General features: G+C 38.7%; 21 protein-coding genes, 1 long non-coding RNA gene, 1 other non-coding gene and 1 pseudogene across 30 annotated transcripts in view; 14 read left to right on the top strand and 10 right to left on the bottom strand.

The window, feature by feature from the left end:
• LOC131307061 (uncharacterized) overlaps positions 1-110 on the top strand; it is a 755-nt gene extending 645 nt beyond the window's left edge. The window contains exon 2 of the mRNA XM_058333476.1: positions 1-110. This exon is cut by the window's left edge and continues 229 nt beyond it. Coding sequence (XP_058189459.1) covers positions 1-110 — 110 coding nt within the window.
• A 5,028-nt stretch (positions 111-5,138) lies between these two features.
• LOC131307060 (uncharacterized) lies at positions 5,139-6,937 on the top strand. Its single transcript, XM_058333475.1, has 2 exons — positions 5,139-5,276; positions 6,683-6,937. Exons 1-2 carry the CDS (start codon positions 5,139-5,141, stop codon positions 6,935-6,937), a joined length of 393 nt encoding a protein of 130 aa, XP_058189458.1.
• Positions 6,938-18,172: 11,235 nt separating this feature from the next.
• LOC131306567 (uncharacterized) lies at positions 18,173-23,621 on the top strand. Its single transcript, XR_009193933.1, has 4 exons — positions 18,173-18,694; positions 19,250-19,542; positions 19,675-19,727; positions 19,824-23,621. It is a non-coding gene; the product is annotated as an uncharacterized LOC131306567 (long non-coding RNA).
• Positions 23,622-25,909: 2,288 nt separating this feature from the next.
• LOC131307059 (laccase-14-like) lies at positions 25,910-26,476 on the top strand. The gene has a single exon (XM_058333474.1). It carries the CDS (start codon positions 25,910-25,912, stop codon positions 26,474-26,476), a length of 567 nt encoding a protein of 188 aa, XP_058189457.1.
• Positions 26,477-55,770: 29,294 nt separating this feature from the next.
• On the top strand, positions 55,771-62,443 carry LOC131306565 (laccase-15-like). The gene is made up of 6 exons (XM_058332885.1): positions 55,771-55,971; positions 57,926-58,077; positions 58,181-58,425; positions 59,064-59,192; positions 60,746-61,690; positions 62,162-62,443. Exons 1-6 carry the CDS (start codon positions 55,864-55,866, stop codon positions 62,290-62,292), a joined length of 1,710 nt encoding a protein of 569 aa, XP_058188868.1. The 5' UTR covers positions 55,771-55,863; the 3' UTR covers positions 62,293-62,443.
• Positions 62,444-66,182: 3,739 nt separating this feature from the next.
• LOC131307057 (laccase-15-like) lies at positions 66,183-73,678 on the top strand (annotated as a pseudogene).
• A 9,446-nt stretch (positions 73,679-83,124) lies between these two features.
• On the bottom strand, positions 83,125-87,415 carry LOC131306564 (cytochrome P450 78A7-like). Its single transcript, XM_058332884.1, has 3 exons — positions 86,699-87,415; positions 84,997-85,322; positions 83,125-84,111 (listed from the first exon to the last, which is right to left on the bottom strand). The coding sequence occupies exons 1-3, from the start codon at positions 87,369-87,371 to the stop codon at positions 83,506-83,508; spliced, it is 1,605 nt and encodes a 534-aa protein (XP_058188867.1). The 5' UTR covers positions 87,372-87,415; the 3' UTR covers positions 83,125-83,505.
• A 12,566-nt stretch (positions 87,416-99,981) lies between these two features.
• Positions 99,982-103,909, bottom strand: LOC131306563 (uncharacterized oxidoreductase At4g09670-like). Its single transcript, XM_058332882.1, has 3 exons — positions 103,369-103,909; positions 100,715-100,954; positions 99,982-100,602 (listed from the first exon to the last, which is right to left on the bottom strand). The coding sequence occupies exons 1-3, from the start codon at positions 103,834-103,836 to the stop codon at positions 100,240-100,242; spliced, it is 1,071 nt and encodes a 356-aa protein (XP_058188865.1). The 5' UTR covers positions 103,837-103,909; the 3' UTR covers positions 99,982-100,239.
• A 5,090-nt stretch (positions 103,910-108,999) lies between these two features.
• LOC131306561 (uncharacterized oxidoreductase At4g09670-like) lies at positions 109,000-116,075 on the bottom strand. The gene is made up of 3 exons (XM_058332880.1): positions 115,596-116,075; positions 109,616-110,068; positions 109,000-109,488 (listed from the first exon to the last, which is right to left on the bottom strand). The coding sequence occupies exons 1-3, from the start codon at positions 116,055-116,057 to the stop codon at positions 109,321-109,323; spliced, it is 1,083 nt and encodes a 360-aa protein (XP_058188863.1). The 5' UTR covers positions 116,058-116,075; the 3' UTR covers positions 109,000-109,320.
• Positions 116,076-125,585: 9,510 nt separating this feature from the next.
• On the bottom strand, positions 125,586-127,764 carry LOC131306562 (uncharacterized oxidoreductase At4g09670-like). The gene has a single exon (XM_058332881.1). The coding sequence runs from the start codon at positions 127,735-127,737 to the stop codon at positions 127,075-127,077; it is 663 nt and encodes a 220-aa protein (XP_058188864.1). The 5' UTR covers positions 127,738-127,764; the 3' UTR covers positions 125,586-127,074.
• A 13,101-nt stretch (positions 127,765-140,865) lies between these two features.
• On the top strand, positions 140,866-153,377 carry LOC131306559 (uncharacterized aarF domain-containing protein kinase At1g71810, chloroplastic). 3 transcript variants are annotated; one of them, XM_058332877.1, is made up of 21 exons: positions 140,866-141,380; positions 141,943-141,987; positions 143,501-143,539; positions 144,195-144,365; positions 144,457-144,609; positions 144,996-145,031; positions 145,864-145,907; positions 146,773-146,863; positions 147,437-147,478; positions 147,585-147,693; positions 147,873-147,987; positions 148,077-148,126; positions 148,259-148,337; positions 149,323-149,373; positions 149,559-149,700; positions 149,828-149,872; positions 150,858-150,962; positions 151,048-151,089; positions 151,665-151,847; positions 152,517-152,609; positions 152,981-153,377. In XM_058332877.1, the coding sequence occupies exons 1-21, from the start codon at positions 141,012-141,014 to the stop codon at positions 153,083-153,085; spliced, it is 2,109 nt and encodes a 702-aa protein (XP_058188860.1). In that variant the 5' UTR covers positions 140,866-141,011; the 3' UTR covers positions 153,086-153,377. The 3 variants fall into 3 exon arrangements, with proteins under 3 accessions (XP_058188860.1, XP_058188861.1, XP_058188862.1); XM_058332878.1 differs by lacking the exon at positions 149,323-149,373; XM_058332879.1 differs by lacking the exons at positions 144,195-144,365; positions 144,457-144,609.
• Positions 153,378-154,955: 1,578 nt separating this feature from the next.
• On the bottom strand, positions 154,956-162,410 carry LOC131306558 (shikimate kinase 2, chloroplastic-like). Of its 3 annotated transcripts, none has more exons than XM_058332874.1 (10): positions 161,856-162,410; positions 159,882-159,940; positions 159,701-159,755; positions 159,545-159,617; positions 159,316-159,403; positions 158,023-158,105; positions 157,780-157,909; positions 157,555-157,633; positions 156,866-156,930; positions 154,956-155,296 (listed from the first exon to the last, which is right to left on the bottom strand). In XM_058332874.1, the coding sequence occupies exons 1-10, from the start codon at positions 162,070-162,072 to the stop codon at positions 155,237-155,239; spliced, it is 909 nt and encodes a 302-aa protein (XP_058188857.1). In that variant the 5' UTR covers positions 162,073-162,410; the 3' UTR covers positions 154,956-155,236. The 3 variants fall into 3 exon arrangements, with proteins under 3 accessions (XP_058188857.1, XP_058188858.1, XP_058188859.1); XM_058332875.1 differs by lacking the exon at positions 161,856-162,410 and adding an exon at positions 160,060-160,289; XM_058332876.1 differs by lacking the exon at positions 161,856-162,410 and adding an exon at positions 160,081-160,289.
• An 8,739-nt stretch (positions 162,411-171,149) lies between these two features.
• LOC131306557 (cleavage stimulating factor 64) lies at positions 171,150-179,743 on the bottom strand. Of its 3 annotated transcripts, none has more exons than XM_058332872.1 (10): positions 179,475-179,743; positions 179,051-179,129; positions 175,705-175,879; positions 175,302-175,335; positions 174,964-175,208; positions 174,783-174,860; positions 174,338-174,373; positions 173,712-174,227; positions 172,860-173,096; positions 171,150-171,937 (listed from the first exon to the last, which is right to left on the bottom strand). In XM_058332872.1, exons 1-10 carry the CDS (start codon positions 179,503-179,505, stop codon positions 171,809-171,811), a joined length of 1,560 nt encoding a protein of 519 aa, XP_058188855.1. In that variant the 5' UTR covers positions 179,506-179,743; the 3' UTR covers positions 171,150-171,808. The 3 variants fall into 3 exon arrangements, with proteins under 3 accessions (XP_058188855.1, XP_058188854.1, XP_058188856.1); XM_058332871.1 differs by having other exon boundaries at positions 171,150-171,958; positions 179,475-179,725; XM_058332873.1 differs by having other exon boundaries at positions 171,150-171,931; positions 179,475-179,725.
• A 7,522-nt stretch (positions 179,744-187,265) lies between these two features.
• Positions 187,266-193,002, top strand: LOC131306556 (very-long-chain aldehyde decarbonylase GL1-9-like). Of its 2 annotated transcripts, XM_058332868.1 has the most exons (3): positions 187,276-187,541; positions 187,635-187,967; positions 192,163-193,002. In XM_058332868.1, the coding sequence occupies exons 2-3, from the start codon at positions 187,737-187,739 to the stop codon at positions 192,703-192,705; spliced, it is 774 nt and encodes a 257-aa protein (XP_058188851.1). In that variant the 5' UTR covers positions 187,276-187,541; positions 187,635-187,736; the 3' UTR covers positions 192,706-193,002. The 2 variants fall into 2 exon arrangements, with proteins under 2 accessions (XP_058188852.1, XP_058188851.1); XM_058332869.1 differs by having other exon boundaries at positions 187,266-187,967.
• A 13,704-nt stretch (positions 193,003-206,706) lies between these two features.
• LOC131307056 (uncharacterized) lies at positions 206,707-211,392 on the bottom strand. Its single transcript, XM_058333473.1, has one exon. It carries the CDS (start codon positions 211,390-211,392, stop codon positions 206,707-206,709), a length of 4,686 nt encoding a protein of 1,561 aa, XP_058189456.1.
• LOC131309008 (small nucleolar RNA R71) lies at positions 210,752-210,854 on the top strand. The gene has a single exon (XR_009194682.1). It is a non-coding gene; the product is annotated as a small nucleolar RNA R71 (small nucleolar RNA).
• A 2,015-nt stretch (positions 211,393-213,407) lies between the features above and the next one.
• On the top strand, positions 213,408-215,509 carry LOC131306555 (very-long-chain aldehyde decarbonylase GL1-9-like). Its single transcript, XM_058332867.1, has 2 exons — positions 213,408-214,404; positions 214,660-215,509. Exons 1-2 carry the CDS (start codon positions 214,174-214,176, stop codon positions 215,197-215,199), a joined length of 771 nt encoding a protein of 256 aa, XP_058188850.1. The 5' UTR covers positions 213,408-214,173; the 3' UTR covers positions 215,200-215,509.
• Positions 215,510-215,815: 306 nt separating this feature from the next.
• Positions 215,816-217,813, bottom strand: LOC131306553 (pentatricopeptide repeat-containing protein At1g34160). The gene has a single exon (XM_058332866.1). The coding sequence runs from the start codon at positions 217,683-217,685 to the stop codon at positions 215,949-215,951; it is 1,737 nt and encodes a 578-aa protein (XP_058188849.1). The 5' UTR covers positions 217,686-217,813; the 3' UTR covers positions 215,816-215,948.
• Positions 217,814-220,056: 2,243 nt separating this feature from the next.
• LOC131306552 (co-chaperone protein p23-1-like) lies at positions 220,057-223,364 on the top strand. The gene is made up of 6 exons (XM_058332865.1): positions 220,057-220,246; positions 222,105-222,291; positions 222,365-222,527; positions 222,653-222,690; positions 222,780-222,834; positions 222,964-223,364. Exons 1-6 carry the CDS (start codon positions 220,242-220,244, stop codon positions 223,068-223,070), a joined length of 555 nt encoding a protein of 184 aa, XP_058188848.1. The 5' UTR covers positions 220,057-220,241; the 3' UTR covers positions 223,071-223,364.
• Positions 223,365-224,259: 895 nt separating this feature from the next.
• Positions 224,260-233,394, bottom strand: LOC131306551 (cysteine desulfurase 1, chloroplastic). Its single transcript, XM_058332864.1, has 10 exons — positions 233,038-233,394; positions 232,010-232,143; positions 231,732-231,891; positions 231,195-231,381; positions 229,184-229,329; positions 229,030-229,102; positions 228,806-228,869; positions 226,790-226,889; positions 225,085-225,243; positions 224,260-224,747 (listed from the first exon to the last, which is right to left on the bottom strand). The coding sequence occupies exons 1-10, from the start codon at positions 233,275-233,277 to the stop codon at positions 224,577-224,579; spliced, it is 1,434 nt and encodes a 477-aa protein (XP_058188847.1). The 5' UTR covers positions 233,278-233,394; the 3' UTR covers positions 224,260-224,576.
• Positions 233,395-235,324: 1,930 nt separating this feature from the next.
• LOC131306550 (ras-related protein Rab7) lies at positions 235,325-243,408 on the top strand. Its single transcript, XM_058332863.1, has 7 exons — positions 235,325-235,535; positions 235,659-235,685; positions 236,468-236,567; positions 236,671-236,817; positions 241,987-242,067; positions 242,140-242,285; positions 243,041-243,408. Exons 1-7 carry the CDS (start codon positions 235,483-235,485, stop codon positions 243,102-243,104), a joined length of 618 nt encoding a protein of 205 aa, XP_058188846.1. The 5' UTR covers positions 235,325-235,482; the 3' UTR covers positions 243,105-243,408.
• A 3,613-nt stretch (positions 243,409-247,021) lies between these two features.
• LOC131306549 (polyadenylate-binding protein 3-like) lies at positions 247,022-251,962 on the top strand. The gene is made up of 7 exons (XM_058332862.1): positions 247,022-247,517; positions 248,635-249,413; positions 249,524-249,601; positions 249,706-249,795; positions 250,248-250,547; positions 251,038-251,262; positions 251,454-251,962. Exons 1-7 carry the CDS (start codon positions 247,274-247,276, stop codon positions 251,676-251,678), a joined length of 1,941 nt encoding a protein of 646 aa, XP_058188845.1. The 5' UTR covers positions 247,022-247,273; the 3' UTR covers positions 251,679-251,962.
• An 877-nt stretch (positions 251,963-252,839) lies between these two features.
• LOC131306548 (protein PIGMENT DEFECTIVE 338, chloroplastic) lies at positions 252,840-259,445 on the bottom strand. The gene is made up of 8 exons (XM_058332861.1): positions 258,468-259,445; positions 257,098-257,172; positions 256,939-257,010; positions 255,988-256,068; positions 255,768-255,865; positions 254,691-254,816; positions 253,569-253,617; positions 252,840-253,229 (listed from the first exon to the last, which is right to left on the bottom strand). Exons 1-8 carry the CDS (start codon positions 259,341-259,343, stop codon positions 253,071-253,073), a joined length of 1,536 nt encoding a protein of 511 aa, XP_058188844.1. The 5' UTR covers positions 259,344-259,445; the 3' UTR covers positions 252,840-253,070.
• A 5,800-nt stretch (positions 259,446-265,245) lies between these two features.
• On the top strand, positions 265,246-266,970 carry LOC131306547 (3-ketoacyl-CoA synthase 17-like). The gene has a single exon (XM_058332860.1). It carries the CDS (start codon positions 265,304-265,306, stop codon positions 266,717-266,719), a length of 1,416 nt encoding a protein of 471 aa, XP_058188843.1. The 5' UTR covers positions 265,246-265,303; the 3' UTR covers positions 266,720-266,970.
• Positions 266,971-287,249: the final 20,279 nt, after the last annotated feature.

Raw genomic sequence — 287,249 nt, 5'->3', positions numbered from 1 at the left:
CCTATACTTTTGATGTTGGCAGGGCTGAGGCTATCTTTGATCAACTCCTGGCCTACAAGCTGCTCAAACTACCCTCTTTGGCCACAAGATTCCAGCTCTGGAAGAACTGAAGGGCAAAAAGTATTATTATAAGTACCACAACTCTTGAAGTCATACAACTAATAACTGCATAGTATTTAGAAATGATATCCAGGAAAAAATTGAAGGGGGGTGTTCAAATTTCCCGAGAAGGATAAGCAGCCCATAGGGGTGGATGACAATCCCTTTTCCTCAGGGTTGAGTACAAATATGGTCTTTGTCAACATGGGAGGCATGCCTAGGACTGCTCCTAGGCAAAAGATAAATTTGGAAGCCCCTTCTAGAGAAGTATACAAGTCCAACTCAGGTAGGTACTGGGATCTTTATTATGATGATAGGGATTTTAGGACTGAGTGGGTCAAGAGGTTTGAAAAACAGAATTCATGGTGGTCCAGACCTACAGGGGTGAAGAAACTAGAAAGGCCAACTTGTTCCATGATATGCACAGAGTGTGGACATCATGCCAGTCCTAGTAAACCAGCCCTGAAGAGCATTATTGTGGGAAGGGTTGAACCTAGTCCTGAGGAGCCACGCAGATCTAAGGGGAAGAGGGTTGCACGTGAATCTGTCTTCAACCGAATCCAGCCAGGTTTGGTTGAAGTTAAGGATGAGCTGGAGAATTTCAGGATATCTACTCATTCCAAGGGCTGTAAGACTTCCAGTCACTCCTCCGGATGAATGGTACAGGGTCGAGCATCCCAAGTTTCCTTCTGAACCTCCGACTTTGTCTAAATCTTAGAAGAGGCGCCGCCAACGATTCAGGTAGTCAGCTAGAAGGGTTGAGGAAGAGACAAATCTACTGGACAACCCAATGATTGAAAATAATCCCAAGGGGAAGATGAAGAAGGAGGTCCCAGTTAAAGAGCCTATGCTTGAAAAACCTAAGGCTAAAAGAGTATACAAACCCTTGGAAAAGACTGTGGAAAAGGTTATCACTAAGCCTCCTCCAAGGACTTTACCTAAGAAACAAGTCCCTTCGGAGGAGACATACAAGGAGGCTGTTACCCAACCACCTGCAAAGCAAGCCACTGTATTCAAGAAACAACCTCTCTTGGAAAGAACTCTTAAGAAGGCTAGAATTGAGCCTCTTCCAAGGCAAGACTTTACTCAAGAAGACAGTCCTTGAACCAAGGAAGCAATACTCGGGAGGCAAGTCGAATCTGAATCCATAGGCCAAGGAGTTCAGGCCTGGACAGGGTTCTAATATGCAATGCAACGTGGTTGTGATCCTACCAGTAGATCTAGAAGCCAAAGACAATACTCCAACAACCATGGAGGGAAATGTTATGGAGATGGGGCAGACAGCTGAAATTCTAAACGACTCCTTCCCTGTAGGACTGAACGGGCCTTCAGTGATTGTGCTAAAGGATGAGACTAAAGGAAAGACTGAGGATCAAGCAGCTAGCGTGATCTTTGAGAGGCTAAGTCTCAAAAGGAACAAACACATCAAGCCCTTGTACATCACGGGTTGTCTCGATGGGATGCCAATCAACCGTCTCCTAGTGGATAATGGGTCAGCAACCAATCTCATTTCTAGGTTTATGATGCAGAAGCTTGGAAAGACTAATCAAGACCTAGTCTCATGCACTTCAACCTTAACTGATTTCACTAGAAAGGAAACAGCTTATCAAGGTATTCTTATCATGAACCTAACAGTAGGATCCAAGATCTTAACAACACCTTTCTTTGTTGTTAATTCATACTCTTCCTTTAATTTTCTATTGGGGAGAGATTGGATTCACTCCTATTTACCAGTTCCCTCAACCCTTCACCAATGTCTTATCTTCTAGAATCAAGAAGATGTGGAGGTAATAAGGGCTAACCGCAGATCTTTCCAAGCCTCTACTAATCATGCTGAGGCCCATTTGTATGATGAAGGGATTGGTCCAATGAAGGTGGCAGGTCTTGATAAGTATGGCCGTCACAAGATAGCCCCTATTCATAATAACAAGTCAACAGAAGAAGTGAAGATACTTTTTCAAGAGTTAATCGATCCAATGATCACATAGTCAAGTAGGCCAATTACAGCTTTATTTAAACGTTGTTCTCAATGTCAGTAAACCCTTCAGAAGAAGAGAAAAGTGTGGCCATTCACGCTACACTGTCAAAGTTCGAAGGCTACTTGCTTGAAATGAGGCTGATGGATATTCAAGAATCAGAGGAAGATCATTCAGCCTGTGCGGCCGAAGTTATCAATGAAGATGAAAATCTGGTTAAAGATCTGGACGAAATCCGGTTGGAAGACCTTGAAACAGCCTCAGCCAAGTTGGATGATCTAATGGCTGACGTGCAAGATCCCTTGGAAGAAGTTAATCTGGAAGACTCAGAGAATCTCAGACCTGTATATATTAGCTAACTTCTCTCAGAGGATGTGAAGGAAAAGTTTATCCAGTTCTTAAGGGAGTTCAAGTCCTGTTTTACTTGGACTTATGAAGAGCTCCCAGGTCTGTCTAGAGACCTAGTGGAGCACAAGCTGCCCATTCAACCAGAATTCAGACCTTTCAAGCAACCACCAAGGAGGATGTCTAATAAAGTCTATTTGCAGGTCAAAGATGAGATCGAACGACTCTTCAATGCTGGGTTCATACGCACAGCTAGGTATGTTACTTGGCTCTCTAATATTGTGCCAGTCCTTAAGAAGAACGGCAAGGTTAGAGTATGTGTGGACTTCAGAAACCTAAATTTAGCATCTCCAAAAGACGAGTATCCAATGGCAGTCGTAGATCAGTTAGTAGATGGAGTTTCTGGTCATAAGGTTCTGTCCTTCATGGATGGACATTCTGGCTACAATCAGATCTTCATCGACGAGGCCGATACGGCTAAGACTACTTTTAAGTGTCCCAAAGCCTTGAGAACCTTTGAGTGGGTTGTAATGCCCTTCGGCCTAAAAAAATGCAGGTGCTTCATTCCAATAAGCAATGAACGCCATATTTCATGATTTCATTGGCCATTTCATGGAGATTTACATTGACGATATCGTGGTCAAGTCTTAGTCATATGATAAACATTTGGAACACTTGAGGAGATCATTCTTAAGGATGCAACAATTTGATTTGAAAGTAAACCCCTTAAAGTGTGACTTCGGAGTTTCTGCAGGCAAGTTTCTTGGATTTTTGGCCCACAACAGAGGGATTGAAGTTGACAAGAACAAGGCCAAAGCAATCATGGAAGCTAAACCTCCTACCACCAAGAAGGAGTTATAAAAGCTCTTAGGTTCATTCAACTTCTTGAGAAGGTTCATCTCAAACCTAACAGGAAGGATTTAGGTCTTTTATCAACTCTTGAAGCTGAAGGACCATGACATTTTTGTTTAGGAGGCAAGCCATCAGAAGGCCTTTGACGAGATCAAAGGCTATTTAGCAACGACTCCAGTCCTTATGCCTCCCATCAAGAACAAGCCTTTGAAACTCTACATTTCAGCAGTTGAAGGCTCTATTGGAGGCCTTTTAGCTCAAGACAATGCTCAAGGAAAGGAACAGGCAGTTTATTATTTAAGTAGATTGTTGACTCCTTATGAAAGGAGATACACTCTTATTGAAAAGATTTGTCTTACCTTATACTTTTTAGCAATAAAGTTAAGGCACTACATGCTTCCTGTTTTGGTTTATATTATGAATAAAACAGACCTAGTTAAATACTTGCTTTCTCGGCCAATCATGAGAGGCTGAATTGACATATGGTTTTTAGCTCTAATGGAATTCAGTTTTCTCTCAAAAAGCTGTGAAGGGCCAGGCCTTAGCAGATTTTCTTACTGATCATCCATGTGTGGATATCGGTGATGAATTTGAGATAGGACTGAGTACACTTGAAATATCACCTACTCCTTGGACACTGCTCTTTGACGGATCAAGGACTCAAGAGGTCTCAAACTGTAGAGTAATTATCATTTCTCCCCGAGGCCTGAGGACTGAATTGTCCTTTCAATTTGATTTCCCATGTACTAATAATCAAGCTGAATATGAAGCAGTTGTTATAGGCCTTGAAATCCTTAGGGATCTAGAGGCCAGAGAAGTGAAAATTATTGGAGATTCAAACCTTGTTATCAATCACTTGGCAATGACATTCAAATGATATAGTGAGGACTTAGCTCCATATTACATGGCAGCCGTGCAATTAATTCAAAATTTTGATAATGTAATTGTTAAGCACGTTTCAAGGAGTATGAACACTGAAGCCAACAGCTTGGCTCAGGCCTCAACAGGTCTGAAGTTAGCGCCAGAAACAATTCATAAGATCATCATAGTCCAAAAGAGATTGTTACCTTCAGTAAGGAGAAGGAGTCTAGGACTGAAGGTATTTACTTCTGACTTCACAGGAGAAGAATTAGATGACAAACCCGAGAACGATTGGCGTACACCTATTATTTCTTTCCTAAAGAGGCCTCATCATAAGGCCTCTAGGAAGGTAAAGAGGAGAGTCATGAGCTATATCTTCATGGGAGACGAATTATACAATAAAAGCCCTGAAGATGACTTACTTTTAAGGTGTTTAGGGCGCCCTGATGCCATGAGTGAAGTCCATAAAGGAGTCTACGGAGCCCATTAATCAGGAATAAAGATGAGATGGCTAATCAAAAGGTATGGATACTATTGGCTAACTATTTTAGAGGATTATATTCGTTTTTCCAAAGGATGTTAGCCCCTGTCAAGCCCATGGCCCAATTCAGCGTGTTCTTGCCATTGATTATCATGCTGTGGTCAAATCTTGGCCATTTAGAGGTTGGGCCCTTAACGTAATCGGAAAAATTTATCCTCTTTCTTCTGGAAATCATATTTACATCTTGGTAGCCACAGACTATTTTACTAAATGGGCAGAGGCAGTGCCATTAAAGTCCGTGGATCAACAAGAAGTAATCAAAGGTGATCAATGAAAGAATCATCTATAGGTTTGGATTGCCCGAGCACTTGGTTACAGATAGGAGTACAATATTCATGGGAGAACAAGTGGTTAATTTTGTTGCACAGCAAAACATTATTTTCTCCAATTCCACTCCTTATTATGCACAAGGGAATTGTCAGGCCGAGTCCACTAATAGGACTTTAGTCAATATTATAGAAAAAATGGTGGAAAATAATCCAAGGGCCTGGCACGAATTGCTTTCTGAGGCCTTATGGGCCAACAAAATCTTAAATAAGGAAGCCACCAATATAACTCCTTATATATTGGTATATGGACATGATCCAGTCCTGCCCATGGAGGTAGTGATAAAATCAGCAAGGATAGCATATCAACATGGCCTCATACTTCGTTAGCTCCGATATAAGGAATAACGCCCCAAACGTAAGGCTTAATACGTCATTTGAAGCATAATAATCCAGAAGACCGGGATCGTATCCACGAGAATAATTAGTACGGCTTTGCTGGATTTGTAGAAGTAAGCAATGTTTTCGGCTTTTAGGCAGCCAACTTTGTTTTACGTTTGCAGTGGAAAGTAAAAAGGCTAAATTAAAAGCGAATAAATTAGGATAAAAAGCAGGTTAGGTCTAGGAATTACTAACACCCACGACTCGAGTTAAATCACATTTTCACCCAATTACGCGGTTTAAGATACTCAACTAAGGTTCCTAAATCGGAAGATAAAATGGTTTAATTACCAAGCTAGCTCTAGAATTTATTTAGCAAACACCTCGAGCGACAGAGCTCCAAGCATCATGTGTGGTAAGTAAGCGATACTCTTACCTACACATGATCAAGGAGGTTAACACCTTGGCAATTTGACAAACAAACCCAAACTACACATCGATTTTTGAACCAAAGATTTAAACTTTCGAGTGAAAAATGCAATTTTACTCGAGCCATGAGGTGTTAATCACCCCATGACCTAACCCTAGAAAACTACTCACACATATTTATGAAGATAAGAGCAAGCAAAAATCTACTAAGCATAATGAAATAACAACACTTGAAGAAAACTAGATTAAACGATAGATCGGAATAGCGGCTACAACTTTAAAGAATACAAAAATAGCAAAAACTAATTAACTAAAGTAGAAAATTAGAATTAAAATGCTAAAAATTGAAGAACAATTCAAAAAACAAGTAAATCTAGGCTAGATTTAAATTATGCTATACAAAAAGTTGTTTGTACAATGACATCACTCCTATTTATCTCTCAAAGATTCGCGCATAGAATATTCTTAAAATGCTCTAGAAATCCCCTCCTGAAACCCTCGGTATCGATGGCAAAGGCCTTGAGCTGTTGACGAAGGACGTCGGTACCGATTGATACTAAAGATTCCCATCGATGCTGAGCTAGGTAGTGAGCTGGTGCAAAAGCCTTTAGGTACTTCGGTACCGATTGAAGCGAATCATCTCCATCGATGCCGAGTTGAACTAGAGTTGTCGCTGGCTCTATGATGCTCTCGGTACCGATGGGTTAGGAAACTAGGTACTGATGGCGAGGGCTTTAAGTTGCTGTCCATCTTCAGTTCTTGGCTTGCCTTGTTTAGGCCATCGGGTTGCATTCGGGTCCCTGAACGACTTGACATGCCTTGGGCCTCAAAGCTCTTGTTTTGAACAATTTCTCTACAAAACGAAACTAAACTACCTTACGAGCAAAAGAAATTAAAAACAACTAATTATAGAATTAACTTAAACTAAGTAGAGATTTAGCGCACTCTTCATTGCATTATCGGGTGTTTATCACCTCACTCCTGCAGAAGATACTCAAGCCATGCTGATAGAGCTTGAGGACTTGGATGAAGTTAGGCTCGCAGCCCTTGACCATATGTTGGTCCAGAAGAGAAGAATTGCTAGAGCTTATGACAAACGTGTAAGGAAGAAAATTTTTTCTGAAGGAGACTTGGTTTCAAAGGCTATCTTTCCCCTAGGAGAAAAGAATTCAAGATACGACAAGTGATCTCCAACATGGGAAGGACCTTACTAGATTGCTCAAGTCCTTAGAGGTAACGTCTATCTTCTAATGGACTTGGATGGTGGTTTACATAAACATTTAACAAATGGAAAATACCTTAAAAAATCATTATCCTACTATGTGGGAAATGAGGGATTTTGGAGAAAACCTACCAAGAAAGCCATAGAAGATTGGATAAAAAAGGGCTGAACTGAGGCCATGCTATTCATTCATACATAAAAGCCTCGAGTTTAGGTCACCTTTAACAAAGTTCTTAGGCTAAGATAGAGCTTAACAAACTTTTTGAAGATTTGATAAAGATCAGAGGCTTGTTTGCGTTGCCAAAAACTTGGTTCTGTTCTAATAAACACGCCTTGATCCTAAAAGTAAAGAATCAAGGCAATGGGGCATTGTTTATACTCGTTTTTGGTACCAAATCTTGGACTAGAACTGGAAGGCTATTTAATTATTATTTGATTAAATTGGGCCAAAAATAGAGATGTATTGGGTTAAAATTAATGGGCCAAGACACTATTTATTGGGCCCAATTAATTTTAATTTAATTTGGCCACAGACAACAGATATTTTAGGCCTTAAATATAAGGGCCCATGATTAAATATGGTTTTTTGAGATATTCTGGAAGCATCTCATACAAATAGGAGAGTGGGTTCAGGAAGGTTGAGCATTACTCGGCCATTTGACTATTTGACCAAGTCAAAATGGCCCATTGCTCTTTGATTTTCACAAGAAAAGATGATGGAAAGGGCCCACTATCTTTAGTAGCCTCCACTACATTACCAAAGAAAATACATGTTTTATTTAGCCAACTTCCAAATAACCGCCCACTACTCCATGATCTCATGAAGTGGAAGTTATAAGAGACATATGGCGCCACGAGAAGAAGCTAGCAAATCCTCTTGCATGCAAAGCCGTGGCCTATAAATACAAGTTCACAAGAAGAAAAAATGGTTCACACACTAATTAAACTCAACGCTTAAAACAAAACCCTTCCCAGTGAAGCAATTATCTCACTTCTCTCACACTCACTCAATTACTTCTTCAAGTAATTCGGGTTTCTATCTCTCTTGTACCTCAAACTTTATTATTATGACATAATAAAGTTATTTCATCTCTCTTGTACCCACAACTTTATTATTACAACATAATAAAATTATTCTATGTTGTTACTTCTTTTCCTACACGGTTAAGAAATTATTAAGTTCTCACTCGTAGAGGCAAAATCACGAACCAACACTACAATTCAACCCTTAGGTTTGCATGGCACAATCGCTCTTACAGATTCTAAGTCAGAAAAGTGACGGTTAGCCCTTACGTTAGACGCGACAAGTCTTGGCACGCCCCTGCTCAGCCCTTTAGCAATCTCGGAGCCGAACAGGCCGCCTAATTATTGTGTTCTAGATTGTGCATTTTTTATTTCTTCGAACTCATTCTGCCAACATACATGATCAAGAATCGATTAGTTCGATTATGTAGAATCCAAAAATTGCCGTCGAATGAGAGCATTTGAATTTTGATTATACTTCCACACACAAAATGGGTATCTCGTATATAAAATTAATCAATCTATTGCACACATATCATTCAGGCATGCCAAATTCTATATATGCAACTACTGATTACAATCCAACAGCATATTAATCTCCAATCCACAATCAACAATCTAGCCAAAAAATAATTGCCTCGCCCAAACACCCTTATGTACCAACAACTTTGATAGGAGCTAGCGACTAGGCAATTTCAAAATTGTGCAGGTATTTCATCCATTATAACAGATGCATGCATGTTAGGTCTCGTTCCGCTAAAAGAAATAAGAATTTATTGGAATTAAACGTGACGTATTATGAAAAAATGATTTGTCTTATAACAAAAGAAATAATTAAGCACTTAAAAAATAGGAACTTTAGCGGAACGGGGCCTAAGTTGATGCGAAAATGGCTTTCTTAATTTTTTTAATGGCAAATAAGAAAATTTTATTATGAGAAGGAAGGAAGTACAAAGATAGAGCAAGTAAAACACGGCATCACAAGGCCAATTATACATCATGTTAACATAATACAGAGTATTAGCTATACAATGTTAAGAAAAACAACAATAATGTATGTATTATTAATTGTGTATAAACCGCAACCCTAACATGCCTTTATATAGGCTACAAGACTTGGTGACTAAGAAACTAACCAATAAGAAAACATAAATATTAACCTAGCCTAAATAGGAAATATATAATATTGCAACCTAAAAAATATGCTCACATAATATTTTCTAATATTATGTTAACACATTCCAACAAAGTTAGCACCTAACCTAGCGCATATCACATATGAAGGAGCCAAAAAAATTGATAAGTAATCAATAGAACAAGTAACAAAACAGAAAACCCCATCACCAAGGAAAATGTGTTTCTTATGATAGGAAAAAATAGGACAACAATTGACGAACAGACGCAAAACCACGTTTTGTACTAGCTAGGATACTGAGGCCCTGTTCCAGAACGATAAAATAAGTACTTATTTTTTAAGAAGGTAATTTCAAGCTCAAAAATTATGTATTTACGCAGATAATTTTTCTATCACTATGTATCTTGTTTGATAAATACAGTGCAAAATAAATTAAAATTTTATTTTTTATTTACATTATTTTTAAATTTAAAAATATAAAATAAACTACTTATTTTTTAAAAAAATTTCTGAAACAGGCCTGAAAAGTTTGCATCTATAGGGAAGGATCATGAATGCAAACATAATGATGCAGAGTAAGTTGTCATATCTGACAGCTACCTAGCAAATGTATCTGGCAATGATGGCCTTCATCACTTGGGTGGGGTGGACGGGAGTACAGAGTACTAGATAGGGAAACAAGAAAAAAATAATGAGAAACATGTTACATAGTAGTACTAAGTTGACACCTAAACCTTGGACAATCCCACACCAACCTAATACCCAAGAGAAACAGTTGGCCAGGTGTTTGATTTTAAATTCCTCAATTGATTGAAATCAATGGAGATGATTGAAATGAGTGCTGGAATGTAAATATGGAAAGGTGGAGTTTGGTTTCTTTCCGTTTTCAAGACTTCTTTGGAAGCAAACTGAATGAAGTGAGTGAGGTATAGAAGAAGAATAATAAATGGACTTTATTAATCTTCAAAATAGAAGTACAATCGACTGAGATAGTCGAGTGGACGATTACAAGTTACAACTACTCCTAGGAAAGAAAATACAAATACAAATAAAAAAAATAAGTTGTTAGGTGATTGGGTGTGTGTCTTACACTGAGGCCTAGAAAGGCTATTTATAGGAAAATAAAAATGTGCATGAAATAACTTTCTAACTTCTTCAATACTCTTCATTTTTCTTTGCTTCTACTTGTCCAAATAACTTTCCACTAACATCAAAGTGTGTAGGAGCATGCCAAGTGTTCTTTTCAACCTCTAAGTGTGTAGGACAATGTCATATGTCATTTAAATTTCCAAATGTGAAGGAATAAGCCAAGTGACCTACAATTCATTAAAATACAAGCAAATAAAGAAAATACTAAAATTAGTTATATTATTAATACGAATTAATAAAATAAAATAAAAAGCATTCTCATAATCGCCACTTTCTGGTCGATTATCGCCAGGCGGTGAATATATAGTGTAAACACTAGGAGCCAATTAACCGAACCAACGGAAGAAAAAAAACAGATCACGTGACAGAAAGCTAACAAAATACTAGAAAACAACATAAGTAGATCGGGACCATTCCTCAAACATTTCCAAACTTTATTCTCTCCAGAGCAGAACGGCAATTCGCTCAATTGTCAATTACTCCACAAGTACAACAGTAAGAATATTAAGCTGTAGCATCCAAGCAGAACAGCATATAGCACCTGCAGAACTATGCCCCAATACTGCCAAGTAAAAGAATGCAGAGACCCAGTGTCTCATCTCATGTAAGGATTGACCTAGTTCGAAACGTCTTAAGTACGTACCATCGTCTTTGAAGGTGCCAAATCACACGGCCGGGCTTTAATCTGATCGACTTTAATTAGACCAATCTCACTAGAAGATGACAAGATTGGACCCGAAAGATTAGTATGTGCAAGCTGGCCCCGAATGCTATGGGTTATCAAAATAAGAAAAGGAGGGAAAGAAGGATACCCATTGACTAATCCACAAATAAGTCATAGTTAATTGCCAGCCTCCGTTCAACCTAATTTTTTGCACGGATGATAAGTATAGCGATGACTATAAAATGAACAATTTAGATCGTTTAATAAGACTATGATAAATCTCATTTTACGTCACATGAGGGTTTATCACATGATTTTGAATTGGTGTCTATTGAAATCCTTTTTTTTTTAAGGAGAGATAATTATTTTGGATTTTTTGGGGGGTAAAAATTTGGTTTTGAAAATTTAACAACTGCCTTAATGGATTTGCTATTTATGTTTAGGGGTCAATCAAATGTGTCTCTTAAAAGTCGATCGTGATACCAGCCTGAATGATAATGAAATGCACATTATTCCATTTTTGGTTGTATTAGTATGTTTTATGTAAATTGACTACCTTCATCACAAACTTCAACCCCCATTTCTTTGCGAATTGACAGCCAAAAATGATTGCAATGGCCACAGTACCTCATCACAACTCCTATGGCACCAAATAAAATGAGCCGTTTATGAACTGTTCGCGGTTCGACACAATAAAAACTCGTTCGGATTTGATTCATCCATTAAAAGCTCGTTTTGGAACTTTGGATGATAGGCGGCTGTGGTTGCCCCCATTTTTTAAAAAAAAATATTTTCTTTCTGTGGCGAATATTTTCTGATAATTATTAGTGGGCTAGTTCTTCAACGAGATTTCTTTTTGAGGAAGTATATACTTTGAAAAGAAATACTATGTTTAACATATATTCAACATCATGCATTAAACTATACTCCCGACGGAGTCTTGTTTAAAAATGTAGTTACCTTACAAAATAATTGTGGAAGGGGATTGTTCTCAAGTTGTCCAGGCACTTACTCAAGGAGGACGGTCTTTTTCTAATTGTAGCTCGATTATCTCAGATTGTTCGCATTTGGCAGAGTCGGGTGTGTTTCAGAATGCAAAATAAATACTTAATTTTGCGTGAAGGCTTACCAGTCTTGTCCTTAATTTGTGATATTGGATCCTCGGACCGGCTGTGGTCAGTGCTCGAGTAGGTTTGTAATTAAAATCTTGCCAATCAGGTACCTCCAATTTACGATTGTTATTAAAGTGATAATTAATGTCATTAAACTCCTGAACTACCATAATTACGTTGAAAGGACGACAATAAGTAAAGCCTTCACAGGGGAATGCCCCTTTGATTTTGTATCCTGTTTATTGTGAATAAAAACTTGGGCAAATTATAGTTACCCCCCTCTAACTAATCCTCGCGTACACTTACCCCCCTCTAACTTTTTTTTTGACACTTAACCCCTTCAAACTAACTGAAATTCAAACGGTCATAACTTCTTCGTCCAAAATCGAAAATATGCAAATTATATATCGATTTAGAGGTCTTGAAGTCAGCTTTCTAATGACACCAAAATCACATCAAGATTCAAAGCACACAGAAAGTTATGATCAAAAGAGTAAGGGCTGGTAGACAGAAAGACCATTTTGATCATAACTTTCTGTGTGTTTTGAATCGTGATGTGATTTTGGTGTCATTAGAAAGCTGACTTCAAGACCTCGAAATCGATATATAATTTGCATACTTTCGATTTTGGACGAAGAAGTTATGACCGTTTGAAGTTATGACCGTTTGAATTTCAGTTAGTTTGAGGGGGTTAAGTGCCAAAAAAAAAGTTAGAGGAGGGTAAGTGTACGCAAGGGTTAGTTAGAGGGGAGTAACTGTAATTTGCCCTAAAAACTTTAATTACCCAAAAAAAAAAAAAGAAAAGTACGGCCTAAAATTTTCAGTGCCCAAATTTGATTTGCATGTTTGTTAGTCCAATCGAAGCTTTTGAGCTAATCACAAGCCGAAGTCAAGTAACTTATCAAAAATGTTACACTTATAACATTTTTCTACAACATGTTTATAACATGGTGACGTGGCCAGGGGACCCACTCATTTTTTTGTTTTTTGGCTAGGTAAAGTGAGTGGGTCCACTGGCCACGTCACCATGTTGTAAACATGTTGTAGAAAAATATTGTAAGTGTAGCATTTCTCGTAACTTATTGACTGGGAAGGGCTTCATTACAAACCGAAGCCGGTTGTATTTCTACATACTTCAAATTTTCATACTTATTGCTTGACGGATTTCTAGACCTAAAATAATGGGTTGTCTCAAGCGTAGGGCTGAGATCGACGTAGCATAATATCCGGTAAGTCCGGAGTCGAATCCACAGAGACGGTGATGTGTGCTGACTAAAAATTCGGATTTAACTAATTTAACGTGCTCTTAGGTAGCCACCCCTTGTCGTTTTGATTGAGATTAATTAAAACCTAAAAAATTGATTGTACTTTTCAAAAAAATTAAAAAGGAGGTACGGTCGTAGGGTTCATAGCACTCGTAACCAGTCTGGATTAGCCTGCTCCATTCAGTGTTCTTAAAACGTTCGATTTTAGTGAGAAAAAGATACCCCGCAAGATGCGAGACCCTATAGTCGCCGTATACCCATGCGCAACGAAGAATGAGTTTTGAACCCCCATTCCCCTGTTCACATGGGCTCCGACGATGCCCGGTTTTGTCCGCGGGAAGTATTTTATTAACCTCAAATTACTTGTTTGAAAATAGGAGCAGTGGACGGACTGGCCACGGTGTACTAATCATCCCACGACCCTACCTATACGACTACTCACTAATCATTGCGCAAGAAACGAAGGAAACCCTAATTTGAATCATACTTCTAAATATGGGATAGAAAATAAACAAAAGATCTAGGCTAAACAAGAACCAACAAATAACTTCTATAAAGAACAGAAATTAAAACAAATTATTGGAATGCGAGTAATTAAACAAGACTTTAAATAACTTGATGAAAAGAAAAAATATTCGAAAGAAACTAAACAATATTCGAACCAAAGAATGGCAGCTCCGTCCGTCGTACGCTAGTGCCGAACCAATTCCTGAATCGCCTCCCATCCTCCTTTACGGCAATAGAAGCCTTTTTTTCCTTTTTTTTCAAGGGAGCCCTCGTCAGTAGGTATTAAGTTCCCTTTATTTTCTCTCATAGCCCGTTAAAAATTTCTAATTATACTCGACAGTTAGTTACCGAAATTGAGATATATTTTCAGCATCCAATTACCGAAATATAATATTTTTTTCAACAGCTATTTACCGAAAATATATGTTCGGAAGTTGTTTACCGAAAGTTGAACATATATTCGACACGTAGTTACCGAAATATAATCTTGTTTTCAACAGCAATTTACCGAAATGTTATTTATGATTTTCAACAACCATTTATCGAAATGTAATAGGCTATGGGAGAAAATAAAGGGCTGCGAATAGCAGCATCCTAAGTTTTGATTTTATAGGAACTGCATGCATTAATTACATAATAGTCTCTTAGGATTTTGTCTAATATTAAATTGACCACCAAAATTCTAATGCATTTCGCACTTCAATCCAAAACTTTTGTTAACTTCCATCTTTACCCAAAAATCATGAAAATCGAGCTCGAGCAACCTGTAAACATAAAAACTCAAAATAAATACCAATTAACAAATATAAAAGACTAGCTAGTAAGTATAGATTGGAGGGCTAACATATGTATATTTTGGTACTTATAACACTTCCCAACTTACACTTTGCTAGTCCCGAGCAAAGAAAATAAAATACAACTAAAGAAAACAAATTAAACCAATAGTTCTTTTAAATTCCCAGGTGGCCCCGGTAGGACGAGTGAAGTCTCGTGGGGGTTTTCAGGAGTGATCACCCACAAAACACTGTGAATCCTCTCCACATGAAACCCAAAAACCTGTAAGACAGCTCAATGATATCTCAAGTAAAGAATATGAAGTCATCGCAAAGAGATAATAGACATAAGTAGTTCTAGATACTATCAAGTCATAAAAATTTGCCATGGTACCTATACTCAGCGTGTGTGAATAAGGGTTTCAGTCACAAGTGAAAAATAACCAAAAGTTCTTTCCGGACCGAGTCTCGACTTCAAATCTCACCGTGTCATGCACTCAACAAATGAAATCACTCGAAACAATGTGCATATTACTCTCAATATGTGCAGTCGAAAATATGTAACTGAAATTAAAATACTCTGCACAAGTTGACACAAAAGAAAGCTCTACAAAGTGGATATACGATCTCATGAACGGAATGCCAAGTATTGAAAACTCTCTTTATCCACCAATTCACAGCTCATTGCCCCAAGGATCAAATAGAACTTTCATTTCAGTTATAACATTAAGTAAGGGTAAGTATTTCAAGGTTAGGTAAAAATTCAAGTGTCCGAGAATAGGTTAACCACAACTTACATCGGGCAAATATAACGATGCGTACCCTCGTTTTCTTCTTCTTCTTTTTTCAACTCCGCCACATCTCTCTTTCCTACATTTCTTTCTCATATTTAGAACAAGAATTTCTCCTTTCCACAATAATATAGTGTCTTCCCTTTTTACTTTTTTTTTCTTCTTTTTTTTTTTATGTTTTTTTTTTCCTATGAGAAAGATCATCAATCAGTAAAACTCAATTCTCACTACATTTACTCTTTCTTCTGAAAAATATACCTCCACACAATTATCTAAGCATTCTCAAGACACAATATAGATAGAGGAGCTCAACAAGAAAAGGGTATCATGCGAGAGGCTCAAATGGGCTTACAAGAGATAAATGTATGAAAGAAAGAAATGAACCGGCTCTAAATAGCAAAGATGGCCTATAATCCTCTCCAATGGACAACACAACCATGCAACTTTCCAAATCCAAGAGATAAGTAGGCAATTCAAAACATTTTCAACACTCGACGACAAAAATAATGAGATCAACAACGAATTTGCTTTTTTTTTTGTGACAAACAAGAGTTTATTTGACACCACTCCAAGAAAAGATAAGGCTCTAAACTCACATGGGACATAAGTCTCCACTACACTAGCCATCAAGAATAATCAAATCACAGCTCACAAGCAACCAAAGCCCAAACAGATGTGAAGTGCAAATGTGCTAAAAATAAATGTCATGACCAATTCTTCGCGACAAGCTAGCAAAAAGAACTACAATGCCACCACAATATTAAAAGAATGACTATCATATCTCAAACTCAATCAATCACGAGCCAATCTCAACAGCTTTCAGGTCTCATGCAAAAGATTTTCACCATTTTTTAATTTTTTTTAAATTTTTTTTAAAACAAAAAAAAGAACAAAGTGATCTCTCCCCCCAACTTGAACTATTCAATATCCGCATTAAAAGCATAAAAAATAAAAATAGGACAGAAACATAAAAGAGAGGAGAGATATCACTTCAAAAAGGAGGGGCTAAGCAGAGTAAACTATAGAGAGAGGGAGACCCCCCCAACATGGATCGAACAATCTGTAAAATGTTAGCCTCCAAAACAGCAAGAAAAATAACTAAAATAAACAAATAAAGCAAGAAATAAAAGGAAAAAAAAATCATCCACTTTCTTCACGCGAAAGACACGGGTACTACTTTTCTCCCTAATTTGAATCATACTTCTAAATACGGGATAGAAAATAAACAAAAGATCTAGGCTAAACAAAAACCAACAAATAACTTTTATAAAGAACAGAAATTAAAACAAATTACTGGAGTGCGAGTAATTAAACAAGACTTTAAATAACTTGATGAAAAGAAAAAAAACTCGAAAGAAACTAAACAATATTCGAACCAAAGAATGACAGCCCCGTCCGTCGTATGTTAGTGCCGAACCAATTCCTGGATCGCCTCCCATCCTCATTTACGGCAGCAGAAGCCTTTTTTTTCCAGGGAGCCCTCGTCAGTATGTATTAAGTTTTGATTTTATAGGAACTGCATGCATTAATTACATAATAGTCCCTTAGGATTTTGTCTAATATTAAATTGACCATCAAAATTCTAACGCATTTTGCACTTCAATCCAAAACTTTTGTTAACTTCCATCTTTACCCAAAAATCATGAAAATCGAGCTCGAGCAACCTGTAAACATAAAAACCAAAATAAATACCAATTAACAAATATAAAAGACTAGTAAGTATAGATTGGAGGGCCAAAATATGTATATTTTGGCACTTATCACTTACTGAACTGAGTAATACTACAATGTTTTGTTTAAGTCAGGACGTTCGGATTTTGCTTCGGTCCACACCTTTCCTTTTCCGATCGAATTTCGATGATTCAAGGCACTCAATGTGATCAGAACATGATTTTAAGAGTATTCACAAAAAATCAACAAAAAAAATGACAGTGAATGGCTTCATCTAAACAGTTTTTTATCGAACAGTTCAATAAAAAAATTACTCAAATCAAGCCATTTCCAGTCATTTTTTTTTGCTGATTTCTCACGGGTACTCTTAAAATCATGTTCTGATCATATTGAGCAGTTCGGATCATCGAAATTCGATCGGGACGCTATTTAACGGAGCCTTTTACGAAATCCGTTAGTCATTCGGACGAAAGGGGGCATTTTGGTTAATGAAAGATAACGTTGGGAGTAAAATTGATTTCTTTAAAAGGTTGGGAGTCTAATTAAAATTTAGAATTAAGATTGTAGGGTATTTTGAAATTTTCTCTAATATTTATTTTCAAGGTTGGTCCGTTACCGGTCACAGTCTACCACATAAATGGCCTCTCTTTAGAGGCTAAAATCATCTCTGTCTTGCTGTTTTAATATTTTGACGGATGCATGATCAGTGTCTTGGGATTTATTTGTTTCGAGATTTAAGAAAATTAAGAGCAAGTACATTAGATGAGCTTAAATATATTTTTTGTTATTTTACCTAAGAGAATTATAAAAAAAATAGTCTACACCAGATGAGCTAAAATGCATTTATGAATAGTTGTTCTCTATTTTTACCTATGCACTATTCATACTCGTTTCTTTTTTTATTATTTCTTTCTCTCTCTCCTTCCTCCTTTCTCCTCTCTTTAAACAATAAAGATAATAAAAAATTAGTGAAAAATATATTTTTTAATTGAAGTTTGGTAAAATAGATAGTATTGATGTAGTGTTGAGAGAGATGTAAGTAAGTAAAATGAAAAAAATGCACTGTTGATCAACATTTTTACATTTTCATTCGTGTACATGCTCTAATAGTGATGCTGCAAATGCATTACAAAACATAGAGATAGAGATATTTAGAGACAGATGGCACGGGAGCCTCTGTCTCTATTATTTCTGTCGCTTTGGCTCACTGTATTATTGCCATCTACACCACCGTGTCTTGAGATTTGTGTTTCATGAGATTCGTAACGTACCAACTCTCAACTGTTTTCCTCCTCCTATATAAAAAGGAGGAGTTTTTCGGAGGTTTTTGGCCAATTTGGGACGAGTTTGCCCCTCGATTGCAAACAGTGCTGCTTTGGGCACTTGGGCAGTTCGGTCTTTTCCGCTGGTGTGCTAGGTGGCGTGCTGCGGGGACTCCATGGGATGTGCGCTGCATCTGCGCCGTTCGTTTGCTCCCGAGGTTCTGGTGCCTTTATTATCTGGTGTGTATTAGATAGAGATAAGAGGTTCTGGTGCCTTTATTATCTGGTGTGTATTAGATAGAGATAGACAACATACCAGCAGGTTGAGCTTCGGTTTTGGGCTTCGAGACTCTTCTGCACTGTGCTTCAGGTACTGTTTCTTCTCTCTCTCTCCTCCTCCCTGCCCCTCCCACCCCCCAGGGTTAGATGTGTTTTTTTTCCTGGTGTACGATTGGTTGCAGTTTGGTCAATTAGAGTTTCTCTTGCCGTCGCGAGTTTTTCCCGTTCTTGCTTGAGAGTTCATTTTGTTGGTTTTTCTCGATAGGGGGTTGTGTCTGGACGCTCTTTTGCGGTGTGCTTGATCGTGGTTTCGTCGATTATAGTTTTGCCTCTGTTTGCGAGTTTGTTTTTTGCGGTTGCTTGAGGTTTCCTTTTGTTCTTTTTGGATAGTGGGTTTGTGGGGTATGCAGGTTGCTTCTCATTGTTGGTGTTGGTTGTGCCCGTAACCCATTTCTGTTTTCTGTTTTTAGGGTTGATAGTGGGTTTGTGGGGTTTTGCCCTTATCTTGACTGCAAAGATGTGTTTCTTTTTTTCCTTTTTTCGTTTTTTTTTTTTTTTTTTTTTTTTTTGGGGGGGGGGGGGGGTTGGGTTTGCTTTTTGTCATTTGTTGTGTTTTGGTGTCTGTTGATTTTGGTTTTGTCTGCAGAATGGTGGTCCGTGCTCCGGTCCTCCGCTGGGATATTATTAGGAACCCTTCTGTCATATCTAAAAGAAGGGCGCTTTATTATCTGGAAACTGCTAAAGGTGAACAAGTGGTTGCTGCTCTTCAAGTACGTGATGAAAACAATTGATTGGTTTATGAACCATTTCCCCAGTTTCTCGAGTACTATCAGGGCCTTTTGAATTTGGGTGATGTTGCTGTGTGGAGTTATGGTTTCCAGCTGAATGCACGGTTAGATGATATTGTGTACCATTCGTTTGTGCGGTATAGTGAGGAAGGTATTCCCACAAATTACTGCATTAATCTGTCTGTTTGGCTATTTTATGCATTTAACTGCTTCTCTTATTTGGCTTGCTGCTGTTTACATTATGCTAAATTTAGGTGTGTAATACTACTTAATTTTTGTACAGCTGATGACCAGTGTTGGCATATGAAATTTTTTTCCTTGCCTGTTATTCCTAAGGTTAGTTATTGCATTGTCCTGCGATTTCGTCCTTCACTTTGTTTCTGTAAAAATAGTTCTGCAGGATAGCTGATTGCTTTCTCTTCTTTGATATAGAGGTTGCCCTGTTCTCTTCGCCACCACTTCAAGGTAGATGGTTCCAGACTTGGGTTATCCTCAGGCATGGATTGAAAGCATGGTCAGTTGAAATTGTTAATGATGAGTTCCGCAATGGTTGGGATGTTTTCCGTGAGGCACATGGCTTAAAAGGAGACCGCAAGGTTGTTTTGCATGTGAGCGTAAGTGGGTCTTTCACACTATTATGTTTGATACACATGGTCGTGAGCTTATGTTTGATTGGTCAGGTCCAAATGCTCGCTGGCAAGATTTGCCACCTCTGATAGGGTAGCACTGCAGTATTTCTAGCTAAATATATTATTCGATCAAATATTGTTCCCTTTTCCTTTTGTTTGTTCCTATTCTCAAATTTTTCTGTAGCTTTGTGCGTTGTTTCATCTTTATGGCAGCCACAGTTGCTGCCATAGTGCCATTACAAACCAAATTTAAATGAAAATAGTTTCAGACAAACAAGAGCAGTAGAGTATTGGGAACTCTAAAAAACAGAGCACATACTATGGTAAATAAATGAAACCCGTACTTCTTAATTCTTATGTATATATATAACAGGGATTCGGGGTGGGGTGGGCTGGGGATCGGGGCGGGGACTTACACATATCCACCCTTGCCCGTTCCTCACTTTTTGACCAAAAAAATTTCACGTGCACAATCTCCTTCTTCAGTACTTTTTGTCCATATGTGTATAACCATCGATAACTTCCTTCCAGTTGTGCCAAACAGCATCTGTAAATAACCCTTTTCCTAGCCAAAAAGTAATGGCATATGTAAATAGCACTTTTGCTGGCCAAAAATGTAGACTCTTTTGCTAGCCAAAAACTATTGGCATCTGTAAGTAATCCTTTTGCTAGCCAAAAATCTAAAGTAATAGTTGAATGACATATATTGTTGGCTATGTTGCAATTTTCATATATTGTTGCTTATCATGTTTAAAAAACTTAACCAAAAGACACATAATCCAGTTTTAGTGTGGTTTCAATACAGTTTGTGGTGCAATTTCAATGCAGGTTTTCGTACAGTTCGAACACTATTTTAGTACACATTGCTATAAAAGTCCCACTCTTGCTATGTCTGTGGGGCTGTGTGTGTCCAAATTTCGGTTTTAGTTGAGATTGGAGGCTGTTTTAGTACACTTTTTCTTTGTAATTTTACTGCAGTTTATGTGCAAACAATGATTGTCTCAGCCCACAAATAGCCTACTTCCAGTTTTCTGCTCTGTAGTTGCATAAATATTGCTTTGACAAGTTGTCAATAACTGCATTTATTAACAATAGTGCAATGATCATTCTCTGAACTGACAAATGGCCTACTTCCAAATTTCAGCTGTGTTTTCTGTGTATGTGTGTGTTGAGCCTCCTAACCGTGTGCAATGTTGGACACAGTTTAACACTTCACAAAATGAACTTGACAAGTTATATGTATACTATGTGCTATACAGAGCTATTCTTGCCTTGCATTATCTGTTATTACTGCTCCTGTCCAAGTCCAAGATCAGATCCTTACAATTGTGTTTTTCAGCCTCGGGATTTCTTCTTTCTTGTTTGATATCAAAATGGCGCCACGGTCGGTTTGTGATTCAAATACCTTAACCATGTAGCTACTTGACTTTAGTGCTGCTATGAAAGAGCTTAATCCAAGAAAAGCTGTTAGATCATAAGAAGGCAGGTAGGTAAGAATAAGAAGTTTAGAGGACTGAAAGGGTTTAGGAGGGACTAAAGCACAGCTAGCTAACTATATTGTATTCCAATATAACAATCTAACTAGGGTTGTCAAATCTTTGACTTCTGCAAGAGTAATGTGACATCTCTAACTTCGTCTATAAGAGAAGAGTACAGAGTAGCTGCAAAGTTTAACTCAACTGAAGGCATTGCCGAGACTAAAAGCACTAAAAGTAAGGTAACCGAGGTTGCTAGCTTAACTTCACCTCCACGGCACGGAGGTCATCCAGTTAGTTTAGGAGACAAGCTCTTGGGGTGGCGAGGAATAGGAAATGAAAATGAATCAGTCCTGTAGAAAACTATGTAACTGGTACCAAGACTTTACTTCTAATGCAGGTAAGCAGAATCTAACTCGAAAATCTTTGTGGAGCTAACATTGGCCCAATGGCTACAAGTTCCATTTCAAATGGATTGACTAAGAGGATACTTGCTGTAGCTGGATTGGTTTAACTCCTTCCTGCCTTGGCCTGGCCAGTTTAGTTTATTAGTTCGTACTGCTAGGCCACGTTCTCTTTCTTTTCTTCTCCTTTTCCTGCTTAGGAGTTCTTATTCTAATACATACCCACCAGGCTTAGCTGACTAAAGAATGAACATTTAACATTCCACAGACGAAGTGAATGGACAACTGCTTAATAACCAACTGCTTAGTCGTATGATGAATGAACAACTTTCTTTCAACTTGGTCCATTTTTTTTTTTTTTGATCCGAAGCTTGGTCCATTTTTTTTTTTTTTGATCCGAAGCTTGGCCCATTTTTTTTCCAAAGAAAGAGTCTCTTCCCAAAGAGCTCCATAAATAACTCTTTTCCTAGCCAAAAATCTAGACTCTTTTGCTATCCAAAAACTATTAGCATCTGTAAATAACCCTTTTCCTAGCCAAAAATGTAGAGTAATAGTTGAATGACATATATTGTTGGCTATGTTGCAAATTTCATATATTGTTGCTTATCATGTTTAAAAAATTGAGCCAAAAGGCACATAGTGCAGTTTAAGTCCACTTTCAATACAGTTTCTGGTGCAATTTCAATGCAGTTTTTGATACAGTTCAAATGCAATTTTAGTGCACATTGCTATAAAAGTACAACTCTTGCTATGTCTGTGTGGCTGTGTGTGTCCAAACTTCAGTTTTAGTCAAGATTAGAGACTGTTTTAGTGCACTTTTTCGTTCTAATTTTGCTGCAATTTATGTGCCAACAATGATTGTCTCAGCCCACAAATAGCCTACTTCCAGTTTTTCACATCTGTAGTTGTATAAATATTGCTTTGGCAGGTTTTAAATAACTACATTCATTAACGATGGGGCATTGATCATTCTCTCAATCCACAAATAGACTACTTCCAGATTTCAGCTCTATTTCTGTATGTGTGTATTGACCCTCCTAACCGTGTGCAATGTTGGACACAATTTAGCACTTCACAAAATGAACTTGGGAAGTTAAATGTATGCTATGTGCTACAAGAGCTATTCTTGCCTCGCATTGTCTGTTGTTACTGCTCCTGTCCAAATCCAATATTAGATCTTTAAAATTGTATTTTTCAGCCTTGTGAATGTCCAGATTTTCTATTTTTCATGTGCTATATCCTGCTGCTCCTCTTGGTGTCCAACCTAGCATCCAATCGGCCACTTTTGCAGAATTATTTGGCTATGGTGACTATTGCCCAAAAAAACTATTGCCCCCAAACATAACTTTTTTCCTTCAACGGGCATGGCATTCGTGCCTTGCACGAATGGAAAACCTAGTAGAGACAAACAAAGAAATCTTTTCGGAAATATTTTGATGCGGTGAATATTGATTGGTGATCATAAGCAAAGTCAATCTTTCGAGAAATACAATAAAACATTTTTCTTGGTTTCCAGTTAGAGCCTGAGATTTTATTTGTTTAACGTTAGTTAATTTGGTGAGTGCAGCTGAAGGAAACAAAATATACAAGGTTGTGTAGCTCAAAGAAGATCTTGACAGTCAATGGATTGTTTCCAGGGCCTACTTTGTATGTCCGAAGAGGTGATAGGTTGATTGTTAACGTTCAAAACCAAAGGAAATACAATGTCATCATTCATTGATATTCCTCTCTCTCTCTCTCTCTCTCTCTCTCTCTCTCTCTCTCTCTAATGGTAGAAAATGCAAGAGAAAAAAAATCATACTCCCTCCGTTCATTTTTAAGTGTTCTGCTTCGTAACTCTAACTTATTAAGGAGACGTAATTATTATACATTTCACATTAACTTTTCTCTCCATTTTCCTTATTTACTCTCTATGGAAATATTATCATTACACTTTTACTTACTAACTTTTCAAAATGGAATATACTTTTAGGGGCAAAATTAAAAATGCACTAATTTTTACCTACTAATTTTACAAAATGGACACTTATTATAGGACAGCCCAAAATGGAATAGTGAACTCTAAAAAAGGAACGGAGGGAGTAATTTTTTGTGTTCACTTAGCAAAAATATCCTAAAAAGTGGTAGAAAGTGAACTTTTTTATACAACATTCTAAAACTTGAGAGCTTGTTTCATTTTTTCTCACAAAATTTGTAGGAAAATTTTATTTTCTCAAGAAAATCATCAATAACTACTCTAACTTTCCTCTTTACCCTCTTTCCTCCACCTTTTCTCTTATAATTTGGGCAACTTTCCTCCTCTTCAAACAAAGATATTTTATTTTCTTGCAAAACTTTCGTTCTAATTAAACGGACATGAGAAAAAAAATTAAATTTTTTTTTTCTTTTCTTTCACTTCACTTTCTATAATTTTCACTTTCTATTTTTATTTTTCTTGCTAATCAAACAGACCCTTAGAAAAATAACAAACTTAATCAAGAATACCCATGCAGCGACATCTTTAAAATTATGAATGATATTTTGGGGTATTTTGGTCTAAAGATAAATTGATAAAACAGTAAAAAGATCCCGTCACGGGCTGCACAGAAAAAGTGTGACGGGAGGGAAAAAAGGAAAGAAAATAATACCAGGAGGAGAAATATTGAGGTTTCTTGTTTCTATTGCTACAGTGCGTATAGTGACTCCTTTTGGATGAGAGTAAAAGGGAGGGACAGAAAACCCCACAGCGGAAAGTACAAACTAAAATGTTGTGAATTTTGAAACCCAAGGATCAGCCCAGTGGTCAAGGGTATGGGATTTTGAGGTTAACTCCCGAACCGGTTCTCACGTGTTAACAATTTTTTTCAGGTCAGTTCATAGAGAGCTCTGTATGCTTTAATTGGGACCCCCACATGTAGGTGATGAAATTGATCTTTTAGAATTAGTAGAGGTGCGTGCAAACTGGCTTGAAGATTCACTTATTTATACAAACAAAACTAACTAGTTAAGTTTCATTACCCACCACGTTTCCGGTTCTATTTTGATGATCAAAACAATTCATCTCTTACACCATGATAGTTTAACTAATCCTGCAAAAAATTAACACAATCGAATAACGGTAACCGCTGATTTAAATCGTACAAATTTCAGTTCAGATCTGTGTCAAACTTCTAGATTGAAAATTGGCGGCACTTACTGATATCAAATTGAGCTAATATTTCAGAGGAGGAGTTAAAATATAATATCTTAAGAGATTAATTGTTCTAATCATAGAAATAAGATCGGAAACATGGTGGGTATGTTCATCCACTTTTAAAGATCGATGAGTCAAAAAAAAGGAACTCTAAAAAAAAGTACTACAAACTAATATTGTGGTTTTGGGAAACATGTGATGTGTATAGGCACGGAGTGAAACAGCCAAGAAATCCATGGTCAGATGGGCCAGAGTACGTGACACAGTGTCCAATCAGACCGGGTGCAAATTTCAGTTATGAGATCATATTCTCAATCGAAGAAGACACACTTTGGTGGCACGCTCATAGTGATTGGTCTCGAGCCACGGTCCATGGTCCTATTATTGTATACCCTTCAAATGGAACAACCTACCCTTTTCCCAAGCCTCATGCAGAGTTTCCTATTGTTTTGGGTATGTACCATCTCTCTCTCTCTCCAATGCCACAGACATGGAAAAGCTTCATAGAAAAGATTTATATATTCTTATACTTTTGTTGTCATAGCATCGTGGTTTAAGGAAGATGTAATGGAAATAATTCAAAGTGCACTTGAAGGCGGAGACGAAACAAACAAGTCAGATGCTCTCACCATTAATGGCTAACCAGGTGATCTATACAATTGTTCCAAACCCGGTATGCACACATCATTTTAATCTCAATCAGTACGGCAAGCAACAGCTGAATGTAGTGTCAACGCAATATTATTCTGAATAATAGCACTTCTCTGTAAGCCGTTATTGAGTTTGCATGCTTATCCAAACAAAACACAATCCAAATGTTTCAGGGACGTTCAGAGTGATGGTAAATTATGGAAAGAGGTATCTTCTTCGTGTCATCAACTCAATTATGAACGAAGAGGTGTTCTTTGCGGTGGCTCAGCATAATTTCGCAGTCGTTGGAACGGATGGAGCATACATCAAACCCATAAAAACTAATTACATCTTCATAACCCCTGGACAAACCATGGACATCTTAATGACTGCAGATAAGTCCCCAAGCCACTATTATATGGCAGCAAGAGCTTATGAAGGTGTTGTATTTGATAACACTACTACAACTGCGATCGTGAAATACATTGGGAATTATACAGCGCCATCAACGCCAGCATTTCCTAGTAACCTTCCAAATTACACTGACATCGATGCTGTAACAAGTTTCACCAACCGGATTAAGGCCCTGGCTAGCGAGGAGTACCTGATTAATGTCCCCCAAAAAGTTGATACCCGACTTTTCATAACTATTTCGGTGGGCTCGATTCCGTGCCCTAATGATTCATGCGACGGACCAAATGGTTCCAGGCTCGCTGCAAGCTTGGACAACGTAAGTTTTGAGGAGCCTGATAGGCGCATGATATCTTGGATATGAGCGCCTAAGTAGGGTGATTTAGCGCATTAGGGGCGCGTTTTATTCTATTTTCCACTTGATGCCGTGCTTTGCTTTGGTTTTGTGTTTCTGATATTTTCACAGGTAATAAGGCGGATTTAGCGCAAAGGTTGGAATGAGTGGCCTCGAGGCTGGTCCATACGTTGTTGGGATGCTAAAGAGGAGGCGTAGACGTCGGGTGACGTCGTTTGTATGTCGGGTGGTCAAAACCCACGCAAGGATGGAAAGCTAGCAGTTATGCTTAGCGGTATCGATACACGTATCCCCCGTATCGATACAAAGTGGTGCAAAATTTGGTCAAAAACTGAACAGACATATTTGTATCGATACCCCAATTTTCAGTATCGATACCAACGGCCACAACGAAAATAATCATTGTTTAATCGACGGCCGTAACGAAAATAATGATTGTTTAATCGTTTTTTACGTCCGTTATAGGGGGTTTTTCTATAAATACCCCGGAGAACTTTGTTTTTAGGTTAGATTTTTTTTAGTAGCAGCTTTCTTTTTACGTTCTTAATTTTTCAGAGTTCTTCCCTTCGAAATCTTCAAGTTTTGTTCAAGAACACATCTTCCGATAACTTATTTTACGTTTCGTTCTTAATTAAAGTTGCTCGTGGATCTTAACTTAGTTTTAATATCTTGTTTAAATTAGATTTCAAACATGATGCAAGTTAAGGTTTATTTTTCTTTCTTTTTATTTTTAATAATGAGTGAGTAATTTTTCTGAGGTATGATCGCTGGGTAAAGGCGCACCACGACCCAATTAGGATTCGTCTTGCAATTTTTCTGCACATTAATTTAATTAAATAATTTAGTTGGTGAAAACTACGTCCGTTGGACGAATCCAAAGCATTGCCAGGGCTCATGTGAGGGGGAACGGAGGACCAAAACCTGTTCGCCACTGTGTACGGGACCGGCAACCTTAGGATTCGCATTCTTCGGGGTATCCAATTCTCCCTAAATTTAACAGTTTTTTTAGAACTTTGAAAAGCGAGCGGATTCTGATTGGGTAGCAATCGCCGGATTCCCTACGACCATGCCTCTCTTTTTAATCTTTTAAGCAATTTATCAGTAGCATTAGTTAATTAATCAACTAAAAGACAAATGGTGGCTACCTAAGAGCTATTTTAATACTACAACCTGAGGTTCCACAGCATACATTTCACCGTCCTTAGTGGATTCGACTCTGGTCTTACCTGGTATTGTGCTACATCGGTCTTAGCCCTACGCTTGGGGCAACCCATTATTTTAGGTCTAGGAATCAGTGCAAGCAGAGCCCGCGGTGGATTTATTACAAGCATATTATAGGCATGCAAATTGGAGGGATTTTCACAACCGATTTTCCGAACGTGCTGCCGTACTTCTTCAATTTTACAGCTGATGAGATGCCTGATAACGTTTTAATACCATCGACGGGGACGAAAGTGAAAGTCCTGGAGTTTAATTCAAGTGCGGAGATAGTGTTTCAGGGGACTAATGTACTAAATGCATATGAGAACCATCCAATGCATTTACATGGCTTCAGCTTTTATCACGTTGGATCTGGTTTTGGAAACTTTGATAATAAGACTGATCCATAAGGGTACAATTTGGTTGACCCACCTGAGATAAACACTGTCGGGGTGCCCAAGAATGGATGGGCTACAATCAGATTCAGAGCTGATAATCCAGGTAATACTAGACTCCATTATTGTAAATTTATTTTTCGTCTTCATTTTGTGTGTTTTGTTCATTTTTTCTAAATTTTTGTTAGATTCGCGTGATATTTTTTGAATTAATCATCCGTCTCGACGAGAGGAGCCAAAAAAGTGCAAAATTATGGCCCCAAAAAAAAAAGTGCAAAATCCCAATTTTTGCAAATTGGGATTTTTCCTTCCAATAGAGATATTCTACACACACAAACATTTGAAAATCTTTGGTTAATTTCTCCAAATTTTGAGGCTCTAGACATTGCCAGCCTATTATATGCGTTGAGCTCGGACTAGGTCACTTTTAACAAAAGGCATCTCTACTTTGGTACTGTGCAATTTTAGCTGCAGGACTGCACAATATATGTGTATCTAATCGGAAATATACCTTTGTGTAATCTTGTAGCTGAAATTACACTAGAACAAAGGTATAGACATTTTTTTTATTCAGGTGATTCAACTTCCCTTGGGCTGCCCATAAACAGTGGCCCTTTATTTTATTTTTATTTTTGCTTATAGAGGGTGTCCAAGGGATTTTGCCTCGATTAATCCCTTGGGTCCATGCAATCCCCCGTCCCACATGCTGCATAATAACTAAGCCTAAGCCCTGAGCGTAAGTCAGAGGCGTAAGCCTTGGGGTGTCCGAACCTGAGACCTTTCGTTTGCAAATTCTATGTTCTGGCCCAAGGGAGTTGGCAAAGAGAATTGAATATGAGAGATCTTAAGAAAAAGTAAACTTCTACGTCACAGGCGAAGACCTGTTCGCCAACCCCTTTGGGTTCATAAAACGCGGGCTTGAAACTGCATTAAAAACCAACCAAACCTTTTACTTTAGGTGATGAGTGGTAATGGGGGTGGGTAAAATCCAACTCGTATGCATGCCCGTAATTATTAGTTGATTCGAAGAATTTCTAGGCATTCGTATTTCAGACTTTTCCGTGGCACCTTGGGCTACTTTAGACTCAAATTAGGGCCCATAGAGTATCATGATCATACCGAGAAAATTTGCCAGCTTGAGGATAAAATAACTAAGCAGAGGCTCATTTACTTACGTTTTGTCTCGGGGATCGATTCCATTCTGTACCTACTCAAGACGTGATGCAATGTAATTGATTTAGATGAAATAAATGTTTACACCGACGGTGTAAATAATTTAATCTCACTTATAAGACTCAATATATTAGCGGGCCGGAAATAGCCAAGATATTTGAGACGAGAAGATAATTTTTTGGGGCACCTAAATCAGGCCGGACCGTTTGTTGGACTATATTAATCGCTGTTGTGGTCCACTGTTTCATTTAGATAGTATACATAACAAAATAAAATCTTCTAACTACTAATTAACACACTCAAACGCAGATCAAAAAAAAAAAAAAAAAACTAACACACTCTAACAAGGAACTGAATTTGCTCCGGTCCTTCATTTGATCTGGATGATCTAATTTAACGAGTCGGCCGGATTAGTTTTGAGTAGATATAATATGAGAGAAAATATGATAAAAGAGAGGATATAAAATCATATAAATGATTTGTTTGAATAATTTATAGAAGACTAGATATGTATATTCTAGGCTTGTTTTGGGGTGGATAACTGGATATGAGTAGATGAATATATACTTAAAAGAGGACAATGACATATTTGTAATTAAGAGGACGTATATAATAACACGATCTCTCCCCATTCTTATTATTATATCTGTACGTATGTGGGCGGATATAATATCCATGGTGATAATATATCTATCTCTTCTATTCCGTCGACAAACGGGCCGTGGAACTTGCTTTACTTGTTCTAGCGTGTGAGACTGTTCATGTAGTTGAAAGTTCCGATCACGAGCTATTAAATGGACGTCTATTTCAAACAGAGGACCGGGGAGAATCGGTCACTCTCAGCAAAGCATATACAAGATTCCATGCCATCAATACTCCGATCTACGCGTTACGTGCAAGCTTTACCTATGAACCAAATAAGGCAATAAATGCTCATAGGGCCCTTCTGTCTCCTTTTGAAAAGCAAGGTTGGTTCAAATACAATCACTTCTTATTCTTTTTTTAAATAACTCAGCTGTTCGGGTTAACTTACATGCATTTCGATTAATTTTGGGAATTAATCTACCATCCATTTGCGGGGGTTCCAATTAGATTAAGAAGAAAGCTCTGTCTGGACCGGCTTTGGGCATATATTGAGAATGCGGCCTCATTGGGCCCTAATTTTTGCCTATTTTTGGGGGCCCTCAATTTATATGCCATGTATTATGTATATAGATATAAAATTAGTACAAAAGACCCAATAAATAATGGTAAAAGATGTAATTTTTAAAGTTTGTGGGTTAGATTTAGTAAGAAGAATAGTATTTTTGTCTTAACCTCTTTAAAGAATACAAACCCTACCTCCGGAGAAAGAAAGCTTTTCGAGTTGATAAATCTTACCTTCAGTCAACTATACCGCAAGAAAGATTAAATGGACTAGCTGCTCTCCATTGAAAAAGATATGATGGCTAAACTTGATATATTATAAGAGCTTAATTACTACTTTTGCCACAAAAAATGCGAGAAGAGTGATGTTTATGTAATGCATTTCGAATTAATGGAATGATTATCTAGCTTTTTGTTATTTTGGCTTTGAATACTTGTAGCATTTTCTTTAATTTTTTTTTTATTTGTAATTTATATAAAAGGCCTCATTTGAAAAGATCGTGCTGGGCCCCGAAAAACTCATAGCCGACCTTGAGCTCTGTATGAACTAGTCTCAAAAGAATTTGATAACAACTAAGACTGACAGAGAGTTTTTGAACCCCGAGACACCCCAAAGGAAAAGGCCATAAGCAAGAAGACAGTCTCCTTGAAAGCCCAATATGTCCAACAAACATAACTCGCTCCCCTCGAAGACCTTATCAGATTTTGGGCTGCATTCCATGGGTTTATGGCCTTCAAAGTTTGCTTGTTCCAACAAAAGGTTTCTAAAAGAGTGTTATTAGCATGTCACGTTAAGATCCTGTTCCACTAACATTTTTTGTACTTTCAGAAAAAGTGCAAGTTTTATTATTATTCAATTTTATTTACGTTTGTTAGTTTTACGCCAAATTGTTGTAGATTATTGATTCATCTCGACGAGATGAATCGGAAAAGTAAAAAAAATTATTTTTACCCAAATATTTTGGAAAATAACCTTTTTTTTTTTTTTGGCTTAAAAGTCGTTATTTCTTAAAATTTACTTTTGCATAAAAAGTTATACTAGCAGTTTTTAATATATATTATTATAGGAATGAGCCACATGGATGTGTTTTCCTTCTTTTTTTTCCCCTTTATTTTCTGGAAGATTTGTTTATTTTCTTGAAGTTAAATACAAACTGTACCCTTTTGTGTTTAGATTTTTCTGCTTAGTTTGCTTTACTTTTTTTTTTTTACGGTCAATATTGTCTGAGCCATCTTACATGCACCTATATTTTTTCTGACTGTCAACGTTTTAGGGTAAGGAAGTGAATTAGCTTCAATGAGGACGAATTGCCTGAATGAGTGTTTCTTTTTGGATTTTTTTGAGAATGTTGAGGAAAAAATTGCTTCAAATAGGTAAGGAAGTCAATTCATTCATGTTGTTGGAACAGGCACTGTCCACATAGAGGACTATATGTTGAAAAAACCAATTTGATTTCACTTTGTTTGCTATATGAATGAATCACGTTTGTGCTAACAAAAAAAAGAAAAAAAATGAGAAAGCCAAATATTGTTTGAAACTTCAATAGTCTAAGTTTTTTTTGTTCTTTTCTCGAACCAACACGATTCATTCATATAGCAAATGAAGTCCGGTCAAACTAATTTTCGGTATGGATATTCTTCTCTACGAGTTCTATAAAATGAACGATTCAGTTTTGTTTTGTTTTTTTTAGTCCGGCATAGACCTAAAAAACTTAAAACTAGAGGAAACTTAATTACTTAACCAATGCTACTGGACTGGAACTCAGTTTCGTTTGTCTCTGCCTCACTCGTGCCGATAAATCATATGCTAATCCCGACCTGGAAATCTTCAAGCCATATATGGTCTACGTGGATGCCGTGTTTTTGTAGTTATTATTATTTTTATTTTTTTCAGGTTCATGGTTTGCTTGCTAAACTTGTAAATCGAGCATATAATTTGCTGGAATCAAAATTAGCTTTGAAAAATTAAGAACCCGCCAAAAAAAAAAAAACGAATTGAATAACGTGACGCATGGAACTGCAAGAGAATTTGTTTACAATTAAAAGAGATCATCCACGAACATTCAATTATCATGTTGGTGCAGAGTCGTTATCATCTCTGTTTCTGTTGCTGGGAAAAACGTAATTCTGATAAGTCAAAAGACTGACCCAGTGACTAAGGCCTGAGGCTTAGAGATTTATACTCCCGTAAGTTTCGGTTTCAAAACCTCCTATGTGCCATGTGACCTTGCTAGGTCATTCAATAGGCCCACGGAAAAACCAAAGGAGAGTCCAATACGGAAAGCAAGAAATAGGCCCACCAAAAAACCAAGGGAAAGTCTAATACACAAGGGCGGCATGAACGATCGTTTGCTTACGGAAGAGGAGAAAATGTTCGGCAATAAACCTCTTGAGAGTCAAGACTCAGCCAGTCTTATTCATGAATTATTTGTTTCCAAAATTTTCTGAGACATGAAGCTTCCATATTATGATAATAATAATATTATCTATACAACCATCCAGAAAGAGAAACGCATTGACACGCATGAGTCATGACCGGCCTTCTAATAGTAGGTCGAGTAAGAAGGTGCTCTTAGAGTATGATGTGATATTTTTACGTAATATTTTTGGCAAAGTGTTATTCCAACGCATGCATACAATGGGACCATTTGTTATCTCTAACATAACCAAACAAACATCTGCGCGCTCACAAAATTTGTCTAAGACTAATACATCGAGTACTGCAACATTCATTATTTTTTTTTATCGGCAAAAGATGTAGTTTTATTAAAAAAGGGGAAAAAGGGAAGGGAATCCAACAAAAAGTTGAATGAGCACCACAAGTGCAAAACCCAAAACACCCAAAGGTCTACAGGGTCCACAACAAAGCCCAACCCACACCCAAAATAAACAAGGAAAAGCCCCCAAACACCCAAGCCTGGGCCGGCCCACCCAAACCAGTCCCAAACCTCAACCACTTCGGCCACCACCGCCGTACAAAACACCGAAGACTAGCCTCGCCGTTAAGCCAAGCCGACCTCTCCCAAATGTAGAGGCCGACGGTTGGTGAGAACCAGAGCAATTAGAGTCAAGGGAGACCAAAACCTCCACCACAACTGCCAAATCCAGCTAATCCCCAGTAGTCACGATCTTCACCAGCTGCAGTAGCACTCCAACGCGACGAAATGACAACCCCACGCCTGGCTGAGAACTCCAAACAGGTGCCGGCTGGACTTCGGCATACAAAGACGGCAAGAGATCCCAGCCATGAGAGCCGCATCCACCTCACCAACACCAGAATGAAACCATCACCGATCAACACCACCATCATCTCCGATCGTTTTCTGGAAGAATAAAAAAAAAAAAACCTGAAAAACAAAATGTTAGACAAATAGCTACCAAAACACCACCCAAGCCGCCGCACCACCACCCACAACCTATAGATCCAAATCCAGATCCAGACCACCGCCCCGACACACGTCAGTTTATCAATTCAACACTGGACACACGTCAGTTTATCAATTCAACACTGGACACTCGCCAGTTTCAATCTCATCACAAATCTCATCATATCTCAAAATCACGCCTGCAGGCAATCTAAAAATAAAACTTTTCAATTCATCCATTATCTAGCATCGTCTAGGTAAATTCTATTCGCATACCACCCCATGTCTTTAGGGTCCAATCTAACATATCAAGCAAGAGTTTGAACAATATGCATTTACCAAAATAATAATTGAAATAAACAAACAACAAGCGAGGCAATCACGTAACTTTTTATGAACGGGCTATTGCCCCTAGTCTTGTATGGTCAAAAGTTAATAACAATACAAGAAACTTTTATCAAAAATAAATAAATAAATAAATAATAATTTTATTCAAATATTAGTAAGTCTATGCTTTTATTAGTCGATTTATGAAGTTAGATTACCATATTAGTGATAATATAACAGTGGGTCAAAACTGTACAGTTAACCATCTCGAGTTTAAAACTGCAATTTGTAAATAACGTATCATTAAATTTTGGACCAAAACAATACATTCAATAGCCTAAAGGGGTTAACTGTATTTTTAGTGTTAATTTTCAAAAACAATATGTCCAAAAACAGTGGGTTTTCGAAAAACAGGGGAAAAACGTCGGACTATATGATTTCGATTCGTGGGTTCGATTTTAGCAATTGAAACTTGTTAAAAATCCTCATGTAAAGAGTACATATACTTAGGGAGAAGTAGGAGAAGGATTAATCTACCTTTAATCCGAACAAAATGATTCGGTGGAGTCCGGTGGGTTTTCGTTTGGCGGCGAAAGATCGGTATTCTAGCAACAACTTTGGACTGGAATAACATGACCAAACCTCTACCGTTTTGGACGATTCTTGTGTCTAACGCGAAGATCTTGAAACGTCCTACAACTTTTGTGAAGAAGTCGAAGCCCGAAAACCATTTGAACTAGGAGAAAAGTTGGGGTTTTCATAAGTCCTGTTTGTTGTTTGGGAACAGAAATCCGAGAATTTCACTAATCTTTGGACAGCGACAACTCTATCAATCCTTGATCGTTTTGGGTGATTCCTAGGTCGAAATCGAAGCTCTCGACGCCCTCTACAACATTTGTGAAGAAACTTAGGCCTAAAAACAACAGCAACTAAGAAGAAACAGGCCGTGAACAGAGGAACGTGACATGGACGAAAATTAAAAAGGTGTGATCCCTCTTTTCTTGTTTCTGTTTATGTAGTGAACTAGGAGTGTTGTATTGTGAGAGAGGAGTGGGGATAAGTATGGACGTGGTGGAATGTGGAAGGAGAGAGAGATATAGTTTAAGGAGAGTTTGAAGGAGAGTGGAAGATTGGTTTTAATAAAATTTTGGTTAGATAGGATAAAAGATGAGTATGAATACTTATATATCTAAAGTATAAATATATATCCTATATAAGTGTGAAAATAATATCAATTATACACATAATAATGTATAATTAATAATTCAATCTAATTAGTTATTGAATTAAGAATTTAACATTATAAATTTGTAAAAAAAAAAAAAATACGGGTCGTTACAAGAGCGTTGAATAATTACCTAAAATTTGTAATTACTAGATTTTTTTAATGCAAAATATGGATCGTATTTGGTCGATCTCAATTAGTTCAATTAGTAATTTTAAAATTACATAAAATATATAACAAATAAAAGGTATAACTAATTTAAAAAACATGAAGTGCAAAAAAAACTAACAAATTGGGACAGAGAGTTACCGCTACTATTTTGAGATGTTCCAAATTGTTAGTCCCCTTTGATCAGTCGAAACAAGATGTATTCAATCTAGCTTCCAAAATAATCCCTCCACCAATAACAATGATTTAGTTCAAAAGTTGAAACGCAACGGCGCTGTTGGAAATCAATGTATTTCTTAAATGCGAATGCGCATTTATTGCACATTTGCTTAGAAAGTTGGAATTCCCATAAAGGACCGGTACTAATTAGGAACCAAGGGAGTACTGAAAAAGAAAAGAAGAGTAAAACCCAAAAAAGCCCCTGAGACATACAGACGAGGACATGCACTTCCTTTTCGAGGGAAGTCCACAACACACACGCATGCATGCACGACAGAAGAACTAGAAGGGTCTTTTATTATTGCTTCATTTTGGTTGTTAATTGGATGATTTGGTTAAATTTGGAAACTTTTCATAAAGAAGACAACACAACGAAAACAACAGGTCAACCCAGCCATTAATTCCACAACGTGTTATATTTATTATAAAAGAAAAGAAAAGGAAGTCGTTAACCGTCAAAATTCTTTTTAGAAATATATAGTTGCGTGTGATGCACATACCGGATTGGGGATGCTGCTGTCAAGCAGCACCCTGCAGAGCGGGCTGTACCCGTTCTATACGAGGACATGTGATATACGAGGGTCCGTACCCATGCTATATATTCACGGTAGCAAGGGCAAGAGATTCGTATGTTTAATCATATTTATCCTTCGTCAATTTGAAAACTTTTTGTAGGGGTTCGATTTAGGAGGAGGGATCTTCGCCTGAGCTAGTACTTCACTTCCGCTACTCCGTTCCTCCGCCGCTGGCCCTGCAACAAGTCACTAAGGCTGGAATAGCCTTGTGACCCTCCGACGATCAAGTTAGATGTAAGGAGAGATGCTTTTAGGTCTAGGGTTAGGGTAAGATGGCATACCTCTCAAAGATGAATATCCCTTTGTATTTATAGACCTAGGTTAACTTGGGCTCCAAGCCAGTGCGTGGAGGTCACGCTTAGGTAACCGCCCTCGGTGACATCATAGATGACGCACGAAATAAGACGGTTACGAAGCACATGGGCAGGCCTGGCCCAGATGATCCTTTTCGCCACGTGTCGCTCATGGTCCCCTCCTGCTATGCTGCATTCTGCCAAGAGGCCCAAACGGAATGCACACCTCGGTAATTAACCGAAGTGTCAACAGGAGACCTGACGCCGAGCGAGTAAACAGAAAGGTATACACAGGCCCGTGTTAATATGAGGCCTCGGTTGATGGTGGTCCGGTTAGATTACCGAGACCATGACCGAAGCCTCCACAATAGCCCCTTAAGTCCCTGGAGCTTTGCACCTCTGCTTCAGGGTCTTGATCCCATCATATGAGATATCAGGCCTTGATCTTTTTAGAGAATAACCGAAGAGTGAAATTGCTTCGGTAGATTCCGTTCAACCCGCGCCAGAGAAGAGCCACGTGTCAGCTGTTGCCGAGGTCTCAGAATCAAAAAGCTGCCTCGGCACGTGCCATGTCAGTTGATTGGTACGAAACGTCGCTTCGGTGACACGCGTCAACATGCCTAAGGTCTGAATATCCGGCGCCTGTCCTCGGTGCAGAGTCCTTGATACTAGCCGTCCGATGATAACACATGTCGATGATCTAACGGCTCGATGCACGACGCTTCGTTTCCCGCGCAGCTTTCCATCTCTACCATTATAAATAGGAGAGACAGAGGTGAGATCGTCACCTTTTCTTCCGCTTCTGAAGTCGAACCGCCGCCGCCGTATACTTCCAGCTTTCAATCGAGATTTCGATCGTTTTGGTTGGGAGATCTTGCACGAACTTGAGGTATGTCGACCTCCTTGCTTTATTCTTCATGTTTTGATCATTGTTTTCGAGTTTTTCGCCGTTTTCTTGCGCTTGTTCTGGCTGAGCAACCGCTCGCCGCTGTCTGGTTCAAGGCGGCGCTGGGCTTTTCCAGCGTTGTTCACGCTATTACCGAGGTCTAAACTCATCCCGAGACCTAGATTCATCCTGAGGCCAAAACTTATCCAGAGACCTAGATTCATCCCGAGGCCAAAACTCATCCCGAGGCCAAGACTCATCCCGAGACCTAGATTCATCTTGATCCCAAGGGAGAGGACTTCTGATCTTTAGAAATTCTTCTAAGAGGGAAGCGCCTTCATAGGGAACGATTGCCCGAAGACTCCGAGGAGCGATGACCATTCCACACCGAGCGTTAAACCTTGATTTTTCCCTGAGCATATAGCTAACGGGTTTTTTGTATTCCTTTCCTTGGTTAGGCAGAAGCGAATGGTCATCGAGCTCTCTTCGGACAGTTCCAGTAGTTCAGGCTCTTCTCCTATCGAAATTCCCGAGGACATTCGCCAGACACTTCGGGAGAGGGCATTCTTTCGGACTCCAATTGACTGCGTTGAACCATTTGAACCCTCGAGAGCTCCTCGTGAGGTGACGACGTTTGACTCCCAAGAGATAGAAGCCCCAAGTACCTCGAACCAAGGTCCGGGTCCATTCGCGGATGCCCCCGAGGAGGTACGGGGACGCAAGAGGGCGATGAGGCCATGCCCATACCGAAACCAGTACTTTGACGGCTCCTCGGCTTCTTATGCTGAATTCAAGAGGGTATACAGCGTTCCTCATGACGTTGACGTTCGGATTTTACCGAACAGCGACCCCAAGGACCTTCCTCACCGGGAGGGAGCTCTCATCTTCCCCTTAATGGCTATCACAGAGGGGGGCGTTAGATTCCCCCTTCATCAGTTTGTCCGAAGGGTTCTCCGAGCCCTCTCCCTCACGTCTTCTCAGCTTACGGTGAACTCCTACCGGATCATCACGAGCATTATAGAGCTGAGGAGGCAATACAACCTCACATTCGGACTCGAGGAGCTCTTCGGTGTATACCTCGTTGGAGTTAACCGGGAGAGCAACCGTCACTACCTCTCCTGTAGGACGGGATACGACACCTTCCTTATCGACCATCTTCCCGACTCGGAAGAGTGGGCGAGTATTTATGTATCGGTCACCGGGAATTTTATGTTTGGGCCCGGGGAGAGCGCGGACACAGCCACCACAGTTCAATTCGAAACCGGGGCTCCTGGTCGGTAGAAGTATCTTTTTAGCTTTATTATGTTTGCACATTTTTCTTTCCTCATTGTATACTGATTCTTCCATTGCCGATCTTTCAGCCGAGGGCATCGTTGCAGAGCTTCGGGCAAGGGCTAACCGAGCGCAAATAACAGCTGCTTACGCCATTCCTATTACGAGTCGGTATGCACCTGATCTGCTCGGAAACAAACCGACCTATACCGGCTATTTGAAAAAGAAGCCGAGGCAGCAAGGAGTTTCTCGAGCGGGACGAGGACGTGGCCGAGGGAGAAGCCAAGGAAGAGGAGAAGGTAGGAGAGGAGCTGGGGCGACAGAAGACGCAGTTGGTGATTCTAGTCCCCGAGGCGTGATCCGAGAAGAAATCGACCGGGAGACCCCAGAAAGGACGGGACTTAGTGGCGAGATGAGCGGTCGCGGAAGAGAAGTGCTCAACCTTCGGCGCCAGAGGCCACGAGGACGGGGTGCTGGCGTCAGGATTGGCTCACCGGGGGCCGGAACCTCGAGGGTGATCCCTGTTTCTCCTCGGGAGCCTCCGGAGAAGAGGGCTCGGACCGAGGAAGAAGGCTTCGGACAAGGAAGGAGCGGGGAGCCGATCCTCATAGAAGAAACAGGAACCAGAGGAGACGAGGGAGATGTGGAGAGCCGGGGGGGAACCGAAACGGGGACTCGCGTTCCGGCGAGGGAGGTCCCCTGGGCCCCTGAGGTACATCACTACTCGGGACGCCTGATTCATCACGCCGATAGTGCGTCTTCTAACATTGGGACGGCATTTGGGCTGCTTCGGTCGTGTATTCTTCCGAAGGACGCCCGAGCTGTTGAGGGGTGCACCGTAGATCTGACAGGAGAGATAGCGCAGGCACTTTTGAAAGTAAGTTACTTCTGAAAGTTTCTTTTCTTACCCCCTTGATCGATTGTTGGAATTTTGATCAATTTTAATTATGTTGGTAGGCCGGTGCTCGGGTGCTCGCTGTGAACGAACAATGGAAGGCACGAGAGCAGGAAATGGAGCTGCTGAGGAAACCCCTTGCTCAGAGAGAGGACGACCTGAAAGTGGCGAGGGAGACTTGTGACCTCTACCTGGCCGACTTTCAGAGGTGCGACCGGGAGCGGGTAGTTGCTGAAGGAAGGGCCACAAAAGCTGAGGAGGACGCTGACACATTGAGGGTTGCTGGGGCCCGGGAGGTCGAGTTTGCAAAGAACAAGGGCTACGATGAAGGCTGGGATGCTGCCGGAGTAGAATATAAGAAGCAGGTCCGGGAAATAGAAGCCGAGCTCTTCAGAGATCGGTTCTTGGACGGACTTCGGTACGGGCACGAGGCCTTGATAAGCAAGCTTACTCTGCCAGAGGGTTCGGAGCTTCGAACCGTGCCTGAGCCCCCTCTTGAAGAGCCCGTGCTACCAGAGGAGGAAAGCGAGCAGGTGCCGAACCAAGAGCCCCAAGCAACCGAGGAGCCAGCTGACCTTAGCGCCCCTGTTTCCTGATGAAGCATAGGAACTTTATATTTCGCAGCTCTGAAAAGTACTTTAACTTTTTGCTTAAATGGTCGGTTTACTGGGCGGCTCCGGACATTTGGAGTTTGCCGTTCCAGGGATTGTAATTGTTTGATACTGAAGCAGTACCCTTTTGTTTATTGTTCGTGAATGAATGCTCTTCTTTTCTTGAATGTTTTTATCTTTGAAATGCTTGTTTGATTGGTTTGCTCCTTAGGTTATGATGCCCCTGCTTCGGTGGGACTTGAAAAGTTTGTAGAAACAAGTTTAACCGAAGCGTTAACCGAATCGTTTTGCCAAGCATAAAAAAGATGATTAATCAAGAAAAGGTGACTCGTTTCGAAGCCCCAGCTAGTTTGAGGGCCGGTAGGGACCGAATCAGAAGCACCTGCTTTAATGAATTTTTGACATTGCACGCCCCTGCTTATTAATAGAAATGAGCTTATCGAGCAGACGCGGGATGGTATTACTGCTAAGGACGTAGGCCGGGGTCACGAAGTGGTATGGTTTTTGCCATAGGTTCGTGACGCAGCGAGTCCGAACAGTGAGAAATTTCTGGTGGGTCGGTGTAAGGGGCTCGGAGAGAGAGGCCGAATATCCTTGCAGCGAGTGACCAGAAATTCAGACGACCGAAGAGGCCTGGGCGACTTGGTGGGAATTTTGTCCGAGGGTATCACCTATGGGAGAACAATATCCCTGAAGTCGGTATAAAATGGTCCGGGCAAGAATAGACCAAGTATAAGTAATTTAAACAATCAGTGTACGAACAGTGCCAAAGAGAATTCTCATTAAAACTCGAAGTATTGTCAATACATAAGCAGATTGCCTTCAAAACTTTCTCAAAAGAAAATGCAACGTAATAAGGACCAAACGGGCTTCGGTAACCGAGCACTATCCGTAGAACTTCTTCAAGTTGTTTGCATTCCATGACTTAGCAATGGGGGAACCATCCAGTTTCTCTAATTTGTAATTACCCGAACCGAGGTGCTTGAGAACTCAGTAAGGACCCTCCCAATTGGGCATTAGCTTTTGCTTTTTGGACTTCTCCACCACCCTTTTCCAAACAAGATCGTCAGGCTTGAATGACCTGAGGCGCACGCTCCGGTTGTAACCCTTTGCAATCTCCTGTTGGTATGAAGCGAGCTTGATCCTTGCGTTGTCCCGTTCTTCTTCGGTTAAATCGAGGTCCGAAGAAATGGTGTTATTGTTGACCGACTCATCAAAATTTTCTGTTCTCATTGTTGGGAGTCCGACTTGGAGTGGGATGACCGCCTCCATTCCGAATGCCAAGGAGAAAGGTGTGCGACCGGTTGATCGCCGAGGCGTCGTACGGTAGCCCCAGAGTACCCTGGGCAGCTCTTCGGCCCACTTTCCTCGCCGTGATTCGAGTCGTCGCTTTAGTCCGGATGAAATTGCTTTGTTTGCCGCCTCGGCTTGTCCGTTGCCCTGGGGGTAAGCCGGGGTGGATGTATCCCATTTGATACCGTATTCGTCAAGCAAGGCCCAGTACTTCTGCCCTATAAACTGCCTTCCATTGTCTGTAATTATGGCGAACGGCACACCGAAGCGAGAGATTAAGTTTCGCCATGCGAAGCGGATGACGTCTGTTTCTTCAATGGTGACCAGGGGCTCGGCTTCGACCCATTTTGAGAAATAATCGGTTGCGGTCAAGAGGAACTTGAATCCACCCGGAGCGACAGGGAGCTTTCCAACGATATCCATGCCCCATTGGGAGAAGGGCCAGGGGCTGGTAAGAGGGCTAAGGTCCCGGGCCGGCTGATGGATAATGGGAGCGAACATCTGGCACTTCTTGCAACGCTTGACGAACTCTTCAGAATCCTTTTTCATTGTCGGCCACCAATACCCCTGAGTGAGGGCTCGGTGGGCGAGCGATCGTCCACCGGAGTGACAACCGCTGTCACCGGCATGAAGCTCTTCGATGATGCCCGGAACTTGATGTGGGTGCGCAACCAATAAGTACGGCCCGGTAAATGATCTTCGGTAAAGCTTGCCGTTGGGATTGAGCCAGAAGAGAGCAGCTTTGTTTCGGAGTCGGTGAGCCTCCTTTTTGTCAGTGGGAAGGGAGTCTTCCCTCAAGTAAAGGACGATTTCATCCATCCAGCTCGGACCGAGCTCTATGTTGAGTACTTCCTTCTGTAGGTCTTCGAGCTCAAAACTGGGCTTGTCAATAGAATTGAAGGAAATGGATCGGTGCCCAGTACATGAGAATGCCGAAGCGAGCCCTGCCAGGGCGTCGGCGTGGGCGTTCTGTTCCCTTGAAATATGCTCGACTCTGATTGCTTTAAAGCGCTGAATGAGCTGGACTGCGGCGCTGAGGTAGGTACGCATGCGGTCATCCCGAGCTTCGTATTCTTCAGAGAGTTGGTTAACCACCAACTGGGAGTTGCTGTAAACGACGAGCTCTTTGATGCCAATGGCTTCGGCAGTCTTGGGGTCAAATTTTTACAACTTTTTTTTTTTTTTTCTACGAGATGATCAATGGAAAAAACATAACATATACTATATTGAAGTTGGAAAAAGTTTATATAAGACGAAGAAAAACACCAAAAATATGAATTATGTATAGCTTTGGTCTGTGTTTTTATTTGTTTCCGATTTTGTCCAAAGGTTTTTGCTAGTATGCGGGTATTAATTGAAGTAGTGTTGTACCTCAACAAATAATTATTTCAAAATGGTAGAGTTGGAGGATGTAGTCAAAACTAGAGCTGCGATGTGGATGAAGGCGAAATTCGACATCAAGATCTACATCGTTGAGGAGTTCAAGATTTTTTTAGACGATGTCCGAAAATTGAGATTGTAACCTAGTTTTCAAGAGTGCTTCCAAGTGTCAGTTGGAAGTCATTGTAAATTTGGGCTCAACCAAGATCTATCTTTGGTTGTTTTTTTTTCTTTTCCCCAATGTACCCTATTGAGTTTTATAAAATGTTTTGCTTTTCCGAGAAAAAAAAAATTATTTCAAAATGCTACAATAACTCATGTACACTGTTTATGTAACAATCCTAATTTATATAAATAAATAAGTAGTATATAAAAAAAATTGAAATGTTAAATTCAAATTCAATGATTAATTAAATTAATAAAAAAAACTTATGATTATGTTAGTACATGATAATTTACACTTACTGTACATACATTCATAATTCTATTTACCTTTCTAAAATAAAAAAAAATGTATAGATTGGTAGTTGCTATCAATATGCCTACAGAAGGTTATTATATTAAAGGTTATTATATTATGTGTACAGTAACATTAGGATTCCTAACGGACCTTCGGTTAAAAAAAAAAAAATTTCTAAGGATTACAAACGGAGATCCTCAGAGTTAATAAGAGTAACATTTTTGTTCAATAAAATTTAAATGATTCAAAAGTCATCGGCCAATCCGAACTTTTACGTGTTTAATTATTCGCACTTATAAATTGTTTTGCCTGTGTTCACACTGAAATGTACAATGTTATTAATTGAGTTGTTATTGGAATTACCATGCTATGCTTGCTAGTCGGATTTAGGTTCACTGGGTGATTACGAGTAGTAATTCACGTAGGCGATATTAAGTAATGGGAAAATGGTAATTGATAAAGTATTGAGGTGCGAGATTGTGAATTTTGATTTGAGCCATGGCTATGGCAAGGGTAACCAATGGGGCCCAGTGTTGAAATGGGTAACCAATGGGGCCCAGTATTGAGAGATGTTGTGACGCTAATGTATAATGCGTCATGGAGAAATTTGCTTCTTTTGTTCAAGAGGGAATAGGTCCCATGAGACGGTTATAGTTAGTGGTAGGGATGTCCGACCCTAATGTACGATGCGTCATGGGATGACTCGATCCTCCTGTTATGGTCTTAAGTGAGAACATGCTAGATATATAATTTAGGTGAACTCACCTAGGATCCTGGTACAGGATAAACAAGAGGAATGGTGGACCCATGAGACGATTGTAGTTAGTGGATGTGGGAGGAAAAGGATCTCGTGGAGAGAATCCTTAGATATCATGTAAGTTGATGGATAGTAAAGAAAAAGGATGATGTGCTATTATTCTGTACCTTCTGTATGTTGTCAATTTTTATATCGTCGAACTGCTAACTGTAGAATAAGGGGTTAGTAGGGTTGGGATTATCTACTGAGTTTCAAAACTCATTATGGTGCCGTTGGGCTGGCGTTTTATGCCAAGTAATCAAGAGACCGAAGAGCAGAATCATCTTCAAGATGATCAGTATCAGGGTGAGGGCCTCCCAGCTGAGGAAGGGGAGTTTGTCGAGCCTTGGATACCCTACCCTTAGAAGCTCTGTTAATTTAAAGTATTGTTATTTGAATTTTCAAAAGTGTTATCACATTTGTCAAACTTTGTTTTTATTTCATTGGGTTGTAAGACAGTTAAGTTGTTTTGAATTCGGTATTTGAGACTTTCGCTGCTAAACTCTGTTTGATAAAATTTTATTTCTTAAATCAGTTTTATGAATTATTAAATCAATTAGAAATGATTTAATTAACATGTCCGAAAATCAGGGCATTACAACTTGGTATCAGAGCTTTGGTTCAAACCCTCCGACCTTGGGTAGATTGGGTAGAACGTCATACTAAGAGAATAACTTGAAGTGTTAATCAAAACTATTTAAAATTTGTAATATGTGCTACTTAACCCTAAATCTAATTATAGCTATTCTTTGTAGATGGACCCAGTATACTGTGCACAACTAACTGATGAGTAGACGAGGCTGCGAGACCTTCTAGGACGCAAAGGGCCTGACTTTTCATTCGAGGATCCGTATGTTCCAACAAATTTCCTTCTCCTGTTTGCTCAGTACCAATGGTGTACAACTAATTTGTTTTGCCGAAGGAGGGTACATCACTCACAAGATTGGGGTCCTCAAAGGGTAGCCGCTAATGAGAAAGAGATTCAGAGGGTCTTGAGATCAATACCAGGATTTCGTATGGAGGACGATCCTTACTATTCATATTACACCAATCCTAACAATACCCCTTTTCAAGTCACTGCCGCCCCGACCCCTGTTAGCCATGAAATTCAAAGGACACCCCCAGAATATGTTAGTGAAGAAGAAGAAGACCCTGAGGAACCACCATTCCTGGAGGAAGATCAGAACCAGATTAGCTATGCTGAGGAAGATGAGGTTGACGAGGAAATGGAAGAGGAAGCGGACAATGAGGGTTGGTTGTCTCCCAATGAGGAGGACGATGACAGTTGGTTGGTCCCAATCAATGCACCAGTCAATTGGGAAGGTGAACTACAATGGAGGCTAATGCATCCGGAGCCAATAGTACCGATACTGCCACCACCACCACCAGCCCCAGAGGAAGAAGATCTGGAGAGTGAAGTTGATGATCTTGAGCCCCCAGTTTTTGCCACTAACACTTATGTGTTTGTGGAATTAGCTCCGCTGTACCCTTGTCCCTGGAAACGCAAAGCACAACCATTTTACTTAGGACCAATACGAGTCTTATCTCCTCGCCAACAGAATTACTATCGAGTAGCAGTACCACCGGGATTTGCAGAGCATTACTCAGAGTATTTCCTACACACACTTATCACCAATCGTCGTCCGAGAGATGACAGTCGCATCATACCTGCAGGGGTGGATTATAATGATCACCGAGAATACGTCGAAACACCAATCCACATGTAGAATGTAGTTGGTCCCAATGAACATCAGAATGACCCGCAGTGGACTGTGACTTGGGAGTGCCACGATGTTACCGAGTAAACTTTGGAGCCTGAGAGTATGATAAGAAGGCACTATTAGAATTTTTTCGATGACTAGATGAGTAGAAATTAGGGTAGTTTTGAGGGTTAGTAAGGAGAATGTAGTCTTGAACTATTGAGTAGGGTGACATAGTAGTCTGACTTTCTTTATTTGTTTATTGTTCTTTCTAGACAGTAATATTGTTTCCTTTTCGTCATATTTTAATTTTTTTTATTCTAGCTGGTAGTAGGACCCATGTACTTCATTTCAGTATTATAAATAATTTAAAAAATTGACTTTTGTCACATTGGTGTTATTACATTCGTCGCTTTATAATGCTCACTAAGTATGAAAACGGAAAACCCCCTAACAAAAAAAAATTCATATATATATTTATATATAGATGGTGGAAACACGACACGAGACCCACATAAACGATGGACAAAATGGCGGACCACAACCAAATGGGCAAGGAGGACAGCCAGACTTAATTCAACTGATGCAAGCATTTGTTGCTGCTGCCGCTGCCAACCCTCAATAGCCACAACAACAACAACGTGGACCTCTAATCAGGAGTAGAGATCAACTTCTGGATGCATTCTGCAAACGTCGCCCTCCGATCTTTTATGGGGAAGCAAACCCTAGTGCTGCAGAAGCATGGATCAAACAAATCTCCAGATATCTGGAAGTACTTAATGTAACCAATGCGGGTGATCGCATTGCCTTACCAACATTTCAGATGCAAGGAGAAGCAAATCATTGGTGTGATTTGATTAAGACCACTCATAATTTGACAACTATCACCTAGCGAATGTTTGAAAACCTTTTCCTTGAAAAATACTTCCCAGCACCTGTGAAGCAAGCCATGGCCCAGGAATTTATGGACTTGAAGTAGTGTACTCTGACAGTAACCCAGTATGCTGCCCGTTTTAAAGAACTCGCACGTCATGCTACTACTATAGTACCCACCGATGATGCAAAGGCAAGGAAGTTCGAATGGGGTCTATCCCACTCTATTCGTACTAGTGTGGTTTCTCATGAGTACCCCACCTATGCACAAGTGGTGAGATGTGCACTGATGATGGAACGTGAGAAATCTGATTCAAAGTCAACATGGGAGGCGCAAAAGAAGAATGGTCCATCAGTTGGAGAACCAATCCGAACAAACCACAACAAGACTGTTGTTGCTCAAACACCTTATTACCAAAACAACCCTCGCCCTCTATAGCAAATCCCTCAAACCTGGAAAAACTCCAATTCTAACCCAAATCAAAGCCAAAACTCACTTCAGGCATCGTATAACCGTAGGTATTTCAACTGCAACCAAGAAGGCCATTTTAGGAACAATTGCCCAAAGCTTGTGGGATCTGGAAATTTTGGGCAAGCGGCACAGCAGCAATTTCAGGCTCGGCTGTCAGGGTTTGGGAACCAGAATCTGGTTAATCCGAACCAACAAAAGATCGGATGGAATCAGCAACAATCTCGTCCTTCTCAGAACAATGCAGGCGGACAGAACAAGCCTACAGGAGGTAAAGTCTTTGCTCTGCAAGGCACCGAGCAAGATACTGAGGAGGCGTATAACCCGTCAGTGATACAATGTACCCTTATACTATATAGCACTTGTATTCAAGCACTATTCGATTCAGGAGCTTCGCACTCTTTCTTATCTGCTGCATGTGTCTCTACTCTTGGACTAGAAACAGAACCTCTAGGGATGACGATGCATGTAACCTCATCATTAGGCGGTAAAATTTATGTGGGGTTAATTTGTAAGGGGTGTGAATTAGAAGTATCTAACCTGAGATTAACTGTTGACCTACGAGTAATCGACATGACAGACTTTGATGTCATACTTGGAATGGATTGGTTATCCGCGCATCACGTTGTCATAGATTGCCATCGGAAAATGGTGACAGCGTATTCACCAGACGGTACGTGTTTCAAATTTAAGGGGGATAGACAAGACCCCTCTGCTATAACCACACACCGATTGAGGTGGCATGATAAGCTTTCTGGCTGGCTAGCAAGCCTCAAGCTCGAGGAGACAGATCGTATGGAACTTGGTCTTCCTCACATTGTGTGTGAGTACGAGGACGTGTTTCCCGAGGAATTACCTGGACTACCGCCACATCGAGACTTGGATTTCACGATCGAGTTACAACCAGGTACGGCACCAATATCCATGGCACCATATAGGATGGCACCAGCGGAACTACGAGAGTTGAAGACTCAGCTACAAGAATTGATGGACAAAAGTTTTATCCGACCCAGTACATCACCATGGGGAGCCCCTGCTTTATTCGTCAAAAAGAAAGAAGGAACACTCAGTCTCTGCATCGATTATCGCCAACTCAATAGAGTCACAATCAAGAATTGTTAACCCTTACCTAGAATCGATGACTTATTTGATCAACTGAGAGGATCAACTTGCTTTTCAAAGATCGATCTACGGTCTGGATACCATCAGCTGCGAGTTAGAAAAAGCGACATACCCAAGACGGCTTTTCGAACCCGTTATGGCCACTATGAATTTGTGGTGATGCCATTTGGGCTAACCAACGCTCCTGCCGTTTTCATGTGTCTGATGAAAAAAATTTTCACACCATATTTGGACAAATTTGTGGTAGTGTTCATTAACGATATTTTGGTGTACTCGCCAACTGAAAAAGAACACGATGAGCATTTGAGAATCGTACCGCAAGTACTTCGGGATAATCAATTATACGCAAAGGCAAGCAAATGCGAATTTTGGATGACAAAAGTCAAATTCCTAGGACACGCGATGTCAGAGAAATGAATCTCTTTGGATAACAGCAAAGTAGAAGCTGTCATGGACTGGAAACGACCATCAACAGTGTTTGAGATTAGGAGTTTCTTAGGATTAGCTGGCTACTATAGAAGGTTCATTCAAGATTTCTCAATTTTGGGGAAACCAATGACGCGACTGACCCAGAAAGGGGTCAAGTTTGAATGGAACGAAGCATGTGAGAAATCGTTCCAAGAGCTCAAAAAGAGATTAACCAGCGCCCACATATTAATCATTCCCGAGTGGAACGTGGGATATGTAGTGTACTGTGACGCATCCAAAGCTGGATTGGGAGCTGTGCTCATGCAAAATGGAAAGGTCATCGCTTATGGATCCCGACAACTAAGGCCGCATGAGAAGAATTATCCGACTCACAATTTGGAATTGGCAGTAGTAGTATTTGCCCTTAAGACCTGGCGTTACTATCTCTACAGAGAACAGTTCGAGGTGTTCACTGATCACAAAAGTTTGAAGTATCTATTTACTCAAAAGGAGCTGAACATGAGGCAAAGAAGGTGGATGGAATACATGGAGGACTACAGTTTCACATTGTCTTATCACCCTGGGAAGGCCAATGTAGTCGCTGACGCTCTTAGTCGCAAAACTCGAGGACAAGTGGCAAGTATGGCCATCAGGGAATGCAAAATGATGGAAGCCATTAATGAATTCAGATTTCAACCTACCGTAAGAGCAGAATGAGCCTACCTTTTTGCTTTGTTTGCCACGCCCGTTTTACATCAAGAAATTTTGTTGGCCCAAACCTTTAACCAATAATGTGATTTCATCAGATACCAACTGTCAACTGGAAAAGCATCAGCCGGATGGGCAATTCACTCCCACAAGAGTCTCTGTTTCCAGGAACGAATTTTTGTACCTGTCATTGGTACACTTCGAGAAGCAGTACTGAAGGAGTTTCACCATTCCAATTTCGCCGTACATCCAGGAAGTACGAAGATGTACCAAGGTCTTCGTCGTCAATATTGGTGGAGCGGAATCAAGAAGGATGTGGCAACTTATGTGTCCACGTGTCTCACTTGTCAGCAAGTTAAAGTTGAACACCAGAAACCTAGAGGAACACTTCAGCCATTACCTATACCTGATTGGAAGTGGGAGCACATCACTATTGACTTCGTCACAGGATTACCTCGATCACCAAAATCCAACACTGCCATCTGGGTAATTGTTGACCGATTGACCAAATCAGCGCACTTCCTCCCTGTGCACATGACAGATACCATGGAATCGTTCAGCAGACTCTACATTCAGGAGATTGTACGACTGTATGGGGTACCAGTATCAATTGTATCCGACCGCGACCCGCGTTTCACGTCAAAATTCTGGCAGAGTTTGCAGAAAGCATTGGGAACAAACCTTCGTTTGAGTACAGCCTTCCACCCACAAACGGACGGACAAACTGAAAGGACAATTCAGACCCTAGAGGATATGCTCCGTGCCTGTACCTTAGATTTAGGTGGAAATTGGGAACGTCACTTGTCGTTGGTCGAATTCGTTTACAACAATAGCTATCAAGCCAGTATCGAGATGGCTCCGTACGAAGCCCTATATGGACGACCATGCCGATCCCCTATCTGTTGGACCGAGCTGGGAGAGTCAAGCCTTTTGGGACCAGAACTTGTTAGGGAGACAATAGAAAAAGTCAAAATCATCCGCCAACGACTTTTGACTACTCAGAGCCGACAGAAAAGCTACACCGACAAGAGGACCAGACCATTGTCCTTTCAAGCTGGAGAGCATGTATTTGTCAAAATCAAGCCACGACGAGGAGTTATCCGATTTGGAAAGAATGGAAAACTATCACCCCGGTACATCGGACCATTTGAGATTTTGGAGAAAATTGGAGAAGTCGCCTACCGCCTAGCCCTGCCACCACAGATTGACAGAGTTCATAACGTTTTTCATGTGTCTATGCTTTGCAAATACATGTCACACCCCTCCCACATACTCTACTGGGAGGAGATCACACTTAACGAAGACACGGCTTTTGATGAACAACCAGTCGAGATCCAAGATTATAGTGAGAACAATATCTGTGGTAAGACGATCAAACTTGTCAGGATTTTATGGCGACATCAGGGTATAGAAGAGTCAACTTGGGAACGAGCCGATACTATGCGCACCAAATACCCGCATCTGTTTTCATCGGGAGGTATACTTTAATTTCGAGGACGAAATTTTCGTTAAGGGGGATAAGTTGTAACAATCCTAATTTAAATAAATAAATAAGTAGTATATAAAAAAAATTGAAATGTTAAATTCAAATTCAATGATTAATTAAATTAATTAGTTAAAACTTATGATTATGTTAGTACATGATAATTTACACTTACTGTACATACATTCATAATTCTATTTACCTTTCTAAAATAAAATAAAATAAAAACTCCTAATCAACTACTCTTTTCCCCCATCCCAGCCGAGAATATGGCTACCCATCACCCCATGGTCAGATTTTAACCTCCCCACTTCTTCCTCTATGCCCTGAACCCATTACAAGTCTACAACACCCCACCCCCCACTATCTCATTCTCTTTCATTATACACACCCATATATTCCGAAAATCAAAATAAAAAAAAACAAAGTTACTCATTTCCATTTTCCTACTCAGTCCAGAGAAAGAAAAATAGAGAAAGGGAGAGAACTTGAGTTCTCATTCATGGAGTTTTAAGAGAGAGAGAGAGAGAGAGAGAGAGAGAGAGAGAGAGAGAGAAACGGGTTTCTACATAACACTACTACATACATCAAATTCAGGTTTCCAATCAACCACTACATCACCAAGCATCCACAGCCCACCTTCCATTCATTCCGAGGCAACCCCGAAGTCCTCCGATTCCGTCATCTTCTCAAATCGCTAAAAATCGACCGAACCCATTAATCGGTTTTTCGGCCGAATTCGAGGTAGAATAATCGCTCCTCTACTTCCTCCTAAGTATATTTGTTCCGTTTATGTGGATTTCAACAAGTTATGATTGGGGAAATAGTAGCCACGCATCAGAATTTTGGAAACACTCATATGCTCTGTTTTGCAAAAAGAACCGAAAGGCTACTGTACATGCACGGGTTAATTCTTAAGTCTTGATATGGTTATAACACTTTAACCCTTAGTCTTATGATTCTTTATATTTCGGCCCTAGAATTTGTTATTAATGGATTAACTGATTTTCCATCTTATAAAATTTACCACTGGCTTATGGAACAAGTTACTAGAAATTACTATTACTATGGAAAATGTTCATGTGATATTATGTGTTTCCTAGTAAATTAGTAATTAATCTACATCAAGGATTAAGACTAAGCTCGGCATTATTGGAAACTAAAATTTCTATAACATAAGAAGTTCAACTTTTTTATTAGTTGAGTAACAAATAGTCAAAGATTAAGAAAACTATTTTAGTTCATCACTGATAGCTTAAGAGCATCCGCAATGGGAATAATCAAAATCGATAACCAAAATGTGCCACGTCAGCATTTGATTATCCATTTAGTTCATAATCAAACCTAACAAACTTGATCTTCACATTGGTTATTTTTGTATCCCTATAAAAAAACTCCCCTACAATACGCAATGCATCTATGTCCAATTGCAAACAAGTTCCAATCACGCACCCGACCACACCAAATTATTCGTCTCGATGAGACGATTCTAATGTGAGGTGTTTTTTAATTTTTTAGTTTTGAATTTGGTTATTGGGTTTGGTTATTGAGTTTTGGTTATTGGTAAAAGTTGTTAAGTTTGGTTATTCAAAGGTCAAAATTTCATGAGTTGCTAAGAGGTTGCTAAGTTTGGTTATTACAATGTGAGCACTTTTTTGAACAAATATTGCTAACTTTAGCAACCTTTTAGTTTTGATTATTACATTGTGGATGCTCTAATGGACGGGAAAAAAAATGTATAGATTGGTAGTTGCTATCAATATGCCTACAGAAGGTTATTATATTAAAGGTTATTATATTATGTGTACAGTAACATTAGGATTCCTAACGGACCTTCGGTTTAAAAAAAAAAAATTTCTAAGGATTACAAATGGAGATCCTCAGAGTTAATAAGAGTAACATTTTTGTTCAATAAAATTTAAATGATTCAAAAGTCATCGGCCAATCCGAACTTTTACTTGTTTAATTATTCGCACTTATAAATTGTTTTGCCTGTGTTCACACTGAAATGTACAATGTTATTAATTGAGTTGTTATTGGAATTACCATGCTATGCTTGCTAGTCGGATTTAGGTTCACTGGGTGGTTACGAGTATTAATTCACGTAGGCGATATTAAGTAATGGGAAAATGGTAATTGATAAAGTATTGAGGTGCGAGATTGTGAATTTTGATTTGAGCCATGGCTATGGCAAGGGTAACCAATGGGGCCCAGTGTTGAAATGGGTAACCAATGGGGCCCAGTGTTGAGAGATGTTGTGACGCTAATGTATAATGCGTCATGGAAAAATTCGCTTTTTTTGTTCAAGAGGGAATAGGTCCCATGAGACGGTTATAGTTAGTGGTAGGGATGTCCGACCCTAATGTACGATGCGCCATGGGATGACTCGATCTTCCTGTTATGGTCTTAAGTGAGAACATGCTAGATATATAATTTAGGTGAACTCACCTAGGATCCTGGTACATGATAAGCAAGCGGAATGGTGGACCCATAAGACGGTTGTAGTTAGTGGATGTGGGAGGAAAAGGATCTCATGAAGAGAATCCTTAGATATCATGTAAGTTGATGGATAGTAAAGAAAAAGGATGATGTGCTATTATTCTGTACCTTCTGTATGTTGTCAATTTTTATATCGTCGAACTGTTAACTGTAGAATAAGGGGTTAGTAGGGTTGAGATTATCTACTGAGTTTCAAACCTCATTATGGTGCCGTTGGGCTGGCATTTTATGCCAGGTAATCAAGAGACCGAAGAGCAGAATCATCTTCAAGATGATCAGTATCAGGGTGAGGACCTCCCAGCTAAGGAAGGGGAGTTTGTCGAGCCTTGGATACCCTACCCTTAGAAGCTCTGTTAATTTAAAGTATTGTTATTTGAATTTCCAAAAGTGTTATCACATTTGTCAAACTCTGTTTTTATTTCATTGGGTTGTAAGACAGTTAAGTTGTTTTGAATTCGGTATTTGAGATTTTCACTGCTAAACTCTGTTTAATAAAATTTTATTTCTTAAATCAGTTTTATGGATTATTAATTCAATTAGAAATGATTTAATTAACGTGTCCGAAAATCGGGGCGTTACAGTTTACAATGCCTATTTAAGTGCATTGGAGACCCATAATCTATTCTAATATATAAAGGGAGAGCACCAGTTTGGTGTCTCCCTGTCATGTATTTTCCTTTTTCATAAATACCATCCTAAGAGAAAAAAAATGTAATACAATTGTGAGGATATATTGGACATTTTAACACATAAAAACCACCTAAAAACAGTTATATCACCCCACCACGTGCACAATTTTCTCTGCTCCCCTCCCCAATTGCTACCAGAAGTTTTCCCCTACTACGTCTCCTCTCCATCTCCACCGAATACCTTTCTCTCTTTTTTGGAACAAGAATACCTTTCTCAAAATCTGTGAACTCCTTTTTTACTCAGGTACAAAACAGTCCACTTTTGGTACTTCTTTCACTTTATCTAATTCATTGGTGTAATCTAATTCTATTGCGTGTAGGTGATTCCACTACTAATTCAACTTCCACTGCCATCAAAGTCGTCTAATTTGGCGTACAAACCACTGGTTAGTTTTCTACTTTATAGGATGTCATTGCTTCTTACATTTCAGTTTACTACATTAGGAACACTGCCCACGGAATTTGGCATTTCTTGATTAGTCTACAATTATTTTATTCTGCTATTCCGTGTTTGTTTTCCTACAAACTAATGTCTACTTTCTCTGTTTATTTCATTCTTAATTTTTCCTTTCTTTATGGGTAATTGAAGTATAGAAGTTGGAATGAAAAAAAAAACTTGTAATCTCTTCAACCAGCTTTAATTTCAAATTAGAGGTCGGGAAACACGCGATGCATATGCAAGTCGGATTTTGTTTATGAAAATTTGATCAAACATCAAAAGGGAAGCTATTGTGCAAATTTTTACAAAATCTAACTTATGCGTGTGTCCCTTCCTCTAGTTTTTTTTGTTTGCTAAGCAAAAAGAATTTATTAATCTTTATAAAGAATTACAAAGATTAAAAGGATCAAGGGCACACCGACAAAAACCACCCGAGACCTAAAAGAAGGCAAGACGCCAACTGAACACCAAAGAAATCCACATCCACAGAACCTCAACAGCCAAAAACCCAAAACGAGCCTCACACCTTATACCTAAGCCCCCATCCATGCACAACAAGCCGAAAAGCCAAACAAAAAAAATAGCCAAAACTAAACCAAATAAACAGCCAAACCAAAACTACATAGCCACTAAGCAAAACAAAATAAGCCAACACCTCAAGTTATAATAAAGCGACTATCAATTAATCACAAAATCGAATCAAATCTGCCTTTTTTACAAATGGCAAGGTTAATCAATTATAAGAAAGAGTTTCATCAAGTGAGCATAAGAAAGCTAGTAAGCGTATAATTTCAGTTACGATCATGCATGTTCGAATCCTAGGAGGCCAAACACTCAAATCTTGGGACCATTGGAAGGCGTGTCCGGTCGTTATCTTCAGCGCACCGAAATTAGTCGAGCTGCGCCCAAACTGACCCGAGCATCCGGTTAAAAACAGAGAAAGACAAGTTAAAACCACCGAAGCTTATTAAGGAACTTGTTTTTATTCCAATTACATACAAAAACACAAATCCATACGACTGGGAACGGTTCAATTGCTGATGTTAGAAAATTCAAACCAAGTGAAAATTAGAAAGCCAAGACTGGTCAATCATATCGGTTCAACACAAGGAGGGAATTGGTACAAGTTATTAAAATACCCACTTTCATTTTTGATAGTGACTCCTCACTTTCTTATTGGCTTCCATTTTGCCACTTCAGTGCCCCTATAAATAGATGTAACTCCATGCAAACAAGTCAAGAAAGCCAAAAAGGGAAAGCAAAAAAAAAAAAAAGTAGACCAATTTTTTTTTGATAGTTCCATTAAATTTGCCAAGAGATCGATTTGATGTGGTTTCCTGTCATGAAGGTGTTCAACTTGCAATTTTTATGGTTTCTAGTATTGCTTAATGGGCTCTTCTTCCATTGCCATTCCTTGGCTCGTCATAAGTTTGTGGTAAGCGTAATGGTTATGGGTCGTTTTATACCCTTCAAATCCTCTGCAATTGAAAATGTCTGCACCGGCATTCCATTGCATTTTCAGGCCATTGGATCAATCGAGAATCTTGATGCATATATTGCAGCCCATGCACATTGGCTCAAACTCACCTAGGAGCTTGCATAAAACTATCATGTTCAACATGCAGCGCACCCATTTTAGGAAGGGACAAACATGCATTTGTCTGATTTATAGTACAAGTCAAAGTCTTGTTCGGTTTGGTTCTTGGTAGTTTTAGCTAGGCCTCTAGTTTTGATTGTGTTCTGTTGCAGGTTGGGTGTTTCTTTTTATAGGCAACAAAAGTTTTATTAAAAATACTTGACAAATGGTACATTAAATGAGGGAAAGAGGGGGAGGAGAATCCAACGAAATGTTGAATGAAAAAAGAGCAGGTCGGGCGTTTGTTTTGTTGTTCTAGGATAGGGTTGGTTTTTCTCGATCGGTTGATATAGGTGCTTTTTGGTTGTGTTTTAATTTGGAAGTGTTCGGTTATTAGGTTTGGGTATCTTCTTTCCAGTGGTCCTTTTTCTTTTGGCTAGTGTCTTGCTTTTCTATTTTGGGTATTGGGTGATGATTGTCGTTGTACCCATGGTTCGTTTAATCTTTATATACTTCATCCGTCCCATTTTTATTGTTCATTTTCGTTTTTCGTGCCATTCTTTCAACGCTTATATCTCCCAATCTACAATATTTTTTATAATTTTGAAAACTTTGTATTATAGATCTAATCGAGAACTATCAAACAAGATCCATATTGCATATTTTTGAAGATACATATTGGAAGATATAAGCGTTGAAAGAACGGAACGAAAAACGAAAATAGACAATAAAAATGGGATGGAGGGAGTACTTCTTTTCGCCAAGGGAAAAAAGTTTTTTTATTTTCTGTTAAAGATGAATAACAGCAATAATTTTTTGAAAACAACTTTAATTTGCTCACCTCACCTAAATCAACTGTGCTACTTGTACAGATAATTTCACATATCTTGCACATATATTTTTGTGGGGCCCATATCAAGGTCCTACAAAATGATTTGAACCGCTCATATTTTTTAAAATATTTTTTTGAGGGTTCCTGTAAAAAATCAGCTCCAACAAATATCGGTAAGAACTTTCTTAGAATTCATAAGGCAAAACAGAATGATTCGCCCTACGATTTCTGAGAAAGCTCTTACCGATATCCGTTGGAGCTGATTTTTTACAGGAACCCTCCAAAAAATATTTTTAAAAAGATGAACGATTCGGATCATTTTGTGAAACCCCGATATGGACCTCACAAAAATGTATGTGCAAAATATGTGCAAAATTCTCTGTGTGAGAATCATTTCTGCCTAATATATGGACGAACACAGCAACCATGTACTGAGGTGTCAAGTCTATTTACAGAGCCCGTCTTTCATTTTTTGGAATTGATTTTCAAAGTTTTCTTTTTACCATCAACACTTCTCTTTATGTTCGTATTCATGTAAATTGTACTATTTTTGTTCTTATTCATGTACTCTTACTAAATTAACCCTTGATGCATGAAAAAGTGAGCTAATAAAAGGGCAAAATGGTAATTTCAAGTGAATAAAAAAAAAAAAAAGTAGTGTGGATGGTAGAAAGAGGTGGAAAAATCACTACCCTTGTTTTTTTACCCGAGTTACTTATTTGACAAGTAAGTAAATAGATTTGAATTCTCAATTCCAATGCGGAACAAATGGTTGATAATCTTCATTCACATATCCCTCTATCGAAGATCGTATGTACTTGCAAAGCTATATGTTTCAGTATATTGTTTTCTCACTATGTTATGGTTTTTCATTTTGAAATAAAGCAATTTTTTAAGGTAAAAATGAGAGAGATTTGGAATACTATGTCCAAAATAAATGAATAGAAATGTAAACCATGTGTGAATTGTTTCCTTCGGCAGGTGAAGGAAACTCCATACACAAGGCTCTGCAGCACAAAGAAAATATTGACAGTAAATGGAAAATTTCCTGGACCAACTCTCTATGTTCACAAAGGTGATACCGTAATCGTCGACGTCTACAACAAAGGCAAAGAAAACATCACCATTCACTGGTATATATATGTTCATTTGTTTCTGGGGAGAGAGAGAGAGAGAGAGAGAGAGAGAGAGAGAGAGAGATGCACATAATAATCCATTTGTTGATTGTTTTTGTAGGCATGGAGTAAAACAACCCAAGTACCCTTGGACAGATGGTCCAGAGTATATTACACAGTGCCCTATTCAACCCGGAGCAAAGTTTAGCCAGAAAATTGTATTGTCAGCAGAAGAAGGAACCTTGTGGTGGCACGCTCATAGCGATTGGTCACGTGCCACAGTTCACGGGGCGATTGTCGTCCATCCCAAGAAAGGCTCTGGCTATCCTTTTCCTAAGCCTCATGCTGAAGTGCCCATAATTCTAGGTATAAAACTCAAACTCGGGCCCATGATGATTATTCAACAGTACTCTTGGAGTACCTCGATGACATGTGCAAATGGTACTATCAACCAACGAGCATGAGCATAAAAAAAACTTGTATCTTGAGCTCAACTCGTCTTCTATCACACATACCCCGACTAAATAAGCTAATTGGCTTCTTCTTTTTTTCTTTATTCAAATTTTTTTCTTATTTGTTAGTTTTTCGTCAATTTTTTAGGGATTATTGCATCGTCATGACAAGAGGAATCTAAAAAGTAAAAAATTACGATCGAAACCTAATTTTTTTGAATAAAGACAAAAATAAGCCAATAAACTAATTTTTTCGTCTTTATTCAAAAAAAATTGGATTTCAATCATAATTTTTTACTTTTTAGATTTCTCTCGTCATGAGAATGCAATAATCTCCAAAAAAAATTGACGAAAAACTAACAAATATGAAAAAAAATTGAATAAAGACAAAAAAATAAATCAGTTGACTTATTTAGCCGAACGGGGCAAGTCGAGTATTGTGGGAAGCACCATTATAGGAGTCTAACTATGAATTATCAAAACAAAAGAAATAATTTTTCCTTGATCAGATCGTGTTTATTGTAGCTGTTGATGAATTATTTATATTTGCAGGAGAGTGGTGGAAGAAAGATGTGGAGGAAGTTTTGAATATGCTCCATCGGACAGGAGGAGACCCGAACGTATCTGATGCTCTCACTATCAATGGTCAACCAGGAGATCTCTATCCCTGCTCCAAATCAGGTCTCACTCACTCTACTTAATTTCATTCAAATAATTCAAATAATTTATAGATTTAATGACATGTTAAAATATATGTATGTCAATCTTGTAAAATACTAATATATATATATATATATATATATATATATATATATATATATATATATATATATATATGTCAATCTTGTAAAGTTTAGCCCCATTGAGATGAAATATAACCTTACGTGTATATTTTCACCCGGCTAACTAAAATTAGCTCTGTTCCTGGGTGTGGTTCCAACTTCCTATCATGGATCAGAGGCGGAGCTATCTTGGAGTGAGGGGTGGCCCCGGCCCCTTTTCGAGTCCCCGAGTTTTAAAATCTAGGCTCCGCCACTGCCATGGATTGATCTCACTCTGACAGTAAACTATTTTTTTGTATAACTTAATACTTTTTTGTATAACTTAATACTTTTCGTATACATAATATTATTGGTCGAATCTTCCATCTTGTACCTTTTTTTGTTCTCTAGACTCTCGTCACCTCCGTTCACGCTAATTATTAACTTGTACACTACAATTTTTTGGTTTTATCCTTATTCAATTTTTTTAAAGTTTGTTAGTTTTATATCAACTTTTATGTCATATGGGAGAGTAAGAATGAAAAGAAATAGAAAAGTAAAAAATTATGACTTTTACACAAATATTTTGAAAAATAACGAAGAAATTGTCTAAAAATTGACTTTTCAAGCTTTTATTTAGATATTTCTCAAAATACTTGCATAAAAGTCATAATTTTCTACTATTCCTGTTCCTCTCATCATTACTCACCCAGAGAGAGAGCGAGAGAGAGAGAGAGAGTAGGCCCAAAAGAGGTATCAGTTCAGCAGACTAGGAGCACTAGACTTTGAAACAAATGCATGGTCCAAAGGGCCCAAATCTCATTTGGGCCGATTTTAGCTTCAAACCTTCGTAAGGAATTTTCAGCATTCAGCAAACCCTTTCACAAGCTCCATGGTTAGTTTTTCATAATTAAATACATCACCATAAATTTGTTATCACCCAAGTGACCCAATCAAACGTGTTAAAATGTATACCTATTTCATATGCAAAATTCTATTTTTGAAGCCTAAAAAGGAAAGCTTTGGTTTGATATTCAATGTTACTTTTTCTTTAATTTCTCCACAAATTAAAGGGAAAATGACTGTCCAGAATGTGTTTTGATAATTAATATCCGTCAAAGACAAATTAAGAACATTTGTTAATGCTGAAAATGTCTTTGACGGGTCTTAATTATCAACACACGTCCTTAACCGTCATTTTTCCCCAAATTAAAGGACAGATGTTGGTTTGGCGTCCAGGCTTAGCCCATTTGGTATTTGGGCTTGGCCCTTTTAGGTGTTTCATCTTCTATTAGACGTTCAACGTGCGTACTCTTATCGAGATTCATAAAATTTCTCTTTTGCTGCTCAAAAAAAATAAAGGAAAGATTTTGAGAATCTACCTTTTTCTTTTTGCGCATAGTTTCAAGCCTATAGTCTTTTCGTTCAACCAAGTCTACTTCGTTACATACGTAATTGAATTTTTTGTTACAGATACATTCAAGCTGATGGTGGATCATGGAAAAACATACCTACTCCGTCTAATCAACGCTGGCATGACTGACATTATGTTCTTCACTGTCGCAAAACACCAACTCACGGTCGTTGGAACGGACGCTAGCTACACCAAACCACTAAAAGCAAATTACATAGCCATATCCCCTGGACAAACCATCGACGCCTTATTGCAAACCAACCAACCACTTGGTCGTTATTACATGGCCGCTAGGGTTTATTCTAGCACAGCTGGAGTTGAGTACGACAACACCACCACCACGGCAATTATCCAGTACAAAGGAAACTACTCTTCATCTTTGCCCCCGCCGCTACCTTCCCTTCCACACTACAACGATACGAACGCTTCCGTTAGCTTCACTGGCCGTCTTAGAAGCCTGGGAAGCGAAGAACATCCGGTCCACGTCCCGCTAAACATTTCAACGAAATTACTTTTCACAATTTCTGTTAATACCCTCCCTTGTGCTAACAATTCGTGCGAGGGTCCTAATGGGACGCGACTCTCTGCTAGCGTGAACAACATAAGCTTCGTTTCCCCATTGATCGATATTCTTCAAGCTTACTATAAACACATCAGTGGCGTTTATGGAGCTAACTTTCCCAGCTACCCACCGTTGGTTTTCGATTATACGGCTGATTATCTTCCGTTGGAGCTAGAGTTGCCACAAAACGGGACGGAAGTAAAAGTACTGGAGTACAACTCGACGGTGGAGATTGTTTTGCAAGGGACGAACTTGGTTGCGGGCACAGATCACCCCATGCATCTGCACGGATACAGCTTTTACGTGGTTGGGTGGGGATTTGGAAATTTTGACAAAGATAACGACCCATTGGGTTATAATCTTGTAGATCCTCCTCTACAAAATACCATTGCTGTCCCTAAGAATGGTTGGGCAGCCATAAGATTCAAGGCCAACAATCCCGGTATGTTTTTTCAACGAAAACAGAACTTTGCGGAAGATAAATACTCACTCCATCTCATTTTATTTGCTCGTGTTACAATTTTTAGCCTTCCTAAAATGTATGCTTTGTTTTTAAAAATAACCACCAAAACATGACAAACTTTCAATTTTACCCCTCCAATTTTGACTTAAGGTAAATACTCAAGTTAAATTATGGGGCAATTGTGAAAATTTGAACTTTTAACTTTGACTCCTTAAAAAGTTGGATTTTCCATAACAAGCAAGCAAATGGGACGAAAGGAGTATTAATATTACATATGTCCTGCCAGTGGTATTTTCTTAAAATTCTAAGGCGATAGAGTGTTTTATTTCAAATTGGAAGACCAATTAGATATGATAGATACGATAAAAGTAATTACATCCGTATTGCTATGTGCATGCCTAGTTAGTTTTATTTCAAGTTGCAATATTTGACTCACCATGTTTGTCACAGGAGTTTGGTTCATGCATTGCCATCTTGAGCGTCACTTAACTTGGGGAATGGAGATGGCCTTCATTGTAAAAAATGGCGATCGCCCGGAAGACCGATTGTTGCCTCCACCACAAGACATGCCACCATGTTGAAGCTGCAACTTCAACTGTCCATGTTGAAGCATTAAATTTGTCCTTGAATGCAAATAAACTGTTGTTGTTCTTGGTGTGATCGATCATTGATTTGTTTCGGTTCAAAATATGTTCCTTCTAAATAAAAATAATAAGCATGCGTTGGAAAGTTTGCAAGGCTGGTGATCAATTTTTTTTGATATCCCCTCAATTTGTGCATTTTGAATTTAGCCCCTTTACTTTCAACTATGTCAATTAATCCTACACTTCCTGTGTGCATTTTGATATCACATTTTGTGTATATTTGGCATGTGAGCTGCAGTCAAAGTTTTCTTGCCATATCTGGATTTGTTCCGCTAACTAAAATTAATACTTATTTTTCAAATAAATACTTATTTTTCAAATAATACTTATTTTTTGAATTAAAGGTGATGTATTGCGAGAGAATGGCATGTCTCGTAAAACGAAATTTGTTCTGCATGTCAGTGTTTTCAAGGCCGAGCCAGGTACATTCTTGTTGTTCTTGTATGATTGGATAAATTGCCCAATTAAAAGGCCATAAGCAAGAAGACAGGCTCCTTAAAAGCCCAATATGTCCAACTAACATAACTCGCTCGAAGACCTTGTCAGATTTTGGGCTGCATTCCATGGGTTTATGGGCTTCAAAGTTTGCGTTTGTGCTAGAAAAAAAAAAAAGAAAAAAGAAAATATATAAAGGATTGAAACTTCAATTGTCTAGTTTTTTTTTTTCTTGAAACAACACGATTTGTTCATATATCAAACGAAGTCCAATCAAACTAATTTTTGGCGTGTATATTCTTCTCCACGAATTCTACAAAATGAACGATTCCGGTCTCTCTTTTTGTTCGACATAAATCCAAAAAACTTAAAACTAGAGGGAACTTAACCACTGCTACTTGATTGGAACACAGTTTCAGTAGTCTGTGTCTCTCGCATCCCGATTCATATGCTAATCTGTAATCCCGACTTGGAAATCTTCAAAGGCTATATATGGTCTATGTGGATCCTGTGTTTTTGCAATTATATATTGTTTTTTGAGAAAATGACGGCTAATGACGTGTTTTGATAATTAATACCCGCTAAGGACATTTTTATCATTAACAAATATTCTCAGCATGTCTTTGGCGGATATTAATTACCAAAACACGTCTTGGGCCGTCATTTTCCCTAGTTTTTTTTTTTTTTTTTGGGGTTCATGGTTTGCTTGCTAAACTTGCGTAATTTGCTGGAATCAAAATTAGTTTTGAAAAAGAACCCCCCCCCAAAAAAAAGAGTGACGCAATGAAACTGCAAGAGAATGTGATTATAATTAAAGAGATCATCCACGAACATTCAATTATCATGCTAGTTGCAGAGTCGTTATCATCTTTGTTTTGTTGCGGAAAAAAGGTAGTTCTGAGAACTCGTGGCCTTTGATTAAGGCCTGAAACTTAGAAATTTATACCCTCTGTAATTTCGGTTTCAAAACCTCCTACGTGCTATCAGACCTTGCGAGCTCATTAATTAGGCCCACCAAAAAACCAATGGAAAGTCTAATACACAAGGTAAGTACGATCGTTTCCTTGTGGAAGAGGAGAAAAAGTTTGGCAACAAACCACTTTTTGGAGAAATAATTAGAAATTCATTTAGGGGTGCATACGGTCCGAATTGGTCCGGTTCTCTAGAAAATCGGTAATCGGACCATTTCAAACTGTTCTAGAAAATTAAGAACCAAGACCTAACCAATATATGCATGGAACCTAACCAGAACCAAACCACAAGACCGGTCCGGTTTTTGTTCGGTTTCGATTCTATAAAATTAGCATTCAAACACTTATTCACAAAATATGAACTCATAAAATTAGAGAAATAGAAAGGTAATCTGCTGAAATAGGAAATGAAGGAAGAAAATAAAAGTTTTCCTAACAAATGAGATTTCATCTCTAAATAAATTAAGTTTAGTAAGGAAGTGTCCTACCAAATTCAAATACATATTTAATTACACAAACATATGTATTTTTATATTTATCTTAGTTTCAAACAGTCCGGTTCGATTCTAATCACGGTTTTTTAATTGAGAACCAGTAATTGAACCAAAATTAATGGTTCTTATTTTTTTTGGAACCATAACCTGATCGTAGAACCGCAGAACCAGACCAAACAAGATGGTTCAGTCCGGATCGGACCGATTTTATGGTTCGGACGGTTTTTTTTAGCACCCCTATATAAATTCATTGATGAATAAGATTATTACAACTTACCATGTTCAACTAATGCAACTATTACAGAGACCTATTATACACAATGAGACAAATAACACATCTAATTCAAATGAAGAAATCGAGTCCAGCGATAAATTGATGGCAAGAAACCTCTTGAGAGTCAACATTAATTAGAAGCCTCAGCCAGTCTTATTCATGATTTATTTGCTTCCGAAATTTTCAAAGACATGAAGCTTCCATATTATCCGTAAAACTATTCAGTAGTTGGCCGAGTATAAGGTGTCGTTTGATAATTGTGATACATGGGATGAGATTCGTAATGAAATGAGATTATGGTGGGATTTGTAATGAAAAGGGATTAGTTCATATTTGTTTTGCCCGGGATTGGATGGCGGAATTATTAATTTCATGTTTGTTTAGATCTGGCAGAATTATTAAGAAATTAATGATTTTTTTTGGGTCCATTATGGGTCCCACAAAGATGATTCATTCTGCAAGTTATTCTTAAAATAATTTTTATGGATTCCTAAAAAAAATTAACACAATTTGATATTGGTAAGGTCTGTTTTTAGAATTTGTAGGTTTTATAATTCATAGGGCGCGCTACGAATTTAGAAATAATCTTACCGATATTGGATTGTGCTAATTTTTAAGAACCGATAAAAAAGTGTTACTCTTATAAGAATAACTTGCTATTTGAATTATCTTTGTGGGACCCGTACAGTAGGAGTGCACACGGTCCGGATTGGTCTAGTTATCTAGAAAATCAGTAACCGGATCATTTCAAACGGTTCTTAAAAATTGAAAACTAAAACCTAACCAAAATATACATGGAACCTAATCAAAATCAAACCGCAAGACCGGTCCGATTTTGTTTCGGTTCTAGTTCCATCCAATTAGCATCCAAACACTTATTCACAATCTTGAAGGGATGAAACTTGATGAAACCTATCACTTGTGTGTGAGAAAGAGAGACGTGAAATTGAAATTAAGACTATTACCTATTAAATAAGGTTACAAAGAATTGAAAGAATATGAATGTAATCAGCTAGAATAGGAAAGGAAGAAAGAAAATAAAAACTTTCCTAATAAATGAGATTTCATCTCTAAATAAAGTAAGTTTAGCAAGGAAAAGATTAACCTACTAAATTCAAATACATACTTAATTAAACACATATGTATTTATATATATATATATATATATATATATATATATATATATATATATATATATATATATATATATATATATATATATTAGTTCTAAACAGCCCGGTCTGGTTCTAACCACAATTCTTTAATTGAAAATCAGTAACCAAACCAAAATTAATAGTTCTTATTTTTTGAAACCATAACCTGACCGCAGAATGGAAGAACCACACCAAATCGGACGGTTCGGTCCAGATCGGACCAGTTTTGCGGTTCGGACAATTTTCTTGAGCACTCCTACCATAAAGGGCCCACAAAATCAAAAAAAAAAAATTCATTAATTTCTTGCCCATTAAAACTTGTTTGGTTGGTACCCATTTATTGGGCAAGAAATTAAATGTTTTTTTATTTTAATTTTGTTAGAGCCCATTACGAATCCTACAAACATGATTCAATGCAACAACGAATTACAACCAACACAGCAGCAATTTTGTTTTGATATTTCCATTATTTACCAAGAGATTGATGTGGTATCCTATCATGAAGGTGTTCAACTTGCAATGTTTATGGTTTCTAGTACTGCTTAATGGGCTCTTCTTCCATGGCCGTTCCCTCGTCGTCATAAGTTTGTGGTAAGCGTAATAATATGAATGTAGCTTTAATTAAATGGTTATAGATCGTATCATACCCTTCAAATCCTCTGCACTTGAAAATGTCTGCAACGGCATTCCATTGCTTTTTCAGGCCATCGGTGCATCAAGATTCTTGATTCCGGTGGGAAAACAAGAATCTGATGCCAGATTCTTGATTTCCCACCGGAATCAAGAATCTTGATGCATATATATATTGCACCCCATGCACATTTGCTCAAACTCGCCTAGAAGCTTGCATAAAACTATTGTGTTCAACGGCACCCATTTTAGGAAGGGACAAACATGCATTTGTCTGATTTATACTAGTCAAAGTCTTGATCGGTTTGGTTCTGGATAGTTTTAGCTAGGGCTCTGGTTTTGATTGTGCATGTTTTGTTGCAGGTTGGGCTTGTAGTTTGTTTTTTATTTTCATATTGAGTTGGTTTTTCTCATCTGATATATAGGTGATTTTTTGGTTGTGTTTTGAAGTTTTGTTCGGTAGTTAGGTTTGGATATCTTCCTTCCAGTGGTCATTTTCTTTTTGATTAGCGTCTCGCCTTCCTATTTTGAGTCTTGGGTGACGATTGTCGTTGTGCCTTGGTTCATTTAATCTCCGTATACTTCTTTTTGCTGAGAGAAAAAAGTTTTTTGGTTTCTGTTAAAGATTAATAACATCAATAATTTGTCAAATAATTTGCTCACCTCACCTAATAGATGGATGAGCAAAACAATGATAAGTTGAAACCATGTCTTGAGGGGTCAAGTCTATTTACAGCAGCTGGCCCGTCTTTCGTTTTCGGGAACTGATTTTCGAAGTTCTCTTTTTTCCATCAACACTCATTTTGTTCTTATTTAAGTAAATTTTACTACATTAACCCTTGATGCGTGAAAAAATGAGCTAATGAAATGGTAAAATGATAATTTCAAGTAAATAAAAGCAAAAAAAAGTAGAAAGAGGAGTGGAAAAATAACTACCCTTGTTTTTTACCCGAGTTCCATATTTGACAAGTAGTAAGTAAATAGATTTGAATTCTCAATTCGAGTGTGGAACAAATGGTTGATAATCTTCATTCACATATCCTTCTATCGTACGTCATATGTACTTGCAAAGCTATATGTTGCAGTGGATTTTTTTCTCACTATGTTATGGTTTTTTATTTTGAAATAAAGCAATTTTTAAAGGTAAAAATGAGAGATTTGGAATACTATGTCCAAAATAAATGAATAGAAATGTAAAGCATGTGTGAATTGTTTCCTTTGGCAGGTGAAGGAAACTCCATACACAAGGCTCTGCAGCACAAAGAAAATATTGACAGTAAATGGAAAATTTCCTGGACCAACTCTCTATGTCCTCAAAGGAGATACCGTAATCGTCGACGTCTACAACAAAGGCAAAGAAAACATCACCATTCACTGGTATATATATGTTCATTTGTTTCTGGAGAGAGAGAGAGAGAGAGAGATGCACATAATAATCCATTTGTTGCTTGTTTTTTTAGGCATGGAGTAAACCAACCCAAGTACCCTTGGACAGATGGTCCAGAGTATATTACACAGTGTCTTATTAAACACGGAGCAAAGTTTAGCCAGAAGATTGTATTGTCAACAGAAGAAGGAACCCTGTGGTGGCACGCTCATAGCGATTGGTCACGTGCCACGGTTCATGGGGCGATCATCATCTATCCCAAGAAAGGCTCTGGCTATCCTTTTCCAAAGCCTCATGCTGAAGTGCCCATAATTCTAGGTATAAAACTCAAACTCAGGCCCATAATGATCATTCAACAGTCTCAAAGTACCCCAGTGACATGTGAAAATGGTGCCATCAACCAACGAGTGAGCATAAAAAAACTTGCAGCTTGATTATCTCAACTCGTCTCATACCACACATAACCATCTCATGACGGCTATTAATTTAGTCGCGATTTGGGGAGCACCGTTACGCACACACACAGATAATTGCATTTTGAATCATGTAATACTTTTATAGGAGTTCAACAATGAATAATCAGAACAAAAGGAAATAATTTTTCCAATAGATACTAAAATAACAATTGAAATTTTTGGTATTTAGGTGTTGATGAATTAATAATAATTTTTGCGCGCATGCAGGAGAGTGGTGGAAAAAAGATGTGGGGAGAGCTTTGAATCGGTTCCGTCAGACCGGAGGAGACCCAAACGTATCTGATGCTCTCGCTATCGATGGTCAACCTGGACATCTCTATCCCTGCTCCTAATCAGGTCTCGTGCAGTGGGTTGTTATAAATTTAACTTATTTTTTTGTTTTGTGTAGTTTATTCGTCTTTTCTGAATTTTGGTTAGATTTGTGTGATATTTTTTGGATTAATCATCTGTCTCGACGAGAACTGTCCAAAAAATATAAAAATATGACCAAAAGCAAAAAAAAATGTTCACTAAAGACGAAAAAAATATCAAACAGCTGTCTTATTTGTCTAAAGTGTCGTTTTATTTGATTTTTTTCAACATCCGTTTATACTTTTTCGGTTCGTCTCATCGACGAAATATTAATCCCAAAAATTACGACGAAAAGATAAATAAAATGTTACGAAAAGTTTTTAAAAACCCGAAATAAGTTTCAGATTTATAAATTTATAAGAACGCAACCTAAATTGTATTAAAAAATCAGTAAGATGGAATATTACCCTATTTGTATATTTTCACAGAAAACTGCTTTTTTGTATAACTTCATAATTTTCGTGTACATAATATTATTGATCGAATTTTCCATCTTGTATTTTTTTGTTCTACACTTATTCTAGTAGAGAGAGAGAGAGAGAGAGAGAGAGAGAGAGAGAGAGCAGGCCCAAATTGGTAAGTTCAGCAGACTAGGAGCACTGGAATCTGAATACCAATGCAGGGCCCAAAGGCCCCAAAATAGTTTGTTTAGAGTTCTGTGCGGCTCATTTTTTTTAGGGTAAATTTCACTGACCTCCCCTGAGGTTTCTGGTACAAACAGATACCTCCCCTGAGGTTTCTGAAATAACACTGCCCTCCCCTGCTTTAACTAATATTGTCAATAGACCCCCTTGCTGTTAATTTGTTATGGATGGCGTTAAGATTTGCGAGAAAAGTACCAAAATACCCTTAAAGTAAATAGATTGCACAAACTTGCTTCTTGGAATTACACCTCATCTCTCATTTTGTGAAATGAATCCACTTGAAAAGCATTAGGCGTATTATTATTATTATTATTATTATCATTATTTTTTTACAAATGTTTTTGTTTTTTTTATTTTTCTCAAACAAAATGATCAATGAATTTTAAAAAAATAGAGTGAATCAAGTTTATATTAAAGCCAAAATTATGCAGCAAAAAATATTGCATTGCTTGGTTTGTTTGGGCATTTGAGGATTTTACTTTTGATGATTATAATAAATTTGTTTCCTTTATTTTTTCCCAATTTCATTTTTAAACAAAAAAAATGCAAAGATAGTTTGTGCTCGGGGATTTATTTTATCATTGTTTACAAAAAGGCATGAAGGCACTCCATATGTTGTGATTTAATTTTTTTCAATGTTTTTGTTGCTCTTATGCTGGCACCCACCTAATACCACAATGATTTTTTTGCCACTTAATCTCCACCACAACTAGCCCATTCACTAAGACATGGTTTGGCTTAATAATCTTTTTTCAATTATTTTTATATCTCCATTGAAAAAAATGCCCTTGTTAATTCTGTGCAATTTTTTTTCGGATGATTGGTTCACTAATGACAAAATATTCCAAATAGGCAGATATTGTGAATTTTTTTCGTCTTTTCTAACTTTTTCTAATTTTGGTTCATGTGTGTTTTTTTGAAAGTTTTTTTTTTTTTTAATCAAAATGAACCTCAGTGTTCTTTCAACGTGTTTTTTCTATCAAAATAATTTACCGATACAATGAAACTCATAATATCCTGGACTTCGTGATTTTATTTTTTAAAATTGATTGCATTTTTTTACTTTTTATAAGTGTATGGAGTTTTTTTTTTAATTTTAGAACATGTCAATCACAGACCCGGGGATCCTGTAAGGAGGAGCGCCCTACAGGGATTATAGTACACCAAATCTTACATTGAACTTTAACTAAATTTGGTTCAATTTTAATGTTACTCCATCAGTCCCATAATATTTGTCCAGTCCACAAAACGAGGACTCAAAAATATTGCATTTCTTTTAAGAAAAAATCAAACTTTTTTTATAAGTTAAAAAAACTCATCTATATCTAGTAAGTTGTTGAATTTTGTAAACTTTTCTTGCAAAAATTGTATATTATTTTTACGTTCCGTTTTGCGGACCGGACAAACATTATGACGTGCAAAAACACTACAAATATTAGAGAAAAGAGTTACTTTTGATGTGCTCTACCCAAGTGGTTAGAAAATACATGAATTACTGTTGCAAGTAAATTTTTTTTAACGGCACTGTTGCAAGTATTTTTGCTTATAAGAATGAAGACTACTGAAGGGTTGAGGACATTGTTGGTATATTCTATGTAAGGACACCATGACATCAGCATGTCTTGGAACTTTCCGTCAATTTTCTAACGTTACTTGGACGGAGGGAGGAATATGTACAATGTCAGTTAAAGCAGGGGAGGGCAGCGTTATTTCAGAAACCTCAAGGGAGGTATCTGTTTGTGTCAGAAACCTCAGGGGAGGTCAGTGAAATTTACCCTTTTTTTTAGCGTTATCCCGTGCAATCCCTTTTAAAATATACTTTTATTAGTTTGCTCTTCTTTTGAAATTTTGGGGATGTGAATTTGACCCTCAATATATCCCTTTTATAGAATTCACATCCTATCTGCACAATTCACACCACTAAATGCATAATTCACACCCCCCCAAATCACACAATTCACATTTCTAGATGCAGAATTCACACTTCCATCTGCATAATTCACATCTCCAAATTACACAATTCTCTTGTTTCAACACTCAATCAAACGTGTTGAAATGAATACCTTAAATATCCAAAATTCTGGGAGTATATTTGAAGCCTGAAAAGGAAGGTTTCGGTTGGATATTCAACGATGAGAGAGAGAGATATATATTTTAAATCTTGTTTCTAACTTGATCGATAATCCGGATAAAAAAAATAACATAAAAAAACTTGACTAATAATCGAAAGAAAATAACAGAAAAACGACTGCACAACATTATGTTACTGACAAGTTACATGTCATTACACTTTCAAATTACTTTTCGGGAAAATCACGGCCAATGACGTATTTTGATAATTAATACCTGTCAAGAATATTTTCAACATTAACAAATATTCTCAACATGTCCTTTATCAAAATACGTCATAGGCCGTCATTTTCCCTTACTTTTCCTTTTCTCCACAAATTAAAGGACAAATGTTTGTTTGGCGTTCAGACTTGGCCCATTTGGTGTTTGGGCTTAGCTATTTTGGTGTTTCATCCAATTTTCTACTAGCTAGATGCTCAACGTATCCTTATTGAGTTTAATAAAAAATTTCTTTTGCCGGTGAAGAGAAATTAAAAGAAAGATTCTAAGAATCTAACTTTTTCTTTTTGCAAATTGTTTCAAGTCTATAGTCTTTTCGTTCAATCAAGTCTATATTCTTATCCTTCAAAAGCAATCATTATATGTATGTATTTGAATTTTTTGTTGCAGATACATTCAAGCTGATGGTGGATCACGGAAAAACCTACTTACTCCGTCTAATCAACGCTGCCATGAGTGAAATTATGTTCTTCGCCATTGCGAAACACCAACTCACGGTCGTTGGAACCGATGCTAGCTACACCAAACCACTAAAAGCAAATTACATAGCCATATCCCCTGGACAAACCATCGATGCCTTATTACAAGCCAACCAACCACGTGGTCGTTATTACATGGCCGCTAGGGTTTATTTTAGTGTAGCCGGAGTTCCGTACGACAACACCACCACCACAGCAATTATCCAGTACAAAGGAAACTACACTTCATCTTTGTCCTCGCCGCTACCTTCCCTTCCACGCTACAACGATACGAACGCTTCCGTTAGCTTCACGGGCCATCTTAGAAGCTTGAGAAGCGAAGAACATCCGGTCAATGTCCCACTAAACATTTCAACGAAATTAATTTTCACAATTTCTGTTAATAGCCTCCCTTGTGCTTATAATTCGTGCAAGGGTCCTAATGGGACACGATTCTCTGCCAGCGTGAACCTAAGTTTTGTGACCCCATCGATTGATATTCTTCAAGCTTACTATAAACATATCAACGGTGTTTATGGAGCTAACTTTCCTAGTTACCCAGCGTTGGTTTTCGATTATACGGCGGATTATCTTCCATTGGAGCTAGAGTTGCCACAAAACGCGACGGAAGTAAAAGTACTAGAGTATAACTCGACAGTGGAGATTGTTCTGCAAGGGACGAACTTGGTTGCGGGATCAGATCACCCCATGCATTTGCACGGATACAGCTTTTACGTTGTTGGGTGGGGATTTGGTAATTTTGACAAAGATAAGGATCCATTGGGTTATAATCTCGTGGACCCTCCTCTGCAAAATACCATTGCTGTCCCTAAGAGTGGTTGGGCAGCCATAAGATTCAAGGCCAACAACCCTGGTATGTTTCTTCAAAGACGGTACTTTTAGGAAGATAAATACTCCCTTTATCTCATTTTGTTTGCTCGTGTTTTCATTTTGAGCCTTCCTAAAATGATTGCTTTATTTCTAAAAATAACCACAAAACATGACAAATTTTCAATTTTACCCCTCCAGTTTTGAATTGAGGTAAATATTCAAGTTAAATTATGGGGCAGTTGTGAAAATCTGCAACTTTTAACTTTGACTCTTAAACAGTCGGATTTTCCATAACAAGCGAACAAATGGGATGAAGGGAGTATTAACATTACAAACTGATGTGTCTTGCCAGTGGCATTTTCTTAAAATTCTGAGGCCAGAGTGCGTTTTATTTCAAATTGGAAGACCAATTATATATGATAGTTACATTAAAAGTAATTACATCTGTATTGCTACGTGCCTAGCTAGTTTTATCAAGTTGCAAAATTTGACTCACCATGTTAGTTGTAATAAAGCTATACGTATATGTTTGTCACAGGAGTTTGATTTATGCATTGCCATATTGAGCGTCACTTAACTTGGGGAATGGAGATGGCCTTCATTGTCAAGAACGGCGATCGCCTGGAAGACCGATTGTTGCCTCCACCACAAGACATGCCACCATGTTGAAGCTGCAAACTAATTTAGTTATCAACGTTGAAGCATTAAATTTCTCCTTGAATGCAAATAAATTGTTGTTCTTCTCGGTGTGATCGATCATTGATTTGTTTCGAATTCAAAATATGTTCCTTTTAAATAAATAATAAGCGTGCGGTGGAAAGTTTGCAAGGCTGGTGATCAATTTTTTTGATATCCCTTCAATTTGTGTACTTTGAATTTTGCCCCTTTACTTTCAATTATGTCGATTAATCCTACACTTTATTTGTGCATTTTGACATCACATTTTCTGTATATTTCTTGCCATATTGGGTTGGTCTTCTTATTCACTATCAGTAGTGCTTTTGCTGTTGCTGTTTGTGGGTGGTTTACATCTGTTTTGGTGCTAATCTTGGCATTTTGGCTCGAGGTAGGGGCTGTTGGTGCTGGTATAATTGCGTAGGCAAGGGATTCGTAGTTGGGGTTTTGGTTCTTCTTCTGGGTTTTGTTTGTCCCTGGCTATGTTTGTTGATCTCTTGTCATCCTTGTAGCCTCTTGGTACTCGAATTACAGATTTTGTCGTGCTCTCGCTCCTTTAGTCTCTATATCCTTTACATCTGATTTATATAATCGTTTTCGCTGTTTCTAAAAAATCTGCGGCACCACTACTAGCTATGCTCCACAATTCAGCTTTTCAAATCAACAATCTGCAGCACCACCACTTCTCCGCCAAGACGCACCTAACAAATTTTATGTTCTTATTCTAATGTTGCGTGTTTCTAATTTAAGAACAAACATAAGTTTGTAGCAGGTAAAAAATGTCATTTTCCACAATCAGGAAAATGTTTCCTTATAAATGTCAAAGTTAATTGGGTTGTTTAACGAAACATTGCACCTTAAATTTGGAGGTCTTGTTCTCTCTCTTACAAGCAATATCTTAAATTATCCGATACTTCACGAGTGGTAGTGGTAGTGGTTGATATTCGTATTAGCATTCGTTTAACCTATGTGGAATATCACGGAGAGACCCATATAGATATTGACATAGGCGGAGCCTGAAAAGAGAGCTGCCCAAAAACAAAATCATCTATGTACCCAAAATCCCAAAAATAACAACAAATATTTTGTAGGCGATAAATACATGGTATGCACTAACTGCCTTGGCTTTTCTTTGATAATTTAGGTGTCTGAGTTAGCTTACGTGTATCTCGACTAATTCTGGAGAACCAATAAGGTCAGTTCCACACCAACTTTGCATAAAGTCTTCTAGCTAGCATGATCAAATTGAATTTGTCAGCTAATAAATAATGTTTTGTTTCGTTGTCCCTCCTATATTTTCGTGTGTGTTTTAATATCATCTCACTGGTTTGTTTACTGCATGTTTATAGGATTCTTGCCTCCAGACAAATCAAGAATCTTAATTTCTTATTTCAAATCAAGACAAATCAAGTTGTTGAGTCAAAAAGGTGTCTCAGGTCAAGAAACACGTTCGAAGAAGACACCAATGTCTCTTTGTGTAGTTGAACAAGCAACATGCATGTCCTGGCTCAATACGTTAAAACTTTTCTTGTTCGAAAAACATGTTTGCAATTTTGTTAATTACTATTTCGAATGGATCGATTTCGTAAGATTTGCCCTACGAAATATGATGTTTTTAAAAAATTAATATACGAGCTTCTGCAACCTTCTGACATAACTCATTTTTCTATTCGGTGGAGACTTCAAGTCGGAGAAACTAACATGGTACGAGATCTCAGCTTTAGAAGGTTTTGAACTATATTCTCTATTCGCTTGGGATTTCTTCCCCCTGTCTTGTGCCAAAAAGTGTCCGATTTCATATTGCGATCACATGTTCGATCAGGGAAAAATATTGTGGTATGAATTGAACCAATATAACACTTTCAGGGAGAGTCAGGGGATCGCACGTGTTGGAGTGTTACAGCTTCTTCTCATCTTCTTTTTTTGTCATGTAGTTACTTCTGAAACCTATATAAAATACTTTGATTTTGATCGGATGCCTAAACGTGTTGACTTTTGTCTAAATCAAAGGGTCCATGTGAGCAAATGAAGGAGCGTGTTCGAGAATTTGACGTCGTCTAGAATTAAATTGCTATGACTAAGTAAATTTTGAACCTCGTTACGTGACCGCTTACACCTTTGAGCTGAATAGGAAGCTTCAGTATCTTCTATATCTATGCTTTTATTCTTTTTACATCATCACGTACGCCATAAAATTGATAGCATTAGACAAACATACACTCCTTTTCAATCTCTTTTTCTTCTTTATATAAAAACAATTGGTAATATAAATTATACTTTCATCCATGAATCCTTTTCTTTAGTCTCTTCGGTTGGCTCCTCGACAACTTCTGTCGGGTCCAAAGAGGCATATGATTGTTGACAGTTGGAGTTCTGCCAACATAGTTAGCATGTAAGTTTTTTCTCATTGTGATACCATCTCTCTTCAAATCTTTTTAATCATTGTAACTTGTTTCAATAATTAATAATGTCTTTTTTTCTGCCGATAAAGGAAAAATGTCATACTTGGGCGATAACCGACAAGTAAACAAACTTTTCAGGCTTCCTTCAGCCTTGTTTCAATGAATAATAAAAGAGAATAAATTCTTTACATCGCCGGTGTTAACATTTGTTTCTTCCAAATCAATTGCATTGCGACACGTGTCAAAATAGTGGTCCCAATTAATAAAATATGGCGACGTGGCGCAATGCAATTGATTTGGAGAAAACAAATATTTACACCGGTGGTGTAAAGAATTTATTAAAATCATTTTTTCTTGCCGATAAAGGGAAAAAAGTCCTACTTGGGCGACAAGTATACAAACTTTTCAGGGTTCAGCCTTGTATATTTTATTGTTCAATCAATATTGCCTCCACAAAGGGTGACAAGCCTCCCTCCAACAAAACAAAAGCAAATAATATTTAACCCGTCAATGCATCTATGTAAAACGTTGAAAGGGTCTATTCTTCCAAATTTTAAAGAATATCGAATTAATTTTTTTTTCACGTCCCAGTTCAGCCACATGACTTCACTACAAGAAATTTAGAATCTCTCAACGGTTTTTTTCGTAACAGTTGAAAAAACCGTCGGTATAGATGGTGTATATATAGTAATGGTTTGCAAAACATTACTAGAAAAATAGGACTTCGTAACAGTTGAAAAAACCGTCGGTATAGATGGTGTATATATAGTAATGGTTTGCAAAACATTACTAGAAAAATAGGACTATAGCGACTGTTTTCATGTGATAGTTAGTAGATTACAACAACGGTTTTCATTAACCGTTACTAAAAACTGGACTATAGCGACGGTTTTCATTAACCGTTAGTAGAATTTTACTCCACCAAAATCAATTTTCTTTCATGCAATCGGTTTTTCAAACCCGGACTAACGATCGAGACCGTTGATTTTTTTTTATTGATTAAATTGTTCTCGTACAAATTTAGCTCGATCGGGTTTAGAAAATTTCTTTATCGATACACAGTTTCATTAATAAAATGAGTTTTTCTATCCGATAAGTGTGTAGCGATACCCGATTAACTTCATTCTTGGTACTAATGATGTACTCCTTAATATGTAAAAGATAGACGATTCCGATCGAAAAAAAAGACTTGGGTGGGGGTCAAGTCTTGTAATATTCTAATACATTAATGCCTCGGGAGGCATCAAATGTGGTCTGATCATGCATGTGGCCGGTCGCTGAAATCTGACGATTCTCGATTTTGTTGATAGTGATGGAATTAGTGAGAAGTGAAATCCCAACGGTTCAGATCGACGATTGTAAAATTTGAGTTTGTAATTACATTTAAAATCTATACGTTCAATGTAATTCATAACAAACTAAGTCTTGTGTTGTATTTGAACGTACTATAGCCACTCAACCGCGACACAATCATGATGATCAAGGCCGTTGCTTTTGTTAGGGCTATTTTTCTTAAATTTTTGTTGTGGTATTTTTTCCGGTACTGTTTATTTAACGTATTTTTTTTAGCATTTTGTGGTAATTTTTGAAACTAATCATTCATTTTGGGATTAATCATTCATCTTAACAAGAATAAGAAAAGTATAAAATTGTGGACCGAAGATGAAAAAAAATATCATATAAGACGACATTAAAGACAACAAATGTTAGTTGTTTGATATTTTTTCGTCTATAGTGATTTTTTATGCTTTTAATTGCATTTTGTTTTATATTTTAGACTCATCTCATTGAAACGATTGACCAATCAAAAATTTTAATGTGAATCTAACAAAAATTTAGAAAAGGCAAAATTAATATTGAAAAAAAAATTAGGAAAACAGAGTTTTTTTTTTTTTTTGGTACATGGTGCATGTCAATTATTTGAAGATAAGTGAATAATGGAACTATTTTTCTCACACGAGATATCATTTTTTTGTAAATGAATATTACAAAATAATACTCCTATCAAAATTATTATCTTACTCTGCATCAATCTAAACAATTATAATTAAATATAGTGTCATATATGATTATAATGCGTACAGTCTTGCGCATTTATACCAATTTTAAAAGGTAATTATTGAACCTAGCATTAAATTCTATGTAATATTAATTTCATTCTTCGTACGAATATTGTACTCCTTATTATGTAAAAAATAGACGGTTTCGATCGGAAAAAAAATGATATTAGTAGGTGTTTGTATAGTATAAATCAGATTAAAAAAAAGGATTAAAAAAACCCAATTAGTATAGTATAAATATTAAAAGGTGTATGAATTTACACAATATATGAGCTAGTACAATTGGTTCAAGCATGCGCGCGCACACGTGAGGTCTGCGGTTCAATTCCCAAGAGGAGCAAAATTATTTTGCTGCCATGTAGGCCGCTACGCAGGTGACACGTCAGCGCCACGTGGGCACCACCAGGGCGACATGTGGCTGGCACATCGTGGAGGCTTACGTCACACAGTGGTTGGTTTTTCAAAAAAAGAAAATTTGCCTTTAGCAACAGTTATACGTGTCGCTAAAGAAACCGTTACTAAAAAATAAATCTATACTAAGGCTCATCAAAACCGTCGCTATATCTCTACAACGACTGGGGGTGATCGTGGTCCGGATTGATTCGGTTTTATAGTAAACCAAAAATCAAACTAATACATACGGATTGTGAATTTAGACAATCAAACCAATCCATAGAATGCATAGAACCAAACCAATCCAAACCATAAAAATACGGTTCGGTTCAAATTTTGACCACGGATCGCAAGAAATTGAGATATCTATCTTCATAAACTTTTAAATTGAGTAGTGAGAGACATTAAATCAATCATTATTAGTATTAAAACTAATTCTTTTCTTATGTTAGGAATATAGTAAAGAAAGAAATATTAAGAAATAAAATAGTGGCTAACAAAGAATGTCTATTATTGACCGAGAAAGAAAGAGATGAATGCAATTTGCCAATTTATGTTTATTACGTTAGGTTTAGATAGAATATGAATATATTTTCATCAAACAAATTTAGAGTATTAGATTAGGAAATTAATTGACTATGGCTTAGGCTAATTTTATTTGGTGTATCTAAATCGTGTATATATCAATTCATATACATACTAGCGAATGCCCGTGCCTAAAGGCACGGCTCAAACGATCAGCACATGCAACTAAATTATGAACTCACATGCAATATATCAACTCCTATTCAACGAATCCAACTATGCAAAAAACAATAACCTAAGCATATACATTGACCTGTTTACCTTAAATCAGCAAATAAAGAACAAATAATTTTCTAATCCCTTTTGCTAAAACTTTAGTATTTCTGTTTAAGAATAGAAGAAGAAAAATAAAAATTGGTCAACCATATAAACCATCCACCCATTAGAGTAACACAACATAAAGAACTAACAAACATACCTATAACATCAACATAGAGAACTAACCAATTGTACTCCACAGTATAGTTGAATCCATAAGTTGTAGAAACCCAACTGCATAATAATAGTTATATTTTTTTTAATAAACAACTACATTCACTATGAAGCTTTGTCTATCTTCAAAACTCCTACAAAGCTGCTTTCAACGGTAAAATAACTCCAGCCTTTCCATCCGTGAAATTTCATCTTATCAGAGTCAAACCAAAGCTTTGTAAGAAAGCTACAGACATATTAGCTTCCAACGCAAATAGCATCTTATTAGAGCAAATAGTACACCCAATTTTTAAAAAATAGAAGTGGAAGCATACCCTCGAAAAGTATTCAAGGCCAGACCTCTACCACTTAATCATGCCTGGAAGTGATTCAAATAAAATTATGAGAGAACTCGAATTAACATGAATTCCTAGAACTTGAAATCAAATCTCACCATCAAAAGAGTATTCGGTTCACACCTAAAAGAAATAGACACAGAGGCACATTGATTTAACCAAGAACGTGTAAACTTTTGAAGCTGAATTTTATCCTTCTATATTTTCAAGACACAAAACTCTAAAGCAAAATTTTCCTCAAATTGTGCCCAAAAGAGAGTAGAGAATAGAATCATTTATCGAGTTGTACTCAAAGCTAAAACAATAAAGTAATGATCGATGCCATATAAAAGTCAATATAGCACTTGATTTCAATGGCGTCCATAGCTTTCCCATTCACAACTTCGGGAATTATGTTCGATGGTGTCCATAGATTTTTCAATTCTTCATCAGTTGATTTCATAATAATTTCTATACTTTTGGGAAATAAGGTCAAATTCTATTTTATTTTTTATTTTTATTTTTTTAGACAAATAGATATATTTAAGAGGAAAACCAATGGTAAAGGACAAAAGAAACCAAAGCAAACTATCAAAAATTAGAAGTAAAATTCACATCTACCTCTCAAACAAATTAACTGAATGACTTACCTATTCAGTGGTGTCCACAACATTTCTTTCTCCATTTCCTACTACCTGTGTATCGATTATAGACTCAATAAATGCCACATCTTCTCAACTTTTGTTCCTTTTCCACAGGGTCATAAAAACAGGAGACGATATAATGAGATTTAAGGAGAGGTACCTGCAACCGAACAATGAGAAATTTGGACGTTGAAAACTACTTTTCCCTAATTAATGCTCCACCAATTCCTTAAGGATCTAAAAAAGATAAAACAAAATGAAGTTTAAAGGAACCATGTATATATCTTGTTGTTTGTGTGTGTTTCAAGGATCTTATACGTACAGTCAAACTTCCATGAGAAAAATGGTGTGCACTCCCCTTTAATCATGCGAAATGGTGACAAAAAGAAATATTTCAGTTTCTGACAAATACTTGGATGCCCCACCTGTTGTTACCACTTACCCGTTGTTGCTATAAAACACAGAGTCATGTGAATTCCTCTGACCTAATTAAGCAAGATACCAATGACAAATTAACTAATTTATCCCGACAAAAGTGTACGTGCTGATGAGTTACCTGCTTAATGCCAGAATCATATGCTAGAGACATCTCTAGTTTTTGCTAAAATAAAACACATCAAGCTACAACATAAATTGGATTTTGTTAAGAGTAGAAGAACCCAATATAATTAAATTATTGTGTTACCAAAATATAATTGTGTTGATGTCTTATAAATTTGTTGCGTGAATTTGGTTGGGCTTGGTCCTCAAAAGAATAATTTTCTCTAGAATATTGGTTATTACATACAGTACATGTTAGGGCCCTTGTAAGAAGGTATAAGGAGTAATACAGATTTATCTATTGAAACAATACCATAGGTTATTAGATGGGTTAGTAATATGATTTTTTTATGTACTCAATCCAAGACCCACAAATGAAGAAACCCATAAATGTTGTCCATTGTAATCCAACAAAAGGGGATAAGGTAGCATCATTCCTTCTACATAGCATGATTAAAGTGTAGCAATCGACAAAGCAAAAATAGTAGAAAAGGAGCATAAGAAAAACTCAGCGGTTCTAAAAGGAAAAAAAAAAATCAGCTAGATCAAACCATCAAAATACACGAAACTCAGCAAACCACCATGAGCATTGACACTACAATGCGATAAACAAAACCCACCAATCTTCCTTACAAACTCATGTCAAGAAACCTAGAATGAAGCATAAATCATGATAAAAGGAAAAGAAAAACTAAGGGAATAAGATCGGTAATAAAAAGAACAAATATGTAGTTTCCACATCATTGTTATTTCTCACACACTAAAGAAAAAAAAAAACTAATTCGTATTTAATTTTTTTATTGTTCATATTTTCACACTCTCCCTGCATATATAGCACGGGTTGTATATACTCGTGATTAAGATTAAATAATCATGATTTTAAACTTTCGATTGCGTCGGGCAATGTTAGGATTAATATTCTCACTATTCATCTTGTAAATGGGACACAATAAAACGAAGATACTTGCCGGAAACAAACAAACAAACGAAGAAGAATAGAATCGGAAGCAGTAGTGTAAATAACCAACTAACCTGAAATGGGTTGAAGTAGTGGCGTTGGTGGTAGACATGTCGAGGAGAGAGAGCAAGAGGAGGGGTGAAATACTTTTGGTTCTATAATTTTAGTAGAGAGGTAACTTCCAAAAATTTCCCATCCTTTTGGCGATTTCCGATTGTCGAATTGCTTCAATTGGTTTAAAAAAGAAATGTATGTAATTTGTGTATTGGTCAGCCTGTGCTATCCCACAAATTGAGATAGGTATACGGTCAAATTGATTTGAAAACGGAAATGTTTTTGTATATATGCCTTATACTTAAAACGTGAGTATAAATTATGCCTTAATTAATAGGATCCCACAAATTATGCCTTAATTAATAGGATCCCACAAATTACGTTGTTTGGAAAGTTATCCCTCAATTTAAAGAGTTAGCTAACATACGAAAAATTAAGAAAAGGGAGAGGAAGAGAGAATGGGTTATTCATAATTCTACCCGTATAAGCCAACGGTCTAGATTTATGCAGAGGGATAAATCTGGAGCGTTAGTTGTCTTTTGGATTCAAACACAGCTCTGTTTTATTATATAGATATACACACATATGCACACATACAAACGGTTTGGATCAGATTGGAATTGGAACCGTTGACATAAATGCACAGACCAAACCATTGAGCACAGTTTATAATTTTTGAAACCAGAGTCAAACCACACTACAAAAAAACCAAACCAAACTATGCGGTTTGGATTGGTTTGGATCGGATAAGCGGATCAACGGTTTTTTTGCTCACCCCTAATAGCGACGGATATATTGCAACGGTTTGGCCGACGGTTCGATCTCCAACCGTTGATATAGCCTAAACGGGTCTCTACCGACGGTTTTTGGGTTTTTTGGCGACGCTTTCGACCGTTGTTATAGAATGATTTTCTTGTAGTGCTTGTTTACGAAATCTATTGAAGAAAAAAAAAATCTACTGCGAGAAAAAATTATGAAAATGCGACTAATTACACGTCATTTCAAGGAGATTAAGAGTCGTCTAGTTTCGGTCACAATTTCGTTACGGGACCCTTTCGTTGGGACTCTTCCATCATATGTTATTGTACGTTAACGAAAGCTTCTCGTAATGAGCGTTGCAACGAACGCATACTTTAGGTTATGTTGCCGGAACATGAGGTGTAGGATATGTTGCAGAAGGATTGTCCATCTCCATGTCAACGCGTATGTTATACTAGAAAATACGAACTTGGCACTCTATCTAGCATCACACATGGTCTATTCAATAATACAGTACAACAATATGATTACTTGTATGAAAAGTCTTACAAACACTCTATCTAGCATCACACATGGACTCTCCTCCTCTTTTCGTCTCTTAGCTAGATAGGAAAGTCTGAGAAAATCTTACATAGAGTACAATACCAAATTAAAAAAATAAAAAAAAAGATAACATACTCGTGCGAATTTATTTATATATTATGGGAGTCTAAATGCAAATCTATCGGATATATTTGCTTCCAGACTCCCATAATGGGTGGATCCCGGCCATTGCATATAGACATCCTTCTGGACCCACTCACTTATGAGAGAGAATTTCTCAAATTTGTGTCAAGTAGATGTGCCTAAAAGCCCTCGCCAAAAATTGGAAGCATTGATATTAATTCCTTGGGACAGCCACAACGGAGAGAGGGTTCTTCATCTCACAAGACAACTTCAACATCTCAACAAGATCAACACCTCTCGATCCATCTTCTACCCACTTGAAATGGTGCACCAACTTAGCCACCCAAAGGCTCACGGTCGCAAGCGCTAGATTTTTACCCGGGCAGACTCTGCGCCCGGCCCCAAACGGTGCAAGCCTTAGATCATTACCCCTCACATCCACGTCCTCGCCCCCTTCCGATAGCAAAAACCGCTCTGGCTTGAACAGAAAAGGGTCCACCCACACATTAGGGTCATGTGTGATTGCCCACATGTTGACCATGGTTGTCGTGTTGGCGGGGACCACCATGCCATTGCTGAGGCGGACATCTGATGTGGAGAGGCGAGACCAGGAGAGGAGGGGGCCAGGTGGATGCACACGTAGGGTTTCCTTGACCACTGCTTGGAGGTAGGGTAGGTTAGCCACGTCAGCGTCTCTCGCATTTTTGAGGGGCTTGAGCTCATGGTGAAGCTTGGCTTGCACATCAGGATTCAGGACCAGTTCTGCCATGACCCATTCGGTTAAGAGTGCGGTTGTATCGGTACCACGAAAGATCATTTCCTACAATAGAAGATGATATCTCATTAAGCGAAATAGCTAGCTAGGGAAATTATATTATCACTGGTACGAACAATAACAAATCCAAGAATTTAATACAGATGGGGCACTGATCCAGGAATTTAGTAGAGAGGGGACACTGATCATGACTTTTAAAGAAAATCAACGGTCAAACTCAATAAAACTATTTAAACTCAGATATTGACCACTAAACAACAAGATGTATATCATGTGTTCAAAAGATGTTTTCGAAAAGATGCCAAAATATCAGATAAATACCTAAAGTTTTTCATGAATGTTCTCATCCATCAGTGTGAGCAACGTTGTGGCGGTGTTATATCTGAGTGTTTGTATAATGTCTGTTGCATATATATTGTTTTACAGAAATATATGATGTCAGAATATGTTATTCTAGTACTTATGAAAATGATATAACAGCTTAGTTTCAAATAGAAATACCCACTTGGACCTATATACTAACTTCAAAAATACAATAGACACGTCTTTCCAGGTAAATTTTTCTGAATATTTTATTTGTTAAATGTTTAATCACATGAACATAGAGGTGAACAATCCAGTAGAAATGGTGCAGTGATCCTAGACTTTAATGCTTGAATTAATAGTGGAATGAAGATAGCATGGAGGACTACAAGCTCGTTTCTGGGATGATTCTTGTTGGGGAAAATCTAGGAGGACATATCTCAAATTTTATTTCGCAGGACCTCCAAAGTTTTCCGTTCTTTGCGTGGGCTACACGACTAAATAAATATGTGACGCTGGAGTGATCCGGAACTCCACGTGCACGTGCTCGTGCTTCAGGCTGGATTATTGAGTAATTACTCCAAAGAAAATTCTAAACAAGGGTAAACGAGAGAGGTTTAGACTAACCCATAAAACAGCAACCATATCATCCTCGTGGAGCTTCTCTTCACCCTCCAAAGACAGCAGAACATCCACGAAAGCAGAATTATCAGAGACCTTGACCACTGATCCAGAGAGTTTATGCTCCTCAATGATGCGATGGAGGAGCCTTTTCACCCGGGGAACAAGAGCCAAGCAACGTTGGTTGATGTGCGAAGGGTCATAAAAGTAAGTCAACCATGGCAAATGATCAGACCAGTTGAAAGCTCCCAGTAGCTCGAACCCTTCTCTCACAATCTCATGCACTTCTTGAGCCTCGTTTGAAGTTTGTTCCGACGTATCGTACCTTTTGCCTGAGGATGCGTGTAGAGGGAGAGTGAGAGAGTGGATCGAAGAAAGAGTAGCGAGAGAAAATGTACGTACGTGTGTTTAATAAACTTTTAGGGAAAATATGTGTGGTACGACCATCGATGTCCACTTGTAGCACTTTTAATCAGCGCGTAAGCTGGTTCGGATTCCCACACAAAAAATAAAAAAGAAAAAAGGACTGATACGAGTTTCTTCAATTGTATGTAATATTTGAGAAAATACTAAGGTGATCATCATGTTTATGTATTTGTGTGAGTACCATTTGGAATGTTGTTGGTGCATATGATATGTTTATTTAGCAAAAGATACTCAGACGTCCTACACATACAGCTATGAAGTCGTATTTAAGGCCCTCATTTTAAGGTATTTATTAAAAACTCAATATTATTATTATTATTATTATTATTATTATTATTATTATTATTATTATTATTATTACACACACTCAATAGGCATCATAATTAATAGGTTTATTATATTGTTTCACAAGCGTATAACTGAACTAACACAATGGAGTATAATATTACAGAGTGAATGTTTTGTCTGGGCTATTTTTAGCTTTGCTGTACCACTAGTGGAGTAGGGTAAGATGGTAGTATATAGTAAAAGGAGACATTTTTGGGTGCCGAGTCAGCACCACATGGTGACCACGCAGTTCATCCGAACCGTCTATTTCGGTTTTGGACGGTTCGGATTTCGAAAAAGAAAAAGGAGAGAGAGAAGAGAGAGAGTGGTGGGGTTAGTGGAGGGAGAGAGTTTCAATCTGGACCATCCAACACATTTTGGACAGCTCGAATGCGCTGTTCGGGCAACACGTGGGCATGGTCACGTGGTACTCACCCGGCACCCAAAAATTTCTCCAACAAAAGACTCCATTCATGTTCTAACTTCATTAATATAGTACTCCAAAAACTGTAAGAATAGATTTTGAAATTTTAGCTTTTAAAAACTTAATGCAAGTGTTCGTCAAAAAATTTTATTCGTAAATTTTGAAAAATGCTTTTGGTAACATTTTCAGTTTTTTTTTTTTTGTTTTTAAAAAACTAGAAGTAGAAACAGATTTATGTTTTCATAAAAACAAAAACAAGAAATACGTTTGGTAATATTTGTGTTTCTAAAAAAAAATGGAGAAAAGACCTTTTTTGTAATTTCCATAATTTACAAAAACTCTAAAAAAATTGAAAAACAAAAATGTAAAAACATGTTACTAAACAAGTTTTCTTCATTAGTTTTCAAAAAAATAAAAATAAAAATAAAAAATTGAAAACAAAAAAGTTACCAAACGCTATATTTCTAGACTTTAAAAAATAGTTTAAAATCTGATTATAGAAAAACTGATGTAATTAACATGGTGACTTACCAAACACAATTCCCATTATATTGTTCAAAGAAGCATCTTGTAGGTGCTTTCTTAGAACTACAAATCCGCGAAGAGATTGTTCCTTAGCGATGGCACTCAACATCGCGGCGCAATCAAGCTGGCGTCCGGCCTCGTGAGCTGATATGCGCTTGGGCGCGAAAAGGTGAGAAGCGGAAATCCTTCTCAGGAGCCGCCAATATGTCGCGTTCGGGGCAAACCCGATGGCTCGGCTAAACATGAGCTGCTTAGCCGAGAGCTTGATTGGACGATCAGAAAAATCGGGAGACGTCAAGATCTTGCGAGCTATGTGTGGGTCCGAGGTCACAACCGCGGGGGTCGAGCCCAAGCTAAAGGCCATCAGCTGGGACGCGGCTTGGCTTGAAGCCATAGACGCCAGAGTGCGGTGAGCCAAGCCGTGGCTCAGGCTGAGTAAGCTTCCAACTACGGGAAGGCCCTTGGGTCCGGGAATTGAGACCCTGCCCATTTGGTTCCGGCCCTTTTGCCAGGCCGGGCCGCCGGCAGAAAAGGCCCTTGTCAAAAGCCCAACAGCTAAGGTGGCCAAGAGGATAGAGAGCACAACCCAAGTGTTGGACAGGTTTTGGGTTTCAAGAAGTATTGCAGGGAGGGTATAGATCCACCAATTTTTGTCTTCTGAAATTAAAGTGAATTCCATGGAAGTTTGGTTGTGTGTGTATGAGAGAGAGAGAGAGAGAGAAAGAGAGATGCTGGGGATGCTGGGAGCGATTTGAGGGTGGTGATTGGTGAAGAAAGAGGGGTAGAGGTGGTGTTTAAATAGGTGGAAATCCATAGATTTTGGAGGAGTTTAATTGGGCGCTTTCTAGACTTTCGAAATAAAGTTCGCGGGTTTACGTGTGTGTTTACCGGAGCGTAAATGTTGGTGCAGATCACATTTGCACAGATTCAACTATACCTCTTTTACATATATGTGGATCCTATCATATGGATTTTTATGAGGAGCCACATGAATATGAGAGGAGTGTGGTCAGAGGTGTGCAAACGTGGTGTGTATGTAGTATTACCGGAAAGAGAGAGAGATGTAATACCGGGCTCTATTTTTTTAAAGTAATGCTACTGACACATATATGTATCTGCATAATGATCCGGTATAAATGTGTTCAAAACCATTCGATGTAAATTGTCTTCGCTCATCAGGTGGGACATGCACGCATAGGACAACGGCTAACACACATGTGCTGCATTAACCAAAAGGCTTGTAACCCAGCGGTTACCTCCTGGTACTCCCACAAGAGAAGCCAGAGTTCGAGCCTCGGCAGAAGCATTTGGGATTCGAGATAATAGACAGTTTCTGGACCCTCTTGTCTTGCTAACCCTCACTAATGTATATAATATTGGAAGGGAAAAAAAAAAACAAATGTGTTGGGATATGTGTATGCACATCTGGCTAGGACCAAGTCATTTATGATTTTCTTAGTGTTTTAATGTACCGATTAATCGAATATTCTATATAGATTTCACATTCAAGAAGTGTGTGTATGTGGACGCAGAATGAGATAAATTAACATGTACGGAAGTTACCCAAAATGGTAGTAATGATATTACAAGAGTTTTCTTTAAAGTGACCCGAAATGGTAGTAATGATACTACAAGAGTTTTTTTTAAGAGTAAAATATGTACCTGTCCTTTGAACTATTCAAATTTTGTTTACTTTGTCCTTTAACTATCAATTGCACACACTTGCCCCTTAAACTACCAAACCGTTTCTTACTAAGGTCAAATCTCACATTTCATCCACTTCTCGGATAGAAACCGTTTGTCTCCTGGACGGAAATCGTGACCTAACATTACTCCCCTTCTTTTTTTTTTTGCCCTTTTGACTTACAAGAAGAGAATGAGATAAACAAGTTCGAAAAAAAGTGAACCAGTACTTCTTCCAAATCCTTGAGATTTTGAAAACACTCAACTAACAATAAAAGATTTGAAGTTGCGGGTTGACGATTGAAGCATCATCTCCTCTGGCACCGACCGTAATCCACTTGTCACCATTTTCCCTCTTGCCACTAGTCGTCACTCCGTCCCGATCCACTCTTGTCCGGTTGATTCTGTTGTCGTTTGTTGTTTATTTGTTGATTTGATTTCTTCCCCTTTCAGTTTTTTGGTCTAAGAGAAAAAGATGAGTGGGTATTTTGTAGAACAAAAGGAAGTGCTCTGTTTGTTTGTTTTTTGGAAATTGCAGAAGATTTTTCAAGAGTTCAACCACTACCCAAAATGAATAGTTCTGCCATGGAATGGGTATGTTTTTTTAAAAAAAGAAAAGGGTATGTTAAAAAGGGGGGCAATATTTAGGATATTGTTATGTTTAGGGTTCTATTTGGGTTTCCCTAGTATGACAACTGTGGGTCTATTTAGTTTTTAGTTTAGGCTCTGTTTGAAACTTATAGAAAAGAAAAGAAAGGAAAGGAAAGGAAAAGAAAAAGATAGGAAAATATGAGAGAAAATTTATTATTCATTGAACTTAAAACTTTTAGGCGAAAGTACATAAACACCCCCTCAATTATCACTTTTTTTTATGGAGACCCCCTCACATTTAAAAGCGCCCATACAGACCCCCTCAACTATTGAAATCGAAAAAAATGCTAACTCCGTTAACGGAATGGAGTAAATGACTAAGATACCCTTTTTTTATAAGGCGAAAGTACATAAACACCCCCTCAATGATCACTTTGTTCCACGAAAACCCCCTAACAGTTATATTATACCCTTATTCTATCAGTCGTTGTTTTAATCATTTTTTTCGTTTTATACAATTTCTTTTTTCCTTACATCAATCATTTTAAAGAGAACCTTCTGTATATAACCATAAAAAATAACATGAAAACCGTGGTGCAACGGCGACAGGTGCCGCGGTGGTTCTTTTGCTGATAAGAAATGAGAAGGGAAGAAGACGAGGGAAAGGAGAGAGGTGAGGAGAAGAAGAGAAGTGGAGGAGAATAGTGGTGGCAATCGACAGCAGCTGCTGCGTTGCTTTTTCCATCTCTATTTTTTTAACTTTTCTTTAGAGAGCGTGTGTGTATGTATTAGAGGAGAGAGAAAAAAAAAAGGTCACCGGAACCAATGGTTAGTCGGTTAGGGTATAGAGGGAGAGTAGCTTAGATGGAGAGGGAGAGATTACTTGTGATTAAGAGAAGGGAGGAGAATACAGTCCTTTTAAGTTTTAATCCAACCATTGGTTTTAATGGTTGAGATAGAGTGTTTTTAAAAAAAAATTGTGCGAGTATAACCGGCCCCTATACACACGTGCGCGCGCGCGCGCACACACACACACACACACACACATATATATATATATATGAACCAAAATTTCAAATCTGTTTGCTAATTTTGGATTTTAATTGGAGGCTGTTTGTAGAGGGAAGATATAGATGGGTTAGAGGGGGTGTATATATGTAATGCAACAAGGGTATTTTTGTCCGATTTAAGGATGAGGGGGTTCCTCACAAACAGTTTAGAGACGGAAGGGTGTCACTTGGGTAACGGAGATTAGTTGAGGGGGTCTGTATGGGTGCTTTTAAATGTGAGGGGGTCTTTGTGAGAAAAAGAGATAGTTGAGGGGGTGTTTATGTATTTTTGCCAAACTTTTATTTTCTTCTCTCTTTCTCTCCCAACAAAAAAATAGAAGGGAAAATTTTTTTTTTTTTTTCCTTTCCTTTCATTTCCATAAGTTCCAAACAGAGCCTTAGTCTACCAAGTAATAGCAATTAGAGTGAATTTGATTCAGTAGGGTGTAATAGAAGGTGCAAAAAATAAACGATAAGAGTGCAGAAGATAAATCTGAAGGTGGGATTTGAGGCATCATTGCCTTTTACTGGTATTTGATTTATCTTGAGAGAGTGGCAATTAGTTTGAGAACTAGTTCAAGAATGGGAGTTGGGATGAGGGTGAAGGGATCTAGATATAGATATGAGTCATATTGTTAGGAAAAAGACTTTACTACCCTCATCTGTGGATTTTCCATCCATATCTTGGATGGAATTGGATGGAATGTGTTGATAGTTGAAGGATGAAGTAAATAAAAGCAAAATGGTTTAATAGGCAAGTACATATTTGATCTTTTCTTTAAATAATCAAAGTGTGTGAGCCAGAGTGACTGTCAGAGTGAGAGCTAATTAATGCTTTCCACTAATAAGTTGCTCCCAAGTACTACTCTCTCCGTCCGGATTTAATAATTTTTTTTTAGAGTTCGTGTCATTTTTTAATCAATTATATTTTCCAATTTATAATGTTTTACGTGATTTTAAAAATATAGTATTATAGAACTAATCAAGATCTATCAAATAAAATCCATATTCGATATGAAATTCATTACGGATTCAAAGAAATAACTCATTTTTTAGCCGGTTAGAATAGAATTAGGGACAATTAAATCCAGATGAAGAGAGTACATTCTAATCTTCAAGTATTTAAAAAGGAAAATGCTACGTACTCGGAATTGAGAGCCATAAATTACCCAGAATAATAACACCTTGTCCTCCACCCGTAAATGGTTGTGGCCCCACCCACTAACTCATTAAGGCTTGATTTCGCGTTAAAAGTATAACAGTAACTTATTTTGTATTTTGTCTTTATTTAAATTTTTTTTTGCATTTGTTAATTTTGCGTTAAAATTTTGTGACTTATTGATTCTTTTCGATGAGCGGAATTGAAAAGGCATAAAATTTTGATCAAAATTCATAATTTTTTTAAAAAAGACAAAAATAGGTACAAAAAGTTGTCCTATTGACATATTTTTGTCTTTATTCAAAAAATTATGAGTTTCAATAAATAAAAAAATTACTTTTCCGATCCTTCTCATCGAGACTAATCAATAAGTCACAAAAGTTTTATGCAAAAAAATTCAAATAAAGACAAAAAAAAATAAGTTACTTAACTTTTCAATCAAAACCCATCCTGAATGTGTTTCTCTTCTTCTTCTTTTTTTCTAGCCTTTGGGCCAAAAGTCATCTGCTGTCACCCAGCCATCTGCTTGACCCACAGTCACCTCAGCCTTACCAAACAATTCTACCGCACATTTCTACCGAATGCATGTGGGGTTCACTCTGGATCCCAAAAAATATATAAAATATTTATAAATTCTAAAATAATTTTTTATAGGGCCCTATAAAAAATCAACTCCAACAAAATCGATAAGTATTTCTTTCAGATTCGTAGGCGCGAACTGCTCAACTACTCACTTTCACCCTACGAATTCGGAAGAAATACTCACCGATATCTATTAGACATGATTTTTTTACATGACCCCATAAAAAATTATTTTAGAATTTATGAATATTTTTCTGTATTTTTATGAAATCCGGAATGAGCCGCACACGCATGCGGTAGAATTGTTCGATAGGTGTAGACCGACGGTCACCCACCTGTTGGCACCAAAATGAGACGCTAAATCTCTTTGACACCATTAATGGGTGGGGCCACGACCTTTTATGGGTGAAGGACTAATATGTTATTATTCTGGACTAAAGTGTTATTATTCCGGATAATTTATGGGTCTCAATTCCGGTTACACAGCATTTCCCATTTAAAAACCACAACTAGTGACCCAAAATGGCAAGTAATGATACTACAAGAGTTTTTCTGGACTAAAGTGTTATTATTCCGGATAATTTACGGGTCTCAATTCCACGCAGCATTTCCCATTTAAAAACCACAACTAGTGACCCAAAATGGTAAGTAATGATACTACAATAGTTTTCTTTAAAGTGACCCAAAATTGTAGTAATGATACTACAAGAGTTTTCTTTAAATATATTTATAATAGAAGCGTGTGAGCCAGATTGACTGTACGTCAGAGTGAGAGGCTAATTAATTAATGCTCTCCACTAATAAGTTGCTCCCAAGCAGGAGTGCTACATTCTAGTAATCTTCAAGTAGGAGTATTTAAAAACCACAAGTTACCCAAAATGGTAGTAATGACACTACGAGAGTTTTCTTTAAAGTGACCCAAAATGGTAGTAATGATAACCGAAATGTTTTTGGCTGATGATGTGTATGGAGATGTTATTATACTATATACGTACCTAGCTAAATGTCGAGTAATCCTTCGGGCTCCCTAAAGATCGGTAAAAAGTCGACGTGGAGGAGCCAGGTTTCAACATTCGAGGTGGCACTCAAATTTATTACTGTTATAATATAAAAATATATACACATATATGTTTTGGATTACGTATTCCTAATACTAGAAAATAACCATTTTTATTGGTTAATCGTTCACCAAATTATTAAGTATCCAAAAAACATACGTGTTTAATTAAGTATCCATAACTATATCCTATTTTGATACCTATATATCGATGTCCAATCAAGATAATTTTTTTTATTAAAATACTCTTCTCAACAAGTCCTATAATATCGACGATTCCGATCAGAGGGATACCGAGCATACAATTGTTAAACTTTTCTTCAAAGTTCATTAAGAATTTAGGATCCTTAAATTTGATTGGATACTTACAATTATCTAATTGAGCTGGGTTTTTTTATAGGTGACCGGGGGTGGCACATACCACCCCGTTTTTCTCAATAGCTCTACCCCTGTTAAAGTCAGTGCATTAGAGAGAGAGAGAGAGAGAGAGGGAGAGAATTTGGTGAACAAAAATAATTCTAGAACCACACAAAATGCACAAATGCTCACGTACGTCAATGTGGTCGCACAAATTTATGTGAGTGTTTGTGCATTTGGGTATGCATTATGGGTGTGGTTGTAGACTTGTTTTGAGAATTCATATTTAAATTTAGTTTCTCTTACCGACTTTAGTATTTAAGTTCTGGGGCTCATAGTGTTAGCTTTGGGCTTAAATATTAATGTCAGAAACTCAATTTAAATATTAATGTTGGTTAGAGAAATTCAATTTAAACCATCTTCCAATAACTATCTTCTTAAATGTGGAGTATTAAAGATGCTCTTTGTATATATGCGTGTGTTTTGGCGGGAAACCAGGGGATGATGTGTTCACTCTAATCTCCATACATAATTTAAGATCCCCCAAGTAATTAATCTCACTGCTAATCCAAGTTGTTTCTACTCTACGATCTTGAGCACCAAGAAAGGAAGCCTTGAAGCACCCACCCTATTGCATGAGTGTTTGCCTCACATGCATCCACATATTCCTTTGCGTGCTTAATTATTTAACTTTAAAAAAGTTGAGATTAATTAATTTAAACCATCTTCCAATAACCTTCTTCTTCTTAAATATATACTATTAAAGATGCTCTTTGTATATATGCGTGTGTTTTGCCGGGAAGCCAGGGGGATGATGTGTTCACTCTAATCTCCATACATAATTTACGATCCCCCCAAGTAATCTCACCGCTAATCCAAGTTGGTTCTACTCTACGATCTTGAGCACCAAGAAAGGAAGCCTTGAAGCACCCACCCCAACTTGCACGAGTGTTTGCCTCGCATGCATCCACGTAGTCCTTTGCATGCTTAATTACTTAACTTTATAAAAAAAAAATGAGATTAATTAGTAAACTAATCTTGTCCCCGGCCTTTCCGGTTTCTGTTCGCTGTAAGCGGCTTTGGACACAAAATTAACAAATGCTAGATATTGATTTTCATTTCCTAGCTAGCTACCTTGATTTTGTCAAAGAGTACCTTTTTATCTTAAGGAATGTATTACACGCCCACCCATATCACCTTTTCAAGATGGTTTGCCAAGTATAGAAGCAATGTGGCTTATTAAGCCTGATTTTTTTAGCTTATCTTTATCTTTATTGTAAAAGATTGAGTTTTGATAATAACTTGCTTATCCTTTTTCTATTTTATTTGTCAAGACGCATTAATAATCCACAAGAATTTGACACGAAACTACAAAGGGAAAAAAAAAAAAAACAAGTCAGGTAGCTTATTAAACCAAATGAGATCACAAGGTTTAAATTAGTTGCTCAATGTAGCCAAAAACTTAGGCTGCATTCTTGTAAACTTATAAATCTGAAATTTATTTCGATATTTTTTACTTTTCGTAACTTTTTGTATAGCTTTTCTTCGTAACTTGTGAGATTAATCGCTCAATTGAAAAAGTATAAAAATATGAACCGACATTGAAAAAATTCAAATAAAATAGCACTTTAGACAAATAAGACAGTTGTTCCAGGAGTCACAAGTTATGAATTTGCCTAGTTTAATTTACTCTAGGTAACTGTCACCTGGCACAAATCAAGATTTCTCAATCAAATTTTTTTTAATCACCAAAACAAATTTTATTAACAACTCAATCAACTGTGCGTACAAGTTGGAAGTTTCTACCTTACCATCTGGTGTTGGTTGACTATTCTAAAGCATGAGCTTGTTGGTAATCCTCAAATTCACTACTTAAAAAATTAACTTTATGCATTTAAATCTCTGCACTTGTTCCTAACACGTACATTAATTATCAACCACATAATTCATATTTATTGTGGATTTCAAATCTCGAATCACACAATGTTAAACCATCTTCTTAAATACTATCAGAGATGCTCTTTGTATGCGTGTGCTTTGGCGGGAAGCCAGGGAGATGATGTGTTCACTCTAATCGACATACATAATTTGAGCCCCCCCAAGTAATCTCACCACTAATCCAAATGCTTTCTACGATGTGGAGCACTAAGAAAAGAATCCTTGAAGCACTCACTTGCACGAGTGTTTGCTTCACGTCCGTGTATTCTTTTGCGTGCTTCCAAGCCTTCACTTTGTACGATTTCAAAGGTTCAGTGCAATGACATTAACCACGTCCACCGTATAACAAAGAGGACTCTGTAAACTTTTATACAGCATCCACTTACACAAGAAGGCAACGTCTTTTTCGATAGAAATAGCGTTCACTTATCTACTCATTTGTAGCTCTTGTTTTGTGGTTGGGGGGGAAAAAAATTGTTCACACATTACTTAACTTTAAAAACTAACATTAGTTCCTAATTAAACTAATCTTGTTCACCTTACTGTTTCTGTTTTGTATAACCGGTTTTCTGCCCTAGCTATTGGGCAGCCCAATCAAGTAATGAAATTAGTTGTTTGGGACTGAAACCTATGCTGGATATATTGACTCTCACTTTCCCTCCTTTGACTCTGTCCAACTGTGATGAATGAGTACCTTTTTATCTTCGTTGGATTAAAGATTGTGTACGACGTGTAGTCATCCGTTGACACAATTCCATAAAAAAGAAGGTAGAGCCTCAAAAGTCTGAGAGCTGAGAAGTATTTGGGTGCCGGGCGGATGTCGCTGATCTCAACCATTCAAATGTTTTTTGGATGGTCCGAATTTTAGAGAGTAAAAGGAGAGGAGAGAGAGAGAGAGAGAAAGAATAAATTGATATGCGCCGTCCAATTAACGTTTGGAAGACTGAGAGAACCGACGGATACCGTCACGTGGTACTCACTCGACATCCAACAAATTCCTCCTCAAAAGTCTATACTTATATACTTGCAAAATGTACTAAATAGCACCGGGAGATTCCTAAGCAATCAGCTAGAGATGGAAGGACAGGGGGCGGCCCGCGTAGGGGGAGGTTGACGCCAAAAATAATGATCAGTCGCTGACGGCCGGAGTATAGGGGAGCATGCAAATTCGAATCTTTGCATTGGTAAACGTAAGTAATAATAACGTGTATCGATCGCTGTATGGTGCAAAGGATTCCTCTTCTAGTCATGGAGAGAGAGAGAGAGAGCGCCTTCTGGTGATGTGGCATTAATAGAGAATATTTTTGTCTTTTTTGGTGTTGCAATTGTAAATTATGGGGTGTCATTAGAAATGTTGTGCTAGCATTAGTAGTTTTGGAGGTGACATTAGTAACTACTAATTAGAAAGGAATGACGGAATGGAGTATATAAATCCTTTAGTTTTTCTAATTGAAAATTTATCCATGTGAATTGCGATTTTATTTAGAATGAACAATTAATCCTTCATTTGTAGATGAAACAAATATTGGAATAAAGATTCAATTGAAATGGCCATTTCATTCTAATGTTTCATTCCATCGAACAAAACATAGTCTACAAGTTGAAGTGTCTGTCTTTGAACACAATGGGTTAAGCTCCTCTCCATATCTCTATTCCTTAATTCGAACCTCTAAAGGGTCATTATTTTCTTGACCCAGTGAATAATCCGAAAAGCACACCCAAGTAAAAAAAAAGCTCGACGGAATATCTATAATTGCGTGCATATATTTAATATTATGATAACCAGGTATAATTTTAAACTTGAACTGTCTATTGCATCCGAACTTTTCATGTATTTATTTAACGGTATCTAATAAGCACAGATCAAGTTGATTTTTTGCAATGATGTTGATTACTCCATATGCGAGATGAACAATTCAAAATCCCATTGGGGCTGTGTGAGCCAAAAATAATACTAATAATTACTGACGGGTACGGGTGATTGAAGTAGGGGGAGCATGCAACCCCTTAGCATGATTTTCGAATCTTTGCATTGGTATACACGTAATAATAACGTGTATCCGTATCGGTGTATGGTGCAAAGGATTCCTCTAGTCATGGGAGAGGGAGAAAGAGAGAGAGAGAGAACGCCTTCTGGGAGAATGTTATGCAAAGCTCTCCTCCCTATAATCACCCACACCCCCAATGAAACATGAATCTTGCATACGAAACTTCATAGAATCCACAATGGATTAGAGGAGCTGTCAATTTTAATGTAAAAAAATTAGCAGGTGTTTTGTAGCGTACTAGCTACTCTGTTTGCTAATGGTAGTTATGTTAGAAATGTAGTAACATGTTGCCAGAATATATGAAGGTGTGCGTAAATTGGCCCGAACATCGGAGCTATGATCAAAAGAAAATTAAAGAAGAAGTTTAAACATACTCTCAAGGCCCTCCTTAGTTTGCAGTGGCGGAGCCATAATTTTGGCCTAAGTGGGGCCGACATAAAAGAAGTATTTCTAGGCAAAAATGTATTCAATATATTGTGTAGCTTTGTGGTACATTAATAGATTAAATATATTATCTTTTGCATTATTGTCGACAATTGCAATGCACATGCATGTGTGGTTATTTTCGCCTATGAAAGAATTAGAGAAAATTTGACCGGACAAGGTAAAATAACTTTAATTTTTGGCTAGATCCAATCAAAATAATTCATAACTTTAGAGATTGTTATACTAATTATATACTCCATAATAACCATATTACATGTAATATTAGTCAAATACTTTAAATGTCGGGAGGGGCCGGGGCCACTCCGGGGGCCTTTATATATACCTCCGCATTTGTTAGTTTGGAATCAAACATGCCCCAAGGTTAAGACGGTACTATTATGTGGATGGTACGGTAAACACATTCGAGCATCATTTAGTACTGATAGAAAGAGTACCCTTCACTGGGATTTTCACACACTTGCATGTATCAGTATGTGTACCTATGTACGTATGGGCTTTGATTACCTTGAAAAAATTTGTACAAATAATTGTGCAACTGTAGATGGACTCAGTGACCCAAGCCAACCATATATGTCGGGTAGTTCCAAAAAAAAATTTATATATATATATGAGGAGCCCATTACAAAAGAAGGCCCAAATTGCTTGTACAACATTACAATTATGAATTACATATTTACATGCAAGGAAAAAAAAAAAGGGTGTGCCAGATCTATTAATTTTTGGGCCCATCTACTATGATCATTTCATTCATTTCGGTGTTATATGTTCCTAGGTTCTTTTCTCTTCTCAACTTCTCGTTCGAAATCTTTCCCCTCCGCCCTCTTAGAGATGGCAACAGGGCGGATCGGAGGCGGATATTGCAATATTCGAATCCGAACTTTCCACCCGCTCCCTGAATCCGCCCCGAACTCCGAACGGATATTATCTTGGTCCTCCATCCCCGCTCCGAACGGGAAACGGACATTCGATCGGATATCAGAATCAGAATTTGAAAAGAAAAAAAAAAAAAGAAATTTTGTAGGACATTCAAGCTTGGAAGGGTACTGGAAGATGGTTTAAGGAGGTGAGATGCTCCCCATCGGCCATCACCGTTTCCGGTGGCTGATTACCTAGGAAACGCCTTTACCACTAAAAAACACCCAAATCATCAAAACCCCCCCTTTACTTATGGAGAATGCTAGGTACAAAGAAAACTTGTCCCGAAAGTACTCCGAAAACAGCAATCAATAGTTGAGAATCACTTTGATGATTATGTCATACACATCAAAGTGAATCTCAACCACTAGTTGATCTTTTCGGAATACTTTCGAGGTAAATTTTCTTTGTTCCTAGCATTTCTGTTTACTTATTATAATGCTTGACTGTTTTTGTACATGGCTAATGGAATTGGACAAGCGACTAGACTAGAGCTCTCAGTTTGACACTCGGTACACTACTGTAAGTAAAAGAAGGGCCTGAGATTCAAGAGAGAAAAAGAGAGAGAGAACGAGAGAGAGGGTCAACACTCGACGTCGACTGGGGATGGAAATCGATTGGGGGGGAGTGGTGGACGGTTGAAGTCTGCAGTAGAGCTGTAGAGCTAGGCTGCTGGGTGTGTTTTGTTTTTGTGTTAGAACCCTAATAGGTAAAACTAAGAGGTATTTATAGTCGGGCATTCGGAGCAGATCGGATCGGATGTCGGATTCAGATTGGAGGCAAACTTACCTCCGAATTCGATCCGATTTCTGAATTTTTTTTATAAAAAAAATCTGAATCCATTCCAATGTCCGAAAAAAATCCCCGAATATCCAATCCGTTCGGAGCGGATAACAGATCGGATTCAGACGGGTCGGCCGAGATGGCCATCCCTACGCCCTCTCTTATTTCTTTCTTTTCCCCTCTTCTTTCTCCCTCGATGGCCATTATCGAGTTTCTTTAGTAAATTTTTTGCCATTTCAAAAACAAAAAACAAGGCAGAATAATGTTGCAAACTATAGACCCCGCATTTGACAGGTCCCATTCCAAGAGGACTACAGTATTAGACTACTCTGTGAGGCCAGAAAATGCTCTTGGAGTACATGACCAATGTTAAGCGTCACTAACTCGTTAAAAGTTCGCTTATTTACTCGTTGATCAAATAAACAATCAATTTTCAGTTTTGAAGCTTGATAGGAATAGGATTTGGAGTCGTGTGATTTAAACAAGCACTTCCCAATATCTAATTGCATTGATTTTTTTTAGGTTTAGTTCAAATATCATATTTTAAAAGACGAACGTTTTTATTATCGAAATAGGATCAGAAATATGGTGGGTATGTTCAAATCAACCACTTTTAAAAGGTGACCGAACAAAATTGAACTCATTTAACTAATAATGTTGACTTTTGCTCGGGGACAAAATTTGAAACTAACCCGATTTATTTATAACACCCAAATTTGGCATGCATTATCCCGCAAAAAAAATAAAAGCAGCTGTAGCTGACAGTACCTAAATGTATAACTTGAAACAAACAAAACAGCTAATCCATAACATATGGCGACAAAAATTCCAATCCAACCGTTTTTCGTAACGTTCTCTCAGATATGCGGGCCACATGCATATGTGGATCTCACCTATGCGAAAAATGTGTTACAAATAACCATTGTATTAAAAATTTCTCACGTGACAATCTCAACCGGCTCAAAACCGCGATCAATGGAAGCCTTAACCGCATCCAAAACCACCTGCGTCTTCCAACTCAGAACACCCCACTCCTTCTCCGGCTTACACCCGTTCCGCTTTATCCCCGCAACCAAACGAGCAAACTCCCCAACCATACCGGCCTCCTGCGGCAACTCGCACGCCACCCACTCCTCCTTCACCAACGGCTTCCCAAACCCGAACTGCGTCGTTACGTGGAACGACGCCGCTTTCTCATCCAACGGGCCGGCATAGTCGTTAACGCGCAGGCTGGACTTGGTGCCGAGCACGGTGAGGTCCAGGCTGAGGCTGGTGAGGAACGAGCAGTGGAACGTGGCGACCTTGTTGGAAATATTCGTAGAATTTCAGTAAACTCTAATAACAGGAGACACCAAGACAAAAATAAAATATTGAGATTACATTGAAATTTAAATCGCAAAATATCCAACAGACCTTGCCGTCAGGCCAGTAGAGGGAGGCGCCGCAGGAGAGGATGATGCCGGCGTCGTTGAGGACAGGGTTGCGCGAGGCGACAGCGGTCTGGGGGAGGTGGTACGAGGCAGCCCAGAGGATGGAGCGGATGCAGTACCAGCCGACGTCGCCGAGGGCACCGAGGGCGTCGAGGTGGGGGCTTACGCGGATGTTGTTTGTGAGGAAGTCCGGGCCGCCGGCGAAGGTGAAGGTGCTGTGGATCTGATGAAAGGATTTTGAGTGAGAGAGGTCATTCAAGAGCGATAGACTACAAGAAGCAATTACGCTGCAGGTGTTTGGACTTTGACAAAAAATGAGTATTAATCTTCCAACGTAAAAGAAATACAAGCTTTATTACAAACATGGTGGGGACCCGGGGTCTTGTAGTGCACCCGGTATTTAATGCGGCATCGGCATCCTACCGTTCGTTTTCGTAATTAATGATTCAGATTCGTTGAAGCACTCTTATAAGTCAGAGTTAGCTCTTACCAACATTCTGAACCATTAATTGTCAAAATGGATGACTCAAATGTCACGCTTTACTACCAAGTGCACTACAAAATCCCATTTCCAATGTATTGTAGTACTAATAACTTACCAAAAGAAATCCATATAGTGTTCATTAATATTGACATTTGTGCCTATTATTGGAGATGAGCCCATTTTAGAGCAAAAATCATTTTTGGGCTTCAAAACCCAAATTCTCTCCTCCAATGCGAACCATTTTGGGAGCCAAAAAAGGCTTGGCCATGAAAACAGCATGGGCCATTTTCTTGCAAGGGTTTTGGTCTTATGACTTTTCGGAGCAACCCAATGGTTGTGTTGTTGTGGTATGTGGGTGTGATCCAGCGACGGCTGCAAGTGGTAGTGCCAAATAATGGATTTAGCACCACTAGATCAGTTTTGACAAAGCCTGACCAAATAACACTGTAGCAACCCAAACAAATGGATTTGGCTCTTAAAAAATGCCAAAACCATTAGAGATGCTCTTATAGAGTTTCTCAAATAGAAAATATTTAATCTGTTAATCGACTTTCATTTGCGTGATATTATAACAGTCCGGGCTTTAATTCGAGCCCCTACTAATAGATGGTTGGATTGATTTCCGAGTTAGTCGAGATGTTAAAAAATTAGATATCGAAGTAGCTCATCAAATAGAGAACATCTATTGTAATATAGATCTGTCACAAAAGTAATTTCCACAAAAATTCCTCCAAATAATAAGTTTCACCACTACTTTAAATGGGGCACTACATAACTGTTGTGGGAAAAAATAGTAATCCAAATTATCATAACCACTACCCCCACTATCCACAACCATCCTAGAATTTTGCACACACAATGTGCGCGCCATCCTTCTGAGAGAAGAAAGTAATAATAAAACTAATTTGTGTGGAAACTTTATATCCATCTCAAAGTCAATTGGCAATGAATGGAGAGGGGTCCCAGATGTTATTAAGTGATCACCCATTCCACTCCCAAGCAATGTGAGATTCTATTTCCTTAACATCCCCCCTCACGTGCAGCTGCATTTGAGGTCTGTCACGTGTGACCACTTTTGGGTCCTATCATCGTGCAGCCTTTTTGCTGATCGGTCATCGTGGGGTGTGGATTGTTAATTTTTAAAATGTGGGGTGGAACGGGCCCCGCTCTGATACCATATGGAAACTTTATATCCATCTCAAAACTAATTGGCAATGAGTGGAGAGATCCCAAATGTTATTAAGTGATCACCCATTCCACTCCCAAGCAATGTGGGACTTTATATCTTAACATGTTGGACATTCTTCCACTTTGTGTATGGTTTTGTAAATTTAGTACTGAGCATTTGTTTCGAGTCCAAAGTCAAAAACAGAGCCCAGCTCGAAAACTAGTTCCAACAGGTGTATTAGGGCTTAAATGAATAAGTTATGCATGGACTGGACCCAATACCCTTCAATCTTAGGCTTTCGGGTCAAATTCCAGCCGCGCATGTGGGGTGGGGGTATGTTTTTTCTTCGAAGGGGGCCTAAACTCCCACGTAGAAAACTCAGGACCTCTCACTGCTTTCTGGGCTAGAGTATGAGCATCTCCATTTGGCGTGCTCTAGAAACCCTCTTAAAAAGACAAGAATATCCACAACACCCACAATCAAACCCCGTAAAAACGTGGGGGTCATGCTTAAAGTCTATAATCTTAAACAAATTAAGTCGAATTTTTTTGAACTTAAGGTTTGGCTGTCTACATCCGAGAGTTTAATGTGCTAAAAAAACATCTAAAACTCAGCCTGAAGACGCCATGTTGGTGGCTTGTCTCCTCAATTGCCTAAGTTGTTGTTTTTCGTTGGTCCTCACTCATTTTCTTGATCGCTAAGAAATTATAGTATATTAAAATGTACTGTCTGATTCTATCAATAACTTTAAAAAAAATTTATGATCGTTCATTTAATAAAATCTAAATTTAATTTTGGATAGAACTATCGATGTTTAATCAAACTGATTTTTTCGGGTTGATATATATTCTACGGGCGATAGAAGATGAACAGTTTAATATTACTACAATAAATGCACGGTGAGACCCACAATGGCTGTGGCGAAAAACCCACGCACCGGTCTACAGTTCAACAAATAAATAAGCAAACAAAACCGAAAGCATACCACTTTGAGTTCACCGAACCGCTCAGAATCATCCAGTAACTCCTTCATGACGGCCGTCCGAGGGTGATGCATCCACATGGTAGCGTCCATGAACTGCACCCCGTTCGACTCGCACGCCGCCAGGATCTCCTCCAGCTCGGCCGCGTTCAGCGCCACCGGCTTCTCCAGCAGCACGTGCTTCTTCTTCTCGGCCGCCCTCACCGCCCACTGGCGGTGGAGGCTGGTTGGGAGCGGCATGTAGACGGCGTCCACGTCGGGGTCGTCGAGGAGCGCCTCGTAGCTGCCGTAGGCCTTGGCCGATGGCGGGAACCCATTGGCGGCAGCGAAGGCTTTGGCCTTGTCGGACGAGCGGCTGGCGACGGCGTAGAGGGCGGCGTTTGGCGCCAGCGTTATGGCCCGAGACAGCTTCTTGGCTATCTCGGCGCAGCCTAGGATTCCGAATCTTATTTGCGTTTCGGCCGATTCCATGGCTTAAGCCTTAAGATCTGGTCAGCGGTGATAATTAAAGTTCTGCGAGAGTTGGGCACCTAATACAAAAGGATGTGCACTTTTATATAGACTCGGACGTTGAGAGGAAAGTGACACATTTGCCCTCCAATACACAAAAGGCCAACCAAAAAAAATTTGATTGCTACACGTCCATCGAAAGTTTGAACCCGTCCTTTTGCCACCTCTCGTCCAAAGATTTCGGACACGTTTTATTTATATCTGTGGACGAAGATTTGTGGAAATAACATTGCTCCTTCTAAAAATATCATTTAATACCCTAATACAAAGGATGTGCACTTTTTATATAGACTCAGATGTTGAGAGAAAATTGACACATTGCCCTCCAATACACCTAATGCCAACCAATTAAAATTTGATAGCTACAATTAAAATTCGATAGCTACACCTCCGTCTAACGATTTTGGACACAGTTTATGATTTCGGACACATTTTATTTATCATATCTGTAGACGAAAATTTGTGCAAATTACATTGCTCTTTCTAAGAACATCATTTAATACCTTATACAAGGTACCGGGACGACATTTTGTAACGGAATGGATATTAAAGGAAGAGTTTCATTTTGTTGAGCTCCTTTATGTTGGGAGAACTACACATGATCTTATTATTGCAGTATTAGTGAGTTACTCCACTTATTATTTGCAATTAATTTGCTCATACCGTGAGGAGTTAGTTTTTTTTTTTTTTACATAAATAAGCAACGTAACCAAAGGAGCACTGAATAATTGCGCTCAAGCTTACTATGCGGGCCATGCCGGTTATCATTTTCAGTCATGCCCGGACACACGGCTTTATTTGGTTTACATTTTATAAAGTTATTTTTAAGAGTTGGAGTGGTAATAAGTGGAGAGAAATAGAGAGAGATTTATTGAAAACTGTGCCGACAGTTAAAAGTAACTCTCAGAATGTTGAACCAAACGGAGTAGTGAAGTTCCTAAAGGCTAAAGCCTTTTTCACAGCACAACGTTTTTGGCTCCACCACGAAACCACATTGACAAATCAAATGCCACAATTCTATCCAAGACGTGGTGTTCAAGAATATTAGCCACCAACCAATGTGGTCAAGAGTTAAACAGCTGCCAAACCAATAATCTTGCTTTTGTACAATGTATCACCATCAATTACGGACGGGTGTCCCTATCACTAGCTGCCCATTAGTGATAGTAATTCTCTTTTCCACGTAAGCTTCCTTTAAATTCAGTAGACTTTTTCGATTGAACTGATATGACTTTGTGTTTGTTTTTCAGGAATTTCCAGTGATCCATATCCATAGCCAAAAGCAAATTGAAGACCTGGATCTGTGAAAATTCCACTTGTGGAATGCACCAGAATGGGAGCAGCGCAAAGTGGTTGATTCGGCCGCTTATCTCGACAATCGACGGCTCGGATCTTAATTGAACAATGGAAGGTTCAAATTTGTATGCGCTCATATTAGATCCGAGCCGTCTGTGCTGAGATGAACGGCCGCTTCGCTCGACAGCATCCCCTGGTCAGCACCGGAATGGGAGGAATTTTGCATGGAATTTTGTTGGTTTCGTCCAAAACTTCCTAAACCTGGCAGCTCTTTTTCTGTGTATTCTGTCATCATTTTCATTTCCAACCATGATAACAGAAGGTTGGATTTACCTAATACTAGCATGGTTTGTTCAGTGAAAACTGGCATAGGAAAAAGAAATGCTCGTAAAAAAATTTCAATGAACTGATGCAGCGTGCAATTCAGAACCTGCTTTAGTTCTACGATAGGAACTACTCGACTGCCCCGTACATTTTAAAGATATGCCAAAAAAAATAATGGAAGAAAAAGACGACTACAACGATAACTGATCATTTATGAACAGGCATAGACAGGATTCTGAGGATCGAAATTTTTTCTTTGTTTTTCTCCCGGCATGATCTAGGAGTTCCCGAAAGGCCGAAAGCATCGATTTCTAACTCCGTTCCGCACTTTATTTTTCCTACAATCTACATGTTGTTGAGCTCTTCCCACCAATTTCCCTCTACCAAGGAAACATGTCCACTGTGTAAATAGGTTATATGTCTGCTTTGGGTCACTTTGTAACTTTTCTGGTGCATATTTTCTTGAACATTGAAGACTTGCCGGGAATCCCGGCCCCTCAGGAGTTGCAATCAAGATTTCCAAAGCATGAGAATTTGTTTCTTGTGTCAGTGTGTGGTTTTTGAATATGAGCTGTTCATTTACACTTTAAGGGTCTTTTCTTTGCCAATTTTTTTTGCACTTAGCATTTCTCTTCTCATGTGCAGTGAATCTGAGCCGTTTATATACACTTTAAGGGTCTTTTTTTTGCCAATTTTCTTTCCACCTAGCATTTGTCTTCTCATTTACGTGGGTTCATTTATCTATTCTGACGGCTTAAATGCTATCATGCAGCTGGTCTGGCGAATTGAGTCCCACTTTGGGCATAACTTTTTGATTGCGCAATTTTGGTCAAGAACTTTTCAAATTAGCTTTTTGCAGGTTAACCAACGTTAATTGCAAGGACATTCATCCGGCACACTACATCAACAGCTACTCGGAGAGCACCTTTTTGGACCGGTGCTACTACTGACCATCACGTTTTGTTTTTGTAGTTGTAGTTGTAGTTGTCTCCGTCGTAAATAATTTGTTCCATGTTTCCCCTGTAAACTGTTATTTCCATAAAACTATGCATTTTCTAGCGTTTCCTAAATTTTTAAAGAAAAAAAAAACTTATTTAATTGGCATTTTGTCTTTAATTGATGCCCTATCCACAACTCTCCTCCTTGTCCTATGCTGCCTTAAGCATCTTGCAGCATATGAAATTATGAATTTAATGGGAGACAATTTGGATCATAACTTGAAAAAAAATTCTCAAACTCAAAAAATACTCATTACCTCTACTTCTAATCATTACTTTCATTATCTTTAATCATTACTATCATTTCTCTCTCTTTATCTCTCCACTCATTACCCATATCTCCAATTATTATCCGATTTTCTCTCTCCATCATTACCCCAAAAATTATTTTCAAAATTTTCAAAGTTGTCATCCAAACACAGCAATGTGAGTTCGACATTTTGTTGGATATGGCCAAGAGTTCTTTGCCCCAATGGCATCAGTGGTGTACTTAGGTTTTTGCAAAAAAAGAGGTTAAGAGTTAAACTAGCGGATAAAAAAAATTAAAAAATTGTTGCGCCTGAAATAGGTAACCAATTACTTCCCCCGTCCCATTTTAAATGTCCCCTACGAAAAACGTACATTTTCAAACCCCAAAAATACACGAAAATGATATTGGTATCGACGGGTACCGTAGGGAAAATGCACCGACGGCTGCGCCGGGCCGTCTCCGGCCACTGGACGGCCGATTTGAGCCGTCCAAAAATTTAAAAAAAAAAAAACCGAGTGGGCTTGCGTGGGAATCAATGGCATCCGACGTATATAGGTACTCGATCCAAACACCCCATATTTCCGTGTATATATGTATATACATGTATGTACAAAAAAAATTGGATGTTTGGATTGAGCACCTACACACGTTGGATAACATTGATTCTCGCGTAGGCCCACTTGGTTTTTTTTAAAATTTTTGGAAGACTCGAATCGGCCGTCCGGTTGTCAGAAACGGCTCGACGCGACCGTCAGTGCATTTTCCCTACGCTATTGATCGGTACCAATAGTAGTTCTCAAAATATATATGTCCACTGTTATTCTGTTAAGACCATTGAACAGGCCATGCCACCAGATGCATGTGCACACCCAGTTTCGCAAAAACTAGGTCCCCTCTGGCTCCACCCCTCTCTCATCTCTTATTCATTTAATTTACAATAAATATTACCCACAAAACCCTAAGTATTTGATAAGGCTTATCGAAAAATTTCTGGGTTCTTTCCTCTACCAAGGAAACATCTCCACATGCTAGGGCTGCTAAACAAATCAAACAGCTCGAGTTTGGTTTGAGTTCGGCTTGAATTTTAGCTTGTTCAAACTAGTTTGAAAAAAATATAAGCCAAACTCAATCACTTTTTTTTTTTTTTATGAATTCAAGCCAAGCTTGAGCATATGAGTGTTTTGGCTCAATGGCTCGTGAATAAAGAGGTCATTTCATAAATATTGTACAAATATAGGGTTGGATTTAATAAATGTCTCAACACATGCGATCTGCTTCAGCCTTTCAAATGGATATTTTCACCAGTTTTACAATACCATTGCATCCAAATAAAAATACCCTATGTGAGATATGAAAATTTAAGAGTTTGAGGGTTTTTAATTAATAAATGTAGTCGGTAACTGAATTTTATGTTTGAGTTCTTTCGATCTAGATTAATGATGCTAGTTCTTTCTTTATGGCCTTAAATTAGCCTTTCATTTTAGAATTTAACGAGTCTAGCATGAAAGCTCGAAATTTTACAAGTTTAAGCTCATGCTTGAAAGCTCGGAATTGGCTTGCATATTTCATAAGCCAAGTCAAGCTTATCACAAACACGAAATTTCAAGCTCGGCTCGAGCTTAAACAAACAATCTCAAAAAATTTCAAGCTCAAGCCAAACTTGAACACATGTAATAAAGAGTCAAGCCAAGCTTGAGCAATACTGCGCTTGGGCTTGTTTGGCTCGATTAGCACCCCTACTTGCTTGACCAACAGTGTTGCCATTTCTTTGATTTTGTTGCACTTTTCTGAGGTTTCCAAAGCAGCAAATTGTTTCTCGTGTCTTCTCCAATCACGCTCATTCCCGTGCATGCTCGTTGGCCTTTAGTCTTTCAAAAAGTTGCGCTCCGTGTTTCTCCTCCGAATTACCACCTCAAGCATTCGAAACTATACTGCATCTAAGCCCAACGTTTCAAAAAGCAGAATACAGATTTCGACGCCTCGAGAAGTTGCGTAATACTGTACTGGTTGGTAGTGGGCTTCAGAAATTCCTAATTTCTCCAGAAGCATTGGAATAATGAGAATGGTGAAAGGTGAGAAAACTATTGATCCGTAATTTTTCAATTTGGGAGTAAAACCAAGGAAAAAATCCCTTTGATGGAGGAATATCTGTTCAGGTATAATATCCTAAAGCCAGGTTGTTAGGGCATCGACTGATCGACGGCAGAGTCTTCTAACTTTTCAGCCAAAGATTTCAATGTAGGAGACAATGAGAGATATTGGCAGAAACCGATTAAACGAAATAATTACTGGTTTTTCTACATCACGTAAACTCCTTACAATAATAACAATAACAAAACCCATCTAGTCCCCAATCACATAAACTGCTTATTGTCGTGATATTATCAATCAAAGCTTGAAGTATCCCACGGTAGGTCCTAAATTGAGAAACCTAGAACAGAGAGTACAAGGCCCTCAAATTCCATATTCAAGCTTAGAACAGAGGAAAGTTACAATCTAACTGAACATATGCAATAAACGGCAATCCAGCTCCAGAATAATACCAGGTATTAGAAGTAGAGAGACTCTGACTCTGAATTAACCCACAACCTCAATGGGTTCAAAACCCTTCTCGATCGATACCTTCACTGCATCCAAAATCAACTGAGTCTTCCTACTTAGGGTCGGCCACTTCTTCTCTGGTTTTAGTCCGTTTCCTTTTATACCCCCTACCAACCTAGAAAACTCCCTCACCATGCAGGCTTCCTGTGGAAGATTTTTTGTTTAAACTTTTGATTGGCATAGACATAGTATTTCATACTGTATACTTAAGTATTACAAGAGAGCAAGAAGAAATAAGGCAACAAACAAAACAAACCGAAGAAACACATACCTGGGGTAGGTCTGTCAAGACAGTGTGCTCACTGGGCTTTGGTACCCACCCAGTCACAAGTTCCGTGAACCAACATTCCGTCCCCGCAGAAAACGAAGCCTTTTCCTCTTCAAAAGGAATAACAAAGTCCCGAAGATGCAAAGTTCCCTTCGTTCCAATGGCGGTCACGTCCATGGTCAAATTGGAGAGGAACGAGCAGTGGAAGGTTGCAACTTTACCATCTTCCCAATTCAAAGAAGCACCACATGACAGAATTACCCCCACTTCATTGAGTACAGCGCCCCGAAGAGCTGTTACTGTTTTAGGCAGCTCGAAATTGGCAGCCCAGAGTATGGACCTGATGCAGTACCACCCAACATCGCCAAGAGCACCAAGAGCATCTAGATCCGGCTTCACTCGGATGTCATTCTGGAGAAAATCTGAGCCCGCAGCAAATGAGAAGCAGCTCTGTATCTGTAGAGTTTGCAAGAGATCATTTTGTAGCAGTGAAAAGACCAGAAAATGAAGTTTGGGAACACAAGAACTTGTTCCTAAAATTCTATTTATACCTCCAGGCATGTTCTATGTAACTTGTACTCTTATAGGCTTTTGTAACAACAAACATGGGGAAAAAAAATCACCATAACTACACAAATGCTATGGAAGATATGCTCAAGGAAATGTAAGAATCTTTAAACGAATTTTGGCACAAAAGAAACACATTGCCAGTAACAAAGCTTCTGCCCATGATTCTAATTATCAATAACGAGACAGTGATCTCAGCCCAAGAAAAGAAACAATAGATTGAGCTTATAAGCCCTAGTAAGGGATAATTTAGCCAACATGGAGACCGTGATCTCAACCTTAAAAAGAAATGACAAAAGTTGGAGTGGAATTTTGGCAATTTTATGATGAAAGGCTCCAGGTTAGTAAACAAAGACTATGACAGAGGTCTAAGTCGATTGGATATAAAAATAAAAAGAGCAGGCAAAAGAAAAATTAATAGTTTTGGCACGGGGAAGGGGGGGGGGGGGGGGGGGGGGGGGGGGTGCGATTAGTGCAATGGGATGTGTCTATTTATCTATCTCTTGACTCGAAATGGAAGCAAGTTTGAAACAGGATCTTAGAGTGTCAGAATCACCCCATTTCCTATTCTGACCCGCTTTCTTTTCCAGTGAGAGACAATAACCCTATTAGGGTCCTCCAAATATCCCAGAAGTTTGCATCCTCTGTTTCAAGTTCAGAGATCAAAGATCGTTCTAAATATCCAGAAGGAACATGTTCATATGGAATTTAAAAAAAGCATCTGAAGAAACAGCTACAATGGGTGAAAAAACACATGGAAAGCTCGAATGGGCCTCCAATTGCTCAATTTTCAGACCAGAAACCATATGCCGAATTTTCCCCGTCATGCAGACTCCTAGTAAACCAAATATGATCATCTTTTACAAGAGTTCTTCCCAGAAAAAACAGAAAAAGAATTTGAACAGTATTTTAAATGGCGGAAGGCGCACCGAGGCGCAACGATCCCTTGGGGCTTTAGCGCAAGGCGCGGCGCGCGCTTTATTGACCCGAAGCACAAAAAAAAAAAAAATTACGCAAGGCAAATTTTATTAGAACAAGTTTTCAACACAAATAAACACTTGTAAAACTTTCAAATGTCATAAAACATAACATGTCAATGGTTAAACGAAAGTACCAAATACTAAACATAACATATCATCCATGAAAAGCTAACATAATAATGTTTAGCTTTAGAGACATAACAAAAGGATTAAAGACAATAAAATCTAGAGGCATGCATAGGCATTACTAGAATTTTCAGATGTCATCTACAAATAACAAGTACAAATAAATATAACAAACTGAACAAATACTTTAAACAGAGCTGGAAGCAAAAAAAAAAAAAAAAACTGGTGAAAAAAAAAACAAAGGGGGGTCCTAGTAGGAATGGCAACGGGGCGGATCGGGGCGGATATTGGAGTAACCATACCCGATACCCGAAATTGTTCCCGTACCCGAATCCGCCCCGATAACCGAACGGGGTGGGACTAGTTGTTCCATAACCGAACCGAACAGATTTCGGGTTATACCCAAACCGAACGGGTAACCGCATAAAAACAATATCTTCATCAACCCAGGAACGAAATCATTCACGGGACAAAAACAGATCATGTTCAATACTCAAAATAAACCCCATAAAACTTCAAATCAGTTCAAATCCACAGATATTTCCAAGTCAAATACATGTATCTTATACCCAAAACCTATACGTGTACAAATACATCCATTACAAACCTATAAATGTGCAAATACAAGCCTGATAAGGCTTTGAAAGAATGGGGTAGATGAGTAGATCACAGAAACGAAGAGCAAAACACCCTTCGATTTCGTCTGGCGACCAAAAAACACCCTTCGATTTCGTCTGGCGACCATGAATACGACGAAGTTGGAGGGAGAGAGAGACCTAAACTAGAAATCAGCACTGCTTCAATGATCGACGACGACGGCAAGGGAGAGACGGCAGACGGAGAAGAGAGGCTTCGGCGTGAGAGTTTGTGATTTTGTGAGAGACAGAGAGAGAGGCGAGAGAGGGCTGATTCTGATTTCTGTGAACCCTACTGTTACTGCAAGTATATATATATATAGAAAGGGTTATCACACTCCAGGTCCTTACACCTTAACACATGCAACAAGATGGTCCCTAACATTTCTGAAAGTGTGCACTTTGACCCCTAGTTTCTTTAGATATATATATGGTTTCGGTTCGGTATATATGGTTTCAGTTCGGTTCGGGTATCGGTTCGGGTATCTGCTGAACCATATCCGAACCGAACCCGTTCGGTTATCTCACATCCTCCACCATACCCGCACCCACGGGGAATTTTTCGGTTATGGTTCGGGGAAAAAAAACGGTTACGGTTCGGGTACCCATCGGTTCGGTTCACTTTGTCATCCCTAGGTCCTACTACTGGAAAAAAAAAAAAAGAAAAAAAAAAGGGGGTTGAGACTGGAAAAAAAAAGAAAAAAGAAAAGGGGGGTCCTGGACAATCGGTGAAAATAGAAAGAAAATGAGGAAGAAGAAGGTGAGAGGAGGAGGAGGAGGAGGAAGCAAACGTGAGATGGTGAGAGGAGGAGGAGGAAGAAGAAGTTGTTACTTGGAGTCGACAATCAGAGAGGGAGAGGGAGACTAGAGAAGAAGAAGCTGGATCCGATCGTCCGAGACTCTGAATCGTCGAAGAGGCTGTTGCTCGATCTGGTTTGTCGATCGAATAGGGCTCCTATCGATTTAAAGGAAGAAATTATTCAGTGCATCGCGAACATAAGACTGATTTTTACCTCACAGCAAAAAGCGCGCGCCTTGGCGCTATAGCGCACGCCTCAGCGCCTTTCTTGCGCCTTTGTGTTCTGCGCTATAGCCCATAGTTCCGAAGCGCAATCCTTGCGCTGCGCCTCGCGCTGAAGCGCGCGCTTTTTAAATCACTGGATTTGAACACCAAATAATGCTAGGGACACAACACTCAACCACAAGACCAACCAGACCCGCCTACTGCATGATTGGTGGTTGCAAAGCAGTTTCAAAGTGGTTATTCTCCCATTACCAATCATGCAGTGTCACGTAAGCAGGAGATGTTAAATATAAAGTACATGAAAAATTTACACAAAGAGCGCCTTGGCTGAGTGGTTAAAGGCTTCTTCCATTTCAATCTTAGAACGTGATTTTAAGGGTGCCCACGAGAAACTGGCAAAAAAACTAATTGGGAAGGGCTTGATTTGAGCAATTTTTTATTGAACAGTTCAATAAAGTTCAATAAAAAACCGTTCGAATGAAGCTCTTTCCGGTCATTTTTTTTGCTGATTTTTCACTAGCACCCTTAAAATCACGTTATGATTACATTGAGCCGCTCGGATCATCAAAATTCGATCGGGAACTTTGGGGGGGGTTTTTTAGGGGTCCCCGGAACTGCCCCGTGTATATATATATATATATATATATATATATATACAGTCAGGTTCCGGTGAGGGATCCCGCATTTTATTAAAATGCGGGACTGCCCTTTCCGATTGAATTTCCATGATTTGAGCCGCTCAAAGTGATCAGAACGTGATTTTAAGGGTCCCCGCGAGAAATCAGCAAAAAAAATGACCGGAAAGGGTTTCATCCGAGCAGTTTTCATTGAACGGTTCAAAAAAAACTGTTCAGATGAAACCCTTCCCGGTCATTTTTTTTGTTGATTTCTCACGGGTACCCTTAAAATCACGTTCTACACACATTGAGCGGCTCGGATCATCGAAATTCAATCGGGAAGGGGGAGTCCCGCACCATAAGAAAGTGCGGGATCCCTCACATGAACCGTGGTGTGTGTGTGCGCGTATATATATATATATATATATATATATATATATAAATATTTTGTAAATTTGGACATTAAAAGGATGGAAAATTGATGGTCAAGGATTCAATTTAAAAGGTTTCGAAGTGTAACTGCAAAACTTTTATAGACCCCATTGACCATCGTAACAACAAAAAGCGGAGGCAACTGGTACTAAGAAACTCTCATGACTAAATCTCCAACGTTTTTTTTAATTGCAATTTTATTCGATTTGAAGTTTTAAAATAATACTTCTCTCTCATGACTCGCCAATTTTATTTTGCGACCGTGCTCACTAAGAGAGGAAGTGGGATGTAACGACTCCCCCTCTTAGAGTTTTGAATTTATGCTGCTTGTCAACAGAGAAAGTGGGTTGTAGCGGTTTTCCTTAATCCAATTGGTGTCACCCCCATCTCCCAATCTTGGTTCCACCCCTATAGGCAAGTGTGGTTGGTATTGTGGTGATGTGTTATGTCCCTAGCATTATTGTTAAACACCATGTCAAATAGACAAAGACATCATTAGGCAAATGGAAATGAAATAGATGTAGATGGAACTTTAGAGAATATGTTCACCCAGGCCCCAAAAGAGTGTCAGAATGAGACTACTCACGTGCCATCCAACTCCGAAGCAGAAAGGAACCAAATTTAGTTTTAGCGGTCTTTTTCCGATCTATGGCTAGATTGACGGTAAGAAAACAAAATCATACAGGTTCTTAGAAAGGATTTCTCTCAATGGGTAGGCTGAAAATTCTGCTGATAAGTGGAAGTGGGATAAGAATAAGGCAGAAATCGCATAAAATTGCAATTTCTCAGTATTCAAATTGATCCTCCTAACCACTCTATCTCAACAACAGACAACATTTCACAATCTGATTACAATCATCATTTGCCAGGCAAATTCAACAAAGCTCAGGAAATGCAGTCATTTTATTTGTCAGTGAATGCAGTCTTTTTGTTCGTATGGGAAAATCTATAATCCGATGCCGTGATTTTAATATTTCATCAATCAGATTATGTGATCTCCTAAGTGATCCACTCTATGGTGTGAGGAGAATGCGACTGGTACCACCCTAGATGGTCGAAGACTCGGAATCATTCATTTTAGAAATGATTTAAACCATTCACTAAAAAGTCAAATCAACCAGATATATAATAAACAATAAATTCTGATGTTTGAAGAGAAATCAAGGAGTATCAAAATTCTGAAAGTTTGTTTCCATCCTGACCCATCATCAGAATTTCCTCTCTTTTTTTTGTGCGACGGGCAGGGTTGTACTGGCCAGCTCACGTGCACCTCCACTAATCCCTCTCCTTAAAGGCTCCATGTCCCGACTAGAAAATACTCTTACCCTCGAATGATTATAATTCTTTTTTATTTGGTTCGCAGGGGTTGTATGGGCCAACTTACGGGCCCTGGACTAATCTCCTTCTCAATCCGGTAAAGGTGGGGCTATCGCTAGAAGCCTAGAACGCTAGAAAATTCACAAGAAACCCTGGAATGAATGGAATATCCACTAATGCTTATAAAATAAGCTGACCCAGATTCTCAAAACGGGTCAGATTCTCCTTAATCAAATAAAAAAATGAGTGAAAATTCAACAGTACCGTGCATTTCGACATACATACCGATTTGAGTTGGCCAAACAGCTTCGAATCGGACAGAAACTCGCTCATCTTAACAGTCCTGGGATGATGCATCCACATGGTAGCGTCCATGAGCTGCACCCCATTGGATTCACACGCCTCCACAATCCGATCAAACTCCGACACGTTGAGCGCCACGGGCTTCTCCAAGAGGACGTGCTTCTTCTTCTCCGCCGCCAAGACCGCCCACGTGACGTGGAGGCTGGTGGGGAGCGGGACGTAGACGGCGTCCACGTCGGGGTCGTCGAGGACGGCGTTGTAGCTGCCGTAGATCCTGGCGGAGGGGGGGAAGCCGTTGGCGGCGGCGAATTTGGCGGCCTTGTCGAGGGATCTGCTGCCGACGGCGTGGAGGGCGGCGTTGGGGGCGAGGGTTATGGCTCGTGATAGTTTTCGGGCTATGTCGGCGCAGCCGAGGATGCCGAATCGAATTGGGGTTTCGGCCATGGGGGTGATGTGGGTGGTCCGGTGGAGGGAGGGGGTGGTGATTGTGGTGGAGAGAGAGAGAGAGAGAGAGAGAGAGAGAGAGAGAGTATGGGATGATGAAGTAAAGTGGAAGAGCTGTTAAATTTTTCCGTTGAAATGGCATTGGTTTTATCGCTCAATCGTATCTACACTACGGCTCCATTCTTCCTTCTTTTTTCCTATTTTATTTTCCGTAATTTTTTTTTTCAATTCTTCATCGTAATTTTTGAAGTCAATCATTCGTCTGGCCAAGATAAATCATAAAAATATAAAAATACATATCGATGTTGAAAAAAGTTCATATAAAACAACACTTTTGACAAAAAAAAATTAATTGTTTGGTATTTTTTTCGTCTTTAATGAATTTTTTTTATTTTGGTCATAATTTTTTTACTTTTTAAATTCCTCTTGTCGAGATGAATAATTAATTCAAAAAATATGACACAAATCAAATAAATTTTAAAAAAGATGAACAAAATACATACTATAATAGACAAAAAAAGGTTAAGAAGAATAAAATCTACATCATGTGTGTGCATGAATGACAGTAAAAAAGTGTTTTTGAAAATGTTGGAGAAGGAGATGAGGCAATTATTACAGATATCCTCGTGAAGATAAGAAAGGTGGTTAATTACAAGATACTTATCCTCGTGAAGTTTTAAAAAAAAAAGAGTGATTTTGGAACTCCTTCAATTGATAACTACACTCTCGAAAGAGAGTGTCAAAATCAATTTTAAAAAAAATGTGGTTAATTACAATATTACACGAGGATCGTATGCCTAGGGTCCCTTTACCGCAGTTTTTCGATCACCGTGGTCATAACTTTTCGTGCTCAGTCATGTACTGTTCAAACAGGTACATCCTGAGATGAGCGAGATGTTGATCTGTAATCGGTCCTACGTCTATCCTGAATTATATTAAATTATTCTTTTTAATTAGTTTATTTAGTTAGCAACTATTTGTCAAAATATTTGAATTTTCAAATTCGTCATCGAATAAGAAAAATTGGAATATATATAAATAAATAAAAATATTTTCTTGTTTTGACTTATTCTTATCTAAAGTAAGTCTTTTTTTATTAACGTTTACAATTGTCCTCAGCGAGATAATTAAATTGTAAATTTTGATTCAAATTATTTAAAAAATAAAGAGAACGTAATTTTAGAAAGAAAAAAACAGTAAACTTAAGCCAACTGCAGTTCAAAAATCCGAACTTTTTTTGCGAAGCGCTCCCTCGGACATTTCTTGAAGGTGAGAGAGATCACTTTGCAAAAACACGTGCGTGTGGCGCAATTTTGACAACACAAATGTTAGATTTTTTGGTGAGTTTCAATCTAAAATCAATTTATAATAGTGGAGTAATCTCTAGATAACCAAGTTTGGATGCCTTAAAATGACCGATGCAGAACAGGTCTAACAACAAACCCTATCCACATGCATTATGAAATAGTAGTAGGATTAGAGCTGGACAACGAACACGAAACACGATAACACGACACGAACCGGACACGAAATTAGCAGGTTAGGGTTGAACATTTCTGACACGAAACACGAAAATAACACGACTCGAGAACACGAATTCTAAATGGATCGGGTTTGGGTTGAACACGCGAGACACGAAATTGACACGACCAACACGGTTACTAATCTGTGTCACCTATTAACACACACATATATATATAATATATGGTATATTTGTAATTCTATATAGAGTTAGGCAACGGACACGATAATACGACACGAACCAGACACGAAGTTAACGGGTTAGTGTTGACCATTTCTGACACAAAACACGAAAATGACACGACTCGAGAAACACGAATTCTAAATGGATCGGATTCGGATTGGATGGTTTATGATAAAAATGGTAGACCAATGAGAGAAAAGATTAGAAGAAAATTTCTGAGATACTTTATTCATTATGTGCTACAACTTATATACAATACAAAAGTGAATATGGTGATTGGTTCAATCTCATGATTGGTGGGATTGATTTCCTAAGGATCAAATATTATAAACGGTCTTGCTATTGTCAGCCCAGTGTGCTGACGATAAGCACACTAGAAGACAAGAAAAACACGTATTTCTGTGTTCTTTTTATACCTTTTAATACATATTCACACACTCATTATTGTCAACCCACTGGGCTGATTTAAGAATTTTCCTATTATAAACTATCCTAACTCCTAAGAATCAGCTACTATACAAAGAATCAAATCATGCCCAATATGGAAGGATTCTAACACTCCCCCTCAAGTTGGAGCATGAAGATCCGTAATGCCCAATAGCCGATGGAAAAAGGCAGCTCCAAGAGCTTTGGTGAAAATGTCTGCAAGTTAGTGTTGGGATGAAACATGGCCTGTGGTGATAATACCAGTAGTGAGTTTCTCACGGATAAAATGACAATCCATTTCAATGTGCTTGGTGCGCTCGTGGAAAACTGGATTGGCGATAATGTGAAGCCCTGCTTGATTGTCACAGAAGAGGTGCATTGGTTGGGGATGGGAAACTTGGAGGTCATGAAAAAGAATCTTGAGCCAAACTAGTTCACAAGTCGCGGTGGCCATGGCACGATATTCGGCCTCAGTAGATGATTGAGAAACAGTAGTTTGCTTCTTAGTTTTCCAAGAAACGAGACAATGACCGATCATTATGAAGTACCCGGTGGTAGACCGACGAGTCATGGGACAAGCTGCCCAATCAGAATCACAATAGGCAGAGAGTTGTAGGGAACTAGTAGAGGATAAAAGAATGCCTTTTCCAGGTGATGATTTCAAATAACGCAAGACACGAATAACTGCATCATAGTGAGATTGTCGAGGCTGATGGATGAATTGACTGAGAAGATAAACCACAAACACAATGTCCTGGCAAGTGATTGTTAGGTAGATAAGACGGCCGATGAGACAACGATAAGGGCTAGGATCAGAGAGGATGTCTCCATCAGTATCATATAAGCGTAAATTTGTTTCCATAGGAAAACTAACTGGGCGGGCACCTAGATGCCCACTATCACAAAGGATAGCAAGGGCATATTTTCGTTGACTGAGAAAAATGCCGTTGGAGGACCGAGCAACTTCGATACCCAAAAAATACTTCAATGCACCGAGGTCTTTGATATGGAACTTGGTGTCCAGGAAAGCTTTGATTTTGGAGATGGTTTGAGGATCATTACCGGTCACAATAATATCATCCACATAAACAAGGATGGCTGTGAATGACGTATTATTTGACATGGTGAAAAGAGAATGATCCGCGACAGACTGAATGTATCCGGCTTCTTGAAGTGCTGAAGAAAATTTAGCAAACCAATTGCGAGAAGCTTGTTTGAGGCCATAAAGAGACTTACGAAGACGACAAACACGATGCTCCCCCTGTCTTGAAATACCTTGTGGGAGTGCCATATATACCTCTTCATGTAGATCACCATGAATGAATGCATTATGAACGTCTAACTGATGAAGGGACGAATTGCGAACAGATGCAACTGCAAGGAGACAACGGACAGTGACCAATTTTGCAACAGGAGCAAATATTTCATGATAATCCAAACCCTCTGTTTGAGTATATCCCTTAGCAACCAATCCAGCTTTGTATCTCCCCACCGTACCATCAGCCCGATGTTTGATTTTGTAGACCCATTTACAGCCAACAATTTTTTTTCCAACAGGTAAGTCTTCAAGAGTCTAAGTATGATTTTTTTCCCCCAATGCATCAATTTCAGTTGTCATTGCTTCAAGCCAAAAAGGAGACTTAACAGCTTGGGTAAAAGATGTGGGCTCTTCATGGTTAGCAATAATGGATAAGAAAGCAATATGATTGGCAGAAAATTTATGGACAGAAAGATACTGAGAAAGAGGATAAGGCTTACATGCCGAGGGCTGTAGAGAAGGGGTAGAAGTAGGCGATGAAACTAAAGATAAGGTGGGACACACATAGTCACGAAGATAATTGGGTGGATTAATGGTGCGACGTGGTCGTTGAGTGCATGCATGGTGTGAAGGTTCGCTAGAACTGATATGTTCAATGGCTTCTAGAGTCAGAACAACAATGGGGGATACACTTTTTTCAAGAACAGGATTTGGTGTAACAATGGCAAAGTTAGCTAAATGAGATGAAAAAGGAAAGGAATCTTCGATGAATGTGACATCACGTGACGTAAAAATACGACACGTTGTAAGATCATAGACTCGATACCCCTTTTGATTAAAATGATAGCCAACAAAAATGCATTTAGAAGCTCGAGCGGAAAATTTGTGTTGCCAATATGCATGAGAGATATGGGCAAAACATAGACAACCAAAAACACGAAGATTTGCATAATTTGGCGAAACTTGAAAAAGCATTTCATGGGGCATTTTTCCATTAAGAATAGGAGTTGGGATCCGATTGATTAAGTAAGTGGCAATTAAAATGCACTTACCCCAAAAAGCCAAAGAAAGGTGCGCTTGAAACCGTAAGGCTCGAATGACTTCAAGGATGTGTCTATATTTGCGTTTGGTGACCCCGTTTTTGTTGTGGAATGTCAACACAAGTGCTTTGATAAATGATTCCATAGTTATGATATAAAGATGTCATTGGGTTGGAGAAAAATTCTTGTCCATTGTCTGAGCGAATTTTTTTTGCAAAACGATTAAATTGTGTTTTAACCATTTCGCAAAAAATTTGAAGAAAAGAGCCTGCTTCATATTTAAACCGCATAAGATACACCCAAGTGTAATGAGAATAATCATCAACTATGGTGAGAAAAAAATGAGCACCGGTTTGCGATGGTGTGGAATAACCTCCCCAAATATCACAGTGAATAAGAGCAAAAGGTTCAGTACTTTTATTAGAACGTAATGGAAAAGGACAGCGAGTTTGTTTTGCCCAAATACAATCGTCACATGGAGAATGAAAAGAAAACATAGAAGAATTAGTAGAGCAGATTTTATTTAACCGAGGACCGAAAGGATGGCCAAGACGCATGTGCCAAAGACTAGAATGAGGAGAGCGATGAGCCGGCATAGTCGTAGGGATGATTGGACTGGTTGGCACAAAATGGTAGAGACCATCACGAACTTCACCCCTCCCAATTAGCTTCCTCGAGGTAAGGTCCTAAAATACACAAAAGGTGGGAAAGAAGGTGACAACACAATTCAGGATTTTGTGTTAGTTTACTAATGGACAAAAGATTGAAATGAAAGTTAGGAACATAAAGAACATTTTCTAAAGAAAGGTTAGGAGATAACTTCACAGATCCAATATGAGTAATTGGTGCAGTATCACCTGTTGGAAGTTTCACGGGTTTTGCATCAGTGGTAGGTGTATGAGTGGTGAGTAAGGACAAGGAATATGTCATGTGATCTGATGCACCACTATCAAGGATCCAAGAAGGAGAAGAGGTAACTGAGTTGCAAAAAAGAAAAGAGCTTTTACCAGCAAGGTTAGCCGTGGGTATCTCCTTTGGTGAGAGCAACGCAATCAACTGGTGATATTGAGCAGAAGGCAAACCAGGTATTGGAGCATCGGTTGGATTTAGAGTAGGAACACTAGAGTGTGTTGATAAGCCCTAAATAGTGTAAATAATGGGGCTTATCTATCCCGTTTTACTGCACTTGCAAGCGGTTTATACTTGTTTCTATTTGATTTTGCGCGCAAGTTGTGTTTTTGTTGGAAAATAGGTAATCGGAGCGAAAAGGACGTTTCCAAGGCTCCCAATAATCCTCGGAGGAATCCGGAAGCATTTGAGTACATGTGGCACATTAGGAATCGCTCCCCGAGTCTCAAACGAAGTGATCAAAGCATGAAAGGAAGGTTCGGGGCTCTCAAAGACCGAAAGAAAGAAGAAAACAGCAAAAACCAGCCAGAGAAACATGGGGTATCAATACCCCCAACACTGGGTATCAATACCAGGAAGCATGCTGTCCAGAGAGGACAGAGGTATCGATACCTCTTTTAGGGGTATCAATACCCGGTGTCTGCGCGCGAACTTTTTAATGGCATTTTTGTAATTATTTTGTAAAGGGGGTATATATACCAACTTAAGCCCGATTTCAGGGCATTCAATACCTGCATTTTCTCTCTCTACCTCCATTAAAGCTTTTGCTCCCACTTCTCTCCTCATTCATGCTTTGAGGAGGGATTTTAGGTACGATCCGTTTGGTTTCGAAGCATTTCGCCTTCATTAAAGTTGTAAGGAATCTTCTCCTCTTCGAGGATCTTGTGTTTATTTCGCATTTAATCCATGTTTAGTATTTTCCTTATCTTTACCCTTGCTCATTACATGTCTCCTTTCATTATGTGTGAGTAGTGTAGCAAGGCTAGGTTGTGGGATGGTTAGCATCCCGTAGCCATGGGTATTTCTTGTTCTTCTTTTGTAAATCTTCATTTTCGAGCTTAAGCATGTATTAGGGTTCATTTTATGTATCAAAACTTAGAGGTGTTAATCTCTTTGATCAAATGTAGGCAAGGGTTACACTTCTTGTCACATTTGATGCTTGGAGCTATGTCCCTCCATGTGTTTGTTTAAATGTCTCAAAAGAACCTTAGACATGCTTAGCACCCTTGTAAAAAGAGAAGAATAAGATTACCTTTGTGTTATGGGTGTTGATTATCCCTAAACCTAGCTTTTAGTTTAAATCTCCAGTTAAAAAGCCGTAGTTAGGTTAAGTAGCCATTCACCTAAAATTCTCAGTTGGCCGTCTCAACGCCAAAGTTTGGTTGGCGGTCCTAACGCCAAAATTCTCTACGCAAGCTAATCTCTGAACCAAGTTATGGATGCGCTCCCTGTGGATTCGACCCCGGACTTCCGGGTATTATTATGCTTTCAACCGGCCTAGCCCTACGCTTGGGGTATTCTTATTGCAACACACATTAAGGTCGCAAGCATGTGTCACAACTGAATTGGTTGCATTGTGCGCTGAATACCGTGATGTTGACGCTTTCTTGTTGGAACCGGATTGGTTCCATGTTGCTGGATAGCCAACCAGCTCGTAGCACTTCGCCTTGTAGAGACCAAATTCACCACAATAGTCACATTTAGGTCGGCCTTTCCCATGAACGGTGCTCTGATTGGTTCCATGGGGCCGATTAGATCCATGTCCACCATTCTGGAATGATTTGTTGGCTGCCATGGCCACATTTTCAGAGGTGTTGATTGAAGGGAGATGAAGAAGACGCTGTTTCTCCTCTTGATTTATGATGGCATAGACTTTGCTAACATTAGGCAGTGGATCCATGACAAGGATCTGACTCCGGATATTAGTATAAGTTTCATTTAGTCCCATAAGAAACTGATATACATGTTCAGTCTCATGCATATCTCGAATCTTTTTGAAAATTTCACACGTACACTTTGATATGGCTCCACAGTTGCAACTTGGAAGGGTTACATAGGTTCCCAACTCATCCCAATAGAACTTAAGGGTGTTATAAAAGAAAGCCAGCAAACATTGTTCTTGACGAAAGTTCATAATATCTCTTTTCAACTGAAATATGCGAGGATTATTACCTTGCGAGAAACGTTCCTCAAGGTCTAGCCAAACGCTACTGGCAGTGTAGGCATCAATAATACTGGCTGTGAGAGATTTATCAATAGAGTTAAGGATCCATGAGAGAACCAAATCATTGCATCGTCCCCAAACCTGAATCTCCAATTGATTTATGGTTGGTTGGGTGACACTCCCATCAACAAAACCAAGTTTGTTCTTTGCGTTAAGGGCCATTTTCATAGATCGTTTCCATGTAGGATAATTATCTCCATTGAGTGGAGTGGAAACAAGAACAACACCAAGATGATCAGAGAAATGCAAGAAATATGGAGATGCGACATCCTGAATTGGATTGCTCGCAGACACTTTTGATGATTCTAATTGCGTCATCGAAAAATAAAATGATTTCAGAGGGAAAATGGATGGAGGTTGAATGATTAAACCACAACGAGGCTTAGAAATTCAAGTTAGAAATGCTAAGCGGAAGCGATGGATCAGCACAAGAACGACGCTATGATACCATGATGATAAGCACCCGAGAATGTAATGTAGGGTGCGCTAGTGTTTAGTTTTAGTTTAATATTATTACTAATTAGTTATTGTTAACATTGTTTGCTTGTAGAGTATTCTAGTTCTATTTTGTAGGTGAATCGCCAAACAGGGGAGTTTTCGAGGCTTAAGGCATGTCATGGCCTAAAAATGACCCGATTGCCCGAGCAGAAGAAGAATTGCCTGAGCAGAAGCAGAATTGCCAAGGCAGAAGTGACCCGACGGCTAGGAGTGCCAAGGCAAGGCAAGGCAGAGGAACAGACCAAGTGCCGTTGCTATTGGGTTCGGCATCGATGTAAAGAAATATGTTCCATCGATGCCGAGGTTCATAGGAGTCAAGTACTAAGCCATTCGGCATCGATGTAAAGTTTTATAGTCCATCGATGCCGAAGCCCATAGCAGCACAATCTAAGCCCTTCTCCATCGATGCCGAGGGCCTTAGGGAAGAATCTTCAGAGCATCTCGCGGTATATTCTGCACGTGGATCCCCGGAGTATAAAAGCTTATGTCGTCATTTTGTACAAACAAGTAGATAAATTCAATAGTACAATTTTCTAGATCTAGATGAGATTTCATTGCAATTCAAATTGTTCTTGTTGTTCTTCATTTTTTCAGCACTTATCTTGTAATTTTCTGTCTTAATTAGTTTTGTTTTGTTATTGTTGTCTTTATTAAAGTTGTTGCTACTCTCCCGATCTATCATAATCTCTAATTTTCTTCTAGTCTTGTTATTTCAATTATGCTAAGTAGTTTTTCACTTGCTCCTATCTCACTAAATATGGGTGAGTAGTTTTAAGGGTTAGGTCATGAGGTGATTAACACCTCATGGCTCGGGCGAAAATTGCATTTTGCACCCAATAAAGCTTTAATCTTTGATTTGAAAATTGATGTGGGGTTCGGGTTTGTTTGACAAATCACCGAGGTGTTAACCTCTTTGATCATGTGTAGATGGGAGCATCGCCTACCCACCACACATGATGCTTAGAGCTCTGTCGCTCGAGGTATTTGCCAAATGAATTCTAGAGCTAGCTTGATTCACAAATCATTTTATCTTCCAATTTGAGAACTTTAATCAAGTATCTTAAATTGTGTAATTGGGTGAAGAGTGTGATTTAGCTCGAGTCTTGAGTGTTGATAATTCCTAGACCTAGCCTATGTTTTCTCTAGTTAATTCGTTTTTAATTTAGCCTTTTATTTCCACCGTTTAAAGTAAAACAAAGTTGGCTGTCTAAAGGCCGAAAGTCTTTACTTGCATCTACAAATCCGACCAAGCCATATAATTATTCCCTTGGGTACGATCCCGGATTTTCGGTTTATTATGCTTCAACCGACGTGTTAAGCCTACGCTTGGGGTATTATTCCACATTATCTTGGAGAACGAAGCACATGATAAGAATGGTAGACCAATGAAAGAAAAGATTAGAAGAAGATTTATGAGATACTATATTCATTGTATGCTACAACTTATATACAATACAAAAGTGAATATGGTGATTGGTTCAATCCCATGATTGGTGGGATTGATTTCCTAAGAATCAAAGATTATAAACTATCCTAACTCCTAAGAATCCGTTACGATACAAAGAATCAAATCATGCCCAATATGGAAGGATTCTAACAGTTTGTGACACGAACCCGACTGACACGACACGAACACGATCCGACACGACTTGTTACCCAGGTCTAAGTAGGATCATGCCATGGGTAGAGGTGGGAATCGTGTCGTGTCATGTCGTATTATCTTGTGTTTGTATCAGAATTCTTTCAACCGTAATCCGACCTGTTTAACTTTTTGTGTTATCGCGTCGTGTCATATTTATATTTCGTGTCAGAAATAGCCGACCTTAACCCACTAACTTCGTGTCGTATTATAGTGTTCTTCCATAAATTCCCGTGTCGTATTCGTGTTAGAATTCTCTCAATCCTAACCCGACCTGTTAATCTTTTCGTGTTATCGTATCGTGTCATATTCGTGTTCTGTGTCAGAAATAGCTAACTCTAATCCGCTAACTTCGTGTCGTGTTCTCGTGTCATGTCGGAAAATTTAACAAAGCTCAGGAAATGCTGCAGTCTTTTTATTAGTATGGGAAAATCTATAATGCGATGCCGTGATTTTAAGATTTCATCAATCAGATTAGAGAGATCCACCATATGGCGTGAGGAGAATGCGACTGCTACCACCCTGGACGGCCGGAGACTCGGAATCATTCATTTTAGAAATGATTTTAAACCATTCACTAAAAAGTCAAATCAACCAGATACATAAAACAAGAAATTCTATTTGTTTGAAGAGTAATCAAGGAGTATCAAAATTCTGAACGTTTGTTTCGATCCTGACCATTATAATTTCCTCTCTTTTTTTTGTCGACTCAGGCGAGGTTGTCCGGGCCCCCTCATATAAACTTTGAGTACATGGGCGGAGGCATTAAAAGTCAAGGGGGCAGCCGATCCCGCTGCCTTTTAATTTTTTTTAAAATTTGGTATAATTTTTACCTAATTTTTACTCATTTGACCCCTTTTTAAAATTCATTTTTGCTCTAACCCATATATAAGAGTTTTGTACTTAGAAAAAAGATAAGTCAAAATAGAATTTCCACTACAAAAATTCCCAAAACGTGAATTACGTTTCATTGTTCTTGTTATTAATATATATCTACTTTTTATTAACTTGTTAATTTGATTGTTCCGTTCAAATAGCAACTAGAAAAAGTGAATCATACATAATTCAAATTTTCGACCCTACTTATCGAAAATCTTGACTCCGCCCCTATTTGAGTAATCTCCTTTCTGGTTCAGTCAAATAAGATGACCCAGATTCTCAAAGAAAAATTGATATTCGCGTTCTAGTTTTTACTGATAACGCTCCATTTTATTTATGAAGTTACTAATAACTTCACGTTAAAATTGGAATGCCATCAATAAAAAGTAGAGTTCAAAAATCAATTTCCTCATCCTCAAAACAGTCACAATATTTCTCCTTAATCAAATAAAATAATCAGTGAAAAATTCAACAGTACCGAGCATTTGGACATACATATCGATTTGAGTTGGCCAAACAGCTTCGAATCGGACAGAAACTCGTTCATCTTAACAGTCCTGGGATGATGCATCCACATGGTAGCGTCCATGAGCTGCACCCCATTGGATTCACACGCCTCCGCAATCCGATCAAACTCCGACACGTTGAACGCCACGGGCTTCTCCAAGAGGACGTGCTTCTTCTTCTCCGCCGCCAAGACCGCCCACGTGACGCGGAGGCTGGTGGGGAGCGGGACGTAGACGGCGTCCACGTCGGGGTCGTCGAGGACGGCATCGTAGCTGCCGTAGATCCTGGCGGAGGGGGGGAAGCCGTTGACGGCGGCGAATTTGGCTGCCTTGTCGAGGGAGCGGCTGCCGACGGCGTGGAGGGCGGCGTTGGGGGCGAGGGTTATGGCTCGTGATAGTTTTCGGGCTATGTCGGCGCAGCCGAGGATGCCGAACCGGATTGGGGTTTCGGCCATGGGGGTGGTGTGGGTGGTCCGGTGGAGGGAGGGGTGGTGATCTGTAGTAGAGAGAGAGAGAGAGAGAGAGAGAGAGAGAGAGAGAGGGAGAGGGATGGATGAAGTGAAGTGGAAGAGGTGTTGAAATGGCGTTGGTTGCATCCGCTCAATCGTATCTATACTACGGCTCCATTCCTCCTATTTCCTTTTTATAGCCACTCCATCCTTCCTTACTACAGTATTTTTTTTTTTCCATTTTTTTTTTTTGAGTTTTCGACATAATTTTTGAAGTTAGACATTTGTCTAGCGGAGATAAATCATAAAAATACAAAAATACAGATCATGTTAAAAAAAAAAGTTCATGTAAGATAACATTTTAGACAAAAAAAACTTAATTGTTAGGTATTTTTTTCGTCTTTAGTGAATTCTATTTTGTCGATAAGGATAATTAATTCAAATTATATGACACAAATCAAACAAATTTTAAAAAAAAAGAACAAAATACACAGTACGTAATTGACAAAAAAGTTAAAAAGAATAAAACCTACATCATGTGTGTGCATGAATGGGAGTGGAAAAGTGTTTTTGAAAATGTTGGAGATGGAGAAGAGTCAATACTTATCCTCGTGAAGATTAAGAAAGGTGGTTAATTACAAGATATTTATTCTCGTGAAGATAAAAAAAAAAAAAGGGGAGATGATTTTGGCACTCTCCAAATTGATAATCACACTTCCAAAGGGAAATGCCAAAATCAATTTCAAAAAAATAAGATGGTTAATTACAAGAGGGACATATGCCTATGATCTATTTACAGCGGTTTTTCAATCACCGTGGTCATGACTTTCCGTGCTCGCTCATGTACAGTTCGAGTAGGGGCATCCCGAGCTGAGAGAGACGTTGGTCATTAATAGGTCCTATGTCTATTGTGAATTATTTTAAATTATCCCTTTAATTAGTTTATTTAGTTAGTACTAACTTTTTTGTCAGAATATTTTGAATTTTCAAATTCGCCATCAGTAGGAAAAATTGGAATAGATATAAATAAATTAAAATATTTTATTGTTTTGACTTATTTTTATCTAAAGTAAGTATTTTTTTTTATTAATTTTACAATTGTCCTCAACGAGATAATTAAACTACTGTAAATTTCGATCCAAATACTTACTTTTTTGCGAAGTGCTCCCTACTTTTATAAATACCCAAGGGAGTGCTCCGCAAAAACACGTGTGGTGCAATTTTGACAACACAAACACCACGCACATGCGTTATGAAATACTCGACGGTACATGCATGGGGCCGGCACCGAAAGTCTTCCCCGTGTCCTACCACCAAATGACAGAGGAATGATTTCACTAGGGTTGGCAATGGGGCGGATAGAGGGTGGATACCACTATTCCCATCTCCGATTTTCGAATCCAAATCCATCTCCATCCCCTCTCCGATTCCCATCGGAAAATTATTTTTACCCTCCATCCCCTCCCCAAACGGGAAGTGGAGATCCCCGTGGGGAATCGGAGATCCAACTGAAACCACAGGCAAAATCGGTATTCTTAATCCGGTATCCCTCCTGCAACAAGACGCCAAGAACAAACAACACACGCAAAGCTCTTTAAAGCTTCGTTTCTTAGTCTCTCAACACGACGCTATTTCATGAGTTTCCGACGTGAACAATATTTATCAGACGTGAACAATATTTATCAGACTTGAACAATCGATTTGAGCTCTTTTTTTTACTAATCTTCTATCCGTGGTAAGTGAATTCAATTACTTCTATGTTAATTAACAGTGAGATTTAGTTTCTTTCTTTCTTCCTCACTTATGTATATATAGTACTCCTATATAATTTTCATTTATGTATATAACTTATTTATTTTATATATATATATATATACACACACACACACACACACACACACACACAAACGGGGCGGAGAGGGGACAGACTCATACCCACCACCTACCCGTTTCCCATTTTTTTTTAAAAATTATCCCCGTTCCCTATCCGATCCCCAAAAAATTCCCGAATCCCCAATCCATTTGGGGCGGGGCGGGGCGGCCATCCCTAGATTTCACCCGCCTTGTACAAGTTTTCGTCCACGTTTCTTAAACAGTCAAACGTGGCAACCTGTGACCACGACCAGCTAGCGCATTAACCACAACAACTGTGATCGTGACCGGGACGGACTTGATATATTAGCCGAAAATGGGGAACAGTGTTGAGAAACGATCGATTTGTCACTAGCTCACAGTGTTGAGAAGGCTATAACTAGGAAGAAATTAATGGCAATGGTAGGGGCGAGGAGAGGGGAGGAGGTGCCGTGGTTTGGGTCACTTTTCTTCGCTGATATTTGGGATCCTTTTGAAATCGGCCTCACTGATTTGCAGTGCCGGCTCATATATTTTGGAGGCCCGAAGCAAATTTTGTATATCTCACCCTTTATATATTCATGATTTTTTTTTTAAAATGATAAAAGTACAAAAAATAAACTAAAAGAATATAATTATGACAATATAAATGTAAAAAAGATATGCTTGTAATTATGGAGATGCATGGGAGTCGAACCACACACTCACAATAGCATGACAATATTATGTAACCACTAAACCAAGTATCTAGTTTGAGTTTTTATTTAAAAATATTCTAATATTAATACATAAGTTACATTGCAATGGAGCCTCAATTTTGGACCAAAATTCGGAGGCCAGAAGCGGTTGCTTCCCTTGCCTATCCTATAAGCCGGCCCTGCTGATTTGTATTGGGAAGCTTATGACGACGACTCTAATAAAGCTCGAGTGGACTGGCGCGAAACCGACAAAGCTCACTTCTTCCATGCTGATCTCCCTGGTTTGTCCCCGCCCGCCGCGGGTTCGGCGCAATCGAGCCGTCCATTGCGTTTTTGAACAGCTCGAATTTGGAGAGAGAGAAAGGAGAGTGTCGGATGAGAAGAGAGAGAGGGTTTCAATCCAATCTATCCAAAAGCGTATTGGATGGCTCAGATGTACGCTGAGCAGATACAACGTGAGATATATCCACACGGCACTAAAAAATTTCTCAGGTAGTCGTGTTTTTATATAATGTTTGTTTGTAACGTGTTTTTATATAATGTTTGTTTGTATTTGACATTCTTGAGGCCTTGTTTATCCATAGCACTTTTGTTTGGAAAATAAGTAACTGAACATGCATTAGCACTTCTTGAAAAATATCTTTAGCTCAATCGCATATTTGTAATATTTAACTAGTATTTGGATTCAGAAAACACTTAACGCTTTGGTGATCATATTTGAGTATCACATTTTCGGTATCATGTGATGTGTCACCACTGTATTGATAAAATGTGCTTTATTTATCATGTTGTGGAGCAATTAACTGATCATACCTGCATTTTTCGAAGAGAAGCTAGCTAGGATAAAATCAAATATCCATCGTATATTTGCTTCTTTACGGAGCTTTCCGTAAAGAATGTGTTACGGAATCCAATCGCGCGCGTCCTAAATGTTTTTGGATGGTCCGGATTGAAAACTAATTGTGACCGGTAGTAATTAATTGTGACCGGTCAAAACTAAAAAAGAATCTCCACCATTGATTGTGCAAATGGACAGCTGCGATTGAGCCTCTTCGTGAACAACTTGCTCCATGTTGTTCACGAAACCTCCGTGAATAAGTTTCTTTCAATTTGCTTTTGGTGCATGTTAGCATTATCCATGCTCGTGTAAGCAAAGGTACGCACCAAGAGGTGTAGAGTCTCTAGACTGCCCACAAGCAAGCAACAAATGGTGGAGTTTAATATTTGAAATAAGTAACGGGATTTATAACAGTTGGTCCAGTACTAAAGATTTGGAAATATTTCGCACGTTAGAGAAGTAGAGTTAGGCCCCAATTCAAAATAATTTTTCAATTTTCTTTTTGCATTGTTTAAAAAATTTGTATATATTTAGATATCAGTAAGTTCATTATTTTAGAGTTTGAAAATTGCAAAAAAAAAAAAATTACTTTTTTGAAAAATAAGTACTTTTTTTGGTTTCTAGAACGAAGCATTAATTGACAAAGATAAGCCGGTGGTCGAATTTTGACAGGGGTGAGGAAAGGGGACGTTAAGGTGCAGCTGGAGGACGGCAACGTACTCCAAATAAGAGGCGAGCGGCGTAAGGAGGACGGCAGGGAGGAGAAGAATTCCGACGACAAGTGGCACCGTGCCGAGCTGTTCACTTTTGTGGCTCCAACCCATGCCTGCATTTGCTCAGCAGACAAGGAGCCTCCCAAATCTTTGACTGATATCCTCCAGTATCCTTCAGCCTCCTTTGTGGAAAATGAAGGGAGACTACCGTGGCAAATGAACAGGGTCTCATCTGGCTATAAATGGAGACCTTTGGTTCAGAGTGTTGTATCAGAAATCAGAGAGAAGAGAGTGATACACGAGTAGATTGTGAGGCAATACTGTGTGAGTCTGAGTGATTGTTGTAATCCTCCTCCAGTAAATATAGTGAATCCGCTGCCCCTCCGTGGATGTACCCGATTATTGGGGAACCACGTAAATCCTTGTGTTTCTCTGTGTTGTGTGTTTGTGTTTGCTTGGTTTGACTCTGGTTCAGCACTACAATTGGTATCAGAGCTCGTAGTGTAGAACCAAGAACACAAAAACCACCATAGTTTCCGACTCTGCTTCTCAGTCCGTGTTCTGTCCGAGTCACAGAACCACGTTTTTTTTGATCCAAGAATCCGTTTGACCACTGAGTCTTGTGCGTCCTTGCGAGACGATTCCAACGCACCAAGACCCATTGGAAACGGAGTAACAACGAGGTCACACGCTCCGTTCGACGGTTGAGCGTGAAAGAAGCTGCTGCTCGCCGGATCTGTTTTTTTTTCAGAAAACAGAGTTTTTTTTTACTTTAATATCTGTAAGGAGGAAAACCAGGTGCTGGTTTTTGACTAGTCAAAGCCAGGGGAAATTATCCAGTGCTACTGGCTCACCTAGAGACGCTGATGTCAGCTTGACATCATCGATCCAGAAGCTTCAGAAGGCCAGAAGGTTACGCCAGGCAGCACGCCACGTGTCACCCAGTCAGCAGACACGTCATCTGCCACATCATCAGAGAGGCTGAGTCATCAGCCACGTATTCAGCCACGTGTCTTTCCACGTCAGCGCCAGGTGTGCGCCACATCAGCAAAAAAGGCCCAGTCATTAGCGCCCAGTCAGCATTTATTGCTGAGTCAGCAGGTCCAGTCAGTCCTAACCAGAGGGAATATTCTCTGATCCAAGGAATATTCCAGAAGGTGTTATTTTGCGATTTCGGAGCCATTTCAACTCTGATTTGCGCAAGTGAGTAGTCGTTCCTGACTATTCTCGACGTTCCGGATCCAACGCCGCATTCCGTTTTCCCCAACTCAGCTCTGACATTGGTGTTTTGTCCGTTGGTTGGCTAAAAAGCGCCGTTTTTTGGTGTTTTTGTGCACCGGATATTCACGTGGGTGGAGTTTAAGGAGTTCTAATGGCGGAAGAAGAGTTTAAGGAGACCTCGGAAGTTTCTTCATCTGCAGAGAAGAATACCGAGCATCCCAAGGTCACTTCGAGCAATTATGGGCAAAGGAATACGGTTTCCAATGCTAAGTTCGAGGTGGAGAAATTTGACGGAACAAGTAACTTCGGCATGTGGCAATGCGAAGTTTTGGATGTTCTGTATCAACAGGAGTTGGATATTACGTTAGAGGAGAGGCCGAACGACATTTCAGACAAGGATTGGATAAAGCTTAATCGCCAAGCTTGTGGCACCATCAGACTTTGTCTTACGAAGGATCAGAAATACTTCGTGATGAAGGAAACGTTAGCTAAAGAGCTATGGGAGAAATTGGAAAACAAGTACATGACGAAGAGTATTGAGAATCGGTTGTATCTCAAGAAGAAGCTCTACGGGTTCCAGTACGTGCAAGGTACGACTATGAACCAACACTTGAACAATTTCAATAAGATTTTGGCTGATTTGCAAAATCTAGACGTTTCCATAGAAGATGAGGATAAAGCTTTACTGTTGTTAAATTCATTGCCTGATACTTATGATCATTTGACTACTACTTTATTGTACGGTAAAGAAGAAATCAAGTTTAATGACGTTTCAAATGCTTTGATGAATAACGAGGTACGGAAGAGGGATCAGCAAGCTCACCGTGACCCGTCCGCATCAGCTTTGACAACAAGAGGCAGAACCGACACTAGGAGGACTGGTGGTGGAGGGCGAAGGAGGTCTCGCTCAAAATCAAGGGGGAAGTCTGTAGAGAGAAGATTGGGGAAAGACGAGTGTGCCCTTTGTCGTCAAAAGGGGCACTGGAAGAAAGATTGTCCGAACAAACAACCAGCTGCAAATGTTGCAGAGGAGACAGAGGATGATCTAGAGTCAGCACTATTAGTTTCATCATCACCTGACCATTCAGATGAGTGGATACTAGATTCGGGATGTTCCTACCACATGTGTCCCAACAGGGACTGGTTCTCGAGTTTTCAAGATCTCGATGGAGGAGTTGTTTTGCTAGGCGATAACACCGCTTGCAAAGTCCAAGGGATAGGTTCAATCCGTTTGAAGTTGCATGATGGGACGTTTAGGGTGCTAACAGACGTTCGGTATGTTCCGGACTTGAAGAAGAATCTCATTTCGCTTGGAGCCTTTGATGTGAAAGGATACAAGATTACGATGATGGGTGGAGTGCTAAAGATAGTTCGAGGGGCGCTCATTGTCTTGAAAGGTAGCCGAAAAGGAAACTTGTATTTCCTAGACGGTTGCACAGTCACAGGGAGAGTGGCCGTTACTACTAGCTCAGACGAAGACGATGCATCCAAGCTATGGCACATGCGTTTAGGGCATGCTGGCGAGAAGGCCTTACAGAGTTTAGTAAGGCAAGGCTTGTTGAAAGGGGCCAAGACAGGGAAAGTTGGCTTCTGTGAGCATTGTATATTGGGCAAACAAACTCGAGTCAAGTTTGGCACTGGAGTTCACCGCACAGAGGGGATTCTTGACTATGTTCATTCAGATGTTTGGGGGCCGACCAAAAATGTAACTTTGGGAGGCAAACGATGGTTCGTGACATTTATTGATGATTTCTCCAGACGTGTCTGGGTTTATACCATGAGGCACAAGTATGAGGTCCTTCCAATCTTCCTTCAGTGGAAGAAAATGATGGAGACGCAGACAGGAAGGAAAATCAAGAAGCTGAGGTCAGATAACGGTGGCGAGTACAAGTCAGATCCTTTTCTCCAAGTCTGTCGGGAGGAGGGGATAGTCAGACACTTCACAGTTGCGGGGACGCCGCAGCAGAATGGAGTAGCAGAGCGCATGAATCGTACTTTGGTGGAGAAAGTTCGGTGCATGTTGTCAAATGCCGGGCTTAGCAAGGCGTTCTGGGGTGAGGCTCTCAAATATGCCTCCCATCTTGTCAACCGTTTACCGTCAGCAGCAATCGGAGGGAAAACTCCGATGGAGGTATGGTTTGAGAAACCAGTTACAGATTATGATTCATTACATGTTTGGGGTTGTTCTGCTTACTATCATGTAACTGAGTCCAAGTTAGATCCACGAGCCAAGAAAGCTGTTTTCTTGGGTTTCACTTCAGGTGTTAAGGGATACAGGCTCTGGTGTCCCGAGTCCAGGAAGGTGATTCTAAGTAGGGATGTTACTTTCGACGAATCTGCTATGTTACAGCAGGTTCCTTCCAAGGAGAATGTGGAGCCGAATGCCCAGCAGCAGGTGGAGCATTCAGAACAGGTGGAGGTTGAGACTCCCCTTGTTCCAGCCAAGACTGTTCAGACAGTCAGCCGTCCTGAGGATCAACCCGTTGATCAGGATGTCATTATTGAAGAGGAGGCTTCATTACAGGAAATACCACAGCAGCCAGAATCCATTGCAACCAGCAGACCGAGGCGGGAAATCCGGAAACCTGCTCGATATGCTGATACAGTAGCTTATGCACTTCCAGTGACAGACGATGATGTCCCCTCCACTTACCGGGAGGCAGTGCAGTGTACAGATAGTAACAAGTGGAAAGAGGCAATGGATGAGGAGATGGGTTCACTCTCCAAGAATCAGACATGGGATTTGGTTCAACTTCCCAAGGGCAAGAAATCTATTGGCTGCAAGTGGGTTTATGCGAAGAAGGAAGGTACAGGATCTGAGAAAGTCAGGTTCAAAGCAAGATTGGTAGCCAAGGGTTACGCACAGACAGAGGGGATCGACTACAACGAGGTGTTCTCCCCTGTCGTCAAACATTCGTCGATCAGGATCTTGCTTGCATTGGTAGCACAGTTTGACCTTGAGTTAGCCCAACTCGATGTCAAGACCGCTTTTCTACACGGAGATCTGGATGAGGAGATCTATATGGCTCAACCAGATGGTTACAGAATTGCAGGAAAGGAGAATTGGGCTTGTAAACTGAAGAAGTCGCTATACGGGTTGAAACAGTCGCCGAGACAGTGGTACAAGCGCTTCGATCGGTTTATGATGGAGCAGGGGTACACAAGAAGTCACTTTGACCATTGTGTTTACTTCTGCAAACTCCCGGATGGATCATTTGTCTATTTGCTCTTATATGTAGATGACATGCTGATTGCATGTAAGAGCAAGGTGGAGATTGACAGACTGAAGGCTCAACTCAGTAAGGAGTTTGACATGAAGGATCTCGGGGAGGCAAAGAAAATACTCGGCATGGAAATTCAGCGGGACAAGGCGAAAGGCACAGTTTGTTTGACTCAGACGCAGTATCTGAAGCGAGTGTTGCAGAGATTTGGGATTGACAGGAAAGCCAAACCTGTCAGTACACCTTTGGCCGCTCATTTTAAACTTAGTGCATCGATGTCGCCGCAGAAGGAAGACGAACGGAAGCAAATGGCTCAGGTTCCTTATGCCAATGCTGTGGGAGCTTTGATGTATGCTATGGTTTGTACGAGGCCGGACATTTCACATGCAGTTAGCATGGTCAGTCGATACATGCACAATCCAGGGAAAGAGCACTGGCAGGCTGTGAAATGGATTCTACGGTATTTTCAGGGTACTGTGGATGTTGGATTGAAGTACGAGAGAAACAGAAAACTTGGTCAGCATTTGGTTGGTTACGTGGATTCCGATTATGCTGGTGACCTAGATAAGCGACGGTCGACTACAGGGTATGTGTTTACACTTGCTGGAGGGCCAATCAGTTGGAGGTCAACGTTACAGTCAACGGTGGCTTTGTCTACTACAGAGGCAGAGTATATGGCAGTGACAGAGGCTTTCAAGGAAGCTATTTGGGTACATGGTTTGATTGAGGACTTGGGAATTGTTCAAGAAAACGTGGAGGTTTTTTGTGACAGTCAGAGTGCCATCTGTTTGGCGAAAAACCAGGTTCACCATTCCCGCACCAAGCATATCGATGTTCGGTTTCATTTCATCAGGGAGATTGTAGAGGAAGGGGATGTTCTTCTTCAGAAGATTCCGACTGCAGATAACCCTGCGGATATGCTCACCAAAGTGGTTGCAGGGATCAAGTTCCAACATTGCTTGGACTTGATCAACATCTCTCGAGCAGTGCGCGCCTAAGGGCGCAGAGGGCAGTGTTGATTCAATGATTGTCGCCAAGGTGGAGATTGTTCACTTTTGTGGCTCCAACCCATGCCTGCATTTGCTCAGCAGACAAGGAGCCTCCCAAATCTTTGACTGATATCCTCCAGTATCCTTCAGCCTCCTTTGTGGAAAATGAAGGGAGACTACCGTGGCAAATGAACAGGGTCTCATCTGGCTATAAATGGAGACCTTTGGTTCAGAGTGTTGTATCAGAAATCAGAGAGAAGAGAGTGATACACGAGTAGATTGTGAGGCAATACTGTGTGAGTCTGAGTGATTGTTGTAATCCTCCTCCAGTAAATATAGTGAATCCGCTGCCCCTCCGTGGATGTACCCGATTATTGGGGAACCACGTAAATCCTTGTGTTTCTCTGTGTTGTGTGTTTGTGTTTGCTTGGTTTGACTCTGGTTCAGCACTACACGAGCGGCAGAGCGGAAGCTTCTTGAGGCGGTTCCAGCTGCCGGAGAATTCCAACCTGGATGAGATTAGGTGCAGGCTCGAGAACGGGTTGTTGTCGGTGGTGTTGCCGAGGAAGGAGATTGACGGAGGAGAATCGGAAGAATACTAGTACTAGAAACGTAGATGTCGCTTAAAAGTGTTTGCCTCTTTTGTACATAGAACTGTGAACAAGCAAGCAAGGGTACGTTGTATTGTTTGGTACTATGGCGTTGTGTTTTTTTTTTTTTTACTTTGGAACATTATAAAAATAAACGAAATAGGGTTTGTGCAACAGGAGTGCGAGCATAAGTATCAGATTACATCCCGTCAAAGAGACCCATATCTAATCAATAAACTGCCTTAGATTAAGGTTATCCGGCCCGGATCAAGAACTTTCTAATCGAAAGTAGTTTGTTCACCGAGACTACCTAAGGCGTTGTGTCGAATAGTAGTGCAACTGTTTGTAATGTATTGAAGTACTATTTTTTTTCGGATGATGCTACGGTGTCCCCGGTCATTTTGGGAACACCGTAATTTTTGGCATAATTTAATCATTATGAGTATAACTAAAACCTATTATAAGCACAACAAAACCTAAACAAGGCATAACTAAGGAATATCCAAAAAACCAACCAAGGCATAACCAAACCCAACTAAGGCATAACAAATAAGTTATGCCTTGCTGTGGTTCTGTTATGCTCATAATGGTTTTGGTTATGTTCATAATAGGTTTTGGTTATGCTCATAATGGTTTTGTTATACCAAAAGTTACGGTGTCCCCAAAATGACCGGGGACACCGAAGTCATTCCCTTTTTCTTTTGTTACAAATAATAAGTAATGGATGGTAAATATTTTAGGGAGGTGGTAATGCCAAAACCATATTTGTTACTGTCAAAATCATATTTGTTACTGCCAAAACTCGCACTAAATTTATCACTAAATGACCTATTTGTCCTTGTATGTCTTAACCCCTCATTCAAAGCCAACACCTCTTCTTTTCTAGCATTTCTTCTTCTTCTTCGTCTTTAGTTTTTTGCTCTTCTTCCTCTTTTGCTAGCTTGCTGTTGCTGCTCTGTCAAGGTGTCACCCCATTCCCTACTCGTGCTACACCATTAAAGCCCTTCTCAAGCTTGAGATCGAGAAATCCTGATCGAGTCGTCAATACAGGCATAGATCGTTCTTCACTTGTCAATATCTTGTCAATATTCAGGAATATCCTTGTAGATCCAGATGTTGGCCTACTTCAAAAAAATCCTCAATGGCCTCCGCCATTGAACCACCCCTTCTTGAGCTTGAGCACTGAATAACCATAATCCGAATGTTGATGATCGACTTTAATTCGAATATTAGTCCCGTTAAAAAACGGCTTTGTCAAAGGTTAAAATCCCAAATCGTAGGATTTAATTATCTAATCGAAGCTGTTTTTGGACCTCGAGTTCCTTTGTTGTTATTAATTTGAAGAACCCGGAATATGTGAGAGAACACGTCATTCTCCATTGGTGAAAGATCATAAAACTGGGTTTTGCAAATAAAGATAGGAGCTTGCGATTTGAATTTTTTTTGATTAGTTACTTGCAATTTGAATTGATTTGCTTGTACCTAAATGAGGAGAATAGAATTGGGGTTTGTGGAGTTCAGCTGCAAGTAAATAAATGAACAGATATTTGAATTGGGGATCGATGGAGGAAGAATAGACGAAGCAACGACAGAAACAGAAATTCATAGAGTGCTAGCATTGAATGGATTAGGATTTGGGAGGACAAATAAGTCATTCAATGGTACATTTCAAAATGGGTTTTGGCACCAACAAATTGGATTTTGGCGTTATCGTTTCCCAAATTTTAAACAATAAGTAATGGATAGTAAAGTGATATGAACCATCCCCCAAAATTCAACTGAAAATTTGGGGAAAAAATTATGTGTCTTGAGGACATTGCTACTGTGTGCCTCATACCCCTCATCACGCCACATATATTGGTGTGAAACTTAATGCTCTGTTTGGAACTTAAGGAAAATTGGGGGAAAATAAAAGAAAATTGAGAAGAAAATGTTACTATTCACAATGCCTAAATTTTTTATTTTCTCTCATGTTTCTCTCTCAACCAAACAATAGAGGAGAAAATTAATTTCTTCATTTTTCTTTCATTTCTCTTCTTTTCTACAAGTTCTAAACAAAGAGTTAAAAGCAAATGTAAAGACCCTACTCCTTAATCTGAGGAGTAGCATGTGGCTTAGTCAAATAATCCTGGTCTCTATCTCATACTAGCATTGTACTTGCGCTTTTAATTATCGCTCTTATGAATTTTAATAATTTCAAATGTGTATTAAGACGCTTGTTACTCAGGAAAATTTGTGTACCTCGATTATATGCGTTCAAAAAAAATTTATCACGTGTTCATCATCTATTTTCCTATTAATAACTCCACGTGTACAAATTTTGGGGACCAAAAGCATACAAATGCAATGTACAGGTTCACATTTTGTCCCACACAAATGATCAGAGACGTTCATTTTGTAAAAAATAAATTTCTTAGCTTTCCTTTTAAAAAAATCAATTCTATTGAGAACCGATAAATGTTTGATTATTCATTCATGTTTTGATTCAGAATTCGTAGTTCTAAATTCTAAATTGAAAGTTGAACGAATGGATCAAGCACTAATTAGTGGTATCCGAATGAGCTGATATTTTTCACACAAGGCCTACACATTATTCTCTAAAAATTACTCCGTAAACAATTGCAATCATTTACATGGAACAAAGATAAATTTAAAAAATTTACACTATGTACAAAGTCGATAAAAATGAATGGAGGCACGTGACTCTAAGTGCCTCTCCCTCGATCTGTCCTTAGTGCTGTGCGGGTGCTGCACAGCCCTCGGTGAATTTCCCCGGCCCAATCAACGTCCCAAAGTCCCTAGACTCTGGAAAAAATTTCAGTGGTGAGTGCTACTGCATGATGTCCGCTCAGCACATTTTAGCCGTTCATTGCATTTTTAGACGGCTCAGATTTGGAGCGAAAAAGAGGAGAGTGAAAGTATTGGGGTGAGAGGAAAGAGAGCATTTCAATCCAAACCATTTAAAAATATATTAGACCATCCAAATATACTGAACGGGTATCACGTAGGATGGGTACCGACACTAAAAGATTTCTCCTAGACTCCCTACTCCTCCCAGAGCCACTTGGCATTACAACCGCTACAATAAACAAAATCCCCAATAAACGGATAAACCAAATCGAAGGTCCCACATGATACTACTCCACAATTCTTCGCATCTCTCTAACCACCAAATCATCACCACCGGAATCAACTCCTCCGCAGCCTCTCCTTTCTTCACAATCCCGGACTACCCCTACACACACACACACACACACACAATACGTCTAAGACACATTCCATCATTGTATATAACCGTACATGAATATGCTCGATTCACGACTAGCTTCGATGCTCTTCCCTCCACAGCGGCGCCCCCCGCCGTTTCCCGCCAATTATTCGAATTCCGGCCGCCGCGGCATCCGGCGGAGCAGAATCCTTCCGCCGGCGCGGGCTTCCGGCCGCCGCGAGATGGACACGTTCACGGAGTACTCGGGCTACCTCTTCGGCCTCAGCACGTCCGAGGCGGACTCGCTGACCGACTACGACATCTCCAGGATCTTCGCGATTTATCGGAAGAAGCCCCTGGTCGTTCTCCGCCGCGTGGTCCAAGTCGGCGCGACCCTAGGCAAGTGGTTCGCGCAGAGGTACCTCGATACCGTCGCCGACCTATCGGAGCGAATGTTCGAGGTCAATTTGTTGTTCTGTTTCGAAAATTACTGTTCGATTTGTACTACATATCCGAAGGGCTTTAAACGAGCCAAGCCGAGAAGTGTTCAAGCTCCGCTCGTTCTAAACTAGTCTAGCTTGTGCTCGTTTAGTATTGAGGTGTTTGAGCTCGATTCGTTTGCTAAACCAGCCTCTCCAAACGAGCTGCGCTTTTATGAAAGAGCCGAGTTACAATTTAGATACTCCCCCTTGTTCAACAGTCAACCTCGACTCGTTTCCTGATGAGCTAAGCTGTGCTTTGAGCTCGAACTCGTTCAAAACTAGTCTTGTCCCAGTCGAGCCTAAAAAATGGAGCTGGAGTTCTAGTTCGGTTTGTTTACTAAATGAGCTCATATAAACGAGCCGATATTTTATAAACTAGCTTGAGTCAACTAACCGAGCTCAGCTCGTTTACTAAATGAGTTAAAATTTGAGCTCGTCTCGTTAGTAAGGTGCTGAGCCGAGCCTCGAGCTACTCGCAAATCAATGTATTCAATATATCTACTGCATTAATTAGAAATTCGTTGTGTTTTGATTGAATCAGGTTAGAGCGGCGGAGTTGCGGGAAATTTTATCACAACTTGGTCCGGTATGTGGTGATTGTTTGAGATGTTTTTATTACTCCCTATGTTGTAGCTACTTTGCCGTCAAATTAGATACTCCCCCAGAGTCCCCCTTGTTCTTTTCGAATTCTATTGGACAGATAATGGTCTCGTACACATTTTGGAATATGGTGTAAATTTGAAATTTAGCTCTCCAGGGGATAGTGTTCATAAGATGAATTCTCGGAAAAATCTTGTAGGCTGAATGGTGTTATCCATTCTTTCTAAAAAAAATCTGAGACAAGTTTAATTAACAGAAGAAAGGCCAGAAAGTGAGGAAGAAAGAGATGTACGGTAGGAACAATTTATGATATGAAGGGGAGTAAACAGGAATGAGATGGATCGACCGTGCTGAAGAGGATCATTCTCCTTCCATTCTTTGAGCGGAAAAGAAGGATTGGACAAAATCGTTGAGAAACAGAATAACTGTTTAAGACACTACTCATGTTAGTCTTGGAACTGTTCAGCTTTGTTCGGTTTCCTCCCCTAAAACTCAGTCCCAGTTTCCTCCCCCATAACCTCTCTGACCAATTGTACCTGAACTAGGCTTAAAAGTAATTTTGATTTTTTTTTTTTAATTTTGCTTTTTGTAATATGGAGAGAGAGAGAGAGAGAGAGAGAGTGTGTGTGTGTGTGTGTGTTTTGCAGTTGGTTAGAGAGAAGAGAGATGGTCAGAGAATAGAGAAAGAGTTACAGTTGGTCCCACGGTGTTTTTTGGGGAACCGAGACTGGGTTTCTGGGGTAAGTTCTTATTGTAAAAGTGAAATTACAAAATGTTCAACAACAATGCTAGAACCACACACTTGGTTTTTAGGATCTTCTTTGTCGGCCACTTTAGCTCTTATTGTATTCTGTCCGGAAATGTTTCGGGTGGAGTTGGGCCAGGTTACTTCTGTCACTGCAGAATTGGTTTATTGGTGAAAAGCACTTGGACAATTTTCCTTTTACTGAAAAAGAACTGATGTACAGGTTGTATCCGAGAAGAATGATGTTTCTTCTTTAAATTTGTAGTAACTTCAAGTGGTGAACCATATATAGGACACATTAAACATAGGATTTCACAATGAGTGAAGGAAAGTTCATAGCTGAGCTTATACTCGCTGTATGTGTAGTAACATTGTACATTTAGTGATATCAAACACCAATTTTCTCTCAGTCTATTGGCATTCTTTTGGACTTTCCCAGAGTTCTGGAACTATGGGAGTCATATCAGGAAACAGGAACATTATTGCTGAAAATTTGATTACGGCCTTGGTAATAGAAAGCACCAGAGTTTTACTGTGGAATAGTACACGAGCAACAATAGTTGCAGCATAGAAGTTGTTGATAGAATGTACTTGTAGATCGAGACTACAATAAAAGAATATCACTATGGCCTTACGTTTTACACATTTCTTTGCAGTATTTGTTTGTACAAAAACATATTGTCACTCCCTCAAATATGTTTGATTGCCTCTACTGCTATTAATCTTCATTCAATTTTTTTGTTTCTGTATGTAGGCATACATCAAAATTGCTCAGGCCATCTCATCTAGAGCTGTAAGTTGATGTCTTCTGCATAACCACTTTTAGTTCTATTTCCTGTTTGTGAAACAACCAACATGTTTGATTGTTATATGATACAGGTATTTAGGAGAAGAAGTTTAAAAAAATTAGTTATTCTCGTACGAACAGAAGCACAAGACAATAAAATGATATGCACACATGCTCAAAGACAGTTGTTTACGTAATTCGGCCAAAACCAATCTGCATCCGTCAGTGAGAGACTCAACATGAGAATAGAGATTACGAAATGTGAGACCCAACAAGTACCAAACCCGACAACAATACCCAAATGCCGCAAGCTATACACGCATTTCTACTCACCTGTGTTACCCCAAAGCCCATGGGTACCCAGGCATAGGTGCAATTCGTGAAAAAATTAGTTAGGTGAAGCTAGACAACTTTTCATGGAACTCACAGAAGATGACTTCATAATGGGATCTTGATTTCTGTGACTTCATAACGGGTTCTTGAGACCATAGAGATAAGCAGTTTATATTCCGTAACCTGTCCTCATCCATGCTTCCAAACTATCTCTGGTGAGAATGTGTAAACACTTATACACGCCTAAAGGGGTTCTTTTTTATTAGTCCCACTTACTTTACTCTGTGATATCACCATAAGAATGTTTTTGTGAATATCTTGGTTGTAGGATTTGATACCTCCTTCATACCTTGATGAGCTTTCACTGTTGCAAGATCGAATAGCACCATTTTCAACTCAAGTTGCTTTTAATATGATTGAACGAGAACTAGGGTTACCAATAGATGAAATATTTTCTGAGGTTTCACCAGAGCCTGTGGCGGCAGCATCTCTCGGGCAGGTTTGTAATTGCTAAGACAATCAATTTGGAGTTGACATTTTAGCATTAGTTTGACATGTGACATCATACAGTTCTATGATATTCTTTAAAGGTTTATCAAGCTAGGCTGCGCACTAGCGGACAGGTTGTTGCTGTCAAAGTGCAGAGACCTGGAGTTCAAGCAGCTATTTCTTTAGACATATTGATCTTGCGTTTTCTTGCGGGACTAATTAGGAGAGCAGGCAAATTCAACACTGATCTCCAGGTATTGAAGCAGTATGTTACTGAGGAAGGGGGGGTGTCAGTTTTGAAATTGCAGTCTGTAGCTTTAGTTACAATATTGGTTTTAAATATATGCTGCAGTTAGAATATCTCCACTACTTTGTTGGGCTGAAAGTGAAAGGAACGGGAATGTGACCTCCGATGACGGACCTGGGCAGGGGTTTTGACTTTTAAGAGCCTCCTTTCACTTAAAGCCATAGAATTAGAAATATATACCAAAAAAAACCTTGATGGTTAGGCATGATGTCTGATGGGTAATGGGCCACTTTGGCCCCGCGAGTTATGTGGATATAGTTCTTGAAGTTTCTCTTGTTTTTAAGTTAGCTGTAGTTATGAAGTAATAACTGTAATATGTCTTTGAATTTGCAGGCACTCGTAGATGAATGGGCATCAAGTTTATTTCGGGTATGTATGGATCTTCACATCTTTGATTAAATCTTAATGTTCGCAACTATGTCCCATTATGTATACCATTGTAACTTTTTCCTTAACTGGATTTTCTTTTAACATGCGAGTATTCTCTAACGATACTGTTATGAAACAGAATCTTAAATCCAGCTCACTTGAGTTTTGACTGCATAAATTTATTCATCCGAATAGCTCAGTCTGGAATAAACTCCATTATCTCAAATTCCACTATCGCCGTTTTCCTTTTTCTACACCCTATTTTTCGCCTTCTAACTGTTCTTTTCGTGTCTCCCAGTTGGCAGATGATTTGACCATATATCACACATGTTCCGCTAATCTATAAGTTTAGCAATCATACTGATTTCTTGTTAGACTTGTTCACTGGGACACAAGACTTAGTTTGGTTTTGTTGTGCTTTGCTATTCCTTCAAAACACTTTGATGTCAACTGCACCGATTTTTCTAAAATGTTGCTCCATATGACAAGCGTACAGAAAAATACATGGTTGTTTGATCCTCTGGCATGTTTTGCACAACACAGTGTGCTGACATGGACCTAAATCAGGCAATCTCGTAACCCCAACTTAAGGACTCGGCCCGTCTTCCAATATGTTGACTAATATTGATCTTGAAATTTCTCTGTCTGTTCATCATCTTTGTGAAAATTTGTTCCCATGCTGTCTAGAAAAACTAAGAAAGTGCATGTCACTAGAAGATTCAAATGGTGTACCCTTGGTTCTATGGTAGCTAAAAATCTTCTTTATCTCCCCATTGAAAAAGAAATTTTCTTAGCGCTCTATATTGAATACAGGTCATCCAATTGAATGCAGGAGATGGACTACAAGAAAGAAGCAAAGAATGGACTCAAATTTAGGTAAGAGCTATCGAGATCATATTGAATTTTCTTTGAACGTGTGTCACGGCGAAAATGTCAATTTGTGTAAACTCTATTCTCCAGCCTACTTACTGACCCAAGTTCAGTATCATTGTATGTTAACACCTATTTCGATGGCTACGATCCCACATATCCTAATGGGTGTCCCCCATTTCGCAAGCATGCAACAAGCGTGCTGACTAAACCAAGGGGTAGAATAGTTGGCAAAGCATCACACTTAGGAATTGGGTTATATTAATATAGTCACTTGCATGACTCTCTGCTTGACCTGTCATTCGTTTTCACTTTCTTGTCTTCCTATTCAATTTCCACCTCTTCGAGTCCATCAATAACTTCCAGATTTTAAATCCTCTGTTTTTTTTTTCCCCTTGTTTTTCAGCTTTCAACTCTATCATTGTAAGTGTACATCTAGCACAATTCTGAAAGATTGCATATATTCTGAAATTGCTTGTGTACTCATGAAATTGAAGTACTGACTTGGAGATTTGTTACAGAATGTATTTACCTTGTCCCTGAGGACTATTTCCTCTAGACATGTTTCTCTGCACTAGAACTTTCCCAACGTTGATTCTGTGGGTCAATCAGTTAAGCTGGTCTACCGCTTTAACTGGTGATGGTTGATCAGATATGTGACACTGATATGAGATTGAGTTAATTATCATTTCGAATATCGTACTTCAGATTCTTTCCCATGGACCGGAAATTCATTGCATCCTCTTTTTGTTGAGGCAATTAATCTACTTCTCAAGCATTGTTCTAGTTGTATGAAATGTCAAAGTACTTTATAGATTGGCATTAAGTATGAATAGATGCTCTGACTGTGGTCAAATGCGTGTACAAGCAGACAGCTGTATGGCGGTCTACAAGATGTGGTGGTTCCAGAAATGTATGTGGAGCAAACAACTTGTAGGGTCCTAATTATGGAATGGATTGAGGTACTTGTTATTTAATGTCTATTTATCCTCCGTTTTGTTTAAGTAGGAATTAAAATTGATCAAACTCCCGGAAAAATATCGAGCATGAAACTAGAGAGAGCTCTCTAAACTTAAAAATATGAAAGCTGATTCCCTCAGTATCTCTCTGTGTAACAAGTGTTCAATCCCTCCCTCTGTCTATAGTCCCTCTTTGGCCACTTACATCTGCTTCTTTCTTTGCTTGAGTTTCTTTCTTTGTGATGGAAGGGCATGCTCTTGCCATCATGTATGATCTCTTTCTTCGTAAAAATAGTATAAATGACCAAAATACTTAACCGTCCAGAAAACACAAATGCTAATGACCAGTTGCATGTACTGCTTTATGTGATGTATTGCTGTTTGATCCTTTGAACCAATCCCTGTTGTACACAAGGAAAAACCACAAAGTTGGTTTATCTGGCATGCTATGATTGACAGTGACAGAAGGAAACGTAGTGGTAGAAAATTCTTTGGTTTGAAGATGCTTTGGGCGTCCCTTTGTTTATACAACTTTAAGGTTTCTGCTCATATATTTTCCAATTTCATGGTTTGTAGGGGATGAAGTTGTCTGAAGTGAAGGATCTCTATTTGGTGGAGGTATATTTGTGGAAGAAGAGTAATTTCATAGGCAAAAAATCTTGGCATATAGCCTACATTATGCTACATAGGAACCCAATGAAAGTATTTTCCTGGTCCTGCACAGATAGGAGTTTACTGCTCATTTAATCAACTTCTCGAGTTTGGGTTCTACCACGCCGATCCACACCCTGGAAACCTTCTTCGAACATGTGATGGGAAACTAGCTTATTTAGGTACTATTTCAAATACTCGTTGACATGAATTGGCATATAAAGGGGCAGTTCTTACAATTTCGAATTTAGTTGCTTCAATTAGCAGTTCTATTGTATCATTGGGCTTATATATGATTAATGACTATCGTATGTGCATGTTCTATGACGCACACTACTAACTTTAGCGTTTCTACTGCCAGATTTTGGTATGATGGGTGAGTTTAAACAAGAACTTCGTGATGGTTTGATTGAAGCTTGCCTCCATCTTGTAAATCGAGATTTTGATGCCTTAGCCAAGGATTTTGTCACTCTTGGGTATTCACTATCCTCTTTTCAATTGTGTAAGAAACTACTTTTATGGATGATGGCATTTGTAAGACTTGGTTACCTGATGGATTCCACAGGCTTCTTCCACCAACGGCAGACAAGGATGCTGTTACAAAGGCATTGACAGGTTTTTGTTTTGTATGCTTACATGAAGCAAGATTTAGAGTTGTTTTTATGGATTTCTGGTCTTTGAATTCTGTCCTGAGAGGGAATATACTTTCTTGTCTCTGGTTGCACTGATATAGGATTTTCTGCGTAGGTGTCTTCCAAGATGCTGTTGCCAAGGGGGTGCGCAATATAAGTTTTGGAGATCTTTTAGGAAATCTGGGAACCACCATGTAAGGTGCTTTGACGAACTCTTATCTATCTCTCGCCTTTGGGTAACATTGAACTCTTTTGCAGTTTAGGACAATATTTTGGAACTTATGTGGATAACTAATCTCAAAATTTGAATGAGGAGGATACATGCTTTATTGATTGGATTTCCTGAAGCTATGGTGAATATCCTACATCACACAGATGAAGACAGGATAAAGAGCAACACTCTGAAGAGGTTTCCTCTGAGACTAGGGAAGCAAAAGAAAAATAACCGAGGAACAAAAGAAGAGCATGGCATATCATTTTTGTACTATAATTAACGAAACAGCCAAAGTGATTGTAAAACTGGGACTGGCGATATGAGGCATATAAGAAATTATTGGCAACTGAAGTTTTGTATGGTTCTCTTTGCACATTCCTATGATGAGAAGGATCTAGAGCATTGAAGCCCCTTAAATCTCATATCATCAAATCTGAAGGAAATTACACAATCATTAAGATAGTCAAAATTACTCTATTAGTTGTCTTCCTGACTATATGATTTCTCCTTTTCGGAAGGGAAATTGTCTTAATTGACAGTCTAATCCTTAACAACAATACAAGAAGATCTCTAAAAATTGTAACTCAATGGTTCATTGGCGCACGGAAATCATGCCGTTTCAACGTTCTAGAACTTGATGAGGTACCACGGATTGTGCATATTCTCTCTGTAGGACTTGATTAGGTACCATCATCTGAATGACTGAAGATCAGAAGAATCAAATGTCTATTGTATTTGCACAATTAGTAATGAGTCTAACAACCTATACTTTATTACTGAATACATGCTCAATTGAAAATGATTCAGCAACCTTTATAATCTCATGTCTTCCATTCACTATTGATGGCTGAAAACAGTAGCAGCAGAAGTTTTTTAAAATTATGCAAATGGTATGATGCAAGATTTTTAATACTTGTTCCTTCTAGGCTATCCATGTTTGATATATGGTGTTTCTTTTTCTGCAGGTACAAGTTCAAATTTCAAATACCTTCATATTTTTCTCTTGTTATTCGGAGGTATCATGTTCTTGTATATTGCATCCATATGCCTGCCCATGTTTACTTGTTTTGCAAAACGGATGAGTCTATTAGGCCTTCAAGTTCTATAGGACTTCATTGAGAACTTAAGGCGTCCTTTTTTGTCTTGCCATAGTTGTTGATATGATATGCTCAGGAAATTAATTTCTTGTGGCATGTTCCAGCCTTGCTGTTTTGGAGGGCATTGCGATCAGCATCGACCCAAATTACAAAGTTCTAGGTAGTACATACCCATGGATTGCCAGAAAAGTGCTGACTGACAGCTCGCCCAAGCTGAAGGCTTCTTTGCAAGCTCTTCTTTATGAGGTATATACACAGAGTTCTCTATTCTTTAGGTTAAGCAAGATTTTTGCCTTTATCAATATTATCAATTTATTGTAGGTATTCATATCTGCTTTGTCAAAGCATAGTTCTGACACATTTTTCTTAATAGGATGGGTTGTTCCGGATAGATCGGTTAGAGTCTCTACTTACAGAGGTAAGATATCATTTTTATTACCTCCTATATTCTTTAACTATCGACTGTTCAACATTATTGCTTCTAGCGAAGAAGTTTAAGTCAATAATAATTGACCTTTGTGGCCCCGCACCCCCGCCAGAGAACAAGAGAGAGAAACAAACAAACAAACATGATTTTGGATTCGTAGAATGTCTATTCCCAAAGTTGTTAAGCCATCATTTGTAATAATACGTATCCGTTTGTTAAAACCCTAGTTAACAGAACTTGGTTTTTTCCATATCCCTAACTTCCTAATTTTAGCATTGACTTCATGTTACTAATCCAACACTTTTAATCTGCAGAAGTGAGGATATAACTAAAGTAGGACTGAAGTAACTGGACCCTAGCAGTTGGCCTTAATTGTTCCAATAGACCTTCTATTAAGCAAGGCAGGATCCAAGGCATTTTTAGTTCTGTTTCAATGAGTATGCAAGTAATGTTTTGTATCTCAAGTACTTGAGGTTGTCCCTCTTCAAAAAAAAAAAAGTACTTTAGGTTGTCTGCATAAATCCTTATTTTGCACTTCAACTCCATCAAGGTTCCCTTAAGTTGATTGATTACTAGCCATATTTCTCTTGCCATCATGAATCGTGGTCTTGCTGTCTCAAACTAGCTGAACCATTCTGTGATTCTGTCGCAGTCTCGTCAGGCCAACCAGCTTCTTAGCTCAATTCAATGAAACAGCCGACCCAATCTCCAAGTAGCCATCTTTTGGATAAACAGTTCAGTTCGCTATTTTGATTTTGGTTTCAATATATCAAAAGAGGGTTAGAATTTTTGGGCTTTTGGTTACTTATTCTTATAACAAAATTTCCTATTGAGGTTGTAAATTTTACATAATTCACTTTCTGCAAAATACGGTAAAATCCCATGTTTTTTTATGCTCCCTGTTCCAACCGTGTGCTTTTTGATCTTCCATTCCCACCTGCTAATTTACTCGGAACCTAACATGTTCTTATGCCAGTCCCTTCGTGCCAGAACAGAGAAGACCTTGGTTAAGAAGAACATGGAAGACAAGGATTCCAGGATAGTTGTCAAGGAAATCCTTTCTTTCACATTGACTGAGAAGGTATTGACTTTACATGATTAGTTTTCTGTATGTTCACTAACTTATGATAGTAACCTCAATTGAAATCTGATTGGAAATATTGCAGGGTGAATTTGTGAGAGAAATACTTCTTCAAGAATTTGCTAAGGTAATGTTTTGGACCTTTTCATTTATCACCCACAGTAGAAACTAAGGAATTTATGAGTTGCAATCTGTTATGAGCTTGAACGCTTAAATTTGTTAGTGAATTCGTTTACATTTTACTGATGTTATCCCCCTTTCCAATACATAAAAATGACCCCTAATTACATAAAAAGTCGTACACATTTCTTCCATACCTTGGATATACAGTACTTCACATAATTTTTTGGACAACATTAAGCTTTACGGTAAGAACGAATGGCTCAAAAGTTTAAGCTATTAGGGAAGAGATTCAATGAATATATTAATCTCTCCCCCAGCCTCATTTAGGAACCACCTCATAGTATGGTGAGGCAGGGAAACATGAGTTGACTGGACAAGGTGACGCACAAACATTTAGAACGAAGACCCCGTAAAACAAAGACATGCAGACAGCTATATACTTTAACAGGGATCAAGACATGCAAATAGACTTGAACCAAGTTCTTGTAAACAGCAGTTCTGATAGCATGTTAGACAAGCATTGGCCCCCCAAACTTCTGTTATGGAAATGAATTCCTGATATTTGTCCAATATTTACAGGGTTTGGATGCACTTAGCATAGCAACCATGGATTCTATATCATCTACAGCAACTGCAAGCCTACCATTTGCTCCTTCTGGATCCTTCTCTTCGATGACAGATGAAGATGTCATCAACTTGAGAACACTGCAGAGGCTTGTGCTATTGTTATCAGGGATTCAAACGAGTGAAAGCTCTACAACGGTAAGAGCTTTTGCTTGTCTAGTATCATAATGATTCAAGGGCATTGTTGTTTGAAGTGAAACAATAAACACACACCCAAGTTTCTCTTGGAAGTTTAAAAATAACTTGGGCAAAATTTTAATGTACCACTGCTGAGTTTTCGTTCGGCTAAAATTTAAGACGGTAATCCACCCTGTTTTTTTCCATAGGATTCAACAATTCATCTGCTTTTGCTTGGTGTGTTCCGATACTCTTAGAAACTGAACCACATTTAAGGCCTGCTTTGATTACCAAACGATGAACTGGTGCTCCATCCTAGCGCACCGGATTTTTCTGTGTTATTATGCACCCAAAAATTGTGCAATTTTTTCTCCAAAATTTTTCAAATGTGATGGAGTCTTGCAAATGCTTCCGATGTGTTTTCTCTGACATGGAACCCATGCTGGAAATTTTTGGTATTACTCCAGTTGACTTCCAGAAAATCTCTCAATATAGGGCTTGTCATTTGAGTTAAGCTGTAAATAAATAAAAGAAGAAATTTCAGTGATTTCCTATATGAGCAACTAAGAAAGGGAAGAAGTGAACGACAAACTTTCTTTGTCGAGTAATGCAAGGTCAAATGATAAGATTCTCTTTTACATCTAATGATTCTCATCAGACAGCTAATACTAATGAGTTTCAACCTTGTAGGGAGTTAAGGGGTCCGACCGGGAAGCCTTCTTAGTTTTTTATCAATCTGCATCTGTTCAGGAAATACTACCTCTCCTCTCTGTTATTCTTGAGGTAAGAGTCAAAGCTCACGCGTTTTCAGATATTTGTTAGCATAACTGACCTAGCCTTCCATCAAATTGTGACAGTTTTATTATGCTTTTTCACCATTTTGAACATCTGTATATTTTCCAAAATGCTTACACAAATAGGCTCAACCATTGGAATTAGAGGCCTAATGCTATGTCAATGCTTGAAACTTTCACTGATCAGTTTGGTACTTTTTTTTGTTTTGTCGCAATTTGGATTGATCCGTTGTTTCAGATTTTTGGCCGCTCAATTTCTCCAGAAATTTGTTTTAACATTTAACAGCGGAGGATATAGCCTTTACCCCATTTCATGACTTTTTTTACCTGACTGGAACATGTTGTGAATACATTTGGCAGCTCCCGCCGGATTTACAACAACAGGTTCTTCGTTTGCCAGCTGATCTGACTGGAAAATTGGTCTCCCGCATTGCTGCAAGGGCGTTACGGAGGCTCTTTCTATGATATTGGTCTGATTTTTCCGTTTTATTGAGAAAATCTTTCAAAAAAAAAAAACTTACAGGATTACACGTCATTTTAAAGTTCACATACCGTAGAAAATCATAGATTCCAATTGACTAAATATTTTCCTCTTAACTACTTTTGTTTTCCTTTTTCAAAATATTGGTGTCAAAAAATGTTTATTACTGCGTTTGTGGCCTTTAGTTTTGAGTCATTTGTGCTACAGTCTGGATAGAAAATGATGAGAAATGTTGAATTTTTTCAATTTTATGATGCATCAGAATTTACAAGAACATTCTTAAGCTGCGAGGATCTTGTTGGGACTGTTATATGTTTTATGTGGAGTACTTGATTAATTTTGGAACAGGGAATGGGTAATTTTCTCAAACAGGAACGGTTGTTCACTGAATAGCATAAATAGAAAAGCATCTCATGAAAAATAGAAGGTTAAACAAGTTTTGTTTTTGTTTTTGTTTTTCTTAAAAAAAAGATGGTTAACTAGGAGGATCTTGGATAAGGCAACTTTGAATTTATGTTTGATTAGTCCGGATCCGATGAGGGATCCCGCACGGTGCTACCGTGCGGGACTCCCATTTCCCGAGCAAATTTCGATGATACGAGCCGCTCAAAGTGATCAGAATGTGATTTTAAGGGTACCCGTGAGAAATCAGCAAAAAAAATGATCGGGAATGGCTTGATCCAAAAGTTTTTTATTGAATGGTTCAGTAAAAAACTGTTCGGATCAAGCCCTTCCCGATCATTTTTTTTGCTGATTTCTCGCGGGTACCCTTAAAATACACTTTGAGCGGTTGGGATCATCAAAATTTGCTCGGGAAAGGGGAGTCCCACACGGTGCACGGCAGCACCGTGCGGGATCTCTCATTGAATCCGTGGTGTGTTTGATACTACTTTGTTCGGAAAAAATAATTCAATTCTGCATAATACTTTCCCATAAGACAGTTTTTAGGGCAATAGTTTACGAGGATATGAATATGTTATCGGCCGTTTCTCTTAAAGCAACAAACGAACCAGGCCGAGCCGAGTTTTTAAACTAGTAGAGGTTGGGCTCGAGTCGAGCCCAAATATGGAGTTCGAGCTTGGTTCACTTATTAGACGAGCTTCTATAAGCAAGCTAGCTAAGGTCAATTTATTTTCTAAATGAGCTTAACACTTGAGCTTGAACACGACTCGTTTCTAACAAGCCATCTGAGTCCATATTGAGCCGAGCTTTGAGCTGCTAACGGTAAGCTTGATTCCTTTGTAGCCCAATTTTCTCAAAAATTTGGGTCTCTTCAAGATAATCCCAGAAGAAAAGAGATTGAATACTATAACTGTACCATCAAAAAGTACGTTTCTTGCAAACCGAAGAATGCGATTACAGAATTTGGAAACTTACGGAGTTAGTCACATACTATCTGGCAAAAATTCGATTAATTCACTTTTATCAAACCCCGCCGAACAACGTAGGGCTCTTGTTCTCCAAGTTATTCCTTTGTGGCTACTTTGCGATAAATATTTACGCGAGCCATGCAACATTCCCAGTCAGGAAATGCGGGCATCTCATCAATAGTACAAAAAAATTGAAAAATTTCTGATATAGGAGACCACAAGGAAGATGCTCCAGCAGCAAGATTACTCAGAAAACGCCGATAAAGAACCAGAGAGATATCGGAAGAAAAAAAAAATTGAAAAAGTTCTGATATAGGAGACCACAAGGAAGATGCTCCAGCAGCAAGATTACTCAGAAAACGCCGATAAAGAACCAATAGGAGACCACAAGGAAGAGTGGAAGATGCTCTGGCAGCAAGATTACTCAGAAAATGCCGAGAAAGAACCAGAGAGATACCGAGTCTACAGTAAAATACCCTAAAAATGCCGAGAAAGAACCAGTGAGATACCGAATCCCTTGTTTGGTACGTACCGGGAATACATATGTTACTATACAACATAGATCTACAAGAAATAAACTTGAGCTAAACCCAAGATGAATAGCATAAACTCCACGTTCTTCACAAAATCATAACCATATGGATAATTGACATGTTCCCACCTTTACATGTATAGCAGGGAATAACAATTTCATCGACAAAATAGGTATAAACCACCTAAGACCACATTAAACAACAAGGTACCGAAAATCTCCGTAGTTCAAGATCAGATTCGGATGGACATGCATTTGTTGCGATGCAGAAAGTTCTCGATTTGAATGAGTACCTGTCCAGTTCAAGCAAATTATTAGACTAAAAGATGCATTACGCCATTACCAATTGCCAGCAGATGTTTCAAATTTAGCATAGGAGGGGCACCTATTAATCAAAACGTCAACAAAAGTTTCTATAATCAAACACAATAAGATGGAGTGATTCTGTACTGAGAGACATTTATTATTAAGCACAAACGTCTAAAATGTGAGAGTCGCGGGACTTGAGATTATAAGCAAGGTTTGTCTTGACAAATTAAGAAACTAGGGGGTCTTAAATGATTTAAGGGGGCACTAATATATTTGAGGAATATTTTAAGGGCGCAAATGTATTTTGCAAGGGTAAAGCTGTGTACATCAACCCTTCCCGAGACCCCACATACGCGGCTGCTTCGTGCATTGGGTACGGCCTTTTTAGTTTAGAAGATAGTAGCCATCACAAATGACGATTAAAATCTTTATCTGTGTTGGTTCGAGCAAAACCAAACTGAATACAAACTGAAGAAATTACAAAGCTCTTGCAAATAGCTTAGTTTCAGTGATGGTTTTCAAATAAGGAGGTTCTTATTTTAGTTAAAATAAGGACCTCTCCATTCCTCCCATTTTCCATTCGAATTTCGATGATCCGAGCCGTTCAATGTGTTCAGAATGTGATTTTAAGAGTACCCACAAGGAATCAGCAAAAAAAATGACCGAGAAGGGTTTCATCCGAGCAGTTTTTATTTGAACAATTCGATAAAAAACAAACAAAAACTGCTCGGATGAAGCCTTTCCGGCCTCTTTTTTTTTGCTGATTTCTCGCGGGTACCTTTAAAATCACGTTCTGAACACATTGAACGGCTTAGATCATCGAAATTCTATCGAGAAAAGGAGGTCATTATTTTATTAAGTTAAGGTGGTCCTTACGAGAAGGGGACTATATATATATATATATATATATAGAGTTAGGTTCCGGTGAGGGATCCCTCATTTTATTGAAATGCGGGACTCCCCTTCCCGATTGAATTTCGATGATCCGAGCCGCTCAAAGTGATCAGAACGTGATTTTAAGGGTCCTCGTGAGAAATCAACAAAAAAAATGACTGGAAAGGGCTTCATCCGAGCAGTTTTCATTGAACGGTTCAAAAAAAACTGCTCGGATGACGCCCTTCCCGGTCATTTTTTTTGTTAATTTCTCGCGGAGACCCTTAAAATTACGTTCTGCACACATTGAATAGTTCGGATTTTCAAAATTTGATCGGGAAATGAAAGTCCCTCATTTTAACAAAATGAGTGATCCCTCACTTGAAAATTCCTCTCTCTCTCTCTATATATATATATATATATATAAATTGCTCGGATCAAGCCCTTCCCGATCATTTTTTTTGCTGAATCCTCGCGGGTACCCTTAAAATCACGTTCTGAACACATTGAGCGGCTCGGATCGTCCCAATTCGATCGGGAAAGGGGAGGTCCGCACGGTAGACTGGTAAGGGATCCCTCACTGGATCCGTGGTGTATATATATATACATATATATAATGATGGTTATCAAGAACTGTAAGGATCCAATAGCAGTAAATGAAGAAAAGGATGAAAAGGCACCTCTAGTGCTATAGCAGTTGGCGTGATATCCAATAAATCTTCGAGACCTAGATTTGCTGCAATATCTGAAAAGAAAGAAAGTTAAATTTTCTTCACTTGTATGAGTGCAGGATTACAGATGGTAATTCAACCAAATTTCATATGCTTTTCAATAAGGTAATAGCTATTCAGGCCACAGCCATAGGGAATCCGTAAGCCCAGAGGCCACAAATGTGCTGTCTATGGTTTAAAGTCGTGAAAAGAATAGAAGACCATCAAACAAAGTGGAAAAAATTGATAGTTGTCCGGTCTCGTTTGAATTCCTAAAGCAGCAATAGATAACCAAACTAAGCAATGAGCATCTGATGTCTTTTTCTGTTTTTACTTATACCGGCTACTGCTCTGGCAACCAACTTGTGTGTAGATCATGGATATGTTGAGGAATTTGTGGACAGAAAGGTAAAAATGAAGTAACTGATAAGAACATAACCAAACGAAGAAGCTCAATTTAATTGCTGATTTCCCTATCATATCCTTCTCCTTCGTAAGTTCCTCCACCAATCCATAATCCAAACAAAAGAAAACATAACATTGTGCTAGTGACCGCAGAACAAAACTGTCAAATTCAGCACCCGAGGAACCATGCCTCCAAGCATTCACCAGAAATAAATCTTTATGGGAAACAAGCAAATGCATGAGAGACAACATACTTTGAAGGGAAACCGTAACATCTGCATTGGAATATGAGCACCTTCTCTTTTTCAAAAGAGTGAACAAACTCATGAAAGCCTGCACAGAGGGTAAGAAAAATGTCAAAACCAATAACAGGTTTTCAATTCCTTGCCTCCTTGTCTGGATTCCCAATCATCCAGTCAGAAAAGACCAAGCGTCAAATTTTTATGCTAATATAAAACTGTGAAGGTATTGACAACTACCTTTGTGTAAGCATCCTCTGATTCAAAAGTCAAGAGAGGACGAGAATCAGTGCCTGCAGCAGCTATTCTGCGGGCCAAGGCATCCAAGGGAACATCTAGATAGACACTGACTCCCTCCTTCATGCACTTCCTGCAATTTGAAGAAGAAAAGAAAACTAGCAGTTTGAATCTCAAGTGAGCTCAGCCATGCACGAACAAGACTACAAAAGCTCATTGTTTGTATTATATATGGCCCCCACATACCAGTTAATAGGAAGAGTCACTGCACCACCACCGGTGGCAACAACTTGCCGAGACATCAAAGACAAGTTCATCAGCGCTTTACTCTAAGGAAATGGCAGAGAAGATATATTTGATCAAGTGATAGGTACGTGGTACTGGTTGCTGGATACAAAATTCAAATCATGCACAGGATGTGATTTGGAGAGTTTGCCCTCTTTCAGTCCCGAACTGAGTCAACAAATCGCAGTTCTGGGCGCAGATCTTCCCAATTCACATCCGAAAAGCGCGAACAAGTGCTTTTTTATTGTTCAACAATACAAACTAATTACAATCAACGTAGTTTTAGAATTAATGGCTTCTGGCTAGAGAATTGTCTATTGGCCATTACCAAAGTGTTTCCTTACAATCACATCTCTAAAATCTCCAATGAAGTCACCCATTCACTTGTGGCGCATCTAACCATGAAATTTGACGAATATAGGATTTGAAATTTCCAACGAAGTTCCCAAAATCTGATTACTGGAAACTGACTCATACAAGGTTTGAACTTTGAAACCTTTGATGAGTAGGACTTTGCAAAATCCTAAAGAAAGAAGCTTCACTTACTACAAGATCTATGAAAAGACTTGCTGCCAAAGACCCAGAAGTTCAACTTCAAAGAGAATAAACACAATGCAGTTATGATCTCTGTATTTCTTTCCTGAACCAATATGACTGAGCTTAATTTATGGAGGTCCATAACGACAAATGGGAAAGAAGATTTCTATATTCACATCACTGACCCTCACCCTCCCCTGGGTGGACCCATTCTTACAAGAGAGGGAGCTGTTAACAGTTAACACATCCATGGCTGTGGATTGTATTGTGTGATGAATGCTGATGCTTTCTTTTAGTGAATTCCCACTTCTATGTTAAGCTTCTACAGGAGTCCATACTGGTGAAATTCACCAAATAGCTACAACCACAATTCAACCAAAAGGGCTCATATTAGACAATGCCAATTCACCTGAAATGATATTCCTTACCACACTGGATGGAACCAACAACCCAAATAGGTGGACAAGACACGTGGAGTCATTCTGTCCTATTTTATGGCTAATCTGTTCGTCTCCAGTTGCCAGTGAACAACAAAATGAGACAACAATTTACGCCTGTGGTTCTTCTTACCACAAGCTCGAACAACGTAAGCCCAAAGAAAAAGATAGAACAGTGAAAAGAGCCTCGCAACCAGCGGTGGATGACATATTACGAAGTATACTGTAAGTAGACTAATTAAAAATCAGACAGTTGCGCCATAAAACTAAACAAACAAACCTCATAGTCTCTAAAGGAACTCTCACCAAACTGCTTAATGATTTGAGCAACAGGACTTCCACCCACAGCCTCCTCTACATATTTGTCACTGCAACACCCAAGGATGACACACTTAACAAAAACATTCAGCAGAAATCATTAAAGTACAAACAGCAACCTACCCAATATTTGTTGCCATGACACTATACAGTTCATATAAAACCAAACAAAATATAGTTAACGCACTAACCTGTCAACAAAAGAATAAGCTAGTGCTTCAGACAAAACTTTGCCCACTGTTGTTTTTCCGCAGCCCATCATCCCTGAGTTTCACACTCCACAGAGTTCAATCACACGAAAACCTCAATTGCTGTCATGGAAGACAATTCTCAGAAAATATACTCACCAACAAGGAATATACAACGACCATTCAAGTCTGAGGTGACCTCCTCTCCCTTTTTCTGCAACCACACAACACTCAGTTACAATGTTTTACAAAGTTGAGGCAAATCAACCCAACTCTATGTCTCAACTTTCAGTTTCAGATGCTCCCCAGCTATATAATGAATGGACCCAACATATTATACCTTTAACAACCACTTGCAGTCAAAAGAAGTGTAAATATTCCCTGATTGCACTGAGGGAGCTACAAAATAATCACAGTATGAAGAAATGTGAGTGTTTGATAGACAAAACATAAAGAAATGTGAGTGCAATTGAGGAACAAATCCAATGACTTGAATTGCAGAATCATGGGGAAATAACATTGGGGGGAGAGAGAAGAACTTGATTCCGGTTTCATAACGAATATACTCCTATGTTACTCCAGCTAGGAGAATGATCTCAAAGACCACCGCATTCACAGCCCTTTGGATTGTGAGAAAGGGTGTGATAAAAGAAGGGAGAACTTTCCTCTAATCTCTTCATTTCTCGCCAAATTACTCAATCCAAATGAGTTATAATCATTTCTTCTCCACCAAATCTCTATTTTCTTTTCTTACCAAATTCCTCACTCAAAAGGTGCGGTCGTTGAGTTCATTCTACAGAATTTTTTCCTAACCAATTTAGGGTCCTTCTATTGACTGTCAATACGCCAAAGAAAATAACAAAAAGACACACACTCCAACACAATTTTCACACTCTTTTATATTTTTTTCACACATTTTAAACCTATACAACAGCCCATTAAACGGTTTTTTAGCATTGTCCTTAAAATTTTGCTAAATACATCCTTTCCTAAACTATAGGCAGGAGAATTCAAGTGTTTAATAAGCTCAGTACAAAGTCACAGCAGTAGTAGCTTTCACTTAACTAATGGTCACACCACTGGCTGCTTATGTCCAAATTACTTGTACCACAGCCTCACATGTCTACTACCATCTCCCACCCCTATCCAAAATTGTATGAGGTGTACATGAAATGAGATCCTCCCAGCAATAATTCCTCATTTGGTCCATCATGCAACCTAATAAGACCCCAATAGTCTCGATAGGAGCCATTTATTTTGTAGGTCTCAATATCGACAAATTTGATCAATCGGATACCAATAAAAACTTAATCGAACCATATTTGTCTGATGAGAAATGAATATCCGTGTCTAACCGTCTACAAAGATTTCTCTTATGACAAATATGGTACATCCAAACCGACATCGATGTCCAATCGACCCAATTTTATTAAGGAGTTAATTTTTCTTTATCCCCTAAACTATCCACTTTTTGTCTACTTCCTCCTTAAACTATGTAAACAACAATTTTGTCCCTCAACTTTCTGAATGCAATATTTTGTCTAATTTCTAAGTAAAAATATATTACAATTTAGAAAGTTGAGGGGACAAATTTGTTGTTTATATAGTTTAAGGACTTCGAAAATGTGGATAATTTAGGGGATAAAAGCAACAAAAAAAACACTCTTTTATTAAGTGAATCACAAATGAGTATCAGATTTGGCATCACGTACCACTCCAATTGGCACACCTTTTAACAAATTCACCGCTGTGAAAAAGCTACTACATAAAACAATAGCTACTCCGCATGATGCATCGCCATCAGTAACTGTGTAACGGTACCGTACCCAAGCCAAAACCGACCAGAAATGAATACTATGAGTATGAGGCTACCTAAAGCTCGTGCTTTCTGGTTTTGGAGGTTTTCTTCAGGGAACCAAAAGTCAGGTAACACAACACAATTTTTGTCCGGGGTGAGCCATGCTAAATCACATGCTTCAGTGATCATACCACATTTCGTGTACCATATCATGTGTCACATACTGGTGGCCGTACCACATTTCGAGTAAGGTCACCGTGGCATTGATCATGCTAAATACATAACTTTAAAATACAACTGTGTACGAAACCGTGGATGCACATGGGCCCATATGCATCTGACTGTTGCGTCCGGAATTGTGTTTTGAAGTTGCGTTGCTATACTTCCATTGTCAAATGAATGGATCAATCGAATAGTTGCATAAACTCGATCTGGAGCTACGTATAAGTTATCCCTTGTGAAAAAAGCTCTTAAAAATACTTAGAAAGAACGACAGCACCTACCACTAGTGCCTACCTTGTTGAGGAGAACCCTTACAAGCATTTGAAACCGTCAAAGAAACCCGTCCACCACGCCGAGTCCACTCGCTTCTCCTCCTTTGCAATTCAGTCGAATGTCCTCCAGTACATTGTTGAGAAATCCTCGGAAATCTTCCCTCGACCTTATACGACCAGATCCACGGCGACGAAAACTGCAGATTCGCTCCACACCCGGCAGCAGCAGCAACCTCCATGGCCTCAATTCTCCGAGCTCGTTAAAAGTGATTCGTCGCTTCTCTCGTTTTTTGTAAACAGAAACGGAAATTCACGCGGTGATGATTGTAATTGACATGAAATCAGCATCGACGAAGACCGAACCGAGCTCGTGGAGACTGTAATTCAGAATGACTGCGAGCCGAGTCGAGTCGAGTCCCCCGGTTGCGTTTTCCACGACCAACAAAAGTGCCTGGTGAAATCAGAGAGAGAGAGAGAGAGAGAGAGAGAGAGAGATGGGGGAGTAGTTGAGTTTGGAAAACGACAATGCTACAGCCACATAAATCACATGTCCATTGCCGTCCACGCTGACGATGATAATGAAAATGAGTTTGTCCCTTCCTTTTTTGTTAATATTATTTTTTTTATAAATATATTTTTGTACCAAAAATATGCTTACAGGAAAGAGGCGTTGACAATAAAAGGAGTGGCAAAATCAGCAGCCCTAATCATTTGCACCATAATTTTTTGTTTTGCCCTTATTTAAATTTTTTTATATTTATTAATTTTACGTCAAATTTTTATATGATATAAATGAGTAAAAATGAAAGGAATCGAAAAAGTAAAAAATTATGAATTTTACAAAAGTATTTTGAAAAAATTTTAAAAACTGACTTTTCAAACTTTATTGGCAACCAAATAATGCAATGTCACCGGCCTAAAATTATTGTCCACTATGAAAAAAAAAATGTATAATTTCTAAATAAAAAAGGATATGTATATTATTTTTTTAATATGTCCGCACCAATTTAAAAAACTAGTTAAGACTTTTAAATATAAGCGAAAAAATTCAAATGCACTAATGTATTTTTGCTGGTGGACTATAATTTTGAAAAAGACAAAAGAAGCCTTCATCCTTTTCCTTTTTTTGATTGATCAGAGTAAACCTTCATTCTCTTAAACACATTTTTTTATTTGATGTAATGATGCGTATTTGGAACTTCCCATACATCAACAAGAAAAAAACTTATGCTTATTTGAAATTGAGAATAAATTAGGCCCGGGTTAGCCGAATAAAAAAGTTGACTTCTTTTATTATTTTAATTAATTTTTGTCATTTATTAGTTTTGTGTTCAATTCTTCTATAGATTATTGGTTCTGCTCGACAAGAAAATGCTAAAAATGTAAATAGACAATTTTTTTAGATTATTGTCTTTCTTTAAAAATTATAATTATAATTAAAAAAACTAACTTGGTTTATTATTTTAACTTTTACATTTCTCTCATCGAGCTGAACCAATAATTCACAAAAATATTAACGCAAGATTAAAAAATGCAAAAAAAAAAAATTTACTTAATATAAAATAATAATGTAGCTTTCTTTATACTATAAAAACTCAATTACTACAACTCAAAAAAATATGCACAAAAGTGCTTTTCTTTTTTATCCAAAATTTGCACGTTTTACCGACTATAATTTTGGAATGGCGAGAGTAATGACTTTTTAACACAATAGATTCTGTACTTTATATTATGTTGTTTACTTTTTGTAAATGGATCCTCTCGAGTCCAAAAAAATAGTTCAGCTTGGTACCGTTCATTTGGTGCAATTAATGGTTTGTCTGTATTTCTAAACTCTAATTACCGGTAAGAGTTATTGCCTTCGTTCCACTTTGTTCCGCCTGTTTCCTTTTTGGGACGTCTCAAAAAATTATCTATATCTCATAATCTATAATATTTTATAGATTATTTTCTTTTTGGAACAATTTTTTGAGACGTCCCAAAAATAAAACAGGTGCAACAAAGTAGGACGGAATGAGTAATTTTTACCGGTAAGAATTGATAAGCAAATTTAAACCATCGACTCTACCAATGGATGGTCCCGATTTGGACTGTGTTGTCTAGTCCAAATCATTGATCCAAAATCATTGGACCGAAGAGGATTCCGATTCTTAGTTTTTACAATCTGATGATATTTACGTGATTTTAAAGCGGGGCAAAACCTATTGAAAAGTGTAGATACGAAAGGGTTGAAGTTCTTGTAAAAAAAAAGGTTGAAGTAGAAGATCTTACGAGCAGAGAATAATTTTTCCTGAAGGGTTGAAGACACCATGTTGGAAAACGTTAAGGGTTAAGCTACGTTCCAGAAACCTTCTTAAAAAATAAACAGTTTATTTCATATTTTCAAACTCAAAAATAATATAAATGAAAAATAAATTTTCAATTTTTTTTGCATTGTATAAAAAATTTTGATGAGATCTTTCAAACAAGATCCATATTACATATTTTTAGATTTTAATAAGTCTATAATTTTTAAGCTTGAAATTAGCTTTTTAAAAAATAAAGGCTTTTTTTCGTTTCCGAAATGGAGCTTTAGAGCATCCGCAATGGAAATAATCAAATTCAATAACCAAAATGTGCCACGTCAGCATTTGATTATCCATTTAGTTCATAATCAAACTTAACAAACTTTACCTCTACATTGGTTATTTTTGCATCCCTATAAAAAAAAACCCCCACAATACGCAATGCACCTATATCCAATTGCAAACGAGTTTTAATCACGCATCCGATCACACCAAATTATTCGTCTCGATGAGACGATTCTAATGTGGGGTATTTTTTTTGTTTTTTAGTTTTGAGATTGGTTATTGGGTTTGATTATTTAGTTTTAGTTATTGGTAAAAGTTGTTAAGTTTGGTTATGAAATGGATGGAATTTGATTATTTGCTAAAAGACTTGTAACTTTGCTTATTACAATGTGAGGTATTTTTTTAACATTGTTATTAAGTTTGCTTATCCATACCAATTGCTTATTACAATGTGGATGCTCTTAGTATTCTCATCATCGGGAAATACTAGGTGCAAAGAAAAAAACACTCTTAAAAAGATCCTTAAAGTTCATGTGGGGGCCATCCATCCACCCAACTCATTTTATTTTATTTTTTCCCCCCTTCTCGGGCCGACCCTTATTTCTATTCTCTCTCTCCTCATCTCCCCTGTCCCCTGCTCTTGTCCTGCAAATAGAACCAGAGCACTCACTTCAGAGGAAATGCTCAAGAAATCAAAACATCAAAAAAAAAAAAAAAACAGTGTAAGTGACTTCAAAGTATAAACCCCTGGTATCATGAGCAAATATAATCAAGAAAATAGAACAAAAAGCAGGGGATTGCTCTTCAAAGATTGAAGGTATATTACAATCTGTTTTCTATTCTCTCTTTCCTCTTGTTCTTCAAGTATATCTTTTTGTATATTACAATCTTGCTGCCGGCCTCAAGTTCGCATAAAACCAGATCCGCACGTTCACGTTTACCTTCCCGAACCAAACGTCAAAAATGGAATGAATCTCTATCCCAGAAGATAGTTGAATCTCTGTCCATTCATTTCTCCCATTTGGCGAATCTCTCATTTCTACGACTCCAAATCCAGAAGATTGTTGCCGGAGTGATTTAACGGAACTACTTAGAGATTGCAGAGAATTGGTGTTAATTGCAGAGATTTCAATTTTGGCAGGCTCCAAAATGAAACGAGGGAAGAGGAGGGGGGAAAAACAAGGGCTGGCCCGAGAAGGGGGAAAAAATAAAATTAACTGAGTTGGGTGGATGGGGGACTGGGGGAGCTGCTGTCCCTTGAAGGGATAGCAGCGTGCTGTCCCAGCAGAGGGGGCCCCCCTCCGATCTTGTTTCGATGATCGAAAACATTTATTTCGTAGAGTTCGTCGAGTTGAACAAGTATGCAAAAAAATCAATTTGATTGGATATCATTAAGTGCTTGATTGGAACGCATATCACTTGCCAATAATGGGTTCTAGTAGATTTGATCCAGTGTTTCGGATCCATTCTTTTCAAGGCAAAAATGTTTCGATTAGGCATTTAATGATATCCGATCGAGCTAATTTTATATACATATGTTCAACTCAACGAGCTCTACGAAATGAACGTTTTCGATCATTGAAGCGAGATCGGAGCACGGCTCTCTTAGCTGAGACAGCAGGCTGCTGACCCTTTAAGAGACAGCAACTCCCCCAACTTCGTGGATGGATGGCTTCACACCAACTTTAATGGTGTTTTTTCTTTGCACCTAGTATTTCGCTGATATCCGCCAAAACCAAAAGCACTTCGGCATAAAGACTGACAAATGCATTGATTGGCATTTAGAAAGATCAATCATTATGGCGCGTGAGACCCTGGGCTGTAGATTTTGTTGTGGTTTTTACAAACAATATGATCTTATTTATGTCTTGTTCTTTTTGTTTTTTAAAAATATTTTTCAAAAAATACCCTATAGATTTCTCCTAAATTTCTTTTACTTTTAATATTTCTCTCTCTATCTCTCTTCACTTATTATCCCTACTATTTTTCATAAACAATTTCAAATCCAAATCCAAATACAGCATTATTGATTTTAATTGTTCTATTAGACAAAGTTTGAAAAATTATATAAAATATTATGAATCGAAAGATATATGCAATTTTAAAATGACACACATTCTTAAAAGTGTCCAACATTATGAAACAGAGGTAATTTTTTACTTTTCCGGTCTCTCTCATCCTTACTCAACCATATGATATAAAAGTTTGCCGTAAAACTAACAAGTGCAAAAAAAAAAAAAAATTACATAAAAACAAAATCAAAAAATTATTCAAAATAAGTGGTGCCATTTCGCTTTCTTTTTAAACATTCTTTTTCAAAAATAAGGTAATTTCAAGCTCAAATATAATGAAAATGAAAAATATTTTTTTATTTTTTTTGCATCGTTTAAAAGATCTCAATGAGATCTATTAATAAGATCAATATTGATAAGAAAATTATTTGTGCAAATACATAATTTTTAAGCTTGAAATTACCTTTTTTTTTAAAGTTTCTTTTTATAGAAACCGGAACAGAAAAACTGACATAAACGAATGGCCAAAGGGCAATTGAGACATTTGGTCACTTCCATGAACGAGTAATTACACCGACCCTTCTTCTGATCTGACACGTGATGAGCAGCGGGTTGGTGGGAGCTTTTCTTTTTTTCGTTTTCTTCTTTTCTTTTCTTTTTTCAATCAAAGCGTTATTAAAATACACACTCCTATATTAGTGAAGAAAAACTCTATGCAAAAAATAAACTCTAACCTGGCGAGATACATTATAAGCAAAATGAAAATGGGTATAGAGGTTCCTCTTCAATTTGTGTACTAATCTATTTTTCAGATTCCAAAATATATTGGTAGTTTATTTTGGTTTGTCGGGCTATATTACAATTTTATTACCACCGTATATCCACAAGCACTAGCAATGTTTAGTCACTATACACCACACTTGCACAAACTCACATTGTGGACGCAAAACACTTAAACACATTCAAATTGTGGGTAGGTATGCACTGCAAGTAGCGTTTGTGTATAAAAAAGTGGTTTTACCATTTTTGTTCATTTTAACTCTGCACGAGTGATTCAGTGCCAATGCTAGAGAAAAATTAATTTACATACAAAAAAGAAGTGTATTTTTTGGATCTAGAGGATTCGCTTGAACGCCTTCGTATGGTGGTGTAGCCGTCCTTGATTGATAGTACTGTTTCAGCTTTTACAGGTGGACACTGAGGAACTTTTTATCAAAGTAATCTCATTTTTAAAACAATTGATCGGAATACTCTAATTTTCAAACTATTTTTAAAACTACTTGGTAGAGCCACTTCAAATGGCTCTACCCGAGTAGCACTACTTGGATTGGCTCTACATGCCATGTGGCGTGAACCTCTGTGCCAAGCAGCTGTATGACGTGGAACTAGCGCCTTTTCAAATAGCTCTACTCAAACAAGTAGTCATTTGAACTAGCTCTACTTAATCAAGTAGAGCCAATTGGAATGGCGCTACCTGATTAAGTAGAGTCATTTGAAATGGCGCTATGTAATATATACTGAAAAAACACAGGATCAAATGTTGACAAGGAAAATGGGATAAAATGGGACAACGAAAGTAAAATCATTTGTGGTGTAAAAAAATTTGTTGTTAAAATGTGAATAGTGTTTTCTATTTTCTTATTTCCTTCGTACTTTAGTTAGGGGAAAAAGAAAAATAAATTCTATCCCTCAAAAATTCAAAAAGATGTTAGGCACTAAATGTTTTGCCTCGCAGATTTGCTAATTTGTATCGTACATTTTCCTCGCTAATTTGCTAATGACACCTCAGACACTACCTATGATACAACATCTAGATGAGACACTCACATGCACATCTAAATCAATCTTTCGAATCCCAAGTTAATGCCCTTCGTACCCTTCATCGTGTTTCCTTGTTATCGTATTTTCATCTGAACGTCAACATGTCATGAGTGACCCACATCTACATACACAAACGCTTTTATTCGATTGTACTACAAAGTATCAACTAATCAATCAAGAGCTCAATCACCGTACGGAGGCCTGGAGGCCATTATTCGATGCCTGCAAAAGGCTTGGCAATCAACTTTTAAAAAAAATACGACCTAAAGTTGATCATGAAGCCATTTTGAAGGCAAAAAATATTGGCCTCTGGACCTCCGTAGGGTGCGTCCCCCATACCGTCATGAAGACAAAATGTTTGTCTATGTAATGGTACAAAGGGCATGCCGTACGGAAGCCCAGAAGCCATTATTTGATGTCTTCAATAAGGCTTGGCGATCAACTTCCAAAAAAAATATACCCTAAAGTTTTATCGCAAAGCCATTTTGAAGGCATAAAATGTTGGCCTTCTGACCTTCGTAGGGTGCGTCCCCATACTGTCACGAAGCCAAAATGTTTGTCTTTGAAATGGTACAAAGGGCGCACCATACGGAGGCCCAGAGTCCATTATTTGATGCCTTCAATAAGGCTTGCGATCACTTGACTTCCAAATATACCCCAAAGTTTATTGCGAAGTCATTTTGAAGGTATAAAATGTTGGCCTCTGAACCTCCGTAGAGCGCATCCCCCATATCATTGCGGAGAATGGTTCTCTTCGCAACGGTACAAACAGTGCGCCTTACGGAGGCCCGGAGGCCATTATTCTCTATCTTCAAAAATTATAAAAAAAGACGTTATAGCATAATATGCACATAGCACGGTGGGGTAACAAAATCTCAACATGGCCTATCAAAAAACAAAAGGAAAAAAAATTCTCAATAGGAAAACAATAAGAAGTAGGAGTATCTAACAATAAATAAAAGATACTCCTAACTTTACTCATATGAAACAAAAAAATTTACAGCATAATATGCACATACATATGTTACATCCCATCCCGAAAAACACCACATTTAATTGTTTTTTAAATGGAATGGACTCACGCCCTCTGGCTCTGTTCAAATAGTAAATGAAATATACCAGACATGTGGAACCCATGAAAGCTTAACTTACATACATAAGGAAAAATTTGTCATAGAAGACGTGCCCACAGGTTTTTATTACAACATAAATAAGCTCCAAAAATATGTAAACAGGTTTATTTTTCTTTTTCCCCTAATTAAAGTAGAAAGGAGATAAGAAAATGGAAAAAGTTAATACGTTTTAACAGCAAAAATTTTTACACCACAAATGATTTTATTTTCGTTGTATTCACATTTTATCCCATTTTTGTTGTCCACGTTTGATTGATGCCATGTTTTCCCAATATATATTAAATGCTGTGTTTTTACTTTTACCCAAGCATTTTGAGAAATAATTACATTTTTGCGCTAAAAAGTGGTTATTTCTCAAAATATTTGGGTAAAAATGCCAAAATTTTACTTTTCCAATTCTTCTCATTGAGACGAATACTTTTCCAATTCTTCTCATTGAGACGAATCAATACACCAAAAAAGTTTGGCGCAAAACGAACAAATGCGAAAAAAATTCAAATAAAGACAAAATTTTCAAATTTAAATTAAGTCTAAAAGAACAGAGCCTTAATCAGGTAGCGTGATTCCAAATGGCTTTACTCAATCAAGAGCTATTTCAATTGGCTCTACTTGATTGAGTAGAGTTATTTGAAAAAGCGCTAGTTCCACGTCATACAGCTGCGTGACACAAGGGTTTGCGCCACTTATCGCGTAGAGCCAATTTAAGTGGCGCTACTCGGGTAGAGCCATTTGAAGTGGCTCTACCGAGTAATTTTAAAAATAGTTTGAAAACTAAAGTATTCCGGTCAATTGTTTTAAAAATGAGATTACTTTGATAAAAATCTCGGACACTGAGTAATAGCCAAAGCGGGAATGCCCGGGCACCCACCCTTTCCGTGTAGTTCTCCTTATCTCAAGTAAAACCTTGGCCTTTCACTTCATGCACAGTTTGCATGGTGAAGAATATTGAGCGGAGCAATAACGAAACACTACCACTTCAAGACTACATCAAACGGACAAGAATGGAAATGGGTGAGTTTTTATGCCTACTCGAGCTGGAATGGCATTCACAAACTAAAGATTAGGCATTGTTCCACTAAAGCTTTTTGGGATTTTTTTTTTTGTCCTTATTCAAATGTTTTTCGCATTTGTTAATTTTGCACCTAACTTGAAAAGTAATTTTTTTTGAATTTTTACCCAAATATTTTCAAAAATATCCAATAAAAAGTCCAAAAAATCGACTTTTGGCTTTATCTTGGATATTTTCAAAATATTAGGATAAAAGTCAAAAAAATTTACTTTTCCGATTCGTCTAGACAAGACGAATCAATAATCTACAAAAGCTAAGCGAAAACCTAACAAACGCAAAAAAACAAAAAAAATGAATAAAGACAACAAGAAAAAGCCCCACAAAGCTTAACAATGCCTTAATCAGAATCCACACAAGCTCCCATGATAATCTACAGTTTGAGGTCAATCATATCAGTGACAGTACTCCCTCCGTCCCTTTTTAAGTCTCCACTACAGTTTTTGTATGTCATTTTCAATTACATATATCTCACAAGTCACAATGTACTACTGCATTGTTAAAAATATGTAATATGAATATTGTTTGATAGATCTTAATTACATCTATAAGATAATGTTTTTAAAAACATAATATACGTCAAAAGACATAAGCTATTGAAATGACACACAGAACCTTAGTGATTAGTGGACATTTAAAAATGGACGAAGGGAGTATAAATTTTCTCGGACAATCAACTAATACATAACACTGACATGAGATAACAAACATTAATTTAGCAATACTGAGATTCTCATTCCAACTCAAGATTACAGTCATTCCAAAGCAATGTACATGCTACCATCGAAGGTTCCCTATCCTAACAAATAGGGAAACCACGGGTATAGTTTACAAATCCAACGCGGAAAAACGTAAAATTTTGGTCTTTGGTGATAACAACTTATTGCAAAGAACCATAGAACTTGGTGTCGAATAACGAAAAATAGCCCTAGCAAAAAGAAGCAGCTGTAGAAATGGAGCAATTATTCCGTATTACAAAGGAGGAAAAACAAGAAGAAAAAAAATTCTCTCTTACCATTGCTTTCGCATTTGCTAACCACATGCTCCTAACCGTTACATGAATGTAAATAGTTCCTAGATGGACACCAGGTGAATATTCCTGTACTACCCCTTGTTGGTCCCCAAGGGACGGAGAAGGCTAGGTTAGCTGAAAGATGGTTATTGCTTCAAGGACGTAAGCGAACCTTGTAAGAAGGGGTATACTGCATCTAGGATCCTCAACTTCATCTTCTGTGACAAATAATTTTACAACTATTTGAAATTCCATCCCGTGAACTTCAGCAGAAGAATAAATTAGCCTGGGTTGATTATATTGGCTTCAATGGGAGCCATTGCACATATCACCTTACCAAATAGATTGGTTCAAACTGAGTTCACCGGAGCATCTGCTGGAGTTGAATGACTTGTTGCTGCTGATCTGGAGGCAGTGAACTCAACTGCTCCGGTGTGAGATTCAGCACTTGCTGCAACAAGGTGGACTCCACCTCAGGAGGAAGCTGCAACTGTAGAAGAGGAAAAAACAACTGAAGGTAGATAAGAAGCACAACAGTTTTTGGTAATAAACAGATTGTCAGATCTCAACCAGTAGGAACAAAACCAGAAGTATATCTCTATCTTTCATACCCCTACTTCAAAACCAAACTTAGCACTTGGATCAGTAAGTTGGAGTGCACAGGAATCATAAAACCAAACCATTGCTAATGGGGCAGAAGATAAGCTCAAGTTCATGTACAGAGTTGTACTACAAATTACAAAATAGGATTTGAAAACTGGTAAGAAGTCCAAATGTACGCCGCTATCACCCTAAATCCTAGTTCAAAGTTTACGACTCCTACGAGTAGGCAATTTGTGTCCAACCCATTTATCAAGAAAATCAAACGCAAAAACATGGGATCAAAGACAGTTTCTAACATCATCATTTTAGGCCACCCTTAAATCTAGCCACACAAGCCAAATTATTTCATCCCTAAACTTTTAAAACCATCTTTTGTGCGATATGAATATATTGTGATTCCATGGTCAGGCTATACCTCTGCCTAGAAAAAAAGGAGTTTCAGGCACCCTCGTGGGAGACATTGGATGTTGTCAACCGGCCTAAAAATGCTCATAAACAGCTCTTCCTCCATACAAGAAAATCTGGCTCCTTATCTACTGTCAATTCATCCAGATAGGGTCGAACTAATTGACAATATATCTAAAAAAGAGAAGATCATCACAAATCACTGACAAATAAAGATGTCACTGTGATGAAAATTTCAGTGTCACCACTTTCAACAGGCATCAATCCTGGCACTGAGCAACAATAAATCTTCGAGCAACAACCATTTGGTTAGTCTGAGAACATATCGAAAAGCATGAACAAATGGGTTGATAAACCAAATTAGATGTGGATAACATCATTTTTACCAAGGAGAAACACGTTACCTGATTAACTTTCTTCTGAGAATTTGGAGCTGCTTCTGCTTTAGGGATTTGATTTTCGTACAAGTTAGCACCAGAATCTCCGGATGGTCCAGATAAAGATGGTGTCACATTTGCACCAACCGCCAAGGTACTTCTTCCTACATCTAATTTCATCAGCTTTGAAGGTCGACTCATCTGATCTGAAGTGTTGAATATGTTTGCCTTCTCAGGAATGCTCGAAGATGCAGAGGTGCCAGGCTGTTCTTAAAAAATAAACAAATGCACAAAATCAACTCAACACTCACATAAACTGAAAAACTTGTGTTAAGAACCGACAACCACATACGGCTGGGAGGATGAGGAAAATAAGACAATTCCTTTGTCCAGTGACTGGTGCATTTTGTTGGCAAACATCTAGGGGCTGTCAAACATATTTCCTGTTTTCACCCATTAAATGTAGTGCATTTTACCTCATTTCAAAGAATTTCAACTATTAAAAATATCTCAAAACATAATACATGCGTTTCAATCCAATTTAAGCCAATTAGATACTGTTAGACAATCTTACTTCAACATTTTCTCAATTTTTTCAATTTTCATTTGCCAACTTAAGATCAAAATCCAAGTTACCAATGCAAGACTATTCATGCGGAAAATATAGGGAGCATTAAATCAGAACTTCGAGGCTGTAGCCCACCCAAGAAACAGCATGCCTAGGACACGGGACTATTCTTCTATGACAAGAAAATAACTAAATTTATGCTATAAACTTTAGCCCACTCCGGCTCCTAGCATCTTTCCATATACAGTGTTAATAAATGACCGTCTCCCACTAGGGGTACTAAATCCTAATGGTAAAAGTGAAATTTGCACCTGGAAATTCTGATTTGGTAACAGAGGATGTGTTAAAAGGGAAGTCTGAAAGGTTGCATTTGGAGCAATCGGATGACTTGTATGCCCTGAATTAGTACCTCTGCCCTCTCCTCCATGTTGTAACAAAGGTGGTTTTGTCTGTTGCTTCTCATAAAATGAAGTCACCTCCGGAATTTGTGGTCTAAAAGACACACTTCCCACAGGCGGTGGGCGTACGGATGGAATTATTGAAATTCCGGAGTAGTTGGGCAATGTGCTTTGCTCCACAACTTGGCTCTGGACTGGCTGTGGAAGCTGAACTCGAGGCTGTGTAGGAAGTTGTGGGACAGAAGAATACTGGTTGCGAGCCAAAGAATTTGGATGCAGGGAAGACACTTGAGACTCTTGTTCTCGAGGAATCAAGCCAAACTGCATCTTATTCTGCATAGGAACCACTGGTTGCTGACCATGAGGGCCACCTTGAGATAAAGGCTGAGCAAGTGGACCTGAAGCCTGCCGGATATTTGGCATCTGCAACTGCAAAGTTCAAAAGGAAAGTGAATAATCTTTCTCCTGTTCAATATCAGGCACTGGAGAGCAAATAATAAAAGCATAAAACTATAAAGCTTGGAGGTAATTAGACAAACCATTTGCGAGGTAACCATTCCGAGCATTATCTGTGCCTGTAATCAGAGTAAGATATGAACATATCAGATGTTGATGAGGTCACAACCAAATCTTAATGAAGTAAAAATCCAGGTTCAAGTAAATAGGCTCCAGAAATTATGACACCAAACAAAGGGAACAAACAGGCTACCATGCTTATTTTTGAGGTGTGGGTGAACAATAGAGACAGAAGTGCTCTCCTATTAAAAAATCTAGGCAGAAGATAAATATTTTTGCAGTCAGAAGATTTAAAAGTTTAACTGATACCTAAAGAACGTCTAAAGACACTCGTTCTGAATGGAAAAAAAGTTGGTTGCTAATCTGAAATTTTATGCATCTACTCATACACGACCTTTTCCCCCCAATCCTCCTCAAGACTTATGATTGACATTAAAAAGCAAAGAAGAATCAAGGGCAGATAACAACCTGGAAAAGAGCTTTTGGCAAAATTGGGCTCGCAAGCAATAGTTGATGGGCTTGTTCCTTGCTTTGCGTAGCCATTACCTGTCATATAAAAGAGAGAATAAAAAACTCTACCCATGTACTCTGACAACCAATGTTATTCTTTAATGCTAGCTGAACTTCAATCAAAATGTCAAACAGTTACCTTAAGCTCAGACATGACCTCATTTAGCTGGTTCCGTGACATTTTGGCAAGATGAAGGGTTAAAGGATCACTATATGATGCTGCCTGACCTTGCAAACCATTTAGATTTAACTCCCTACTAGCCTGAGCACCCCCAAGCACTCCCGCCATAAAAGTTGCAGCAGCCATTGCTACTTGGAGACCAATTGGCTGTTGGAAAGCAGAATCCGCGCCAATCGCCGGACCACCAAATTGCTTTTGAGGCCCTAGGTTGTAACAGAAAAAGAACTATCAGGTTATACCATGCAAAAGAGCAAACTCGAGGTTGCCAAAATTGGAGAGAAATAAAGGAAACTAACCAACATTTGCAACCATACCAGGTCCACCACGACCCTGCAGGAAACACAACCATACCTTTGTTAAACAAAACAATATAGTACAACATGCAATACCTTCTCTCACTCAGAGTTCAATATATGATTCCACATTCACAGACCGGCAGTAATTACAGCTGCCACGATGAAAAACTTCCGAACCAAATAAAACACCTCATGACTCACACATGTCAGAGCAGTCAGACAAGAAGTTGGTATGTAACCACTAACCCACAAACCTTAGTCATTTCAAACTCATGATCTCCAAAACCATTACATAAACAAAGTAAAGAAGTGTCTATGCCTTGGTTGTCGGATTATGATGACTATGTTAATGATGCGTAAGAAATAAGTTGTTAACTTGCTATGCTACAAATGTATGTCTTACCTGTTCCCGACTTTTATCAGTATTTTTATCATTTTCGGCAAAATCAACTCTCAATTGCCGACCATTGATCTCATACCCCTGAAGATTACGGCGAGCACTTAAAGCTGTCTCTTCATCTTTATATTCACAGAACCCATAGCCTTTCGGTTTCCCTGTTTCTCTATCAATAACTAATCTGGATGAAAGGAAACAGAATGAATCAAATTTCAAATATGCCCATCAGTGTCGTCTAATGAGAAATCAGCGATATAAAAATAGACGTACTAAGGAGCAAAATATATAACCTTACAACACAACATGAAGGAAACCGTCAACATCAATCTCAATAAATCTTATCGTACAAAATCAGGCATTTTCCACTTTCATCAGAAGGAAAGTTACTAATCTTAAGAACGTGGTTGGGATGAACAACAAGGATGGGTCAGTCCACAGAAGTATGGACCTTCTATCACTTCATTCACATAAATTAAGCAGTGGTGAATGAAGTGAATGAGAATCAAGGGAATGCTACCCACCTGCCTAACATAAATTCAAACCGCAGCTCCCATGGGAACGCAATTGATTGTGGCACTCATACATGTAAATTAAGCAGTGGTGAACACTGGACACCAGGAGCAATCAATCGTTTATGTGCCAGGTGATTAAGGGAATGCAACCCCCGTGCAAAATTTATGGCCAATAAATACATTTGATAGAAGGGTCACATGCGCAAAAATTCCCACCCTAATTACACACAAAACTCAATAGAAAATTCATCAACTTCAGATCCCTTTTTCCAGAGCCCTAACGAGTCTAGCAGAAGGTCTGCTTTGACAATCCAGTTACCATCTCATAAGGACAGCAGAGTAGTCAAGTCCAGCTTTGACACAAGTGAAGGAGCACTACTCATCTCATAGTAGCGTAGAAGAATCTAAAGCTTTTAACAAAATATAAAAGCGCACAGTGGCAAACCTGCCAACCTATTGTCCCACAGGCTGACAGATGCAATGGGAGCATGGGGTTCAGAGCCCAGGCCAGAGAAATCCCATGGCAGGTATCAGATCTTGAGGATCACTATTTTCTTTCTAAGAAACCAGCAACCCAGAATATAAAGATTAGATGATCATGTGCAGGGTTAGCTTGTAAAAGACAAATTCTATCATGTTAAAGTAGGTTGTTAATTCAGTTAAGAGAAAATTAGACAAATCTTGCTTGCGTTTTGGGCTTAGAATGTCTTGACTCTTGAGTCTCTGCATTTGTTACAGTTTCAGTATCCATGAAGGTCGTACCAAGTTTTTTTTTCTCTCCGTTACCTAAAGGGATAAGCCTCGTTGAGCCCTTGAACTTTATCCATCCACATTTATATCCGATAGAGGCCGAATCGGGGCAATCGGAGCTATCCACGTGTAGTATTTCCATTGAAATAGGACCTGGTGACAACTGAAATGCCGGTTCAGAAACAGAAAGAGAAGGGATATCCATTGCTTGATCGTGATGCATGCTCTGCTCCCAACATGCAGAGAGACTTAAAAGGGCAGCTCTAGATTCCTATTGGTCTTTATTGTTCTTTTATACTCGTAATCATCAAGACGCTCCGATCAACACTTCATTTCTTATGAGGCATGAGCATAACCAGGTTCTAAATAGCCAACCCTTTCAATAAGCAAGTCTTTCCCATTCTAAATCTCAGCACGTGTGAGGGATCCATTCACTCGCGGAGTCTCTTTGCATCCGTGGCAGAGTGGCTTCCAGTTACATTAGCCCTTTTAGATACCCACAAACGCAACCGGACGACCAAACGCTTTCTGATGACACTTCATCCTCATATGCGAACTGTTTTCCGAGATGTGTTGTCTTCAATTTTTGTCCGAAAATACAGTTAGGCAAGGGTCAAGACTGTTGGAGACCCCGCAAGCCGTGTTTACACTCAACAATGGGCTCAACAGTGAGCTCGAGGGCTGAAGATATACCGAGACCCATTTGTAGTGCTCAACAAGGGGCTCAAGAACTAGAGATCTTGCATGCCCTTTCTGGCACGCTCAAAAGTGGGTTGATCTTTGGATGTGCAGTCGGCCCAGAGGAAGAAAGAAAAAATCCATCTTGTCTTAACCACAGTTTTAAATCTCATTTTCACATCATTTATGGGTAATGAAGTGCATAGCAGCCTTAGAGCATCTAGGAGACTACATTTTGACGGCTTTTTCACTCTCTATATGCTCTTGAGCTTCAATCCAAGTTTCAATCAATCTTAATTGCCATGTGATTAAACGTGTTCTGATTGCATTCCATCTTTAGATTAAGTGATCTTCCTAAAAATCCACTTTTATTCACAAATGTCTCATGCCATTGACCCTTGGCCTCTACAGTAATGGGCCATTTGAAGAATGAAGATCAAGACTGCTTCTTGTGCTAGCCATGGAATCAAGAGTGGCTTGACCGATTGGTGAGCTCATCCAGAACGGTGGAGGGTTAAAATAGTTAGGTAGAGCTAGGCAAGGGATGCTCCTGTCTTTAGATGTCTCTTTGTTTGACTAATTGCGAAATTGTTTTCCGGGGTTGGGATATTGGTTTTTGTCACTGTTGACCTAGGGGTTTCTATGTTAAATTCATATTTTTCGTTGCCTCTCACTGCTTTCATTCATTATTTTTTGGAACTTTGTCAATCATGAGGCGAATGTTGAATTCCCTATCGGGTTTATTTAAATAAAATTGTATTGAGGATTACAAATTTAACCCTTGCACCCTCCTACCATACACATTTTTTCACATACAAAAGACGACCCATGACAGGGTCTCTGAAAGCACCTGCAAGTAGTTCTAATATTCACCTACTTTCCAGCTATGTTCCACAATGGCTCAATGTGGGGTCTGTGCACCCATACCTGAGGCACATTCTCTGACGCAAACGGATTAAAGTTTTATCCTGAAATATGTTCCATAATGCTGCCTGAAGAGTCCAGTTAACATAGAAGCCTATTGCCTCGAAATTTTATCTTTTCATCCTTTTTTAGTTAATCCAAATCATAACCAAGTCACCACACTAGCACATTACATCATAAAAACAACTTCACGATGCATAATAGTGGTATCCAACGAAACAGGAATACAGATATAAACAACGCTGACAATTATAACATCTGAATAAACTAGCAGTGCATCTCATTAGGAAAGTAGTAGCAAAAACCATAGCGTCAGACAAATTCAAACGACCACCTTCCGCATTCAGGAATAATTGTATTAAGCTAAACAAGCTACATCATCAACATTCAACTCAAGTGCAATCCCAAATCAATTGTACCATGCCAAATATGCCGATACCGAAAGAAACCAAATAAAATTCTAGGGTTTCCGAAACTACACGAATTACCTGAAGGACACAACAGGCCCAACCTCCTCGCAGATTTGTATAAGCTGCTCCTCAGTGGCATCATAGGGTATGTTTCCAACTGCCACGACCCAAACAAACATCAGCAAACAAATTCAACCACAACATTAAACTATTTAAGGCAGCGTATTCACATCGAAATTAAGAATTTTGCAATAAGCTAGGGCTGAATTGGCTGCCGCAATAGTAAAGGATGAATCTTTAGCCCTTTTTCTTACGGTATCCGGCCCTAACCGAACGGCGAGTCGCTGATTCGCCCTGAATCAATCAAGAATATATACATACACACGCCAGTACACACACACAAATACATATATGTGTGTGTGTGTGTGTATATATATATATATATATATATATATATAGAGAGAGAGAGAGAGAGAGAGAGAGAGAGAGATGGGGAACAAACCAAAAACGCAGCGATGCTGAGAAGTGGCCATAAATTACGAGAAGAAGGTGAAGCTCTGACTCGGCTTCAGCTTCTTTCTCTTCGGCATCGCTCTGCTTCAGTTCTTATTCTTACGGGCAGGGCGGATGTGTACGTGTGTGTATGTAATAATATACTACTACTTATGAGAGAGAGAGAGAGAGAGAGAGAGAGAGAGAGTGTTTTGTCTTGTGTTCACTTCGGCGGCTGGAGCTGAGGGATTCTCTGTTCGGAAGTTGTGGAAAAGAAGCGAATGGAATGGGAAAATTTAGCTTATCAAAAAAAAAAAGAGGAAAATTTAATACTCCATAATAATAATAATTGTATGTAAAAAAAAAAGAATTGAAAATAATTACATGATAAATAAAATAAAATAAAATAATGTTCACACCCGTCTTATCCATTGTCTCTTCATTTTTGTATTTACTCACTTAAAAATGTCAAATTACCCTTCATATGAAAAATTGACTCAAGAAGAAAGGGTATTTCAGTAATTTTAACACGAATAAAGAAAAGAAAACTAGTGCCAATGAAAACAAAGGGAGTGTGAAAATCATGCCCTTAAAAAAAAGAATGTAAATTAATTAACGAAGATATGTAAAGTCGTAGACAGAAGGAGAAAATTTATTACTTATGTATGTACCCAAAAAAAAAATACATTTAAAATGTTATTTTGTTATTTTTCTTTTCTTTTTCTTCTTAAAATTAACAAGAGAATGAAATAATTAATCTGATGCTTCTATTCCTTCGTTTTTGTCATCTTCCAAACAGGACTCGGCTTCCATGCAATGTGCCTCCCCATCCAGTTTGGTCCACTTTGGACTGTTTGTGGGCTTTTTTCGAGCCTATAATAATGTTTGGAACCGTACATTTTTTAGGGCTCGTTGAGAACATCAACCATGCCAAAAATCAATTTGATCTGATGCCGTCTTATATCATTTTGAAATACGTCAAGTTTCAAATAATTGTGTGAAATGGGTTGCAATCATGTGTTGCACACCTTGTTTTAAACAAAACAAGATTAATTCATTTCAAAATCAAACTATATTAAACAGTATACGACCAACTTGATTTTCGACGCGATTAATAGTATCAGCAAATTCTAAACACTAAAATTATTATTGTGGGCCCGAAAAGGATTCACAAACTATCAAAACTGGACCAGACTGGACGGAGCCACATTGGACGCATGGGAGCCGAGTCCTTCCAAACATGCCCACATTTTCTGGTGGAAAACTGGGCTTTTTTGGAGAAACTCTAAAGTTGAGCTGAGTCCTTCCAAACATACCACACCGGTTTCTAAATTTTGACACAAATTGTTACCATTTCTCAAAAATGGTAGTAAAATAAATGGCAAATAGCATCAAAAAAATGATATTGGCACTTCAAAAATTGATGCAGGTACTTCAAAAAATAAAGAAAAGTGGCTTTGAAATTACACTTATTTTGGAGTGCCTGCATCAATTTTTTAAATGTCAATATCATTGGCCATACAAAACTCAAGATTTTTTTAAATTTGGTAAATGCCATTTCCTTTCTCAAACTTGGCAAAATATATGGCAAAGTTGCCATTTTTATTGGGAGAGAATGAGATAAGAATGGCAAAGATAAAATCACAAACATGGGTGGGACTGATCTCCAATACACAGGTTCCTTTCCACCGGTTCTATTTAGTTTTGGGCTATTTGTGGGTCCTTATCAGGCTCACAACAATAATCATAATCGCTCACCATTTAGAGCTCGTTGGGAACATCGACCATATTGAAAATCACGTTGATCAAACACCATTAATTTGATATGGATTCGAAATGCATTAAACTTCATATAATTGCGTCAAATGTGTTGCAATTTAGTGTTTGCACACTTGTTTTTTCTTACAAACTTAATGCATTTTGAAATCATATCAAACGGTATCTGATCGGCGTGATTTTCGACGTGGTCCATATTCTCTGCAAGCTCTAACTACCGAACGGCTTCATTTTAGTGGGCCTGGCAAGGGCCTACAAATTGTCCAAATTTAGACCAAACTGGATGAAAGGAAATTAGACCAGAACTCAGTCCTACATGGGTGTAGAACCCTTGCTATTTTTTGGGCAGACATCCGGTTATTAAAAAAAATGGTATTTTTTATGGGAGTGGATGCTCTGACTTAAAAAAATGTAAATAGACCATCCCAATCCATTTGGTCTTGGACCCAGGGATGCTGCCAAGCACTCCTGTGCCAATTGGGGTGCCGAGCAGTATTTGGCCATTTATTTCGGTACGAACGGCTCAAATTGAATCTAAACGGATACAAATCTGAGCCATCGATTGCTCAACAAAAATTCGAGCCGTCAATTGTTGAGATGAACTGTTGGATTAGGTGCCCAACACCGCTGTCAAGCCCCCCGCTTCACAGTGAAATGTAGATGCTCTTACTTTTAAGTGGAAAAGTAGTCTTTTCTTCATGATTCGGTCTAAAATTGAGTGAGGTTCCTGTGGATGCTTACCGACTAAAGCATTAGGCTTTTAGGGGAAAAAATCTAAACACAAATGGCATTGATGGAGGTCGTGGTGACAAATAATTGAGCAAGGACAACGACTCTTGTACCTTGGAAGAATGTAGCCAGGGAATAAGGATGATGTGAATTGATATTACAAACGTTTTCCAATTCTTTTTTCTAACTCCCATCTAAAATCTGACATTGAATTTTTGAGTTGTGAACATCTTGTTTGGTTTTCATCTCATCTCATCTTATTTTTCTCTCTATACGTTTTTCAATACATTTTTCTCCTTATCTCTCTCCACTTATTATCATTCATTACATAAAAAATAATTTTCAAAAATGAGAACCAAACAAAGTGTTAAGTTAGTGTAGACTTATCCATGCATTATACACGTTTCAAATACATAAATTCATTTTAAAAATATTTTGGCTTTTCATACTATGTTGAAAATAAGAAACCAAGCTTGTCAAGTTGTTGTCTCATTTTTCTCTTCAACAGTGACCTGAGTTCGAGTCCCACGGGGAGCAGAGGTTTGGGAAAGGGTGCTCAAGAAAATCGCCTAAATCGCAAAATCGGTCTGATCCGGACCGAACCATCCTATTTGACCCGATTCTGTGATTCTATGGTCAGATTATGGTTCCAAATAATATATAAATTGTTAATTTCGGTTCAGTTACTAGTTCTCAATTACAGAATGGTAGTTAGAACCGAATCAGACCAGTTTAAAACTAAAATAAATATAGAAATACATGTGTGTAATTAAATATGTATTTGGATTTGGTAGGTTAATCTTTTGCTTACTAAACTTAATTTATTTAGAGATGAAATCTCATTTGTTAGAAAAGCTTTTATTTTCTTCCTTCATTTTCTATTCCAGTAGATTACCTTCCTATTTCTTTAATTTTATGAGTTCATATTTTGTGAATAAGTATTTGAATGCTAATTGGTTAGAACTGGAACCGAACCAAAATCGGACCAGTATTGCGGTTTGGTTCTGGTTAGATTCCATGCATATATTGGCTAGGTTCTGGTTCCCTATTTTCTATAACCGTTTGAAATGGTCCGATTATTGGTTTTCTAGAGAACCGGACCAATCCAGACCTTGTGCACCCTAGGTTTGGGGTCCAGGGCTATGAATAATTTCTGAACCCTCATTGACTAACAAACTAACACCTCACTAACCCTGCTGATGTATACCGTTATACTGTATGACAAAAAAAAATACTATGTTGAAAGCATCAATGAAAAAAAAATTGAGGATTGCATTTTCATTGTATTAATAAATTTTATTTAGTATTCATTAGTGACCAAATTTACAAACCACCTATTAGAAAACCTGTAATGATCCTGATTTTTGGTAAATAAAAATTTTGTTAAATATTTAAATTTTATTTTCATTTACTCGGATTGCTTTTAAAATTTCTTTTAATTTCTAATAATTCGTCATAATTAAATTTGAGACTTATAAAATTATATATTTTCGCACCGAATAAATTTAGTCATTTTCTAAAGACAAGTATGCTTGTAGAAACATTTGTATATTTTCTTAGTAAGGGAAATAAAATCTTTAAATTATATTTCTTGGCTAGAAATCTTACTTGGCAAGTAGAATTAGCTTCCAACCGATTAGTTAGGGAAGCCTAACTATCACTTCACCTAGTTACATTCTCTTAACCCTAGAAGAACCTTTTCAACCCCCTTTGAACCTTATGAACCCCCCTTATGAACCAAATGAACCTTTTAGACCTAGGAAGAGAATCATTGCACTTTATTGACTAGTCAAATTCTTGACTTTATTTCTCATCATTACATCTTCCAAGTATACCTTTTCTCTTTACCCATTGGATAATAATTGTTAGAAAAAATTTTATCTCTTGGACAATAGACAATAGAAATTGCCAATGAATGTATTGACTTGACAAGACAAGTCATACCAAAGGAAGTCATCATTTTGCTTCCAAAAGAAGCAATCCTAGCCTTGCCATGCATGCAAATCTAGGGTTATAGCCTTAAGTCTAATTATTCTAGGGTTACTTTCCTAGATGTATATATATGTACTTATATATATATATATATATATATAAGAGAGAGAGAGAGAGAGAGAGAGAGAGAGAGAGAGAGAGAGAGAGAGGAGGGGGAGGAGAGAGAGGATGGAGTGTGTGCATGTGTTTGTACACTTGCATAAGCTACCTCTTTAGCCCTATTTTAGCTTTAAGTCCAATTGACTAGACAACTCATTCTAGTCAATTTCTAGCATAGAATCCTAGCCCTAATCATCTTAGATTTGATTCCAAAGTAGCCTTTAATCATCCTAGAAAATTGACTACAACCTAGACCTATGAATGACTAAACATGGAAGGCTATGCCTTAGCCTAATCAAACCCTACCCTAGACTTGTAAGACTTGCCAACCTAGACTATGATCACCTAGATTTACCTAGAAAGCCTAAGATCCTACTTGATTTTATAGCCAAACCCTACCCTAGACTTGTAAGTCTTGCCAACCTAGACTATGATCACCTAGATTTACCTAGAAAGCCTAAGATCCTACTTGATTTTATAGCCAAACCCTACCCTAGACTTGTAAGACTTGCCAACCTAGACTATGATCACCTAGATTTACCTAGAAAGCCTAAGATCCTACTTGATTTTATAGCCTTATGCCTAAAGATTGGATTTGACAAGTCATGGAAGGCTTTCAATCATGATATGCCCTTTTAACCATTGGACAATATTTGCTAGGGAAAATTTTATTCATTAGGTAATATAAATAGCACCCCATCTTTGCTATTCAACTCACACCTTCACCCATTCAACTTCTCTCTCTAGAATCCTTCTGTTCTTACTTTGTTTTTCCTAGTTCTTCCTTGTTCTTGAGTTCTTCCTAAGTTCTTCAAGAAACTCATCCTAGGCCGCCACTAAACCGCCACTCGACCACCCTTTCGATCCAAAAAGTTTAAGTAGTTTAGTCAAGAACAAGTTTCGAGAGAAACCTTTCTCTTTCGAAGCTACCGGAAGCTTACCGTAGGAAGTTACTCCGTTCGACCGCTGACTTACCTTTCTGTAGCCGCCCTACCGCCAAGAAGAACGGTAGATTATCCTTATCCCCTATCTCTAAGTATACGTAGAATGTCCCTAACCGTACATGATAATTAACAAACTTGTTTTCGCTAATGGAAGTATGAGCATGTTGGAATAATCGACTTTTACTCTAATAAACATTTATTGTTTTGAATTTTTCACAAAGGAAGAAAGAACGATTTTCGAAATATAAGACTTTATCGTTGATAGAAGTATTCGTATTTTGATCTTTAGGATGGTTATGAGCATGATTACTAATATAGAGTTGGATGATCTTGCTAGTTTAGTTTCAAGATTACAATGAATGATTTATATTTGTGAAAAGTCTTACCGCGAAGTCTATGCATGAAAACGAGACACGGAAATCGAAAAAGTAGAAACATGGCACCTAGAGTGTGGTTAATGAAAATGCATGTTTGAAAATGGTGAAATGTTTTGGAAACTGCAATGTGGCCGGACGTGGTAGCCCATTGTGTGGTGTGAGTTTTGTGTGTATTCCAATGGGAATCCGGAATAGCGGAACCATTGTGAGGTTGTGTGCGTTCCCATGGGAACCCGGAGTGGCGGAACCATGGTGAGGTAAGGCTTGGTTATCCGTGGAGAGGAGCCAATGCAAATTGTGTGCCAATGGGAACCCGGTGCGGCGGAACCATTGTGAGGATACTCGGGAACCTGGAACGGCAGAACCGAGATTGGGTGTGTAAAAATGATTTTGGAAATGTTGAACGGTATATGAAAATGAGACACAGATTACGATGAGTCGCATAGGAAAAACTCAAAAAGTCATGAACACCAATGCTACGAAGATAGCGAATGTGGATGTGTCATTGTTATTCATTTATACATGAGTTGTGTGACAATCATGAGTTTGTGTGCTATATCTATGACCTGCTATTTGTAAGTTAAGGGTTGGTGGGTATAGGATTATTCTGCTGAGCTCTTGTGGCTCACGGTGTTACCTTTGGTGACCCTGACATATTATATCGGTAGCGACGCTGGTATAATGTGTCAGACCTTGTAGATGATCAAGATGAACAGTACACCTTGGAGGCTTTTGGAGCTAAGGAGCTGGCTAGGATGGAGGAGCAGATGGAGCTGTAGATAAGAATCCTAATTTCCCTCCTTTTGTTTTATAAAGTATTCTTGTGAGAATTATGATGTAATATTGAATCAGACTCTATTTAGTTTTTCAATGAAATTGTCCATTTAACGTTCTCAAAATTCGAAGCGTTACAAAACCGGTTTGCTTTGCAATTTGTAAACATTGATGTTTTGAGTTTTTTTCCATTAACCTTATATTGAAGCCTGAAGGGAAACTCTAAACATATGTCCAAAAAAGCTCTAAGCCGTTGAAAGGTGTCATTCCACTTTAATCATGTATTATTACCAGAGCAATGCTATGATTACCACATTTTACGACCGTCTTCTAAATCACCTATTTTCATTCTTTTATTATTATTAACAATAATAAGAAACAGAACATTATTATTGCTCGTGTGATGTTTGATTGAGGATCTGAACTACATAATACTGGTCTCATCTGATTGACCCTTAAATTAGCAATTACGAGCAAATTATGTTGCCAAAAACAGAAAGCCTAATCTAGAATTACAAAGCCCATGCACACAATTGGCATCAGCCAATTTGAATAATAAAGTTGAAAAAAAGCAAAAACAATCTTTTAAACACCGATTTTTCTAACCTTAGAGAACTTGGCAGTGAATAATCCACGCATAGGACCAAAAAAAATTAAGAGTTTCAATTCGTTTTAAAACTTTAAAAAATGAAGTTTTCAAATAGATTAATGCACGTTCCAGGATATCTATACACATTTCATTGCTATCGTTGTATCGATGGACCTTTTGCACATTAACGATTACCCATTTGGACTGAAGTTAGCATTTTTGTTATTTTTTTTTCCGGAAATATCCCCACACCTAACCCAACCCAATGAGACCAATCTACGTAGGGTTCACTGAGTTTAATTTTATTCACCCTCCTTAAAAAGAGTGAACATTACCTTATCTCCTATTGGTTGAAATGGTGTGGACCTCATCACAAACTAATATCATGCTTACCTAGATTTCATATCATTTCAACCAATAAAAAATAGGCTAATATTCACGTTCTTAAATGGATGATGAACAAAACTCAACTTGGGTTCACTGAAAAAACCAACTCCCACGGAAAGCAGCGAGAAACAACTTAGGAGGGAAGACCATCATAGTTCGGGCACGCCCACGAGACTACCCATCTGGCCTTTTACCTCTTGTCTGGTTGGCCTACCCTCAAAAATTGAACTCAAACCGGTGGGAGCAAATCCCTGGTGACTGGAGACAAATTAGGAGTAACCGATTTCGAGTCCTCCGAATATCCAACTGTTATCTACTCTCTCTCTCTCTCTCTTTTCTAGATTACAGCCCAACAATGGCCTGGATCTGATTAACAAATTCCCCGCACTTGGTCGTCAATCACGATCTCCGTAAGTCACCATCTCCTCTGTTCCCCCCAACACACACACCTACACATCTCAAAAATCACATGTCTCACTTGAAGAATTTCCATTTATCTGCAGGGCATATCGGCACGACCTAGAAGAGGCGCAATGCGGGTCCAAACCTGACCCGTTTTTTCGAACCCAGAGATTCAATTGCGAGGATTTGGAATAGGTTCGGCCATGGTGTTCTGGGAGGGTTACGCGAGTGATGAAGCCATGGGGACGTTCGCCCCAATTGTGGTGTACTGGCTGTACGCGGGGTTTTATCAGGTGTTGCCGCCGCTAGACAACTACCGTCTGCACACCAGGAAGGAGGAAGAAGAGAGGAACTTGGTGCCGTTGCGGTCCGTCGTCAAGGGTGTTTTACTACAGCAGCTTGTTCAGGCCACCGTTGCTCATGGGCTCTTCTTGGTTAGCTCTCAAACTTGAGTGTACATACTTTAAAGCTAAAATTGGGTTCAGTTTCATTTGGAATTAGTCGTTTGGTTAGTGGGACGCCTTCATTTATTGGATAAATACGTAGAGGAACTTCAATTACCAAAAAAAAAAAAATACGTAGAGGAACTTGAATTATGGTCTGCTCAAAAGTATGAGGAGTTGGGTTTTGCTTTTTTTCTTTTATAATTCAGGAGTCCTTGCCAGCTTACACACATCTCGACTAATCCCCGGCAGCGGCGGACGCATGATTTGTGTCTAGCAGGGGCTCGAAGAACGTATTTTCATAGTGATAATAAGAATATATTTTATGAGTATACGTTGCTACTTATGAGGCCTGAAGAAGAGACGATATTGTGTGTATGTGCGTAGCCATCATTTAAAGATATACATGCAACCTAAAAAATTATTGGTAACTTGAAATTTTACCCCATACATGTAGAAATTTTTAGAAATCTCTTGCACTCAAGGGACTTGCAGGGGCCAGTCCCATAGAATTTTTCCTAATTAACGTAAAAAATTGTGTAATACGCGAGAATATTTGGTGTTGTGCAGGGGCTCAGCTGATCCCGGGGACAAATCCCACTGTACCCTAAAAGGGCTGAAACAAGTAGCATTTGCTTTAGTAGGACCTTGTGAATGGAGAACTAATTGTAGCAGGAAGAGATATGAAACGATTGCCGGATGCCCAATTCTTAGTGGACCCTTTGATTTGAAGAGAGGACATATCAGACATGTGAACTTGACTGGAATGGTGTCAGATTTTTTTTTTTTTCCTTTTTTCTTCCTGGATCTTGTGGAAGTTCCAGAGAGACGTACAGGTGTTTAAAAATGGTACGGAAATAGAATCCACTAACTTGCTTCCACCACATCATAGCGCATCACAGAGGAGTTTGATCATCTCAAAGAAAGTTGATCATCTTCTGAAAGTAAATGTGTAGAACTTAGAGTTGTGTCAAATGCCCGCACACATGTAATGGGAAAGTAGTGCAGTTTTCAACAATCACCTCAATATTAGGAAAAATTGAGATGGTAAACACGAGATTAATCTCATTTTTTCCTTTTTAGAGCATTTTTTCTTGATCTGCTCCCCATCCAAGATATTCAGTGCTCCTATTGAAAGAAACGTTATCCGATACTCTTGAAACACTGGTTCCTTGTTGTGTAGTTGAGTATATGCAAAAGATCGAAAGCCAGTGTAGAATACTGGTAAAGTGCTAATTGGAGGGCCAGGGGTTGGATTTATTTTCTATACTAGAAAAATGGAAACTCTGGCCTTTATCTTTGCAATATTGCAAGCACTTTCCTTTTTTTCCTTTCGTGGTGTGTTCTTGTTTAGTACTTACGTTACTGGAAGGCAACGTGACCTTTGCTTCAGGGATTTGTTCTTTGCACAGACCATAGAGTTGGAAGATTTGGAGAGCCTCGTTTGAAGTGTGGAATTCTACGACAGATGTTTAACCACCCATACCTTTTGGGTAACTACTTTGCCAGTGGCATTTGCCTGGTTTTGTAGTAAGGGAATCAATCTTCGAACGTACTATGGCCGATGTCGGTCATCCAGTTTGTCTCTTCTCAGTGGGCTAGTGAGTTGACACAAAATATTCGGAACATCATCCCTTTTATCTTGTAGGGTAGAGGTACATGAATCAAATCATAAAGCATTCTGCCAATTAAGGGAAGAGTTGAATCTCCAATGCGGCCAAGTTTGTGGGCGTATGCTATTGCAGGGATGGTAATTATTAGAAATGTACTAAAGGAACTTGTGCCCGTGTTTCTCATATTGTTGATATGAACTGCTTAACCAAGTACACATGCTTGCTTGTGAAAAATTAAGGTGGGTAGATGAGAAAGTATTTGATTATTCCACTTAGCCGGTAATTGTTATTTGAGAGCACAGTCCACATCTTTGTCATGGATGTTAGACCTATTGGCAAATGGTATCATAGGAACAAAGGCATTAGGTAGATAAAGAGTCACATTGTTGACATGTTTGGTAGATTGTTCTTCAGGTGCTGTGCTGTGCCCATGCTATGGAGAGATTAGCTCCCAGTATGATTTTGTTGACAGCTTCAAGCTACCAATTGCTGGCTACTGTATGTTACATCACTAAAGTCTGAACCGGTCCCCTAATAAAGGATTACCAATTCCAGTATTCTTTCTGGTTGATATATGCTTACGCATGCATCATGGTCTTGGGATTTCAGATGCCCTGATTTGAAATGGCGCCTATTCTCTGTCACTGTCAACTGGAGAGTTGTTAATATGCTTAATTCTTGTTCCCTCTGTCTCCCTGATGACTTGGTTTCTTTTGAATGAGAGCCCCATTGCACTTAAATGTCAAGCATAACATCTCTATAGTGAGGTGAGGTGCGTGGTCTATGATAATAATCCTGATGGTTAAGGTTCTGGGTGAGCCGTCACCTTCAAGGAAGATGTATTGGTAGTTCTGCCACATTGCCAACGAGGCAATGATTAAGAAGTTAAGAACAAGTTGTACAAACGCAGAATTTAGCATGTCAAATCTCGCATTCTAGCTAACGATTGAGCTCAAAAAATGTCATCACCGTGTAGAATGATGACCGTATTTGTATAAAGACACACACATTAATACTATTAAGGGAAGTGTGCAGTAAGTTCCTTTTGCTGAAGCAACATCGTAAAAGCTTGTATTTACGCTTGTTTTGAGTTTCGTCTTTCCTCAATGCAAAATATGGATTTGGTGACACTAGAAGAGTTGGACCAGATTTTTGTTTCCTTGTGATATTTTGGTGTTAATGAGTGGAAACCCTTTTGCGAGTTCAAGGGACTTCAGGCCCCTATCTGCTTTTCTTGTTATTGCCATCAAGGGTCCTACTAGGAAAGAGTGGTTAGGAGTTCAGTTCATGGCTTTGTAGTGGAAACTTTGGTCGTCCTCATATATCAGCAAGATTCTCTTAAATAAAACGAAAAGGTGAGCCCTAATATTATCTGGTTCACAAGGAGAAGAAGTACTTCGAGTGTTGTGTGATTGTGTCTGGGATGGATTGTAAGAACAATTGTAATCACTTTGTTCATAGTGCTTGATTCTCTCCCATGGTTTGTTCTTCGTCTTCAGGTTTTTCCACATATGCTTGTCTCAATTACTCAATGTTTAAAATTGCTTTGATTTGACTGTGTCTATGGATATGTAGATCTACGTTGATTGTTGGTTGAATTAGTTTAGTTGGTCTATCGGGCTGAGTTGATTCAGCTTTTCATTGATTTGAGTAGTAATTAATTTGGTAGAATGCTCCATCCCTTGCATTGGGAGCTTTTGAAATAAACTTTTGGAGTTCGGTTCCGCATAACATGTAACTAGATTTTCATTAAACGGTGCCACCCCTGCATCCGAATCCTGGCTCTACCACTGCTTGTTGGGGTTAACCAATCCTTATACAGGGGCCAGCACGGGTTTGTCACCTTCCACGTTCCGGTGGAGTGTGTGGAGAAGCTGATGGAGTTTGAGAAAAATGCAGCTGGAGTCTTTGTTTACGATGATGGTTTATGTGTTTAAGTTCATTTTGCAGTTTCCTATGAAGAGTTATTATGTATGTTGATTTTGACTTGAGTTATTATGTATGTGTTTAAGTTCATTCTGGGTTTGTACCTTTGTACATAGTTCCTTGTCCATTTGAAATTACTTTATGTCATTTGATCACTACCATAGCATCTCATGCAAGTGAGGGGTTGGGAATTCAGTATATAATAGATAATGGATTATTCTAACATTCGCCCAAAGGGTATAGGATAATAGGTAAAATGTGCATTGATATCCGAAAAAGGTGTATTGATGTTTGTGAAAGTGTATTAATATCCGTGAGATATGTATTGATATCCGAACTTATTTGAAACTATGTGTATATTATCATTTGCCTAGTAGGCAGAGGTTAGCAAAACCGATAGATAATTTAGTTTAGTCTGTTACACTGTTGTAGTATTTATTTACGTAAGTGATTTCTGGTTTATATCTCCGTACTTGGCATCAGATGGGCAAAAACATAGTTATTTATATATGGATTATGGACCCAGTAATCAGATGATCGACCACAACTCCGAGTCCTAGAACTTATAGGATGCTTGTTAGTATATTGGGAAAGCTTTCTCATAATATGAGAGCTAAGTTCTGTTCCTCTGTGGTTCCTTGCTGCAGGTAACCTCACAGGCAAGTTCTTCTGGAGTTACACTTCAGCCCACTCTTCCAGTCCAAATTCTGCAGATTGCCATAGCTATGCTGGTCATGGACACCTGGCAGTATTTCGTGCACCGATACATGCACCAGAACAAATTCTTGTACCGTCACATCCACTCCCAACACCATAAATTGGTTGTCCCTTACGCAATCGGGGCCCTCTACAATCACCCGCTTGAGGGTCTTCTCCTCGACACGTTTGGTGGGGCCATCTCCTTCCTCGTCTCTGGAATGACCGCACGGACAGCTGTGATTTTCTTCTGCTTTGCGGTGATCAAAACCGTTGATGACCACTGCGGACTATGGTTGCCTGGTAATATCTTCCATCTCTTTTTCCAGAACAACACTGCTTATCATGACATCCATCATCAACTCCAGGGCACAAAGTACAACTACTCTCAGCCTTTCTTTCCAATTTGGGATAAACTTCTTGGAACCCACATGCCTTATAGGCTTGTAAAGCGTGCCGAAGGGGGTTTCGAGGCTAGAGTAGTGAAAGACTAGTTGTGCTCCTACCATTAGTCCTTGTATTATTTCCTTGCGTCATTTTAGGTTTTTGGTGGAGGTTGTGCCACTCGGGAGAAATTGTCCTAGTTTATCCTTTCAAGGGGCTAGAGTTTGCCACTATTATTCAGTGTTCATTCCTTTTTGCTGTTGGGTGAGTATTGTTTTTCTTTGTTTGGAATGTAACTTTGCCAGCTGATGTGTTGTGCAGTATACGGTCTCATTATTGTGATCATTTGAATTTTGAGTTCCTAAGAAGTGCTAAAGATAATACCATGTCCAATAGGACCTTGTATCTCAAGTGACTCAATGAGTTGTGCTAAGGTGTAACATGCTATCTTGGAGCAACCACACGAGCTAGGAGCACCATAGGAGCCAGACAAGATAGACTTAAATGGGCTCGACTAGGTTGGGTATAGGATCCGCTTGCACTACAGTTAAGATCGTCAAAATGGAAAGTGGAACTCAAGCTATTGGTGTGACTTAAGAAGTGTGCGAGCAGAAATACCGATCTGCCAATGTATTATTTTCCTCCCTCTTATTTTGTGTTCATGTTGTATGGGACAACACATTTCAAGAATAATTTTTCTGTTCAAATTGTGGTTGATTTATCCTCACTCTTGAATACAGAAAGTAGCTTGGCATGAATAAATAAATAAACCAAGGAAACCAAAGGCAACAGTAGTTAATTTTACACTGAAAGTTAAGTATTAATTTCTGTTGAGCGAGTTGCTTGTACATGGTGACCCTCTAAGGCCGAAGTTGAGTTACCATAACCTTAACAATTGGGTACTTGAATTCTCTCTCTCTCTCTCTCTCTCTCTCTCTCTCTCTCTCTCTCTCCCCCTTAGGAAAGTACACAATTTCTTTAGGAAAAAAAGCATGATAATTCAAGCTATGTGGTCTGTCGTTTTCGCACCAAAAATATAATTTATAAAACAGGGAATTAACAATTATCCCGAAGAATAGCAGTTAAGTCCGAGATCGTCCACGGAGAGTAAAAAGCTAAGTTGCAATACGTTCAATTGATTTCTAATTTAATTCTGAAACTAAAAGGAAGTTGGATTTGGATTTGGATTTGCTTAAACTAAAATTAAACTAGAAAGCAATGAAAGAATTTTGAAACAAATGAGATAAAGGACTAGGTTTCCGATTCAGTCTCCCCTTGTAACGCAATTATTTCGAAGCCTAGGGTTTACATTCAACATTCAACCAGATCACCGTAGGGTAGCAATTCCTATCGATAATCCCCAAAAATATAATCAAGATTCGTACTCCGTATAGGTTATCTCAACACGGCACGGATCGTCTCATTGGATTTAACCACGGCACGATCCGTCTCACGTCGTATAATCTATCTCAAAGCCTATCTTGAAACATTCAAAATCATTGCATGACTGTGCTTGAAATCATGGATGCAAACGCATTCGAATATTGGAAAAATATAAAACTTCATAAAAAGTTACGAATCGATCAAGTCATACAATCAAGTTAAATATAAAACCCTAGAAATCTAACAACTACGCTAGTTGGAGAGACCTCCTCGTCACCCTAGCCAAATAGTTTAGCCGCTCATGGAGTGAGAACAAATAATCGTGAAACAAATAAACTCCATTGAGCAATAAACTAAAAACTTGCAGAGAATAAAAAGATTAAACCCTGAAGCTTGTTTTCTTCTTCCGTCGTGTTGCTACCGCTCTGGCCGAGGCGTGATCAAAAGCCGCACAACTCAATTGCTTTCTGTAAGCATGAGTAAAGCTCCTGATGGCAGTCCCGTTCTTACCGTTTCTCCGTGGGAGAAAAAGATCCTAGCATGGCAGCCCCCGTTCTCGGTTATTGCGTGGGAGAAAAAAGTGATTCCCAAAACCCTTTTTTCTTCCTTTTAATAGTGGACCACTCCAGCTGTAGTAATAAGCCGAGACTTTCTTTGGCTTCTAAAGTATCACCAATCCTTCAATTATTGGGCCCACTTTATAATTGTCCAATTCCCAGTCAATTATGATTGGGTCACAATGGGTTTTGACCCAAATAAAACTAGTCCACGCCATATAATCATTAATTGCCGCTTCGAGCTTTAATTAATTTGACGACCAGCTTTATTTTGACACGAAATAAAATTCGACTTTGCTCTTTAGCTCCAAATGTTATTCATCGGCTCAAAGAGTCCTGAAACATAATTAACAAGTATCAAACTCCAAGTACCACACTAAACGGACATAACAAACCTAAGTTAGGGGGAGTAAATAGGCATATTTACGCACCTATCACATCCCCCAACTTACACTTTGCTAGTCCCTAGCAAAGAAAAGAATAAGAAAGTAAAATTAAATAAAACATAAATAAAACAACTAGCTAAGGGATAGTTCTTTTAAACCCCCAGGTGGCCCCGGTAGGACGAGTGAAGTCTCGTGAGGGTTTTCAGCAGTGATCACCCACAAAACACCGCGGATCCTTTCACTGAGAACCCCAAAAATTGGTAATGCAACTCATCGATACACCAACACCAAAAATATAACATATGCAATAATAGTTCTACACGCTATCAAAACATAGAAATAAATCATGGTACCCAAACTTAGCGTGTGTGAGCAAAGACCTCGACTACAAGTGAACCACAACCGAGCACCCTCTCCGGACCGAGCTTCGACTTCAATTCTCACCGTGTTATCCACTCAACAACAGAAAAGACTCGAAATAGGGTGCATGTAATAAACTCTCAAAGTGTACGGATGGAAGTTATGCAATAAAGAACCAAAGTATCCCGCACACTTAGACACGAAAAGAAAGCTTTTTAAAGTGGACACAAGATCTCATGAAAGGAATGCCAAGTATTAAAGACTATATCTATCCATCGATCCACAACCAATTGCCCCTAAGATCAAATAGGACTTTTATTCGGTTATATCGTTAGGTAAGGAAAAGTGCTTCAACGGTAAGGTCAAATCATAATCAAGTGTCCGAGAATGGGCCAAAATACATAGGGCAAGTATCAATGTGCGCCCTCTTCCAACTCTTTTCAACTCCGCCATATCTCTCATATTTTTCACCCTTCACACAATTCCACAATGAAGTTCACACGTTTCTTTCTTCAAACAAATGCATAGGTGTCTTCCCCTTTTTCATTCAAGTTCTATTTTTTTTTTTACAATTTTCTCACTGTTTTTAACAATGGGGAAGAACACACCACAATTCAAGCAAATCTTTCTCAAATACACTTTCTCCACTCTCTTCAAAAATTAACCTTCACATGATTAACTTGTCATTCTCAAGACACAATATGGTTGGTGAAGCTTAACAAGAAAAAGGCTCATGTAAGAGGCTCAATGTGGCTTGCAAGGGACAAGTGTTTAAGAAAAAGAAACGAACCAGCTCAAAGCACAAAAATGGCCTACTATCATCTCCTAGGGGCAATACAACCATGTAACTTTCCATTCCCAAAAGATGAAATATTACACATGCATTAAGTCCCAATACTTAACGACAAAGATAATGAGATCGACAACGATTAAGCTTCTTCTTTTTTACGACAAACAAAGAGTTTATATGACACCACTCCAAAGGAAGATAAGGCACTAAAGCTCACATGGGCATAAGTCTCCACTAATCTAGCCATTGAAAGCACTCAAGTTACAACTCACAAGTAGTCAAAGTCCAAGAAACGTGCAGTGCAAAGATGCTAAGAGCGTATGCCAAGATAAATTCCTATCGCCAAGCTAGCAAAAAGAACTATCATGCAACATAAGTATTCAAGTAATGCTCATAGATTTTCAGCACAAGCAACCAATAAGTAAACATTGCAATCTCCAAGTCTCAAGTAGAAAGGATCCAACAAGTATTTTTTTTTTTAATTTTCAATTTTTTTTTTTGGATTTTAAAACTCTATAAACAAAAAGTAAAGCGATCCATCCCCCAACTTATAATGGCACTGTCCTCAGTGACGGCTCAACCAGAGAAAAAAAATAAAAGACAAGCTAGAGAAAGAAAGTAGAGATATCACCTCATGTAGGAGCAACAAAAAGCACGGCAAAAGAAAAGGTGGGAGTCATCCCCCAACTTGTAGCGTAAACCTGCACTTCGTTAGTCCCACAACACAAAATATAGAGAATAAAAGAAATTAAAATAAAAGACACAAAGCGAAGAAAAAGAAGGAAAAAGAAAGAAGAAAAAAGAAAAAAAAAAAATGATAACAAATACTCCCTAAAATACTCCACCAAGACAAAACGTATACACTTTCTTCACGTGAAAGACACGGGTACTACTTTTCTCCCTTGTCAAAAACTGTGGTTCCCTATTTGTTGGAAGGACAATATGTGTAGGATTCAACGATATCTTGAGAAGTGGTGCCATCATCTAATAGGCTGTCACTCCCTCTGGGGCTGCCAGATTCCTTACCCACCACTCGGTTTATGAAGCAATCTCCACCAAGTTGGATATTAAAATCAGATGGTTCAGACAGAATTCTCGCTGCTAACTACAAGCCTGCCGCCAGACCCAACCTCCTAGGTACTACATACATAGCTTTGACAAGGTGGCTATACCAGACCTTCAGAAGCCGTTCGAGCACGGCAAACACTGGAGGTCTCTCAAACTCCATAGATTTCAAGTCTCCTAGACTCATTGAAAGCACTCAAAGGTTAGGGTACACTGGGTCCACCAAATTGATGGACTCAATTTCACCCTTTTCACTCAAACCGTCCACATATGGCTTCAATCGTTGGCCATTAACCTTAGATACTTGGCCATCACGTGGATCCCGAATTTCAATCGCACCATGGGGGAAAACATGAGTAATAACATAAGGTCCATCCCACCTAGAATTCAACTTGCCCGGAAACAATTTCAAACGTGAGTTGAAGAGCCACACCTTTTGATTAGGCTCAAAGGACTTTCTGTGAATGTGCTTATCATGGAATGCTTTAGTCCTAGCCTTATAGATTTTAGAGCTCTCATATGCATCATTACGAAGTTCTTCTAATTCATTGAGTTGGAGTTTACGATTCGAACCAGCAACAGCCCTATCAAAATTAAATTTCTTAATGGCCCACATGGCCCTATGTTCCAACTCTACAGGCAAGTGACATGCTTTACCGTAAACCAACCGGTAAGGAGACATGCCAATGGGAGTTTTAAAAGCCGTACGGTAGGCCCACAAAGCGTCATCAAGCCTAAGTGACCAATCTTTCCGATCAGGTCTAACCGTTTTCTCAAGAATTGATTTAACCTCCCTATTCGAGACCTCTACTTGGCCACTAGTTTGAGGATGATAAGGTGTTGCCACCTTGTGAGTGATAGAATATTTCTTTACTAGCGCCGCAAAGTATCTGTTTAGGAAGTGGGTTCCCTCATCGCTTATAATCGCACGTGGGTAGCCAAAGCGACTAAAAATGTTACTTTGCAAGAATTCGACCACAACCTTGTGGTCATTAGTCCGCGTTGCTACCGCTTCCACCCACTTTGAGACATAATCGACTGCCACTAAAATATACTCATTCCCAAAAGAGGTTGGGAATGGTCCCATAAAATCAATTCCCCACACGTCAAAAATTTCTACCACAAGAATATCGGACAAAGGCATCATGTCTCGGTGGGATATGTTGCTGTTACCCAAATTATGCAACCTAGAGGGGGGGTGAATAGGATTGCTAGTAATAATTACCAATAAAAATTTATCTCTAACAATATATGCAAACAATAAGTATGCAATCAAAATAGAGAGATAGAGAGATAGAACCCGTTTATAGTGGTTCGGTCCGGATTTGTCCACGGTCCGGCCCTACTCCACTTCTCCTCAAGCAATTACTTGAAGGTTAGACTAATCTTTAAAAGATTACAACTTGTAAGTCTTGCGGGTGCTTACAAGAACCGAATGCCTCTAGCTTTCCCGAGGAGCTAGCACAACCGCAAGAATTTTCTCCGAAAACTTCTCAAAAACAATAACACCCAAATTTCAACCCGAATTTGGTCTTCTAAGCTTTCAAGTGTTTGACTCAAACACTCACTTAGGAAATACAAGTATGTGAAGAAGGTATGAAAATTATCGCTCACGACTTGTACAAATTTTCTCTCAAGAATAATATGAAAGTGGAAGAACAATGAGAATTTTTGGCTTTGATCTTTTGAGAATTTGCTCTTGCAATAATATGGAATGTTGTAGCTTGTGTATGTACTCATTAATGAGTTCTTGATGCCTTATATAGCCATCCATATGCTTCCTAGCCGTTGGAAACTAGCCGTTGGAACTAGCCGTTGGAAACTAGCCGTTGGAAACTAGCCGTTTGAAACTAGCCGTTGGAAACTAGCCGTTTGAAACTAGCCGTTGGAAACTAGCCGTTTGAAACTAGCCGTTGGAAACTAGCCGTTTGAAACTAGCCGTTTGATAGAGTGGTCATCCGGGTGGTCGTCCGGTTGTCACAGCTTTCTGTTCAGACAGCCGGCTTGTCAGCCGGTTCGTCAACCTGTGGCTCACAATTTCATCTAAATAAACCGTTAAAGCATGTATTGAGCTCAATAAAGTCTTTGTAAATATAAATCATGAATCCAAGAGACTTTATGCTATATTTCAAGGTCACGAAAATATTTAGTTCGGGAATCGACTTTTCGATAATTTTGTATTTGCCGAATAAAAATATCATTGAATTAATCATCAAAATAATTAATAGAGATGCATATAAATTTTCACAAATTATAATGCATACATTTTTCAACAATCTCCCCCTTTTTGATGATGACACAAAATGATAGTTTTTATTCAAGTAGGAGTTATGCCAATCTCCCCCTTAATACATGCACCAAAGCAGTTATCTATGATCAACGAGTAATAGCAATAATCATCAGATCATAGCAAGCAATTTTTTTAAATTTGCCCAAAATGGCAAGATAGATCAATTAAAACTTGGCTTTTTCTCCCCCTGTGACATCATAAAAAAAAAACTAAAAAGAGAAAAACAATAGGGCCATGGTTCCAGCACCATGCCGCTCTTGCCCTGTAGCACTCTATCTTCGTTCATTGAGAGCTTGGCGTCCTTGATTTTCGTATTCTCGAATAATGGCTGCTACAACGGCAGCTATAATGCCAATCCAATACCACAGAGTATCCACATTTACATTCCATCCGAACCATGGTGGTATTCTCATGGTAAGTAACGCACACAGCAGAATGAAGATAAATAGTTGCATCCAAATGGTTTGGATAAACAACCTGAACTCTGCTCGTTCGGCATCTCTTTCGTAAAACTCAAACGGTAACCCTTGCGGTATGTTTGCCATTGCTTGATGAGAGATTTAGGCCGAGAGAGAAGGAAAGATAGATAGATGAAGAGATAGAGATTGTGTTGTTGAATTTATAGAGTATGAGATTGCCGAATTGTTTGAAATGCTGCGCCGAATTGTTTGAAATGGTGCGCCGAATTGATTGAATTGCTGCGCCGAAAGAGAGATAATAGGGGATGCGGCACCGAATAGAGATAGGATAGGGGATGCGGCGCCGAATAGGACAAGAATAGGGGTGGCGCCGAAAAGAACAAGAATAGGGGAAGAAAATTGTGTTCGGGTGTTTATTGTTGTGTCCCCTTAATACATGCTCCCCCTAAAAGAGAGCTTTTTAAAGAATGCGAGGGGTATTACCGAGAATGATTATCCCTGCAAGCTTAGAGACAAGAAATTCATATCGGCGAAGTATATAAGAGACAATTTAAGCACTAAGCCATGAAGTTCATACAAACTAAGTGTAACAGACTTAATAAATCAGAGTTAGCAACGCAAAAGCTTGAATAAGTCTCAACCTCACGGTCGTCCGGTTGGACATCCGCTTGGACATCCGACTGACAAATGCAGGTTAAGTCCAGAAATCGTTTAAGAGGAGTAACATTAAAGACCATAAAACTGATTTTCTTCATACCAAACACAGGAAAATGAAACATATGATAAAATGTTTGGAGGGTGATTTCTTTATCAAGATCATTTGTACTCTCCATCAAGTATGATATTTACGAATTCAATCAACTCAACATTGAATCCAAAAAAAAACTTTTGACATCAAGAACACAAAACTTTTTCATAAATGATTAGACATGCCGAGTTCTCGTCGAATGAAACAAAATTGTTCTTCACCAAGGGGTTTTGTGAAAATGTCCGCCAATTGCTTGTCGGTACTAATAAAGTTAAGTTCAATATCCCCTTTTTGAACATGATCTCTTATAAAATGATGTCTAATCTCAATATGTTTTGTTCGAGAATGTTGAATCGGATTCTTGGTTAAGCTAATTGCACTAGTATTATCACATTTAATAGGAATATGATCATATTGCAAATTGAAATCCTCCATTTGTTGTTTGATCCACAATATTTGGGCACAACAACTTCCAGCCGCTACATATTCCGCCTCGGCGGTAGATAGAGCTACAGAATTTTGTTTCTTGCTATGCCAAGACACTAGAGAGTGCCCTAGAAATTGGCAAGTCCCACTTGTACTTTTACGATCAACTTTGAAACCTCCAAAATCCGCATCCGAATAACCAATTAAATCAAATGCAACTCCACGTGGATAAAACAATCCTAAGTCATGAGAACCGGCAACATATTTAAAAATACGTTTAATAGCTTTTAAATGCGATTCTTTAGGACATGATTGAAATCTAGCACACATGCAAACACTAAACATTATATCCGGTCTACTTGCAGTGAGATAAAGTAATGAGCCGATCATACCTCGATACATCTTTTCATTGACGGCCTTACCATTCTCATCTTTGTCTAGCTTAGTTGATGTGCTCATTGGTGTGCTCGTTGGCTTTGATCCTTCCATGCCAAACTTCTTAATAAGTTCTTTCGCATATTTGGCTTGGTTGATTAGGATCCCCTCATTAGTTTGCTTGATTTGAAGTCCGAGGAAAAAGTTAAGCTCCCCCATCATACTCATTTCAAATTCACCTTGCATACACTTAGCAAACTCTTTGCACATATTATCATTAGTGGCACCAAAGACAATATCATCAACATATATTTGAATAATGAGCATATCTTTACCTTTGGCTTTAATGAAAAGAGTAGTATCAATTTTTCCACGAGTAAAGCCATTGTCAAGCAAGAATGAACTAAGTCTATCATACCATGCACGTGGTGCTTGCTTCAAACCATATAAAGCTTTTGAGAGTTTAAAAACATGATCGGGGTATACATGATCTTCAAAGCCGGGAGGTTGTTTGACATAAACTTCTTCATTTATGAACCCATTCAAAAATGCACTTTTCACATCCATTTGATAAAGCTTGAAATTTTTGAAAGATGCAAAGGCAAGTAATATGCGAATAGCCTCTAATCTAGCTACCGGTGCAAAAGTTTCTTCAAAATCAATACCTTCTTCTTGATTATAACCTTGAGCAACAAGTCTAGCTTTATTCCTAACAATATTTCCGGATTCATCTAGCTTGTTACGAAAAACCCATTTAGTACCTATAATAGTGTGATCAAGAGGCTTAGGTACTAATGCCCAAACTTTATTCCTTTCAAATTGATTTAACTCATCTTGCATGGCCAAAATCCAATTTTCATCATCTTGAGCTTCCGGAAAGTTTTTAGGCTCAATTTGAGAAACAAAAGCTTGATTTTCACAAAAATTTCTATGAGACGAGCGAGTGGTTACCCCTTTCGAAACTTCTCCAAGAATCAAGTCCTTTGGATGGTTTTGCACGAATCTCCAATCCTTGGAAAGATCTTGGTTGTCTCCCATGGCATCTTGAGGTTGATTAATAACTTCATCTTCTTTGATTTGAGAGCTTTCTACTTGAGTATCACCATCAACTTTTTCTTGAATTGTCAAGTCATGAATCTTATGTGTAATCTCTAAGTCATCATTATCAACAACATCCTTAGTAGCACAAGGATTAGATTCATCAAAGGAAACGTGAATAGATTCTTCAACAAGATTAGTGCGCTTATTATAAATTCTATATGCTTTGCTAGTAAGAGAGTAACCAATAAAGATGCCTTCATCCGATTTTGAATCAAATTTACCCAAGTTATCTTTTCCATTGTTTAATACATAACATTTACAACCGAAGGCATGAAAGTAATTAATGTTGGGTATTCTACCATTCCAAAGCTCATAAGGAGTTTTCTTGAGGATAGGCCTAATTAAAACTCGATTCAAAATATAGCATGAGGTATTGACGGCTTCCGCCCAAAAATATTTTGGCAAAGAGTTTTCACAAAGCATAGTGCGGGCCATTTCTTCTAGAGTACGATTTTTTCTCTCTACTACTCCATTTTGTTGAGGAGTACGAGGTACGGAAAAGTTATGACCAATACCATGTTCATCACAAAACTTTTCATATAAAGAATTGTCAAGTTCTTTTCCATGATCCGTACGAATGTTAGAAATAACAAAGCCTTTTTCATTTTGAACTCTTCTACAAAGTTTAGTGAAATTAGGATAAGCCTCATTCTTATGAGCTAGGAACATCACCCATGTATATCTAGAGAAATCATCAACAACAACAAGACAATAATAGTTTCCACAAAGACTTGGAGAGCGAGTTGGTCCAAACAAATCCATATGAAGTAATTGCAAAGGTCTAGTAGTTGAGACAACATTTTTGGACTTAAAAGAAACCTTGGTTTGTTTTCCTTGTTGGCAAGGACCACAAAGTCTATCTTTTTCAAATTTGATTTTAGGAAGACCTTTTACCAAATTTTTTCTAGAGAGTTTTGAAATAGCATCCATACTTGCATGTCCTAGGCGCCTATGCCAAAGCCAACTATTTTCACTCAAAGCGGAAAAACATTTTATATCACAATTACTTAAATCATTGAGATTAAAAACATATACATTTTCAAATCTTTGTCCAACGAAGAGTGTCTTGTTGCTTTTGTCATTTTCAATGATACATTTGGATTTTTCAAAGATAACACGATTTCCTCTATCACATAATTGACTTATGCTAAGAAGATTGTGTTTTAAACCATTAACAAGTAAAACATCTTCAATAATAGGAGAATTACCTATATTGCCGATTCCTATGATTTTACCTTTGTTGTTGTCTCCAAATGTGACATGTCCACCATCTTTAGATGAAAGAGAATTGAAAGCCCTCTTGTCACCGGTCATGTGTCTTGAACATCCACTATCAAGGTACCAACTTCCTTCCTTGAGAGAACTTTTGAAGCATACCTACAATAGCACATCAATTCTTGACTTTTGGTACCCAAATCATCTTGGGTCCTTGAAGGTTAGCATTGATACGGTTCTTAGGAACCCAAACCTTTTTTGCATTAGAAGATGAGTATCCTTTCATAGGACATGTAGGAGAAATATGACCAATTTTACCACAATAATGACATGTCAATTTAGAATGGCTAGAAGGAGGAACATCTTTTTCAAAAAGATTTTTGTGTTGAGTGGGATTATAACCAATTCCGGCCTTGTGAAAAGAAACCATTTGTTTTCCAAGAAGAATGTCTAAACTTTCTTTTCCATTAGTGAGTTTTGAAAGAGAATTAGTTAAATCATCAATTTGTTTTTCTAAAGATTCGTTTTTGGAAGTATCCTTCAAATACTCTTTTTCTTTTTCCAAAGAGGTTCTTAAACTTTCATTTTCTTCCTCCAAAATATCTCTCTCTTCAATTAAATCATCTATTTCTAGTGAAAGATCTTTAGCAACCTTTTTAAGAAATTTGTTTTTAGAAACAACCTTTTCAAATTCTACTTTCAACTCTTTATAGGCAATAAATAATTCATCAAAGGAATAGGATGAGTCGAGATCTACCTCGTTTTCTTCGATGGCCATGAAACACAAGTTAGCGACCTCTTGTTGCTCATCGTCCTCATCGGAGCTACTATCGTCACTATTGTCCCATGCGGCCATCATAGCTCTCTTTTTGTCCTTCTTTGAATATTTTTTTGCATATGGACATTCACTTTTGATGTGGCCGGGCTTCTTGCACTCGTAGCAAATGATTGGATCCTTTTTACTATTTTCTTCTTTGCCTCCATCTTTTCTTGAAAATCCTCTGCCTTTGTGAGATGCTCTATTTTTGAGGAGTTTCTTGAACGTTTTTGTGATGAGCGCCATTTCATCATCCTCACTTTCGTTGCTTGAATCCTCCTTGCTTTTTGATTTGCTTGTTGTACTTTTGAAGGCAAGATCCTTAACTTTCTTCTCTTTTTCACCCTTGAGGTTGTGATGCATTTCCTCCGTCATGAGAGATCCCATGAGCTTGTCCATCGTGTATGTTGAGAAATCTTTGGATTGTAGGATGATGGAGGTGGTAGTGTCCCAATTGGTTGGCATGGAACGGAGCACCTTCCTTGTCATTTCGGATTGACTGTAAATCTTTCCAAGAGCTTTTAAACCGTTAGTAATACTAGCAAATCTAGCAAACATTTGAGATATAGATTCATCCGGTTTCATTTTGAAGAGCTCATAGCTATGCACAAGAATATCAATTTTGGACTCCTTAACTTGACTATCTCCTTCATGTGACATTTCTAACTTATCCCATATTTCTTTAGCCGATTCACATGCGGAAACACAATCATATTCATTGGGAGTAATAGCACAAAAAAGAAGGTTCATAGCTCTATAGTTCTTTTCTATTGAAGCCTTTTCCAAATGACTCCACTCATAATCTGGTTTAGGCATAGTCTCTTCTCCAACTTTCTTAGTAGGAATAATGGGACCATTTTTGATAATTTTCCATAGATCATAATCCGTGGATTGAATAAAGATCATCATTCTATTTTTCCAATGAGAGTAATTTTCTCCGGTGAACAAGGGAGGTCTATTGGACGATTGACCTTCGATACAAGAAACATTACTAGTGGTTGCCATGGATCTTAACTCTTAGATGGTTAAATCTACAAACAAGAGCCGAGGCTCTGATACCAATTGTTACCCAAATTATGCAACCTAGAGGGGGGGTGAATAGGATTGCTAGTAATAATTACCAATAAAAATTTATCTCTAACAATATATGCAAACAATAAGTATGCAATCAAAATAGAGAGATAGAGAGATAGAACCCGTTTATAGTGGTTCGGTCCGGATTTGTCCACGGTCCGGCCCTACTCCACTTCTCCTCAAGCAATTACTTGAAGGTTAGACTAATCTTTAAAAGATTACAACTTGTAAGTCTTGCGGGTGCTTACAAGAACCGAATGCCTCTAGCTTTCCCGAGGAGCTAGCACAACCGCAAGAATTTTCTCCGAAAACTTCTCAAAAACAATAACACCCAAATTCCAACCCGAATTTGGTCTTCTAAGCTTTCAAGTGTTTGACTCAAACACTCACTTAGGAAATACAAGTATGTGAAGAAGGTATGAAAATTATCGCTCACGACTTGTACAAATTTTCTCTCAAGAATAATATGAAAGTGGAAGAACAATGAGAATTTTTGGCTTTGATCTTTTGAGAATTTGCTCTTGCAATAATATGGAATGTTGTAGCTTGTGTATGTACTCATTAATGAGTTCTTGATGCCTTATATAGCCATCCATATGCTTCCTAGCCGTTGGAAACTAGCCGTTGGAACTAGCCGTTGGAAACTAGCCGTTGGAAACTAGCCGTTGGAAACTAGCCGTTTGAAACTAGCCGTTGGAAACTAGCCGTTTGAAACTAGCCGTTGGAAACTAGCCGTTTGAAACTAGCCGTTGGAAACTAGCCGTTTGAAACTAGCCGTTTGATAGAGTGGTCATCCGGGTGGTCGTCCGGTTGTCACAGCTTTCTGTTCAGACAGCCGGCTTGTCAGCCGGTTCGTCAACCTGTGGCTCACAATTTCATCTAAATAAACCGTTAAAGCATGTATTGAGCTCAATAAAGTCTTTGTAAATATAAATCATGAATCCAAGAGACTTTATGCTATATTTCAAGGTCACGAAAATATTTAGTTCGGGAATCGACTTTTCGATAATTTTGTATTTGCCGAATAAAAATATCATTGAATTAATCATCAAAATAATTAATAGAGATGCATATAAATTTTCACAAATTATAATGCATACATTTTTCAACAGTTGCCAACCTTTTGGCAACGAAGGCATGCCTTGCAAAACTCATGGGCATCCTTAAAAAGTGTGGGCCAATAGAACCCGCATTGCAAGACCTTTGCCGAGGTCCTCTTACCGCTAAAATGTCCCCCACACTCGAGAGTATGACAAAAAGTCAATATGCTCTGTTGCTCACTTTCGGGGACACATCGCCGAATCACTTGATCCGAGCAATATTTGAACAACTCCGGATCCTCCCAAAAATAATTACCAACCTGCGCAAAGAATCGGTCCTTGTCTTGCTTGGACCAATGGGAAGGTATGGCGCCAGTGGCATGGTAATTTACAATATTCGCATACCAAGGGGGTTGACTATGTGACACCGAAAAAAGTTGCTCATCTGGAAAAGAGTCTTTTAAGGGTAAAGGGTCACATGCGGAGTCAATCAAGATCCTAGAGAGGTGGTCAGCTACGGAGTTTTCGGAACCTTTCTTGTCCCGGATTTCTAAGTCAAATTCTTGTAGCAACAAGACCCACCTAATCAACCTAGGTTTCGTGTCCTTCTTTGAAAGCAAGTACCGTAGCGCGGCATGGTCAGAGTACACGATAATCTTTGACCTCAAGAGGTAGGACCGAAACTTATCTAACGCAAATACTACCGCGAGCATCTCCTTCTCCGTAGTGGTATAGTTCAATTGAGCATCGGAGAGAGTCTTACTCGCATAGTAAATGGCATGAGACACCTTATCCACCCGTTGGCCAAGGACCGCGCCAACCGCATAGTCGGACGCATCACACATGATCTCAAAGGGAAGAGACCAAACAGGGGATTGCATGATCGGGGCGGAAGACAATGCAGTACGAAGCTTCACGAAGGCATTCATGCACGCATCATCAAAGACAAAAGGGGCATCCTTGGCAAGGAGGTCGCACAAGGGTTTTGAAATTTTGCTAAAGTCTCTAATGAAGCGGCGGTAAAACCCCGCATGCCCTAAAAATGAGCGGATTTGCTTGACGGTAGAAGGGGGAGGAAGCTTAGAGATAAGGTCCACTTTAGCTTTGTCGACTTCGATCCCCCTTTTAGACACGACATGACCTAGCACAATTCCCTCTTGAACCATAAAATGGCTCTTCTCCCAACTTAACACCAAATTGGTCTCCAAACAGCGCTTAAGCACCCTCTCTAGATTATGGAGACAACTCTCGAAAGACTTCCCAAAAATCGAGAAGTCGTCCATGAAGACCTCAAGAAAATTCTCCACCATATCAAAGAATATTGCCATCATGCACCTTTGAAAGGTTGCAGGTGCATTGCACAAACCAAAAGGCATCCGCCGATAGGCAAAGGTGCCAAACGGACAGGTGAATGTGGTTTTTTCTTGGTCTGCGGGGTCAACGGGCACTTGATTATAGCCTGAATAGCCATCAAGAAAACAGAAGTAACTCTGGCCCGCCAACCGTTCTAGGATTTGATCCACAAATGGAAGTGGAAAGTGATCCTTCCTAGTCATGGAATTCAACTTCCGATAATCAATGCACACTCGCCACCCCGTGGTCATGCGAGTGGGGACAGACTCACCCTTATCATTTTTCACCACGATGATGCCTGACTTCTTAGGCACCACCTGCGTGGGACTCACCCATTTACTATCAGAGATGGGGTATATGATACCCGCATCTAACAATTTCACCACCTCTTTCATTACCACCTCTTTCATGTTGGGATTTAATCTCCGTTGCATCTCTCGAGATGGTTTGGCATCTTCCTCACAATTTATACGATGCATGCAAACGGAGGGGTCTATCCCCTTGAGGTCCGCTACCGACCACCCTAAAGCACCCTTGTGCCTCCTAAGCACATCAACAAGCTGACCCTCCTGCACGACAGTAAGGTCAGACGCGATAATCGCAGGAAGAGTATCTGTAGACCCTAAAAAGATATACTTGAGATTGGCCGGGAGTGGCTTCAGCTCAAGCTTCGGAGGGGCCTCTATAGAAGGGAGCGCAGGCTCACGTGATAAGGGTGGTAATGGTTCAAACTTGGCTCGCCATGTTGGAGGTGCATGATTGAGCACTGAGTTGACCTCTGCAATGGTTTGACCTAAGTCGTACTCCTCATGGCCATAATGGGCCAAGCACGCCTCTAAAGGGTCCTTAGTGAGAATGTAGGGAAGAGCTTCCTCCACGACATCATCTATGACATCGACTGCGAAACAGTCTTCATCCGTGGAAGGGTACTTGGTGGAATTGTAAATATTAAGCCTAACATTCATGTTTCCAAAAGACACATCCATCACCCCGGCCTTGACATGGATATTAGCATTGGCTGTAGCTAAGAAAGGACGACCAAGTATGATGGTGGTGGATTGCATGGATGCTTGGCCAGGCTCTGTGTCAAGGATGATAAAATCTGTAGGGAAAAGAAATTGGTCAACTTTGACCAATACATCCTCGACAATGCCCCTTGGGATTCTAACGGATCGGTCCGCCAACTGTAAAGTCACCGATGTGGGTTTCAACTCCCCAAACCCAAACTGCTCATACACAGAGTATGGCATAAGATTAACACTGGCCCCGAGATCCAGAAGTGCCCTTTCTATAATGTGGTCACCTATGACACATGAAATTGTGGGGGTCCCTGGATCGGGCAACTTAGGGGCAGTAGAAGTGTGGAAAACAGAGGAGACACCCTCAGCTAGAAGGACCTTTTTTGTAACATTGGTTCGAGTTCTACGCTTTTGAGTGCAAAGGTCCTTAAGAAATTTAGCGTATGAGGGGACTTGCCGAATGGCATCCAGAAGAGGAAGATTTATCTTGACTTGCTTGAAAGTCTCAATCATATCTTCCATCACAGCAGCTTTCTTAGTATAAGGAGATTGTGAATTAAGAGCCGCTGGAAAAGGGACACGTGGTACACCTGGTGGTACCACGGCGGAACTGGTGGAAGGAGAAGTAGGTGAAGTGGTATCAGTAACAAAAGGAGGCGCATCCTCCTCTTCAAGGATCTTGTCCTTTTCCTTAGGCCTAGAAACAGAAGATCGAGCATCTTGCTTTTTCGAAGTGTAATCTGTAGGCCTAGTCTCTACAACCCGGCCCGATCGAAGGGCCACAACTGCTTTAGCTTGCTCCTGGTGATGGTTAGGAGCGTGCTGCTGGTCAACTTGGAATTGACCCCTAGGATTGGAAACTGGTTGGCTGGGTAGCTTACCCTCCTCTCTCTTGCTAAGCGCATTGGCCAGTTGGCCAATTTGGGATTCTAACCGCACTATGGATTGAGTATTGGAATTACATTGTTGGCTGGTACTCTCTAATCCCTGTAGTTTTTGGAGCACAGTTTGCATCCCTTGTAACATGGTCTCATCAAAATTGGGAGACCTTTGAGGCTGGGGTGCCTGAGAAGGAGGAGGTGCTTGTTGGAAAGGCTGTGGTGCCCTTTGGGAAGCCGCTTGATTAAAAGTGCTTGGATAAGTGGGCCTTGGTTGGTTGAAACCACTTTGGTTGTGCGGTCTCTGTTGCAAAGAGGAGGGACTGCCTTGATTTTGCGTCCTCCAAGAAAAGTTTGGGTGATCTTTCCAGCCAGCATTGTATGTGGGAGAAAATGGGTCGTAGCCTGGCCTGGAGAACCCTTGTGCAGCACTAACTTGCTCTTGCACAAACTCTGGATATTGGGAAGCAGAAGGACAATCAGTGATGTAATGCATGGGACTAGCACAAATCCCACACGCCTCCTGAAAAGTGGGCGGATGATGTCCCACAGGGAGAGGATGTTGACCTGAAGTGATTAATTCTTTCAATGTTTGGGTCAAGGCAGCTACTTGATGTGTAAGGTCATTAGAGGGCTGAACCTCATAGACCCCTCTCTGTTTGGAAGAACTAGACGCTGCCCCTCTCGAATGTCTGAGGGACGATGCACGATGTTGAGAGTTTTCACTAAGATTTTCGAATAACTTCCATGCATCATTCACATTCTTATGCAGAAAGGTCCCACCACTAGAAGAATCAACCAGTTGGCGGTGTGGTTCAGTCAAACCCTGGTAAAAAGACTGAACAAGCTGCCACTTGGGGATAGCATGGTGAGGACACGTCCTAAGAAGGTCATTGAATCTCTCCCAAGATTCATGAAACTGTTCTCCATCGTGTTGGGTAAATCCGGTGATCTCTTGTCTATGAAGAGTTGTCTTACCGATGGAGAAATATTTCTTTAGGAACTCTTCGCACATCTGAGTCCAAGAGGTGATGGAGTTTGCCGGTAAGGAGTTCAACCACTGTTTGGCCTTATCCTTTAACGAGAATGGGAAAAGGAGTAATTTCAATGCATCCTTATCAAAGTCACGAATGCAAATAATTTTGCTCGTTTCCATGAATTGGTTCAAGTGATCATAAGGATCCTCGTTTGGTTTCCCATAAAATGAGGGCAACATCTGTAAAGTGCCCGGCCTTATCTCGTATTGGTTGGCTCTTACCGTGGGCATGACTATGCACGAAGTGGACTCATACTCATTTGGAATAAAATACTCCACCAATGGGGAGCCCTGTTCCCCACCAGCTGCCCCTGTTTGGTCGCCCATTACGTCAAAGTTTATATTACGAGCAATTGGGCGCTCACGTTTTGCTTTAACAGACTTCTTAAAAGATCTAAGGGTTTTGTCAAAATCAGGATCGATATCAGACGCTCTCTCAGGTGATAGTGACCGATATCGACGCATAAATATTAAAAAACCCTAATTCCACTACCGTTTCAGCTATCCAACAATAAAGTAATTGAAAAGAGAACTCACAGTGGGTGAACGAAATCGCTTTGATCTGCTTGGCCACCAATAAATTCAACTCCGCAATCCTTGTGATTTTCAAAAACCTGGAAAAGCTAAAACAGACTAACAGGAAAAAAAAAATTAAATAAACAAAGAATTAAACTAAAAACAAATCAAAAATACGCAACCGTGTTTTAACTCCCCGGCAACGGCGCCAAAATTTGGTCTGTCGTTTTCGCACCAAAAATATAATTTATAAAACAGGGAATTAACAATTATCCCGAAGAATAGCAGTTAAGTCCGAGATCGTCCACGGAGAGTAAAAAGCTAAGTTGCAATACGTTCAATTGATTTCTAATTTAATTCTGAAACTAAAAGGAAGTTGGATTTGGATTTGGATTTGCTTAAACTAAAATTAAACTAGAAAGCAATGAAAGAATTTTGAAACAAATGAGATAAAGGACTAGGTTTCCGATTCAGTCTCCCCTTGTAACGCAATTATTTCGAAGCCTAGGGTTTACATTCAACATTCAACCAGATCACCGTAGGGTAGCAATTCCTATCGATAATCCCCAAAAATATAATCAAGATTCGTACTCCGTATAGGTTATCTCAACACGGCACGGATCGTCTCATTGGATTTAACCACGGCACGATCCGTCTCACGTCGTATAATCTATCTCAAAGCCTATCTTGAAACATTCAAAATCATTGCATGACTGTGCTTGAAATCATGGATGCAAACGCATTCGAATATTGGAAAAATATAAAACTTCATAAAAAGTTACGAATCGATCAAGTCATACAATCAAGTTAAATATAAAACCCTAGAAATCTAACAACTACGCTAGTTGGAGAGACCTCCTCGTCACCCTAGCCAAATAGTTTAGCCGCTCATGGAGTGAGAACAAATAATCGTGAAACAAATAAACTCCATTGAGCAATAAACTAAAAACTTGCAGAGAATAAAAAGATTAAACCCTGAAGCTTGTTTTCTTCTTCCGTCGTGTTGCTACCGCTCTGGCCGAGGCGTGATCAAAAGCCGCACAACTCAATTGCTTTCTGTAAGCATGAGTAAAGCTCCTGATGGCAGTCCCGTTCTTACCGTTTCTCCGTGGGAGAAAAAGATCCTAGCATGGCAGCCCCCGTTCTCGGTTATTGCGTGGGAGAAAAAAGTGATTCCCAAAACCCTTTTTTCTTCCTTTTAATAGTGGACCACTCCAGCTGTAGTAATAAGCCGAGACTTTCTTTGGCTTCTAAAGTATCACCAATCCTTCAATTATTGGGCCCACTTTATAATTGTCCAATTCCCAGTCAATTATGATTGGGTCACAATGGGTTTTGACCCAAATAAAACTAGTCCACGCCATATAATCATTAATTGCCGCTTCGAGCTTTAATTAATTTGACGACCAGCTTTATTTTGACACGAAATAAAATTCGACTTTGCTCTTTAGCTCCAAATGTTATTCATCGGCTCAAAGAGTCCTGAAACATAATTAACAAGTATCAAACTCCAAGTACCACACTAAACGGACATAACAAACCTAAGTTAGGGGGAGTAAATAGGCATATTTACGCACCTATCACTATGCCCTAAAAAAACATTAAAATAAAATTCAGAATCTAGAACATCATGATTTTTCGTTATCAACATACTGTGGAAATTACTTTACTCCCAAAACTTAAGATAAAGTAAATACATAAATTAAGTAAGAAATTTAGCACGTTGGTTGGAATTGTATTTTAGAGATGTCAAATTTTAACATATCAAATTCCCACATAGGCCGCCAAAACGAAGTCTTTTTGGTTCTCCAATTCAAACCTCAACACTTTTCTATTTTTAAGACGCGTACCGAGACCACAGTAAAATGATCCGTACAGCTTATTTTGTAGGCCTCGTTGACATGTCACTAATAAAAATATTAAGTTGATCAAATAATTATCAAAACAAGTCATATTTTTAGAATAATTTTTGTGTTTAGTTGTCTATCGATGTTTGATCAAAATAATGTTTTAAACAATGATAATGTCAATGAGGCCTACGAGACAAGCTGTTAAGATCACCTTGTTGTAGTTTCGGTACGTGTCTTAAAATAGAGAAGTGTTGAGGTTTGAACCAGGGAGACCAAAATGACGTCGTCGTTTTGACCGCTCTACAGCACTTGGGTGCAGCCCCGCACCAGAGCATCCCGGCATCCCCGGATTCGGTTGGAGATGCTCAGCATCTCCTCTGTTCCTACATGTACTGTGGGGATTTGGCTCACAATTCAAAGGGTCCTAGAACCGTGGGAATTGAGATTTAGTTGCAGATGATTCTCAGGGACCAGTTGCAGGCATTGAAGAAGGGCTTTGGCTGGAGTGCCTTATCCCATTTTAGCCGCAGCAAAATAGGCTCCCATTTGGCCTATAAATTCAGTTGCCTTCTTTGTGTGCTGGAGACACAGAGAGTGCGAGTTGAGTTTGAGCTCGGACGTGTGAGCTCCTCCTCCGGTGAGAGTTAATTGATAATTGCGTGCGATTCAACAATAGATGAAATTTCTCTCCGTGTTTGAGTTGTGTGCGCGTGTTTGGTTTGAGGTCTTGGGCGGCACTCACAATCATAACTTACGTTTACATATTCAATTATTCAAAGGGCGTTAGTGCAATCTCGAAGAGGCGCAATGTGGCTTCAAAAATCGAAACCTTGAGATTGGATTTCGAGGATTCTGGATTTGGTTTGATCGGTTTTTCATCATGGTATTCTGGGAGGGTTACGTGAGCGATGAAGCCATGGGGACATTTGCCCCAGTTATGGTGTATTGGTTGTACGCGGGGTTTTATCAGTTGTTACCGCCACTAGACAATTACCGTCTGCACACCAGAAAAGAGGAAGAAGAGAGGAACTTGGTGCCGTTGTGGTCTGTCGTCAAGGGTGTTTTGCTGAATCAGCTTGTTCAGGTCGCTGTTGCTCATGGGATCTTCTTGGTTAGCTCTCCAACTTGAGTTTGGCAGATTTTAAGCTTAAGTTGGGTTCAATTTTCCTCATTTCATTTGGATTCCCTCCATCCGGTCCATTTTCGGTTTGTTATATAGGAAATGTCGCGGTACTTTGATCTTACAAAAGTGCTTTCTTGAATAATTTTTCGAACTTTTTTGGACCATTCAAAAGTTCTCATCAACAGGAAAGCTTTCTCGTAATATGAGAGCTAACTACTGTTCCTCTATGGTTTCTTGCTGCAGCTAACCTCCCAGGCAAGTTCATCTGGAGTCGCAGTTCATCCCTCACTTCCGGTCCAAATTCTGCAAATTGCTATAGCAATGCTGGTCATGGACGCCTCGCAGTATTTCATGCATCAATACATGCACCAAAATAAGTTCTTGTACCGTCACGTCCATTCCCAACACCATAGATTGGTTGTCCCATACGCAATCGGGGCCTCCTACAATCACCCGCTCGAGGGACTTCTAGACACTTTTGGTGGGGTTATCTCCTTCCTCATCTCCAGAATGACTGCTCGGACGGCTGTGATTTTCTTCTGCTTTATGGCAATCAAAAACGTTGATGACCACTGCGGACTATGGTTGCCTGGCAATATCTTCCATCTCTTATTCCAGAACAACTCTGCTTATCATGACATCCATCATCAACTCCAGGGCACAAAGTACAACTACTCCCAGCCTTTCTTTCCCATTTGGGATAAACTTCTTGGAACCCACATGCCTTATAGGGTTGTGAAGCGAGCTGATGGGGGTTTCGAGGCTAGAGTAGCGAAAGACTAGTTCATCTCTTACCATTAGTCCTTGTAATATACCCTTTCGTCGTTTTAGGATGTCTGATCGAGCTTGTGCCAATCGCGGAGAAATCGTCCTAGTTTATCCTTATGAGGAGGAGCTAGAGTTTGCCACTAATGTTCATTGTTCATTCCTTTTTGCTGTTGGGTGAGTATTGTTTTTCTTTGATTGGAATGTAACATTGCCAACTGATGTATTGTCAAGTATACTGTTTCGTTATTGTGATCATTTGAAAGTTTTAAGTTCCTCAGAACTGCTAAAAGTTACACGATGAGCTTTCGGACCATGTATTTCAAAGTAACTCAATGAGTTGTGCTGGGTCTTGCTTTCTCTCATGGAATAACACCAAAGGAGCTATTACCTGCTTAGGAGCCAGAACAGACAGAATAATGGGCTCGACTACGTCGGGTATAGGATCCACTTTGCAACGTATGGTTAAGATCATCAAAATAGATTGCAGAACTCAAGCTATTGGTGTCTTAAGAGGTGTGCGAGTAGAATTACGGATCTACTAACTGTCGTTGATTTCTCCTCACTCTTGAATACAGAAAGTAGCTCGGCATAGTTAAAGAAATAAACCAAGGAAACCAAATGCAACAGTTAATAATTTCACAGAGCATGCTCTAAAGTTATTGGTTTCTGTTGAACGAATTGCTTGTACATGGTGCCTAGATCTCTATTTAGATGTCAACAACGATATACAGTAACAAATTTAAAGCACAACAAATCAATTAATCTTACCAATAATCTCTGCAGGAACAGGATCCCTGCTTGAATCTATGAAACCGAGCTCGATCCCTCACAATAATTTCCCTCTCATAAATCTTCGAAATCAGTTTGATCACAGCATGACAATCCCCACAAATTCTAAGATTTTTTATCACTTGAATTGGAGCATGCTCGCTAATACTAATCAAACCGAAAGCCACAGCTAACTTCTCACTATGATAACACAATGCATTCTCTTTGTCCTCCTGCCCTATATCATGCAACACATAATTCGTCTCCGGCACATACCCGTATGCCTCAATCCTAAACCTAACCTCCTCGAGCTTCTGATAGATCTCCTGCCAACTCGGATGGCTTTGATCGCCGTTGAGAAATTTGTGCACCACACCCTCCACTTCAGTATAACTAAACCCTGGAACCTTCTTAACGTCTCTGTTCTTCATCGCTTCTCTCACCCTCCCCACATCGTCCCACCTCTCGAGTGCTGCATATACGTTGGACAACAACACGAAATCCCCGCAACTGTTGGAACCCATCTCCACAAGCTTCCTAGAGACTTGCTCTGCCATATCGACGTTCCCGTAAGTCTTGCACGCCCCTAGCAAAGTCTGCCAAAGCACCACATCAGGGACCACTGGCATCGATCTCACGATCTCAAAAGCATCTTCAAGCCGTCCGGCCCTACCCAACAAATCAACCACACTGCCGTAATGCTTCACATTAGGACTCACTCCACGCCCCGCCATCGAATTGAACAACCTAAACCCCTCATCCACCAGTCCAGCATGGTTACAAGCACATAACGCCGCGAGGTAGCTCACACTATCCGGACACACCCCGAATCGACCCATTTCCTCAAAAAGCTCCATCGCCCTACGGCCATCCCCGTGCATTGCCAACGCCATGATCATCGTATTCCACGTAACAAGACTCTTCCTACAAACACGCTCGAAAATTTGATAAGCCTTGTCCACAAACCCACACTTCGCGTACATGTCGATCGCCGCGTTGCAAACCTGCACGTTCAAATCCAACCCCTCGCCCCTAACGTACTCCCATATCTTCTCACCCTCTCTTGTAGCACCCAGCTGCGAGCAAGCCGAGAGGGCACCCAAAACCGTGACCTCGTTCGCCCTCAAACCCTCCGACCCAGCTCTCTTGAACATCTCCAGCGCCTCGCTCGGCCTGCTCCCCTGCGCCAACCCGGCAATCAACGCGTTCCAGCTCGCGATATCCCTCCTGCTAGCCATTTCCTCGAACACCTTGCGCGCGCCGTCCAGATCGCCCGCCTTGGCGTACACGTCCAGCAACGTGGTCTGCAACAGTGCGTCGAGCCCGAAACCGAATCGAGTGACTTGGGAGTGAATCTGGGCGGCCTCGGGAAGGGCGAGGGCGCGGGCGCAGGCCTTGAGGGCGAAGGAGCAGGTGAGGGCGTCGGGTTTTGTCGTTGTTGTTGGGGCACGTGACATGTGGAGGTAGCAGGTGAGGGCGCGGGTGGGGGTCGGGGTGAGGGCGAGGCCGCGGATTATGGCGTTGTAGTCGTTGGTGGAGGGGAAGGGGGTGTGGCGGAAGACGAAGGTGGCGTAGGGGAGGAGAGAGAGGGAGGGGGAGGGGGAGGTGGCGCAGCGGTCGAGGAGTTTCGAGCGGTGGAAGGGGAAGAGGCCGGTGGTGGTGAGGTGGGCGTGGAGTTGCTTGATGTGGGAGAGGGAGTGGCAGTTTTGGAGGAGTGAGTCGACGAAGGCCATGCCAATGCCATGCAACGGAGGGGGAGAGAGGCTCCAAAGGCCAGAGGAAGTGGAACTAGGGGAAGTTCTAAATTCACACTTGTTTTCACCTCTTCACACCCACCAGAAGGTTCCTTTCAATTTTCGGGAATGTTAGTGTATGAAATAAATTCCCGGAAAAAGTGAAGTGAGATTATTTTGAAAAAGAATTTTGCAGAAAAAATTAAATTCTTTCCTTCTGGCAATATCTATTTTGAAGAAGAATCTTGCAAGAAAACTAAAATTACTTCCTTTTGACAAGACCTATTTTGCATAAAAGTGTTTCATAGAATCTCAATGGAATAGTTGAAGGTGTGAATCCTATAACTTTTTTGATAACTAAACACACAGAAAGTTACAGGAACGTTGATTTTCCTATCCTTTCCGTCCATTGAACGGGGCCGAAAGGTGAATGAGTTGGGACACAAATGCGTTTGGAGTCGTTTTTTTTGTGAATTTCATATGCATTTTGTAGGGTTTATGTGCACTGAATGGATCTGGATATGTGTTCGTTGCTCAGCCAAAAAACATGAAAATAATTATATGACTACGCATATCAAGTACTAGTGGATGTTCGTGTCCAGACACGTCGAAATGTATCATAGTCTCAAATTAAATAAATTGTCCGTATTAATTACCGGGTTGTTCTATGGGATAGTTGTAATCTTCAGAAAGAGTTAATTACTTAAGTACAAAGAAAATTTACTCCGAAAAAAATAATCCGTGGTTGAGAATCACTTTGATGATTGGGTCACACACATCAAAGTGAATCTCAACTACTAGTTGCTCTTTTCGGGATACTTTCAGGGTAAATTTTCTTTGTCTCTAGCATTTTCCTTTCTTATTTAATCATATAATGCAACATTAATTTACACAAAGATACATTGTCTAAAAAATGAGAATAGAGAATGACAAATGTATTAGGAGAATATTTTTTATATCTTCTAAAAAAAAATATGATCTGATGGCTATAAATTTAATATGAAGTGATCTAGTGGTTGTAAATTTTGCTCTCATTTATATACTTAGACATTTTCAACAGAAATCGCTCTATTTTATGGAGTAAAATATAGATTATTTTTTATTATTGGTAGAGTTGTCAATAGCAAGCCAATATTAGCTGCATCTACTCGAATCCGAACTTTTCCAACACTTGAGCCTCTCTCCACGTCTTTGGGTTTGAGGCACGTACACGTTGCCTAATGAGGCCATTTTTTAGTCCCATATTATTTGTAAGGAAAATGCTAAAAATGCTTAATGGACTTTTGTTAAGGTTGAAATAATCTAATTTTTTTTGGAGCCTATATAATAATTTTATTTTTTAGTCAAATAAGTTAGAAAAGTCAAATAAGTGATTATTCATAGTTGATAACAAACACCCTTAATTGACTTTTTATAAATAAATAAGTTAAATAAGTTGGATTATAAGTACTAGCAAACGGAGCCATGGTATATTCTGTAATTAAATAAAGATATTGGCAATTAATATAAAACAGAAACTAATTTTAATAACCTTATTTTATTGGAACTTACTTTTAAATTTTGGCTTTATTCATGTAAAAATTATAGAAGACATAATTTCAGGCGTTAAAAAAATACTATTAACTAATTCAATTCTCTTACTACAAAAAATTAAGGGCAAAGTACGGATTACTTCCTTGAGGTTAGTTCGTTTGGCACATGACCCCATGAGTTTTATTAATGACCATATCGCCCACCTGTGGTTTTAGAGTAAAGTGCAACTCTTAACTCCGTTAACGGCAAAAGTAAAAAGACCACACTACCCTTTTCTTAAATAAATAGCTTTTACTCTCCTTGACACGTTGAGAGAGAGATATGTGGAAATTTGGGATCCAGATGCTCTCCCCAGCTTTTTCTCCCCATAGCTACCCCATCTTTTGACCACAACTTGCCACCACATTAATGAGCTCATCCAACGGTTAGGATTAAAACGCAGCCCCTCTTTTAGTTAAACGACGTCGTCCCATTAATGGCTCCAAACCAACAGCTAACTTTTCTCCCTTCCCTCGGTTTTATATATTAAAAAATATGGTTAAAAATTAAGTGTTCTAAATTTTAATCCATTTGAACGGGTGGAAAGATTTTAATTTTCTGATTATTTTATCCTAAATGGTCATAATTAAATTTTGACTCTAGAGTTGTCGTTGATTAACCTTAAAAAAATCGTAGAATCAAATATCTCTTAGGACTAATCAACGAGAGTGAGAGTCATAGAGTGAAAATTAACTGTTGCACTTTACTCCCCAAAACTACAGATGGATAATGTGGTCATTAATAAAATTCAAAGAAGTTATGTGCCAAACAAACAAACACCAAGGAGGTCCGTAGTTTGCTTTGTTCTCATTTATCCTGACGCCTCCTCAAAGGAAGCATCTAGTCGCTTCCCGTAGGGTTCTCTTTCTATCATTATCATCTCTCTCTCTCTCTCTACACTTCTATAATTCCTCCCGCTCTCTGAACGCCAAGCAAAGAGAAAGGCACCGACGTACAACTCTCCCTCTCAAGAGAAAACCGACGATGAGGTGAGATTTCTTCAGCACTTTCCACTCTCCTCACTACTTATCATGTACGGATGTATGTCGTTTGTAGAATCGTAGTACACGCGTTCTACAGAGAATTGAATGTTTCATTTGTGTTATGCTTGCTCTATTTAAATTACCATTAGAGATTTGTGTTCGGGATTCTTAGATGAGTTGAGGTGCTCGGAAACTGGGCCCGAATACCTAGTTATAAAAAGACTTAGTAAAATTTTCCAATTGAATTGATGTAATCAGATGTCAACAAGCAATGTTTTGACTAAAAATATAGAAATACAATAAAAAAAATCATTCATTCATCTCTCAATTGGTTGGGAAAATAACACTATGTATTGGTGATCACTTGTGTGTTTGAGTGAGAGAGAAAGAGAGAGGCCTGTTCTTTTTCCTCCACAGAGTGATATCTGATGTAGTGGAGGATTTCCCTGCTATTTTGTCTTTATGTGAAGTTGTTATTTTGAACTTGCTTTATGTGAACTTGTTAGGTGATCAAAATTTAGAGCGTTGGGCGGTCAAAATAATAGATTGAACATGTAATCAGTTCATGCATAGGCAAAGCCTCAAAGTCAGGGTGTTTATGTGAATACCCCATGATGAGCGTGGCGACGCCGCTGCTATGTCAAATGTGGCAAATTACCAAGGATCCATACTGCCAATGGTTGGGGACTAGATGGGTTTTGTTATTGTTTGTGTTGTGTTCTTCTTCTATTTTGTTTTCCACTTGGGACTTCATTTTAAGGTTTTGATTTCTTGAGGGGACTGAGATGTGTATAAACAAGGAGACGCAGTATACACACACTTGACTGAATTTGTGTATTGTGGATTACTTGGATTTTTATGTCATGCATGCCTATACTATCATTTAGTTTAGTTGAATTCCAACTAATTCGGAAGGTCTCTTATGTGTTGGGTGCTCCATTGTAACTTGTATGGGGATAATGAATGTGAATTTTGTAGCACGCCCCCAAAATCAACCTTAAAAAAAAAAATTGTTACTTATGTAACACATCCCCAACAGATAATAGGACATTGTGAAAGTTGAGGTGGATATCCGAGAGTTGTGTCTAACTAAACGTTGCTTTCGTTTGCCAGCAAATGACAGCTAAGACATTAGACATTCCAGCCTATTTGTCAGTTTATTCTGTTAATTTCCGAGGGTGAGGGATATGTCCTGTAATATACTTCTATAGTACTTTAGTTAAGTATCGATTTTTCTTTTGCAGAGTTTTCGACAATGTGCTTAAGGAATACACAACTAGCTTGAGATGTGGTGCCAACTCCCAAACCAATATTTTTTGATGTTATGAAAAATATGTGTTTGATTGATCTTTTGATACACATCAAAGCATAGAGGGCCCTTCGATATTGGCCTCTTTTTGTATACGGTGGCATTACCTTAACAAATGAAATCATGTAGAGGATCTTAAAAGGTTTGTAGGGGAACTCAAAAGGTTTCAACTCGTCCAGTGTTCTGTTTGGGTATGCTGGAATGGGAAGGAATACTTTTTTAGCTTGGTTCTTGGCCATGGCGTGCAAGAGGAGACTGGGGAAGAGGCAGATGCCCAATATAGCTGCCACTTCTCGATGGGAGTTTTCATTTCCCCGGCTGTTCCTAGGAAGTTGCGTGACTTGCGTCCCCCCTGCATCTTTGCATATGAAATTAACTGCGTGCAACTTCGTTCTGAAGGTGTATTGTGTTTTGCTGAAGGCCAATGGATCTTACGGGTGTCTGATAGAACATGTTAACTGTCAAATACAGACTATATAGCTTGACTGAATGCCTGGAGTCGTCTTATTTAATTTTGCCCATCTGATTCCTTCGTTTCAAATTTTTCTTGGCCAGCCGTCATCCTACGGTAAAGTGGGCCCAGGGACATGATAAGGTGTACATCACCATTGAGCTACCAGATGCCAAAGATGTGAAGTTTAAACTGGAGCCAGAGGGGAAATTCTTCTTTTCTGCCACGAGTGGCGTAGACAACATACCTTACGAAATAGATATGGATCTCTATGAGAAAGTTGATGTAAATGTAAGTGACATGTCTTTTGACCGTGATTGTTTAGATGGGGAAAACGTTGGTTTTATTAACATAGTGATCACAGGAGAGCATGGCTAATGTTGGCTTGAGAAACATCTGCTACCTTATAAAGAAGGCAGAGAATAAATGGTGGAGCAGACTGTTGAAGCAGGAAGGAAAACCACCCATCTTTTTGAAAGTTGATTGGGATAAATGGGTTGATGAAGATGAGGGGCAGGATAGTAAAAGTGGGTTGTCTATATTCCCTTTGCTCTCAAATTGAGATCAGTATCATGTATCTCTTGGTTAAATTCACTTATTCTTCTCTTCCCTTTCTTTCATTGTGTGTGTGTGTGTGTGCGCGTGCGTGCAGGTGGAGCGGATATGGACTTTGGTGACATTGACTTCTCGGTGGGTAACACATTAGTCGCATAGATGGTGCAGTATTTTGGCCAAGTATTCATGAATTTGTATCATTTGTTTCCTCTGTTTTCTTGCAGAAGCTTAACATGGGTGGTGGAGATTTTGACAGTGATGGTGCTGACGTTGATGAAGGTAGGCCTTAATATCATTGATCTTTGGAGGCTCTTTAAGTGCCTAGTATTTGCGATTGCTCCAAATAAACTAATTTTTTTGCTGGTTTATTCAGTACTGTCAATCTAAAACCGTTTAATATGCTTGTAGGAGATGATGACAGTGACACTGAAGAGGAGAATGTGGATGAAGTATCCGGCAAGAAGAATGGCAAAGGAGCTGCACCTGCTATTGGTGAACATGGGGCAAAAGCTTGAAGTTTCCCCTTCTACAGCAGTTCTACTGTTTCTAGAACTTTATTTCTGCTCCTGGTTTCACTTTGTTTTACTTCTACCTAGTCTCCCTTTAGAATGGGCGTTTCACAATCAAAGTAGAGAATAGAGATATCTGCTTGTTTAAATGAGCATTTCCATTTAAGATCTTGAGCATGGTGTTCTCAAAGCGCATCACAGCACTTTTTCCCGTGAAAAAGATGAAACAAAAGAAATTTAGACGGGGAATTTACAAAGACTGAAACAATAAAAGCGGAAGCCTCCATTCCGCAATTGATTTACTGATTGCGCCCTTAAAATTCCAGTTTTGGGCCTTTCTGGGCGGTGGAAGTTACTTGGAGTTCCATGTTTGCTTACTGGATGTGTATATAACCAGAGTTTGATTGGAAGAAGGTTAGAACTTCATTATTGCAATCACTATAGTTTTGGCTACTTAATTGATTCTGAACTGGACTCCTCAATGAGAAAAAGCACACCGTTGGATCTTTTTAGTGAATGAGACTTCTCGTCATTTAGATTTTGTTTGTCTCAATGAATGGTTGATTCGAAAATTTTATTCGGGAGAAATGACAACAAATGCAGTGACGATGATAATGCTAAAATTTTTGTCAATGCACACCTTTAAGTAGAAAATAAGATCAAGTTATTGCATGGAAAGTCGAACATTTAATTCTCTCTCAAATTTTAGACCAGAAATTAACCTTTGCATAGGAGTGGTTAACAAATGAAGTACATAATCAAGGCATTGATCATGGTAGTGAATCCAGTGCAAGTTAAACGGACGTACTGTTCACACATTTTGAGTTGAACGAAATGAACTCTAATCCAAATACTCCGATTATTGGATCTCGCATTGAAGTTGGTCCGGGTAGATCCTATCGTTGGTGGAAAGATCAACAATCTATGCATATTGGCGGGCTTCGCCCTTGTTTGGCTTGTTCTAATGGTTGGCTTTCTCCTTCGGTTTCAAGAAAAAGAAACTTCAAAATTAGGGAGCCAGACAATTTTCCTTTCTCTTCTCTCCGGCGAAACAATGGGAAATTTGTTTGTGTACATGTAGCAAATTTGCTTGTGTTCAGAGTTGATCTCAGTAACCGCCTTTATTAGATCACCCTTCAACTTAATACCGCACACAAGCAGCAACAGCAAGATATATGCATACAGCACCCAACCGTTCAATAAATCGAGATTTAACTTTTACAATTTATTCACCAAAAATAGGTTGTGTAGTCAACTAGTCAAGTAACTCCAGGATAAATCAATGATATACATAGGTGGCTGCCATTGCAAACACACTTTGCCAAACACGTCTGTCATATCTAGAGAGCGAAACAAACTGTTAGTGAAATTTTCACTTCTCCCATTCCCCATATCCCCATTCTTCTGTTTTATAGAAGAGGTCGATGGAAACTGAGCAAGGATGTGGAGAAGTAGGAGGATAAAACAGGAGTATATGGGTATATAGAGTGGGGGAGGAGTGAGAATTTTGGACTATCTGAAAGAAGAGAAGAAGTTAACTGTGTCTTTCAGAGCTAGGACGAAGTTATCAACATCCTCTTTTGTGTTGTAGAGGTAGAGGCTAGCTCGCGCACTTGCATTCACACCTAAATGGCGGTGGAGGGGCTGGGCACAGTGGTGACCTGATCTAATGGCTACTCCATGCTGCATCATATTACACTTGTCAAGATCTCATACTTTCGAATAGAACTTCAACAATTTCCCAAAAATAAGGATAGAACTTCGTCGAATACGAGCAATTTTCCATTTTTTAGAGTTCTTGAATCCAACACATCGCGGAGGGATTTATGGAAGGAAAGGAAAAAGATAGGAAAAGGACGTCGCGATGTACATCTTTTTCAAGGTTTTTTCCCCTATAATTTATTTCCCCCATAAATCCGTCCCTAAATTCAAAATCCCAACACTGCATCAATAGCTACTGGAATACTACAAAAAGCACAAAATACAACAGTAGTAAACCATATTTGTGTTTGTAACATACCTGTTGGTCCAGAAAAGTGGCAATATCTGTTGGATGAATATCTTTAACGTTGAAAGAACAAAGAGCTGCTCGCTGGACTGTTTGTGAAGGTACTGGGCCGTAGATTCGAATATTGGGAACTGAACGCAGGCTTTCGTACAAGTAATTGGACAGCTCTACCTGGATGACCAAATTGGAAAACAAAGCATCGGATTAAGAATACATATACACAAAATCCAGGGTGAGTGTAAATGCATTCCCCTGGGCCCTATGTGTACCATGCTCCACGCCATGGAAGATTATAAAAACCGATCCTTCGCTAGCCTCAATGTTGGTTTGATATCATAAAGAAACTTTGTGAAAAGAGAAACATGATGATAGACCCAAAAGAGGCCACACGTGACAGACTCTAAAGGAAGTCACACATGAGGAGGGCCCAAATTGTGCGGGTATGGAATGGATTAGGGTTTAGTATTGTTGGACTTTTCCGCCTACTAGCTTAAGCTTAAGTTTTGTGGTAAATACAAAGTTCTACAGTGTTCCCATCTTCTAGATGTTGGTGCTTCGCCTTTCATTAGAATTCTGGACTTTAAAATGATCCTAGATACTTCCAAGCGCAAGAAGGATTTCAGACCATTAGCATGATATGAAGAACTTTCATCTTCATTCTCTATTGTGATACTAAGAACTTTGTACAAGCCAGGCTCATTACGGCCCGTATTAAAAACAAAAAAGAATTAGCCCACAATCCAAGAAGGCGGCACCCATAAAGAGATGCACAATGATAGACCCAAAAGAGGCTATAGGTGACAGAGTCACTAACCCATTAAGAAGTTGCGCACGATGAGGGGTGTTAGAGAATCTCATTGCATGGAAATGGAATGACTCAGGGCTTAAATAATGTTGAACCACTCAACTCAGTAGCTTAAGCTTATGTTTTAGTGTGGAATTCAAAGTTTCCGTGAGATACTTCCAAACTCACAATGAATTTCAGACCACTAGCATGATACTAAGAACTTTCATCTTCATTCCCTATTTTGCCATAACATTTAGACGGTAAGATCACTAGCCTGTAGCAGTTAGTTTTTAGTAGCGGTGCTGGAAAAATTATGTCAGATCTGGCCTTTAGCCCAACGCAGTAGTTGTAGTTCATTTCAAGTTCCATCAATACTTTTTCTGTGCTAACTTATCCTCAGAAGAGTTGGTCCTGAATCGAAAATGAACAAAAACACCTAAACAGCTGAAAAAATGGAAAACATTGCCATCGGAAATCATTAATAAACGAAAATGGAAAATAGCTGACCAATATTGACAAGTACGGAGATGGAAAAAATAATAAGAGGAGGATAAGCACCAAATAGCTTTATCCATTGAGTTTTGTTCACCCTACACTTAAGAGGGTGAACATTACCCTCATTCCTATTGGTTGAAATGGAGTGGATCCCACTACAAAATGATGTCATGCTTACCAAAAAGTGTATTGCATGGTAAGCATGACATCACTTTGTATCCACACCATTTCGACCAGATGGAGGGTAATGTCACCCTCTTTTAAGGAGGGTGAACAAAATTGCACTCTATTAACACTATTGCACAAGGCGAATCTCTGTTCCTCCTAGAATGACATCTTAAAATGCTTGACAGAGGAGCTTATCGACACACAAGAAAGAAAGTCAGAAAGGATTTGATCCAAAAACAAAGAAAGATATTGGGACACTGCACTAACCTCATAATCATGAATCCTTTGCATACCAATTTCAGACAGATAATCAATCGCTGCTCCTAACCCAATTGCCCCCGCAATTGCTGGCGTTCCTGCCTCAAATCTGACAAAACAACAAGAAGGTTTAACAAGATATGATTAGCATTTAGCATATTGATATAAGATCACGAATATTGATTCTAAGTAACAGGAACATCAACAGAAAGAGAAGTGTCAAAATATCTATACCTAGCACAAGGGTACCTGGCCTTCTATATCAGTTATACTTGATATTCAATTTGAGGGGCTGATGACTCAGTGAAATTCAAAGCATGCATAGAATGGCACAATATGGGAGGGTCTCTATGTAACCCTATACTCAACCATTTGTCCAAAACATGGAGTGGAAATCCAAACCTTCATGTAAGAATATGTACATGCAAGAACCAGCTGCAAAAACCAGTTAGGAAAGAGTTCCAACACGAAGAAGGTTCGAATATGGTGAGAAGTCAGAGCTTTTTTTTATCAGCGTGAGAAGTCAGAGCTAAGCGCAAAGTATGGACAAACCGAAGGGAGGAGTATAGGGAAGTTAACTAAAAGGTTGTTTACAAGTGAAGAGAAAGAGTCACTAAGCAAATAAGAATTGTTTCATTAGGTCCTCAGGGGAAGTACAGAGGAGGCAATTAAGGACTAGGTTAATATTGAGTATTGAACTTACAAACAGCAATCAGTAACCAACCCAATACATGAAAGACATCTTAGCCAAGAAAGATTGTATGTCAATAACATATAGCTAGGGTAACCTCTGATGAGTTAGATGGAGTTGAGGAAAGCGCATTGGCAAATTAGGAATTTTATTACCCAATCAATCAATTAGCCAGTTAAACAAAGTCAGAATCAAGCTTCAAGGGATCTGAAACAAAAGCGATAAGAAACCTCACTTAATGGAGGTGTAAAATACAGCTACCTGAACTATTTAATCAGGTGTCTGATGTCGTTACATACATTGGTAATCCAAAGAAGACCTTCTAAATGAGTTCAAAACTGACACCGAAAGCATTTGACCTCATAACCGATCATGCAGAAAACTCTCGTACAACTTTAAGGTAAACAAATCTCAAAAATTGCGAATTGCCTATATAAATTGATAAGACATAATTTGGAAGCCTATTCTTGAAGTTGACTAGTTAAAAAAGTACCAGAAATGACAAGTCAAGTTACTAAATTCATGCCATAGGGGAATCCTGAATAAAGACCCATGGTTTGTATATTTTTTTTAACCCATAAAACTAGAAGCAAAATGGGAGGATACCAGGTACTCATGTATCACAAGTTGTTTTACATCTCCCTACCTAAATGTCGCCAACATTGCTCAGTCTCACATTTACCCATCTGGTGGAAGAGTTGTTTCCCAACCATTCTGAACTGTGTTTGTTTCACATCTCTGGGATAACCTCATCAATCTTGCGATCTATTCTCAGAACAAATGTCAATTCCTAAGAAATATTTCCTTCGGGTGGTTCAACCAATCTAATCATGCTAGTCATCCAAGTAGCACGACGTGAAAGCACTATAACGGATGCAGATATGATATCATACGTGACGCTCATTCTATACTTGTACTCCTCTTCTTTTTCCCCAAATCTATTCCTTTTCATTCTGATCCTCCTTGGCATCTTATCAGCAACTGGATTGCTGCGTTCTGTTTATCCTTAACCTCTTTTTAAACGCATCATTTACCTTATAAACCATAAATTGAACCCTAAAACTATTAAGTAGCTCGTCCCAATCTTGTGTACCAAACTTTTTTTTTTTCGATGTCGATCTTGTGTACCAAACTTTCCCAGCCAAAACCAAATCTTAACCCTTACTTTTTGCTGAAAATGAAGGATCCTCCATCACACAACCACCCAAATATACATGAACATAACGCAAGGAAAAGGAAGCACAAGCTGCACAACTACTGAGGTTTTCCCAGAATTTGCACATATTAACCAGAGATCCAGAACAAATATTGGTCGTACAGAAAAGGCCCCTAACCTGGATGGAGGTTCAGCATAAGTGGAATGATCTAAATATACATCAGAAATCATTTCGCCACCTCCTGTGATTTTAAAAACACAAGGAAAGAAAAAGAATATATTAGAAACCCTGACATAGAAATGTGCTCATGACTTCAGTAAAAGCACCACAGACAAACTTGGAAATCCATAGAAAGAGATGATATTCTTCAAAATTCATCACCTTGAAAGGCAAAGGTTTACCTAAGAAAGGGGGCATGGTAGACAACAGCTCACTCTTGCCATACAAGAATCCGACGCCTGTAGGCCCGCACATCTGAAGCATGTTTATTTCTCAACTCCAATATAGGCCAATTTTAATATGGCTTAACACTAGTATTTATGACAATAGCCTTACCTTATGAGAGGAAGCGACTAGAAAATCAGCATTGAGATTCTGTACATCAACTACCATGTGAGGAACACTTTGACAAGCATCTACCAGCACTTTCGCCCCCACACTATGTGACCAATTGACGATCTCAGCAATTGGAAGAACAGAAGCTGCAACATAATGGATGCGCATAAATGTATATGATATTTGAAGCATCTATTCTAATATAGACAGGGAGAGCACCAGTTTGGTGTCTCCTTTTTCTCTCATTGTATAGATTTTATCATTTCATAAATTGCTCAAAACAAATTACCATAATCCCTTTTGAACTACTTTTTATAAACCAACAATAACTAAAAGGATAGAAAGGCCAAATCCCACCTTCTGAAATGTAACTCCTTGATTCAGTTTTTATATCCCCGCAATGAATCTCAATGACAGAAAACCTCTACCGTATCTACTTCAACTAAATCCATCATATTCAACTTCTGTAACTTCTCCATTTCGTCAGCCTATGTACATGGATTTGTTGTGATGCTTTACCTTTTGCTGTGATGCTTTAACTGGGCTGTAAAATCTCTCTCTCCCCCCTCTCTCTTTGCGGTTTAAGAAACAAAAACCCAAAAGGGGAAAAAAAACTGCAAATTCATCATTCCTCTCTCTCTCTCTCTCTCTCTCTCTCTCTCTCAGCAGTTTAAGAAACAAAAACCGAAAAGGAGAAAAAGACTCCAAATCCATCATTCCGTTTGATCTACTTACCTATTATCAGTGTACTGTGTGAGTAAACCAGACTTCCCGGCCTCTAAACATATTAAGCTTCAATCAATAAAATGAAATCGAATAGAATAGAATAAAATTAAAAACATATTCCACAAGTCTTCACTGAAATATCAGATATCAGATTAGCGGACTAGCCAACTTGTTACTACAGTCTCAAACAACAGTGGCCAGGTTTTAGAAAGTTTGGTAGGGTTAGTAGGGATCTTTACAAATAGTGGTAAGCTTTTAGTTTGAGTCTCAGATTTTCTTTCACAAACAAGCGTTTGTTGGGTTACCATTACTATCTCTCTCTACTTCAAAATTACCACACAAGACAGTTTTCCTCAAAATTGGCAGCTAGGTTGCGTGAACTCTATTTTTTTTTAATTCCAAACATTCTAGTTGACATGCACCCCTAGAGTTTAATTTATATGCTTGTAACAAAGAAGGTCCTCACAGAAGAATTAAGGGCTGATTTAGTTTGAAAACAAGGATACACAAGTACGGCATCCTCATTGAACATAAGTTGTGCAGGGTCCATATATCCATGTGCTTTGTGCAAAACTGAGGAAAGACATTACAACTGGAGGGGACCTAAAGATGGTAATCTTAAAACCTATTCCCCAAGAATCAAAATCCAGAGAATACTCCTCTCAATTACAAAACTTCACAACTCAAGAAAATACAACCTCATTGTTCATGTTTTAAGTCCATCAAGTTATCTATTTGAAGTCTTTCAGTTCCTCCTAGCATCACTAATCGGATGCAATCCAATTCATAGGGTAAATGGTTCCTGCTACTTCACCTATAAAATAGAATTCTAGTCTTTTAACTTCTTAACTAAACAACCAAAACAGGATTTTACTATATTAATATCATCAATTGGGATTCACTATGCTAGAATCGACTCTCTTTTGTATAAGTAAAATAAATTTATTGAAAAGGCATCAAGGGGATTGCTATGCTAGAATCAACAATTACCATAAAAGGACATATGATTGTTATTCAGAAATAAAAGTCCAATAAAGCAAAAAGTTCTCCTTGAGATCTAATCTTCAAAACTTTACCATTATGTCCCACATTTTCTGATAATTTGTAGCATGCCAAGGTTTCTTGAAGCACAAGGATTTTCAAATATCACAACAGAAAGTGGATATGAGTACGAACTCCGTTCACACCTCAGATAAAGCATATATAGAAGAAACACTAATATTGACTGACAAATATTTACATATACCTAGCATGTCCTACATCTCAGTTTTGGGGCTTCACCTACCTAGCATGTTTGAGACATGATGGATGACAATGAGTTTTGTCTTCCTTGAGAGCATTTCCTTTAATTGAGCTGTATCTGGAACTTCATCAGGAGTTAAATTCACAAACTTTAATATGGCACCAGTCTTTTGAGCCACAATTTGCCAAGGAACAATAGCGCTGTGATGTTCAGCGATGGTGACTATAATCTGCAAGAGATTTAGTGAATCAGTCAGTGCCAAAATCCAAGAATTGGATAAAATAGTGGATATCACGAAGTTATATAATAAAAGACGATTTTTTTACTCTGTTGGCTTCGGCACATATCAAAAAGCTAGATTTATAGCATGACTGAATAGACAAAACAATTTTAAAATGAACAGTCAGTGATCATTTCCAGTTCATAGATTCTATGATATAGGTTTCCGTTGCAGTCAAATAAAAGTAGAATCTGATATTCAACTGAGCATACAAAATAAACCGAGTCCAGATTGTAAGGAATCAAAGATGCTAAGACTGCTAAGAGAAATGAAAGCCTAATTAAAGAAAGAAAGCATACCTCGTCCTCTGCATTTAAATTTGAAAGGCCCCATGAATAAGCAACTAGGTTAATAGCTTCGGTAGCGTTTCTTGTGAAAACAATCTCACTAGAGTCAGATGCATTGATGAAAGTGGCTACCTTTTTTCTTGCCAATTCATATTCATTTGTTGCCTTTGCACTAAATCAGAAAGAAACGCCAAGAAAATATTAACTTTCAAATAGGGAGTGATTCTTTCATGAAAAAAATAATAAAAGAGGGTTTGTTTATAGATATAACATCAACGAGTAGCCGATACCTCAAATAATGAATGCCACGGTGCACATTTGAATTGTATGTGGTATAATAGTTTTGTAAAGCCTTCAAGACAGCAGTGGGCTTCTGCGAAGTTGCGGCATTGTCTAGATAGATAAGTTTTGAGCCATTTACCTCCTGTAAAACAACATTTTTGCTTGTAAAAAGTATTGTATCAACAAGCATGGTAAGCTTCGCTGGGAAGTTACAAATATAGCATACAAATCAACAGGGAATACATTACCATACACTAATGAAGTCACCAAATCAGACAGAATTCACAGTTGAATTGATACATCAAACACCTAGAGTAAGGCATCTCTAATCCTTTAAAATTTGACATTTGATACAGAAAACCAAATTGAGCCTTAAGACCCAATCCTCAATTTTATTCTTTCACTCCCCTTAGTGCAGTACTATCTACCGTAATCACATCGCTCCTCCTAATAACTACATCAACCTCCTAATAACTACATCAACCGATCTAGATAGAAGTGTCCCAACTCCCATATGAGACTGATTTAGATAGAAGTGTCCCAACTCCCATATGAGACTGATTTAGGATAGACGTGTCCCAACTCCCATATGAGACTACATAACTTATGTTATTAGTCCAACCAATAAAAACAACCATAACGAATAAGAAACTCCCAAGTCTTTGCTCCTTCCTAGGGGAGGGAATACAATAGCTGTTGGACAACCAAACGAACAAAATACAGGACATACATACAATATGCTAAGAGCTATCCCGTCACTATTAATTTTGCTAATTTCCTAACGATATAGGATTACCGTGTTGTTCTCCTTAGCTTTTTCGGTTCTTTGCTCAAATTGTTTTCGCGTTTGTTAGTCTTGTATCAAAATTTTGTGGATTATTGGTTCGTCTACAAAAATTTGGCGCGAAAAACTAATAAACACTAATAAACGTGTTTAATAAATACAAAAAGCTCAAAAAAATTAAGGAGAACAGCACCAATATCACTTCATTATTAGTGGCATCAATCAAACATGACCACTTGAAATCTTCTTTACCTGGTGAAGAATAGGAAAATCAGGGCGAGTGGCATGACCGAACGAAACGGGTTCGCGCTTTGGATCGACTTCGTTTACAGTCGATGAAGAAGCTGCGGCTGCAACAGATAGTGAAGCAGAAGATGAAAACCTGCGGAAACCGAGCCGATTAGAACCTCGGCTGGTGAGGGGGCGATTAGGGTTTGTGAATCTGGAAGGATGGAATTTGAAGAAAACCCATTCAGCCGTCGCCGCCGCCATTAGATTAGAGGAAGAGGACGGAGTCACACGACAGGAGTGGGAAGTTTCCTTCTCCCTATCTGAGTTTGGTGCGGTGACTGGGGGCCTGTTTGGTGGCAGCCTGGCAGGGCTGCAAACCAACATGAAAGCTCGCGAGCTTAGCTCGACTCGGCAGTATACGAGCTGAGCTCGGATCAGTTGTTCGATAAAAGCTCGATTTGTTAAGGATATTTCGGCTCAATTAAAAAAGTTCGTTAGTAAATGACTCAATTCAATTTGATAAGGCTTACTCATTACGATTCGAGTCGAGCTTGAGCTCGATCAAAGCTCAACTTATTTACTTGCCGATTAAATGGTGAGTAATGAGTAGTCCGGCCACGGGCCACGGTGCTCGTATTATTTCATAACGTGGGAGGTGGCATTCCAAATAGAACTTAAGTGTGTGTTTCACCGACTCAAATTCAAACAAGTATCTAATTATTTAAATTAAATGTGATATATGAGAAAACAATTTATATTGTAAAATAAAAATAAAAACTTCAAAAATAAAAACCTTAGGACTGAAAATATAATTGGGATCAGCTCCCCTCCATATCCTAATCCACCAAATTCCTTCAAACTCTAAATATTTTGAGCTTCACACGAATTTACAACAATCTGATCTGTTCGTATTGTACTTCTCATTAATAACATCTTAAAAAAACTTAATTGATCGTCAATAATTGAATAAAAAAATACATAAAATGGACAATTTGCTTTTAAGTTGATTTTTTCCCCGTACATCGTTCTTAGCAACGGGAACGAACTGAACTGGTCCTTGGGACATATAGTTCTGTCCCCCGTCAGAGAATAGAACTAAAAATGTTCGAATTATAATTGTGAGCCCGTACGCCGTAATGAAGCCTGGAAAAATTGGAGTTTGGAGAGATTTGACAAATAAGGGTGCGAAAGGAGAGAATGATGCTTCCAAGTTATACAGGAGTATGATTCTCCCATTGAATATAGTAAATTCTTTGATTGAAAATATACGAGGATTACGACCTTTAGATTAAAACCACTCACAAAAAGTAATGTGGTTTGCTAAAAATGATATGATTTCACAATTTTTTTGCAAAAAAAAAAAAAAAAATCGCAATATTACTTATCACAAAAAAAAAGGGTTTATATCATTTTTACCAAAACAACACTTAGGTTGGGTTCCAGAAAAGGATTAAGAACTTATTTTTTGTTGAATAAGAAGGGTTGTTCCGGAAAATAAGAAGGGTAGTAATTATTTTGGTAGAATTTATATAGGTACCAATGGGCGCCGGGAGGGAAATCGTACCGGCGGCCGCGCTGGGCCGTCTCCGGCCACCGGACGGCCGATCCGAGCCGTCCAAAAATTCTAAAAAAAAAAAACCGAGGTAATCATATATCCACGGAAAAGGGGTGCTCGGATCAAGCACCCTACACACCTCGGATGCCATTGATTCTCGCATCGGCCCCCTCGGTTTTTTTTTTTTAAATTTTTGGACGGCTCGGATCGGCCGTCCGGTGGCCGGAAAAACGGCCCAGCGAGGCCGCGGGTACGATTTTCCTCCGTTGGCGCCCATTATCATAGCAACAGTCTTATTTTTTGTATAAGGCAACTTCAAACTCAAAAATCAAGTGTTTACGCAAATAATTTTCCTATCACTATGGATCTTGTTTGATAGATCTCATTGAGATCTTTAATACGGTGCAAAAAAATTTGAAATTTTTTTTTTCATTTATATTATTTTTGAGTTTGAAAATGTGAAATGAACTTTTTAAAAAGGATTTTGTGGAATGCCCCTTCTTATTTTTGAATTAAAAGTGGCAAAATAAATACTTATTTTTTAAAAAAATTTTCGGAACGGAGCCTTATTATGTTATATGATTACACTTACGGTATTGCATGACTACACTTATTAACGAGATGTTTTGAAAATCAATGGTCGAGACGAACTCATATAATCCAATGATTAGAAACAATTCGGAGCATCATGCTCTCAACCCGCTTTAGGAGCATCCTAGTCATTGCCCGAGGGGAGCAGTTAGTGTTAAATTTGTCGGTACACAAATTAATACTCCAAGAGAGGGACAGATCCAAATTGGCGCCCCTTTTCTCTATCTTTTTCCTTTTTCTCTCTAAAATCACACTCTCTCTCTCTCTCCAAAAATTTCGACCAACGCAGATTCGAAAAGCTCGTCCGCTTTTGGCTCGCCATGTCGGTGCGCAGACGAACCTTGCTCAAGGTCATCGTCCTCGGGGATAGTGGGTACGATTCCGTATACGCCTATATAAAACCAATTCCGCACTTTTTTGTTGTGAATTTACAATTCTAGGGTTCAATGAATGGTTGATTAATCTATTCCCCGTGTTTGTTTTGGATCGTTTTCAGGGTTGGTAAGACGTCATTGATGAATCAGTATCCTTGTACGTAATGAATTGACGAGTGAGATTTAAGGTTTCCGCTGATCGAATCGTTGGAGATCACAGTTTTCATATTTGTACTTTTAGCTCAGCTCGGTTTAAGTTTCGTTTTCTGTGTATGGTTTTCACTTTCTGAAAATTATTTAAAAATTGGCCGTCACTTGTCGGGAATCTTGTGTGAGAAATGTATTCTCAGGAAAAGTAAAGTAAAGTGGATTAAGGAAAACAAATTTATGTTCCTGTGTGTGTTTGGTTGATAAAAGAATTTTGCAGGAAAACTAAAAGAATTTTGCGGGAGTATATTTTACAGGAAAGTCTTAGTGGGAAAGATGAAGTCCCTCGACTTTCTTGGTGTCTGAACGCAATGAAAGTTGCAAGAAAGTTGATTTTCCTATTCTTTACGTGCAATTGAATGGGGCCTAAAATAAAAGCATGTTTTCAATTCCTCGAAAAGCATTATAACAAAACGAATTGGAAATTAAGTTGATGAGTTTTGTTCTAAGAACTAAATTTCAACAACCAGCAAATAGGGCCGCTTTTGTATCTTTTTATTTTGGTGAATACAACGTGTATATTTAATCTTAGTGTTGATGGATTATTTATTGCAAGCCAGTTGTTTTACTTTTCTTTGAAACGGTTCCAAATTCATGATCATTACTTAAGCTCATTGTTATTTTCGTTATTTGACTCTGAGTCATTCAGACGACCCCAATAAATTGGGACACAACACAAGGCTCAATTTGGTTTGGAATTTGTGGGTCGTTAACTGCTTACTAGATATGTACATAAGAGGTTCAGTCAGCAATATAAAGCTACAATTGGAGCTGATTTTGTCACAAAAGAGCTACAAATAGAAGACAGGCTTGTCACTTTACAAGTGGGTTCTCTGAGCTATTTCAGTTTTATGCACGCCTTTATCTTGAGCACGCTTGACAACTATCTGTTTGCTTGCTGTTCGGTTCTTTGTTTTGTGTTGTCAGATTTGGGACACAGCTGGGCAGGAGAGGTTTCAGAGTCTTGGAGTTGCTTTCTATAGAGGGGCAGATTGCTGTGTTCTAGTATATGATGTAAATGTCATGAGATCATTTGACACTCTCGACAATTGGCATGAAGAATTTCTCAAACAGGTTAGATGTTCATTTCAGCATTGCTTTCGGTGTTCAACAATTTATCACATATGTTTCTGGTAGATGTCTTAGATCCCACATTCGTTTGTTCTCTTGCTCTGCTTATGGTATATGTATCTACGAGTTTTTATATTTTCTATGAATAAACGCACATGCAAGTTGGTGGTGCGAGGAATTGCAACCATACTAGTGAATGGGGCTGTAATCTTCTTTACATTCCGTTGGTCTTGGTATGTACTGTGTAGTGAGTGGATAAAGCAAGATAAGCCCCTACGCTATGAGGACAATGAGCCCCAATTGCCATTACTTTTGTGTAGGCCAGAAGCAGCAACAGCTCCCCAAGGCTAGTTGTAGGTTTAATGATCCTTAACCTACTTGTCTTGCTGATTGCATAGGAAAATGGTGTAGCTATTGTGCACGCTTTTTACTTAACCAAACCCAAATAATGTTTTATAACCCCTACTATGCCGATTTTGACCACAAATCGGGCACGTAGGAGATTTGATTGGAATTGATCTAATGCTTCAAGGTATGTATGATGCTCCCTTTACGTAAAAGGGATGAATGGAAGGAGCCATCTCACTTTTAGACAGGTAGGTGGCTCCTCCTTGTTGGTTCGACAAGATTGAGGTACTTGAACTACCTCTGGATGGTACGATCAGAACTCGAGGTCTGTATCCATGGAGTCTGGGACTTACAGAGTTAAGTATGGCATCTAGAGTCATATACTTGAATTAGAGGAGGCTCCAGATGTTTGGTGTGATAAGTTTCACGTTGTCCTTACATTTCTTAACCACCGCCCTCTCTCTCTCTCTCTCTCTCTCTCTCTCTCTCTCTCTCTCTCTCTCTCTCTCTCTCTCTCTCTCCAAGGCTGGTCAAGGTGGACCTATTGCCCCTTCACTCTATCCTTCTTGCCACATTCCTCCTGATCCAAAGCACTGAGTACCTAGTCATTACTTGTAGCCTAGGAGACATGGTGATACCAGAGATGCTAGGAGTACTGCAGACAGGGCTGCAGGAGATGGACTTGGGGTGGTGGAGTTTTCGCTCAGCAGAGAATGCCTTAATCGACTTGGAGATTGCTAGGCCAAACTGCCATCAAGCAGGGGTGGCTGCATGTGCTGCTCTGGGCTATGACTTATGCCTTAACACAGATCTGCAGGTTCTAAGAAGTTGGGTTTCCTCCTCTGTAAATTTTGTTGAGCAGGTTGTTTCAAGATGATGTTTCTTTGTGATGGTGTTTCTGAGTTGTTTGTTTGGCCTGGGCTCTCAGACTCTGAGGGTTTATTCCTCTAGGCTAGGTGTGTGCTTTTCCCTCTCTTTATGGCTTTGTGCCTGTGGCATGTCTCCAGCTTCTTTGTATATCATTGTTTCTTATGGTATTAAAAAGCACACGTACAAAAGAATGTTAGAGTTGCCTTTGAAGTTTCTAATATTTGGGTGTGGAAACGAGGGCACAAAGATAGCCGCACCCGCACCTGACCAAAGAAAATAAAAAAAAAACTGGTCCTGCTTCTCGTAGACCCTCGATGAGATATCCCAACATAATAAGATGATGAACAGAGAACTCCTGAAGAATAGAGAAACTCAGGAATTTTCAATCTTGTGGGAATCAACAACACCTGAACGCCCACATGACACAGTGCTGGAAACTGAACCGTTCATTCCACCTCACCCCAGAAGCCTTTATCACCTTGCACTTAATATCTTCCAGTTCAGATGCTTAATAAAGCTGATAGGTAGACCTTGGGATATGTATGATTGCCACTTGTAGGATTTTTTTGCTGTAGTCATCGAACTATGTTGGTCTTGTTAACTGTTCATGTCCATAATTCCCATGTAGACGAGTGATGGAATTTGGTATTTTCGGGAACTGAAGAATAGGCAAGGTCTTCACTGAATAACTTGTTGTGTACTTCTACACCATTGACTACTTCCAATACTGCGAAGAATCTTGTTTTGACCCCATTTTGCTGTGATCTTTCTAATACAAATGAACTGTTAGCAAAGGCTAATCCCTCAAACCTGGAGTGTGAAGTTCCTTAGTTGTTTGCCTGAGTTTTGGGGAAGCAAAGATCGTCCTTGTACTCATGTGTTGTGAAATGTGCATGTTTGTTTTGTCATTGGTTTATATGACACTGTTTACATGTTCAGTGCTTTCGTTCGCACCCTTAGTGTTTGCTCCAAAAGTGGATCAAGGGCAATAGAACCATTAGCCAAAACGCAATCAGTTTGGGGGGAAATAGAGTTGGGGCAGTTGGCTATTAGTCTGATCATTGGGAATTGGACATAATCAGGGCATCATCCTTGTTGTCACTCATTTTTGTTGGAAAAATTAGTCTAAAATTGGGCATTGATTAGTTGTCACTAAATCTTTGGGAACTATTCATGTCTTTGTATTCGTAAGGATGTTTTGGGTCTTCATTTTTGGATTGGTATTAGTGATAGTCCTCCGTTACATGTCTTATTGCTTCGCCAACATATCCATGATTTGGAAACAGTTTCTTTGATTTTGCCTAGTATTCAACCAACGGATACATATGGCAAGTGTCCAACTTATCTTGAACACTGGGATGTGTTTTATTAGTTGCAGTAGAGTACAATATTTCTAACACAGGCATATCAAAACAATACCGTGAGGAAAAGCACCAGAAGAATTTCAAATACTTTGACCACTTCTTAGAGTTAGACAAGAAGAACGAGGAAGTAGTATATTACTACGAGACTAAATTGGGTTTAGTCTGGTCCTAAGTCTATGTCCTAATTGAAATATATTCTGTCCGTACTTCTTTTATACCCTAAATTGTACGGTGGATCTCAAAAGCTTTGACATATATCCTCCAAGCCGTACATGCAACTTTCATCGAATACGGATTTCTGGCCCAAAGCGAGACACTCTAAGATCCTTTTTCAAACCTGCTCCCATATCAAAGAATAGAACTCTCAAGGCTTTTGGAATTTGACTATTGTAGCTTATATGATTGACTAATTGGAATGACCAGTAGACCCAAGGTTTTCCTCATCTATCTTATAATAGAATAACCTCTCTCTTTTTTTTTACGTACATATTACATGATACATACACCCCGTTAGATGCACTTGTGTCTTTGACTCTTTGTATCCTATTTATTTGTCATTTGCTTGTATTAGCGTGTCTATGTATCTTGTACTTGTTAGGTTTGAAAAGTATCTTCTCGTTTCTGCACCCCTAGTAAATGATTGATTGTGCATCCACAATATGATGATGTCATTATGAACTTAAACTTAATGGACAGAGATATATTTTACTCATCTCTGTTGCAATCTTTTAGTTGGAAGGTTGACTCAGCTGACTACTTGTACTCATGCATTGGTAGTATTTAGAGGATGCATAACCCCAAGGGGTTTGCAGTTGGCCTAGTAGTTAAGGTGTAAGACTTAAGGGTTTGCTTCCTCCAAAGGTCTCAAGTTTGAAACCTCTCAGGTTCTATCAACTCCTTTGGGGCCGGTCCATATAGAGCTTTGCTTTGCCGTAAATTGGGACACCCCAAGGGGTTAGCGGTTGGCCTAGTAGTTAAGGTCTAAGACTTAAGGGTTTTCTCCCTCCTAAGGTTTCAAGTTTGAAACCTCTCAGGTTCTATCAACTCCTTTGGGGCCTTAAATTGAAATATATTCTGTCCGTACTTCTTTTATACCCTAAATTGTAGGGTGGATCTCAAAAGCTTTGACATATATCGTCCAAGCCGTACATACGACTTTCATCGAATACGGATTTCTGGCCCAAAGCGAGACACTCTAAGATCCTTTTTCAAACCTGCTCCCATATCAAAGAATAGAACTCTCAAGGCTTTTGGAATTTGACTATTGTAGCTTATATGATTGACTAATTGGAATGACCAGTAGACCCAAGGTTTTCCTCATCTATCTTATAATAGAATAACCTCTCTCTCTCTTTTTACGTACATATTACATGATACATACACTCCGTTAGATGCACTTGTGTCTTTGACTCTTTGTATCCTATTTATTTGTCATTTGCTTGTATTAGCGTGTCTATGTATCTTGTACTTGTTAGGTTTGAAAAGTATCTTCTCGTTTCTGCACCCCTAGTAAATGATTGTTTGTGCATCCACAATATGATGATGTCATTATGAACTTAAACTTAATGGACAGGGATATATTTTACTCATCTCTGTTGCAATCTTTTAGTTGGAAGGTTGACTTTGTTGACTACTTGTACTCATGCATTGGTAGTATTTAGAGGATGCATAACCCCAAGGGGTTCGCGGTTGGCCTAGTAGTTAAGGTGTAAGACTTAAGGGTTTGCTCCCTCCAAAGGTCTCAGGTTTGAAACCTCTCAGGTTCTATCAACTCCTTTGGGGCCGGTCCATATAGAGCTTTGCTCTGCCTTAAATTGGGACACCCCAAGGGGTTAGCGGTTGGCCTACTTGTTAAGGTCTAAGACTTAAGGGTTTTCTCCCTCCTAAGGTCTCAGGTTTGAAACCTCTCAGGTTCTATCAACTCCTTTGGGGCCTTAAATTGGGAACACCCCCCCCCCCCCCCCCCCCACCCAAAGGACGGGAGGATTGGTCCCCAGGGTTAGTCGAGGTGTGCTAAAGCTGGCCCCGGACACCTGAGTTATAGAAAAAAAGTATATTGAGGATGCATGCGTGTCCCTTCCCGTTCTGTGTCAGGTTGTCTGATGATGTATTATTTCTATTCGTGCCTTTGTATTCTCATTTTCTTTTTCTCCTTTTTTTTCTGGCCCATGAGTCATGAACTATGTGAAGAGTGGCCAAGCAAGTGCTAGAAGTGTGTATGACGAGGGAAGAGATGTTGCGATAGGGAAATATGTCAACTCCGCCTTTGGTTCTTGATCTGTGATGTAGAAAGGCCATTGTTGCCGTTGAAGGGCATATGAGTGAGTACTTAAGTGGGGGTTCAGTTCTTGACCAAATGGTTAATCTGCTTATACCTCGTAAATTGTGTACCATGTCAGCATAATCATTTGAATATGCAATATGCCTGTGGAAAACAATTTTCTAACACTGCTGTGCATTTTCTGCTGATTTTATTGTCCTCAATGTGCTCATTCGTGGTAGTTACAGATTGCAATTCAAAATAGCAGTATTAGTTCCTTATGATTTCAACGCTATATCTGAGCTTTAACTTGATTCCATTGTGTTGTAGGCAAATCCACCTGATCCGAAGGCATTTCCATTTATATTACTTGGAAACAAGATCGACATAGATGGTGGAAATAGCCGGGTGGTAAGGAATTACAGTTGTGTTTTTCTAAGCGGTGGTATTCTTTTTCATGTTTTCAAATAAACATCAATACAGGTTTCTGAGAAGAAAGCGAAGGAATGGTGTGCATCTAAAGGGAACATACCTTACTTCGAGACGTCTGCAAAAGAGGATATCAATGTTGATGCCGCTTTCCTGTCTATTGCGAAAACTGCTCTGGCCAATGAGCATGAGCAGGACATGTAAGTTCACTTTTGAGGACTTGGCACAAATATCACAATTTCTAAGATGTTGATCCTTAATCCTGTTTGGTTGGAAAATGTGGTGCATGTCGTATGGCAACGGAAATATCATTGTTATATCATCTTGTATTCTTGTGTTTCAAGTAATAAATGCTGCTAATTGGATGTCACAATAAATCATAGACTCTGTAGAAGGTTATGAATTTCTTGTGAGAGGATGCACATTACCAACATAATTTGCGTATTCTTATCAAGATTATATTTAACTCAAGTTACTGTTTATATCCACGGCGCCACGCATGTTAAGATGGTTACAGGTTTGCTAATACCCTTGCTCATTGCAGTTCCTTATATTCCCTTGTGAGTTCTACAATTAGGTATCATGATACAAAGGATTACGACTTTTTAAGGTTACATTTTCTATGAGCAAAGCACACATACTTGGTATTCCGCGGGATCCTTTTGCACAATCATACCGTAATGTTATGTGACTTTAATTCATCATGTTTGTTTGTAGTTCATTAATCACAAACCGTATCCCAACATGCATTATGGTGCTATACTGGTATTTGAGCTTAGGTTCTCAAGCTTTAATGGTGAAGTACTGAAGTCCAAACTCACCTTGGTTTCTACAGTTCTTATTCATTCTCTCATATTCAAATGTAGTTGAGATATTAGAGTGAAGATGCACAAAACGGCTGTTCTGGTTACAAATTTTGTTTCGTTTCATATTGACTTTTGGTTTCTATCTTTAGATACTTCCAGGGCATTCCTGATGCTGTTTCAGAAGCAGATCAAAGAGGCGGCTGTGCATGTTGAGAGGGAGTGGGTAAATAATTTGATAGCACTGTTTGCTACCCTCTGGTCACATTTTTTTTATTTGCCTTTTGTTGTGCTTTTGATCCATAACCTGTTTTTTTGTTCCCACGTTAGACTGAGCTCTTACAGTCGGGTGTTTTTGTGTATTTGCTCTATCGCAATTTCAGAAGACCGTAGTCTTGCTTTGTCAAATTTAAGGGGAAATGATTTTCAATCTCCCTGTTTATCCTCGTGCACTTTTTTTTTTTTTTTTTTGTGCTAATGTACAACTTATTCTATAGTGATTAAACAATGTTTGATCTCAGTTGATGTTTTTTCACTTTTTGTACTTTTGAAACGAGTCAAACAATAGTTTTGGCTTGTATCCCTGCATCCTCATGTCTCATTTGTTTTTCCACTACTCGCATAAGCACAATCTTTAGTTTGCTAAAACATATCACAACTATCTGAAAACCAAAGGTGTCGGAAAACGGAAATAGCAACGACAAGTATTTTGGATTCACATTGGTAGTTAGGAACCATAAACATGGCAAATTCTCTTTCATGTCCTCTCGTAAACTCAGCCTGTAGCAGATGGAATAGCGGTTCCTCCACAATTAAGCTATCGTTACATCTTAGAGCATGAGTATGAAGAGTCGCATCAAAATTTTACTTTGGTGCAAATTCTTCCACAACCTTCACTCTTCCATCTTCATCTGGTCTATTCTGCACGGGAAAATGATGGTCAATGATATGTTTTGATAATTAATACCTGCTAAGGACATTCTTAGCATTAACAAATGTTCTTAGCAAGTCTTTAGCGTTTATTAATTATTAAATACACGTATTGAGTTGTCATTTTCAACATTACTCTCGATGGCTTTATCTTGCATGTAAGAGCGAGTTTTGTAGTGCAAGATTGGCGCACACGATGAGAAGTGCTTTTGCAAGATAGATCATATAATTTGTTGGGTGAGTAGATATATAATTTTCAAAGTAATCCTATTAAATTAAACTAATTATTACCACAAGATAATGTATTCGCATATATAGTGAGACATCATAATCATAGGCATTATTTCGCTGTTCAAAAAGTAAAATAAAATAAAATCATAGGCTTCAAAAGTTCTGACTAGAAGTGAGGCGAGATAAGTGGTCCTTTACAATGCTTCAATCCGAAGTTTAATTCCGAATGATACCACCTGTTGTTGCCTCCATATTATCACTACAACCACGTATGTATTATCACTACAACCACATGCATATTGTTTTATAGGGTTTTGTAAAAAATCAGCTCTAACGAATATTGGTAAGTATCATTTTTAGATTTGTAGTGGCGAAACGGCGCAGTTGAGCAATTTTATCCCTACAAATCAAGAAGCAATATTTACCGGTATCCGTTGGAGCTGATTTTTTATAGAACACCATAAAACAATATTTTAGAATTTATGGATATTTTTTTGGATTTTTGTGGAATTTGAAATAGACTCCACATAAAATGTAGTGTAACGTGTAATGTATGTAGCATCTCATCTCTCTTTTTTTGTGAGGTGGTGGAGACCACCCGACTTGAATGGTTGAACGTTGGGTTAAAAGAGGTTGTTTGGTTGGTTGAAATAGGTATTGCCATTCAAAACTTTTCGTGATGGTGGCTTGGTGAAGGGGCCGAGTATCTTGAATGGGGGATCCAAAGGTTCTATGGTTGCTGTTGGAGCCAAACGTGTCAACAAGGAAGAGGAAAAAGGATAGCTCCACATAGTGCCCCAACGATGTTGGAATTTTAGACAAGAGTTGGTTTGGATCCAAGTGTCAAGATTCTCGGAAAAAGGATATAATAAGTGTGGTAGAAAGAATGCCAATGGCAGTCCAAATGGTTTGGGGGATAAATTTGAAGGTGGAGATGAGATGAGCCGTTTGTCACATGCTTGGGAAATGGAGAGATAGAGTTACCCAAGGCAAAGAATAAAAGAGGTACGAAGGGAGAGGATCCCCTTTGACGAATTCCGTGAGATGGCAGGAAGTTGTCTGTGACCCCTCCGTTGAAGAGAACGTTAATGGAGGATGAGGAGATGCAAGAGGATATTCAGAAAATCCAGAGAGGGGGAAAGTTGAAGAAGGTGAGAGAGCATCGCGTATGAAGCTCCACCCTAGGCCACGTACGCGCGACCTATATGATTATCAAAATTAAAATATTACAATTCTATATTTCGGTGTTTGAATGCGACAGATTATTGAAGAGATTATATGTTAGTTGGACAACCAGTTGCACAAAATGCTAGACATGGTTTGTTTGATTGACATTTCAATACCAAAAGCTTCGGCTTTATTATTGTACGCAAACCTCGTTCATTCTCCAATTCACTATTTACGAAGACTATTGAATGGGGTGAAATCAGGATTTAAATTCGAGTGGAGGAAAAATTTGTAAAGAGAAATTTTTGAAAGGAGATTTTCGAAAAAGATTTAAGTCACCCGAGATATTAAAAATATATATCCATAACATTCAAATACTATAAAATAACTTGGTACTACTAGATTCCTAGAAGTAATACAATTATCTTATTGTATTGTTGATTATTCTTTGTGAGTGTTTTATAAGATCCGTTGTATGAGGTGACGATCTTCACTTTTGATGTGAAATAATTCGTACGTGTAAATATGTGTGGTTACATTTTTTATTTAACAAGTATATATTTTTAAAGGATGAGCTCATGCTCATTTCTATGTACTTGTCTCTCCATACCCCTCAATTATCATTTGTAGGTCATTTTAGACAAAAAAGATAATTTAAATCTTTTATATTGTAAATTTTGAAGGGGAAAAAAAAAAAAAACACTTCTACACAACATCTTCTTGATTGAATATCAATAAATATGTGGAAATTTATAATTCGATAGTTGATTACAATAATGTTTTAACATTTTGCGTAAGTATTTTTCATGGTGAGAATTAAATAAAAAACTATCCAGAATCCTAAATAGTAATAAATATGAGGTGGGGCTACTAAATGTACGTTTATTTGGACGAAATAGAAATATAAAAAAATGTGAAGGGAGCGTATCCCGGGTTTATAGATTATTCTCCTTTCGAATATGGACCAACAAGGTCCTGTCCACTTCTCCTATCCTACATCTGGTACAGTTTGGGTTTCGTGGACCCCAAAATTGAATAATTTATTTTGTAGAACTCATCAAATACATTATTCTTGTAAAAAATTAATTTGATCAAAACATCTGCTGACATCTTAATTTTTTGAATTTTTTCCTTTTGTCTTTTCTTGCACAAAGATTTTTTTGTTCATACAGCAATCAACATTCAATCAAGTTAATGTTTTACAAACTTCACAATTTTACACAATCAAAAGTTTCGATCCTTGTTGTAGACCCATTTTGAGCCCACAAAAACCTAAGCTAAACCGATCTGCATGTTAGGAAAACAATAAATTCGTGTGAGGTTTCGAAGTGGATCTCATAAAAAGTGGTGTACATTTTGTGTCTACCAAATGGTGTACCGAGCATAATAAAAAGCGCGACCAAGCGTTGTTCCTTGTTCCACTAAGCTTTTTGGGTCTTTATCTTATTGTCTTTACTCAATTTTTTTCATCTACATTAGTTTTGTATCTAACTTTTTTTAAATTATTGATTCGTTTTGTGAAGACGAATCAAAAAAGTAAAAAAAGACTTTTACCCAAATATTTTTGAAAATATCCAAAATAAAGCACAAAAAACCGGTTTTGGGGTTTTTTGTTGGATATTTCTGATTTTTTTGGATAAAATTAATTTTTTTTTTTACATTTTCAATTCTTCTCCTCGAAACAAATTAATAATTCACAAAAATTAGGTGCAAAATAAGAAGGAAAAAAAAAAAAAAAAAAAACCTTGGTGGAACAAGGCTAACGTCAGCAAATACAGCACGCGCGCGTTCTCAAACGTTGCCAAGGAATCGGTTCCAACACCGACTCCCCCGCCCTCTCTCTCTCTCTCTCTCTACAAAAATATACAGACACACACACACGTACTCCTTGCCCACTGCCTCCACCCTTTGGCCCTCGCCACCACCATCACAAAACAAACACTCGTTAATCCTACAAAACACAAACCCTAACCCTACGAATCCATCTCCTCCCTTTGTTTCCGCCGCATTGGTCCATTCCGTCTCGAACTCCCGACCACTCGCGGAACACCGAAAAGATGGCGACGGCGGCGATTCCGACACCGTCCGCCACGCCTCCGCCGACGCCTCAGGCGGCGGCGGCCGGAGGCCTCGCCAATGCGTCCCTGTACGTGGGGGATCTCGACCCGAGCGTGATCGAAGGGCAACTGTATGATCTGTTCAACCAGGCGGCTCAAGTGGTGTCGGTTAGGGTTTGTAGGGACCAGGCCAGACGGACCTCGCTCGGTTATGCTTACGTCAATTTCGGATCAGCGCAAGAGGGTTAGACATTGCCTTTTTGGTTTTTTTGGGTGGTTTAGAGGTTTTTTTAATTATTTAAGGTGATTTTGTTTCCACTAAACTATGTGAACTAAATGGACTGAAGCGGTGTTTTCACGGATTTCTAGATAGGTCATCCTCCTCACATACATCAACTATAATACCATTCAATGGAAACAATTTGACTATTGTCATTAGCGTGAAGCGAAAATATATTGCTGAAAACGTTCCGTTATTGATGTTAATTGTTTTGTGATAGTGATGTTAGGGATTCAGTATAGCATAATAATGAAAATGATGTTTGTTTTGGGCCTTTTGGCACACGTTACTGCACAGTGTTTTTTTATGTAGGTGGGCCATTGTTTCAGTGGTATTTTGAGAGCAACCACTTTGTGCATGTATTGACGAAGGTTAGGTCTGTCTTCAATCCTCCCCACCCATATTCCCAATGATTGGGGACAAGATGGTTCTGTGGTTGTTGAGGAGTATTTTGTTTGATATTTCTATGATGAATTTGAAAGTGTATGGAGATTGGAGTGTGACTGCGCGTTGTTGTTATACAAGTGTTCTAAGAGTGTATTTTGTTGCCATGATGAGTGTGTGGAGTGCCTTAGCTGAGTGAGTAGTGAGTTAATATTCTTGCTGGTAGATTTGTTTGGTTGACAATTGACTCTTGTGAATGATTTCTACTTTACTTGTGTAGCCTTTCTGAGATAGATAAAGTTTTTCTGTGTGGTGGTGCCTGAATTGATTTCAGACAGAGCAATGCAAATTATATATTATTATCTTCTTAATCGTCGCCCTTTAGGTAGATACTTTGGTGTAAATGTGTCCAAATCATATCTTTGTGGATGTGTTTTAAGTGGGTTTAGCTTTATTGATAGAGTTGGTTGAGGGTGGCATGTCATATGTAGTTGAAAAAGTTTGTGTTGAACAACCAATGGTTGGATTGGATGCTTTTGTTTGTTATTGATAGTGTTGTGTCTTCAAGGGTTTATTAAAGATTGATGCATGTAGTTTTACTGGCACTTTGGGAAGGTTGAAATTTTACAACTGTTTAAATGTAAGTTGTCTCTCTTGCGAAGTGGGGTTGACCCTGTTTGTAATCTGTAAATTGCAGCTGCTAATGCCCGGGAGCTTTTAAATTTCACACCTCTCAATGGGAAACCTATCAGGATTATGTTTTCCCATCGAGATCCAAGTACTCGGAAGAGTGGATATGCAAATGTATTCATCAAGAACTTGGACACATCTATAGATAACAAGGCATTGCATGAAATTTTTTCTGCCTTTGGCACTGTGCTTTCATGCAAGGTAGCAATCAATGGCAATGGTCAATCAAAAGGGTATGGGTTTGTGCAATTTGACCAGGAGGAAGCTGCACAGAATGCAATAAAACGGTTGAATGGCATGTTGGTAAATGACAAACAAGTTTATGTTGGCCTTTTTGTTCGTCATCAGGAAAGGAATCAAGCAAATGGATCAACAAAGTTCACTAATGTTTATGTCAAAAACTTATCTGAATCGACTACTGATGAGGACCTTGAGAAAATGTTTGGCAAGTATGGTCCTATAACCAGTGCAGCTGTTATGAGAGACTCAACTGGAAAGTCCAAATGTTTTGGTTTTGTGAACTTTCGGGATCCAGAAGCGGCTGCTGCTGCAGTAGAGAACTTGAATGGTACCTCTTTAAACGATGACAGAGTTTTGTATGTAGGGAAAGCTCAAAGGAAAGCAGAAAGGGAGGCGGAATTGAGAGGCAAATTTGAACAGGAAAGAACCAGTAAATATGACAAATTACAAGGTGCTAACTTGTATCTGAAAAATCTTGATGAAAGCATAAATGATGAAAAGTTGAAGGGCTTATTCTCTGAGTTTGGAACCATAACGTCATGCAAGGTATAGAGTAGTGGTATAACTATAAATCAGGACTAGAGTCTTGAATGTACTATTGTTATTATTTAAGTACATGTAAGTAACTACCTAACTTTTTGCAATAATTTTGTCAGGTCATGCTTGATTCACAAGGGGTGAGCAAGGGTTCTGGTTTTGTGGCCTTTTCTGCCCCTGAGGAAGCTACAAGAGCCGTAAGTATCCTTTTAGTTTTGCACTTGGCAGATGTTTCTCTTCAATTTGTTCAACCACGAGAGTTATTCATCTACGATTTGTTTGATTTATTGATTTCGTCCAGCTGAATGGGATGAATGGAAAGATGATTGGTCAGAAGCCTTTATATGTTGCTGTGGCCCAGCGCAGAGAAGAAAGGAAGGCACACTTGCAGGTGTTTATTTCATTGCATATTTCCTAACCCCTAGTATTGTATATTGTTGCTGTCTTTATAGCCTTTTTTCCTTGTTCATATGGATGGATAACTTGTGGAGAAGGAGGTCATGCTTATTGTATGATTGTTTTGGTATTAATACTGATTAAGGATTTACAACAATTGAGATACTACCCGGGTATGAGTTTGAATCTGGGGTGATTTCTAAATTACAATGCGGCATATACTAGTTTTTTGCGTCATTGGTTGCACTTCCTATGTACTACTTCTTCTGAATCCTTAGAAATGTTTCATGGTTATTCACATTTCTGGCTTGTAATAGGTTAATCAGTTTCACAGTTAAACTTTTTGCTTTGTTCATGAGAACCTGATATCGGCTTTGTTGCACATACGCACTCATTCCCATGCACCAAACATAATTGACAAAAAATAATTTCTTGTGGATTTTGTAGGCACATTTTTCTCAGGTACAAGCACAAGGTGGGATGACACCTTTGCCTGCAGGGATGCCTGTATTTCACCCGGGGACACCTAGGCTTGCTCCTCAGCAGTTTTATTATGGTCAAGGTGCGCCTGGTCTGCTGCCACCTCAGCCTGCTGGCTACGGCTTCCAGCAACAGGTCTTTCCTGGTATGCGCCCAGGTGTTGCCCCAAACTTCATTATGCCATTCCAACTTCATAGGCAAGGTCAACCTGGACAGCGAGTAGGACCAAGGGGAGGTGGGAATCCTCAACAGCAGATGCAGCAGCAGGTACGTTATTGTTCTCTATGCTCCAATGCAGTGATTTTAATATTTCCTTCCTTCTCTGTGTTTAAGCATTTGGTACAAGTATGCTTTATCCTTGTATTCAGGACAACCAGTTGATGATTTACTTGTTTAAGATCAAGCCTCAAACTAAGGATGGTTTTGTTGTAATGTTATGATGACTCTCTAACTGCCAAGGTTCCTTTCTAGTATCGATATGACTTGTAAAGTACTTTTGAGTTCTTAATGTGGATTAAAAGCCTACGCTTTATATTTGGCATTGTCTTTCATTCGGATTGCACCCTTTGGCAAAGGGTTTATTCCTTGCAATTCTTTAAGACAACCCAACTTGAAACCTTCCCAAGAATTGATTCACGAATGTCCTTGTTCACGATTGGTCAAGTATTGCGTTTTGCTTTTGGATTTATTGATGGAGGGATTATGTTCTTTCAGGGCCTCTGTGATTGTATAATATCTTCTTCTTGTTGCAATATAGTTTATTCATCGCAACTCCAACCAAGGCTTTAGATACGTGGCCAACTCACGGAATGGTATGAATCATTCTATGGTTCCTCAAGGTCTCATGGGTCCCATGATGCCATTGCCTTACGATGTTTCGGGGATGTCAACGACTCCGTCAGATGTTCAGCGTCCTGGGCCAGTAACGATGTCAACGCTTGCTTCTGCTTTGGCTTCTGCTACACCAGAGAATCAGCGCTTGGTGAGTTATTTTATCTTCTCTCTATTCAAGGGAAGTGAAAATTTAGTTAGTAAGAAGTGTTTGTTTATCCAATCAGTTAATAAACTTGACAAATGAATGATTGTAATGAACATTGTGTGCATGCAAAATATTTATGTGTATAATTTCGAATTCTTGTGAAGTTAATTCCCTCTGTTATGTCGAAATGACAGATGTTGGGGGAACAGCTATTTCCGCTGGTGGAGCGCCTTGAGCATGTCAATGCGGGAAAAGTGACAGGTATGATACTGGAGATGGACCAAACGGAGGTTCTCCATCTGATCGAAGCTCCAGATGCTCTGAAGAAGAAAGTGGCCGAGGCAATGGATGTCCTCCTTTTAACATCATCGGGATCTGATGTTGGTGATCAACTTGGTTCACTGTCCTTGAACGAGTGATCCCTGCCCAATTTTGCTTGCTTATTACATTTGTTCCTGCGCCTCAGAGCCCAACTGGGTTTTTTTTTGGTAGGGCTTGATGAGCTATATGATTGGTTTTGGTGTTTTCTTCTGCACTAATTTCTAGTGCCTGCTTCATCTCTGTGGCCAGCGTATTGGCTGCTGACTTACTTTTTTGGTTTCTGACTTGATATGAGATTTTGAAGACCTGGGAATTAGTAGGATTATTATTGTTACTGCGAATTCGTTTAGATGATGATATGAGGTAATCTACCATTTTGATATTTATCAGGTGTTGATTGGTGTGTTTTTTGGGCTTGTAAACAGGCTGTTTGTTTCGTGTTTTTCATTTGCTGATATTTTATATCTGTCTTTTTCGGTTCTCAACTATTTGAATTAGTTTTAGAATTTCGTGAAAAGTGTGGATAATTCTCATAAATGTTCTCCCAAAAACTTACTCCTTCCGTTCCAAATTGTTGGTCATGTTTACTATTTGGAACCTCTCAAAAAAGTATCTTTTAATTTTTAATACTTTTTATGTTAAATATAAATTTTATTTGATAGATCTCAATTAATTTTATTAAACAAAGTTTTTGAAATTATAAAAAATATTATAGATTGTGATATGTAGACAATTGTTTGAGTGACAAAAATGAAATAGGAGCAACAATTTTAGACAGAAAATACTATATAGGAACCAAGAGAAGAGGGTTGTATTTCTTTGTTCAAAATAATAAAATGTGGGTCCCATTGGTTCACCTCCACAATTGCCTACGTCCATGGCATAGTTCAAAATGTTGGCATCGGTCTCCATAACGGTATCGATGTTGCGGTTTCGGGGGTGTTTCAGTAGTAGCGTAAACAACTAACAAACGTTTCTTTTTCCTGGAAAACACAAACAATACAAACCAGGGTTTCTCCTTCACCTCGGGCAAAATGTAGCATGTGATTTAAGACCATAGCCTTCAATCTGAATCCACATGAATCGTGATTACCCTATTGCCCCCACAATTGCATCCATATTTGTTCATAGCAGGGCTCAACATCGGAAACAAATAGCCGATAAAAAAAACATCAGAAACAAATATCTTGTATTCAGCAGTATTTAGATCACAGAAGTTGATGCATACGCAGATGTTCTCTTTTGTGTGTGTGTGTGTGTGTGTGTGTGTGGTAGTGAAACAGTATTGGCGAGCCATTCAAGAACGCAGTTACTTTCTCATGATATGTCTGATGTTAGCCTCTCTGGGTAGTCTCGGAGGCCAATGTGGTCAGAATAAAAGTGAAAAGAATAGTGATCCATAACAATACACATCAAACAGAGAAATGGGACAAAGGGAATATAAAACAACCAAATTACAGTACAAACAAGCAGGTTATCTCAGTTCATAGTTATTCAAATTTGAACCATTCCCAATTGGCATATAAATATCCTTCGTTGTTAAAAGGCAAGTTATCGGTTGAGACAGGTTCTAACTTACGAACTGCTGAAACGGATGGTAGTTTTCGCCTATACTTCCTTGCCATCTCTTCAGCTTCGGAAAATACTTTCTGCAAACCACCACGCTCATAAGTAAACATTCCGAATGATGGTACAGAGTCAAATGATAGAAAATTCATTTATAATAGAGAATGCTAGTAAGAAGTTCGATCCTCTAATGCAATTACTCCAATGATTGGATCATTGTCTAAAGCGAAATTTTGTAACGTGTTAGGAAATCCCATGAGTAAGCCAGTCTGGGCCGCTTTATCAGTTTCTGATAGTATTATTGAACGATTCAGGCATATATATAGAAAATTTGTTCATTATCATAGTGGATCATTAAAAAAAAAAAATGAGAACAGAAGCTAGAAGGAACTACTCAGAAAGAAAAGCATTAGCCGCATTACCTCTTTGTTTGATATAAAAAGACCAGGCTCCCTTTCAAGATCAGCAATACTGCAAGCCAGAAGATAATAAGAAAAAAAAATTAGAATCCTCAGTGATCGTTTATTCGGAAGTATTTAGGTTGACAACGAAGCCATACATGTTCATGACTTTTTATAGTCAGATTTGGCTTCAAATGACAAATGATGAAGTGCCATAAAAACAAGCGTCTATATATATTCGAAGCATGAAATCGGCAAAAGAGGTAAAACACAAATATGAGCACGCTAGTTCGGCCAATTTTAAAATTATTGCATTGCAGGTTGGTATTGGAAACTTAAACTAATGTAAGGTACAATACTTCGAAAGTAGCACATAAAATATTGTGTCTTTTAATGGCGAAATTGCTTGTGTTAGTGAGGAAGACCCCTTCAAGCCTCAAGAGTGAAAAACATAGCCAATCAAGCCCAAATCATCCCCAACTATTATCCCAATCCTTTGGCAATTGAACCCACACCACAATACCATAAAAATATAGTTCTCTATGAGAATTTTCGAATCTAGTTCCAGAAAGCCTGCAACTTACAACTTCCGAAAATCAAGCAATACAATATTTTCCATCAAGAAAATCCTAGAAACGTTCTTTCATGTTATAAAACCTTGACCGTGGCAACTTTCTAGTTTCTACAGCCAAAACACAAGGCTTTGTTATCAAAGTAAAAGAAGACAAAGTGTACAAGTTAGAAGGCATTGTATGGCCTAAAACAAACACCCTGAGCATAGTATAGTAAGATTGATTCCCGATGACACTTTCCATCCTCACCAAATTCTATTCCCTTCAATTCCCCAGCCTACCTAGACAGCGACCAAACAAAGCATAAGGACTTGGATGGACATAAAGACGTCGGCAGCTTAGGCCTAGTTTCACAGTATGCCCTCTATCAAAGGATCAAACAACCTCATAGCCTAGTATTGCAAATGACAAGTAGCAATAAGAACTAAGCTGATGGAGATAATAAAGAAGAAACAAGATTCAGGTAATAGTCACTCGAGGATTCTCTACCAAGAACAACAATAAGAAAATGATTTCGATACATCAATCGTTCATTCGATGACATGTTCCTGGGAATCCAATTCTTCCTTACCTGAAAGATATTCTGTCTTGAGACATGGATTTCACTACCAAGACTTTGATCCTCTCATCAACTGTAAGCAAGTCACTGACAGAAGTAATTTGGCCTCTAGTGATGTTTGAGATATGCAGCAACCCACTGAAAAATAAGAAGTTATAGAAACTCATCACTCATAATGGAGAAGTCGTGATAGAGCATTTTGGTATCATGCATTGAGTTACGAAGTTTATCACTATGACACCAAAAATGAGGAAGTATACACTCAAAAAAAAAATAGAGTTCAAATATGCAGGAAAAAAACAAGTTCATTTTCAACCAAGTAAACACGCAGGAAGAAACAACATTAAGTTTAATCATGAACGTGGACAAGTCCATTTTTAACCCAACTCTTTCACATATAAAGTGCTAATGTTTGGGACATCATCCTCACAAAGAGAGAATTTTGCTACCTAATGTATTATGAGTACAAATTTGTCCTGAAAGCTGGCAACTTCATAATCCCACACATTTTAGCAATAACTACTCCTCTCAGAAAAGAAGAAGAAGAAGAAGAAGAAGCAATAACTACTAAACAAAGATCAGAATAGAGAAAATTTCCCAAATGAGGCACTAATTAGCAAGCACTCTGTGTCATATAACAAGAAAACCACCCTTCTTTTGTAAGTGTCCTATATTCCGTATCTTCATCCCTTGGTATCCAAAAATAAAACACTTTCGGGTTCAATATAATATCCTTTACCTGTTTTAAGAACATATCTAATCCCAGTATTTGAGTAGCAAGATTTGTTTCTTCTTGGCAGAACTGATGGTCTACTTTAGACTCAAAGTTACCAATTCAGTTTAATTTGGCCAGTCCGCGTGCTATCAATTCCTGTGTTGGGCTAGTCTATATGGGACCTTTGCCCCATCTTTAATAGGGCTCCCCCACTAGCGAGCACCGGCATTAGTCCCCCGATTAGTCGGGCCAATGGGCCGGATACCAAGTTAGGAGAAAAACAAGTAAAAAGACAAAAACACAATGTTTAACTAGGAAACATAGGCATGTTTGTTGGAACAATTTTGCAAAGCGAACCATAAAATGAACCCTACCTTCTGTTGGTTTCACCTATCCTTATTTGCGCACCATAAGGAAAAATTTTCTTTACTGTTCCTTCCAGAAGTGTTCCCTCCCGGAGGTGTAACATTTCCTATAATGTTACAGAAAGTCAGCAGGCTCTCCATATACATAGGCTTGTAGCAATGTAAACCCATTTAAACATTGAGTAACATAATGAGAGAAGTAATGCATGATGTTAAGAGCAAAACTGACCCAAGCAGCCCTTTCACTGAGTATTAAGTCATTATTAGCTTCATCTATTCTAGTAATCTGCACATATAATCTGCGTCCAACCTGCAACATGAAGATAGACAATGAGTAAAGATCATAGAACAAAGAAACAGAGCCAAGCAAGTCCAAGGCCTAGGCGACAAAAGTGAAAGAAGAAATTTTAAGAACCTCAAAAATAGCGAAAGGATTACACAATCTATTTGATTTGCCAAGTGAACCCCTTTGTGCAGTTGTGTATGTATCACGGCCAAGACTCTAACTGCAAAGCCATATGGCTGTCTAGCCATCGAATCTCCGACATCAACAACAATTTAGTGGCAGAACCTCATTTTTTATAAGATCAATCTGGCATTTATTGCTTTCTTTCTTTTGTTGCACATAATACTTTCCCCATCAAAAAAAATGTTTCCACATAAATGCTAAATAAACTAAACATATTCTCATAAAGTTAAAGACCTCGTGCGAAAACCAAGGTAGAAAAATATAACATGTCACTCAATAAGTTGGGCCAACAACATCTGAGGAAATGCATAACCATGGCCAGAACAATGGAGCACTAAATCACCAATCCACCAAGTTCATGCTACAATTATCATTTCTCAACATGGCAAAGGCACTAAGTTCATGCTACAATTCCAAAGCTGAGTTGTATGCAGGTGCAGAAGTTCCACCATTTAAGAAAGGGATTCAACAAGCAAAGCAACACAACCCAGAAATACAGAAACACTGCATCTTCCACTTTAACACTAGTGGCTGATAAGTGGTGTTGACACTTTCCTCACATTCCAAATCCTCCAATTATAAAGAACCAAAAATTGATGGCTTTTGAAGAATGAAGGCGTCACAAATGTCCTAAACAGAATCAAAATCATCTACTCCAACTAACTGAAATTAAGAAACCAGTTCAAATTTCCGAACAAGTGCCAGCCTTACGTTCTCTTTCAAATCAGTGAAGTTGTTAACTCGACCCATCAACTCAGTTTTAGGAAGAAAAGCTCGCAAACCCTGCACTATCAAGGTACACAATGTGATGATTGAAACGGAAGGACAGCAACTACAGGCAAGAGACATAGAGAGGGAACAAAGCGAAACCTCTATCCTAGTAAGGATGCCACCAGTGTTCCACTCTGTAATCGTAACCTCAATGGGTTCATTTAGCTGCTTAATCTGCACAAAATTCAAGACGACACGAAATGAAAAACACAAATGTGAACCACAAGAACTATCACGAATCAACAAAATCTATTAAAGAAAGGACAAAATGACAAAAAACAAAAGAGACGGAAACAAATACCACTGTGAAGGAGGAAATCACAAACAGCTACGAGATTCCATATTAGAACCTCTGATCAGAAACAACACCCATCCCACCTGAGCTAGTTTATGAAAAAATATTAATGACTCGAAAAGGGGTTTCTGTTTTCTTTGATTTGACACGTCACTGGCAGCCATTGGCACATGGTGCCTAGCTAGTCACCACCATCACCTCGTTAAACCTGCCATAGTACATCTGTAAAACTAACGTTTTCCCCTATCCGATTCTTTAAACTCTAGAGTTACTGGCTCACTCACCCTGTCAACCATGTATGAATGTTGTTCCAGAGAAAAAGGTACATAATTGTTTTATTTTCCCTGCATTTAGTTTTAGCTAGTCATGACAGAAAGTGACAAGCAACACTGTTCATACTTCATATCCTTGCCTCAAAAACGTGTGGAACAACCACCAGCAGCTGCTGATCTTGTGAAGGTGATACAATTCTCCTCCGGCCCAGACACTCTAAAATGTGTTCAACTGTGACATTCTTTCTCAGCACTGGTTCAGTTTGACCCAAGGGTCCACATTTGGTAATGTAACAAGTTTAGCAGAGTACAGACATCAGATAGTGCTTTGTTGGCTAGGCAGCAAGCACATATTTTATGGCACCACGTGCAAGTCATTGGCATCGGGCAGGGATCCATATTTCAACTTTGGGGGTGCGGGCTCCAATAGTTCAGGGGTGCAAAACCCTATAACTTCGCTATTCTCTTGCAAACACCACTTGGAATATGAAGATTTTTGGAATCTTTTAGGATGCAGTCGCCCCTTCCGCTCCCTTGATCTGTAGCCTTTTTTTTCTTTTTTTTTGGCACAGGAGCCTCAAATGGTTGTGAATGCAATGATGACCATATGATACTCAGTACTGTTGATTACTTTATGGTACTTATCACAACCATTTCAAGTTGTCTGTTGCTGGAAAATGCACTGATAGAGAATCATGGTCTCTAGAAGTACACTTATTTCAAACAGAAATTTGAAGTTTGTTTTGCCTATGGAGCGGAGTGAATTACATACAAACTTACCACATAGAACAATTCAACAACAACAACAAAAATAACTAAACCATCAAGCACCAAATCCATGGAATTTGAGTAGATATTCATAAGTTACCCATGGGCAAAACACATGAAAGCAAGGAAAGAACCTGCCTCACTCGATGCCAAGCAATCCGCCTGAAAAATCGTCTAGTTGACAGCAACGGCCGTCCACTTAGCGTTCTTCCAAGAACCTCAGTGAATAATACAGTCCCAGGCTCCACAACAGGCCTCCCTGGCACCGGGTCTCTGCTCACCGCCTCATCATACCTCACAATTCCCATCTTCCCTCTAACCATAAACTCCTCCGCGTCCTTCTCCATGTCACACAGCAAATAACCCATCTCCTTTTCATACAAAGGGAGCACTTCCTTTGTCAACATTGTGCCCAACAAATCTGCACCCACATTTACATCAAGCCTGTTCTCATTCCCTGAAACCACGACTCCAACAGCGAAATCACCTGGTTTCGGGTCATAATACTCTACACGCACCTTCTTATTAGTCCCTTCCTTTCTCCAACTCTCCTCATTTCTCTCTTCTGAATCATCTCTAGGCTTAAAGAACTTCAAAAAGGGTTTCAACACCTCTTCCTCATCGGGTTTCGGTGGCTTTGTCTCAACTTCTGTGACAGACCCATTAGTATTTGGTTTAGGAGTTGGTTTGCCCAGCAACCCAAGCTCTTCAACATCTTGAATTGTCTCATTTTCAAGCTGTTCTTCCAAATGGTTACTCGTACATCTTTCAAAGTCATCATCTTTTGAGCAAAAGAGGACATGGGTTCTTCTCCAAATTGAAGAATTCCAAGGAAAATATAGGGTTCTTGGAAATACAGTAACGGAAACTGAGGTTCTTGAACCTGGCTGTTTTAGCGACCCGATCAAAGACCCGTTTATTGAGGTGTTGTGGGTGACAGTGGAGGTGGAGAGCGGTGGGGGTGAGGTGAGGAGAGAGAGAGAGTTACAGGGATGGAGGATGAGTGGCATACCTTATCTTATCCTGCGCACCTCATGAGATCACTGAGAAGATAGAGAGTGTCTGGTTTTCCCGGTTGTTTTACTTTTCTCTGTGCTCTGGTTGTTTCTAACATGCGCCTTGTAAATAGGATATGGATGGCAACTGGGCCCTTTACAAAGCCCAAACGTAGGCCCGTCAATTTGCAGCATGGCTGCCACCTCCTAACCAGGCCACGTTTGACTGCAGGCTTTGAAGTTTGAAGGGACTGGACCCTGGAGTACGTTTTGGTGAGCCTACAATGATTTTTCATCCTCATGATTCGAGTCGTTCATCTTCACATGGCTCACTAAACTCATTATCCATGTGAAAACTTGAGTCGATCAGACATTCGGGACAAATATCTTGAAAAGTTAACGTTGATTATATGAACCGTTCACTTTTTCCAGAATGCATGCGATCTAACCAACACACTTGATTTTTATTTGAATGATGATTTGATCGGCAAACTCAGTGATGCCCTTCCAATTTATTTACTGACTAGTGTTTACCCGTGCCTACGGCACTACGCACTCACTCCTGTAGTGCCGTAGGTGCGAGCATTTTTGTAACATAAACAATGGGTAAAAAGAACAGATGACATTTTTGTAATATATTTGTAAGATTGTGGGTGTTTTTTTAAGAGAGTTGGAGAGCACACATTAACCCTTGGATCAAATCAATCTCAACCCTTGGATCAACTTGTTTTGTGTGGAGGCCCACACCCTTGTGTTTTATTAGGTAGATTAATTACTTCTCTCTTCAAATAGCCACATACCCACCAATTTCTAGTACTATATTTGGTTCAATATATATACTTGGCAAATTAATTATGATTTACCAGGACATTTTACTAACCATTTTACCTGCGCATTTTTTTCTCATGGGAAGCTCTCGGAAATATTTAGAGGCAATGATAGAAGCCAGCACCAACTCTTTGATAGATGTTTTGCTGGAGTACCCTTGCTCCTATTTGATTACAAGTGTACGTAACCATGCCAAATAAGTTGATCGGGGTTGTTACTGAACCATACCGCATAAATAATTCCATCTACTTCGGAGAAAATAAATCGTAATCGATGATGAAGTTTGTCAGTATGTATGCACACATGGGTATTTTGTATTCTTCTCTTGTAGTTGCTAATGAAGAAAAAGTCGACGTAGCTAACCGTTGCTCCCAAAGAACAAAATGAGTGCATTATCCATCAGGTCAGCTAAGCCGGTCCATCGTCTTGCAGGCTCATTCTTTGTTGTATCGATCTCTCTATATAATGCAGTTTAAAAAACACGTACATTAAAGTTCAACAACAATATTGGCTGATGTAATGAGTGATGGAAGCACAATTTGTCCTTTTGTCTCCTTTAGCTTTTAGTAGTTCGTTGTGTGAAATTAAACCTACAGGCTACAGCATGGGAGCATCGAGGAGAAATTCCATGCAGCGTTCTACAAAAGGCCAAGTTGGCCAACTGTATACTATTGAATGCCACTGCGGACAACCAACCTTGGTTTGGATTATTTAGACAAGTAGTTTGGCCATTATTTCACCTTCAATGTGTGTTCAAGGCTAAGGAGTTGGCCAGGGACGGAATCAGTATTTCGTAAACACGGGGACTGAATTATGAATAAGATTTTGAAATTTCAAGATTTCGGAATTTAATAGTTTGTTTGGTTTAGGTTTTGATGGAGGTTTTTTGGATACTGAGTGGAGAGAGATAAAAAGATAAATAAGATTAATAATTGAAGAAAAAACTTATAAGAGACCCTGTGGGGAGAGAGAGAGAGAGAGAGAGAGAGAGAGAGAGAGAGAGAGAGAGAGAGAGAGAGAGAGAGAGAGAGATTGGGTTTTGGAACCCAAAACAAACACATTCTTAAAATATTTAAATGTCTAAATAACATTCAATACAAATATACAATATAGAGGCGTTCTTACAAACAAAAAATAACTAATATTAATATCAAAATATAAATTAAAAAAAAACTCCAAAACAACGCGGGGGTCTTGGCCCCCATAAGCTCCAATGAAGTTCCACCATTAGGGTTGGCTCCTTTTTAAGGTTTAATGTTCGAAATTTCTCAAGTGTTGTCAACTCATTTATAGGGCCATTTAGTATGAGGTTTTGTCCTGGTTTTAATTGGCCATTTAATTGGCCCCTGCTAGTGGCCAATTAGAAAAATAAAATGGGGTTTTGTCTCGACTTTAATGGATGATGTGATTGATCCCCTAGAATTAGTCGAGATTCACGCAAGTTGCATGCCCTAACACGAGTTATCAAAAGAACAAAAACACACTTCACCTTGAAGCAAACAAAAGAAATTAAATGGGGGAAAGGAAAAATCTGCCAATGCTTAGGGGCATGCTGAGGTCCATTTTGTTTGCTCACAATTATTTTTTTTTGAGCCATCTCAAAATATTTGCAATTTTCCAAAATTAGCAACCACCAAAAGGCTAAAGTTTCAATTCTACCACTTTAGTTTTGAGGTGAAGGAAATTATAAGTTCAACGAAAACAAAATAAAATGGTATTTGTGGAAATTTAGCACTTTTCAACACAAAAACTTTTAGTCAATAAAAAGGAAGAATTTCCGTAATGAGCAAACAAATTGCGACGAAGGGAGTATTTTTTAGACAAAGATATGGTACACAAAAATACTATAAGAAAACAGTTATAATCAGAGAATAGGATAAGCAGTTTAAGCACTACCCATTGCTATGCTCCTAAATCTTGCTAACAATGAGGTCGATATACAGTCCACATACAAACTCATTACTTGGAAAATAAACTTGGAGATTAATTTTTAAAATCAAGCTACATAAGTAATAAAGGACAAAAACATATTCAGGTAGTGTTCTGGTTTACTCCTTTAAAAAATAAGTACTAATTTATAATTTTCAAGCTAAAAAATAATAGGCTTATTGAAATAAAAAAAATATGCTATATGGATCTTGTTTGAAAGATCTCGATGAAATCTATCAAACCAAAAATTGAAAATTTATTTTTGTAAACTCATTATTTTTAAACTTGAAAATAAGTCTTTATTTTTTAAGTACTTATTTTGAAATGTAGAACGGGGCCTCATTATACAAGAGTAGATAATACTCTAAGAGAATAAATTCTTTACACCGCCGGTGTAAACATTTGTTTCCTCCAAATCAATTGCATTGCGACACGTATCAAACGGTGGTCCCAATTAATAAAACATGGCGACGTGGAGCAATGCAATTGATTTGGAGAAAATAAATATTTACACCGACGGTGTAAAGAATTTATTGTCAAGACTCTAAACATTTGATTCTACTACGGTTAATGAAAGTAGTTGCAGAACTCCTCAATCCCAATCTAATTGATTGTCCTTAGAGCATCCCCATTGTAATAATCAAATTGGTATGAATAAGTAAACTTAACAATAATGCTAAAAAAATACTTCACATTATAATAAGCAAAGTTACAAGTCTTTTAGCAAATAACCAAATTCCACTCATTCCATAACCAAACTTAACAACTTTACCAATAACTAAAACTCAATACCCAACAACTAAACTCAAAACTCGATAATTAAAAAATACCCCACATTAGAATCGTCTCATCGAAACGAATAATTTGGTGTGGTCGGGTGCGTGATTGAAACTCGTTTGCTATTGGACATAGGTGCATTGCGAATTGTGGGGTTTTTTTTTATAGGGATGCAAAAATAACCAATGTGAAGGTAAATGTTGTTAAGTTTGATTATGAACTAAATGGATAATCAAATGCTGACGTGACACATTTTGATTATTTCCATTGCGGATGCTCTTACAAGTTCAAAATGGTGTTTGCCAACCTTTTAGCTCATTAATTTAAATATTTAATAATATGCTTAAACTTGTGGCCCAGGGGCATTTCCTAGCATTAATGTGCCCAATTTAGAGACTCTGACCTCTGCTCTTCGTAACTACTACATCATGAACCAACATTACAAGAAGGAAAAGAAAGAAAAATCATTTGATGGGCTTAGGCACCACCACGTGGTGTCCGAACACCATCATCCTCTCCACATTTTGTGGGGTTCAATATAAGTACATGAACTCTACGAAAACGTGTTGCCGTAACCGTTAATAAATTACTCGAAGGAAAGAGGTTTTTGAAACTTTGAAAAACAATTTCAGTTGGCGTTCTCTGAAAAGTGGTTTCTATAACAGTGTGTTAATAATGTTCAGCGACCACCAGTCCTGTTACCGGACCATGGTGTGGGAGTCTTCAATTACTGATAGGCTCAATCTCAGTAGGATCCAGCTTCTCTCCGGTTGACTACAGAGAAGAGTGTACAATTTAATTTGGACCGTTCATTTTGACAATTAATAGTTTAAATCTGTTGAATCTTTTACCGGTAAAACTATATTATTACCGGTAAACAGTTAAAAACAAATATGAACCATTAAAAATGCTAACCGACGATTGCGATCACTTAGACTACATCTATGTAGACAAGCCATATCCATCTCAGAACTCCCTCCTCCGCCCACAATATTTCTACCAGCACGTCGATTTCTGAGGGTGGCAAACCATGAAGTACATTTTCCCTAATAACCAACATTCAAATTTGAATGTGTGTACGTATGAAAGTATATGACAAAACTGTAAAGAAATTTTTTTGTATATGGAGCTCTATCTCTATATAGACTAAACATATTCTTTTTGGTTAAAAATTTATTGGGCCTACTTTATTTTATTTCATTAAGCTATTATACATTTACTTGTAAAATATTGAAGTGAATTTTTATTTACTTTGGCTACGTGTGAATAGTTATTCACTACCGACAATATTAAAGAAAAAACCAACATATGAGGTAAAAAAAAATTACAAAATTCTAGTGCATTTTTCAAGTTCAGAGGGTTCCAGGAACCCTAATGATCTAGGACCTAGTGTGTGTGTGTGTGTGTATATATATAGATATAGAGGAATTTTCAAGGGAGGGATCCCTCATTTTGTTAAAATGAGGGACTTTTATTTCCCGATCAAATTTTGAAAATCCGAACCGTTCAATGTGTGTAGAACGTAATTTTAAGGGTCCCCGCGAGAAATCGGCAAAAAAATGACCGGGAAGGGTGTCGTCCGAGCAGTTTTTTTGAACTGTTCAATGAAAACTGCTCGGATGAAGCCCTTCCCGGTCATTTTTTTGCTGTTTCTCTTAGGGACCCCTAAAATCACGTTCTGATCACTTTGAGCGGCTCGGATCATCAAAATTCAATCGGAAAGGGGAGTCCCGCATTTTAATAAAATGAGGGATCCCTCACCGGAACCTAACTCTCTCTCTCTCTCTCTCTTTATATATATATATATATATATTTTTTCTTTGGTATGGTGGTCAGGGTGTTCGGTCTAGGTTATGTGCACCTCAACTATTTTCTTTCTTCGTTTGGTTTCAAGACATATCATTCACGAATGGACTAAATAAGAATTACACGAAATTACTTTATCCCCTTATGGCCTACCTCAAAACTCATGCGTAGCGTTCCCAATGAATTTTCTCTATCTACCACTATCCACGTTATTCTTAAAAACCTCCCTTAAAATCCAAACAGAAGATAGTGTGAACAATTGTTCGGACAGCACACCTAACGGAAAAATTTTCAGTGCCGAGCATGTACCACGTGGTGCCCACTCGCGAATCTGCGCCATCCATTCCGTGTTTAAACGGCTTAGATTTGGAGAGAGAAAAATGAGAGAAAGTGTTGGGACGAGAAGAGAGAGAGGGTTTAAATCCGAGCCGTCCAAAAGTGTATCGGACGGCTCGAATACACTGAACAGATATCACGTAAAATATACCTTCTCCGCCCAGAAAAATCTCTCCTACCAACCACCCCAACTAACCAGCTTGTATATATGTAGGAGTACATAAATACTGCACTTGAAGTTCCCTCCACCTCTCTCAAACTCAAACAAACCAAAACTCAAAACCCCCCGCAAAACAAGTATGAAACCACCGTCAGACATCCAAACCCAACTCCTCCAACTCTCCTTCCTCTCCCTCTTATCCATCACCTTCCTCCTCCACACCACCTTATCCTACACCCACCGCCACCTCCTCACCCACCCCCTCTCCCTGTCCTCCGCCCTCTGCGCCCTCCTCTACCTCCTTCACCGCCGCCTCTCCCGCCCCCGCCCAGTCCTCCTCCTCAACTACTCCTGCCACAAGCCCCCGCCGCACCGCAAGTGCACCTACAAGGTCTGCGAGTCCTTCTTGCGCCAGAGCTCGCACCTCACCCCCGAGAGCATGGAGTTCATGCGCAACATCTACCTCAAGTCCGGCCTGGGCGACCAAACCTACGCGCCACCTTTCATCTTCACCTCCGACCAGGTCCCCACTCTGGAGTACGCCGTCCAGGAGGCCCAGGAGGGCATGTTCTCCGCCGTGGACTCGCTCCTCCGCAAGACCCGAATCGAGCCCGGCCTCATCGACCACGTGATCGTCACGTCCGGCAGCTTCTCCCCCTCCCCCTCTCTCTCGTCCCACGTCGTGAACCGTTACGGACTCCGACCGGACGTGAAGAGTTACAACCTGAGCGGAATGGGGTGCAGCTCGGGGATCATCGCCATCGATTTGGCGTCGAGGGTCTTGAAGTCTGCGCGAAAGGTCCAGTATGCCCTCGTGATCATAACCGAGAGCATAAGCTTGAACTGGTATTTTGGGGAGAACCGTTCCATGCTGGTGACCAACTGTATCTTCCGTGTCGGGTGCGCCGCGGCGCTCCTCACCAACGACCCGAGCCAGCACCGGGACGCGAAGATGGAGCTCGTCGACTCGGTCCGGACCCACCACGGAGCCAACGACGGGGCCTACCGCGCCGCGTTCCAGGAGGAGGACGGGAAGGGCAACACGGGAGTCTCGCTCACCAAGGACCTGATACGCGTCGCGGGATTGAACCTGCGCGAGCACATAAAGATCCTGGCGCCCCGGGTCCTGCCGCTGAGCCAACTCGGTTACTACGTTTTCTCGGTTATTACGGCAGCGGTGGCAGGAGGAGGGGGGTCGAAGCCGGCGGTGGTGCCGGACTTCACGGCGGCGTTCGAGCACATGTGCGTGCACACGGGCGGGAAGGCCGTGATCGAGCAGGTGGGGCGGGTCCTCGGGCTCGGCGACGAGGTGACCGAGCCGGCGCGGATGAGCCTGCACCGGTTCGGGAACACGTCGGCGAGCCTGGTGTTTTACGAGCTGGGTTACTTCGAAGCCAAGGGGAGGGTGAAGAGAGGGGACAGGATGTGGATGATTGCGTTCGGGACAGGGTTCAAGGTTGGGAGTTTGGTGTGGAGATGGCTTTGTGATTCTACTCAAGAGAGCGATAATCCGTGGAATGATTGCATAGATGAATACCCAGTGAAAGATTGGTGAATTCGATTGCGAAAAATGGGATTTAGTTTTACGCGAAATTTCTACCAGAATAATGTGCTAGTGGCATTTTTCGTTTTAGAAGTTACTATACTATAGTATTGCGCTTTTCAAAATCCAGACATAAGGTGTAATACATGAAACATGATACCTTGTGCTGTTTTCTTATTGGAAAATTCTAAAAATCAGCCAATTGAGCTGACGATAATAAGTGTATGAATGTGTATTAAGGGTGCACGGAAGTATGTTTTTTCCTTGTCTTCTAGTGTGTTTATCGTCAGCAGTAGATTGACAATAACAAGACCGTTTCTTATTTTGGCTTGGCTATTGTTTGTTGTAATTAGTGAGGTTTGAGTCGCAATCAAATGCATGAAAAGCATATCGTGCCTGCTATCAGTGGCGGAGCTACCTTGGGGCCCGGGGTGGCCCTGGACCCCCTTCGAGTTCCTAAGTTTTAAAATTCTTATTTTGTATATATACCTAATTTTGAATATTATTAATTTGGAGAAAACAAATGTTACTTGTTGAAATTACATGTTACTTGTTCCCGAGTTTTAAAATAACCGATTTGATAAAAAATCGATTATTTTCCATTCTCATTCTCAAAAAAATTCAAATAAAAAAATCACGTTACTTGTTGAAATTACCTAAAGAAAAAAAATCAAAATGATTGATATATTCTAATTGCATCAGGCTAGAATCATTTTAATATACAAATGCAATGTATTTAAAAAATAAAAATTTTATGATATAATAAGTATACGTTCCAATAAGTATATGTCTATTAATCTGGCCCCCTTTGAAGTAAAATCTTGGCTTCGCCACCACCTATTATCGCACTACGACTCCACTTTCAACCTGCATGATACCTTGTTAAGGAGTAGAAAATTTGTCCTATCTATCTATATTATAAAATGGAGTGGTTTTTGTCTATTCATACAAACTTAACACCCCCTACAATCATCGGATCAAATTTTCAATAAATCATATCCGTCCAATTGCTTGCTCGACCAAAGTGTGTCGTAGAAAAGAGTGCCCCAAGCGTAGGGCTAGGTCGGTTGCAGCATAATAAACTCGGAAGTCCGAGGTCGAATCCACAGGGAGCCAATGGAGCTAGGCCGGAAAGTTTGCTTTACGAAGGGTTTTTAGCGTTTGGACCGCCAACCTTTAGATTTGGCGTTGAGACGGCCAACTTTTGAGTGGTGGAATTCTCTCTACCTCCTAACTTGATTAAAAATGAAGTTTGACTAGAAATTAAAATCTGCAAGGTCTAGGGGTTTATTCCGCCCATAACTTAGGTCGTTCAATGATTCTCTTCGATAACTCAAGTGAGAATCATTGTCATTTGATCTCACTCGGAAGATTTAACCATGAAAATCAAGTTTAACTCATACAACAAGGTTTGGTGATGGAAAGGAATTCATTTAGACATTTTATCAAACACCTAGAGTGACAGAGTTCCAAGCATGCCATGTGCCAAGGTGATTTGTCGACACGGCATCAAAGACGTTAACAACCCTAAGTTTAGACCAAAGATTAGAGTTCAACAAGTTCTTTGAGGCATTTTGGCAAAACACTTAGAGTGACATATATAGCTCTAAGCATTATATGTGGCAAGAGATCAAGTCCTTGTCTACACATAATCAAAGAGGTTAACAATCATAGGTTTTGTTACATAAAAATGAACTTAATCCATTCACAAACCAAATTAAGCATAAAAAATGAGAGAAGCCGTTAAACTACCCAAATCCTGGGGTAGAAATCACCCCATGACCAAGCCTATTCGACTACTCACTCATATTCGAAGAACAAGACATAAGCATAAAAAGAGAAACATGATTCATGGACGAAAACGAAAATAAACTTAAGATTAATGAAGATCTCAACACTACGAACAACTTTAATAAAAGTGAAATACCTCAAAACCCAAGTAATCAAACTCTTTTATAGAGAGATTGAGAAGATGAGATGAGAGGAAGTAGAGAGAGAAGTTTCTAGGGCTGAAAATGAAAGATATCCTCTCAAAATGAGGTTAAAAACTATTTATAGTCCCAAACATTCGGGATACAAAAGTTTAAACTACCCTTGAAATATCCAAAAATCGGGCATAAAATCTGCAGAAACTTCTACGTGCTACGGGTAGGACCATTTTTGGGCTACGGGTAGTAGTCTTGTTTTGCAATTTTGACACAACTTCTGATCACTAGCTACGAGTAGTCCCGCACACCCTCTGAAGCTACTATTCATCATTCTTAGGACTCAGTGGCGGAGTGCCACAAGGCCTCAGGTGTACGGAAACCCTTAGAGTTAATCCATGGCGTCAAAACATGTCTTATTCACGTGATTCACTTGAAAACGCCAAAAACACACCTTTCGTGCAATATCGTTCAAATCAAGCAAGTTATGCACTTGTGTGTGACAAAAATGAGAGGGATAAGTCCTATTATTTACACTATTGAGGGCTTATCACCAATTGAGAGCATACTTCCTAATAAAAACCTCCTAACTTTATGACTGGTAAATTCTTTCAATTGATCAATGTTTAGCATGGATGAGCTTAGCATTATCCAGTTGGTAGTATTTCAAATTATTTCATGCTTGCAAAAAAAAAAAAAAAAAAATCTTTCAATTGATGCTTTTAGGTTGTTTCTTCAAAAAACTTGATTATCTTTTTGAATTTAAATCAACTCAATAATTGATTTCTGCCTAAACACTACAACACGAAAGGGCTATAGCGAGGATTTAGTTTTCTCGCCAAAACACCTGATTTCGTTGCAAAATGTATTAACGAGGAAAAATTACTTTCCCTATTCCTCTCGTTTAGACGAATCAAAATACTTAAGTAAAAAGTGGTTATTTCTCAAAATACTTGGGTAAAAAGTAAAAAAAAAAAAATTACTTTCCCTTTTCCTCTCGTTTAGACGAATCAATAACCCATAAAAGTTTGGCGCAAAACTAACAAATGCGAAAAAAATTCAAATATGGACAAAATTTTCAGATTTAAGTTAAGTTCAAAAAACGAAACCTGAAAATGAATATAGAACCATGTCCAAAAGTCACAACATGATAAAGAAACCATATCCAAAAGTCAGAATATTACATAAACTTAGTTCCAAATTTAGCAAGTCATAATCTAATACATAGACATAATAAACCACACAACTAGGTTACATTAAACCTAACTTAACAGCCCAAGTGGTTACAAAAAATAGTGCCCTGTTATTCCAATTTCTCTTGTTGAGACAAATCAATAACCCACAAGTATTTTGAGAAATAACCATTTTTTAGCCAAAAAAAAATGACCATTTGATGTTAAAAAAATGGCTATTTCTCAAAATACTTGGGTAAAAAGTAAAAAAAAAAAATTATTTTTCCTGTTCCTCTCGTTGAGACGAATCTATAACCCATAAAAATTTAGCGCAAAACTAACAAATGTGAAAAAAATTTAAATAAGAACAATTTTCAGATTTAAGTTAAATTCAAAGTACTATGCAGAAAAATAAGGCATCTTAGTATTTATACCAGTAGTTATGTTGCCTTATGGTTAATCATGAAAATGCTGAATTGGAAGGCAACTATTTTTTGTAGAAAACTATAATCAAATTTTGCTCATTACCAAAATCCAAACTTAATATCAGTGATTAACATTAAGAATGGAAGAAAAAATTGTATTTTGGTTTAGAGGTATATTAAGGCAAGAGAGGAATGGGAGAATTATTGTTTTAACCTCAGAAAAGGGACCCATTCGCGTTTGGCGTTAAAAACGCTAACGACATTAGTAAATGGACCAAGTTGAAACAAAATGAAAAGCACAAAGTGTAAATCGAACTAATTAAAACTGCAAGGACCAAGTTAACACCAACATTTAACTACAGAGACTATTTCGATTTTTTTTCCCTTTCTTATTTTGCCTGGGCTATTGTTTGTTGTAATTAGTGAGGTTTGAGTCGCAATCGAATGCATGAAAAGCATATCGTGCCTGCTACCAGTGGCGGAGCTACCTTGGGGCTTGGTGGCTCCAAACCTCCTCCAAGTTCCCGAGTTTTAAAATTTTTATTTTGTATATATACCTAATTTTGAATAATTTTGATAATTATTCGTGTATAGTTATTTATAATATTAATAATTTTGATAAAAAATCCATTATTTTCCATTCAAATGCTCAAAAAAATTCAAATAAAAAAATCACGTTACTTGTTGAAATTACCTAAAAAAAAAAAATCAAAATGATTGGTATATTCTAATTGCATTAGGCTATAATCATTTCAATATACAAATGCAATGTATTTGAAAAATAAAAATTTTATAATATAATAAGTATACATTCCAATAAGTATATGTCTATTAATCCAGCTCCCTTTGGGGTAAAATCCTGACTTCACCACTGCCAGCTATCGCACTACAACTCCACTTTCAACATGCATGATACCTTGTCAAGGAGTAGCAGAAAATTTGTCCTATAACATTATAAAATAGCCCAGACTAATCTTTGTAACTTGCACTTTTGTTGTTTGAATTATAGCAATTTTGCTTTCATCAAGCAAGATAATCTACGCATTGGTTGGATGATCGGTAAATATGGTGATAAATGAAGCCCACCATCTTATGGCTCGGACCAACACCACAATTAGTCATACTTACTGATCAGCCAATTAATACGCAGATTATCTTGCTCACCAATGAGCAGATTATCTTGCTCAATGGGAAGCTGAACAAGATGAAAATCTTGTATTCCTTATGGACATGCCCGTTACTATGAGAGAGTTTGTTCTTAGAGATAGCCTGAACATTAGGCAAATTTTAGACTTAGATTTAGTTGTTATCTTCCTTCCTTGCACGTTATGTTTATTAATATTATATTGATACTTTTGATGTGGTACTTTGCTCCGTAAGTCTTTGTGAATTTCCGTTTGATCGGAAAAAAAAAAAATTTGTTTCCATACGTTTGGCTGTGATTGTGATCCTGATTTAGACATTTTCCCCTGTATCTGAAATGAAGTTTATGTAGACCATGGATATACCTTCATATGCCTTTGGATAAAGATGCACTAACCATGAAATTCGATTGATAGTTTTTATTTTAGGTATATAGGTCAACTTACACAAACCTCAATTAATAATTAATTCTAAGATCCTGAGATAATAAAAGACCGAGTAAACTTCCATTAGCCACAAGGGTTTCAAGGCCGGGTTTTTGCTTCACCAGTACTAGATTTCTGAAAAATGCGTTCGAGTTATTTTTCAGAAGAGAATAAATTCTTTACACTGGCGGTGTAAATATTTATTTTTTTCAAACCAATTACATTGCGCCACGTTGCAAAACAATGGTCCCAATCAATAAAACATAGCGACATGGCGTAATATAATTGATTTGGAGTAAACAACTATTTACACCAGTGGTGTAAAGAATTTAATCTCCTATTTAATTGGTGTTGCCTCAAGGGACAGCGGCTCGCTGTCTCGACCGAGGAGGCCCCGCTCCGGTCTTGCTCCGATGATTGAAAACGTTCACTTCGTAAAACTCGTTGAGTTAAACAAGTATGCAAAAAATCAGTTTGATAGGATATCATTAAGTGTTTGATCGGAACACATATAACTTGCCAATGGGTTCTAGTAGATTTGATCCAGTGTTTCGGATCCATTCTTTTCAAGACAAAAAAGGTTTCGATTAGGCACTTAATGATATCCGATTAAGCTAATTTTTTACATACTTGTTCAACTCGACGAGCTTTACGAAATGAACATTTTCAATCATTGAAGCGAGACCGAAGCACGACTCTATTGGCTGAGACAGTAGGCTGTCCCTTAAAGGGACAACAGCTCCCCCGTCTCCGTTCTGCACAATGGCACCGTGTCTGCCATACGCAGAAAACGGATTCAACAACTCACAGCTCGCGTGTCAAATCGTTTTCTTTAAATGTTTTTACTTTGTCGTTTAAGGTTGAGTTTTGTTGACTTTTTTTTTTTTGGTCTGTGTTTAATTATTTTTTTAATTTGTTGGGTGTTTGTCAAGTTTTTATGAATTATTGTTTCATTTGGAAGGAAGAATCCGAAAAACAAATTTTTATTATCGAAACTCAACTTTTAAAAAAAAAGAAGTCCAACAACCCCTACTTTTTTTTTTTGGGCAAGATCGTAGTATATTAGGAACAGGATTAATTAATCAATATGTGTCCTTAACAGGCACCCTATCGTGGAATACAATCCGATTGAACCAATATTTTCCTACTAAGATAGTTAAAAGCAAGCCAATGGGCGTCTCAAATTTTGCTTTCTGCATCACCAAGCAAAAGACCACCTCCTGTGAGTTGCCCAAGTCTTGATATTACCGGACTTTTGGGGAGGATTTAATAGTAATTGTCTCTTAAAATAATCGGTGTTAGGCAGGATTTCGATTAAGTATCGTCGCACCCGTACATATGAACTAAGAGGTGGCAAAGTGTGACATCGTGTATTCAATTAGTAAATTCCGGGTGGCCCAACAGTCCCAATTTTCAAAGAGGCGCATGGTTTAGCTAGTGTGGGCAAGCGGAAGCGCGTATTTTAGAGTTTGCTGCCGCTTTCAAGGAAAAGAAGAAAGCATCAATTACTCCAGTTTTTTGTTTTTTTGCGTGTGGGCCGTATACTTCACCTACAGAAATGCCGAAATATTCAGAAAATAACCTGTTTCCAAATTCAAAAATTACTTCTTTGGAAAGGGACGCACCTCATTTTATTATTATTACTAAATAAAAAAAGAACAAAACAAATGCGGATATAATTCCACGAATTTGGCTTGTCAGCAGTTCAGGTTTGGCGGGATTGCAGAGGTGCGGTCCACGTGATTCAATCTTTACCGATAAAAGATTCAACAAATCTGAATCATTGATCCTTCTTTGTAGTTGACTGCAAGAAACCGGATCCCAATTCCACACATGCATGATCTTTTTTCTCTGACTTGTTGGTAGTTTCTGCGTAAACGCAAACAAATTTAGATCATGGCAGCTTTCAGTCAACCAATAAAGAGGAGCTCGATCCTTAACCCATCTGATATAAGATTTGAAAATTGACAGTCCACCAAAATTTGATTTGGGAGGCTATACTTGGACCCAATTTCTTGAGGCTCTGTTCACTTATTAAGAAATTGATACGCAAACACTAGTTTTGTCTTTTAGTCTTTTTTTGTAATGTGTCTCTGTTTCTCTGTATTTGGGTGGAAATCTGTATTTTCCGTATGTCCTATTCTGTATTTGGAGTTCATCTGTAGATGTCGTATGGCTTGATTAATGAATTTGCTTCTTCCATTGAAAGTAAAAATTTATTGTTATCAGTAAAAATGGTGGAGGAGGGGCAATCGACCAAAGAAAAAAAGAAAATTGATACGGGAAAATTTGTGCTTGAATTTTATTTTTTTTAGTGAAGTGAAGTAAATGAAAAAAGAAAAGCATTTTCCTACATATGTTCATTTGATAAAAGAAATTTGTGGGAAAGTTAAAAACCAACAATTTAATTGTATCGAAAACTATATATTAAAAAAACAAGATTTCAACAAAATCTTGTGTTTTTTTTTTTTTTTTTGCAAGACTAGTTTTGTGAGAAAAGTAATTCTGTTGGGAAAGTTAGGGGTGTGAGAACCCCAACTTTCTAACTAATCTTCAAAAAAAAAAAAAAACTTTCTAACTAACCAAAAAAATGTTGGAAAGGCAGACATTACTGCACCTTCGTTTCCTTTTTCTCTTATAACTAAACGGGTCCGTAACCCTTTTTTTTTTTTAACACGGAAGAACGAGTTGTTTTATTAATTAGGGAATACGGTCCAAGGACCGAATATCATCGAGGGCAAGAGTGTTTGGGGGACAGGACCTCGCATTCTTCCCATCGATCGAGCACCTAATAGGGATTTTTTTTTTTTTGATCTGCATCTAATAGAGATTGTTTAGCAGCGAATGGACAACTCTATTAACAAAACGCTTAACATGAATGAAAGAACAAGAAGAAAATCGAGTGGCAAGGTTTAAACAATCAGAGATAAGAGAGCTACAATCAGAAAAAAATAAGCAGTCTTCTATAATGGGATCATGCAAACGAGAGCCCAAGGAGTCCATCGGCTAGTGGGATCACTATTTTGCTAATTAAATACTTATTAATTAAATTGCTATTCTTATTCAGCTAATGGGATCATGGCATTAACAATACAAAAATATTTAAAAAAAATTCTATAATTCCATCAGTGCCGATTATGATACCTCAACCAATGCATTATCCAAAATTCAATATTCTAATGTGGACTATTGAGTGATTACCGCTGTAATAAGAGATCTTAATGACTGCTAGCTAGATTAGATTTTGATTGTATCTGATGGTGGGACGATATTGGGTTACTTCTTTTTCTTTCTTTCTTTATTGGATTAAATAGTGGGTCAATTTACCAAGGAGTTTGATGAAGTGATTGGGATATCATGAGTTATCAATAACATATTTCACCAGTGAAGATATGATGTTGATGTTGGGGTGTTTTTTTGCTATAGTTGTAGATCAATCATTAGGGTATTCACAATGGCATAATCAAAGCTAGAGAATTTTTAAAATTAGTAATACTGGTGCAAAATATGACTCACAAATGAAAAATACCAGAATAATGTGACAGTGATATATTTTTTTTAGAAGTTACTACGATATATACACACACACACATACACTAGTGCATGCCTATGGCTGAAGGGATGATGCAGTGCATGCCCGTGCCTGAAGGGATGACGCAATGCTTTCTAAACACAATCTAAATAAAGTATCAAACACCGGTTGTTTTTGGATTTTAAAAAATATATACTTTTTCAAATTTTTTTGGATACAACGGTTATTTTTAACTCATAGGGCTGAGGAGGGGTGTCGGCTTTGGCAGCGAAGAGCCAGAAATGGAACGTAGAAGAAGAGGAGAGAGAGATCTCAATTTTGAACGTAAGATCTGATTAGTGGCAATTGTGCAATTACCACTGTAGATCTGATTAGTGGCAATTGCGCAATTACCTCTATTTGAGAGAGAGAGAGAGAGAGAGAGAGAGAGAGAGAGAGAGCCGTATGATTTATGAGGCAAATTAATGGTTAGGATTTACGTAGGACATAAGATTCAAAAACCGTTCTCCCTTATTATGTAGATTGCGCTTTTGAATGAAACATGATACCTTGTGTTGTTTTATCTTTTTTTGGCTTGGCTATTGTTGTAGTTAGTGAGGTTTGAGTTTCAATCTAATGCATAGGAGTATATAGCGTCTACTATCGGACTACCACTCCACTTGCAACCTCGCGGGTAACTACTATCATAAAAATGGGTTCAAACTCGCATTCGTGTGGGAAAAATAAACCCACACCTTTGTCGGCCAACCTAGACTGATATATTTTGTCTGGGAGACAAACACACGTTTAGGCAAGGGCAGCTCCATTGAGGGGTTCAAGCGAACTTCTCTGGATTTAAAAAAGTTACTATTTTTATTTTTATATTTCTACATATAATTTGATTCTTTTTAGAATATTGTTTGTACTGGATCATCTATAGAAGTCCATGGTAAATAAAAATTCACTTGGATATGTAAGAAAGTTCATCGTATAGCTCAATAAAACAAAGTCAATTAGGCCCAATAAATCTCAAGAAAAATATATGTATTTATTTTACACAATGTTTTGCGTATAGATTTTTTTTTTAATATATTTTTACATTTTTGTCACCGCTTAGTTAAAATAATGCAGCCACCCCTGCGTTTAGGAGATAAATAACCGAGTATCGATGCACCCAATATAGATGGGAGAAATGGTGGGGGTGGGGGTGGGGGGTTTGGCTGGAGGACTCATCGAAGTAGTGGTGTTGTAACTTTGGTGGGTGGGTGTGAAACACCGAGGGCTTGGTCGTTTGGGATACTCAAAATTCTTGCTCACAATCTTCAATAAATTTTGTTTATCTATCTCTCTTCACTGATTACACTTTAAAATATCCCTTAAAACTCAAACCAAACAGGGTAAACTTTAGATACAGAAGCAGGGGGTAGGTTATATTGGGAATGGAGTAAGAATTAGAGCAGTGCAGATTGCAGAGAGGATATGATTAAAGTCGATCCTAACTTTTATGGAGTTTAAAATAAAAATTAAAAATAGAATATCTTTTGTTAAACTATAATACTACTTACAATTTATAATTTTTTAAAAACCTAAAGCGACCGTAGCGCTTGTTATAGATAAGGGTCAACTCTAGAATGGAGGAAGGAAGGAGAGTGTAGTGTTGTGTGTGTCAAGAAAACTTTTTATTGCCAGCTGCAAGCAAACATTGAAATCGATCGGTAAGGAACCCTGCCGTGTCAAACTCGACCAAATACAAAATATATACGATTGTGATGTGATACTCGACCATCCTCTTTGGAAGACGTGAAAGTTGCTTTATGAATCTTTGACTCAATACCGATCGAGGAACAGAGCATTGAGGGAACCGGGATGGTGTTGTGCGTCATTCGAGTCGTTTGTTCTGCAATTTATGCTATGTTTGATTTGGTGTTTGAATTTTTTTTTGAAAAATAGTAGAAGTAATACGTAGAGAGAGATAAAGAGAAAAATATTGAAAGTAGTGAAAATTTTTTGAAAAATTCTTTTTAAATTGTAAAAAGAACAAGACATAATAACGATTTAGGTTTGATGTTGAAAATACACGGTTCAAATGTTACATGGTGTAGGTGAGATTTTAGACTATTGGATTGTCGTCATTAAGGAGTGTTCGGAAATAGGGTTTACGAGGAAGCTGTTAGGTGAGAACCGCGTCGCCCAGCAGCGAGCACGGCAGGAGATCACGCCGATCAAAACCGAAAGGACCACCTCGCGGTTAGGCCGAGATTCGATCAACCCAACAGAAAACTAGACGGTAGCTCAGACGGGGAAGGAAGAAAGATCGAGAGCATGGGAACAGAGAGAGAGCCCGTACTAAGAGAGAAAAGGCGTAAATTAAGAAGTAAAGAAGGGGTTCGAAAAAAAGAACCGGGGTGGGGGGAGGGGGGGGGGGGGAGGGTGTGCGTGTGTCAAAGTTTTGGTACTGCTAATGAGTGAGAAGGGATACGGAAAATAAGGTTTCGTTAGGAAATGACTATCTTGTAATCCTGTTCAATGTTGTATTCAATTTTGTTTTCAATTATTGTCTTTGTTGCTATTGTATTGTAATGAAAAGGCTAAAGGGTAGGAGATTATTTTTTGAGTGTCATTCGATCACAGTATTCGATACCATGGCATTTTACGCCAGGTACTGAAGAAGCCATGGAAGGACTATACCAGTAGATCAAGAGTGCAATCACTGAGTGAGAGCTCATCGAAGCCTGGAATCCTTATCTTTAGAAGTTCTGTTCATTCCTTTGAGAAACTTGTAAATTTTCCATCATGTATTTGTTTTTACCCAACCTAAGTATTCAATTATGATAGAATTAAACTGAGCTTCCGCTACTTTTCAAGAAATTTGTCTTTACTAATTGGAAATTATCTTTTAAAAAATGTAAATAACGTGTCTGAAAATCGAGGCATTACAATACGCTTTCTCTCATTTCTCCTTATGTCACTTTCTCTCCTTCTCTCATCTCATGTCGCTTTCTCTCACTCCTCTCATTTATGTCTCTATCATGTCACTTTCACTCCGATTTATGTGCAAAAAGGCAAATACATATTATCTTTTTTATACTACATCTTATGTGGTGTTTATTTTGGGTTTCACAAAAATTCAGACAAATACCTATAAATTGTAAAATATTATTTTATGAGGTCCTATAAAAAATTAACTCCAACGGATATCAGTAAATATTACTTCTAGATTCGTAGGGGTGAAATTATTTAACTGTGTAGTTTCGCCTTTACGAATTCAGAAATAATACTTACCGATATTCGTCCGATCTTTTACAGGAACCAATAAAATAATATTTTAAATTTTATGAATATTTTTTTTAAATTTTTGTGAGACTCGAAGTAGGCCCTACATATGATATAGTATAACGTGTAGTGTAACTATGCAGTGTATGTAACACGTCTGTTTTTCGTAGCGCGCTCTCTCCATCAAACACACACAACAAATCATGAACGTTGTACAAATTGACAACTAATGCATATTAGCGGTCTATTTTACATACTTTCGTTGTACCATAAAATCATCACATCAAGAGTGACTAAAAAAAATGACTCTCTCTCTCTCTCTCTTTTAATTTAAATCTTAGGAGCACAATGTTTATACTCCATCCGTTCTAATTTGTGAGTTCCTTTTTGAATATTCAACTATTTTAGAAAGGCCAATTATTGCATTGACAAAAATTTAGTTTCCAATTTTCCCCCTAATTATTGCATTGACAGCTTTTTGAAAGGCTAATTATTGCATTGAAATTATTATTTAATGAGTATTTAAGTTTGTAAAAGAAAAGGCAAAATGGGAAAGCTTGAGCTTTTTTGGTGTTGACTTTTGAAAGTGAACACTCATTTTGGAACGTCCAAAAAGAAAAAGATGGACCCTCAAATTGGAATGAATGGAGTAATTTTTATTGAACATGATAGACATTGTATGCGTGTGTGAGTGAGGAAGTGTGTGCGTGTGTGAGTGAGGGAAGAGAGAGAGAGAGAGGCAATAGAAAGAGGAAGAGTGCGCGCGTGTAATAGGATTTTATGAAAAAAGATTTGTGCGCAAGAACCTAATGGGACATAACCCACTCATATAGGACCGACCCGAAAGAACCCCTACTTTCTATGTACCTATAGTTACTAACACCTCATAAAAACTCTGGCCACTTAGTTTTACAAAGATTTTTGGGTCCCGAAGTGCAAGCCTTTCCTGCCTTCCTCATGGACAGGTTTGCAGCCTTGCACTCTATGATACGGTTACGGAAACAGAAAGTCTACAGTTCCCGATTGGGAAATCCCGATCGGAATCCCGACACCCTGCCGGGCACGCTCCAGCTAATCGGACGGCCGATCCGAGCCGTCCAAAAATTCTATAAAAAAAAACCGAGTGGGCTCTCGCGGGAATAAATGGCATCCGACATGTGTAGGTGACCGATCCTAGCACTCCATTTTTGGCTGATCCAAACACTTCATTTTTTGCCGATCCAAACACAAAAATGGAGTGCTTGGATCGGCCACTTACACATGTCGGATGCCATTTATTCTCGCGCAGCCCACTTGATTTTTTTTTTTATAGAATTTTTGGACGGCTCGGATTGGCCGTCCGGTGGCCGGAGCGTTCCCGACGGAGCGTCGGGATTCTGATCGGGAAGTGTAGACTTGCTCTTAAGGAAACTTGTGTACGCCCAAACCAGCCCGATAGGTACTTTATAGGATGCAGGGTCTGTGCTATGCAGTGTGCTGCGTATCATTCGGACCGTCCGTCTCGGTAATTAATGGTCCGTATTTAAAATGAAACTGTTCCGGGGAAACTCTTTTTCGAAAAAATTTATTAAAATCTGGACCACCCAAAACACTTTTGGATGGTTGAGATCGCACAACACTGCCCTTGGTCCATACTTTATATTGTCAAAACTCAAAAAGAAGTTTCAATGTTTCATTCACTTAGGGAGGGGTTCTAGGAATTAGTTAGTGCAAGCTGACTCGGAACACCTTACATTATTAAAAAAAATACACTCCAAGAGCTTAAATAATTATCCAGCATCAGAAGTTCGCATTCATAACCGTAACCATGCATCACAAGTGAATTTTAAACTTAATATGGGAACATTTATTTGAGAATATCTTTTTTTACAGAGGTTACCGTGAAAATGGGTTTACGGAGCCTAATCGTGTGCGTCCAAAGTGTTTTTAGACGGTCCAGATTGAAAATCAATTTTGATCGGTAAATAATTTTTACCGGTCAAAATGGAAAAGCAATCTCAACCATTAATTGTAAAAATGGATGGCTGCGATTGCACAAATCCGCAAAAAACTTGTTCACGGCAGAAGTTTCTCTCTATTTATTTATATCAGTTTCACGTACTTGTTGGGCTGGCAAAGCCAGCGAGTTTTAAGAGATACTACTATTTCGAAGCTCAATCCATTTATTAATCGGGCTTGAAGCTAGAAACCAAGCCTACTTTGTGGGCACACATATCAAGCCCAAGATTTAAAGAAAGTGGATTACTGAGCCTGGGAAAGGGCCTAACTATTCAATCCAAACATTTCTTTACCTATAAATCATCTGTATTCCGTTAACTAAAATAAGTACTTATTTTTCAATTTAAGTTTTTTTTTAAACTTAAATAAGATGTATTGTGAGAGAATGACTTGCCTCGTAAAGCGGAAAATAAGTATTTAAAAAATAAGAACCTTAGTCGAACGGGACCTCAAAATATGTAGTACTCCCTCCATCCTAATTTAGATGACCCTACAATTTTTCATGCATTTTGAAATCCCAAAAGAATATAGTTTTACATTTTTTTTAATTTTCTTATACCAAATTTTGTGTAAGAAAATAAAAAAACAATATGTAAAAGAATATATTTTTTAGGGATTTTGAAAATACACGGAGAAACATAGCGGACATTTAAATTGGGACGGACGGAGTATTATCTACACACAAAGCCTAGTTTTGAATATATATCAATCTTGGATTGCACATTGCTAGCAATAAAATCTTGCACATCCATAGCAATTTACAACACAAATGCAATACCATCGCGTAGATTCTGATTCCCAGCCAACCTGATTTTTCTTGAGGGACCCACCAACACCCGCACCGCAAGCTGATGAGCATTTGCTGCATAGACCCGCATAGCAAGGTATAATGAGCATTTGCTGCATGGGTAAATGACCTTGTAACTAGAATTCGTGGCCAAATAAAATCCCAAATACAAACCCTAACCTAACTAGAACCATCACCTCTCTTTCAATCCACCCATCAACTCCCCATCCCAATGGTTCGGCCATTTTTGGCAATACCTTTTCCTTGGCCAATGGAAGGGCTACACACTCCTTTAACTCCTAAGTACTAAAAAGCATTAAACCTACACTACATTGTCCAAGGGATTTACACCTCGCTGTGTTACTCCCCTACAAAAAAAAAAAAAAAAAAAAAAAAAAATCAAAGCCTCCTTCCCATTCCCATATTTTTCGGCAAATAGCAAGCGATAGAGGTGAAATTATACAATAGTTTGGGAGTACCGCCACGTGATACTTTCGACCACTTTACAACCACACATTCTTGTAGGGTTTATTACTAAGTGTATGGATCCCACAAGAACGTGTGGTTGTCAAGTGGTCCGAAGTATCACGTGGCGGTACTCCCAGACTATTGAATAATTACTCAAGAGAGAGGTCATCACCATCATCCTCCACTATCTCCTCCTCCTTTTCTTATAGTGCCCGTTGGAGAGAGAGGTTGCTGGAGGAAGAGGAAAAAGAAGAAAGGAGAGAAGGAGAAAGAAGAAAATGCAGGACTCAATTGCCGCCAACCTCCTCCGCTTTCGAAACCACCATTTTCATCCGTCCTAGTTAAACTTCCAATGACCAAGATAGATTTCTCATTACCCCTCAACTCTAAGTATATAAAAATAGTTTTGTTGTGAAATCATGGCTTGATTGGATCAATCCCGTGCAAAGAGAAAAACCGAAACTAACAAAAATTGGACTGAATCTAGTTTCTAACACAGTGCTTGATTTCATGTCACGAATACTCGTAATTTATTATATCTTTTACTCATCAATTACATTTGTTAACCTATTATTTGTTAATCCTTGTTAATCTAGCACTAAGTTAGTATATAGTTATATACCATGAGGTGATGTTAAGAAGTTTTAATCGGTAAAGTATTATAATCGTAATATGTACGTATAAGAGTATATTTGTTTTACCTTTGCAGGTGCCCGATCGAGGGGTACAATTGAAAAACAAAAATTCTAACAGCAGAGACGATTTGCAGAGAACAACGCAGAGAAAAACGCGTTTGACTCCATTTCGGGTCCCGAAAAAATCTAGAAAAATATCCATAAATTTTTTAATATTATTTTATGGGGCCCTGTAAAAAATCAGCTCCAGCGGACAACGGTAAGTATTACTTTTGGATTCGTAGGGGCGAACTGAGCAGTTTCGCCCCTACCGCCCTACGAATCCAAAAGTAATACTTACCGATATCCGATGGAGCTGATTTTTATAGGGCCTCATAAAATAATATTCAAAAATTTATGGATATTTTTCTAGATTTTTTCGGGACCCGAAATGGAGCCAAACGCGTTTTTTTCTGCGTGATTCTCTGCAAATCGTCTCTGCGAATATCAGGGCTGATTGAAAAAATCGGGCACAAATTGCCAACCTATCCAATTTGGCTTCAATTCTCTTTTATTTAAAGCTTTAGATATGAAATACCAAAAATATATGAAGTCTAGTAGCTTTCACTAGAAACAAGGTAGTTAAAAAAGTGCTAATGATAACTATGGAGTTAATTAATAAAAATAATGAAACTTGCATTCCAATTAAAGCCCCCACTAGCCCCAACCTTCAAGACACAATCAATTACCCGTTGAAAGCCTTGAATCCAATTGTCAATTCCATCTCGAATTAGATCCCCAGCTATAGTGAGACTATCCGAGTTGCGAGCCCCATCCACATTTAATTTAAAATAGCCCAAAAGTACTGGAGGAACCCACCTAATGTGCACAACCTGTAGCGGACCAGGCTGCAAAGCAGAAGGTAATTGGCAAAACAAATCCCATTCCGATCGGAGCAAAAGCTATCCTGGGTAATGTGACGAATGTGGAGAAACTCTTTAGTAGCTAACCGATTTTGGAGCGCACGCAAGCCAGAAAAAAATGGACAACCCTAGGATGAGCATTAATTTTCCAAACCCAAGACCAATCAGACAACGGAGAGCCGTTGGCTTTGGATTCGTGGCAAGACGATAGGCAGTAGAAGAGCATGCAAAAGATTCCAGAGTTGGAGTTCCACACAAAAAAACTCATCATCCTCACAAAATCAAGAGACATGAATACCTCTAATTTGTTGGACGATCTTAGCGGGAGGACTTTTAAAAATGAAATTTTAGAAAATAAAGGTAATTTCAAGCTTAAAAATCATGCGTTTACGCAAATAATTTTTTTATCAATATAGATCTTATTTAATAGATCTTATTGAGATCTTTTAAAAATATGTAAAAAAAATTAAAAAATTATTTTTTATTTTTATTATATTTAAACTTCAAATTATCTTCTTTTTTAAAAAGAATATTTAAAAAAAAAAAAAAAAAAGCAGAACGGTACCTAAGGAATATCAAATTCAAGTCCCAATGGTTTTGGTCCCACACGTCACGGACAATGAGCAAAAGGTCATTACAGTTGAGGGGCCCTTCCACCATGTCTCTCAAAGGGCCCGACCCCATCCAAAAAAGAGTGGAACGTACGCCCATTCCTGATAATTTTGCGAGAGCCAGCCATAATTAGGGGGTACGTACCCCTAGCTTGCACATGCTACGCCATAAGAAAAACGGACTGTAATGATTACGAAGTGGGCTAGCTAGAGTATTTCCCGCAGAAAACCCGAGCCCACAAGGAATCCTCTTCTCTAAGCAACCGCCAATTATTTTTAGCCATGGCAACCAAGTTAGAATTACGAGAACGGTCTTGCTATTGTCAACTCAGTGGGTTAACGATAAACACATTAAAAAATAAGAAAAACACTTATTTTTGTGTACTTTATACACTCTTTGATACACATTCACACACTTACTATAGTCAGTCCATTGAGCTGATTTTAAAATTTTCCTTCCTCCTATCTTCCGTAGAGCTCCAAATAAATTCTCTATTAATCGGATCTAACTGTTTGGAAACCGAAATAGGGAGAAGATTACACTGCATATTATAAGGGGCCATTCGGCTAAAGTTCCACTTAGCTCATTTTTTTGTCCTTATTCAAATTTTTTTTGCATTTGTTAATTTTTTTGTCAATTTTTGGAAAATTATTGTTTCTTCATGACAAGAGGAATCTAAACAGTAAACAATTATGACCGAAATCCAATTTTTTTAATAAAGACAAAAAAATTGACTTATTGGCTTATTTTTGCCTTTATTCAAAAAAATTAGATTTCGATCGTAATTTTTTACTTTTTAGATTCCTTTTGTCATGATGAAGCAATAATTTTCAAAAAAATTGACGAAAAATTAACAAATACTAAAAAAATTGAATAAGGATAAAAAAAAAATGAACGGCCCCTAAAAAGGAATCGCCGAGTTAACGGCCTTAACAAAAGTAACTCTACCCGCAGAGTATCTTAACTTTTCTTTTCTTTTTTAAATTTTGCCGAGGGAGAGAGGTTGACGGAGGAAGAGGAAAAAGAAGAAAGGAGAAGGGAGAAAGAGACACCATTGCTGTCAACCTCCTCCGCTTTCGAAACCACTATTTTTATCCGTCCTAACTAAAAGTACTCGAAGGACCAAGTTAGATTTCTCATTACCCCTTAACTCTAACTATAATTATAAAATCATGGATCAAGCCCATGAAAAGAGAAAAACCGAGACTAACAAAAATTGTTCAAACAATCGAGCACCTTGCGTTTGTGACCCTAGGCCTTACGCCGCAAGAACTCTTTTGGACTGAATCTAGTTTCTAACACAGTGCTTGATTTCATGTCATGGGTACTCATAATTTATCTTTTAGTCAATTAAATTTGTTAACCTATTAGTATTTGTTAATCCTTGTTAATCCAGCACTAAGTTAGGGAATGAGAGGGGTTGTAGTGCACCTGCCGCACTACACCATGTAGTGCTGCCGATCCGGCCATCCATCTCGGCATGAACAGCTCAGATTTAATCTGAGCTCCTACAAATCCTAGCCATCCAATGTTCTAATAGAAATTTGAGTTGTCCATTGCCGAGATGAACGGCCGGATTGACCACACTGCACGTGTAGTGCGGGGGGTGCACTACAACACCCCCAGGTCCGTTCCTGATCGACACTAAGTGAGAAATCAGTAATGATTAATCTGAGATACGCGTAAGTTGGTCCAAGAAATTCTGCATCACCGAAAAAAAGGGAAAGAAGAATAAAAAGGGATCAGAGATGCCAATTAATGATCCTCCTACTCTGGTAAATTCGTTCAAATTTCCATTGCCCTCGATTTAAGATCACGAACTGCGAACGCGATCGTCTAATTGAGAGTTCATCAAGACTTTCAGTCAGAAATTAAAAAAAAGAAATCGTGGATCAATCATTTTATCACAAGAGAGCCGATCGAATCATTAAAAAAATGAAGACAAAATTAAAAATAGTATGGAACCATTGAGTTGGCACATCGAATCGATAGAGAAAAAAAAAACCTCAAATGATGATAATGCTATTTATATAATTTAGTTCAGATATTTTGTAGAGAAACATATCTTGGGGTTGCTCTCAACTGCCGAATTAAAAATGTTTGACACCATGATATGAATATGCAGTAGTTGACTCTTTTCACATGCAATGTCTAAATTAACAAACCCAGGAGTGCCTAAGGTGAGATCAGCATCACATGTCCCTTTCTCTCTTAGGTTGACGCTGTTACATGCTGTGGAAATTCTCCGCCCCCCCCTCCCCCCCCCCCGACACCCACACCAAATTTACCTCCTTATCCTTACCCCCGCCTTCCCTTTTCCTTTTCCTTTTTGTTTTCTTTTATTTTTACCCGGCCCCCAGCCTTCCCTTTTTGTTTTCTTTTTTTTTTTAACCTGGCCGTTTTCTTTTTGTTTTTTTTTACCCGACCCCCCCTCCCCCCCCCCCCCTCCCCTTTTTTTTTTTTTTTTTTTTTCTCGCCCCCCCCCCCCCCCCCTTCTCTTTTTGTTTTTTTTTTTTTTTTATCAAACCCCAGCGTTTCCTTAAAACCCGGATTATCCCCCGGCGCCTCCACCCAAACAACATCCGGCCCCCCCTCCCTTCTTAAAACACCTTCACCTTTTAAATTTTATTTTTATTTAATTAATTTTATCTTATTTATTTAATTTCTATAAATACACCGGGTCAAAAATCGTATTTTTTTGATCATTTTATTTTAAATGGTCATAATGAATTTTTTGCTCTAAGACTTTTCAACAAACACCCTAAAACTCATTATTTAGTTTCAAGACTCTTTTAGGGTGTTCATTGAAAGACCTTGGAGGCAAAAATTCATTACGACCATTTAGGATGAAATGATCAGAAAAATAATATCTTTGCACCAGTTCAAACAGATTGAAAATTGAAACATTTATTTTTGTAACTATATTTTTATTAAACTTGAACCTAGAATTAGACTTCAACCATAGAGCAAATATAGCCGCGGGGGGGGGGGGGGGGGGGGGGGGGGGGGGGGGGGGGGGCGCCATATGGGGTGAGGAGAGAGGTCCTCATTTTACTATAAATAGAACTCTTTGTGAAACCATTCAATTCACACCTTGAATCTCTCCAACTTTTCTCTCTTGAAACTTTGTGTTTGCTCTTTGTTCTTACTTTGTTCTTGGTATTATTGAGTTTCTTTTTGAGTTCTTCAAGAAACTCAACCCAAGGCCGCCACCAAACCACCACCCGATCAGCCTCTCGATCCAAAAAATTTAGTAGTTTAGTCAA

Source organism: Rhododendron vialii, chromosome 11a (assembly GCF_030253575.1).
Source record: "Rhododendron vialii isolate Sample 1 chromosome 11a, ASM3025357v1".
Taxonomy (NCBI): Eukaryota; Viridiplantae; Streptophyta; class Magnoliopsida; order Ericales; family Ericaceae; genus Rhododendron; species Rhododendron vialii.
The sequence above is the reverse complement of the archived record's forward strand: the minus strand, read 5'-3'. Positions and strand labels throughout refer to the sequence as shown.

Coding starts and splice junctions, on each gene's coding strand:
- LOC131306548 (XM_058332861.1), bottom strand. CDS start 259,343: ATGCCACTCATCCTCCATCCCTGTAACTCTCTCTCTCTCCTCACCTCA. Junction 257,011..257,097: donor GCATCCTTACTAGGATAGAG/GTTTCGCTTTGT, acceptor TTGATAGTGCAG/GGTTTGCGAGCTTTTCTTCC. Junction 253,618..254,690: donor CAAGACAGAATATCTTTCAG/GTAAGGAAGAAT, acceptor TCTGGCTTGCAG/TATTGCTGATCTTGAAAGGG.
- LOC131306559 (XM_058332877.1), top strand. CDS start 141,012: ATGAATATGCTCGATTCACGACTAGCTTCGATGCTCTTCCCTCCACAG. Junction 148,338..149,322: donor GGAAATCTGGGAACCACCAT/GTAAGGTGCTTT, acceptor CTTTTTCTGCAG/GTACAAGTTCAAATTTCAAA. Junction 149,873..150,857: donor TAGAGTCTCTACTTACAGAG/GTAAGATATCAT, acceptor TTCTTATGCCAG/TCCCTTCGTGCCAGAACAGA.
- LOC131306556 (XM_058332869.1), top strand. CDS start 187,737: ATGGTGTTCTGGGAGGGTTACGCGAGTGATGAAGCCATGGGGACGTTC. Junction 187,968..192,162: donor TTGCTCATGGGCTCTTCTTG/GTTAGCTCTCAA, acceptor TCCTTGCTGCAG/GTAACCTCACAGGCAAGTTC.
- LOC131306553 (XM_058332866.1), bottom strand. CDS start 217,685: ATGGCCTTCGTCGACTCACTCCTCCAAAACTGCCACTCCCTCTCCCAC.
- LOC131306551 (XM_058332864.1), bottom strand. CDS start 233,277: ATGGCGGCGGCGACGGCTGAATGGGTTTTCTTCAAATTCCATCCTTCC. Junction 229,103..229,183: donor TAGTCGCTTCCTCTCATAAG/GTAAGGCTATTG, acceptor AACATGCTTCAG/ATGTGCGGGCCTACAGGCGT. Junction 228,870..229,029: donor TACCATGCCCCCTTTCTTAG/GTAAACCTTTGC, acceptor TTAAAATCACAG/GAGGTGGCGAAATGATTTCT.
- LOC131306561 (XM_058332880.1), bottom strand. CDS start 116,057: ATGGCCGAAACCCCAATTCGATTCGGCATCCTCGGCTGCGCCGACATA. Junction 110,069..115,595: donor TGTTTGGCCAACTCAAATCG/GTATGTATGTCG, acceptor CAAACTCTACAG/ATACAGAGCTGCTTCTCATT. Junction 109,489..109,615: donor TCTTGACAGACCTACCCCAG/GTATGTGTTTCT, acceptor AATCTTCCACAG/GAAGCCTGCATGGTGAGGGA.
- LOC131306558 (XM_058332874.1), bottom strand. CDS start 162,072: ATGGAGGTTGCTGCTGCTGCCGGGTGTGGAGCGAATCTGCAGTTTTCG. Junction 159,941..161,855: donor TAAGGGTTCTCCTCAACAAG/GTAGGCACTAGT, acceptor ATTATTTTGTAG/CTCCCTCAGTGCAATCAGGG. Junction 157,634..157,779: donor CAGAGGATGCTTACACAAAG/GTAGTTGTCAAT, acceptor CCCTCTGTGCAG/GCTTTCATGAGTTTGTTCAC.
- LOC131306552 (XM_058332865.1), top strand. Junction 222,292..222,364: donor ATGAGAAAGTTGATGTAAAT/GTAAGTGACATG, acceptor TAGTGATCACAG/GAGAGCATGGCTAATGTTGG. Junction 222,835..222,963: donor TGGTGCTGACGTTGATGAAG/GTAGGCCTTAAT, acceptor ATATGCTTGTAG/GAGATGATGACAGTGACACT.
- LOC131307060 (XM_058333475.1), top strand. CDS start 5,139: ATGGTGGAAAATAATCCAAGGGCCTGGCACGAATTGCTTTCTGAGGCC. Junction 5,277..6,682: donor ATCCAGTCCTGCCCATGGAG/GTAGTGATAAAA, acceptor TAAACTAAGTAG/AGATTTAGCGCACTCTTCAT.
- LOC131306555 (XM_058332867.1), top strand. CDS start 214,174: ATGGTATTCTGGGAGGGTTACGTGAGCGATGAAGCCATGGGGACATTT. Junction 214,405..214,659: donor TTGCTCATGGGATCTTCTTG/GTTAGCTCTCCA, acceptor TTCTTGCTGCAG/CTAACCTCCCAGGCAAGTTC.
- LOC131307056 (XM_058333473.1), bottom strand. CDS start 211,392: ATGCGTCGATATCGGTCACTATCACCTGAGAGAGCGTCTGATATCGAT.
- LOC131307059 (XM_058333474.1), top strand. CDS start 25,910: ATGGTAAATTATGGAAAGAGGTATCTTCTTCGTGTCATCAACTCAATT.
- LOC131306557 (XM_058332871.1), bottom strand. CDS start 179,505: ATGGCCACTTCTCAGCATCGCTGCGTTTTTG. Junction 174,861..174,963: donor AGGTCATGTCTGAGCTTAAG/GTAACTGTTTGA, acceptor TTTATATGACAG/GTAATGGCTACGCAAAGCAA. Junction 174,374..174,782: donor TGCCAAAAGCTCTTTTCCAG/GTTGTTATCTGC, acceptor CTCTGATTACAG/GCACAGATAATGCTCGGAAT.
- LOC131306549 (XM_058332862.1), top strand. CDS start 247,274: ATGGCGACGGCGGCGATTCCGACACCGTCCGCCACGCCTCCGCCGACG. Junction 250,548..251,037: donor AACAGCAGATGCAGCAGCAG/GTACGTTATTGT, acceptor GTTGCAATATAG/TTTATTCATCGCAACTCCAA. Junction 251,263..251,453: donor CACCAGAGAATCAGCGCTTG/GTGAGTTATTTT, acceptor TCGAAATGACAG/ATGTTGGGGGAACAGCTATT.
- LOC131306564 (XM_058332884.1), bottom strand. CDS start 87,371: ATGGAATTCACTTTAATTTCAGAAGACAAAAATTGGTGGATCTATACC. Junction 85,323..86,698: donor TATAATGGGAATTGTGTTTG/GTAAGTCACCAT, acceptor ACGCATCCTCAG/GCAAAAGGTACGATACGTCG. Junction 84,112..84,996: donor ATATGGTTGCTGTTTTATGG/GTTAGTCTAAAC, acceptor CTTCTATTGTAG/GAAATGATCTTTCGTGGTAC.
- LOC131306547 (XM_058332860.1), top strand. CDS start 265,304: ATGAAACCACCGTCAGACATCCAAACCCAACTCCTCCAACTCTCCTTC.
- LOC131306565 (XM_058332885.1), top strand. CDS start 55,864: ATGTGGTTTCCTGTCATGAAGGTGTTCAACTTGCAATTTTTATGGTTT. Junction 58,078..58,180: donor GAAAACATCACCATTCACTG/GTATATATATGT, acceptor TTGTTTTTGTAG/GCATGGAGTAAAACAACCCA. Junction 59,193..60,745: donor CTATCCCTGCTCCAAATCAG/GTCTCACTCACT, acceptor TTTTTGTTACAG/ATACATTCAAGCTGATGGTG.
- LOC131306550 (XM_058332863.1), top strand. CDS start 235,483: ATGTCGGTGCGCAGACGAACCTTGCTCAAGGTCATCGTCCTCGGGGAT. Junction 242,068..242,139: donor ATGGTGGAAATAGCCGGGTG/GTAAGGAATTAC, acceptor ACATCAATACAG/GTTTCTGAGAAGAAAGCGAA. Junction 242,286..243,040: donor AATGAGCATGAGCAGGACAT/GTAAGTTCACTT, acceptor TTCTATCTTTAG/ATACTTCCAGGGCATTCCTG.
- LOC131306563 (XM_058332882.1), bottom strand. CDS start 103,836: ATGGAATCGGCCGAAACGCAAATAAGATTCGGAATCCTAGGCTGCGCC. Junction 100,955..103,368: donor GGTTCGGTGAACTCAAAGTG/GTATGCTTTCGG, acceptor TCCTTTCATCAG/ATCCACAGCACCTTCACCTT. Junction 100,603..100,714: donor TCTACTGGCCTGACGGCAAG/GTCTGTTGGATA, acceptor ATTTCCAACAAG/GTCGCCACGTTCCACTGCTC.
- LOC131306562 (XM_058332881.1), bottom strand. CDS start 127,737: ATGCAACCAACGCCATTTCAACACCTCTTCCACTTCACTTCATCCATC.